Below are 288,358 nucleotides of genomic sequence, written 5' to 3' on the forward strand. Positions count from 1 at the left end.
AAGACCTAAACAGAGATTTCTCCAAAGAAGACATACAGATGACCAAGAGGCACATGAAACTCAGCTCAACATCACTACTTATTAGAGAAATGCAAATCAAAACTACAATGAGGTATCACCTGACACCAGTTAGAATGGGCATCATCAGAAAATCTACAAACAACAAATGCTGGAGAGGGTGTGGAGAAAAGGGAACCCTCTTGCACTGTTGGTGGGAATGTAAATTGATACAGCCACTATGGAGAACAGTATGGCGGTTCCTTAAAAAACTAAAAATAGAATTACCATATGATCCAGCAATCCCACTACTGGGCATATACCCTGAGAAAACCATAATTCAGAAAGACACATGCACCCCAATGTTCATCGCAGGGCTGTTTACAATAGCCAGGTCATGGAAGCAACCTAAGTGCCCATCGACAGACGAATGGCTAAAGAAGATGTGGTACATATATACAATGGAATATTACTGAGCCATAAAAAGGAAAGAAATTGGGTCATTTGTAGAGACGTGGATGGACCTAGAGACTGTCATACAGAGTGCAGTAGGTCAGAAAAACAAATATTGTATATTAACTCATATATGTGGTACCTAGAAAAATGGTACAGATGCACCAGTTTTCAGGGCAGAAACTGAGACACAGAGGTAGAGAACAAATGTATGGACACCAAGGGGGGAAAGTGTGTGGGGGCTGTGGGTGGTGGTGTGCTGAATTGGGCGATTGGGATTGACATGTATACACTGATGTGTATAAAATTGATGACTAATAAGAACCGGCTGTATAAAAAAAATAAATAAAATTCAATAAATACCAAAAGCAAAAAAAAAAAAAAAAAAAAAAGGTTGTGTCTGCTTTGATTAAATCATTCATGTGACAAACTGAGATACTTCCTCCCTGACTTTCTGGAGCAAGAAATGTGGATTTTGTGTTTGTTGAAAAATGAGGAAACGACAAATTAACTTCGCCTATACTTTTTATTTTCAGGGCAGCACTTAAAGGACTGTTTATGATAAAACCTAGACTCTCTGCTAAGGAGAACAAACACCAGCACCACTCAGCTACCCAAAGTGAAGAAGTGCTAGGTAACCATAATTTGACTCTTCCTGTAACTCCCAGGGGATGTTGCCATTTGAATATGATCTTTATTTCAGAATGAAGCATTGATATAGAGACAGGTAAAATTTTTTAACATCTTTTTAATTCTTCAATCAGTGAGGACAATATTTTGCTGTTTATGAGTACAAAACAGCCCTGTCCTAGGTATACAAGGGTATACATAAGTCTGTAACATTATTAGCTACAGTGAAATTACTTTACTAGACAGCACAGCAAAGTTGGGTTAACTAAAGATATAATAAGAAAATGCTTTGAAATAACATGAAGTCAATGGACATTTGACTGTACAATTTACTCTTTCAAAATATAAATGTATGTCAGCTTATGTGTGTGAATTACACTCAGTCTCAACACAGCCACGTGTCTAGGAATGTGTAAACAACTCATAAGCCATTCTCTAAGGGGTGTAGTGAAAACTTCCAAAAGTGCCCCAGGTGTTTGTTCAGAGATAAGGGATAAACTTTAAGGCATTCTTCCAAGTGAATGTAAACTTTTCTGAAGTGGCCTTTCCAGTAACGTATTACTGTCGTGGATACACTGTACTTTAATTTATAGTGCTGTTGGATATTTTTAGTAGCACATCATCACACTAATTGTCACTTTTTAAAAATCAGCTTAAAAATCCTGCAATTATAAAAAATATCTGGGGTGCTGTTATTCTGTACACATTAGGCAGGCACTTTCTGTTGACTTAACTGTAAATCCTATTTTCTTCTAAAAATTTTTATCTTTAGCTAGAATTGTATTGCTAATATTGTGTTCTAAATACCATGTTCACATATTGAGAAACAATGATTTGCCTACAGTTTGTCTAATTTAAATCTGAGTTGAGAATTTCTTTTAATAGGTCATTTTCTACAGAAGCATTCAAAATAAATAGTGCTACTCTTTGAGCATGTTTCAACATGATGACATCTTTCTGTCTGTTATGTCTTTTTCCAAAGTAATTTTCAGAGCATGTGAACTAAACTGACTACTGGAGATGTGGATACAGGCCATTATGAGAGTCCCCTTGTAGTGACCAACTAGTTTCATTTAATTTCCTTCTTTCCCTTATAATTGGCAGAGACCACCAGGTAATTATCTGGATTCATGTCCTTAAGGGTTGGAGATTTGCTCTGGATGGGGGATGTCTTGCCATCCACACGGGAGATCTGCAGCATCCGGCAGGGGTCGTGTTTCAACAAATACCCTGCAAAAGTTTCCCAACCTCCTCCCACACGGACCATGACATGCTTGTTGTGCAGCATCTGGAATGAAAAGAGAGCGAAAGAGTTAAATTCTGAGAATTCTTGCAGTATCTCAAATCAGCTTCCAGCTCTAGCGTTGTTACTGTTTTCTGTTTTGTTTTTCAAGCCCCCATTGTCCTTCCACTTCTTGCACAGTGTCTGAGTTAGCATACAGTTTATGAGAGAAGCTTTGTTTCTCCCATGCAAGTGGATCATGCGTGGTACATATCCCCAGGATCCAGCTTTGCCCTGCTGTGGGAATCAGGCTGTAGGTACAATCCTTTGCTTGCTTCAGCGAGTCTAGAGGCTCCTTGCTGACGCTGACACCTGACGTTGCATCACAGCCTCATCATTGCCCAATTTCCTGCTTGCTGCCTCAGTCAGAGCTCTGTTCTCCCCACTGGGTTATTCCCCTCTGAACCAGGACTTAAAAGACCATGGAAATGCCTGCTATGGAATATAGTTTTTTTTTTTTTTATTGAAGTATAGTTGATTTACAATATTGTTAGTTTCAGGTGTACAGCAAAGTGATTCGTTTATACATATATCTGTATATATATTCTTTTCTTTTCAATTCTATCCCATTATAGTTTATTACAAGATATTGAGTGTAGTCCCTGTGCTATACAGTAAATCCTTGTTGTTTATCTATTTTTGGAATATAAAGTTAATAATCACACAAATACTCAATGCAAAATAGAATTGAAAATGCACTCAGAAAAATTGAAATCTTCCCTAGTCACTGTCTGAGGCTTTCAAGGAAAGATATTATGGAATGGCCAAACATTTATGTTGCCTTTACTCTCATTCTTCTTAATTACAATAGAATACTTGTTTAGAAACAAAACAAAAACAAAAAAAACAAAACCCTTACCTTCAGGGCCATGAACCATCTAGAGCTCCAGGGTTAACAAGGCTACAGACTGAAAAGGTGAAGAATATGTGGTTCTTTCTACCTAGTAAAGACATGTCCGAGTTGTGGAGGATTGGCACAGGGAGCCAAAGATTTGATCTTGGCTTCTTTCAAATATCACAAAATGGAAGAATAAGGGGGAATGTTGCACCTTCACCAAAGACCTCTGCCCTGCCCAAAATATGATGAACACACAATGGCAATGGAATCTTGGGAAGGGGATATAGGTTTGGGAGGGGTTTGGTAAGTACTTTTCATGGTAGAGCCTATGAAATCTCTCCGAATTTCTCTCACTCTGTGTTACCTTCAGATCTGGATTTTTTGACTCCTATCCAGTGGGGGAAGACTTTGCTCTTAGCTGTTGAGATTCTGATGAGAGCTTTGGATTCTCTTTCTGTATGCCTGTACCCACAAAATATTGCATATATATTTAGGGCTTTCACAGACTCCCAAAAATCCATCCATAGGCTCAAGGTAAGAAATCCTGAAACATGGGGTCGACATAAGGCAGTTTTCAAAATCAAATGTCGTGGAAAGTAATAAAAATGTGTTGAATAACAATAATTAAAACTATTAGACTCATGAGAATTAAGTGTAACTATGCTGGTTATTCTCACTTAGAATATTAGAATTTTAGAATAGAAAGGATCTGGGGAAACATTTTCTAACAAGAAGGCTTCAAACTTATTTTAGCACCAGCATCTACTCATTAAATAAAATCTCAGTGGGAACCCATGAAATATAAAGCAGATAAGAGGAGTCAGGATTTAGCTTATAACCATTCTGCCTCCCCAGGTCCGCCAGTGGTACCATGTTCCTGTTGTTTAGGATGAAGATACTGAGGCCCAGATCTTTAATGTGATTTCCTGACTCCCAGTCTAGTACTCTTCCCACAACGTCCTCCTTATAAAATCCATCAAGGCTTTTATAATTTTACGGGCCTATTTTCATTCCCACAAGTTCCTGGGTGTGCCTCTACTTCCTGTTTTCAAAACTTGGGAGTTACTGGGACAAAAACTGCAAAGGCCAGGGTCAAAATAGCACTTTGACCCTTTCTCCCATTGTTCCAAGAGCACTGCTTTTGCCTATTGTTGAAGTTCTGGTACCTCCTAGCCCTGTAAATTACATTTAAGAATGGCCTCTAAACGTCCTTGGTATGAATGTCCCTGGCAGAATGCCCAAGTTCACTTGACTGTGAGCAGGCTGTTTCAACCAGAAAGAACCGCCAGCCAGAAGAGTTTTTAAACAATTAGTGAACTCTGGGAAACAGTGACAGAAATGCTCTTCAGCCTGGAGTATATGATCATGAAGGTAAAAACTCTGCTTGCAGATTCTTTAATGAATCCATAGGACAATGCAAAGTGGATTCAACATGAGACAGAGTCATTCTGAATGTGAGTAACACAGGAATTAAATTTCTGCCCATCTCGTCTTCCAGAATCTTCCTATAGCTAATCAGCCACCTATAATTTCCCAAAGAAAGCCAATGGTCAAACTGGACAAGTTTCAAGCATGGGATTAAGATATCAGAGCTACAGGTGTTCCTATAGCCTGATTGTAGAGATTTAAATTCCATGCCTTTTCTTAGAACATGCTCAGTCTCAAGAAAAAAGAAGGAAGAAATGAATGCCAGCCTCATGTCCATAAACAAAATCCCTATTGTTTAACCTAAAAGCAAATCAACGTGCTATAAACTAAATTGCTCTCAACCCTTCCTTCCTTTCACAGCATTTACCGTGCCAAACCCCAACCTTGGATTAAGTGTATAATCTTCTTCCTAAATCAGGGCTGAGCTGCTGAGCTCTGTGGGAAGAACTCCTTCCACCTCAGAGATTAGTGACATTAGACCAAGTGCAATTAATTGAGCCTTTTATTTTTTGTTTTGGTCAATCCCATGTCTTATTCCTCTCTATTATTCTCAAGTACACTACCCATTTCATCCTCATCAGTCTACCATGACTTCATCTTTGTCAGGCATGTCTTCCTCTCTCTTGGTACCTCCACTGGCTAATTCACTCCAACCTACATTTATCCTTTACCCTTCCTTTCTTGTCACAGAAATAAGTCCTTCTGCTCAAGGTCAAGTCCTCCCCTCTGTCCTAATCCTCATTTCCGCTCATGAAGAATCCAGCTACATGAAACATCTCATCCCTCTTCTCTCTCTCTCCAATTTAGTGTATAATGGTCCTTGCCCTTTAGGAAATAAACGTATCCAAGCCCCTCCCACTCTTGTGCAAAGAAAACTCTTCTTCTTTCATCCCAGTCTACTTTGCTCTCATACCTTCTTACACCTGAGCTTCTTGACAGTTTACACTCAACGTTTTCACTTCTAATTTCCTATTTACTGTCCAACCAACAGTAGGCATTGCTTCTGCTCAACTGACTGCATGAGAAAGAAAACCAGATGACTTCTAGAATTATCAGATCCAGTGGACTGTCCTTAATCCTTGTCTTCTTTGATCATTCAAATAAGGTATCTGATAGTGTTGGCACTCCTTCCTTGAAACTCCCTACTCTTTTACTCTCCATGACAAGACTCTCTTTCCTGGATCTCCTGATACCTACCTGAGGGTTCTCTCTCTGCCTCCTTCACAAGTTGTATTTCTTCTACCTATTTCTAAGTTTTGCTTTTCCAGAGGATTCTGAAATTATCTGTCCTTTCTCTACTGCTTTTCTCAGTCTAACCACTCTCTATTTGCAACCTCATGGTTTTCACTGCCATCTACTTTTGTGTCCCCAAACTATAACTCTAGCCCTTGTTTCTTCCTGGAGCTTCCAAATGCAAAGGCAACCTGCCCTCTTCCTTCCCCTAGGGCCCCACAGGTCTTTCATCATAGGGTTGGTGACATGAGCAACCTCTGTACCTAGTCAAATACCAAAAACTTTCAGTTCCCACTAAATGTTTCTCAGGATCTTTGCTACCATTGCTACTACTTAGTTCAGGGACTCATCTTTCCCTGGTCTATTGTAGAGGGCTCGCTGCCTCCAGGTTTGCTGTGTCCAATCCATTTAGTAAACTGCCACCAAAGGGAATTCCATAAGTGCAAGTGTGATCGTGTCCTGTCTAAATATTTTCACTACCTCCCTCTCTCCTGTAGGGTGAGTCACTTTATTTGCATATGTTACTCTCAGTGACTACTCCTGCCAGCTTCGTCCCTTCCCTGAGCCCTAGGACCCACGAATACTTGTAGTTCTATATTCCCAGATAACATACTCTTTCTTTCATGCTTTTGCACATTTGCCCCTTTATGTGGAACGTCCTTTCTGTTCTTCCCTCCCTGCTCACCAGGACCACAAACATTTCCACAATTCAAACATCACCTCCACCTGAAAAAATCTTCCAGGGTCATACCCCTCATTGATAAGGGAATCCTTCCTTGACACGTGCTGTTTAGTTTACACATGATTTCACTGCTTTGCTCATTCTACCGAATTGTAACTATTAATTTACCTGTATGCCCCTTCTAATAATATGGAGCTCTCTGAAAAGAGTGATGATGTATCTCTCATGTTTGGACTCTCACATATGTGATCTCAGAACAGTGTCAATAGTGTAAACATATAGTACTCCTTTTCATGTATCTTTCCATACTACTTACTTTGCCTAATGTAAGATATAAGTATCAGTATTACTCCCATTTTATAGATAGTAAAACTGATGCTCTTAGAAGAACTGATGATCTTAAACAACTTGTGCAAGATCACACAACAAATCAGTGGCAGAACTGGGACAAGAATCCTTTTTTTTTTTGTCTATTATACCATATCCACTTATTCTGTAAAGCTCCTAGATTTGGATTTTCATACCTGCTTAGTTACTTACAAGTGATAATTTAGCACACGCAAGGAATTATCAATGTCAGAAATAGTTATAAGTTGCTTAAGCAGATTAAATGCTCACATAAAATGATTTATAGTTTTATGTCCTAATAAACTTTAAATAAATATTGTATTTAATTTAAGAAGGTTATCCTCTAAGTGGCCCTAATTATTTCAGAAATAATTATGTGTCAAGTACAGGTAATACAATAAAATATATTTATAGGTCTCTGTTGGCATAAGGAGAACTGGGCTTTGATTCTCTGTTCAGTGTGCATTTTACGGCTCCTTTATTTTTAATGCTTCACAATGTTGAACAATTTTGTGTTCTCCATTCCAAAAGATAACTCGTTTTGGCTAATAAGGCTAATATACATGTGAATTGAGTATTCAGTGTAGTTTTCTATGTTGTTTGTTGCATTTCTCTCTTTTTAAAATATCTTTATTGGAGTATAATTGCTTAACAATGTTGTGTTAGTTTCTGCTGTACAACAAAGTGAATCAGCTACGTGTATATGTATATCCCCATCTCCCCTCTGTCTTGAGCCTCCCTCCCACCCTCCCTATCCCACCCATCTAGGTCATCACAAAGCATCAAGCTGATCTCCCTGTGCTAGTTGCACTTCTCTTGAGTAAAGAAAAATAAGTTAGAGTTGCTATAAATATTCCCCAACACTGCACATTGCAAAGCAGTAGTTTTTGCATATTAGGCCTATTCTAAGGTTGCTATTTTCTACAATTGACCTCATTCCTCACCATGCCCCTGATTCTAACAAAGCGAAGAAGATTCTTTACCAATTTAGCAACATTTCTCAATGCTGAAGGGGAAAAGAACAAAATAACAAATATCTTGTCTCAACATTTCTCCCAAAGGCCTTAATGAAGTTTCATAAGCAGATCTGGGTTATTGTAAACATTTTCTTTTTTGATGTCTATGAGTGACATATATACCTTGCCCAGGGAAAAGAATCAGTAGGTCTCAAAGTTATGTTTTTGTTTTTTAATAATTTCTTCTAGTAATGGGAGAAAGAACTCCCATTCTTACCAAGGGCATTTTGATTTCTGCCTTTGTCCTATTATGATATTTAACTATGTGTTGTTTTCTTAGTAGGCCTCTTCTTATATGTCAGCAAAAGGGAAACTTTTTTCTTAGTTGACACAGAGTCATAACATTAGAGCACCTACTATGTGCCAGATAATCTACAAATATGCCTTCTTGAATTAAGGAGGATAAAAAAATTGAGGTCATTGGCAATGCTGTCATTTCACAGATGTATAAACTGGCAGACAGAGGGTCACACAGGGGGTTCCCAGAGCCAGGTTAGAAATCACACCTCCTTTACTCCCAATCTAGTACATGGCCTTACAATTGAACAGCTATACTCTTCCAAAAATTATTATTCTAAAAATGAATCCAATCTTGAAAGGTGGATGAATCACTTAATATATTGACCCAGCAGTGGTTTATAACATGTCAGATAAGTCTTTTGATTTACTGGATTCAATGCACATCTTGTTAGGCTGGCTACACTATGTTTACCTGAAGCCCACTTTCTAGTACCACCTTTCAATCTTATTTTCCTAACACAGTAAGGTAACAAACTATCCCATAAACAACAAATTCTGTAACTCATCCAGATACTTAATTTAAAGAAAAAAAATGGGTTGAAAGGAAATAAGTTAATTCTCTTATATCAACTTACAACATAATGGAAAATCCAAAAAGTTGTAGAAATGATTAATCAATAGCTTCCTACAAATTTTGAGATCACTGCGGTATCAGGGGGTCTAGTGGTCTGGCTCTTATGATATGTGATAACAGGACTTCAGGAAGAAGATTTTTTTTCCTTTCTAATTATTGGAGAGACAGACTGCAATCACATTATGTGCAGTTGTTAAGAACTTAAAGCAAGAAAAAGTATGTATTTTTCTTCTTGGGCACATTAATCAGAATTACGTCGACTCACTTTTTGTTGACAAGGCAGAGCTGATATTTATGTATGGATCACAGAAAATCATATGTTTTACTAAATGAAAAAAATGGTCACATAAGAGAGCCAGGAAATATTATGGATTTATTGGTAATGTATTTGGCTTTTAAGGTGACCAGGTTGTATAAATTTATATTATACAAACAGAAAACAAGCAAAATACCACCAACAAAAATAAATGACAGGAAATGTCTTTTAGGTATGCAGAATTTAAAGTTAAATGCTTTAGGTCTATATCTAATAGCTTTATTTTATGAATTCCCCAGCATAGATCTGCTTGCATGTTCACATCTGTCCTAAATCATAATTCCTATGAAATGCTTCAGGTGTCGCCACCCTCTCAGCAAAACACTGACACATCTCTTTCATTCTGATTTGAGTCTTTTGCCCGTGAACTTGAAAATGCAGGGAAGCAGGAGTGTCTCTCAAGTGCTCTGAATACAAATGTCATTAGACCCGGAGGATGTGAAAGCTTTCCAGCAGGATGCCCTCATCATCTCTCACACTTCACTAATCCACCCTCCATTCCAGTGCCAGAGTGATCTTTGAAAAAGGGAAATCTGATCAGGCTACTGCCTTGCAATGGACCTGTGAGGGGTTCTCCATTGTCTGCAGTGTTTCTCAGGCATTTTAATTTCCAGTCCATCTGAGGAATATGACTCTTTCTCATCAGAACAAAAGCCCGTGGCAAAGATTCTGGGAAAGCAAGGGTGTGAGCATGCGAGCATGCATGGCCATGTGTGCTTGTGCGTGTAGGGATGGGGCAGGATCTGCATCTCTAGGGTGGGCAGAAGAACACATAATTTGAGGAAGCAATTTGCCAGTGTTTCTGATATCCCCTCCCCTACCTCTGTCCCTCTCCTGCCCCCATGAGAACAACCACCCTGAGACACCAAGCACTTCACAGTCCAGTTCCTTTCCCACCTTCTTTCTCATTATGCCTTAATGATCACATACTGTTGTGCAGGTTGCACACTGCACAACTATGTGCTATACTGTGGCCCTACATTTCTGTACCCATGACCACCTTCCAAATTATTTACCCAACAAATATTCTGAACTCCTTAGTATCCCCTGAAAGTTTCATCCCTTTCTATACGCAGAGAATTGTTCCACATTCACCAGGTGAATTAAAGTGAGTCTCTTCTATTGGCCATTCAACAAATATTTGTTGAGTACCAGGCAAGGTTATTCCTTGTTAAATTTTATGCCCTGAGGGCCTAGGGCAGTGAAAAGTACATAATAGGCACTCAATAAATGCTCGTTAAATGGATGAATGAACAATGTTAACACCTACTAATGGTCCACCCAGGCATCACTGCCTTTATGGAATATTTTTACACTCTCTGACATTTAGATTACCTTCTTTGGACCTTGAGATTTTCCTGCACAGACCTCAAGCAAAGCACCTACAATACTTTGTTGCCTTATTTCTTGTCCATCTTTCTGACCTCTCTAAAGGGTCACATCCTATTCAGCTTTGTATACCTGGCAACTATTACCATATGTGCTATGTAAAACATCACATATGGAAAGATAAGAGAAAAGAAAAGATGAAATGCTTTGTCTTTAGAAGGAAGAGTCTAAAAAAAAAAAAAAAACCAGGATGTGAATGATAATCCACATCTAACATTGTTTAAAGAATTCCTTTGAGAGAGACAGATTTTGGGTCAGAGAAGGAAGCTTTAACAGGAATCATATTTAAAAGGGGGAGATTGTATTGAGAATCAATAGAGCAATGGACAGAAGAGAGAGAAAGGAGAAGGGGAAAGGAGAGAAGAAGAAAGCGCCCTGAATGAATCCAAAAGTAAGTGTATTATTCTCTTTGTTATCTCCCTTCACAAATTCTCATAACACCAGGAATGCATATTTTTAAAAAATATTGTTCACTATAGTAACAAATCACTTGATAAAATTTTCACCCCCTCCTCTTTCTCTTTCAATGCTTAAGTGTTTGGGGTCACTCTCATTAAGCCCTTCCCCACTTAACTGACCACAGTGGCTTATATTTCTGCCCAATCTGTGAACTGTTCTCCACCTGAGCCATCCTTCTAAGAGGCAATCATCTCTGACACGGACTGAGGAGAGGAGACAACCCACCTAAATTTAGATCAGTTTGGCTTCCTGGGACATCATATGTTTCCTAACACGCCCTTATCAACCCTGCTCTCGGTATGCTTTTACAAGCCCTCATAACTTGAGGGAAAATATTGTTTTTAGAATGCAGTCATCCAGAGAAAGAGTGTTAAATTAATTTATAGGACAACAGACTCTGTCATCATCTAATATTATACTGAAATGGCATATGCTGAAAATTGGGCGACTGGGAATTCAGCTCTCTGCCTAAGGTACCCTGACACCTGGAGGAGTAAGATGGCAGGTGTTCAATCCCTAGTGGAAAGGCTGAAACCTGCATTTTCAAGATATGTGATGAGGTCGCCTGTGAATAGGGCAGCGGAGGCTCTGTTAACCACAGGAGACATATGAAGGCTCCTCTTTGTCAAAGGTTGGGGATTCATCTCAACATCTCTAGCTACTTGAAATTATAAACGGTTAAATACTACCCAAATAAACAAGCTTCTGGAATTATTGTTTTATTGTTTACAAAGAATTTTTCATATTTATTGTCTCATTTTAATCTACTTAACCATCCTTTTGTTTATTACGCCCTTTTCCTAAATAACGCTTCAGAGATTTGAACTACAGTCACCAGAGCAGAAGCTACCATCTGTTTTGTCTTTACCAGACTGCCTAGGTATGATTATCACTAACTAGCTGTACAACCCTAAGACATTTATTGAATCTCTCTGTGCTTCAGTTTCTCAACTGTAAAATGATTATAGAGGTTTTTGGATAAAGATATTAATACGTGCAAGCATTTAGCCACGTTGCCTGGGGCATGATACTCAATAGCAACCTGCCATTATTATAATTATTATTAAAAGAATAATACTGTTATTGTGATGATGATGATAAGCTTCTAATGGATTTTATTTCAGTTACTTCTTGCAGCAACTCTAAGTGGCTTGCATTGTTATCGACATTTACAGATGACAAAATGATAGCTCAGAAAGGTGAAGTAAATTGCCCAAAGTCACTTAGCTAGGAAGTGACAAAGTTTAGCTTTGAACTTGAGTTTCTCTGACCTCTAAGTCAATACTCAGTACCCCTTAACTATACATTCTAAAGGGGCTTCACCAGGAGTCACGGTTGTCTGAGTTCTTACCTAGACTCTTCCCATGGACAAACCTCTTTTCTTTAGGAATAGGTGTTGTCATTTTATGATATCTCCATTTATGATCATATCGCCCCGCTCTCAATGTACCCAGACCCAGAACATAAAAAGGAACTTAATACATGCTTGGAAGAATTTGTTTAAATTTGAACCTGATTGTTTAACCCATACAAAAATACTGAAAATTAGGTACACCCAGAGTGCTTTGCCCTGGGCCCCATACTCTGAAAGGAAACTGTAGGGCAGAAATCTCTGACAGCCTGCAAAATACTTTCTTAAATCATTTCATTTTGTTATCACACCTGCCCAGTGGTTTGGCAGGTGAATATTTGTTCCCATTGCACAAATGGGGAAAAAGAGGTTAGGTGGGTAGCTCACGGACACACAGCAAGAACACAGACCTAGTCTCCTTATTCCCAGTTTTGTGATTTGTTGCCTTCAGTAATAAATTATACAGCAGGGGGAATATAATCCTCAAACCCTCATTTGAAGGGTGAACTGTTGCAGTGTCCTAATGATGAGAGCCCATCCTCCAGCATGAACAGGGCCTTGAATCAGAAACCTTCTGGCTATTGAGGCTGGGCAGAAAAATATTCCTGGCCTGCTTTTGTTGTTTCCCTCTGGAGGGGTAAAAAGTTTAATTCCCAGGCTCAATGTAGACAAATGACTCTCAGTAGCTTCTTTCTGGAAGCAAACATGAGAAGAGCAGCTAGCAGATGAATGTAACCATTGACTGGTAAAAAGTTCCCTTTGCATCTGCCTTGAAATATGTTCAGGAGCCCTTACTGCCAACCGTCTGTCAGTTCTCGTCTCCTCTTTATGTCAGGTCTCCATTTTCCCAGTTCTGCACCAAAGGAAATTAAAAAGCCTTAGCCGCAATCTAATTACCAGTTCATGGCCCCATTTCAGACAGGGAAGGCAAAGTTATGATAAATATTTAATAGAACACTCAGCATAGTGAAAGCAACGAGCTGGAAAATGATGGTGCCCGAAAGGGAACAGTTGTCTAGGGGGAGGATTTGTAACTGGTATATACCCAACTGAAACTAGAATTCATCTACCCCAAAGATGCAACATCTATTCAAGAAGGGGAGCTGAGCTCCAAGAGGCAATGAAAGCCCAACCCTTCCACTCATCAAACAGGGCCATGTTTGTCTGACTCAATCTGAACTCCATTCTCTTCTATGTACTGATAACAAAACCCAACAGAGTGGGAGAGCCAAAGGTTAACATTGCCAAAGGTGGCAATTCAGGTCCTGAAAAGTAACAACAGTGTCTGGAATCCAGACACTGGAAAAATTACTGCTTTGCCCCTGTTTTTAATGTATCTTTAGTATATTGGTAGACCCATTAAAGTGGAAAACCAAGTATTACTAAATATATTCAGAACTTTTGTATTGACAAAATATTTGAAAACCTGAGTCTCCTTTCTCTCAAAGCCCCATTCAAATGAAAGGCAAGGAATAAAGATGTTATAACGCTACCAGGGCAAAGAGAAATTAAGAGGATATAACAGTAGACAAAAAAGGTCAAAGACATTTTTAGAAGATGGAAAAAAGATAAATGAGTCATAACTGACTAAAGGTGGAGCGGGCTGAAACTAAAAACTTGAAATGACAGCTGACAAAGCGAAGCAAGTCAGATCAGGCCTTGAAACCATAGGAAACTCAGGTTTGAAAATCGTCAGTTACTTCCATCAGGTAAGGAGAGAAATATAGCTGAAAAAAGGAGAAATGGCTGAAAATCAGTATAAGGATCAGTTAGCCCCCAGATTTTCACTGCACCCCACTCCAGAGTTGCTATGCCTGTGACTATCTCCATGGTACCAATGACCACATCATCACAGCAGGAGACTGAAGGTTTCTCTTTGTAGAAATTGAATCAGAGATGCTCCAGACTAGGGCTCAGGAACAGGATGGAAAGATGGACAGATACATGATAAAGCAAGTCCAGCAAAGTGTTCATTGTAGAACCAGATGGTAGTTCTATGGGTATTGACTTCTCTGTGTTTGAAAAATTCTCACAATAAAATGTTAGAGGAAAAATTCATCCCAAATCCAAATCCAATCTGTTCTCACCGTCTCCACTGCTATCTCCCTCATCCCAAGGTTCCTTCATCTCACCTGGGTTACCACAATAACCTCCCAACTGCTTTTCCTGCTCCTGCGCTGCCCCTCGGTACATTCTCAACAGAGAAACTAGAGGGATCTTGTTCAAACAGAAGTTACCTTGGGTCACAACTCCACTCGAAACACTGCCTGGCTCCCCATTTCACCGGGAACACACTACAGAGTCCTTCCAACAGCCTCCAAGTTCCTACGTGACCTGAACTCCTGTTACTTCTCTGACTTTATGCGCTTCTCTGACTTTTATGCCCCTTTATGCACGGGGCCCTTCATAAGCTCTGATGCACCCACGTTGGCCTCCTTGCTATTTCTCAGACTCTCCAGGGCTACTCCAGGCACACTCTTGACTTGGTGTTCCTTCTGTCTAGAAAACATTTCCCCTAGACAACTGGAGAGCTAATTCTGTACCTCTTTCATGCCCTTGCTAATCTTTCATCTCCTCAGTAAGCTGACCCTAACGACTCTTAAAACTGCAGTCTCTGCTCCCGGCACTCCCAGCCTGCCTTACCCTGCTCTACTTTTCCTTTCCCACTCCAACAGGACACTTATCACTTCTAGCAAGCTCTATAATTTACATATTTATTATATGTATTGTTTAGACAGTAGAATCCGTCCCAACTAGGGTTGCCAGATTTATCATATAAAAATACAGGGCACCCAGTTCAGTCTGAATTTCAAATAAGCAACAAACACTCTCTCAGTATAAGTATGTCCCCTGCAATATTTAGAACAAACTCATACTAAAAGGTACCTGTTGTTTATCTGAAATTCAACGGTAATTGAGCATCCTGTATTTAATCTCATGACCTTCCACACACAGGCACACTCACAGGAATATAAGGTCCTCAAGGGGGCCAGGGATCATCTGTTTTGTTCTCTGATATATCCTCAACTCCCAGAACACGGCATGTTTCATAGTATATGTTGAATAAATATATGTTGGGTGAATGAATGATTACATTTTCTCAGGTGCGCTCTAAGAAAACAAGGGAGTAATCCCCAGAAGACACGCGATCCAAGAAATAGGGAACCCACCATCAAAGCAAGTTTAAAAAACATCAAAGCAAGTTAAAAAAAAAAGTCTCAGATGACAGTGTGAGGCCAATCTGGGGGAGGAGGACACATGTGGAGGGGCCAGAAATGAAACCAACAGATGAACTGGTGCTTCTGCCTGTGACACTATCATTGTGATGGGCTTCACAGTTCTTTCAGGGGATCTGATAGGGGTTCTTAGTCATACTTAGGACCAAAAATACATTATTGACTTCAAGGAAAATAAAAATGGTTACAAAAAATAAAAGTAATCATGGCACACTACAATATTTACGTGACCATTATAAAGTAAATACTGACTACGGTACTGATTTGACCAACATTGTGGTACCACCAATGATGCTCGGCACATAGGAGGAAGGAAAGTGTATATGTGTTGGGGGGTTAGGCGGAAGCCTAAGATTGCTAAATTGTCATCTTCCTGCTCTTGCTACCTTGGGTTTATAAGCAGACCATAGAAAACGTCTAAAATTTAGAAACTAAGGAAGAACAGCATAATTACATAACTTAGAAATTTGGAGACAAATGAAAGAAGAAACAGCTTCCAGAGGTGAAACTAATTGCCTCTAGGGAGAATCCGGGAGAAAAAGAATGGAAAAGGGTAGAAAGGCATGGGGCAGGTTTGCTGTTTTTGAACATAAATCTTACAGCACCACTTTATTAACTATATATATGTATATATTTACAAAAATTAAAATTTAATTTAAAACCCTCAGTTCTGCTACTTAAGGAAACAAAACTGAAAGGGGAAAAATAGAATTTCTAAAACATCAACATAGAAAACATATTTTATTATCCACAAAATTATTTTATTGCTATGAAAACTTTATTCTTCTTGTGCAAACTCACTGGCAGGCTCTCATATACTTCACTATATAAGGATGCAATTTTACCTGAAATCACTACAAATTTAATGGTGAATCTTTTTTCCCCTTTGACATACTTCAGGAGTAGTAGATAATGGAAGAGTGTTCAGACCTGAGTTCCAACCTGGCTACCTAATCTCAAATGTTTACTAACATTTTACTAGGACTTTTTGGTTTACAAAATCCTTTATACCACCATTTCGTTTGATCCTCTAATGTTACTTTAAAACTTATTTTCATATTATACATATTTGGATTTCTCCCAACATTAAACAAAAACATCACGATATCCTCAGATAAGATGGCTACATGAACTTAGGAGGGCAAAGCTTTGCTACTTGCATTGTTTCCTTATAGTTTGTTTTACCCTCCCCTGTTCTTTCTGACTCTTGAACAATTATAAGTCTACAATTAAAGCCTTAGCATTTCTTTTCCAGAAACTCTCCTTCCAAGATCACACTTCCTGGTTCTTCCTATTTCTCCCTCCACGCTAATTAAATGCCAGTCACTGCTTTCCTTGTAAACCTCATTGTCTCCAAAAACCTTCTCTGAGGCACAAAAGTATTGCTTTTCCTTTCAGTTTTCCATGCTATTAAAACAGTTCAGGAGCATAGAAGAAAAATATACACCAATCTCACTTACCAATATATACGTAAAAATACTACTTTTGCATCTGGCTTTTAAAAAAATCTTTATCTTTATCTTCCACAGAGTTACACTCTTTGCTACATCTTTTAAATAGATTGCGCTATTCTGAACTCAAAAATCTCTCTTTATTGAATACTCTATTTCCAGCCTTCATTTTCCAATATGAGGAGGTGAAGTTTGGAGCTCACTTTCAAATTATTCAGTCTTTCTAAAGACCAAGTGCAGAACAATTAAACAATTCATCACTGGCTGTGTCTACCCACCCTTGCTTCAGGGACTGGTCATATGTTCACTTATAAATAAGCCTACTGTTCCATGGGGCCACCCAGAGGTTCCCATAGGGAAGATGACACACACTCTCTTGATAAAAGCCACACCTAACTAATACCCTAGGCAACGATCACCTGAAACTGCTCAAATTCACCATTTTCAGACAAGAGCTTCCAAAGTTCGCACATTGATTTTCTTTGCTCTTAAATTCACTTTTGCCTCCAAGAATTCAGGTATCTCTTTGTCTGTCAAAGTTTCCATGAAAATTTTCACCAGTCTATCCTTTCTTTTTATGTTTCCATAATTTTATATTTCTATTCTCTCATTTCTGTAATTTTACTCATGATTTTTTAAAGTCTTTCATGCATGCATGCATGTGTGTGTGTGAGAGGTGTGTGTACAGGTATGTTATAGCAATCAAAGTTAGAGCAAAAATTTTTATAAATTTATCTCAGCTGATATAAATATATATACATCCATCCCCATTACCATGTCTTTTCTTCCTTCAACTATTGTTAGAGGGATGTTGTTTGTCTAACTAGGGCCTGGCTGGAGCAATGGAAGACTTTCCTTCTGGTTTAGTCCATCTCTCTTAAATAATGTGAATTTTCTCATCACAAAATCCACAGAACCATTCCTCAGTCATGTGGGTTCCATTTCATTTTCTCTCCTCAACAACCCACTGCACATGATGACATGTTTCTGTTTATACAAGTGTCCTCACATATTTCAGGAACCTACCTGCACAGCTATACCTCTTCATGTCAATGAGAAATCGTGGTTTTTCTGATAAACACTTTCCTGTGTCCTTTTATTCCAAGTCAAATTATGATGTTGAAGGAGCAGCAATACCCACTCCTCAGTGACAAATCTAGTCTGTACTTCCTAGTGCTTTGTATCAAATTCAGCTAAGCCTGTGGTAATGTGTGTGTTAATATAAGGGCCTCAGATACAGACTCTGTCCCTAGCTTGCTAATAAAAATGTCACCACTGTAGACAGCTTGAGGCCATCCCCTTATCTGCAGTGTAGGTCTAAGAGAGGGAAAGCCACTAATGATGTAAGTTGCTCTGATTCTGCTCTTTCCTTCTTCAGTCTTAAATGTCCTCTTTTGTTTGTTCTAATAACTTTTAAGGCCACTCAAAGCTCTTTTCTGTCACTTTGTGATTCATGCCCCCAGCATCTAACCAGCTTATGTAGCAAGATCAAAACCAAAAATTTTGTAATTAATGTTAAAGTCACATCAGTGGCCTTCAGAAATGGATACTCCATATTTTGCCCATTAAGTAGTTATTAAAAGCATGACTGTCTGAGATCTTGAAGACTTCAGCACTGAGGCCTACAAGCTGAGATGTACTTTCCATCTACATCAGCCTGGCAGTGGTCTTTGAAGTGTGACATCTTCATCTAATGCCCTCCTCTCTGTGCTTTGCCTTATTTTCCATTTAGAGAGCTCTCCCTGCCCTCTATACCTTTACAAGCTCTTTGTGCAATTTCATAAAACTCCATTAACCAGTCTCAGCACTTTCACCATCTATTCATTCTTAACTCTCAAGTCTACCACCCTTTCTTCTCTGTCTCTCCCATATCCTAAGAGGTCTTCAGGACGGTATTTAATCTTGCCTGACTTATCTTTTTTTTCTTTTCATTTTGAGCCTATTTGATCCTTTTATTCGAACATAATTTAAATTATCTCCCACATAGCTTTGTCAAGCTTATTCTGATAAAGGTTTGCAAAGGATATTATGAAAGAATATTAGAGATACCTTCAGCTTAGTCTTGAGGGGCAAGAGTTCTTGAGAATATTTCTTGGAGGAAATGATATGAGTCTCAAAGAGAAGTAGGATTTCACTGGATGAAGAAGGGCTAGAAGGGCATCCCAGGCTGGGGGAAAAGCACATGCAGAGGGACAGAAATATAAAGCAGCACAATCTGAACATAACACCAAGTAGTTCACTGTTACCATGGCTAAAATGTGAGAGGGATGAGGAGAGACTGTTAGGAGATGCAGCTAGTGAGGTAAAGAGTGATCAAGAATAAGATGACCCTCATGGAAGCAACCTAAATGCCCAATCGACAGATGAATGGATAAAGAAGATGTGGTACATATATACAATGGAATATTACTCAGCCATAAAAAGGAACGAAATTGGGTCATTTGTAGAGACGTGGATGGACCTAGAGACTGTCATACAGAGTTAAGTAAGTCAGAAAGAGAAAAACAAATATCGTATATTAATGCATATATGTGGAACCTAGAAAAATGGTACAGATGAACTGGTTTGCTGGGCAGAAATAGAGACACAGATGTAGAGAACAAACATATGGACACCAAGGGGGGACAGTGGCAGGGGGGGATGGTGGTGGGATGAATTGGGAGATTGGGATTGACATGTATACACTAATATGTATAAAATAGATAACTAATAAGAACCTGTTGTATAATAAATTAATAAAATTAAATTTTAAAAAAAAGAATAAAATGACCTTGAATTCTGTACACATGGGACAGGGAGGGCCACTCATGGGTTTAAAGCAAGGGATTGGCATTACAAGATTTCTGTTACTCAAAGATCTCCAGCAGATCCATAGAAAAGTCAAAGTTTGAAGCAAGAGAGATTGGATAAGAGGTTTTTACAGTATTTAGGAAGGATGTGAAATGACTGAGACTTGGATCGAGGTAAAGAGAAAGGGACAACATGACTGATCTTTCTGGTGCCTTCTCATCTTCGAGTAACTTCATAAGTTATCTCTTCCATCCTTGGACCTTTATTTTGATTTATAAGAGACAACATAAAATTATGAGCATTATGTTTCAACTCCTAATCTTGAAATCTCTTCTAGCCTGGGGTTAGGACACCAGGAAGTCATGGGATTTCAGGATTTGAAAGGGTTTATTCTTGGGAATGAGCTAGAAGAAACCTCAGTGAGGAGTAAAGGAAGCTTTGGGGAATGTCTCAGAGAACATGGCTTTGGACAGGGGATGAGCAATACAGACTCAAAACAAGACAGATAGCTGATAAGCCAGCCCACACTAAGAAGTTAAGACGTTGCCAAGCTCAATAGGCTTTAATTTCTGATATCTCTCAAATCAGTTCCATACTTTCTTACTCCCATCAACCATTATCAGATTTTTGTTCTCTTTCTTGAACAAACAATAATTGCTTTCAGTTTCTCTGCCCTTCTTCTCAGGGCCACCATACAATACACACTGCTATGGGACTGAACTTACTGTGCACTGAGAAATCTTTGATACGTATATTCCAGGTTCTTAAAATATGACCTGAACTCAACTCTTCAGCTTTCTTCCCCATATATACCTACCTTACATAGACATTAGCCAAACTATATCACTCACTGTTTCCTGAATACTGTCATTTTCTTTGAATAGGATACGTTCTCCCTGATGACATACAGAAAGTCATCCCAAATCTACTTCTTATCTGGACGCTTTCATGGCTTTCATACTTTCCTGACTCCAAATCAGATACCATTTGTTCCTCCTTTGAATTGCCCTCTTGAAATTTTTTTTTTAATTATAATGACTTGTTTATTTGCCTTATCTCTTGTAAAATGCTTACTGTGAGCACCGAGTCTCACTCAACATTTTATCTTCCACATTGCCAACTAGGTCCTTTGTACTCTTTATTCTTTCTTTCAAAAGATATTTATTAAGCAACTACTAGGTGGCAGATAATATATTAACCACTACAGAAAGCATATAGAATAAATCCAATACATCCTTGCCTTCATGAAGCTTAAAGTCTACTGAGGAAACAGACATTGAACCAATAAACGTAAATATGAGTGCCATCAAGGATCATTCCAGGGGGGGCTAAGGGATCGAAAGTCATGTTTTGAAAGTCAATTTAGGTTAACGGACTCAGCAGCCATTCTCAATCTCCTTCTTTCTTTTTGCTTCTTTCCTAGAGACTGAGAAATCAAAACACCCACTCTCTCAGCTTTCCTTGCAGTGGGGGTGACTCTATAACTCTACCGGCCAACAAGTGATGAGAAGATCTCCAGAAGGAAGCCATTACCAGTACCATTTCTTCCACCTTACTCCTGTCTTAAACTCAGACCCAGTGTCCCCAGCCATCTTACAACCACAGGGAAGAAACATGAACATGGAAGCCAGTACACTAAGGGCAGCAGAGCAGAAGATGAAAAAAGCCCATGTCCTTAGTGGGATACCGTGTTGGTGAAGAAGCAGCAGCGGTAATCTCTGAACTTCACTGTCTATGAAGTTTAAGGCACCATCAACGCATTTCTTTTGTTACATGTAATCAAGTGCAATCCAAATACATCCAAAGGAAAACTAACAGTGTTGGGAAGTCTAAGAAGGCTGCCTGGAAGATGAACCTTTTGTGCTGAACCGTGAAAAATGTGTATGTGTTAATCTGTCAAAGGAAGTTGGGGGCAGTAGTAGACAGAGAACATTCCAGACATAGGAATCAAGTTGGTCCCCGATGTGGGGCACTCGACTCACTGAAGATGCTACAGAGTGTATGTGGTGATAACATTGCAGAAAACAAAGGGAATAGTGTCATCATACCAGCCTGAAGAACCAGGCAGGAGCCCTGTAGAGCCATTTAAGGCTTCTGGTCTCCAACTTCAGTGAAAAGCCTTTTACAGACTCTGAGGGGGGAAATAATGTGTTTGCATTTTTACGAGCACTCTCTAGCTGCACTGTGATGACTACATAGAAAGGAGGACGGAGTAGATGTAGTAGGCCAGCTTGGAAGCTGTTGCAGCAGTCTGGGCTAAAGATGGTGGCCTGGGCCAGCGGGCTGTGCCTGATAGAATATTTTTCATAGTGTCCTAATTACCTCATTCCCCCACCCCCCAGGATTGATGTTAACTTCTTCCCAGAATGTACCCTGGATTCCCAGGTGGGAATCATGACATGATGTAAGGTAGACGAAATGGGGAGGGTATACATTCCCTATTTGACAGCAAAGAAAAGTTAGACACAGAAGGTAAACTGCCTTGCCAAACATTTCATCCCTTTAGAGCAACTTCCAGGACAGGTTCTGAGGTCCATGCTTGTATATCATGCCAAGTTAGAAGAACACTTTATTGTGTTATAATAAACCTTCACTCTGAACTCTTACTTCATAACTCAGCATAAAACTGAGTTATAAACATAGGTAAAACATATTTCAGAGGTAAAACATATGTCTTTTCTGCTAATTAATTTCAGAGTGTATAAGGTGGTATAGGGTTTTTAGTCTAGGGGCCATGATACAGCTCCAGGAAGTAGGATTTTTCTGTACTTCAGCTGATTGATTATTGACTAGCAGTTGATTCTCTAAAAGCATCTCTGTCATGTTAGTATCATTCCCAGTAAAATGACACCTAATAGGGCCATGTTCTTCTCCTTCATCTATCACAATAGCAATCAAAATAATTATGTAAATCTTTATTTAATTTCTTTCTCCACCACAACGTTAATCTATTTTGGAAAAATAGATTAACCAGCATTATCTCTCTAGTGACTGGCATCATCCCTGGCACAGAGCATTTACTAAAAATATATGTGAAACAATAACCAGCAATTATTGAGCAATTACTGATTAGTAGATACTGTGTTAAGGACTTTAAAGGCAACATCTCATTTATTTTCATACTAATCTTATGAAGTAGATATAACTACTCTTTCCAGTTTAGAATTGAAGAAAATGGAACCTAGAGATGTCAAGTTGTTTAATCACAAAATTTAGTAAGTGGCAGAGCTGGATTCAAACTCAGACCACTTATTAATATATGACACTGCCTTTCTTGAAATATGAATGAGTGAATGAATAAATCAAAGAATAGATTGACTGAATTTTCTGACAATGCACCAGGCATCATACAATCTGTTTCCAACTAGTACAAACCCTAGACTTACTAAAAAGTATAAAAATCACCTGTTCATATGTAATTACCATAACATGCTGTCACATTCGTGTTTCTCAACCCAGTAGACATTTGGCAATTTCTGGAGACGTATTTGGTTTTCACAACTAGGAGGGGGAGTTGCCCTGGCATGTAGTGGGCAGAGGTCACAGATGCTTCCAAACCTCCTACAATGCACAGGACAGCCCCCCACGACAAGAAACTGTCTGGGGGTTTCTCTGGTGGTGCAGTGGTTAAGAATCCATCTGTCAGGGCAGGGGACACGGGTTCGAGCCCTGGTCCGGGAAGATCTCACATGCCGCGGAGCAACTAAGCCCATGTGCCACAACTACTGAGCCTGCACTCTAGAGCCCGCGAGCCACAACTACTGAGCCCACGCGCCACAACTACTGAAGCCCGCACATCTAGAGCCCGTGCTCCGCAACAAGAGAAGCCACCGCAATGAGAAGCCCGTGCACCGCAACAAGGAGTAGCTCCTGCTCACCACAACTAGAGAAAGCCCGTGCGCAGCAACGAAGACCCAATGCAGCCAAAAATAAAAATAAATAAATAAAATCAATCAGAATATGTCACTAAAAAAAAAAAGGAACTGTCTGGTTCACTATGTCAATTGTGCCAAATTTGAGAAACCTTGTTCTATTATCATATGACTGTTCATATGAAGTTAGATTAAAATCATATTGAAACCACTCCTGTAAAAAAAAAAAAATTCTCATCAGATTAAATAACATGCAAGACTCACAAAATAACACTTTCCTATAGGAATAATAAGAGTGATAATAGAGGAAAAGTGGTGGGGACATTCCTTTTTCTTGTAGGTCAGCAGTGCCTTGCTAAAATGCAGAGCTGAGGAGGAAATGTACACCATTTCACTTTGTAGATACACCTTGACACCTTAAAGGCAGACAAGCCACATGACAAGCAAGGAGCCAGTAACCCATTCTGCTTGGGCCTGAAGCTATCAACTATTACATACTTGAAAAGGGAAGGGGAACAAATAAATTCCCACAGACACAGCTCAACGTTATTTAACATCTGTTTCAAAATAATTAACAAAGTACCAAGCTGTTTTCCAACCCTGAAAAACCTGTCAACGAAAGGAACGCGTAGCAAAATTGCAGTTGTTGAATCTAGGCACTAGGGGGCAGCAGCACATAAGTGCGTGGGTTCATCCCTGAAGAAAAATTTAGTGCTGCATTGTTTAAATTCTCCTGGAACAAAAGAAGTAAACATGCTTTTCCCCAACATTTCTCACCATTGCCTTGTATTTCTTTTATTGGACTTAAAATTATTAAGCTGCTTTTGTTTTCTGAATAAATCTTTTATTCTCGAATATTTGTTTCTCTGTGTAACAAATATGTAGCGTGTATGTGGGTATGTAGACGTACAATTATGCATATTATATGAACATAAATTGCATATATTGTATGTAATTATATAAATTATACATATGCCATTTATAATAATAATGCTGGTGAACAGAATCCAATAATATCTGTCACTCTCTGTTGAGCATTTTATCTCACTTAATACTTTTAACAATCTTATAGGGAAAGTATTACCTTTTTCCTTTTGTAGTTTAATTTCCAAGGATCAGAGGGATCAAACAACTTGGCCAGGGTAACACGGCATAATGAACTACAGAAGTGGGATTCATGTTATACATTTCAGAGAGCCCAAAGTCTGCGAGCATTTTGAGATCAGGGATCTTGTCTTAATTTCTATTCTTCCTCACCAAAGTTAAGTGCTACAAATGTATCAGTTGTAATAACAGCTTGTGCCCATTTCATGGCATTAAGGAAAAATAATTCATATGGGAAAATGAAGGAAATTACTAGGATGCATGTTAAAATGCAGATGACCAGGCTCACCCTGGATTAATTAAATCAGAATTTCTCATGAAGGGTATTTTTCTTAAAGGTCTCCAGGTGATTCTAATACACAGCTATTACTGAGAATCCATAGGGTAGTGACTATGAGAGTCAAATTTTGAGTAGTTTGAGAAGCCTTTTCTCACTTTTTGGTAAGTCCTCAAAGACAGAACTGAAAATGACAAATAGCTGTAGAGAAGGTTATGAAGGTGATGTTTGCCACTGAAGGAGACACAAGTTTGCAGCCCACCAACACTGCTAATGGCCCACTCAATTGTGTTCTATTCCATTTGTGGTCAATTTTGTGACTTCAGTGACAGAGGCAGGAACCTATTCTTGTCTATTTCCATAAACAGCATTTCCATGCAAGGCCAACAACATTCATAGAAGTTCGTGGTAGATACAGTTAGAATCATTTCTGTCCTACATCACTGATTATCTTCTAGGACTTCAGCAAAATGTCCAAGATACATCTCGAGATGTGATTTATCATTAATACTAACTCTAAATTACTATTATTGAACACAGATCCTTGCACATAATGAACAAGTGACAACATTTTGCTGTGTGGGTAAGTGGATAAACGGACTGACAGTGACTTATTAAGTGATGAGATCCCTTGCTGGTCTTATTAGTTAATCTTGAAAACCCCACCACAAGGCTACTTAGTTATCTCTACCAGTACTTCTATCTACCCAATTGCTTAAAAAATACAAGTCGATGTTGACAGCTCAGATAAAGTTCTCCTTTTCCTATTTTTTTAAACTCAACTGATGTAAACGCAGATCTGAATTTAGAAATGAAGGAAGGTCTGAAAAGCTTGTGATTGTTTTAACATAACTATGAGATATAATTAGGAACATTTTAAACTATTCTGAGGTGGCACAAGAAAAGTGGCTTGCCTTTGGGAAGATGAGAGGGTGGGGCTTTTTTTGCTGTTGTTTTGGTTTTCCTTGGGTTTTAACCAAACCTCCCCATGAAAAAACTAAGTCATTCTACAGGACTTTTTCAGGAAGTCTGACTCCTATGTGTTGTACTCATTGTATTCAGAATCCATTCAAATCACTACATATAACTCATAGTCAATATCAGCATGAAAGCAATTCCTGGATGTGCTAACGTGTTGATATCTTCCAGAATTATCATGCCAATTCCCACATAAAAGTAAAACCATCTATGTCAATTGTTTGTCTGTTGCTTTGTTTTGTCATTTATATTCCAATAGGCACATCATTCTGAAGAGTGGTACTCAGGAAGCTAACAACCCTTCCAATGAAGGTGGCATAATATCCAGTACTTTGAACGGCAGAGAGCTCAGAGCAAAAACTCCAAGTGTTGCAATGTAGTAACAAAAGTAAAGGTGGAGACACACTTAGCAGAGTTCCCAAAGAACCTTGTAATCCATACAAAGTGTCAAGGCACAGCTGTGGAGGTGACTGGGGCATTCCCTGATTCCCAAGACATCAGCAAAGTTATTTAATCAGCACAAATACTGTTCTGTTCTGTATGTAATATTGTTCTTAAATATTAAGCAGCTGCCATCTGGCAGCTCTGATACAGTAGGAACGTGTCAGGAGCAAGGAAGAACAGTTTCCAATGAGAATACTATGGCAGAGTGAATCAGAGAGACTAAGTGAGTGTGTGAGAGAGGACACACTACCCGCCCACCCAGGATTAGTAGAAAAAGAGGGGGTGGGAGGGCACTAGATGCTTTATGCCCCTGACCTTCTTTGTCCACCCAGCCTGCAGGGATGTACTTTCTGAGTGTGTGGGTTGTTTGGCTTTTTTTTTTTCCATCAGCAAGGATGTTGTGCAGTGTGAGTCTGTGATACACAGAGTAGGTTGGGTTTAGATGATAAAACAGCCACAACTCTCGCAGGCCAAACAAGCTGTCTTTGTCATTCAGAATTCTGAAGATGAAGCATTTAGAGTGTGACAGAAGAACTTTAGAGTTCTATCCCCCCCGCCCTTTTTGTTCTCCAAGAGTAAGGATGTCCTTGCAATTTAACCACAGGCTTTTGCCTGTCTCAGGTTTACTGGAGCCTTCTGTGGCCAGGCCAGAAGATGAAATATGGTCTGCAAATGACTCTAACCCATGATCTCAGACCTCACAGTTACAGGCAACAACCAGTTGAGAAAGAGTGTCAAGAGAGATGTCTCAGAAGTGAAGGTTAAATGCCCTTACAGGAGAGTGGAGATCGAAGGTAGGCAGAGGACCTAGACCCCTTCTGAGAACACGTGTGCAGGACGGGGTCTGATTCCCAGGCATAGTGGGGGAAGGATAGAGCCCACTTCAAGTGCGCCCAGAGAGGATGGCCAGGAAGGTGAAGAGCCTAGGAAACCTCGGTTGTGAGAAGGGCTGAGTGGACCCTTTAGAGTGATCAGCCGCCACTTACAGTTAAAGCAATTTCTACTATATGCCAGGCTCTTGATATGCAACAGATCCAGAAGGCACATATTTCTATATCCATTTTGTAGATCAGGAAACTTAGGCTCACTGAAGAATTGCAAGAAATCACTGTCCTCGTAAGGCAGAGCTGGGGAGGGGAAGTCTTGGTTGGGTGGTGAGGAGTATAAACAATCTAAGCTACAAAGTACCTTACAGATCAGCATCCAATACTTTCCTTTTCACAGATGGTGACCAGGAGCCCTTTAACAACACCATGACTTGCTCAAGCTGGCTTTGCCCACATCAGCTGAGTCTTATCTTTTTTGGGTCTTCAAACAGTGCTACCCAATAGGTTCTCAACTAAGGAAGTGATTTACTTTATTTTTCTTTGAAACCCCCATGTTTTGATGGAATGAGATAACTTTGAGGATGATGATGATGGTGATGATAAGCATCCTTTAATTAAGTGACTACTATGTGCCCGTTGCTGGGCTAGCTTTCCTCTCTAGCTCCCACAATGACTCTGTCATAGATATCACTAATCCCCTTTGTATAGTTGAGAAAATTCATTCTCACAGTAGTTGCATGACTCGCTGAAAGTGACCAAACAGTATCAGGTCTCCATCTTATATTTTATTCTAAAATCTGCATTCTTTTTACATATCATGCTGAGAGAATTTGTCTGCAAAAATTATTCATTAAGAAATAACTTAGTCCCCATTTTAACTAATCAAAAACAAACAAAAATGCTACATAGAACATCCATTGATTAGTATAAAGAAATGATTATTATACTGATTTGACCTAAAGCCTAATGTTTTGGTGAGCTCATGCACCCTTGCCTTTGGTGAAGGTACAAGTTCCATTTTGCTTTTTGAGATACTAAAATTAGCCTATGAACCCCCATTTCTGTAAGTACAAGACACAGGGAATCTAGATATCTCAAGTTGAGAACTACTTTGTTACAAAATATTAAAAATAATTCCTGCTGATTTTACACTTTTGGACTTTGTATTACACTGAATTAAATTATAAACCTCAAGGAGTTTACTCACACATTTTTGGCTAAAAGCACAGACCAGCAATTGTGATTTGATTTCCATTAAGGTTACCAATGAAAATCTATGAGTTGCTAAAGGGTTACAAATCTCTTCCTGTAGCAACAAAAGCACTATAAATCCGCAAGAGCTTTTCCCTCTGAGGGAGAAAAAGTACAAAAGAGAAATGATAGATGGGGCTTGCTAGAAATTTTAATTAAAGGTGTGAGTGAAAAATTCTGAATCAGGCCAGTGGCAGCTGCACTCAGACATGACCTGCTACAACAGCAGAGGTAGGAACACGTGTCGGGAAATAGATATCCTGTGAGAACAGCCATAATACCCTTGAATTTCATTTCATATGGCTCTCCATAAAGTCTAGCTCTGAAAGGCCTTGTGCGAGACCTCCCTAGCTCAGAGAATAAGTCAGAATACAAAGAAATCGGCTCTTGGTTGCTTAGTGAAACCAGAGTGTAGACCACAGCATGTCTTTAGTGTGTGTGTGTGTGCTGTCCCTTGTTTGTCAAAGGACAGTATGCCCTGCCACCGTGCACTGCTTGCTGCAGTAATTAAGTAATTAAAAGCCCTGGCCATGGAAGATTCCATATGAAACTTCTTTAAGAACTAGGATTAAAGAATATCGGCTACCCATATAAATATTGTAATGTTCTCCTCTTCAATTGCAGGCTTTAGCAACAAGGCATTTAGGAGATGCATCTTTCTTTATCCATACTTCCACATGTTCACTCACCAGGTTTTGACATGCTTTGGGGGACAGGAAGAAGAAATTGAACTTAATATCACATGAACATAGTTCCATCTCGACTCCATCACTTATAAATTGTCCGACTCTGGTCTGTTAATTTCTCAGGTTCTCATCTATAAATCTCACTAGCCTTGGAGGCTGTTTGTTATAAGGTCAAATGCCCTTAATTCAAAGTGCTTGGTAAATAGTCAAGCATTAAATAAATATAAGATGCTGCGACTATTTTTTCCTTTTGTGATTTCTAAATCACACTTACTCTCCTTTACCATACTTATTGAAAGTTAAAGACTTCTAAGGCTGATTGAATTTAATTTTGACTTTAAGTTAGAATCAGACTGCTTACAAGTCAATACATTTCATGAGAAAAGCATGCTATTCCTTATTACAACCATCCTCATTGTTAGTCTCCTGTATGGATTCCCCCAAAATAACAAAGCAAAAACAAAAACCACTACTCGAAAGAACAGATCACTTTAGTATCAGTAATAAGTAACTCTTATGCCTTTAATTTTTGTTACAAATTGTAGAATCAAAGCCTTAAATCCAAGGGCACAGGATGATCTGCTAAGTGGTCATTCAGATATGCCTGATCTCTGTGATGTGTACCCTGACCTCCTGGGAAAGACATGGTGAATCCCTAGACCCTCGTATTTTCCTCCAGAGCAGTAGAAATCTTAGTTGGGCACACAGCTGACTAGAATAAAGGCTACTTTCCTAGTCTCCCATGCAGGTAGATACGGCCACATATCTAAGTTATAGCCAACGAGATGTAAGCAGAACAATCAAGTGAATTAGGAACTTTCCTTAAGTGTCCCTTCTTCATCCTTCCCTCCATGTTTCTGCCTGGGACACAGAGCCACCCTGGACCATGTGTCTGAGACCCACCACTAGCGATGGCAGAGTGTTGAGCTGGAGCAACCGAGTCTCTGAGAACTTTGAGGAGCAGAGTCATCAAACCAGCGCTGGACTTTCATGATGGAGAAATAAACATCTATATTCTTTAAGTCACTGATGTTTTGCTTGTTTCTGTCACTCACAGCCAACTTATGATGTTACTTTTCCACAGCTTTGTTTCCAGAGTCCCTCAACTTTCAAAAAGCCTGCGTTATGCCTTAATATTTGTTTATTTTAGTGCCATACATTTGACAAATATTTATTAGGCAACTTTCATATGCAAGACCAAGTACTGGAGAGTACGCTGTACTGAGAGAATCAGTGAGCAATCCCAACACAAGTCACACCTCTAAGATCCTTAATAGTGAAAGAAGAAGAAGTTATAGGGCGCTTAGGATCAGTACCTCTTAACAGAGAAACCTAATCTATCAGGGGTCCAATGTGAGGAAGGAAGGTTTGTTGGAGGATGAAACATTAAGAGTGACAACTAAAAAATGAGATGTTAGGCAATGGGCAGTGAGTGGAGGTGCATTCCAGGAAAAGGAACAGTATTTCCAGAGGCCTTTGAGCAGGAAACAACATAGTGTGTTGAAAGAGGAGAAGTCAATATAGTTAGAGCAGAACAAGGGAGACACCAGATTAAGTGTAGAGGGAGTCAGGATCTAAAACTTCTCACTCTATTCCTTTTTGTCTCTCCATCACCTTCTAAACTATGAGAATGGACCGAACCATGAAAAAAAAAGACTACAGTTCATAAAGAACAAAATTCTAGGGCCTGTTTTTCAGAATTTTCTTGTGGGTGAGGAGATGATAGAATTTAAACCCACACCAATCAAAGTATTTCCTGATTCGAGTGTTTGATTTTTCTCCCCAAAAGGAAAAACACTGAAGTAAGCAAAGATAACACTTAATGGGATCATTGTTTTGCCCTAGTTTATATAAGAATGAACAGACCAAACTAAAATATGCAAGTCATCCCTCTCAACAGAACACTGTTTGTTTCCCTGTTTCCAGTCCTTCTCATTTGCAAAAATAAATAAATAAGTGGAACTCTCTTCTTTGACAGAAGCTGGCTTCTCAGAATTTTTTGTTTCCTACGTAAGAAAATATTAATGCATTTCACTGAACCAAGGTGCGCATACATCCTTTTCTCCATGGTACTGAGAAGAGTTGGGGAAAGCCTATTAAAAGGATTAAAATGATCCAGGGAGCACACCAGAGGGCAGGTATCCCTTTTAAATCTGCTGTAATGTCCACCCACAGACTAACAGCCAACCACTACCATTGTAGATAGCGCTCCTAGAGTGGCCCCATTTTCCCAGAATTGTTCAAATATAAGGTAAAAAATTTGCTACCCTGCTTCTCAACTAAGCCAAGCTTTGCTCTTGTTCCTCCTGTCACCTCTAAACTGTTTTCCCTGAATTTCTCAAGCCTGGCTCCTTCTCAACATCTAAGTCTCACTTCCGATATCACCTCCTAGGAGAGGCCATCCCTTAGAGCTTTTCCTAAAATAACCCCTCCTGCTTTATGTTACATCACATGTTTCCTTCTAACATTTACCAAACCCCAAATTGCCTTGTTATATGTGCTTACTTAAAATGTATCTGTCTCTTCTAGAAAGTATACTCCTTAAAGGCAGTGACCTTGCCTTACTCACTACTTTATTTTCAGGAGCTAGAAAAGAATTTGTAGAGTATCTGGTGAATGAGTGAAACAATGGTCAGTCCTTTAAAATGAATATTATCATAATTCTCATTACAGATAACTCACAAAGATTTTAAATAGCTTGATCAAGGTTATACAGCAAGTTGATGGCAGAATCACTTGACCTCAGGGACTCTTTTAAGCTATCAATGTTTCTTCTCTTAAATTTTTTGGTAAAAAATAATGTATCTTAAGAAAATCTTCATTTTCAAAATTCTAGTCTCTTCTTTGCCTTTTCCCTCTATTCTATTAATATCCAATCAAATCTACTTTCAAACTACTATTTACATTGTCCATCCTTTTTCTTTCTACTCTCTCTGCCACCATTTTAATTAATAGTCACATCCTATGAACAATTGGAACAGCCTCCTAATTATTTGCATTGCCTTTAGTTTCTTCCTGCTCCAGTCTATAATTCTATATATGACTCTCCCAAATTAATTGCCTTAAACTTCAATTTTATCATGCTATTGATCAGCATCTCCAGTTGTTGTCTGTTGCCATCAGGTTAAAATGTAAATTTTTTGGCTTACATTCAAGGCCCTTCACAGCTGCCCCCAAGCTACCTTTCTCACATTATCCTCTCCTTAAACTCTCTACATGATCTCCAGCTAAACTGGCCCACTCACTATTCAAACATCTCTTGAGTTCTTCCTATTCTTCAACCACACTTACCCTATTATTCTCCAAAAAATGCCTTGCCACATTCAAATTACATTTATTTCTCAAGACACTGGAGAATTTCTACCTTCTCTTGGAAAGTTTTCCAGATAACTCCAATGTACATGGATCCCCCTGTCTCTAAATTCATCAGTACCTAGAACAGTGCCCAGCTCATTGTAGGTATGCAGCAAATTTTTGTCCAGTGAATTACTGAATCTGTGGTTGAAATCATGCTCTGTCTTATGGCAGCTTTTATTTTGTCTTCTTTTATTTTATCTGTATGATTAAACCTCGGGTCCCTTTCCAACTGGGTCTTTGAGATATGAGGCCATGATTCCTATTCATCTCCTTACACACAAGAAGTAATGCCTCTTGTCTAACAGATTACTCCACATGCTTTAACCAAGTGAGCCAAATGTCACATTGTGTTACCGATAAATGTACACTCTCTGATTTGTTTTATGGCTCAGGATTTAACAGCTACTACACATAAAACAACTGACCCTACAGATCTTATCAGAGAGACGCTTGATATTCAAAGTATACCTCTCCTTTTTCTTCAGTGAGTATCTTACCATCTTTGATACATTATGAAAGCAAATTGTCAATCTGAGCCATTTCTTGTTGGAATTCTAGCTGCATTCTTTTTTTAACTTTTCTGATCCTCATGAAATGATAACCCACAGTTACGGTGTGCCAACAATGTAAGGACACCAAAATAGGTACCCAGGATAGAAACTAGTATAAAACAGGGTCCATACACTTCTGGGCAGCACACACAAAAGGCAGCATATACAAAAGACATACTGACCAATATCACTTCTTCTCAATACTATGTGAGTATCGTCAGTTAATAAATGTCATGGAAATTCAAAGGAAGTATGAATTAATGAAGGCTGGGGCATTACAGGAAGATACCTGAAACTCTCTTCAACAACAGTGCAGTTATTTTTGAGTCCATGTACATGTCAGCCTGCTCTATATGGTCTCTACCTCCTATAAATATGTAATCTGCAATTTAACTTTAATACCTTCATGTATGTTTTTAAGAGAAAGAAAAGTAGATGATATTGACAACTTGCTCTTTAATCACTTGGACATTGATTTAACGTAATCACAAAGAAGTCTTCCATCCACTGTAGCCAAAGCAGCTACACCCAATATCTCTCTTCCACATTATCCTATTCTGTTCCATTTCTTACTAGTACATGAGAACAGCTAATTTATTTATTGACCTATGTCAGGGGTCACCAAAATATAGCCCATAAAACAAATATGACCCTCATTCTACTTTTATAAATAAAACTTTATTGGAACATAGTCATGCTTACTCATTACATATTGCCTAAGGCTGCACTTGTGCTAACACAACAGGGTTGAGTAGTTGTGACAGAAACCATATGGCCCACAAAGCCTAAAATATTTATATCTGGCTTTTTTCTATCTTACCCTTGGCCTATGAATTTCTTGTCTGTCTCCTCACTCTCAGAACTTGAAAAGAGTCTTTTTTGTTTACTGCTTTGACCATGACATTTGTACCTGGGACATAATAGATGCTTCATTCCTGTTGCTGACCACTCTTGGGGACTTAACAGGAGGAGTGTAAATTGTGTTAACATGGACCCAAAGCTCTGAACTCAGCTGCACATCTGGAATCACTGCTTTCTGGGTATGTATGTAATGAACTCATGTAAAGAAATTTGTAACTGGCCAAAGAATACTCTGGGGAGGATTCTTGGCCCAAGAAACAGTTTTATAGAAAATGTCTTGGCCTCACTGATGGGCTTACTGGGAGCAGAGCACTGTATTTTTTATAGCCCTGCTATGCTAAACAAAACATGTGCTAAATCACCAGGCAGGCCTGGAGCTGAGAATCTGGGTAACATTTGGAGAATAAGAGTTTAGGGTAACACATTTCTAAAAACTTGTTGATAGGAGCACCAGCCTGTGCCTTTTAATTAATTTATTTGACCCTTGTCAATTGATATCACCCAGAGGTTTTAAGAAACACACGCACACACACACACACACAAACAGTTGTAAAATATAAAAACACCACTTCCCATCATTCTCTTCTAGTTTCTAGGAGTAACTTACAATTTTATTCTACGTAACATTCTCACCAAAGAAACTCCTTATTAACAAGTGGAAACTCTGACCTATTGAAACCCAGCCAATTCCTCTATGCCAGGCAGATGTGTCAGAACAAGCCAACACCAACATGTCGATTTTTCGATATTCTGTTTAAGGGACAAAGATGAACGTAACAGTGTCTCAACATTAAATAACCTATACACCAGGATAGAGAGCCTTGCCCAGTAGATCATAATATGTATTATATCTGGAAGTTTTATCAGATAGGTCTCCAGGTTGAACTGCCCCTGTCATGACCCATACACTCTTCAAGGCAATATGGGTGGATGGTATTCCTCCAATTTTACATCATTTCAATCCATTCTCCACACTATAGCCTTAGCAATTTAAAATGTAGTCTACTCACATCTCTCCCCTTCAAAAAATTCTTATCTCCACACTGCCTTCAGGAGCTAAAGCTCTCATAATACAGGTGGTTCACGAGTTGGCTCTGCGTCTGCCTGCCTATCTCCCCTTTGCTACAAGCCTCTCTTCACCCCCTCCCTCCCTCGCCCTCTGCTCTGAAGGCTGCACTTCTGAGAGTTTTGATAATGTCTCATTCTATCTCTGGCTCCCATTCCTCCCTTTCTATCTTTTTCCCTATCCTTTTTTCTCTGGCGCTTCTGAGCCTTTGTGCATGCTGTTTCCTTTCTGATTCTGATTGAAACACTCTCGTTTCTACTCTTTTTTGGCTAACCTAGACTTATTATTTGAGTCTCATTTCAGACTATTCTTTCTCCTGATAGCTCTTTCTGATTCCTGAAGTCCACATTAATAGAAAAACCCTATGATAGGTAATGCTTTATTTGGAATTCCACCCCCAAATCTAACCCCCAAAAATGTTTTACCTGAAAGATTAATGAAAGGTAGAGCTCTAACTTAACTGTGATGTCTCCCCCAACATGATCTAAATTCTTCAAATCAATGTACTAAGTACAGCTTTAAGTACTCTCCCAGCTCTCCCAAGCAATTTAACTATGCATCTCTTGGATAAATCTTTAAATGCTTTGCTATTAAAAAACAAAACAAAACCACAGGAATTATTCTATTAAAATATGGAAAAAGTGCTCTGTTTAAAATGACACACTAAATGTATTCTAATCAAGGACATAAGACTTGTTTTGAAAGCCCTTCACTTTAAGGAAATCAAAGACAGAACATGGATGAAGGCAAGCCACTTGTAATAAAAAGTTCCAATGCCTAGTAATGTGAGAAAACACCTGTTATTCTGGAGACAAACTTGTAACAGAGTAAATAGGCTTGCAGATAACAATAGGAAGTTGCATGTAAATAAAAAAAATGGAGTGTTGATGTTTTTAACTGGACATGTCTGGGCAGCAAACCCCGGGTGGAGGCATTTTAAGTACATCAACAGCTCCCGCACTAGCCTCTGGTTATGTGGACATTGCTGTAATCTAAGTGGTTAAAATGATGCTTGCCACCTTTTTTATAACCTTCTGTGGGTAGAGGGTCAAAAAGTGGTATCTTGGGAGTGAAGAAAATTGATCTCAGAAGTGCCAACAACAGTAGGCAGAAGAGGTAATCTTGCTTCAGAGAGAACCAAACAAGTCCCAAAGCAGGCACCCAACTCTAGGCCTATACAGACCTGGCCAGATCCGAAGCTGGTGTAGATTTCAGAAACGAAGGTTGAGGTGTGGCATGGGGTATAAGGAGCAAAGATGACGAGAGCATAAGTCCCACCTGTGGAAAGGGGTTTGAATGAGGCAGGGAGAACTGAAAACTGGGAACAGAACTGGGTGATGAGACTCGGGAATGAAGATAGTTTGGCAAGCCTCCATGGCAAAAGTTGGAGGGGCCACAGGGCTGAGATCCCTGCAGGGAACAGTGTGAGAGCACAGTGGAACAGCAGGCAGCAGACTGCAGCCCCAGGAGGAGGAAGGACTAGGGGCTTGGCCTCAGCTGGCCTCTAGCTATTTCAGCCTGCAGGTCCAACGTACGGCAAAGCTTTCTAAACTGTGCTCGTCACAGCCTAGGAAGCTCTTACTGTTCTTCCAGAACCTCCTGCGTTCACGGGTGAAAGGAGAGGTAACTCCCAAGAGGGGCTGTACCCACCCAATGATAAAGCTCAGCTCCAAACTCTTGCTTTGGGCATTATAGGGTCTCTGAGAAATGCCTCCAGGAAGCAAGTCTTGAGCTTGATTTTAGTGCATTTCACTTCAATTAAGACAATGTCCCTGTTGTCATTCTATGTCTGTATTTGAAAGAAAAACAAGAGACCAGAATGGGGATCCCACCCCCAAAACTTAGCAAAGTATGCTCTCTTCGTCTACTCATCTTCTTAGGGGAAAGAGGGAAGGTAAAGAAAAGGAGAGAAGAGAATTCTGCACTGTTTTTAGCCTTCCCAAAGGGACGTTAACTGCCCGCCAAAGAACTAGCCTGCCAGCTCCATTGCAAACCTCCCCTATAAAATCCACGACGTCTACTGAAATCATACCAACTTCAAATATGTTCTATAGAGATTCACCCTAAAATGTGAAGCACTGTGATGAGGGTTATCAGATAACTACATTCCTGACTTTCTAGTTCAATACTCATGCCCTTTTAAAAGACATTTATGAAAAATTTTTTTAAAAAGAGAAAAGCAAAGAGAGGTGTGGCAATTTTAAGTCGTGAAAAGAACACAGACATTCATGTTCTTTGAACAAAGAAAACCTGTCAGGCAACATCTTCCTCTTTAACCAAGTGACAGCTGAAAAGTCAAAAGGGAAACTTCACACCCAGCTAGGAAGAGTGGTTCAGTCAATTTCGGTGATAGATGGGGGTCAAGGCTGTCACAGTCAGATCAGAGCAATGGATTTAGGTTTCACATTCATTTAGCAGTAAGTTGCTTCACAAGTCATTATGCAACGACTTTCAACAGGTCCAAGGAAAGTTCTGTGTGGTGTTTTTCTGCCACCCGACACAGTCATGTGCTCTGATGTTCTATAACATTTTCAGGTTCATTGAGGAGATTTTAGAAGTGGTTCTAAGGGAACTCATCTCCTTCTCCTGCTTGTCAATTATTAATGTGGATAACCGGTTAAGTTATACTTCATTGTCAGAATTATCAGTAGTGTGTGACCAATTATTTATATAATTAAGCATGATCTTTATAAAGAAACACAGCTTACAGAGGAACTATATCCTTGAGATTTCTAAAAGTTTTTTGCACATGTCTCACACTCGTGCATTTGGTGAATGAGTGCAGAAATAAATTACGGATAAGTAGATGCATTCAACAACACTTTTTCTGAAATCTAAACTAGTTATCATAAAGTAGTTTCAAGATATATTCATCCTGTTTAAAGAAGAATTGACAAGATGGATCTTTTCTAACAGTTATTTGTTTATGTGAAATAGACAAGACTTACTCAAGTAAGCTATTCTTTCTAGATCATAATTATTAATACTTAAAAACTAAAAATGAGCTAATATTTCTGTCTACACTGGAAACCTCAGGGCCTCAAATTCGAGTCCTATCCCATTCCTATCCCCTGTAACTTTTCTTATACTAAAGTAATAAATCACACGTGTTACTTAAAGCACTACTGATATATCTGGAGGTTAGATATGGTGTCAGGAGCAGAAATTTGGCAAAGGTCCATGGGGTTCCATGTGTTAAACCGCACAGGGCAATTTGTGCTATGGGAGTAGAATGAATTATAATTTCAGCATTAAATATTCTGAAATTATATGGTATTTCATTTTTATTCCACAAGTGTATTATTTTAAATATTTTAAAGCAAAGGCTAAAATGATATTGCATACAGAAGCTAAACCCAGGTTTATACTTTCAAATAATAAGGAACAATGAAGGAATACACTGGAGTATGGGAATTACACTAAGAAAAGACAAAAATTACTAGGTTACCTCCTGCCACCTATCCACAATAAGCTCCAGATTGCCATTTTTACAAACTGCTACGGGAACACCAAAGGAGAAGCAGCATTTTAATACCTCACCAAAAAAAAAAAAAAAAAAAAAAAGGAATAAAAAACTGGTAAAAGATTCACTTTTGGATGCCCAACTTCCCTCATTTGATGGGAGGCCAAGGCTCCACAGTGAAAGCAAAGTGGAGAGGTTTTCCCCTAAGTTTTTAAATTACTAAATCATTACTTAAATTATCTAAGTAATTACCTTAAACGTCTGCTTTGCTTTGGCTGTGGAGATATAGTCACAACCATGAAGACCCTACTGAAACAAGAAGATATGAAGTTCATAAAATGTTCTCCGTCTCCATGGCAGAAAGGAACACGAACGTTACCTGAAAATGCAAACTGTGATCTTTTGTGATGAGATTAAAGAAAACCCTTACTTTCAAGTTATAATGACTATTCCTATATTTCTTCATATCCTATAGTCAAGGGAAATTTTATTGCCTAATTATCTACATTAAGTGATAACTAAAGCATACATAGTCTGAGAATTGTAGACTGTGTTAGTCATTCACATTTTAAAACACAAATGTTTAGAACTATCCATTTTCTGGGGTCCTTTGGTCTCTTGTTCCTTTCTGAGTTCTTACTATAACAATAAGAGATCCATGTAAGGAAATAATTTTTCCCCAAAAATAGACATCAAGTCTGTGTCTCGATTCCACAAGTGAAATATACCAGGCTCTAGAGAATGTTTCATGAAACTGTAGAGAAAATTGTTAAGTAAATGAAGTGTTTATTTTCTGTATGAAACTTCCTGTTTTAGGGGAATATCCTGCCATCTTGATCTTACTTCCCCACTTACTTGGCCTATTGCTTTTATTCAAGACCTTACCATTGTATTTCCACTCAGAAAATTGTGACACGTGGGTACACTACCACTTCCTTCTGTTGTAATTAAAAAGGTATTTATGAAGTGTTCTAATCTCACGATGGTCACATACTCACAGCGAGATGCCTAGTTTATCTGAAAGGTCATTGGTTGAAAGTCCTTCAGTCAGAATTGAGGGACATGTCCCAGATTCTCAGCTTAAGCGTCAGGGTTCCAAAGTAAAGTTATCCTTGGGAAACATTCATTTCCCTTCCCATGATTAGATAGTATTATGGCTGTAACTTATTATTCAAGGCTATCTTCCATTTTATCCTTAGAATATTTCATCTTTACCTTTCCTCTAGCTGATATATATAATTGTGTTATCCACCAGATCTATGGACGCTGTACGTGAAGAAAGACCTTACGCAATCCTTGGTGCCAAGATGTCAGTTTAAAAACCCAGGCTTCTTTGGAATTCTTTCAGTGCTCATTGGAGGATTTCTTTTTGTTATAAGATGTTGAGTAAATACAGGAGATAGATGAGCTATCCAAGGTCGGATATGAGATACACTCCTCTCTTGGCTTCTGAGAACATTTTGGCTCCTCGTCATGTTGGTTGCAGATTGTTAGGGAACTTAGAAGAAGGTAGAAAGACATTTTGTAAACATCACCATGGGAGAGGGATTTTTTGACATGTACATTTTGGTCCAAAGTGCCTCTCTGTGCAAGGCTGAAGCCTACCTTAGCCTTAGGTAGACAGGCTCATAAAACTCCTAAGGTTCTGTGTGCCATATGACTTTCCATAACTTTTCTATTAGCCCAGGACTTCCAAAGACCATGATTATCTACAGAGGAGTCCTAGACCGGGTCACATTATCATGGCGAACACACTGGTGGATGATGACAAATTAATGTGTGACTATTTGTCTGGGTGTTGCAGTTTGGGAATGGGATCCTTGGAGATGTTATGCCTAATGCCAAAGTTAGAAGAGAATTTGAAATCCCAGGTCTGCCCTTTACCTGCCTTCAAATGAGGCCCCAGAGAGACTATCCAAGCATCTCTGCCCCACATGTTCTATGAGACTGGATTTCAAGAAAAATACGACAAGTGACCATGTTTAGAGTAAAAGTTAAAGACTGTTAACTAAGGTGTCAGTTTCTGTGAAAATGAACCAAAAAAATTATAGAGTTAGTTTAAAAAAAAAGAGAGAATGAGAAAGCCCTTTACATGGTGATAGCTCAAATAATTACAATTTTTCCATGGAGTTTAGAGTGCCCTAAAATGTAGCTGTATTACAAGCTAGGTTATAAAACCTCTGGACTAGAGAGAAGGCATTTCTCCATAATAGCCAAGAGCTTTGGAAGAACAAGTTGTGAGTACAGTGCAGGAGAATTAGAAGTTGGCAAGAGAAGCCAGTATGTAAAAGGAAATGAATATAAGAGAAAGCTACAGCTAGGAGAAGAGTCATATAAGATAGTGATTTCTTGCTGATGTTCTTTTTAGAGAAACAGGGCAAATATCTCTAAATAACTCACTGTGATTTAAAATTTTTTTGGTAACATCAGGATTTTCATTATAGTAAAGCAAATTGAGTATATATCCTATTGAGTACATATCCTAAGGCCAATATTAAACCCAAATTCTTATACCTTGTTCCTCCCAAAATCTACACAAAGATTTCCTCAAGATCTTGGTATGCTTCTAACAGGATGGCAGGAAATGGCAGAATATATCCTAAACAACATACAACCAAGTTTCAAATGAAAATGTTAATACTAATAAAAGCGGAACACACCATTCCAGTGAATGAAAAGTTGACGTGAATCAGTAAGATTCCTGAAATAAAAGTCTTGGCAGTTAGGTGATGAAGGCACCTGCTGGGTCCAGAACCAAGATTCCATGTTTTTACTGAGGAACTGAAATTCAAAATGTCAAGTATTAGAAGAGAAAGAGAAGGCAAGGTCTAACATGACCAAGTCTGCAGAAATTTAACTCATTGATTTTATGAAAAAGATACCACTAAATAAATGAGCTCTAATTTATTATAGTCAATGTTGTAATGACAAAATTGCTACCATGCTTGACTACATTCGGTACAAACTCAAGATGGCCACAGTTGCAAAGTATGTTTCTTAATGAATCTGGCTGCATCTTGTTTATGCAACTTGAGCCCTAGGAAGGATTACGTACAATTTATAATGACAGACATTTCACAGGTTTGTTCTCTGGCTGCTAGAAGACTCATCAATAATTCAAGAACACAACACCCTTTGTGTATAATTGTTCCATTTCTTTCCCTTTTGCAAAAAATCATTAAAAAATCATTCACATTTATACCAGCATAGAACATGTAAACCAAGAAATGTTCTTGTTGGGAAGACTACAAAAGGAAGAAATAAAAATCTTATAAACTTTATAATTTCATATTATTATGTAACACAAGGCAAATGATTCTTAAATCAAAACCATAAGGAACAACAAAGGGTTTTCATTTATGCTAAAATTTTAAAAAAATTAAAATTTTAAAGGGAAATTTTATTGTGTGACATTTTAAGTATATGGAATTTAGTATATAAAAATTATAATATGATTTAATCCTGGATCAACCACTTACTAGCTGGATTACCTTGGGAAAGTTGTTAAATCTCTATTATCTGCAGTTTCCTCATCAATAAGATATGTAGATTAACAATCACACTGATTTTTTCAAAGAGTAGTGATAAAAAAAATGACATAATGTATCAGTAGGTGTACTTTACAAACCATATAAAAGTAAGAAATACTCTAGCCTCCATCAAGTAACATGATAAGGAAAAAATGTTATTTAAAAATAACTCAAAACTTATTTTTAGGGAACTTTCTTCAAAAGCATTAACTGCCATGCCAAAAATTTTCAGTTCATACTTTGTCATAAGTCTAATTTAGACCCTTTAATAAAAATATTAAAAGGTACAAAAGGCAATTTCACCTCCCTACTCCACCATAGTATGTTCAGAAAATCCTTTCATATATAATCAAATTAAGGGGATTTAATCTTAATAACATAAAAGCAAACTGGAAATGGAAATATATAATTGCAGTAAATTGAGAATATTCCTTAGTTTGTTCATTCATCAAATAAATTGTTGCTTTGGGAAGACTTCTCAAGTATGGTCAATATATGAAAAAAATATCAGTAACTATGTTGAACAATGTGAAAGCCATCTTGGTTTTTCTGAATTGTTTGGGAGGGGGTTGTTATTGTTTTATAAGACTGTTTCCATGGTACTCTCTTCTGTCTCTCTAACAGGGACTGGCTATTAAATTCCATGTTTTACCAAACCACATCAGCAAAGGAATAAGCAAATTAGGAGCTGCACATTAAGTACAGGTCAGTCATTAGTGGATGTTGAAACGCTGAATAGCAATACTCACAACACCACATGCCAAATGACTAGATAGTCTGAAATAGAATGAATAGCATATAGTTAAAATCATGGGCTCTGAAATCAGATATATTGAATTCAAAGAAAGGTTTTGACTCCTACTTGCTCGTCACTTGCTGCGTGACGTTTGGCAAGTAATTAACTTCCTAATACTGGTTTCCTTATTGTTAAAATGGAGATAATAATTGCACCTATCTCAAAGAGTTGTGAGGGCTAAATAAAAGAATCCAAGGAAAGTACTTGGAAAAGCACCTGACACACAGAAAACAATCCATGAGTGTTAAATCGTATATGTAAAGAAATGTAGACAAAATAAAAGATTAATTTTTCTCACAAACTTCTTGATAAGGAATTCAAATCTCTGGCACAGAAAAATCAACTTGAGATCTCTTTTAAAATAAAAAATGCCAAATCATTGGACTTATCCAACTCTCTAAATTGTGCTTTTTCACTACACACACGCGCATGTGTACATACACACACATACATGCATATGCCACTATATAAGATGTATATATATACAACAAACTTATCTTAGTGTCGGGAAGGGTATAGCAATGCAGAAATTGGGAATGCAGATCATAGGACCTGTGCACTTCCTCAATGAAGCCATTTAGTTTTTCAATGCTTCTGTAAGTTTAAGTAATTTTGATGTGTGGCTAGTGAAAAAAAATTGTCCATTTATTCCAGATGCAGTGGACTGGCAAAAGAAAATGATTCAAGGTGGAATAGAGTCACACATGTATTGTACAACTTAAAGGCATGCTAAAGCTTGCTAATTCAGTTGGAGATGAATAAGAATGCTTATCAGTTCAGGTAAAAGGAAGACACAAAATTTAAAAAATCTACTCATTGCTAAGTAGCTAATAATGGTAAGTTCTCAGGGAAAAAGGATTTTTGGCTTTGAGCTCTCATTTATTTATTGTTCTTCACACTTGATGTACTTCCTAACAATTCAATGGAAAGAGAATAAGTGAATTCCCTAACTTAAATAGGAATATGGAAAATGGCCCAGATACATTACTCTTTCCATTCTTGTAAGAGATATCAAATTGCATTTTTTCTTGCTTTCAAATTTGGTGTCAAATGTAGTGTTGGGTGTAATCTTGGACAAAGTCTAGTATAAATTTTTCTATCTTTAAAGGTTTTCATTCTCAAGGAATAAATGTCAGAAAGGCAACATCCCATCGCTGATGTTTTTTTACAGCGGTGGTTAATCACTTTGTTTATTTTGCATTCATCCAAGATATATGTCTTTCTCTGAAAGAAGAGGTTAAGAAGACATTAACATTTGCAAAGTCCTTTGAGAGATGTGTTACCAAAGTGTAAATTATATCCTATTAGATCAGCCTTATTGAACATGAATAAATTACAAAGAAATGAGTGTCGAGTAGAACAAAGATATTATTAAAAAGAAATCTGAATTTAAAGAGTTTGAATATATTTAAAATTTTGAATATGCTTGCTTTTCCTGAATTAGTGTTTAGTTTTGAGGCAGTTGGGCAAAGAAAGGTACTCAGTCTGGAAATATTCATGTGCTAGTAACAGCCGTGTTTCTCTCATCATGGATTAGAACACTATAAATGTTCTGAGATTTTACATATAACAGAGGCAAACATAGCCATATTTTTTCCTAGAAATGAATATAAGCCATTAGATGGTTTTGAAGTCATAATCACTGCTCCCATAAATTGCTAAATTAGATGAAATATTTATATCCTTGTTATTCAAAAAAAATGAATTTTCAACATTCAACTGCTGAGTAATGGCTGTTTGTGCAATGTTTCCACTAAGATAAATGAAAGTTTTACTCCTTGCTACTCATTTAAAACTCCTTTGCATTTTTACACAAGAGCTCATTTTTCATTACCAGGAAAGGTATGCAATTTGAACCATGCTACTTTTTATTCACAGTAAATCAATATGTGTCATAAGAGCAGAAAAGAAAGTAATATTACTCGCTATCATTGGACCTTCCCTTAGAGCAAGTCCTAGAAGACATTGCCAGGTTGGGTTGCTATAGCAACAGAGCTCTGGTACCTCTCTTGCTTGGCTTGTTATAGTGAGTTGATTTCTATCACACAGATATAACCCTGAAGAATTTTTATGGTAAAGAAGAAATTACAAAGAATCAACAGCAATGTGTGTGACTTTTCCATTGATCTGCGATGATTTAATTCAGAACTAGTATAATGACTCTATAACATTTCAAAGCCCTTTGCTGACTTCCAATTAAATTGTTCATTGCCTTTTCTTTAGGCTTCTTAAGTAGTCAGATTTCTTAAAATGTGAAGGAAAAAAAAATACCCAGACCCTTTAGAGTGTTAGCATGAAACCTGATATGGTTTTACCCAACTATGAAAATCTGCTATTAAAATGTCTTGAAATAATATTAATCCACTTAAAAATATCAACAATTAGTAAGAAGACTCAAGAAGACTATACTGGCAATATAAAAAATTATCTTTTGACTTCTTCTAAAAAGATATCAAGACAGAAAATAATGTATCTTATTTTCTTATACAGGCCATATAAGCCATTTTGAAGAGTATCTGACATACAAGTTAACACCTAATAAATATTGTTATAATTTTATTACTATCACAATACAGTCAAGCAAACAAATTATATTCTTTTCCTTACATTACATAGCACTATTGATTATGCAATTGTAATGCCCTTTGTATTCTGAATATATGTAAAGTAAAAATGATATAAGGAATACACTACTATACAGCTGAGCCTTAAACATATTGTAAAAAGTTGCAAGTCCTTTTTAGAGGACTAACTAACCTTGTGAATAAAAATCTGCATCTAATGGACATGCCATAGGGAAGCTGCTTGGAATGGAGTGTGTTATGGGTTTGGGAGTCAGGACCTAGATTTTGTGTATCATACTATTTACTTGAGACCTTAACCTAAGTCTTTGTCTTTTTACCTGTAACAAAAGGATAAAAACATTTTCCCAGCTGAGAGGTAGAGGATTCAGTGAGACAATGTATATAAAGCACCTGTTACAATGCCTGGCACAAATGATACTTTTAAAATTTTAGCTGCCTTTCCTTTAAAGTTTTCCAGTCATTTCCTTGAATCATAATTTACAAAAGGAACTTATAGGTAAAACTGAGTATAAATTCAGTATTTCTTAGAAGAACTTTGATATATATGGATTTTAATTCTGGAAAATGTAGAAAACTTTCATTTCCATATAATTCTATGTTACAAATTATTTTTAAATTGATTTGATTGATAATGTCTTTCCCAAAGTATGTTTTCATGACCCCCTAGCCCAGGATAATGCTCTGGGGAAAAAAAAAAAGGTGGTAGAGGGACCATTTCTACAGTCAGATATATTTGGAAAATGCTACATAATACATCTCATTCTAGTGATTAATAGATCACATTAGTATATTCAACCTTCCAAGAAATCCCAGATAATCCCAGATAAATAAATCAGTATTGCTTAGTGGTAAAGAACGTAAATTCAGGAGTTAGGCTTTTGAACCTCACTTTCATCACTTATTTCCTTATAACCTGGGAAGTTACTCAACCTCTATGTTTCTCACCTGTAAAATGGGAATGGCAACAGTGCTTCCCACACTGCAAAGAGAGGTTAAAGTGAGATATATCACGCCTGCTCAGACAGAGGCTGAGTCAATTATCAATAATAAGAGTTATTAAAGAAGCCTGTTTAAACCCATTACTATGACCCTTCTTCTTTATGAATAATATTTTTGAACATCTTCCAGAACTATAATTCCTTGGAACACACTTTGAACAATGCTAAAATTAGGGTAGTGGTAAATTGTAATTAAGTAAAAAATTATTCATCATATTAGTGCCCAAAGCAATTAGCACCAAAAAAGTCAGCTACTTCACTACATGTGACCCCACTGGCTTGCTCTCATGCTTCTACTATCAGAACACTAGAGCAACTGTGTTAAGTGTAAAGATCTTACCCCCATGGATGTTCTATTCATTAGAGCCATTTACACCCATTTCATGCATTATCACAGATCAATTTATTGTATAATATTAGATTATTTGCATGTCACTAAAAATTGAACCTTAAAGGAAAGAGATATCAAATGATTAAAGCCTTAATGACTAGGAGAGAGAAAACTAAGCATATGGCTTACTCATGGTGTCTGCAAAGAGAAGGGACGTTATTAAGATGTTTACACATTTCCTAGTGCTAACGGAAAACAACTTGAGTGAGTTTTCAAAATGGAGAAATAAAATAGTAAAGAACAACAAGGAAAGGTGAGAGGTTCATCCCAGGAAAAATATGGTACAAGTTCATAACAAAATGCAAAGCCCTCCCTGGTCTAGACAACACCATGCCTCCAATGAACTTCCTTACCCTCGTCCAGAAGATCAGAAGCTTAGGCAAAGGACCAGAAAAATGAGCAGTCAGCTAATTAATCTGACACCTTTTAGAAATCCTTTTATTTATTCTCACATTTGCAACTGTATCAGGTTGCTGACTTCTCTTCTTTTAAAGAGTTCTTATTTTTCATCATCAGAAATAAATGCAAAACAGAAAAAAATAATTCACTCATAATTTAATGACCTCTGAAAATTAAAAACCATTTTCAATTATTCCTGTTCACTTCAAGTCTTAATCATAATTATATATCATTTCTACACGGGCATTTTTATATGTAAACACAATTTCAAAGTCTGGGTTTTTTTCCACTTAACATTATATCTTCAGTTTTTTTCTCACAACGATACAGAGAAGTCTTCAAAACGATCATTCGTAGTACCTGAATGTTTATATTCTTCCATGATCAAACATGCAAGTGATTTCCAATTGTGCTGTTATATTGATACAACAAATCTCTTCCTTCATATAGTTAGTTCTTTCTTTTAGATTAGTGGTTTCAAACTTTAGTATGCATCAGAATCACCTAGAAGGCTTGTTAAAGCACAGGTGTCTGGACCCCACCCTCAGAGCTTCTGATTCAATAGGTCTGGGGTGAGGCCCAGGAATTTGCATTTCTAACAAGTTCCCAGGTTTTGCTGGGAACCACTTTTAAAAATTACTGTTAGATTATTTACATGGAATATTATCATTGTTGCATTGGGATTGACAAATCAAATAGTATAGACATTTTCATGGCATCTAACACATATCTCTGAAAACCTTCCTACAAGCTTAGTCAGCTTTATATTGTCAGGTGACTTCTCAATACTTGAAGCCCGGGTAGATACCAAGTAACTGAATGAACAAAAGAACAAAGGAAAATTCTTACTTCTCTCCTCCTCAAAATCATAACATTAGGCTGAGATTCATCTGTTTACATTTCAAAGATACACAGCATGGCTAAATAGTAATATCTAAATCTCTGTTACTACAGACATCAGCAAGGAGGTTTTATCATCACTCAAAAGTCAGTGAAAAATAGCTGTTATATTTAAACCTTGGAGGAGAGTAAATCTGTATCTGTACCACACAGTTAGAAATTAGCTGCATTTAGCTTTGTCCAGCAGATAGTTCAAAAGCAGTGTTGTTCATTGGAAGGTGCAGGGCAAAAATCTGGCTGTGAGAAATTGTGTTTGATAAACTAGAAACAAGAGAATTCCCACTTTAGCAGGGGATTATTAGCATATTTGCCTAAAAGCCACTGTCAGAAATCTTGGAGGTTTCCCCTTGTACTAACGGATCCTTTATATTGGGTAGAGATTACTCCTTCACCTTTAAATGGAGACCTGTGCATATAAACAAACATGTCTACATGAGAATATAGATTCATCTACATAAGTAACGTTAGATAGCCATGTATGCAAGGTATCTATTCATACATTGGTTTCTAGAAACCCACAGATAAAACATATGCTTAGCAAAGATATCATCTGCAGAAATGTCTTCTGGACTCTTTCTCTGTAATCTGCACACATTCTTACTTTTTTCATTCTTTTGTGTTGTTATTGTGTTGATTTGAATGCATAATGAGAAAATGTGTTCATATATATGATAACCCTAAAACCATACATAAGTCAAGTCATTGGGTGTTGCCAACAAACTTTGGAATTTGGTTAGACATATAATTGTTAACTCTGGCTCACGTTAAGAAGAGTAAATCAGGAGTAATTGTGTTAGAGACTTATTAATAGAATCATGTATTTATGACTTTCTAAGGGATAGTGTTTTCTATGTCAGTGTTTTTTGGTGATTGTGCTCTCTTTATTTTATTTTTTTAAAAGCAGTAAGCAATTTATTATAATGTTAAAAATAAACCTGCCATACAAATCAGGCTTTGCATTCCTAGGTATTTACCCAACAGAAATTAAAGCATATGTCCATACGAAGATTTATACATAAATGTTCATAGCAGCTCTATTTGTAATAATCTCTAACTGGAAACAACCCGAATGTCTTATTGATATAAGTGAATGAATGGACAAATTTTAGTGTATCCATATAATGGAATGCTACTTAGCAATAACAATAAATTATTAACACAGGCAACAACATTGATGAACCTTAAAATAATCATGCTGAATGAAAAAAGCCAGAAAATAGAGTGTATACTGTAGAATCCCATTTATATATATATATAAACCTTGATAAAATGCAAACTAGTGTGCTCTCTTTAACTAAAAGTAAGTCAACATTCTTAATAGCTTGAAAGGACCCTAAATTGTTTTTTTGCATGGATAGGTTCATTATGACCACAGGAAAACACGGCTGCTCTCAGGACGGACAGAAAACTAGGAGACAGATGCTAAGATACCATATGTATTTCATTTTATGAAATAATATGCATAAATATATCCACTTACTATGTACTATGTCGTAAATATGACTATATTTGGAAGCCTTAGCAAAGAGGACAAAGTTTAAAATATGCCAATGTTAAAAATGCAAACTTAAGAAACCCAGAACAGCAACACAGATACCATGAGGCGATCATTCCCCTAGTGTGTCTGAGAATTTGACCAAAGGCACTCTCTACTTAATTCGGGTGTTCAAAGAAACTTAAAGTTAAGATTTTAGCAGCAACAACCATCTAACTATCATTTGAAAATCAATACCTCTGAGTTTTTTTGACTAATAACTGCCAGTTCCTTACAATGTGTTAGTGCAGAATGACAATCAATTAAATATAGCCCCTGCCACAAATCCAAAAGTACTGGCCAAAGTATGCACACATCAATGAGACATTTCTAGTTCATCCATTCAGTGCAGAGAAAAAAATAGGGAAAAATGTGTGTTGAAAGGTGCATATGGCCTGCCTGTGAAATTTCAATTCCTGAACTCCAGGGAATGAGAGGTAAAAAGTCTCTAGGGATAACCAGATACAAGAAAAGTTTTGGTAGAATCCCTTTACTCCATCAGGGTAGAAATGGACCCCTGACAAGCCAAAAGATAAGAACTGAAATGAACATATATTAATGGATATTTTCCTTTTTTGACAAATAGTTTCTATTACAATTTAGGCAGTAATAGATACTTTCTTTTAAAAAAATTAAGATTTAAAAAAATGGGTCAATTTTAAAGTGAAATCTACTGTAAAAAATAGTACAAATTTAAAAAAAAAATTTTTATTGTGGTAAAAGTCACATAATATAAAACATACTAGTTTAACCATATGTAACTGTACAGTTCAGTGGCACTAAGTACATAAAAAAATAAAATAAATAAAATAAAATAAAATAAAAAAGAAAAGCTGATGGGGCCTGAACTAAGGCTGTGGCTTTGGAGAAGAGGTAATTCGAATGGTTGCTTCCCTCGAAACTGATGAGATTACAAGAAGGTAGGAGGGTTTAAAAAAAGAACCAAAGGAGAACAATAAAAGAATGTGTTGTTATTCCACAGGCAAGGTCATGCTCCTCTGAGATCTTTAGCCCTTTATTGGGGGAAATGACTGAATGGGTCCTTTGGTTACACAAATGTAAAATAAAGGTATGGTCTCTCCACCAAATGGGGAAGTTTCCACCAAAAAGAAAAAAAAAAGTACAAATTATATGTGGGTGGAGCAAAATGAGAAAAAGTGAATGACTAAAATTCACTAAAACACTATTTTAAAACATCTATTACAGCAACATGATGCTATAACTTGCTGGGCCAATCAGTGAGTAACCACATTACAGTCAGTTCTCTTACTTCAGGCTCGCCTGGAACTATAGAAGCATGAAACTGCACATTATGTTCTACTGTGGTAACTGATATTAAATTCAAATGCTATCACTAAGGAATTTGATGTAATTTTCTTCAGTAAAGTGAGTCTCAATTCCTTTATAAACAATACACGCATAGATTTCACCAAAAGGAAACTATTTACTGAAAAGAAAAATGGAACATCAAAAAATATTTTAAATGTTAAATATGATACATTTATGTTATTCACAAATATAGGCATCAAATTCTTTGACAGTTGACTAAATATGGAAGACCAGATACAAATAAATGTATGTAATATATATTTTTGCCTAAAGATATTAGGTTACATTAGAGGGAAAAACATCTAATTTATTAATCATGTGTTTTGTCAACACTTCCATTATAAAAAAGAATAATTGTTTAAATAAATAAAAAAACCCTATGTTTTGATTCTAAGCTCCAGGGCTTAATAGTCTCAAGAAGCCTGATCTTCAGTTGAGAAAGGCCAACTTAGTAAAATTTAAACACATCTGTGGAGGTACTACTAAATCACCATTTATTAATGTGTTAAAGCAAAAGCAGGCTGGTTGGCTAAAAGAAACATGTATGTTATCCTTGTAACAAAGAACAATAAGTGATGACTGGGCCAATTGTCTACTCTAGGGAGGCCATTCTCCTAAACTGGTTCTCAAGCCCCTAATAATAACATATCATTATATCCCTTTCATTACCTTTCCAAAGCAAAATAGCAATTATTACCTGAACATTTTTTTAGATCAATAAACACTGACCTAATGTTAGATTAAAATACAAAATGATTGACATTATTTTTGAAGCCTAATTATAATTAAACTTTTCTTTAAATTACATCTTGTAGAGGTTTAAAAAATTGTCGTACAAATAACTTTCAGTCAAAAGTGGTCATTAAAAAGAAAACTTTACACTGGAAAAAATTTCTACTGGGTCATCACTGATTTGAGTATGTTAAGAATGTTCACTGATTGTATTAGATGTACACATTCAAATTATTCAGCTCTACAAAATAAAATAAAAAGGAAAATATTTTAACTTATTCAAATGACAAGACAATACAGCTTCTGAGAATCATAACCTCTATTCTTTAGGAAATGACTAAAAATAAGATAGAAAGACTCATTAATTGCAGATTTCTAGGAGTATATCAGTGCTTTATTTTTCACTTTCTTATTTTTGAAAAGAAGAATTCTTGGTCTCAGGAAAAGCAACAAATGTATTTTGAGAGGTTAAATTCTCTTGATTATTAACAAAACAGATCACAGCCTGAAATGTTACTTTATTGAGCCAATAATTACAGTCAAGAATTGTTCATGACATCTAGTCAGATTTTTAATTAGGATGATTGTAAAATGGATAGAGGCCACCAAGTCATTCATTGGCACAGGCCCACGTTTCTTTATTCTAACCCAGAAAACCAGTAAAAAAATGGCAGTCATCATTTAACCATACCGTTGTAATGAGTTTTGAGTCTCCTCAATCTGGTTTACAACCCAAACTTTTTGAAAAGTCATGTTCAAATAATTTGAAAGTTATCAGGACCTATAGGTTAATCATTTCCCAAACTTGAGATATGGAAAACCAGGGCAGAATACTGTTTTTATTACCCATTGAGGTGGATTTCCTTCCTTTGAAACTAAATGCATAGACAAAAAAGGAATTTGTTTTCTCTTCTTTTCCTCATTCTATTTGATTTCTATGATCTGTTTGGGTTATACGTTTGTGTATACATAAAAAAAGATAAAGTTCTATTTATTTAGCCCTCAGTGATAATTATGTATGATAATAAAAAATTTTCATACCTCATGTCTTCAAATCCAATTGTAAGCACCATAAGGGAAGTTCCTGCTGAGTTACTGGTCATATTTTCCCTGTAACCTGCAATTTAAGTCCTGTATATGCTCTGAAAGGTCAAGCTGTCAAGTGAAAAGTAAAACTTTACCCTAATGAAGAGGATCTTTTCTCCCACTCGGTATCTTCCTTGCGAGAGCCTCTCCACACAGAACTTGCTCGGGCATTTGCAAGGAGGATCTTCAGAAATCCGTTTCACCTGAAATAGAAGAGCAGGCAAGTTCATTCTCCTTAATCAGGTTGCCTTTAGATTAATTTGTTCCACGGGTTCAAAGGCCCCTGAACCATGAATGCTTTTAAATTTGTTCTATATCAGACTATGGACATGATGTGAGCATAGACATATCACATTAAGTCTTAACTATCTAAAGGTCAGGCCCTGAAGGCACTTTGTGAAGGCCAATAGCTGCACTAAGGCATAAGCTGGATGATGACAATGATAATGATGCTGGAGGATAATCACAAGCAAATCAACCGGCAGCGTAGGGATGACGAGCTGGGTTCTCATGTTTAGAGGATTAAAAAGATCACGTACATTGGATTGTCAAGATAAATATATTGAGAACTCGAATACAAGGCACGTTAACATAGTCTATTATGATGAGGAAACATATAGACATAGTCTATATGTTTCCTCATCATAACTTTAATATTAATTTTACCCATTTTCAAAATAAATGAGAATGTTAAAATTATTATTATTTAAAAATGAGACTATTTAACCTTATTTTGAACCCTGAGACTTTCTTTAAGGAGTCATCTCTAATTCATCCAGACTAATCCAGCAATTCACTCCTCAGTAATTCCCACCTGCCAAAACCTATTTCTGTAGCAGTATCTCACAATTTGTATGTATTTTATAGAATCCATGTCTGAATATCAGATTTTCCCTGTTTTATCTATCTCTGTACTCTTTACAAAACACATACACTAAATGATAAGTGCATAATGCTTATAAATAGTTGTGACTATTAAAGACAATGTTTAGTCCATGATTTTAGGAATAAGGTTTATTTATTTATGTTTTCCTTGGTTGGGAACCTGCCATGCTGTGTCTCATAACTGTCCTCTCTTCAACTAACCAACCAACCAAACAACCCAAAAGAATAATATGTTGTGTTTCGAGTCAAAGTTTCCATAGAAGACAGATCTAAATAATGTACAGCCTACATTTGAGAAGCTAGACAGAACAAATTTATATTCTGAAGGGATTGGCTTGGACACCCCTTACCCAAATTCTTGCTTACACAAAGATATGATTCCTAGAGTTTTGTCATCAAAGCAATTCAATCATTTCATCAAATAATTCAATGTCTGACTTCAATCAGTCTTCCACTAAGAAAAAACTGTGGGAAGAGTCACGCAGGAACTCACTTGCCTGTTGGAGTAAAGGACTTAAGCATCTTGGTTTCCCTAGAATAAGCAAGGTTCCAGAAAGTATGGAAGCATAAGACACTAGAGGGGAAAGCTAGAAAGAGTGGGGGAATCCTGAAGCAAAACTTATATTAAGATAAGTTTGGATAAATAAATAAATAATAAATGGATAAATAAGCACAGGGACCTACAAAGGACACAGGAGGGAATTAGTGTGACAGATTAAGACTGCATTCAAAGAATTTTAGAGATGGCTTTCATTGAAAAAGTGAGGGGACTGTCTAACATCGTTATGTGAGTGATTAGGCCCATGTCTTTGAGTTCTGAATTTTCCATACCATATGATACTTGGGCCATAGATATATCCACCCACTCCCCCAGTATTAATAGAATCCTATCCCTAGGGATTCCCTTCTATAATGCAGACCCACATTCTGGGGTGGGGGTGAGGTCGGTCACAGGACCAATGAATGTGTGCTGTCTTAAGTGTTGTAAGTGTTCCTCTATGTGTATCTCCTTCAATATGTATTTATAGACATGTTTTAAAAACATAAATGTGAGGAGATATGGGGATACATGTATATGTATAGCTGATTCACTTTGGTATACAGCAGAAACCAGCATACCATTGTAAAGCAATTATACTCCAATAAAGATGTTAAAAAATAAATAAATGCTAAAAAAATATAAATGTGTGTGTGTATATATATGAATATATATATATATATATATAAATTGTGTTTATTGCATACCATTGTTAGAAGCAGTACAGTTTTCCTTAGCACCACAATAATTCCATGAGAAAAGAAGGAAAGGAGGGAGGGAGGGAGGGAGAAGGACTTTGGCCACCCTGAAAAAAAATCCTACAGTCAGCATCATAAAAGCACATGGCCCAGACTTTAGGAGAGTCATGCCTGGCACAGCTTTACCACGATGTAGTAACTGAGAAGACAGTAAATTGGTGTTCAAGTGGTTCCTCTGCTAAGAAATGACAATCACAAGTATGGATGGAAAGTATTTCCATCTTGAAGTGTTTTTAGACAAAATACAGAAACTATTGGTACCAAATGAAATAAAATACAAGAAACACTTTCTCAAGTGGCCTGTCCTTCTCTAATGCCTTCCTAAGCTTTGAAAATATACTTGCTTTTTAAAATCAAGGGCTTTTGTGTGGCTATGTGAGAGCTGGAAGCAGAAATGGAAGAGACAAGGCCAGGCTGTGGGGAGTTAAGTAAACAGTGACTGATGACATCTTGCTTCTTACATTACCTTGGGGTAAGTCAGTCTGGCAGGTGTTCTGATTTTGGCCAGGAACCCAGCCAGCTTTCTGTTGAAATGGGATTTCAAGAGGAGCCTGATTACTCAGAATTATACTATCTCTCATCCCCAGACTGAGGAAGTTGATGGAGAAGAGGAAGAAAGTAAGAATGGCTTCTTAGAACTGTATTCAACTCATTGTGTGGGAACAGGCTGAACACGAGGGCACTAAACCTGACCCCATCATTTTATCACAGCTGAATCACTCTATCAGGACATCAGGGGAATAAATTAATCTGAATGGACTCCACTGTGCTTCTCTTACGATGTCTGGCTTGATTAAAGAAGGTGGGATGTATTATCCACATAAAAGGTCACCTATTTTGTTTTTCAATTTTCCACAATTCTCCTAGGTAGCAAACAAAGAAATGTGAGGACACATTGAAAGTTTCAAAACTGGCAGTTATTGTTGAAACTGTTCACTGGAATATGACATCTTAGCACGGGAATGCGTCTCTTTCTTTTTCTTTTTCCTTTACTCTTTTCTCCATTTTTTTCTTTTTTTTTACTCCCCTTCTTTACTCTCCTTTTTTTTTCTCTCTTTTTTTTTTTGATGTAAATAATAACTTTGCCAGAGTAGAAATAGCCAATAGTATTAACTAAACACAGGAACTTTGCAAGCAATATTTTATATCCCTATTCTAAAGAACATATTGGAGTATATGAATTTCAACTCCCCAATGGCTATATATGCCTCATATGCAGTGAAGCAGTTGCCATAGGAACTATTTCCTTTTTATATCTGACATATGAAGCTCTGATTTAAGCCATTAGTGAGGTTCATATGTTTTTTCTCTCTGTTCCACTGTCCCTGAAATAAAACATTCAGTGAAAAACTATCACTTAAACAGAATGCAAATATTTCAGGGCAATTTCCCCAATGTAGAATGAAGAAGACTGTAAGAGGCTTCTGTGGCCAAATAAGCATGGAAAACTCCAGGTTAAACAAGATCTTATTATGGAACTCACTAGTGCCTTTGATATGCCAGAACGCATTGCCAAACTCTAGGTAGGGACTATAGTAAGCTGTATTTCTCAAACTAACCTAACCATGGAATTCTTTTTCCACGGGTCATCTGGTGGTGTGAGTGTTTGATTAAACATTCAAACTAGCATGAGAAATGCTAGTTTGAAGGCTGTGAACATAGTATTCTAGCTGGCAACAGTATAGAAATATCTGCTTAGAACATTTCCTACATTCCATGAAAACCCCTTCACTATACAGATGGTTATGTTCCCAAACCCTGACAAACTTTAAAGCTTCTCTGAAACCCCCTTCATTGTTTCCAGCTAAGAGAACAGAACTTGGAGTAGGGAAGAACAACCACAGAGTGACAGTCTTGCCATTTTGAAGAGAGTCCCTATCCCATCTACCTCTTCTGAACTGGAGTAGAGGTAAAACTTTTCCAAAATCCCTTTCATCGTTGTTTCACCACCTTCTCCCTCCTGTCCTTCTTCTCCCCTTCTCAAGGATGAGGGATGGCCACATGTGAGACAAGCTGGTGAAGAAAGGAAACCATTCTAACTACTTTTCCCAGGCTCATGGAAATGGTTTCAAGGGGCAACAAAGCTGCAAAAGCTTTGCAGCAAATCCCCTGCTCTTTTCAGCTCAGACCCTTGGGAAGGAAACTCTCAGCTACAGGCTAGCTGTCCTTTTCAATCCTGCCTATTCCTTATAACTGGCATTATGGTTGGTGCTAGTTTCTGAGAACTCTCCTTGTGTATGTGAGACATACTTCAGTCTGACATCCCCGCGGTTTCCATTTTTTATAAAACCCATAGGTTTTTGACATTTACACTCAAGACATATGTGCTGGGAAGTAAATGCACACACATGACACACTACTTAAGAGACAACAGAAGTAGCCAGAGAATTTTATTTCATCCTGTTTACTGTTACACCCAGAATCTGTTTTCTGTAATTATGAGGGTATAATGAAAATATTTCCTAATCTGCCAAAGACGGTGACTCAAGCAGTCTGAGGGATGGTGACCTCAGAGAGTTAGACAAAATTAGGTTGGAATCTAAGCTCCTCTCTTCCTCTCAGCAGGTAATTCAACTTCAAGTCTCAGGTTCCTCAGTAAGAAACCTGCCCTAAAGATAACAAGAGCACTTGAAGAATACTGGCAGAACCTGGCCCATAGCAGGCAGTCAGTAAAGGGCAGTTATCTTCTCCATGGTATTTTGCTTTTCCTTCTTTAAAAATCCTCAAGTCCCATGCCTCAGGCTTCTTATCAGTGAATAAGGAAACAGGAACCAATAGTATCAAGGCTTAAGTGTTTTCAAAGACAATTTTCAGGAGGTTGACTTATTATCCTAAAATTTTAGATACTACTCAGCAGAATTAAATGACGCTTTATTTTAAATAAGTGGCTCAGTTTTGAATCTCAAAATGAATTGCAGGACTATAAACTTCCTCATAGGATTTTAAAATAAATTTCAATAACATTGGAATAGGTAAAGGTTAGACTGATAGAAAATTGTACAGAATGAGTTTTGAAGTTCAAAAAAGACCAACTGTTGATAAGAAACTTGACCAATTTCACTTACTGCATCATCCAGTAAGTTTCCCGTACTCTTTTTTCCAGAAGACTTTGATGAAGGAGAAGGTGAAGGAGAAGGGGCAGAGAGTGTTTCTTCTTGTTCAATTTCTTTTTCCAATTTTATCAAACCAGGAGGCTCCACACCATACCTTTTCAAAAGACACCAGATCAATACACATGCATAAGTTGTAATAATGATACACTGGCCATATGTTGCATTCAATTATACCATAGGACCAAATTGCTGACTTTTCAAAACAACATTAACTTTTCTCTGGCATTGAAATAGTATGTTCTTAAATTGGCACCCTTTTAAGCAGGGAAAAACACACACACCCCCATACATACATACATATATATTTATAGTTACATATACATACACATATATGTTTACATCTATATATGAACATATAAATGAATAGATGCATAACATACTAAAAATAAATTAAAATACTCCATATAATATATTAATGAGTCAATAACATGACCATATTAATTTAGTCTTCAGCTTTCAGATTTACTAGCTTTAATGATATTAGTGCTATAATTGAACTCCTATTTTGAATATAAGCTTGTTAAAAATGGAAATAAAATCAGAGAGTCAGAGTCAAGTTGAAAACAGCAATTTCCCCAAATAAATGTCCTTAAATGAATTAACAGAGAAGAAATTCACTCTTACTTGTATATCATTATGGACCCAGAACAAGGTAGAATGGGTAATACAGTACATTGGTTATGCTTTTAAGAAGAACATAATGAAAGCATGTACAGTATTACTGAGAGAGAAAATGAATAAAGAAACAAAAATAATTTAGAATAACAATATGTTAAAAATTATGTGTTGTAAATTATAAATGCCACAGCAGTTCAAAGACAGAGATGTAGTTGTTAACAGCATTCTAATCTCCCATATTTTTCTTAGGCTAAGTTTAAATTTGGTTTGGTTTCCTAGATGCATATCAATTGTACCTAGGTGAAGGAGGCCAAAGATAATTACAGAATTTGAGAATTGGGAAGGATCTTTGGGTTCATGTAGTTATACCCTTTCATTTGTACAGAATAAATAAAACAGATCCAGAGGAAATATAGAACGAGCTAGGAACAGAATAAAGATGCAAATCTAGGTTTTCTTACTTCAGGTTTTCTCTGACATTTTAATCAGGTGATCACATGTTAGAAAGAAGAGGAAAAAGTCACTTGGAAATTTTTAAAAAATAGGCTGTGGATTACCTACAAAGTAAATAACCTATATATAGAGAATAAATATGTTGGCAATATGTCTAATACCTTAGAGTGAATGAATAGTATATTAAAACATCATTAAATGTAAAAGCTTAGGTTATCGTCTTCCTGTTCTAATGGCTTGTTATTTTAACTGACATCATCACACACGTCAGGTGGGCTTTGAGAGCTGGAAAACTTATATCAGAATTCAGTACGAAACAGTTTAAGCTGGCACAACTCAGATAATAATTGCTGTTTTGCTAACTGCCTCTAGTGAACAGAGTAATTTTTAGTTACATAAATCAGTAGCTAAAAGACTTTAGGCACTATTTATCACATTTCAAACCTTTTATACAGATTAGCCAGTTAACAGGACGTTTGTAGAAACATGCGATAGACCTCAGATTCTATAAGAGTAGAGACTGTCTGATTCACAGCATTCCTAGCAGCCAGTGTAGATCCTGGCACACAATAGATACTTAATAGCTACTTTTTTTGAATGCAAAAAATTTCCATATTCTCATATAACAATGAGTTCAGGCTCCAAAGCTGAATTAGATTTCATTGTTTTGGATCTTTAAATGCATATCACTTTAATAAAACATATCGACATTAAATGTAAATAAGTGTTTTACCCCCCAAAAAATGTTCTTCTAGAAAACTTTAAACCCTATTCAAAACCAAAATACATTTTTAACTTTCTAGTACGCATTAATTACACTTCACTCAACCCAGCATCTCATTACTGTTGACAAGTACCAGTAATATTCACTTGAAGATTTGGGTATCATTCTTCCCTGAGGCAGACTTGAGCTAACTATGCCATTAACCTACTCTTTAAATTTAGCAAATCACTTAACCTCTAAGAGTCTGTTTTCTCTCAGGAAAACACAGATGAAAGTGGCCTGTCCTAGAGGTCTGATGTAGCAGGAGAGAGAGAGAGAGAGAGAGAGAGAGAGAGAGAGAGAGAGAGAGAGAGAGGGAGGGAGGGAGGGAGGGAGGGAGGGGAGGAGGGAGGAAGAAGAAAGTTAAAAGAGCAACTGTTACTGAATTCCATGTGTCTGGAACTTTTGGGCATCTTGACATACATTATTTCTGAGCCTCAGTTTTATTTCACTGTAAAATGGAAATTCTAATTCCCGTGTTTTAATACAGTTAGAAGGAATTAAAACAGTATCCATTACACTCCCAGTACAGCGTCTGACACGTGGCACCACCTCCGAGACGGCTGTTGATAACTGATGTATCGAAGCTTGCACAACCAGGAAACTGCAGCATTGAGGTCCTTTTGCCAAAGTTTTAACTTTTTAAAACATACCACCCCATGAAATTACATAACAGCCTCAAAATTAAGATGTAGTGTTATTACTATTGTGATATTATGACTATTGTTGGTATCCTTTCCAAAAAAACTCACCATAGGCTTTCTTTAAATTAATTTCCCTAGAATTGTAGGATGGCAGGAATATCTCAGTGCTGGAGCATAGCAGAACAAGTTATAAATTCATTTTTGCTGCTAACTCGCTGGATGAACTTCAACAGGCAACCCTTTTTAATCCCTCTAGACTTATGTGAATTCTTAGTTCCATCAAGGTATAACATTTTGCTACATTTAATGTTCTCAAGATAATAACATAAACTGGGCAGTGAGGCTAGAGGAATTTAACATGCTAGAATTCACAGCCAATTAAAAGTCAATCATAAATGAAAACATCCTATTTGAAAGTATAAATTGGGTCAATTGGAAAATATGATTTCATTTGTAATTGTAGGTGGATTTATACCACCTTTCAGGAGCAGGCTGTTTGGGTTGCACAATTTTTTCTTTTTCTTTTTCTTTTTTTTAACAAAGTGAAATAATAAGAAATATGTTATTAAAAAGTAACAACAAGCTCCACTCCATGTTGAATACAAAACAAAATTTGAATGAAGTTGGTAACAAAGTCATACATGGAAAACTTTGCCCTGGAGATTTTTCTTTATCTGGGAATGCTGAAAATTAGCTATGCCACTGAACATAGAAAATCAACACTAAGCCCCAAATTTCTGCTTATATTGGCTTTTGAATACTTCAAGCTGCCTAAGGTACAGTCAGCCAATCCTGAAATACACACTTAAATGTGATTCATTGGCTTCCTGTCTGTCTGGAGGTGTCAACAGTCTGTAAATCATGAAATTCCCCTTGGGTTGGGGGCCTGCACCTGAAGCCAGCTTAGTTACCAGTAGGTCTTTTTTCTGCTCTCCAAAAGGCTGCTTCATTCTGGTTTCCATGATTAACTCTATACCACTCTACATTTTGATTTTGTTTATAAGGTTTTCAAAAATTTATAGTGTTTTCTATTCTTGTCCAACTACAAGATTTCAAAGCTTTGTGGGAGAAGGGGCAACTGTTGCTTTCAAACTGAATAAGGGTCAACTAAAGATAGCAAGAAGGTTGAATCCACTAAAACCAAATCTTTGCATCTGTATACCCCAGTGATGTGAAAGTAGGGGGAATACTGAAAGGGCAATACCATATTATCATTTTTTGGTCTCATTTCAAAAATGCAAAGTGCTAGGGAAATGGTCTTATGGTTAATAACTTTATGATGAGATCTTAGAAATGGACTTTTCATTTTTCTGGCACAGGATATAGCTTTTGAGATTGGTCTAGATGAAATAATTGAGCCCCCAAACTAAGCCCTGAACTAGAAAATTTACTCAAACTATTTACTAGACTATAATTTTCAAAGAAAAGACATCTGGAGCCTATTTTACTAGAGTTGGAGGGATAAAGTTTAGAAACTCCCCCTTCTTAAGGCATACAACAGATAGTTTATAGATTCTTGCAAGATGGTTTTTGCCCCATTTTTTATTCTGTTTTAAAGTTATTTAAAGATAGATTTAAATTTGGATGGAAATTTCACTCATATGAAAACAAATTTTATTCTTAGCAGTCAGAGCCAAGCTCTTTAAATAGGATGAGTTAATTAATAAGCCTTGTATAAGAATATTTTCTTTTAAGTACCATTTCATTAAGGCATGGATTAAAATAGGAGACTAACAAAACTATTCACAAAGCATATTTCTTTTGAATGGTCATAAATTTTGTTGAAAATGAAGAAAACACTCAAAAATAAAAATATAAAAAGCTTCCCTCTGATGTTGACTATTCATCATAGCCCCAAACCAAAATATCAAAAGTCTTTTTTTTTAGTTTTATCATAAAGCTAATCTTAATTCTGCAGTCATAAAAAAGGTTGAATTCATAGTAACTTTTTTTAAACAATGAATATCAAAGCACCCTCATTAAAAAGATCTTTGAGGTTTTATTGACCTGTTTTTGCTGAGTGTTTTATTTTGCAGAAGGCAAACATGCATATTTTACACACAGAAACTGACATGGTTTCTGAAATATTAACAGAGGGATTTCACCCTCCAGTGATGACAGCTCTGTTTAGTTGAAAATAAAAGGAAGTTTCACCCATGAGAACAAAAATAAGTGGTCTCCTTCACCCACCCCACAGCTCTCAAAGGAGCTTCACGGAGTGTTCCCAGGCAAGAGAATACAGCAGGGAATTAGAAATATTTAGTGAATCATTTCTAAAGTGATGTTGATGCTTTTAAGATGACATCTATGTAATTTGAGAAATAAATGTTTAGAATCAAGTGTAAAGAAACATCATCTATCAGTGGAAAAAACACAGAACTCGCAAGGTTGTATTGGGATTTTGTTATGGCCAAACCTCATCTGTTGTGTGTACAAATTAATGTTGTGATTCTTGAGAGCTCTCCGAATACCACTTCTGGTTTTGTCTAATGCTGTCTTAATTCAATAATTCAACAACTCTGTCTTAATTCAACTCCATAGAGGAGTACAGGGAGGAGGAAGCACACATACAATGATCTAGATAAAGGTTTAATATATCTAAAGAAAAAATTAGGAGTAAAATAAGATGGGAATGATGAATTTCCCTTTTTTCCTTCAACGATTATGCTTCAACACAGGGCTAAGGTAGTGATGTTTGGGTTTATTGGGTTACTGTTTTTAAAGCACAATTGAACTTCCATTAAAATTTTGATAAAATCTTCAAATGTGTACAGAGAGAAACTTAAATAGACATTTATACTTAAATGTTCAATCTATCCATTTGGCATTCAGCTGTTTAACCTTATGTTGCACACAAAGGTGATGCCCTGAAAATCTGTTAGCATATTTTTTTCTTTTTCATGGGAAGTGTGCAATACTTCACATCACTTAAGTAGGTGAAGAAGACAAAAGGCAAAAATTACAAGTTGAATATTGTAACGTATTGTCTTAATCTTTAGATCACTGCTTTGTGAAATTAGTAATTTTCTTTTGTAATGTGAATAATCTCTGCTTTTATCAGTACACATGGTCATAAAGTGAGGTCAGAAATGTAGCCACCCATTCTTATTAATAATAATAATAATGATGATGATGGTAATAATAATAAAGAAGGCAGAGAAAACTTTTGGAGGTGATAGATATATTTAGGGCATAGATTGTGGTGATGGTTTCATAAATGTATGCTTATATCCAAACTCATCAAGTGGTTTGCATTAAATATGTACAGCTTTTTGTATGTCAACCATATCTCAACAAAGTGGCTTAAAAAAAAAAAAGAAATGGAGCAACGCAGAATCTCAATTTTAAAATATTTGGGGAAAAACACACACAAAGCACTTCATATAATGCTTCACCTTCAAATTGACCAGGCCATTATGATTCCCTTTCATTAACCAAGATATTAATTTGTTTTATATACTATGGCAAGGGGCAATTCATGACAGACTCAGAGCTGGAGGAAAGGTGATTCCTAAGGGAATTTTGTCATTGGATAGCATGCCTTCTTCTTTGATGACTCGGTCATAGTTAAAATGTTTAGTTCAGCAGGATTCCTAACAGTGTTCATATAATAAATAGTATAATTACAAAAAATAAAATAAATCCAGAAAATAGGTAAATAATGTACACTAAACAAGAGGAAAATGACAACTCCCAGCTAATTCTGTAGATAGCGCCACTCCTTTTTACCTCTATCACAACTTTCAGAATAATGATGCCTGTTTGATCCACATATTTAGGTTATCAAAGCACCAAAATAGAATCTGGCACTTCAGAATATTCTAATGATATAATTAAAATAAACAAGTAAACAAAAAGTTTTCTGCCTAATCTCCTATTACCCAGGAACTCTAGACAATCTTTCTTTTACTCTAGCATTTCAGGGGCAGCAGCTCATTTACTGAGATTTTACTTTGTGTGTATTCCTCCTTCCTGTATTTTTAATATCACCTTTCTTAGGGGATATCTGCTGAGCCCAAGGACTCAAGGCTGAGTCCTTTGACTCATAGCTGTTTGTCCTGCAGGCCAGAAGGCTTAAGCATGGTAGAGGAGTGGCTTAGCTGAGTCCTAAAAGCAACAGGTACCTTTGTCTTGCTCCCTCTCAGAACCCAAGAAAGTGACAGCATTGAAGGGGAATGGGGTTCTAAGAAACAGTCAGATACTATGAACTATGCCTGAGTAGTAGAGACCTGAGTGGTCAGAAGACAAGGGGACCCTCTCCAGAGGCTGTCACACAATATAGCTGGGAAAGGTGTGGGAGAAAGTAGGGACATCCCTAAATGTCTCAAATTGATGTTTTTCACTCCTTATTGAGTGGAGCCTCATTCCTATTTAATTCAAAATTTTAAAAATTAAAACAATCTCTCTCATTCAATTATTATGATAAAGTAAAATCCATACCTGATGAACAATTTGTTAAGATTATGTTGACTATGATGTTTTAAAGAACTTGGGGTTACTTCTTCTGATTACAGTGAGTTTTCCACTGGATCAAAAAAAGGGCTATTCATTGGCAGCAAGTTTTCTACCCATTGCTGTAATATGCTGATGTGCTCACCTTGTATTTTCTTTTCTTTGATTTTCTTTATAGCTCTCCCTTTGAGAATTAACACCCAGAGCACACTCTTACTTTGTCTTATTGGTTCATCTGATCTCAATGCTAGAAGTATAATCAGATCTGGATGAGAAAACATCTTCTAATTAATTCTGAAGTTTTATTTTGCATCAAGATCTATTCAAACATTTATATCTTCATTTATAATTCTTTGGGCTTTATAAAACTGTCAGAAGCCTTGTTTGAGGATTTGCAATGTAATAAGGAGAAGACATGAAACCAAATCAAGTGAGCTGAGCTAATAAAGTCCCTTCCCCTACTTATTTAGCTACAGTTATGATTTCTACAATTACTTCTTGTTTTTCTTTTCTAGAAGAAAAAGATTCCAAAGATATCTCTACATATGAAGGATAATATTCTATCTTTTTCCAATCAAATTATGGAGAATAATTTTAAAACTATCCATCCACTCAGGAGTAGAAACCAAAAGAGCTGAGGGATGAGATGTTAAATGGGGAAAATGAGGAAAAAGGAACAAAAGAAGAGGCTGAAAATTATTCAAGAGTAAACAGGAAGAGAGGGATGAAGGAGCTGAGAAAGAGAGAGAATAATGGGAATAGACTTTCCACTAAGGAAAGCATAATTGTCACATACAATTTCGTGTACAAGATCCTTCCCAGCCTCCCAAGAAAGAGTTGCAAGGAAAATGTCTTCAATTAAAGGATATTTAGAAAATGCTTAAACATAGTGACTTTGACAATAAGGCCACGATGTTAAGAATATTGGTGGTCCACTTTTAGTTTGAACAATTGCTCTCGAGATGTTCATACTGATCATATTTGAAGGAGTTGCTTCTCAACACCTAGGTTAAACAACAGTGATGAAAAGGCAGCAAGCTTCTCAGCTGCTTGCATGCTGAGATGGTCAAGTCTTAAGTAGCAGCAGTAGTATGACCTACCTGGCTGCAATCCGGCCAAGCTCTAGCAAACAGAGACACACTTCTCTGGGTTGCTTGTGGAGGACTGAAAGACAAGACAAAGATGGACACCTTTACAATAGAAAGGACAGTAAAGCAGCTCAATGGGGAGCAGGATCGACTCCCTCATCACTCATGGTCCCAGTAAATGAGCTAGTCTTCATTCTGACATTCATAGAAACCATCCTATTCCACAGTACAGTTAGCTTTACTAAAGTCCTAAAGCAGTTTTCAAAACTCTTTGCCCAACTTCCTCCCCAAAAGCCATGAGTCTCAGGAATCCCACCCTGAAAATATTTTCTTCAATTAGTTAATATTTGTAAGTCAATATTGGAAACACATATAGCTATAATTATGATATAAATAGTTGATGGATACTTAAAAACTGACAGCAAACATATGACTATGAAGCAAAGTCTGGTCTTTTAAAAATCCTAACTCTATATTCACCAGGGATTTTAGCAGAAATAATGCAATGAATAAGGATTAAAAATTACACATCATGGTCCTTTGTTATCCTCCAAACAACAATGTCAAGTGAGCCCTCTGAAACTTGATGTCTTCTCCTAACGAAATTTGACTAAATGATACTTTAGAAAGAAACACTTTCAACTGACTGAATTTTGTAAATATGTACAAATACATACCATCAGCCAGTTTTGCCCATAAAAGGAGCAAATTAGAAGATGGTTCTCTGCATTGATACTTCTTTTCTAATATAATATGATTACTTAATAAAGCTGCTTTATCAATTGCTCTGGACACATTCAGTAATGTTGACAAATCATACTTGCATTTGTTGAGCCTACCAGAGGAGTATATACTGCTTATACTTTTTTCTTTTTAAACTAAGATTAGAGAATTTTTTAAATGTTATTATATACAGCACCTAATAAAGACAACAGATATTGGGGGGAAAAGATAGAATTGAGAATGGTCTTTACATAGACACAATATCCTGATAAAAGAAAATACTAGCTTATTGATAAACATTAAGAAAAATAGCAATATTGCTTCAATTCTTAAACATAGAATTTTATAGTAATTTAATTTCCCAGCTTTATTCTATTCCCCCACTTAAATATCTAATTCCTTCTCTCCACAGGTTTAGGCAATGGCAGTATTTGCCACTGACACCAGAATGGTATTTGTTGGGAGTGTGTGGTGAATAGAAAAATACATTTACTTAGATTATAAAAGTATATGATTTCACTTGGCTTTAAACAAACAAAAATTTATTATCTTGCTATAAAATGTCATCTTTAAAGCTTTTAAAATAAGTTCTAATATCATCAGCAATGTTTATTAAAATAGAATTGATTATGGGAAATCTGAATTACAGAATCTTTCCATTCTTGGTAATATAAATTTGAGTTTCAGCTAACGCTTAGTGAATTGTCATAAAACCCAGGTTGGGGAAGTCTAAAATTACTTTTAACTAAAGGGGCTTAAAGCAAAGATATTTACTACCTCCAATTTCAAGTGCACCATTAGCTGACTCTGGCTGAATGATACAACTTTTGATACATTAAATCGACTTCAGTGCAATGAAATGTAAGGACTGTAATATGACATAGGCATCAATTTCAAACAGAGAACAATGACAAACATCACAAAACAAAAGCAAACAAATGAAAATCAATCTTCTTGTCTAGATAATCAGTTTCTTCTGATTTGGACTTTTTTAATCCTGTCCATGGTACAAAATAACAAACAGGAAAAAGGAACACATGAAAGCTGAGGAGAAGAAGATGTTTAAGGCCCTGCTATTACCCTCATCTTCAGTGAGAGCTGTGTGAAGGAAGCGGCTAAAGCTCAAGGAGACTTGGATACAACCTCATGCATTTTGTGATGGAAACAGTGTTAAAATATGAAAATTATTAGTGAACTGACCAAACTGTGCCAATAGGCAGTCAACACCAACTCTAAAAAGCAACACCTGACTCAACTATCATGATTCTTTAATCAACGTATTGTACTTATTTTGAGAGTAAGAATTGGAAGTAAATACCAATAGATACATTCAATGGAAAATAAAATTCATTCTGAAGAAAAACAGTAATGTGGGTAATGTAAGAAAGACAATGTGATATGTAGGATGCATTGCTATTGTGTATTCAGCTATCAATTTAAAACAGCCTTTGCATGCCAACACTAAAATATCGAATCTACCATGGACTCATTAGAAAATCAATTTGGCAAACTGAAAAGTAACTGCATGATTCTCCTTTTTATATCCTTAAGAGAACCAGCTTATAAAATTTAAGACAAATAAACGTCTCACTCAGCATCATTCCTTAGGAAAATGATAATAGAAAGATGATGTTTTACTTTCTAGTTTTCTTGGAAGTGTTATCTTTAATAAAGCAATTGCTTTATTGCTTTAAAACACACCTATAATATTGTCTCACTTGTTAATGGCATTTTGAATATTGGGCATATCATGCCTGATTCATAATGGCCAAAAATATCATGTTTGATGACTTGTAAGCAATGAATGAGTTAAATCTGCAGAGAGGCATAACAGCACAATGACAAGAACAGAACAGAGTAATTACTCAGTAAACACTATGTCTCAAATCATCAAGGATGATGACAATTATGTCGTGATGATAATGGTTGTGACAATAAACAAACTGAATAAAGGCTAAAATCTTACCTAGCATATTTAGAAAAGGCAAGAATTTAAATTATGTCAAAGTTTATTTAATTGTAAAAGCAAACACTCTTACCTTATTCTATAAAATTAAATTCAAGAGTCTTTAAGTAGTATCTACACTATACCTGAGAGGTGACTGTGTTTGGTTTTTGCACTCAAGCAAGTTCTAAACTAAAGTTAACAGATGGAAAGAGAATAGTGACCATGGGATTCAAGCCACAAAGATCTGGGTCTGAATGTGAGCTCTAAAATTTACTAGTTTGTTATTTTGGGAGATTATAAAATCTCAGTTTTCTGAGGGAAAATAATGGTGTGTATCTTGCAATATTTTTGTGCGGATTTAACACAATATTATTCGTGTTATTCTTAGCCAATGCTTGGCACATAGAAAAGACTTCCCAAGGTTAGTTTTCTTTCTTTATTATTATTTTTGATTTAAATTATTTGCTTAAAGATTATCTTCATTTGGCTTAGTTAATATTAATACACTCATTTTTTTTCCTATAAGCATTTTTTTGTCTGTGCACCTGTCGTGTGTAAGCCACCATACTAAGCAGTGGAAGAAACCTCAGAATTAAAAAAACTACTATGGATAGATGTGTATAATTTAAAGCAGTTATTATAATGAGTGTATTTTGAATATTTTGTCATTTATATTATATCAGAAATAGTTAATTCTAAATTTAATCAAATTGAAGGTTAAGTAGGTCAATTTGGCCAGCATATATAGACAGATATAAAGGAGACAGCCTATCATTATTATGCGTTTGTGCTAACTATAAAACTTAAGTAACAATTACATTAGAACATGTCATTTTATGAAACACTAAACATCTTACTGTCAATTTTTCTGCATCTCTGGGAATAAAATAATTTAGATGAGCCCATTTTCAATAAGTTACCTAAGTTGATTATATATTGCATATATGAATGCATGTTTTTGTCAGGATGATTAGAAAGACAACTTTTAGTGTATTGCATTTGAACTAAAGCCTTTATGTTGAGTTGTATGTACTACTCATTTTAAAGACATTTTACTGATTTGTCTTTTCAAAAATATAAGGAAATTTATACTTATATTGAGGTTTATGGTAGGAAACATTTTTTTCACTCTATCATTACAATATTAATATGGTCTTTTGCTTTGAGTTGTGGTTAGAAGAGGGGATCACTATGGCTTTCTTTCCTCTGAACAAATTCTCTTTAAAACAAAAAGCTGTCTAGTCACTGGTGATTATTATGCAAAAGGTCTTATCATTGGAGGTTTCTTTTTAAATAATCAAAACTGTTTCGAAGAAAAGTATAAGGCAGAACACCTCTGGGAAAAGCAACACAGATCCCTGTTCAAAATATGTGGCAATCTTATAACCTAGATTCTGTTAAAATCTCATGGGCATCAAATGTCAAATGGAATGCTGCTAGCTCCAGGAATAGAAAATGAGACCTTCTGCTAAGGCAAGGGGTAGAGTTTTAATGTCACAGAATCTGCAAGGATAAAATGCATTAGACCATGAATGTATAGTTTACCTATATATATTAAGTTTCAACAGATGGACAAAAAACGAAAATATGAAAATTTCATTATCTATTTGGTTTATATACATTAGAGGCAATAATATTCATGTTGGTTTTAAAGGAAACTATATTTTAGATTTACATTTATTTGCAAAACTTTTATTTTTGACTGAATATTAAATTGTGAAAATATCATAAATTTAATAGCTTCCCACCTCCCCAGAGAAGAGAACAGATTCTCATACTCAGAAAGAGTGACATAGTAGAAGATACAGTAAACTAGATGTCAGAAGAACTGGCTTCTAGTCAAGGCTACATAATTTTCTCATCTCTAAAACGTGTCTTCTACTTGCTCTTTCTTATGAGGTAATTTTATGGTTAAGGGCATTTGGTATATGGTAAACACTCAACAAATTTTACTCCTTTGCTACTTAAGTGATGGTCCACAGACCAGTAGCATTGGTATCAGCTGGGAGCTTGATAAAAATGCAAATTATTGGGTCCCACCCCATACGTATTGAGCAAAATTTACATTTAAGCAAGGTTTCCAGGTGATGAATATGCACATTAAAGTTTGAGAATCATTATATTAATCAATGTTATGATTATTAGAATAAACGTCAATTATAATTCTATATCTATTTTGGTTAAAATATTCAAATGTGATTTGATATATGGAACATGCTCCAGAAATGTTTAAGATAACAGTGATGATGATGATGATGATGAATGGAGGAAAAAATAATTTGGGAATTGGATTAGCCCTTAATGGGTATTATGGGCATTTATCACCTACCAGGATCTATAAGGTACAAAAGATGCCTCCCAAGAAAGTAAAAGGATGGCTGTCTACATCATGTCACTCCCAGAAAGTCACACGCAGAAATCCTTGAGTTTAAAGGTAGGGAGCAATTAGGAATAGCAAAGAAATTTAGGTGCCTTTAAACTGATCTGAGGGAGGCTAAAGAGAAGAAAAGGCAAACAAGAATAAACCTCACAAACTCATGAATGCTGAGTGTGTGTGTATCCAAATTTCTCAGATCACTGTTCGCATTTAAAACAGGATACAGCAGCCGTATAATTCACATAAACAAAGAGAATTCATTCATAATCTCATCAGTGATGGAAGATGTATAGAATAAAATGTAGTTAATTGCCTTTGCCACTAAGTCAAAAAATGTCCCAGAGCAAGGAGTGCCCTTTCTGTCTCTAGCACCCAGACCTTATGTGAAATTAATGGATTAAGTCACTATTACTCAGAGCAGCAATAGGAGTCAAGACTCTTCTAATTTGGCTTTTATTTATATTTTACTTTTCCTTTTACTTGAAATCATCATATGAACTTCTAAAATTAACTCATATGAAGCATAACTTTCTGTAACACAGGGACATGATCTTTGAAGGTTAATAAGCTGAATTCAAATCCTAGCTGGGTCACTGAGAAGCTGTTAATATTGGGCAAGTTATTTAATTCTCTTGGTCCTAACCTAGCATTTTCATTATAAAATGGTGGTTGTTGGGAGAGTAGATATGATAGCACATGTGCACTGCTAGGCTACCCTTACTGAGCATATAACTATTGTTATTTAATATTGTACAGTGAAAATTTGATTCTGGAAAAGCTAGAAGGCTGTCCCCTTTCCTAATTCAACCCTGACTCCATCAAATCCTTGATACTGGGAGACATTTAGTTCTCTCAATCAGATTCCATACTGTACTGTCCTCATTTACATTTTTTTCTGACATATGGGCAAATCGCTACATTTGGAAAGAGTTTCTGAGCTCAAACTCAGAATTAAGATGCTAATAAAGTACTTTATAAGAACAGGTGTCAAAAAATCCAAAGTCTAAAATAAATTGTTCCTGGGGAAGAAATAATGTGAATATAAATAACCCAGAGTTAATTTGGTATCCTGAAGTTGTTATTCTACATTAATATTAATAAAAGTAATATAACTTTTTTTCTACAGAAATACTCTTATAGTCCTCAATACAGACAACAACAACCACAAGGGATGATTTATCAAACACTGGAAGGTAGGCATAGATTCTTTTTCTGATGCAATATGTATAAAACAGAAAATGTTAATGTTTAAAAATCCACACACAATCCTTTTCACTTTTGTGCAACATCAGACCAATACTCTAGGTAGGTCAGTGCTTGACCAGTGTTCAACAGAACAAAGAATTGTATAAAACTACTCTTCAGAGTCATGCATCAAAAGAAGACAGTGCCACACAGCAAACACAAATACAGAAAATAAAAATAAAAAACAAATCACACACATTTGCATGCTAGCACAGCAGATAGCAAACCCTTTTCTTGATGAGTAGATTCTTTCTCAGAGAAATAGATGAAGAATAGTCACTGGCCTCCAAATCCTATAATCATCCAATAACATGATAATATTGACACAATTACAGCAAGCAAAAAAATGTGCGCTTTTCAAATATTCCCTCCCCCATCCTTTTATCTTTTTCCAACTTCCAGCTCACCGGAATGTACATGAGTAAAGCAAAATAAACAAAGCTCTGAGGAAAAAATTAAGCTAACTTAACAATTTCTAAATCAGTGGGCTAAAGTAAATTACAAATAATAAATCCTCCATGCAAGAGTATCACTAATTTAAGAAAATAGTTTCTACTTAAAATATCTTAGAAAAAAATCATATAGGAGCATCAATTTTAGGGCTCATAACTTAAAATTTTTTTAAATTGAGAATAAGCCATAGATTTCTGGTCCTAAGGTAAAACAGCCCTTATAATACACTGATGTATAAAATACACTGATGTATAATATACTGATGTCAATAAACCTCTATGCAACTTAGTTCAAATTATCTTAATATAAATAAAATTGTTCATGTTTCAGATTACATGCCATACCTGTTTACGGTCTAAAGTGTGTTAATAGAGAATTGAAGAAGAAAATGATATTACTTACAACCCAATTACTATTTATCTTACTTTCAGATTCTGAATATAGTATTTTATTGTTATTTACTAGATGTAAATGCTGAGACCTCATGTTCATATTATATCATAATTTTCCCATATTCTTAAATAGTCTCAAAAATATTATGAATATTATTTTTGCTTGGTATCTATGAATGACTACAGTTTGTTTAAGCTACCACCAAATAGATTCAGTTCATCCCCTTTTTTACTCTTATAAAAAATGTTTTAATGGACATTCTATTGCTTATCTCTACTTACTTCCTTCAAATAAACTTTTAGAAGTAGAACAACTTGATAAAAAGATATGAGCACTTCTTAGATCTTACATAATGTCAAATTGCCCTCCAAAGAAGGCATGCCAATGTCCAATTTTTTTTCAGCAATGCATAGAAGATCCCACTTTCCTCTATACTCAGCACTAAATATACAATTGTTAATCCTCGCTAATTTTTCATAGTTTTTATTTGCATTTGCCTTATTACTAAGGTGTCAAACATTTTTATCTCTGTTTTGGGCTTTTATAAGTCTTTTATGAATAAGCTGTTCATGATATCCATTTTTCTATTGTCTCACTTCTGAAACACTATTCTGAGATATTAGTAAACTTATAATCCAAGAACTGACATTTGACAGAGGAAAAATTCTCTCTCAAGAATGTCTTAGAAGATAAATGGAAGGTTACACTCTGTATGTGATCGCGTCATGTGGCATAGAAAGTTATCTGCCAAGAATCAAAACGACAAGCACGAGAGAAGCATATGGAATAAGATGCTGTCTATACTTCCTAGTTCATCCCTGCCATCCCTTCCCCACCCACTGAGATTTCTTGTCATTAGCTGTTGTGGAAAGGGAACAGATAGAGTGAGTCATGAATTAAGATCCTCCCGCAAATAATCGTACAAAAAAAGCACTGCAACAGAGGGTAACGTATCAGTTGCCACAAAGATAAGAATGCTTTATGCAGGCGAAGACCTTTGAAGAGCTAAAGACAGAAGCCTCTTGATACACATTCAGTACAATGATCTACTTTATCATTCATTCAAACAGATTTTTCCCCTTCATCAGGGCATCTTGTCCTTTTATTTGCTGTTCAAAACACTAGGACACAAAGGATGCTCTTCATCTTGTGTGCTACTGAAATGAAATCTTGAGGTAGGGAAAAAAGAAAAAACCCTTGCCCTAAATTCCCTTTCAAAAGTGAAGTGTGAAAAGACATCAAGCAGAGTACACAGTATTATTGTTGCAAGAAAGTCAATTCTGCAAGTGCAGCGGCTCAATCACTTCCTCACCCACAAGTGAATAATAAGAAAAATCCAAGGAGAATGGGTCCCACTTGGGGAAATGGAATTTCTCATTGGCCTTCCTCCTGATTATCATTAACATCTATGGGCACAGCTGTTTCCTTTCTCTGAATAATCCTGAAGTCAATTCTATAGTATTGGCTCCCTTCTTCCATCTCCACAGGGCCTACTGTACATCACCTCATGCCCTATTCTGAGCAGTAGAAATTTCAAATTTATCTTTTCATTGAGTAGCAAACTAGAAAGCCTAACTATTTGATTTAGTTTGGTACTGAGAGGATTCAAAATTATTTTTAAAATTTATAGCCTTGAAAATTTGGTCTTATTAAACCTTCTTGGCTATGTAAATACATTTTAATTGCAAGGTATAAATGAAGTTATACTGTAGAAGATAACCAGAATCAAAGATATTTTAACAAAATACTCAACAGTTATGACATAGAAATTATCATGTATTTAATTTTTATATAAAAATTTCTTGTTTATAAAGTCAGCTTTTTTCAAACAGGGTGAAGAACTCGACCATCTAAAAATTCTTCATGACATAATTTTATATGCTACAGAGTATGTATTTATATACCAGGACCATTGTTACATAAGCTGCTTTATGCTTTATTGTTTCAAAATAAAATGTATTATTTATTACCTGAATGGGGTTTTAAAAAGCCATCCAAGCTTCTTGGAGTCCAACTGAAAGTTTTGTTAGTTCAATTAACAAAAGAACTTATGAATAGTAAGAAAATTGAGACAAGACCATATTTACATTCAGAGCTCCTAGTAATCCACTTGGCCGACAGTAGTCACTGAAAAAATGCTTTTGTTTTTAATGCAAACCTGTGCAGTAAACAAATTAACAAAAAATAAAGCAGTTTCCCCATGTGGCAGCTCTTCAGCAATGCAGGGGCACTCCAGAATTTTAAATCATGATGTTATTTGTCCACACATAAAGAGTGTGCTTCTTGTGACTAAGATTTGATTTTTAAAAATTTATATATATATAAGTGTGTGTGTGTATGTGTGTGTGTGTGTGTGTAGACACACACACAGACATTTACTAGATCTTTCAAGGTTTTTTTTTCGCAACTCTTCCACGTGCATAAACCTATAAACATGAAAGTTAAAATCTATTTGTAAAATTACCACTGCACTGAAAAAGAATTATATCCATACATATCTTCCACCAACTTTTTTTACTTTGACGTGAGGAAATGGTAAGAACACTCAAAGCTCACATATACAGTGAGCATTCATAGAGCACACTGCTGTATATAGTATGCTTCTGTGCAATTTTTCTGGTTAAATTTTTCTTTCAGGTATAAAGTGTTCTCCTAGTCTAAGTTCATGTTATTCTCTTCTCTGCTGGGAGACTTCTCAGAAATTTGATGACAGTATTTCCATATCACGTCAACTCCTCTTAGTACAAATACAAGTTTCCTTAAGCACATAAAATGAGTAAGACTTTAGCTGCTATACCGTCAATTTCCTAGGTTCAGCAGGGGAATGCTGTTTTGTGAGGTCTCAGGGCAAAGTGTATTCTCATTGTTCAGAAGGCAATTTGTATACTTGTTCTCTCTGAAGGATGCTCAGCTTACCGTGATGTTAATATTTGTATTACGTGATTTTGTGAATTGATTTTTTAAAGCCTCAGGTAAAAGAACCAAAGCATTTTTCCCTACTAAATGTCTCCTTTCTTCACTTAGTTCCACTTTACTAGAACTGGATTTTAATTGCAATATTTTCCATAGTAGAGTTCTACTGGGGTAGATCTTATATTGAAGGTTTGAACATTTAAGGGTATCAAGTAATGTCAAAACACTGAATGGTCCAATGTATGTTTTCTCCCAAGGAAATACAAAACTATGGTATGGAAGTGGATTTGCCAAAATTCAATTATAAAACAAAACAAAAACCCCACAATTATCTGGGTAGGCCTAGGCACTAATGTATCTGTCTCTTATTCCATCGTCTTCAATTATCCTAATCTCTTGCTTGTTTGCCTAATTTTTAACTAGCTAAAAAATAAGTTTCATTAACTAAAAATAAGCTTAACTAACGAAAAAAATCAGTTTCAAGAAAGATAGAGCTTATGAGAGATGGTGTTTTCATACTTTTGTAGAGGTGAAAAGACGAAAATGCTCTTGATGGAGGGCTGGAATATATATAGCTACCCTTCTAGTCCAAGTAAGAGCCTGGTGGTAAAACTTAACCCTACATTTTCCAAATATCCCCCAATTTTGCGTTGTATGTACTTATTTTTAAGCAGGAAAGGATTCTGCTACTTAACGTTCCTGTTATTATACGCACAAGGTGACCAAGATTAAGAGGGTGAATTTTTCTACCTTCAAAGACTCAAGTTTACAAAAAAAACTGCAAGTTTACAACAAACTAAAATTTTTTTTTAAAGTTAACAAAGTGTGAAATGACATCACACAAAAAAAGTTAGGCTTGAGAGTTATACAGACAAACAATAATTTTAATATTATATCAGCTAAAATTCTGAAGGAAATGTACATACCCAAACCTTCCGATTCAAACAGACATGTTTCATCTACCCCTAAATCTCGGCACCAGGATAAGAAGTTTGCTGTATTGTCTCTGGCAAAAAAGGATCCTGAGGGTGCACTGGCCTTGCATGGAATCTTCTTTAAGGGCAGATTCTGAAAAACAAAGAAATCTCACTCTGGTGGAATATCTGGCAGTCATCACAGTGACACATTAAGTGTACATTTACGTTTTCAACAAAACGCTTTGGTACAATCTTATGTCAATAAATAGGTTTGTAAAGAACTATAGGAAAGGACATGAAACTCAAATGAAACTTAGTTCTTAATTAAGAGACTAGGAAAATCTGTGCCTGTAAACATATACTTGCCTTTTTATTATCTAGAGGTAAACATACATAAATCCCTTCCCTGGCTCAGATTGCCTCTTTTCTTTCTCTTCTACTATTTTTTTGGCCTTCTCTTTCATCTAAGTATTCTGTCAGTATTTCTCATAAAGTATGTATAAATGAATTTCTCACTTGTGAAAGAAGAATGAAACACAAATGCAGTATACGAATATAGATAAAATGTAACACACGCACCTGCATTTTTATGTGTATACATACACACACACAATAAAAATTACAATAGAATTATAAAGTCAAAAGAGCAGCAGAATTGTCTAACATCCATAGTTCTCTATCACCAATACTAAGAAAAGGAAATATTAAAAAATTTTATCTTTTAACAATAACATTTTACCGTCATTCTTCCAGACTATTTCCTTTTAAACCATAGATTATTGCTCTCTTATGTAATATAAAAATAATTCTGGTTGGATGTCTGCTATCTGACCTTGAAACATGTTTACATTCTGCATCATTTCTCTTCCAGGATAAGAAAATGCTTAAGAAAACGGAGTGTGTGAACCTGGATAGACTTTTCTATTATCAGCCTCATAAAATTTTAGCCCTGGAAATCTCCCTTACCATACCAAATGTTATAAAGAGTCGTGTGAGGTTTTTTCCTTTAATAGAATATAACCAGTATTCACGGCATTCCATGAAGTCACAGAATGTGATTCTTTGTGATGTGAAAGACTAAGCCAAGTATTTGGATGATCTGGGCTAAATAGAGCTTTGCCTCTGAGAGCAAAAAGATCAAGGGAGAAGCATTTTGTGATTTCAATTCACAGATAGGGTTATTTCCTCTATTCTCTGTGAACAAGAAAATATAAACAAAATGTTGTTGATTGTTGAGGTCATTTACAAAGATGGTTATAAAAAAATGAAATAGTGGTCTTGGTGTACTGGTGAAGCCTACTATCATCAATCTATTACTAGGGCTTTTCCTGTCCAGGGATTTTATGGCTACATAACTAAAATATTCAGTTACTACATCACTCAAAGACTGTGTCTGTCCAGTAGCAAAGATCCATCTCTTTGTTGCTGACTGAATTTGTTTTAGGCTTAGACATAAAAAAATTTTTGCATGAATACACATATATTTATATATACATATAACAATATCTCTTAACCAATTTGGTTAAGTAGTGGTTTTCAAAGAAATGCTTTCCTATATGACTTGTAAAAAACAATAAGAAATAGCATAGTTTAATATCTCCTTTATAAAATATTCATGAACATCAATTAGTCAATATTTACTAAAATTACAATTCATATATCCCTAAATCTAGCAATTTACTCCTAAGAATATATCTTGCAAATATAATAGTATTATTACTTTAAAATATATGGACAGGTATATTTGTTGCAACACTGATTGAATAGGAAAAAAGCAGACATAGAATGTGTCAAGAAGGGGCTGCTTGAATAATATATAGTATACAAATACAATGGAACTCTGTGCAATAATGTAAAAAGAATAAGATAAATATATATGTGTTGGGCCATAAAAATGTGCAGTATATACTCTTAAGCAGAAACCAATAATTTGCAAACACATATGTACACTACAATTTCATTTTATGATGTGTGTGTGTGCACATACGTACTGGTGCATGTATATGTGCATACACACACAATATAGATGGTCATATATAAAGTTAAATTGCATATAAATATGTTGTATTATAAATATGAATATTGTATTTATTTGTATAACATTAATTTAGGAAGAATTCAAGGAGGACATCCATCAGATGGATAGTAATTACCTTTGAGGAAGGTGATTGATACATAGAGAATCATTTATATCTTATTTTACATAATTCCAAAATACGTAGTAGGATTTTGAGTGGCTTTTACATTTTACCAATATTTTCCAATTAAATAATCAAATAAGGTAAATCATGTCAGCCAAAACAGAACAAAAAGATCTGCTGAAAAAAAGTCTTCAGGAGGTGACTGTAAAGCTTCTTTATGATGCAAATAGGAAAAAAACATAAACAGAGTCAAACACTAAGCCATTTTAAAATCTACCACCTCTATCCCTGGGTGGGGAAAAAAAACCTTGTGAAACCACTTCAAACTGATGAATGAGTTTGCACACAGGAACTATAACCTAGGAACTATAAAATACTTGACATGTATAAGGGCATGCCAAAGGACATGAGGTGCATGGTTTTCATGGCAAAAAGGAATACAATATCCAGATTGCACCAGAGAAGCTAGATTGATTTGACACTTAATCCACCAAGGGACATAGCTCATAGCTTGTAGAATCCAATATTCTTCCTGGCTGCATACCAACCAAAAATCAAAGGGTCAACAGTCTTCCCAAGGTTGCCGTGCCATTTATACATAAGAGTCTTAGAGCAGATGTCATATTTCACTTGAATTGAAGAACAAATAATAATATCAGTACTCAATACCTTTGGAACTTATAAATATTTTTTGACATATTTTACACAAAAATATTCATGAAGTTCCAAAAACCTTAGCAATTACTGTATATCCCTCCAAGTTCTGTTATTTTTTAAAAATTTTTAATTTCTCTAGGTTCTCATGAAAATCCTAGGAAGAATGACAGCTCTGAATCTCTTCTTTAATATCACTAAATAAAATAAAAGCAAATTGATGTATTGAATAAAATCAGCTTTCACCTTGCCACAAAAATCTTGAAGAAGAGGTTTAGAATAGAGAGCTGTCTTGAGTAATTATGAGAGTGTCTACTTGAATAGCTAAAAAATTGACCACAGATAAGGAGAGGAATACTTCAGATGTAAAGAACTAGGGATTCAAAAGAGAACCTCCACGTATAGCTCATCTTCCATATTAGTTTTCCCTTTACTGCTTAACTCTCCAAAGAACTCCTATGGCATTTAAATTATATACCATCTCTAATTATTTACTCAGATGAGTTTTTCCAGACAATGCTGCTATATATTATGTCCTCAGAACCTGATTGATGAATACATGAATGAATGGTTAGATTTGACCCCTCACACTAGATCATAATCAACGTGAGGGCAGGAGCAAACACTCTGCCTTAGAGATTTTACATCCCCAAGGGACATGTTTCCAGGGCCTTCAAATTCACTAAATTTATAGCACACATAAAATGCTTCCCATAAATTAAGAAAAGTATAACTGAAAAATATAAGTAAAACCTTTGAACATTTTTTGAAAGTTACTGAATATGGAATGAGTTGAGAATAGTTGTCAAGCTGAGCTGAGATTGGGTAGAAATTTAGGCTCACTTACTCACTAGCAAAAGTCATGCTACTGTACTCCAACCTCCATGGTATAGGTTTCAATATTTTGTGTCAGCAAAAGGAGAAATGACTACCAATAAAACATTAGAATCATGTGCAAGTAGGATACATGTTAATTTTTCTTTCTTTTTTTTAAATTGAAATGTAGTTGATTTACAATGTTGTTAGTTTCAAGGGATTCAGTTATCACACACACACACACACACACACACACACACACACACACACATATATTCTTTTTCAGATTCTTTTCCCTTATAGGTTATTACAAAATGCTGAGTATATCTCCCTATGCTATCCAGCAGGTTGGTTATCTACTCTATGTATAGCAGTGTGTATATGATAATCACAAATTCCCAATTCATCCCTCCCCCCACTTTGCCCTGGTAATCACAGGTTTGTTTTCTATGTCTGTGGGTCTATTTCTGCCTTGCAAACAAGTTCATTTGTATTATTTCTTTTTAGATTTCATGTTAATTTTTCTAATATTGATAGTCTAATGTTTATCCTTTTATCTCTCAGCGGGATTAACCTAAGTTATATATTCTCAGCCTCTATACTAATACTTATGAATTGAATGATGAACATACAAGAGAATGGATGGTTTGAAATCTGAAAGTGTCCTCCCCATTCCCTCAAAGCAACAAGCAAATTATGTTGATATAAAAAGAAAGATTTTAAATTTACTTCTAAAATCTTTTAATTCAATCCATTACCTCTTAGGTTAATCACCTGCTAGGGTTTGGAATTCAATTACCTGAGTTCAAACTCAGCTATGTCACCTTCTTGCTATGGTATTTTGGACAGATTACTTGATGTTTCTGTGCCTCACTCTCATCTTCTATTCAACACACATAGAAAAAAAAATGCATCTCATCGACTATGTGTGAGTGCAAATTAAATAATATCATTCAAGTGTAGAAGTAAGTGTTCAATAAAGTTATTATCACTGCCATCAATGCAAGTAAAAATATATGGAATTGTCTATGATTTCCTTCTCTCATATTTTCTTGAAAACATTTCATTTTTTTTTTCTGTTACAGGTACAAGAATTCAGAAAAAGATTGGCAAACAATTTATTTCTATCTTTGCCCTAAACTTGAACGTCACTTTTAAAATAGCTTCCCAATAGAACTTTCTGTGATAATAGAAATGTTCCATATCTGTGCTACCCATTAGAGTAACCACTAGTGGCATGTGGCTATTGAGCATTTGAACTGTGGTGAGTGTGACTGGAGACTAATTTTTAAACTTTATTTCTTTTTAATCAGTTTACACTTAAATAGCCACATGTGGCTTGTGGCTATCATATTAGACAGGGCATTCATAACAGGGAAAGTAAAGCCATTATTTGGGGGTTTAGAGAGTCCAATACTTGACCCCTTGACTACTTTGTCTCTAACTAATAGTGTCCCCATGTCTTTCAAGTCCCCTCAAATCCAATAGATCCCCTGGATATAGTTACTGAGATGCATAACTATGTTGGTCATTTAGGAAGAGTTTACTTATGTGCTGCAGAGTACAGCATGTGTATGTCCTAGTTATGGTGTTGTGGGTGTTACAGCTTCAGAAGGGCAGTAGTGACTAATTCTATTTATATTACTTAAAATAATCTACACCTAGAGAACCAGGATATTATTTATCATTATACTGCCACAGTGTCAAATACAGTGCTTCACACATAAGCAGTCCTGACTTCTTGTTTTCTGAATCTTATGGTAGATGGGGAAGGAATGAATTAACATGGTGAGTGCTTACTGTGCTCTAGGCACACAAAACATATACTTTCAGATAGACTATCCTCTTTAATTCTCAAAAAATAATGCCATGAATTAGGTAGATAATAGTATCTCCATTTTCCAAGATGAAAAAACTGAGCTCACACATAGTTGAAATCAAATCATTCAGTCTCTTATACCCGTACACTTCTAACTGCTCCATGAAAGCTCACCATTGCCTGGAATTTAATATATTTCAGCATTTGATTTATTTCCCAAGGTTTTAGCCAGGTAACATTACAATAAAGAAATACGTATTTTCTTTCACCTATTAAACCTAGAAAAAATGGAGAGAATGGCATCTTTAGTTCTCCATAGGCAGTGAACTGAAAATTTAATACTAGTAGTTTATTTTTTTTACTTTACTAGTAGTTTAAATAATCCATTCTTCACAAAAGTTTGAGATAAAATACTCCCCTTGATTACATCAAGTAGACATTTCAGCTATAAAACAGAAGAGATATACAAAAGAAGAAATGGAAATTGCCAGGAACTAATATCTTTCCTTTTCCAAAGGGTATATAGAATATACTTTCAAATATGCAGGCAATAAAGTCACTCTTTCCATGATGGAATCAATGTTTCCACTGTATCCTCTTGCTCCTTTCAGTTTTTCTATATATTTTATTGAAAAAAAATCTCCCAATAAAATTATTTCATTGAACATTCACAGTACCAAGGTATCTGAAGAAAACTACCAAGTGGCTTTAGAAAGGATGACTATATATTCTTCAAGATCAAAATTACTGAAATTAAAAACGGGAAAAATTATTTCTGGTACCATCAACCTCTTCTGGGGACTCTGCAGTAGACCTCATGCCTCAGATAGAGTGAGCTATAACTTAGTACAGTAGCAACTGAACTCACTGACATTGAATTCAAAATCAACCTTTCCTATCTTTTTCCTCTCCAAGATACATTCCACTCTATAGAGAATTGGTCTTACAGCAAAATTTGGTAGAATCTTCATGCTGTAATAGCATAAGAATATTTACATAAATAAAAAAACAATTATTAAAATAAGGTTTCTCACAGTAGAATTCTGGTACACCCCGTAAAATCATAAAGAAATTATTTAAATAATAAAGCTAGAAAATATGTTAAGTATTTTGAATTATCTGAAATTATTTCTGGCATAATATAAAATGATGTTGGAAATGAAGGTCTAGGATTAAACTTCAGGCTTAAAAGGTGAGATGGACAATAAAACATTAAGATGTAAATGAGTTGAAAACTTATGTCCAAACAATAACCTGCACACAGATAATTACAGCAGCTTTATTCATAATTGCCAAAACTTGGAAGCAACCAAGATGTCCTTCAGTAGGTGAATGGGTAAATAAACTGCTATATATCCAGAAAATGGAATATTTTTCAGCACTGAAAAGAAATGAGTTATCAAGCCATGAAAAGACATAGTGGAATCTTAAATGTACATTACCAAGTGAAAGAAGCTAATCTGAAAAGGTTATATATTGTATGATTCCAACTATATGACATTCTGGAAAAGGTAAAACTATAGAGACAGTAAAATAATTAGGGATTTAGGAGGAGGGAGGTAGGAACAGGTGATTCATCATAAGATTCAGCACATAGGGTTTTTAGGGCAGTGAGACTATTCTGAATAATACTATAATGGCAGATATTTGTCATTATACGTTTGTCAAACCCCATAAAATGTACAATACCAAGAGTGAACCCTAATGTAACTATGGACTTTGGGTGATAATGACATGTCAATGTAGTTTCATTGATTATAACAAATGTACCATTCTTCTATACTCTCTGATCAATTTTGCTATGAACCTAAAACTACTCTAAAAATGAAATTCCATGAAAAAGTTATTATGTCATTGATAGTTATTTAAGAAGCACCAAATGCTTTACAAAGGAGAAAATATAGAAAGTTCAACAACAAACGCATTCTTTCATTTGTTTATATGAAACATATAAACATTTTTATATGCATTGTGCCTAATTTTACATATACATCCACATGGGAATCATTATCTAAATGCTGTGCTAGTATAAAAAGCTTCTGTTCTCCCAAGTAATGGTTTACATATGACTAGATAGAGATTAGCTTCAAAATTCCTAAAGTCTAGTCATACACTTGAAAATTCAGTTAATTTGATGAGGCTCTCTAAAAAAAAAATTTTTTTTTTAAACAAGTGTTCTCTCTCTCTTTTTAAAAAAAAAGATTTGTTTATTTGGTTGCACCAGGTCTTAGTTGTGGCAGGCGGGGCTCCTTAGTTACGGCATGTGAACTCTTAGTTGCGGCATGTATGTGGGATCTTAGTTCCCCGACCAGGGATCAAACCCACGTCCCCTGCACTGGGAGCGCAGAGTCTTAACCACTGCACCACCAGCGAAGTCCCTCTATAAAAATTTTAAATAGAAATTTAATCTGATTCAATTTAACCAATTAACTCACAACTCTACCCCAGTTCTAACAGTAGGTACTGGAGACAGACAAGGCCAAGGTTCATTTCTGGAGACCCTCAGTGTCTTTGAGAACAGACTTAAAAATCATGCTATTGTATGGTAAGGATTACAATAGAAGTTTAAGTATTTAAACAAAGTTTAAATTTAGTTCTTTGGAAAATTTAAGGGTGTGCCTTTAACTTTAGGGAGGGGCTGACTGAGGATCTTTATAAAAAAGCCTCACAAAGGAGCAACACTCTGCAAAGCTGAAGGATCTTACGTGCTCACCAAGCATAAAAAATGAAGAGCAGTGCATTCCAGAAGATGAAACATCTGACAGAGGCATGGGTGTTATGGATGAGTACAGAATGCATGTGGAGGAGAAAAAGAGGTCAGAAAAGTCAATTAGGCCAGGATCACAAAGGCTATTTCATGCCTAACAAGAATTACTAATATTGTAATGTAAACCAGGAGTCACAAACTCAAAGGCCCAGAAGAAGTCAGGCAGATTAATTAACAGAATAAAGTGGCTAGCACTAGAAGACTACAAGAAATGGTGGCAATTGTGGAAAACTAAAGAGCTCATGCTGTGTCCAGGAGGGGCAGCCATATTTATTTAGTTCTAACTCAATGTTTCCATAAAGAAATGCAGTTCCAGTGTTGTTGGATCTCCCAGTTTCTCAGAAGAATTTGGAAATCTGGATATTTTAATGTGAAAGTCCCCTGAGTTTGAACAATTGGATCTATAGGCAGCTCTATGTGGTTGTCAGTTTACAATCTCAGTGTTCATATGGGGAATAATAAAAAAAAATAACATTTTAAACTAAGAAGTAGTTTAAATGACATGCACACTTTGGAAAAATAACTAGGTCATTTGTTGTAGAAGGTGTGAAGGAATAAAAATTTTTTAGATAATTCTACAGAAGTAAAAATCAGTGACTTCTTTTTCTTCTGTCACTTCTTTTTTAATTTATTTTTTAATTGGAACACCTCTAAATCACAGCTATAGTAGTCAGACTTGAAAGAGTGAGGTTAGAATGGAAGGAAGAGAAACATTCTGTGAATATGAAAGATTTCTTAGAGAAAGCAAGTGTAGGATACCAGGTGTGACAGTCCCTCAGAGTCTCAACAAAATTAATGGTAATTGTTAATTAGTAATTAATTATAGGAACTCAAACAAATGATGATAATTTAAAAAAATGTTTTTGAGAATGTATGTCAGTTTTCTGTGACCTTTCTACAAATCAAGAAATTACCTTAAGGAAATAGTCAGGAAAATTCTTTTAAAATGTATCTTGAATTTTTCCTTTCCAACAACATTTTATACATTCTCAGGTATAATAACTTATGATTACTGGCAGCAAATTTTGAGTTCACAGGGTCACTGATTCTAATATTTTAGTTAAAACTACTTTTTGGTACCCATCTGTATAATATCCAATAAAGAAAAGCATTTTCCAAGGTCCAAAGATTGCCTTATGGATGGATTCCAGGAAACTCAATTTATTTTAGTGGCTAACTGATTTCTAAACACTTTTTGAGCAGACTTTTTTTTTTGTAACTCCATGGGACTGCAGATTTGAGGCACCTTGTAAATGCCCATCAATTGACTAATGATAGCTCCATAGATGCTCAGTAGTTTGAAACACAGGGATGTTAAACTTTTAGTAATTCAGAGAAAAGGCTTAAGCCTTGAAACTGCAAATCACTAGTAGTAAGGCGGTGACCAAGACAGGCTATTTAATCTATTTAACCTTTTGGAACCTCAGGTCCATCATTTGTAACTTGTTATGAGAATTAAATGTTTGGGAAGGTGCCTAATACCAATCCTAGACCATAGTTTATCTCCAATTAATGTTACTTTTTTTTCAAATACATGTCTACTTTCAGTCTATTTTCAAGAAATACCCTGATGAGAGTTGAAAAATAGTTACATCATCACATCTGTAATTACTATAATAAGCTCACAAATACATAGGAAAAAATAAAAGAGGTGCTTTATATTTATATGGTGATTTAATTCCAATTTGTTTTTATCCAGCCTCTAATTTTGTTCATCATGCTGTGCATTCATCTTCGTTCTCCATACTCTAATCACAGTGGACTTTTCGAAAGGCAAATTTAGCTTCCCAGTGTTTTTTTTTTTAATTGTAGGTGAATATTTAATTTTATTTATTTATTTATTTTTGGCTGTGCTGGGTCTTCGTTTCTGTGCGAGGGCTTTCTCCAGTTGTGGCAAGCGGGGGCCATTCGTCATGGCGGTGCGCGGGCCTCTCACTACCGCGGCCTCTCCTGTTGCGGAGCACAGGCTCCAGACGCGCAGGCTCAGTAATTGTGGCTCACGGGCCCAGTTGCTCCGCGGCATGTGGGATCCTCCCAAACCAGGGCTTGAACCCGTGTCCCCTGCACCGGCAGGCAGACTCCCAACCACTGCGCCACCAGGGAAGCTCCCTTCCCAGTGTTTTTCGGATAAAGACAAAGCTCCTTATAATATGGCTTCCACAGGTTGTATTAGCCTGGTTCCTACCTACCGACCTAGCACCATGGTCCTTCACTGTCTTCTGTAGTCACACGAGCTTCTGTTCCCACTCCTGCATTCTCCCCATGCTCCCTCCCACCACACAGCCCTTACAGAGAACTGTCCTTTCTGCCCTTCCCATACCTCTTTGCCCAAATACCTCCCAATCCAGATGACAGATCACTTACCCCAAAACACCACCTCTCAAAACTTCTTTATAATTGCTTAAAATCCACAGTGTTCAAGGGCTCCTGCTGCCATGTTCCTGTGTGAGATTAACTGATTAGCAACTATCTCCCTCAGGACGGTTTAGTTCCATGAGGAATGGAACAGTGTCTGGTTTTGTTCACCATTTTATCCCCAGCACCTACTGAACAGTATTTACGGAATATTTGTTGGATAAATACAAGTCTGAGTGTAGCTAAGGCATATATTATGTCCAGCGAGGAGCAGCGGAATGGAGTGGTGACAAGCACAAACTTTGGAGCTAGACTGTCTGTGTTTGAATCCTGGATCTTGATTTACTAGTTATGTGACTTCAGGCACGTAAATCAACTTCACCTGTGAAATAATAATAGTGTCTACATCATAGGGTTGCTGTGAGGGACGTATGAGTTTATATGAAAAGTTCCTGAAATAATGCCTGACATGTAGTAAGGTTTTCTGTTTTGTTTTGTTTTGTTTTCTCACAAAATCAACTGTTTATTGATTTTTTTCTAAAATACTATACATTTAAAGAAACTCCTAAACTGAAAAGACTTGACAATTTTTGGTACATCTGTAGCAAAGGAATAAGGATTTCTGCTGGTAAGTTTTCGTGACAAACAGACACACATCCATTTTCCAAGCAAGACATGAAGCTCACTGGAAACATTGAATAAAATGCATAGCTTGTGATGGCGGCAGCCATTTCTCCAGTGTCTGAGTTACGCAAAATAAAGGCTTTCCCTCCCTCCCCTGCCCCATGATTACAGTGTAACTTCCTGCCCCAGCACGTCTGCTCCCTGATGACTATGGATGTTTAGAAGAGACCCTTGTGCTACAGAGTGAGACCCAGCTTTTGTTTGCTCACGAGGAATAAATATATGTTTGTTAGAAAACTGAAACAAAGAGAAGTTTTTAAAAAATGATATAAAGTTCAGCCTGCAGCTTCAACGACCTGTTGGGGATTTTAATGATCACTGAAACACATTGGCAGTCTCAAAAATATTCCTCATTTCCATTTTCATACCTTGCCATCTGGGATAACTATCAAGTTATTATATTTCTCCCCCAAACAGAACTTCCTTCTCTTAGTTCTGTCCCCTCATAATCGTAGTTTTTCAAACTTCAAAAAGCATAGTATAGCTTTTATTCTTTCCTCACCTCTTCCTACTGTGGCCAATAAGTCACCAAACCAGCTCACTGTTATTTTCTAATAAATATGTATTGAAATGTCCTGCCCCTTTCAATGTAGTATTGACACTCTTACTTTAAATCCTTTAATATCTCATGTATGAACAAATGCAGAAACTTCACAAAATATTCTTCCTATCTTTAACCTCAGATCTTTCTAACACAATCTGCACATCACCATCATCTTAATCTTTCTAAATTTAATGGTTTCAGTCTCCAGCTCACTGCCTAGGAAACAAGGATTCAAATGCTTAAGACTTGCAGCTATCAACTTAATCTGTCCATCTACAAAAAGTTCTCCCCATATACTCTTCACATCAATCAAGTTGGTCTATTCACCATCCCTAAGAATATCCTTACATGTTTCCAACTTCAATATTTGGTTCATTAACCACGAATTTACATTGTATTTGCTTTTTCTCTGTGTCCATCTATTTGCACCAGGTTTGGGCAATTCAAATTCTACTGCTTCCATGGAAACTTCTCTAAGCACTCCGACAAACTGACTTGTTTTCTGAGCCCCTATAGAATCTACTGTCTATATCAGTAGATGTCCATGTACAATGATGTGTTTCAATTGCTTAAGAGTTAAGTCTCCAGATGTTTGTGATTTAAAAAAAAAACAAAAAACTACCGATTTAACAGTTTAAAACTGAAAACCTTTTAAGGACTATGGCAATTAAGGCAGTCCCCCCGGCCCCTTACTCATTTGCTTATATTTTTTCTTGAGCAGAAATGAAAGGATTGGGGTGACAGGGAGCCCACAGCACACATAACCCTTGGGCACCCATGGGGGTATATTGCACAGTATGTAGGAACCCATGATCTTTCCTCAGTCTGACGCTTCCCCTGCCTTTTCAGCTGTAAAATAAAGCACGATCATCTACCCATTTCTTCATGTACAAAATCCTGGACCAATCTCCCTAACCATTCTATCTAATTCATCACCAAATCCTGCCAAGCCTGCCAGGTGTATATCTCAAAACCATCGACTTGTTTCTAGTACTACTGCTACCATCCTAGGATAAATTGTCATAATTTCTCACCTGACCTGGACAACAGCTTCCTAAGTGGGTCCTCAGTTCCATTTTCACCTTTCCTAATCCATTCTCTACACTGCTAATGTTATCTTTTCAAAAGATTTGATCATGTTCCTGTTCAATGGTATAATATTGTTCTTAAAATAGATGACAACATCCAACAAAACTTAGCTCTGGTCTCACCTCTTGATGCTCTAGTATTACATTTTAGTATCCAGACACTCATTTTCCTTTAGTTCCTCAAAGTCATCCTGCACCTCCACATTTGAGGGCTTTCATGTGTGCTATTTTCTGTATTCAAAACACTCAGTGTTCCCTCTCTACTTGGCTAATGCCCATTCCTACCTCAGAATTATAGAAAAGCCTTTCTACAAGACTAAGGTCTTCCTCTTACTTACTCATGTACTTGGACTTTCCCCTACTTAGTCATAACACAGCTGTAATTCACTGTTGACTTCATTATTAGCTTAAAGTTATTCTCCCTTCCCTGCTACTCCACAAATTACCTTGTCCTGCATATTTTAGGTGTCCAATAAATATTTATTGAATAATTGATAAAATGTCATCAATGTAATATATGTTATGGTGATACAAAGTTTGAGAACCATTGGTATATATCATTTATTGAGCACTTACCATTGATATCTGTATTTTTATATATTCATATTTTATTTTCTTAACTAGACTGTAAGCCCTTTGAGAGGTGACAGTAATGCTTTACTCTTCTTCTTTTTAGTTATCAGCATCTTGAACACAGTTATCACTCAATAAATATCTATTTGTTGAAAAATCTAGAACAGCATCTTTAAATGATCCTTTATATAGAGTGGTTAGGAATGGCCTCAGCCAAGAGATGACATTTGAACAGAGATGTGAAGGGAGTGAGGAACAAGTCATACATACATGTGAGGAAGGACTACCCTAAGAAGCTAGAAAAGCAAGTGCAAAGGCCCTGTGGTGGGTGGAACCTGCTTGTTGGGTTCAAAGAACAGCAAAGAAGCTAGTATGGCTGCAGCAAAGTGGGGTGAGGGGAAAGTCATAGGAAATTATACCAGATAGATAGCTGGGGAACAGAGCACACAGTGCTTATAGACTGTTAGAAAGATTTCGGGCTTTTACTGCAAGTGAGTCAAGGTGCCATTGGAGAATTTTGAGCTAGGAGTTGACATGATATGACTTAAGTTTTAAATTATCTGATGATTTAATCCATGTAAAAAGCTTACTTACTGACCTAGAGTAAGTACTTAGTAAATGTTCGCTTTATTATCATATCACATGATATTCATTTAGTCTGAGAAAAAAGATCAGACATTTACAATCTTTCAATCTTTAAACAATGCTTAAATATAGCAAATATGACAAATAGAATAAAATGTGGTGCTGTTGCTCTTATTAAATTATTAACATAATAAATTAATATAATTATATTATACCAATATAAATTATAATAATTTAATATAATTTATACATGTATATTTATACATATGTAAATGTACACATGGATTGCTACATTATTTCTTATATGGAGCAGTGATGCTAGCAAGGTATTCATTAGACAAGCAGCCTATACTGGTGTGAAATTAGACATGACTAGCCAAGTAGTATAAACATCAGATACATACTAGACAGCTTCATGAATGATATGTAATGCATTTTCAAACTGCTAAGTGAAACAATAGAAGGTATTCATGTAGTCAGCCCCCGAAAGCTTAAGATACAGTTGAAAAGCTCTATATACTGTAAACTCAATTACCTCATCTAAAAAACATTATGCCATTAGCCTGTAATATACCAGTACCACATACCTTGGACCACACACACATCAATATGGTGAGCACTTATATTTTAAATCACCAAGCAATCCCTAGACATGTTTAAATTAAAAAGAAACTCTTTTCCCCTGATTTTCAGTCCCTTAAAAAAGGCTCTTGTTATAAAATCTGTGAATGTTCTTCATTAAGAAATGGCATGCATAATCATCATTGATTGGTTTAAATGACCAGACTTTCTCCAAAGCATTTAGTAACAGCTCATTTTAAAATGATTAATTTTCTATTTTCCATGTGGTGAGAGTGACTTTCCTTGACATAATATTCTATATCCACAGAGCTTTGAAACAGCAGTGACCACAATTAGTGCTATCAAATATCATGAAAACACTTCCGCAGTTATACTGCTTTTACAATCTCGTCTTGCGCATGTGCCTGCATGCAGTTAAATGCAGTATGTAAGCGTGTAAGGGGAAGAGATGATGTCATCATGGAAAAATTTGATCAGGTTTGCTTTTATGCTCAGGGGGCAGTGTTCTGCTGGTGCTACGAAATCATGTAGATGAAAAATGTGTGTGTGCGTGTGTGTGTGTGTGTGTGTGTGTGTGAGCCTCCTTCTTCTAGTCCAGAATTTGTTTTAATTTTTTTCACGTTTTCTGGAATTTCAATTCAACATGTTTTATTTTTAGTCTTATGTTTCATATGTCTTTAATGCAGCCAACATTTACACTACTAAACAATAGCTTACACTTTGAACTTTTGAAACAGTTTTCAAAAACACTTTTGAAGGCAAGTCCTTTATCAGCAGATCCACATAAACTTGTAGGCTCTGAAACTTGGCAAATTTCTAGATTAAATGCTGCCACCTGGCCTTTCTCCTTCTCCCCCTCACTCTGGATTTTGGGGATTCTCAGCAGAGCATTAGAATAGGGCTAGAAATACCCTCTCTCACATCTCTTAGCACAAAGAGCTCATCAGAAACAAACTCCAATGTGAAAAGAACATTAGAACTTGGGGAAAAAAATGACTTGCTTTTGCTCATGTAAAAAGGTCAGCAGCTACTGGTCTACAAGAAGTAAGAAAGAAGGTAAACATAATAATAATAAAATTTATTTTACTCTCTTGCAATTTGAGGGAAATTCTGAAATAATTCTGATTCTTGTCATTTGCTTCTTTTATGTAAAAAGCTGACTCAAACATGAGTGCTTGTCACAAAGGTTAATTCTATGCTTTGCACATGGTTATTTTTCATTTGGCGATACAAGGATCTATACACTTGTCCAAATAATTATAAGTATGTAAAGCCAAAATGTAGTTGAACTTCTGACTCCATCTACAGATAATTGAACAAACTTTATACTGTTTTTAGTAATTTTCCCAAAGAACCTCAGCCTGCCTTTATAGACACTGGCTTTCTTCACCACCCACCAAAAGAATTATACAATAAGAGGAAGACTGGCAATTCTTCTATGATTCATTGAGAACAATCAAATGAGAATAATTTAGATTCTGACTTTGTAGTAATAAAAAGTAAGATTAAACAACGTAATAATGTATGGGTACTAGACATGGTCAAATGAATGTACTGAAATCCACTTAAAAACCATTGCAATAGGCCCATATAAGTGTACACTGGGCACAGCCATTATTTTACAAAGCAGGTATTATTATTTTTATTATTATTTTTAATTTGTATACCTTTTGATCTAGGAATTAGATGAGACATACTCAAAATAATGTTTTAAAAACTCTGTGTATGAAAACTTGTCAGTATATTTTACTATATGTTTTAAGTTCTATTCTAAATTTAGCCACATAATAAAATATTGCCTTTCTCTTTTTTAATCTGTGACTGCTTAAAATTCCTTTCTTCCAAATCATTTTGTATGCTTGATCTGAACATCTATGTACTACCACATGCATATATTCTCCCTGATAGAGAGTAAATTCCTTGAGTAGACTGTGTCTTTGTCATACCTTTTCTCACCACCAACAGGTATGCACATAAATATACAGAGTAAATAACATCATCTCCTGTTCCTAGCATATACTCATCAATCATCTATCAAATTTCAAAATGACATGTATAAGTAGGACTCAATTATCATGAAATATTTGTAGTTCATAATATTCTATATTATTAAAGATTGATAAAATGATGAACTTGTTACCCTTTATGACTTTTTAAATTTTCTTTTTGAGCTATCCACTGGTGAATAAAATAACACGTTTTTTGGAAAGCTAATAGCAGTATTTATTGCTCATGTTCCTAAACACTGGAATTCTCTGATTCCCTCCTGCAGTTTTACAGAAACTGTACTTTTACCTTGGTTGGTACATAGTGTTTTGGTAGATGACTAATTAGGGGCTGAGAAGAAACAATAGTTCTTATATTCCCATTTCACTCACCAACTATTTTACTGGGCAAAAGAGGCAGTTACTGGGAAAAAGATGTAAAAAAAGAAAAGAAAGAAACATGGTGATTCCATCTTTACGGCTCCTTCAGTAATTGAAAAACACAACCCTTAATTGCTGTAACAATACCTCATTTCAGGTCAAAACTCTCTCTTGAGAACCTATTCCATGAAAGGCCTACAATTATTCTTCTTCCTAATTCTCAATGGTGAGCAAATTCATAAAACTACTGGTTATCACTCATCTCATCCTTATTTTACAGGAACTATGGCAAACATTACAAACAGGCCTTGAAAAGTAGTCCCCAAACTAAATAAAACATTTGGATATTAATATGATTATTTCTATCATCATTTTTTTACCTTTAGATAATGCTCTGAACTCAAATAATAAATGTATCATGTGACTATCTAATAACATCTACAATTACCTAAATGACCGACCTCCTCCAGCATTCATTTACTAACTAGTTTAGACCTCCACGGTCTATTGCTTCAGCCAGTCTCTTGTCAGTACTTTTAATGTCCTCAGATCCTTGTTCTTCCCCTGCACCACCCTAAAATTCTCTAATCTGTTTTCTCCATTACTTAAAAAGTCAACTTTGTTCCATATGATTTTGCACATCAAAGACTTCTGAGCTAAGCAAAACCAGCAGAGGGAGGAATTTCCAACTCGATAAGAATAAAAGTCTTCAGGATTAAAAATCGTTTCATAACAACATCTGGATCTACAAGTAAATGTCTGCATTCGTCCATTTATTCACTCATTCATTTATTTATTCATCCAAAACGTGTCAACTGAGCACTTATATGCCAGCTATTATGATGGACCTATATGTGAATAAAACACAAGCCATGTCCTCAAGGATCTTAGAGTCTAGTAAAGGAGTAAAGAAAGAACAAGACAAGAAAACAACTAAATATAACAATAGGGTACAGGTGCTCTAACAGCTGAGAGACAATTTGTAGACCCTGAGCCCAGTGAATGAAATGAGTGCTGATCTCAAGTCTTTACTGTAAAGCTTCCTTCTTATAAAAGAGACCTCAACTGTTTACTATGCATTAGGGAAAGGGAAATGCCTTGTGGGGATCAGGTGATAGATGGATATATGACCTAAGTCCACATTACACTATGACTATTGTGCCTTCCTGAATGTGTATTTGGCATGGATATTCTCAGCAACTGTCAGAATTTTTATTACCTGATACAGGGACTAAATTCATATTTGACAGAAGGACCAAATAAAATATCACAATTTTGAAAAAATCAGAGATTCACACTACTATCAATGACTGGAACATTGCAAAGAAAGTAATTTCCATCATATCTCCATTCCATTTAAGGCCATATATAAGACTGATGGGACGCAAAGAACAGTGGGGAAATTATAATGAAGTAACAGTTTCAATCATAGTTGTTCCAGATGTGGTCTTTTCATTGAAGTATATGAACAAATATCCTGGTACTTGGCATGCATCTACTGATATGGAAGATGCAATTTTCTTAATCCTAATAAATAGAAAACTCCAGAAGCAGTTTACATTTACTTGACAAAAATAACAGAACACTTACTATCCTGCATATCAGCTCCAGCTCTGTGACATAACCTACAGGGACTATGGGGATTTCAACATCCCACAAAATACCAAACTCTTCTACTATATCATAATATTTTGCTGATTTGATATTGAAGAGCAGGAATAGTAGGCAAACTAGATTACTTCATAAAATACATGCATTCTAGTGGGTGTAAGATAAATCCTATGAGAATCCAGGAAGGGGGCTTTGCCAACTAAGTAAAGTTTCTGGGGCCAGTAGTGGAAGCCATGTAGGAACATTGCCTTTTTTGTAAAGGATATCATGTAAGTGTTCCTAGCTTGCTATGGTTGTTTGATGGAGGTTGATTCCCTGTCTCGGGATACTAATGACCATGAAACTTGAACAGTTTATAATGAACTTAGCTCCAGATAATTAACTTGACCATATTTTTAGTTGTGCCCAGCAACACTCTATCATGGAGTAGAAGTGTAACCTATGGAATTAGTTCAATCAGTCCTGACGATCCAGATGAATTCCACAAGCACATCATTCACTCCCTATCCTGCTCACTTTTCACACTCCTTTTTTTTCTCAGCCTGCACATAGAGTCCATATCAAGTCCCCTATGACTAGCTGACAAAGGGTGAAAAAAAAGTCAAGAACCTTTTTATATCATTCTACATTATACACTAACATTTACTGCTATAGCGTTTAAGCCCCATTTAGGTATATCCCTGTAATACGGTATAGAACAGAAAAAACTGCCAATGATAAAAAACATTAACCAAGACATTTCATTGTCTCTGAGCTAGAGAAGTCGGGACAAGAGAATTTAATTTTATAATGGGGAATAATTTATTTTAATATATTTAAAACTTGAAGATATTTATTTCTTTTAATTCCTAGGAATTGGACTTTATCACTAACTTTCCTATTTTTTTCATCTCTCCTCAATCCCAGGCAGAGAAATAACCCATCAAAAAAATCATTTATTTCCATATCATTCCACCTATATTCCCTCCCTCTTATCATGATTCACTCTGTTGGTTTAATCTTGGCAATACATTTGCATTTCAAAATCATGGATTTCTTAAGGAATATACTATTATTTTAGCTGTATAGCTAGATACAAATGCCCGTAGATTAATCACAGCTGAGATTTTCTTTTCAAGAAAAACCTTTTACCACTTCTACCATACTTTCTTGTTCTGTCAGAGACACCAGCAGTACACACAAACTTTTGGATTTCTCTGAATTTAATCTTGGTAAGATGTTCTCTCAAAAAAAATTTTGAGGGGAAAAACTCTGATCTTTATGTCTTATTTAATTCCTGGATGGCACAACATCCTGAGGTATTGCTATCTCACAGCTCAGAGAACTAGGTTTTCTTGATGGGCAAACATACTATGGGCCTTCTATCTGACTAGGATGTTCTTTCCCACAAACAAGGGCTGGATTCTACATTTAGACGGTGAATGTTCAGTTCCTTCCTTAGAGCATAATGTAGCATTCTACTAAGTAACAGAACTTCTTTTTTTTTTTCTTTTCCCTTCATGTACTTCAAACCTGATCTAACCCACTCTTTGAAGTCAAAGGAAACTCTGAACCCAGGGAAACTCTGATGTCTGGGGTAGAGACTCTTAAGATAAATGAGACAAACAGATAGGAATGTTAGGAGAAAAAGAGAGGTTGAATCCTTTGAGTATTTTGCACCATGTTGATGCCCCAGTGGTTCAGAAAATCGTGTATACAAATCAGCAAGTCATGATTGGGAAAAAGAACAGAGTAATTATACAATAGCAAGTGAACTCTCTAGACCAGGATATGAAAGTTCATACAACAATGTAGCAATTATTTTGATTGGAGACGCCAAGTAACTAAGGGTCAAAAGGCATAAAACCTAAGCTTGAACTTATCACTTGTTTTGGTTTTCTCATCCCAATAGGATATTGGAAAGATTAATAGTTTAGATTTTTGCCTTTAAAGTTCCTCAGCTCTGGGAATATTAACATTTATATTTGTAATAAATTGATCGTATTATGGTACATGTAAAGTAATCAAAATCAAACTACACATTAAATTGCTGCAATCTGGTCTCAAGTACTTGTAACCCAACTATGGCCTAACTCTGTGAAATCTCTGCATTGCTTCCATGCAAAATGAGAAAATGCACAGGCTAAGATTAACTACTTAAAGCTAAAAACATAGAGAGGCTATTTTTTAAATTGATCCATTGATGCTTGGAAAGAAAGAATCATAGGATATAATTTATTTTCATTCAGGGTATTTTATCAAGTCAGAACAGGCTATGAGTCATGCATTTATAACTAAAATATTAAATATGTAAACTATCCAACATATTTATTAAATTTACTTGCAAATATTCATAGTGTTTAAATCACTCTTAACACAGACATACTTCACACATACCAGACATAACTTACTCGCTCTAAAGTATTTACACAGCTGTAAAATCCCCAAATTAACTATCAATCAGGAAAAGTAAAAATATTGCTATGAGAACAAGAATATGAGATTTAAGCAGCTGGAAAAGAATTACAAAGGACTTCCTATAACGTGACTTTAGATGAGATCAAGTTTGCCGTTGATTTTTTTTTTTAAGTAATTTTGTTTTAACATCTTTCTAAACATAACAGTTTCACTAATTCAGCAAAGTAATTGGCCAACTCATCTATCTTCACCACTATTGTCCCTAAATTTCAAAATGTCCAGGTGGAAAATAATTACTTACATACACACGTAAGCAAACAATATTGTGATCTTAATATTGTAACCTCCAATTTGAAAGTCTCCTTTTTTCCTAAAGGAAATAGTCAATGTAAACCCAACTATGTGGGTCTTAGAAAATCTATTCTGGTTTAAATTTAGATTTAATAATAACAAAATATTGTAGAATATCATATAACATCTATTTCTGTTTATAGACAAAGATGGACTGAAGACCATGACTCTTGAGAAAATTATATTTATGAACAATAATAGCCATGAAGATATTAGCCATTTGGCTTTTCATCTTTTGAAAAATTTCTCATAAAATGCAAAAAAGAAAAACTAGCTGTCTTTTCATTTTTCATAAAGTTAAGCACATGCTATTTTGATTTAAGCTGCACTGGAAGTAAGTTGTGAAATATATGAATTTTGCCAAGGACACAGAAGGCAATTTAGTCAAGAGTAATTGTGTCAACTTCTAACTCAGAGTAAATTTGATTTTTTGAGCATTGAAAGTTAGGTCATAGTGGGGTTTTTTAAACCTACACTTGTTTAATAATGATGGTTGAATTTATATACTAAAACATTTATCATAATCAAAATACTACTTGAGTTTTTTATTCAATTAAACAAATGGCTTAGGGTCAATAAATTACTTCAGGTTTAATAAAACCTTGCTGTAGTTTTACTCACTTTGAAAGGAAAATTTCCTCTGTTTCTTTTTATGTTTTACAGTTTTATTATAAAACTAATATAATTTGAAATAAATGTGTCAAAGGAAACAGCAAGCAAACTCCTGATTCATACCTATCCTCAATATTACATATTACTATGGAGATTTGGGGCAAATGTATCAATACATATATTTGCATATAGTAGCTATCACATTAACTATAAACTTTTACAAGGTACTTATTTTTTTCTTCTAGTTTCCTCTAGTTAATCTAAAATTCTCATCAGGATCTCTTAACTCAAATGCATAAGAGAGGTAATATTTACCAATAGTCTTTTTTGTGTAATGCTCTTTGGCAGGCATAGATGCATAATTATTAATCTTATTTTAAAGATAAGAAAACTAAGGCTCAGATACATCCACTCAATAAATAATAAAACTAGAACCCAAGCAAAATGTGTTCAACATCAAAGCCTTTATGCAATAGACTAGTGCTTTGTGGGCTGTCTTACACTTGACAGTCTTATAATTCTATTCAGGGATCTTAACTTCTGCTTTAAAAAGCAAAAGTTGACAAAATAAACAAAATCAGAAAACTGTGCCTTAGTAGAGTTGTTTATTCTTTGTTACTAGGAAGGATTCAAGATCTTAATATGGAGGCAATGAGCTCTTTTTCCTTAACAATAAATAATACAAATAGAGGTTGCAGGACCTATACAATATTAAGATAATGCTTTCAAAAATCTGGTCACAACCCTTTTTTTCCCTCTGTTAATTATTTTAGAGTGAATTTTCTATGCAAATTGTCCTCCTACTATGCGTTATGTTTTCTCATTAGTGAACTGAAGTAAAAGCCAGTTACATTACAACGGAAGACACAGCAGAAGAATAACCAGTTTCCTAACAGTCCTAACATTGTCTGCATTTTCATAAGCGATCTCTTCGTGTCTAAGCTACGCATAGTGAATCAAAGTGAGAGAGCATTAGACTTGGAAAGAGGACGTCTACGTCAAGTTCTTGCTCTGTCACTTACTAGCTGCGTGATCGTTCATAAATCATTTAGTCTGCATCTAAATGCAGGAAAAAAAAAAAGAGCTCAGTGGTTCCCAAACTTTGCTGCACATCAGATTCACCTGCAGAGCTTTTTAGACATCCCAATCCCCAGGTCCTTCTCCATAGGGATTAAACCAGAATGTTCAGGTAAAGGAGCCAGGCCCCATAGTTTTTAAAGATCTTCAGGTGATTCCTCTGCACAGCAAGGTTTGGGAGCCACCGAGTTAATTAACATTTTCACAGAGCTGCTTTTATTTTTTTATTTTTAAAATTTTTAAATTTAAAATTTTTTTTAAAACATCTCTATTGGAGTATAATTGCTTTACAATGGTGTGTTAGTTTCTGCTTTATAACAAAGTGAATCAGCTATACATATACATATATCCCCATATCTCCTCCCTATCCCACCCCTGTAGGTGGTCACAAAGCACCAAGCTGATCTCCCTGTGCTATGTGGCTTCTTCCCACTAGCTATCTATTTTACATTTGGTAGTGTATATATGTCCATGCCACTCTCTCACTTCGTCCCAGCTTACCCTTCCCCCTCCCCATGTCCTCAAGTCCATTCTCTCTGTCTGCGTCATTATTCCTCTCCTGTTTTTAAGATGGAAAAAAAAATGAAGAGGCTTTGTATGTTATGTAATACTTTACAGAGCGATATAAAATATTATCCCCAAACTAACTACAACGCTATAAAAAGAAACCCATTGTTTCAGGGAGCTTTATCTTTTGTTTAGATTTTAGTTCGGTAATCATAAAGAAATTTGACATAAATAATCAGTTCTATTTTTTTTTTTGCCAGAGTTGCAGAAAATTTAACAGCTTTTCCTTTTTCTTTTTAGCTGTCTTCAACAATATTTTAACCTCATTTTTTCTTACCTCTTTTTCTTCTGTCTAAAATTAAGAAAAGTAAAAAAAAAATAAAATTAAGAAAAGTGTCATCTACCTTGTTCCTTTCAAAAAATATCAAACACCACACTTTTATTATGTGTTTATAATAACCAGGAAAAATATTAGAACGATGTGCAGAAAGGAAATATGAGCAGTCAGAAAGAAAATAATTTGTTCAAAGTTACTTAGTTCAATATACTACTTACTTAAAAGGAGCAAAGTATTACACACTCCAGATATTTTGTTCCAGTATTCAGCCATAATAATCTATCTGGAAACAAAGACCTATTCAGTAAATCTTTCTTGGCCAGATTTTGTTCGTTGCCTGATGACGTAAGTTATTTCTCTGTTAAAATTTTAATCAATAGGGGGCTTCCCTGGTGGCGCAGTGGTTAGGAATCCGCCTGCCAATGCAGGGAACACGGGTTCTTGCCCCGGTCCGGGAAGATCCCACATGCCGCGGAGTGGCTGGGCCCGTGAGCCACAACTACTGAGCCTGCGCGTCTGGAGCCTGTGCTCCGCAACGGGAGAGGCCACGATAGTGAGAGAACCGCGCACCGCGACGAAGAGTGGCCCCCGCTCGCCGCAACTGGAGAAAGCCCTCGCACAGAAACGAGGACCCAACACGGCCAAAAATAAATAAATAAGTTAAAAAAAAATAAATTTTAATCAATATATCAGATTCAACCAGTTTATATACAGCGTTTGTTTTGTATTAATACCATCAACTTCCATAACCTTCATTTAATTAGACTTATTGAAAGGGTTATGTAATGTATGTAATTAGAGTGCAAGTAACACGTTATCTAATTAAAAAGCACCCTCTGTGTTTCATTGTTAATAGAGGACTTAATGCATCCATTCACAACAAAATCCTCAAACTCAATTCATAAGCTACTACAAATGTAATCCACCACCTGCCAGCGACTGATTTTGCCTTGGGATCTTTTACCTTGGCGGGCTTGTTAACATCCATGCTCTCTTTGAATTTCTCCTGCACAGTTTCTGCAAGTCGACAGAGCAAGGCACCATTATCCAATTTCTCCATGAAAGTTTCTGCCGTAATCTCCTTCCCTGCAATAACAAAAAGGAGCATTATAAAAACACAATCATTCCCCAACCCAAATGTGACATTCATGCCAACATATGCAGTTTTTATCACCAAAATTCCAATTCTAGCTGAGTTACGTATCTGAGATAGAAATCACTGGAAAGAATGGTTTCTTTGGAATTTTATGTGTTTCAGTTACTTTGGCCTGTAAGGCAAGAGCATAAAGCAAAACCGGTATTTTGTGTTGTGTATACGTCTTTCATCACAAGAACTCCATAGCTCCCCTTTAATATAAAATAGAGCCATAGTATATCAAAAATCAACCACCATTGGCAATTTTAAGAGTGTGGCCAATGCATAAAACCACATCTCTAAATTCCATTGAGTTTGTTTTCCTGATGAAGATAATACGGGTAAAATTAATGCAAGTAAGAAACTCTCTATAAGAAAACACTACACCTCTAACCACTCTTCTCCTTCCTGATGCAGTGCTTGAACTGTGGAATTATTAGGTTCAGATCTCTCTGCTTTTTTTTGGTCTTCTCACAACCACTCACAGCTTCAATTACTGCTCTTATGAACATGATTCACAGTTGTCCATCCCTGACATTTTATTGGTTAAAAGTTATTTTTCTTCTTTCTTATATGCTCCCAAAGTATATTTTCTTTCTTCTTTTACTTTGTAACAGCTTTATTGGGATATAATTCACATCCCTTACAATTCACCTCTTTCAAGTGTATAATTCAATGACTTTTAGTATATACACAGAGTTGTGCAATTACCACCACAGTCAATGTTAGTACATTTTTATCACTCCCCAAAGAAACTGTACCCTTTAACTATCACTCCCAATGGCTCCATTCCCCACCTCCCAGGCTCTATAACATCATTAATTTCTGTTTTGTATGTTCCTCAAAACTCCTTTCCCTAAGCTCTCTCCTTTTGTTGTAATTCTCTAAGTTTCAGAATATTTTATTTCCCTGTCTTAATTTCCTATAACTTATTAGTCATAAGTCCTGTAGATTCATGCTTCCTGCTGTTTCTAGAACTATAATCTTAATTTAAAAAGTTAATGATCTGATACCTCTGATACCTAAACTCTAGCAGCAAGAACAATGGCTAGTCCTCGTATCCTCAATGTCTGCCTCCAGAACATACCATAATCACTGCTAAAATTAATATTGCTAAACACCACCCTCACTGAGCCAAACTTCACCTTTATTGCATAGTCCCTAATCTTCTCCTCTACGTAAAAGATGAAACAAACCCACTTTAACCCAATATCCAGAGTCCTCTCATATGCCGCTAATCCACCTTTCTACTCTAACTTGCTTACACCCTGCTCCTTGGTCTGCACTCTGCCTTCCCAGTTCCAGAGCGGATCTTCCCGTTTCCACTCCCACGCCTTGGCCCAGGCATGGCCCCTTCCTGTAACAGCCCCCTATCTTCTATCTGCCTGGCCACGTTCTACTTTCCCTTTAAACAGAAATCCAGAAAGAGATTCTCCCAGTGTACATCAATCTCCTTCCTATATGGTCATACTCAGGAGTATCACTCACTCTGGCACTCATCAAACTTCTTCTATGGCTAATAACATGCTTTGTACAAAGTTCCTGTCGTCACCAGTACATTAGAAACCTCTTGAGGTATATTGTTTTTTGTGTGTGTTACTACAGAGGTAAGCATAATGTTACTTACATAGAAGGCACCTAGTAAACATGTTCAGTGAGCACATGAATTGACAAATGAAGAAACAAACTCTTGGAAAACTTTGAGAAAATGTTGGGTATTATTTCTGTGAAAAGTAGTTGTTAAAGCAAAAAGAAAAAGAGGAGGTATTTTAAAGTTTTATACTGAGAGTCATAGGATTACCTTTTATCTTAAGAAAAATGCATGCAGCTCAATTCCATGAACACTTAAGATAAATGTAAACCAACTGGAACAACAGATATACTACTGGCTTCAAGTTAAACTCACAATATCTAATATATTTGGTTTTTAAGAAACATCTGTTTGAAATGATTTTTTTACAGTTTGGGGGGAAGGGCAGGTGAAGGAGGAAAAAGAATTACTTTTTTTATGTTCTTTTTTCCCTACTGGATAGTTCACATTTTAGCCCTCAGTTAGGATAATGACTTCTGCAGGTGGCAAAACATCAGTAGCTCTAAGTACTCACCACAGAGGTAGCCTATACAGAGCTATTATTATTTCAAAATTGTATGCAGCTCAACTCAATTAAGGAATGAAAGTAATAGTCTCAAGATACAAAAAAGCCAGCACAACAGAATTTGAATTATGCATTCACCACATTGGCTTGCATTTTCTAATGATAATAAGAAAGTTATTTACAAACAAGCATAAAAATAAATATTAGAAATATTTTTTAAATTATCAGTTACATTTCAAGGTAAAGAAGGTAAACTTTACCTAAACTGTTGAATGATTCCTTTATAAATTACTTATAAGATTTTCTACATTTGGAAGAGGTCTTTAGGTATTATTTCATTAAGCTATTTGAAAATTTAAAGATTCTTTTCATAATGTCAAGTGAGGAGATGATTACAATAAATTTAAAAGAACTCGTAAATTGTAAAAAGAAAAATGGCTTTCATTAAAAAGTCATTAGCAATTTACCAAAAGGAATGATTTTTACTTTTTCTGCTTTATACCTGAACAATTTTTTGTTATCCTGCTTTTCATGAATACTTGAGGAATTTAACATTGAACATCTGTACCTAATGAAAAATATATTAGGTCTCAGCTTTCAATTCTGTATATTTTATAGCTCCAAAAGGTGGGATTTTTTTTTTTTTTTTTTTTTTTTTGGCTAAAGCAGACACTATTACATACTTTATGGTTGAAATGTACTGACTCAAATGAAGGAAAAATGCAAGACAGAGAATTTTTTTAAAACCTTCATATGTAACATTTTCCATCCAATGATTAAGAATCATAAAATATACATTTTAAGTGTACTGTATAATTTTAAGAAATCAGTTATAATCCTTATATGGGATGATATATTATCATACTCTTTATTCCATTAATATTACCAAAAGTATATAAAAAACTGAATATAAAGTTGGCTGAATTTAATCATGACGAATCCATCAGAATAGGCTATGAATTACTAATTACAATTTCTCAAGTGAAAGCTATACACAGTTCAATCTCTGTCAGACAGAACCAGATCTTCTTTAATATAAATTGTGTAGCTGGGTTGAGACATTAGACTATAAATGCTAGAAACAGTAGGATTCTAGTACCATAGAATCATTTCTTCCCCAGTCCCATCTTTCCACGTTTTTGGTATATTTAGTGAAAGAAGGGGCAATGAACAAACATAATTAAATCACCTTGGAGTGCCGACCCATACTGGGTTGTCTTTATTATTGACTTGAAGGTCAACCCAAAATAGCCAAGTCTAGAAAGAATATCTTTACTTCCTGGGTTCATAATTGTGACCTTAGATCTTCACATCATCAATTCAGTCATGATTGACAGCTTGCCAGTAGACAGAGATCAGGTGGTTTGGTTAAGTATTGTGATAAGTCATTTCCTCTTAAAATATGAGGATACAATGATATGAAATAATCATGTACCTGAAATATTTTGTCAGGTAACTAAAATCAACACCCATACTTGTACATACAAGTGTATTCCTCCCAGAAATGTAGGCTTGCCATAATTTCCATAAAGATTATCCCTTTTATCTTCTACTTTGCTAGGAAAGAATGTTTTCCTCCTAGTAAGTTAGCAGTACTACACTCAGTTTCCTAAAGATATGGCAACATCTAATAATGATATTTAACATTTGAGTTCTTACTATATGCCAAGCACTTTACATGTATTCATGTTTTTAATCTTTTTACAAAACTGCGAAGTGAGTGCTTCTGTTATATCCATTTTACAGATGATGAAATTGATGTATTTAGGTTAAATGACTTGCTTAAGCTCACACAGTGAATCTGGCTCTTTAACCCAAGAAGTCTAGGTTTAGAGTCTATGTTTTTAGCCACCACTCTTGGTTAGTTAGATCAGTATTTGCTGGATACACAAATGACTGTTTTCTATAACAATGCATTCTCTCTAATGCAGTTGTCTTTTTCTTTGTAGAAAATCTACAGGTTTTTTCTCTCTAGAAACTCCTTCAGAAAAAAACAAAACAGTGTAGGGCTGAAGACAGTGGTGCTGAGAAATGAATAGCAAGCCACCTTGCTGATGATTGGAGAATGACCAAGAATAGCATTCAGGCATGCTCTGTTATGTAGCCTGATTCACTGCATAAGAAAACTAGTATATTTTATCTATAAGGGTGATCTAGATATGATCAAACTCTACTCCAATCTCCACTGTACCTCTCAATCACAGTCTATTTCTCCAATTAGAGAACTCGAAGCAACTCATCTGCTATCTTAACTCAAATTAGTCAGTGTTTTAAGACTGAAATATAAAGGTTGTGAGATAGGAAATGATTGATTATATCCAGAAACCCTAGATCAGCACCTGCTCCACACTGATTCAGAGTCTACCCTGCATTTGTATCAAGAAAAGACAAAGTTGGTTCTGTTGGAAAAGTTGGGTAAAAAACATTAGGGTGTAACTGCTCTGAAAGGTGTCAATTTGTGAACATAGACTTGATTCTTTAAACTTTTGAACTAGCATAAGACACCACCTTTCCTAAGAAATTTTTATTGACTACATCAAGAATATGAGAAGTCTGCAGGACAAGTATCCAGTAAAAGGACTTTAAGAAAAAAGAAAAGAGAGCTGTTCCAAACTCATTACACAGCAGCAACTCCAGTAAATAGGTGCTTAACTTTCTAATGCTAAAAATAGGTTTTTTTAGAAATAACTGAAATAAGGAAAACATTACATATTGATCATATTATGCATATAACAACTGAATTTTCCTTTATGTGCATGTAGGAAAGTCAGAGAAAGGGACAATCACCATAACATCAACTGTCATAATGCATTTCTAAATATTAGTAAAATCAATTTAGCTTAACTTGATTTGTAATACATTTTTTGATTTATTCAAATTCCCTGCATATATCCAAACACATATGCCTACCTCTTAACGATCTAAAATCCTTAAGACCAATATCAATTTCTGTGATGCTTAACAACTACAATCTTTTCTCAAAATTATACTCCCATGTGATTCATGTAGTGTTATTAAACAAATACTAATTGAAGATAAAGGTCATTTTCAAATGATTAAAGAAACACAAAATAAATAAACAATCTGAGAACATCTATGTTAGTATATTCATTTCAAAATTAAACCAACAACAGTCTTCAATAGTCCTCCAACAATCATGAAATGTGTAGAACGTGCCTCATCTATATGAATGATGGGTAGTTGCTATAATCTGGGACTGTTAATTTAATTACATGCTGTTTATTCAAAGTAACAAGTTTTTCTCCAAGACTTATTTGTATTATCATTTGATGTTCAAATATGTCCTAAGGACATAGTTAATTAACAAATGGGCAATAGCTAGTTCATGAACAAAAATAACAAAACAGAAAGCCTAAAATAAAAATTAAATGTGTACATTTAATGTATAGCAGGGGACAATGGCCAGAGAAATGTTTTAGAGGCAAGATTCTCTTGATTCAGGTTTCTTTTGCTGTCTTTTCTGAATGTTGGTCATAAAACTCCATAGTGTCAACTATTATCAATAGAAAACATGCTTGGACTACAAAGATATGTAAGTAGTCAGTAAATATCACAGGATGATTTTCTCATGACTGGTATGCTACCGCATAAACAAATCCCAACCATCATGACAATTTATTTAACTCAACTAGTTAACTTATAAGATAGTTTTTATATTCTAATATATAAATTTTAGTTAGTCTAAAAATTTGCTATTGCAAATTTGCTATTGCTGCTTTAATTTTATGCTGAGGAATCTAAAGCCCTATTATTGTTACTGATTAAGTAAGTATATAGTACTTGAAAATTACAGTATTATGCCTTCATATTTGGCATGAATGTGAATATTGGTCTATGAACCAATGAAATAATTTTCTTCTCTATCAAATAATTTTTATCCACCAAAAAATCTGAATACAAAGTGAGCGTTCTTTAAAAAATTCCACCTTTCAATTGACATTTTACATGTAGGGCCAGAAATACCTGAATTTAGAATATCATTACTACTTTTTTTGAAAGGCAAAAAAGGAAAAAAAGTTACATTTTAGTCAAGTATTGCTAGAAAGAAATAGGAAATCTTTCCACAAGTAAGGTCCACACTACAATGGCAAAGTCTAGTTAAAAGCTTTAATTTAGTATGTGAATTTCCACCTCACCAAAAAATTCAGATACTTTATCTAGAGACCAGATCAACTTTGAAACTACCTTCAAGATATCTCTAACCTTCAGGTAGATAAAAATGGAGAATTGAAATAGAGCTGTATAATAAAAATTTGCAAATATTTCTGAGGCAACAAAATGACCAGTAAGAGTTTTAAAATTTACTTTAACGACTCCATTTCTAAAATATGTGAATACTAAATGTATCTGTTATGTGTAGTAAAAATATCTTGTCACATAGCCATACATTTTTTTCTCTCGTGCTTATTATCACCATTCTAGTACATAACATATTTTCTTACCTCTGAATGTTTTACCACTTTAAATAACCTCAAGCTATTGGTCTACTTTCCAAGTTACCATGAGGATATTTACTTGAAATCTATCATCTACCTACTTTTATGAATTCAAGTTAACAGAAAGTGGCACTTTACTATATTTTGACATTCTTTCAAGATTTCTTTTCTGAGAAAATTTCACAAGCCATCAGTTGCTTCTGTGTTACCAATAACTGGCATTAAGAACATTAGCCTTTTTATTCTTTAAAAGAAAGATTATTCATTTACGTAAACTGTTTTCTCCTTGTTTATACATATTGATGATTTCAAACTGGGTCTCAAGAGATGGATTTCTTGGAAACTTAGACTTTTGGAACTGGAATGGACATTAGAGATCATCTACTCCAACCCCTTCATTTTATGGTTGAGGACACTGAGCCCAGAAAAGATAGCTGAGTGACTTTGGGCAAGTTTACCAAGTGAGAGAGCCAGAATCAGAAGCCAGGTCTCCTGACACCAGTCAGGAGCCAGGTCTCCTGACTTTTAGTCCAAGGATATTTCCATTACACATACACTGACTCTCTATTCTTTGAGGCTGTCTTGGGCTGCTCACACTGCTTAAGCTACTTTGTAAATGATCACATTCACCAAATAAAATGCTTCTGATGACAAGTCATGGGACCTTGGAACACACCTGTGTAATCAGGCTATACTCATAATCATGATTTCCCCCTGCCTGGAACATCTCAGGGACTCCTCGTTGAGCATGCAATAAATTATAGGCTCCTTAACATGGTCTTCAAAGCAGTATACGCTCTAGTCCCAACAAATCTCATGAAAGTCTCCCCCTTTTGATCTACACTGTTGACACTAGCCTTTGTTCAGTTCTTCTAAGGCGCCAAACTCCTTCCTATCCCATACATGCCATTCTTTCCACACAGGCTTTTTTCCCACACTTTGTCTGGCTAGCTATTAATTATTCTTCAGATCTCAGTTTTAAATATAAGACCCCTTAAAAAGGATTTCCCCAAGCCCTCTGATCATTTGCCCCATTCCCACCTCCTTGTTTTTACATCCTTATTGCAACCTATATCTTTTAGTGTTTATACCAAGTCCAATTAATGAATTATTTATTCAGTCACTTATTTATATTAATTTCTTGTTCAATCTACTCCAAGCTCTATAAGAACAGGCACTCTTGTCTATTCTTAGTCACCACTCTACCCTCTAGCACTTAGCAGACTGTGCTGAAACACAATAAACACAATGGCTAGTATATTTACTATAGCTAGTTGATTACTATGTGCCAGACCTTGTTCTAAAGCTGACCATCTTACTTGATTCTCCACCAATCCCATGAGGTTGGTACTAGTATTATATGTATTTCACAGATGACGAAACCCAGGCACAGTGCATTCAGGTACTTGCCCAGTATCACAGAGCTAGTAAGTGATGGAACTGAGATTTGAATTCAAGCATTCTGATTCCAGAGTCCATTTTATTCAAATAATTATTATGCTGATGTACACCCAAATATTTTGTTGAATAAATGAATGAACTTACCCACCAAATCAAGTTAATCATATCACTGAACTATATAAATGGAATAACACCACCACATGTAGAGTTTATGATATGTCAGGCACTAAGTAGTACACATATTTTAATTATTTAATCTCACAGCACCCCTACTGTCATTACCACTTCACAGATGAGGAAACTAAAGGACAGAGAGATTAAATAACTTGCCCAAGATCATATTGCTAGTTAAGTGGCACATCTGGGGTTCAAACACAGGCAGTTTATTCCAAGTCTGTGCCTTAACTTCTATACTGCCATGCTGTGACGGCCCATATCTGAAAACAGCTCGAAGTTAATAAAATATTAATGTAACAATAATTAGTGAACACACAAAAGAGGGAGGAAACCCATCTGTTTAGGCTAAATTGACATCCTCTATATAATGGAGATAAATAAAAATGCTCTTCCCTTGTATAAATGAAAGGTAGCCCTTCCTTCTGGTGGGTATCACTCCATAGCACAGTGAAGGGTCTTCCTGGGGAGTGACGGATGTGAAGGATGCCGTCTGCATTTCTTCTCTTACCCCTTAACTGGGCTCCCTTGCAAAGGGCACCACCTGCATTTCCATATGCGGTAGCCCTGGTTAGACTGCATAGAATTGTCAAAAGCATGTGCACACAGTAGGGAAAAAGGAAAGATCTAACTCTAGGATAAAGGCTTAAAAAATGCAAAAGCAATGTAAAAATCCAGAGCCATGGTGAGCAGAAAGAAAAATCTTGCTAAAATGTGCTAAAACCTTGTCAAACCTTGCTAGAATTACAGACGCACCACGCTCTGCTCTAAACTCTTCAGTTTCAGCAGCTAGAAAGTGACGATAACAACACTTACCTTGAAGGAATCCTTTTAATAATAAAATAATGTTGGTGAAATCCTTTCTGTAAATGGTAAAGCACCATGCAAATTCTATGTTTACTCAATATTCAAATCTTACAAACTCTATAAGGATCCTTTTTTCAGGTCTTAAAACAATTTTGTTCTCTGTGAAAAATTACTAGTGAAAAAGCATTGCTTTATATGATGATCCTTTGAATGTATGATTCCACTTTGCCCATGGTTGAAATTGTATACTCTGAATATGCCAGCACAACAGAAACAAAAAAGGCAGCCTTAGCATGAGGCAGCATTTTTCTCTAAGGCCGTCCTTTTGGAAGAATACTTAAAAACAAAAGTGTAATGAAAAGAAAAATTTTAGTTCAAGGTTGGATGACTCCAGTCAGCTCATTTGGACAAAGGATAGATGTTATTGTTCCAGAGTCTGGGTATTCATCAGTTTTAGAAGGTGTGTTATAAAAGTAGGGCAAAGAAATCTAGCTTTAGAAGCCAGATTTCACAGACTGTGGCCCGTGTGCAGTGTCAAAAGAACAGGCCCAACTGGTCAGCTGCATGAAAGAAAAGTAAAAATAAATCAGATCAGCAAGGGTGTAGATGAAATGAGCAATTTGACCACACAGTTACAATGCATGATATGGGAATTACTAAGCACAGTTAATGTGAGAGACATTGGGAAATTCATTTAAATTCTCTATATGCTTCAGGTCTCCCAGATGCAAAATGCAAATAATGAAAGTTTTTCTTTCTAAAGTGGTGTCATATGCTTAGGAGAAAGACACTACATGAGCAGGGAGAATAAACCTGTTATCTTTGCTGACAAAATGAGATCTTATAACCTTACCTAACAGATTGGTTAACCACAAGGCCAGATCTTCTTTCATCGGTAGCAAATTAGCTTCATGTCTGCTGGCCAGCCACTGGCTGTACTGATGCATATCAGAGAGGCCAGGTCCACTGCGTACCTTTGGGCTCAGAGCAGTGCACATTATTTATCCACTTGTAATACCTGTTTTGGAAACAAAAGAGCAATTGCTTTTTATACAGACTTCTCTTGTTAAAATCGCACTGCCAATGAAACAGTAAGGAACGGGATCTGTGGACGTTTGGATGACAAGTCAGGTTATTAATTATTAAACCCCCATGAAACACTGTTTGCTTTACCTGTACTGGCCCTGTCACTTTTGACCAACTACTTGGTAGGAAGCAGCAGCTGTCAAAGGTCAAATAGAAAAATCAAACAGTAAGCTCTCTGCTTGTGTAAAACATCATATTTGGAAAAACGACAGTTTCTAAGGAAAGAAATTCTACTTATTCAAAACCAATCAGAAGTGGTTGATTGAAATTTTGGTATCCAAATTGTAAACTCCCATTGTTTGGGTTAATTTTTGAAGCCATCGATTTCCACAGAATTTTAGGACTGAATACTAGCAATGACAGTATTAGCAAAATTTCTTATAAACATATGATCACTACTCTTAAAACTATTACCTATGAGATTAAGCACAGCCCTTGGTTCTTTGCAGATGGCCAAGTAATCATGTACTTATACTTTAGTGAATTGGGTGGGACATGGGGCAGTGTGTCCTTTTAAAGAGTCCCTACTACACTTCTCTTATTTTACAGTTAATGAAAACAAAACCAAAGAGGAAGGGTGACTCAACCAAGGTCATATAGCTAGATCATGGCAGAGTCAGGCTTGAACTTGGCTCTTTACTCTAAGACCATGACTGTTTTCAGAATGACACATTTTACAAAATAGTGTCATCAGGAACCCACGTTATAACCCAGGAATTACACCGTAATTCTAATAAATATCGTCACAGGTTTTCTTTTGTCATACTTTGTACCTTCCCACTTCGTATGTTTTGCATACTAGGGTTTGTTTGTATTCATGTTTAGCAAAGAAGTAATTACATTACATATCTTATATCTACACAATAAGGGATGACGTCACTAACCTATGAGTAACACAGTCTTCTATGTGGGTTGCAGAAAAGATGTATGAATATATACTTGGCCTTAAATGTAGTACTATTGTATGCATTATTTATAGGACCTAAGACTACAGATGTAATATTGGAGCAGGAAGGTAATAAACTCATAAGTTTATGTGTAGAACTCCATTCTGTATGCAAATAGTGACTATAAAATAACCAAATACATTATGACTGAATGAAATGAAAATGAAAATGTTTGCAAATGACAAAATGTAAGATTTATATGATATAATGGGGTTTTCATCTATATTTATTACTAATGGTATTTTAAGTTTACCAATATAAGTTGTATATACCCTTGTCAGTTTTATCATTTGAAACGTTACATAGCATTCTTTTCCAATTAATCTCAAACTCTAATTCTCTTAGCCTAGGTTAATTTTTATCTTTTAAAGACAGCTTTTAAACAAAATAAGACATTGGTGTTCAGAAAACTGTAAAATGTGACAGTCTCACAAACATTTTGCAGTAGCATTAGAAAAGACTGCTGGGAGCATGATTAAACACCTAAAAAGTATCATAAATATATAATTTAAAAGCACAGACAATTTAATTTCCAGAGACATTATGCTTTGAAGTAATTTTTGCAGAAAAAAATTACTGTAAGCTTTCTTTGAACACACCTTCTATAAATCTCTGTATATCTAGTCATCTAAAGTAATAACTAGTGAAAATGTGAAATATTTTAATATACCTTGTCATATGCTACTAACTTGTCATTACAGGGACCAGAAGATCACAATTGTCTATTTCCTTTTGCAGTTAATCATGACATTATTCATATAAAGTCCGAAAGATTCTCCAAACCCTGTGACTAAACCAGAAGGCTAAAACATTTTTTGCCCCAGTTCTTTAAAAAATAGGTCCAACCCCAGGAAAACAAAACATTTCCCAGTAGTTGGTTTGGATTCCTACAGGCTAGCTAGCCTCAGAAACAAACATTTAAGTAATAATACATTTGAGCACATGATTCATACATTTAAATAACTAATTGAAATCTTAAAAGGGTTACCTCTAAAATGCCTTTCTTCTCAAGACACAATATCTCCCACTACTTTCCTGAAAGTGAGATGTGGTAGTTCAGTAACTTTACCTACATCCTATTATGTTCTCTGCAACTTCCATTTAAGCATCAGAGTCCTATTTTGCTTTGTAAAAGCAAGAAGACACCTCAGATTTGTAAGCTCATTGTCCAGCAAAGAATTCATCAAGGGATAGTTTACAGTAAGCCTAATGGCATGTCACAGTTTCAGTGAGCCAGAGGGACACAATCTGTCCCCTCAATGCTTCTAAACAGTGAAGTTTTTATTTTCCTTGACAGTGGCACATTTACTTCTCATGCAGTCTGCCCTGTATTTTGCCAGAAATGTAATTTAAACTATCTTCTAATATTTACAGATGATCATTAAGTTAAAACAATAAGAATAACTAAGCAATGTTTGTTATGCTGCTTTGTATATAATCAAAATTATATGTAAAGTTGAAAAAAAAGAAAGAACAGAGTTATATTTTCCCAGGAGGCAAAGGTAGGAGAAAGAAGTCTTAGTGGGTAATTAGCATCCGATAGAAGTTAAACAATGAAACATATGCCAAATATGTAGACACCTAAAGTCACTGTCATAGATAGGGACTCTTCTGTTTAAGGGACTCTTCTGTTTAAGTCCCTTTTGAAAAAAATTAGGATTTTGATCCAAATTCTTCTGATCCTTTTTTCACATTTTAAATCACCATCAAACTTGGCATGACCCTGTGGTTTAGCTGAAAGTCATTACATGGTGGTCTTGGATTTAAATATAGCTGAGATATGAATAGAAAAGATGAAAATGGACCCAGCTAGCAGGATCAAAATTTGGAGTGTGAATTACCCTATGTTGAAGCAGTTTCCAAATGAAATGATTAAATTGCAGTGAACAAAGGTCAAATAAATTTATATTACCCAGATAAAAAGATCACTACAGGATTATAAACATTTTATAATTTTCAACAAATGTTTAATCCATCTGAATGAGTTGAATTACATCACAAAGAACAAATTACAAGAAAAAGGTCATTTCTGATCTTTTGAATTCATTCAAATGTTTTCAAAAACCACCAGAGATACCACGGGGTAGGTTTTTTTTAAGGGGTAGCTTTTAAGACAGGAAATGATATGATACACTGACTTGAAGAAAAAAAATAGGTTTTGGAGAAAGAAAAACTTCTTTTTTTGTATAACATATCTAAATACTGAAAGATGTTACTATTAAAATTCATATAACCTAAATATTTAAAAAGCTTGATAAGTAACTTCAGTAATTACTAAGCAAAGCCAATCGCTTTGAAAAAAGGAGTAAGGATTCAAATGCTTCTATGTCTTATTCAGACTATGGCTTCTCCAAGCTTTATGGGTCTATCTAGAAATGGATAACTCAACCCTCAGGATTTGGAATTCAGAAAAATAAAACTTAAAGGGAAAAACATGCAGAAACTTAATACAGAATTCTTCAAAGAATGTGTGTGTGTATTTTTTTCTTTCTTTCCATAGAAGTGATTCTGGAATAACCATTATGAATATGATGAGCCTTGAACCAGCCCAGGGGAAGAAGAAAAAATTAATGACTCCATAAGTAAAATATCACATGTTTAAAGATTCTGTTTAGTCTGTTGTTCCAGAATCCCAGTTGAAGACATAGTTTTGACTCTGAGGAAAAAGTATTCTTTTTCACCACCTAGAGGTGTGCTTCGATTATGACCAAGATGGTTTCTGGTTTATCTCTAGTCTTTGTTGCCATATTATAAAAAAACACAATACACACACAATATTGTATCACAATATTGTAATATCACAATATTGCATGGAAAATAAATTGGAAAGACAGAAAAATAAGAACAAAATGATAAACATTATATCACTACTGTCTGATATGAAATTCTGCTGAGAAGCGTGATTAATAGAATATTAGAGCTGGAATCAGAAGTCCTGGGGTCAAATACTGGCTCTACTACCTGGCCATTTAGTTGTTGTTCTATCCTAGTTATATGACTTTTTCTCTTTGTATTTGAGTTCTCCAGTATGTATAATGGAGGTTAACACCTCACATATACGTGTGAAGATGAAATATTTGTGTCAGTATTTGGCATATATTTTATATTCAACAAACACTAGCTAAATTGAAATCATCACCATAGGAAATATGCACAAATAAAGCTTCCACTGTCTTATTTTAAAAAGAAAAGAAACTCTGTAACAAAAATAGGAATATTTTGTAGAACTCTAGATAACTAAGAAAAGACAAAGGGCAGGGGGAGAAATGAAAACAGATAAAGAATTGATGAAATAAAACCATAAATAATGGAAAATCCCAAGTTTTCTTCATATTGAGAGGGATGAAACTCCCAGGATGATGAGTGAAATACTGAATTCCAAGATGGGTAGTTTACATGTTTTCAAAAACAAATTTTGGTAACATATTACACTTCATTTTGGCATCAAAGACTCATAAGCTATTAAGAAAGGGGAATGCCATGCCTCTCAAAATAAATGTGAAAGGATGTCACCACACCCTTCACCCCCACAAAGACACCTAACTGTGGCCATTTAAAACAGAGTGCTAATGAACCCACAGTCAAGGGTCCCTTCACTAAAGGCCACCTTTGTTCTGATTTAGAGCATCGACCGCCCCTCTGTCTAGTCAGTTTTGTGTGCTATGGGTGTGAAACAACTAAGAAAACAAAGTTTATAGGCCAATAACACTGTCTTTTACAATTAAAAAAAATAAAAACACCTTAAGCCAAACACCCTTCCATAATCTGGAAGGAGAAAATGCTATCTTTCAAGCTAGACTCAAAGAATTAACAACCAAGAATAGCTCTAGATGGCTCTTTCACCATTCTGAGTTCTTTACGCCTATGTGATTCACTTTGGCTGGCCAATAATATATCTACAAAGCTATATATTCTCAACCAGTGTCATGAATGTAAAATCTTAACCTAAGAATCTGAACAGAAAATAAAAGTCCAAAATGTAATCAGAAAGGTAATTCTAGATCTTGTAAATGGACCTTCGCTTCTGGCTCAGGGGAGCAACTTGTCCGAAATTAAAAAGCGCCAAGTGTAAAGGCAAAATGACACTCATTACTAGTTTTTCTAATTATATAATAAAATCTTTAAACTCAAATGAACCTTAGAAGATTTACCAGCCAAATTCCTGGTTATTAATAAGAGACTGGAAGCCTAAGACGTTTTGGCCAAAGTAACAAGTCTAGTTAGTCAGTCATTAAAAGTACCCTACTCAGCCCTCCTGGTGCCCAAACTCAAGGAATGCTAACTCTCTTCCAGGAATCTCTGTCTTATCTTGCAGCCCCATGATGATTTGTCTTGAACCAAATGATGGTATACCTACAATAATAATTCCTTCTCAAATCATGACCAAAAAATTAAGACTGAGTGGGAACTAATTTCTTATATTTTCTTGGCATTAGAGATTTTTAATTTTTTTTTTAATTATACTAAATTATTCTTCCAAACAATTTAGCTCAGGTTTCTGGACCCTTACCAGATTAATTTCAAACTTAATTTGAATAGAAAATCATCTGAAAGTCATTAATTGATTAGGATATTTGAGGACTTACATCAAAATTTAATCTAAGTTGATTAAGGAAATCTTAATTCATAAGAAGACGTTGCTGTGTGTGTGTCCACGTGTGTGTTGTTTGCAATAAAAAGATTTCTGTTTTACGTAACTATAGTGTAGTTGAGAGCTAGCAGAGTTCTACATTCTGTTGAATATATATGTACTCTCATGTAAGGGGAGAGCATTAGCAAAAACTCAGTTGATTTGACTCTGAAAACATTTAGGACAGAAAAATTACACAAGCATCTTACTCTTTTTGCCAAGAGATATTTTCTACCTTTACTCCAATTCTTTTCTCTAGTCAGAAAACACTGAGTGGAAAATCTTGACAGTCGTCCAGGAGAAATTAAAAGAAACAGCGGGATCTCTATGCCACCATGTCAAAACCACAAAGATACCAAAATTACCTTAACATCAGCTCCAGTTTTAACAACTCCCTCTGCAAACAAATTGTTAGAGCCTCATTATTTGGTTTCAACCAAGGAAACTTTGGCCTTCCAAAGGCTCCCAAAGTCTATAAATAGACTTTGCTTGAAGCAAAATTCTAAAATTATGCATAACATACTTAGGATTAATATAAGACCTGACATTCTTCCATACCTGCAAGTTTAACTAAAATTTCTTACCAAGATACTAGGACACTCAGTGGCAATCACAGGACCTTTTGCACCAGATGAAATAAATTTTGCCTTGTGAATTTATTTCCCAGCAAAGCGCAGTCCACATCGCAAAAGTATGGTGTTTAACACTAAAATGAAGAACTAAGCCCCAAGTTCAGTAGCACACAGGCTGAAATGCAAGCCACCTTTCCCTTTCAGAGCCCATTCAGGGAGCCGTGTACTAAAGCTGCAAGGTACATTGCAAAGGCTGCCTGTCCCATGCCTCAGGTATCTGTCCCTTACCTTGTCTTAGGCACTGAGAACCAGGATGCCCATGTTGGAGAGGACCACCACAGTCACCACCTCCTCCTCCACAGTTAGGGGGGAGCATTCCTCGAGAAGGAGCTCATTGATCAATTTCAAAGACAGGCTGGGCAAACCAGATTCCAGCTGGAGTTAATCAGTGTCCACACTGCTAAGATGCTGGGGAAGAAAACCAGTGAGCACGAGGTCTCCTTCTCAGCCTTGTCTCTGTGAATCTCAGGGGATAGATGAGGAGAAAAGGTGGACTTCCTCTGCCTGGCTGGCAACTCCGACCTGTCTGAGCCTTTATTTAACACTAGGAGGCCTAATGGGTGTTCCTGTGCACATGCAGATCTTATTTCCTGGGCATAAGATCTCCCATAGCTGATCTAGCTTTGTAGGAGAGGGTGCTTGGGGAGAGGGAGGAGTTTACAAGAGAGACAGTAAAGTTTTGCAAACTCTTGACTGTAAGTGACAGGATGAAGATGAAGAAGGTGGGAGAGAGGAAAGGTTTTGATTTCCAAAAAGGTTAACTGGAGGAAAGTGGACAATCCCCCCGCCGCCCCCCCACCCCAATTGTACTGAAAGGTAGAAAACAGAATCTGTTAACCCCTGCTTTTGCTTCCCCTCTATTCAAGAGAAACTTCGGATGTCTGGACTAGGTAACGGCAATTTATTAGGCTGATAGAATTTAATCTTGCCAGAATAGTTAATGCCTCCAAAGCCAAGTTGGCTCCTCTGCTCCTCAAATAATTTCAGATTCCAAAACCTTGCTCTTTGGACGAGAAGAATACCATGCAAAAAAAAAAAAAAAAATCTCCCCAAAGGGGGTTGATTCATAGGCTAGCCTGGCATTTGTTTGTTCACGTAGCAAAAGCTCGACTCTGTCAAACTCATCAGTGGAACACAGTATCACCCCAAATCACGCGTGTCGCCCTTTTTCCCCCCCTCCCGGCCTCCTTGACTCAAGTAAAGCACTAAGGATCAATCCATTAAGACCATCCCCCCTCCGCTTTCCTCTCCTCAGTAAGGGATAACGCTGAGCCTGCAGACAGAGACCCTTCTGCACGAATGCATATGTGTGTCTTTACAATCGTTGTGCTAACGAGAAATCCTCACTCCTGTCCCCAGTTGGCTGAGCCGCCCCAGCGGGTTTCTTCCTTGCGGCGGTCATTTGGACTGTTCCACAATAGGGATGAGGAACACATGGTCGCTTCCAGGGCGTCAGAGAGTCACCCACTGCAGTGACCACACACCGAGCGCCAGAGCCCGTCCGGCTGTCCGAGGCTCTCCACCCTTCCCAGCCGCGTGCCCGACGTTTACTGGCAACGACGGCCCCCCTCCCCTGCCGCCAGCCGTGCAGCAGAGGCCGGGGCTCCGCAAGCCGGGCTGCAGAGCGCTCACGCCGCGGCGGCGGCGGCGGAGAGCGGGGCCCGCCCGCCTGCTCACCCCCGCGTCCGGAGCTGGGCTGCTGGCGGCTCTCAGGGGCACCGGGGCTCCCGGCTCGGCTCCTGCAGCGTCTCGGGGCCGGCCCCCTCCCGGCGCGGGTCCTGCGGCAGCCGCTCTCCGCACCCCACCAGCCCGGCGGCAGCGGCAGCAGCTCCCGCCGCGCTGCCCCTCTTCATACTTCTCTGATGGCTCCTCTCGGTGCTGTTTGGGAAAACGATTTTTTTCCCCCTGCCAGAAACAGATTTCCTACATTTCATCAGTCCACATAGACCGAGCGGAAGTAAAATGCTTACTTTTTCTGGTGGACAGCAAACGCAATTGACACTGATTTACCCTTCAAACGGGGAGAGATTGTATTACAAGCCCTTGGCAGCAATTCCGAGGTTGGGGCCAAGCTCCGGCCCCCTCCCGGTCCCCCAAACACTAACCTAAAGGGCGGGGGAGAGGGGTGGGGAGGGGATCATATTTAACTCGGAGGTTTTAACAGAGTCCGTGGCTTTAGCACAATATTAAAATTGGGTGTTGGGAAAGTTTTGCTTTCCTGGCCAGTGATTTTGCAGACTCGGAGGCATGAGCTTGCCAGTAACTTCGGCCACTCTTCGTTCAAATTGAACAATTTGATTTCTTACAACTCCCTTTAAATATCAGACTTTAGAAGAGGCTGTATTCACGGCTGTTTTCGCTTTACAAAAGGAAATACAGTTCCACCCTTCCTTCTCTCAGCCTCAGCTCAGTATTATGTTGAATGTCATAGACAATTTTCTCCAACTGTTGTTTATTAGGGTATGTATTCTGAGATGAAAAGTCTCCCCATGAAGCAGACAGATGTTCAAGTGTCTGCTTCACCTCTAATAGACACGTGACCTCTTGTTGAGTGTCCGAATCGCCTCAGGTTACTGCTTTCCGTGGAGTGTAGGTGAAAATGATCACACTTTTTTGTGGTTGTCGTTTCCATGTTCATCAGTTTCACAAGCATTTCCATCCAATGATCGTGTGGCACAGGTATTCTAGTCCTCTCTTGGATATCATGTTTAAGATGGTGAGCAATGTACCAACACACCCAGCCCAGCCTCCCCCCACCTCCAAAAAATAGAAACTACCTGTGGATGGATAATAGCAAAGTGATGTGGGTAATTTTAGATATAACTGAAAAAATGCATTTTGTACTTATTATTGCTTTCATCTGGAAATGGTTATTTGCTCTAAAACATCTAAAAACTGCGTCAGTTCTTTGGTTGTAGTAGCGGTGCAAATAATGAAGGGAAGAAAACAGATGGAAAAGTTTGGTGGCGTTGAACTCCAAACTTTTTATTTTAGTTCAGTTGGGTACTGCAGTTAGCTCCATATTCCTCCTTGGGCTTCCCGGAAGACAGGGGAAAGAGCCATTCCTCATTTTAAGGAGAAACAGCATTATAAAAAGGCCTATCTTACTGCTTAGATATACATCAACGAGAACAACAAAACATACAGAACAGGTTACTGATGAATTTGAGCAATCATTCTGATCATAAAAATTTTCAAAATTTAACCAGATAGATCTGAGTGTTACTACAGGCCCAACAAAGAACTCTTAGTTTCTGAACCTATAAAATTTAAGTAAAATCAAACATCCTTGATAATTTTTCATGATCAAAATATCATCAGCCAATAAATGTTAATTTAAGTATCTTCAGGGTATATATGAAGAGTTCAAAAAGTTTAACACCCAGATTTTCAAAAGCTCATAGTCTCCTCTTCTTTCTATATAAATATTCTTGTCACATTATTCAATATTGACATTATAAAAAGCAAAGTGTAAAGATAATATTTTTGTTGATTAAGGGACAATGTTAAACCCAGTTTGGGAAAATAAGGAGGCTTCCAGAAGCTTTGGGAGAGCATAATCTTTCATATTACTCCCTTTCATGCCCCTTTCTTCCAGGTATTTTTACTTTTAAATTCTGCCTTATATCAGATCTTCTGTCCTTTTTAGCAAAAGCCAAAAGGAAAATACTAGGAGAAATATGTATTTTCTCCCTTAGCATCTATGAGTTGTGCTGAGTATTCTTTTGGTGACAAAAGAGAAGTAATACAAAAGATTTCTGAAGAGGCAGCAAAGTAGTGTTTTCATTTAAATTTTTTTCAGCATTCGTAAAAATTTCCATTTGATCTTTATTTTGTGTTTTTGGAAATCAAATTTATACTTATGTATTCCAATCAGTCACTTATAAAAATTTGTCAGAAAATCCTTTCATCCAAGAATTTTCTTGCCTTGGTCTCAACCTAAACATATTTGTCTTAGGAAACCATAGTGCAACTGACTCAATGAAAACCTCCCTGATGTGAAGGTGAAGGAAGCAAATGCCTCACCTAACGGGGTGAAAAATGTCTAAATACATTCTTGAAACATAATGGCATAAAAAGGAAAAGTCAAGCCAAATTTAAAGAAAACATAGTATTGTTTTCCTTTTTAAGTTATCACAGTTCTGAAGACTTTATATTAGGAATTCCTGGGTTACTATGTTTTTCAGTGTTCTAAACCTTCAACATTGTCTTCCATATGAACTGTGCCTTTTTCTAAATGTAAATATATATATATGTGTGTAAATATATATATATATATGTGTATATATATATGAATATATACATATATGTTTAAAATGAGCAATAAAATTATTTTTTTCCTCATCTATAGGTTGGCCTCTCCTCACCCCTCACCCCTCACCCCCCACTCATGGAAATAATATAAACGCACTTATTCTGAAAAGTGGGACAAACCTTCAATAGATGATGGAGATTACCGGGAATTTTGAAATAAATAATGTGGGAAGAGACACTAGATTAAAGTAAAATAAATTTCCAAGGGTGATCAAGACATTCTTATATCCCTAAATAGCTTCGAAAGGGCACTTAAAGATGGCAAATGATAGCTTTAGAAGCAAGTGAGAAAAATGGTACAGAAAGCAGCATGAAGACATGTAATGGTGCTGAAGAAATGTATAAAGCAATGTAATAAGTGAAAACATTTATTTACATTTTATTGAAATAATTTATCAGTGATGTAAAATATGTTTATATTTCCCTACCTAGCTAGTATCTTGGCCCATGATACAGGCCTTCAGTTGATTTACATTGAAATAAATTTTTAAAAATCTCATAAGGCAAACAAAATGGATTTTATAAGTCCTAGTATGGAAATTACAAATACTGTTAGGGATAAAAAGTCAATGCTATTACTTTTTATCAGTATTCATGTATAAAACTACAAAGAATGAATTAAATGGGAGAAATTTTACTGGAAAAGTTCAAGATATACTCTCAGTTTGATATGCAACTTAAAAAAAAACTATTGCTTTACTGTCAGTGGAGAACTTTAAACTTTATAAGTACAGCACAACAGTAGCACAGATATCCGTTCCCTACTGGGAAGATGCATATTTTTGCATATGTCTTCTAATTTTTACACAGGGGATAGACTGAAATCATTTTATGAAATATGCCATCTATCTTGCCTAGTTTTAAAATATCCTATGCAATATATACTGTTATGTGATTTTTTTTGTGTAGTTGGAGTCGTGTTTTTTATTTTTCCAAATATTTGTGTGGTTTGTTTCAAAATCTTTTATTAAAATATCATGCCATCCTAATTGCAAGAAGCTCGAATTTAATATAAAATATTTTTACTTTTATAACCTTCTCTTTCTTTTACACGACTGTCATCTCCAGTATCTAAAATACCATTGAGCATAGAGTAGGCACTCAATAAATAATTGTTGAATGAATAAACGACCATAATAGAAGAAGCCAATCTCTTAGGAAGTTTACTGCTAATTGGTTAGATTTTTATATATTGTCTTTAATTTAGTAGTTTGGAACTTGGAATAGAAAAATAATGTTAAAATAACATTATAAATGATGGTTTCATCCTCAAGTTAGTTAGAATAATTTCATCTGGTTAAATGCAACTAGAGTTCAGTAAAACAGATGCTTGCCTGTGTGCCAGGCTTATAAATGAGGTCAGTCTGTGTCACTTGTCGCTTCATTAAAAATCAAGGTTCATTTGGACTCAAGGTTTAATTATAACCAATACTATGAGTGCAATGAAAAGTAATAGAAAATATTACTACTTCAGTGGCTTTCAAACTTTTTTTATTGTGACCCACAGTGAGAAATACATTATGGAACAGACATATAAAAACACACTCAGACACACAACCAAAACATGTTTCACAAAACAGTACTTACCTTCCTCAGCTAATGCACTCTGTTATTTTTCTGTTTGGCTTTATTCTAGTCTTTTCTATGCCATTCAGTTGAAAAGAAATGTTGTTGGGGAATTGCTAAATTTATTTCACAACCCACAATTTGAAAAAAAAATCTGACTTAGAAACTAAGCTGAGGAGAAGATTCAGCAAAATTGAGGTAGGGCATCAATGAACAGATGGTTTCATTATAAAGAACAAAACAGATGTGCATATATATTCTCAGCGGTAGATGACGTGATGTCCGTCACAATATCCCAAACATTGTACACCTCACACCTCCATGTCTTTGCTCATGCTGACTTGAATGATCTTTACCTTTAACTTTCTCCCTTTGAAGAAATCAGATTCATTCTCCCAGGACCAGCTTAATCATCATCCTCTTTGTGGTTCTCTTGATCTCCCTGACAGAATATTGCTGTGCCTCTGGGTCCAGTGCTCTGGGAATTTTTCCATTTCTTTTATATCTCATTTAGGATGTAGTATCACAATTATTTTCTTATGCATATATCTCCTCTACTAAACTGTGAGTCCCTGGAAAGCAGGAACTAGTTACCTATCAAGTCCTCAGCACAGCACCAAACCCAAGGGTGTTGAATGATTGAATGAGTAAATAAATGAACCATAAAACCACTGAATATCTGAAAGGGAAAAAGAAGGTGTCACTGGGTGATGGGGCAGATACAGGAAGGAAGGACTATGCCCATCAAAAGGGAACTAAATGGAAATCCCTCTGGAAAGATGGCACCAGCTATTAATTTTGCATCATTGTGGACAGAAAAATTTACATTATAGGTGAAATTTTACTGTCACATTTCTTGGGACTCTATTGCAGGTAGACCATGGTCCAGTTATCCATTTATTTATTTATTTAAAATTTATTTATTTTATCTATTTATTTTTGGCTGTGTTGGGTCTTCATTTCTGTGCAAGGGCCTTCTCTAGTTGCAGCGAGCGGGGGCCCCTCTTCATTGCGGTGCGCGGGCCTCTCACTGTCGCGGCCTCTCTTGTTGTGGAGCACAAGCTCCAGACGCGCAGGCTCAGTAGTTGTGGCCCATGGGCCCAGTTGCTCCGCGGCATGTGGTATCTGCCCAGACCAGGGCTCGAACCCGTGTCCCCTGCATTGGCAGGCAGATTCTCAACCACTGCGCCACCAGGGAAGCCCTATCCACTTATTTTTAACCCTGATAATGATAAATTTAGGATTACAGATCTTCCTCCGCTTATGGTGGGGTTACATCCTGATAAACGCATCATTGTAAGTTGAAAATATCATAAGTCAAAAATACATGTAATATACCTAACCTACATTAAACATGCTCAGAACACTTACATTAGCCTACAGTTGGACAAAATCATCTAACACAAAGCCTATTTTATAATAAAGTATTTCATATTTCATGAAATTTATTGAATACTGTGCGGAAAGTGAAAAACAGAATGGTTGTATGGGTAAAGAATGGTTGTGAAAGTATTGGTTGCTTACACTGGTGATCACATGGCTGTCTGGGAGCTGTGGCTGCCCGGCATCGTGAGAGAGTAACGTACTGTATGTCACTAGCCTGGGAAAAGATAAAAATTCAAAATTTGAAGTCTGGTTTCTACTGAATGTATTTCACTTTGGCACCATCTTAAAGTCGAAAAATCATAATTTGATCCATCATAAGCTGAGGATCATCTGTATTTTGTTGAAGGATGAGAAAGCTTGCTGAAATTTCCATTACTGAAACTATAACTTAGTTCACAAACATGGAATCTTTGCCACTGCTGATTTATACGAAGCATTTAGAGAAATGGTTCTTAAACTTATCTCATCAAAGGGCTTTTCTAGTACCAAATAGTAGACCAGGCAATATGCCAAGAAAGGTAGCACATCTAACCCAAAGTGAGAGAACTGTACAGGAAGGGGTCAGGGTCAGTGGGGCTTCTCTTGGCAGAAGGAAGTGTTGCCATCCTGCTGCTGTCGCCAAAGCCACTTGGACTCTAGAGCCATTTGCAAAGAGATTTCACCAGCCATTATTCCCACCAAAGCTGCCAAGGAATAGACATATTAAATTGTACTAATAATAGTTACCGCAGTTGAAATAATAACTAAGAGTCCAGATTTGGAGACAGACAAAACCAGGGTCAAGTTCTAGCTTCTTCACTTACTTGCTGAAAATTATAGGCAAATTACTTCACCTTTCTAACTATAAGTTTCCACATCTGTGAAGTGGGGTTAACAAATAGCCCCTCTCATAGGCATGTCTAGAGCATTATATAAAATAATACATGTAAAATATTTAGTTTACTGTCTGACATACAAGTGTGAAATTAAGGTTAGGTATTTTATTATTAATTGATGGCCTATATCATCTTATTTACTCATTATAATAATCCCCTGGGATAAGGAAATTCTCATCATTAAAAATACAGAAGATCAGAGAATTTTATGTGTCCTTTCTCTGAATCTTTCTCTCCTCCCCACTTTATGACATTCCATTTTATACCCTTTTAGATATCCATGTTTTTTTCATTCGTTATTTAATCATTCATTCTCCACTTCCTCTGTGTAATTTTTTTTGATTTGTTACTCCTTTTATTTAAGAGGCAATTTCAAATTATGAATGGGCAATTAATTACAAAATACTACTGATGATTTACAAAGACATATTGGTTATTGCCTAATACTTTGTCCTTACCTTTATAGAGATTAGTTTTTTAAAATACATATTCTGATCCTATGAAAAGCATTTCAAATACCATGTATTTCTATGTAATAGTCATCCTATTTAAATGTTAATAAAATCTGTTTGCATGTAGATTAAAAAAATCAAAACATGAAAATATCAAAATGCCAAGTTATAATAGTGTTACAAGTGGATTAAAGTATAAAATGAAGTCATAATACCAAGGCTTTTTTCCTAGTTTATGAAATCTTCAGTTTAGTGAAGCTTAAATCAAGACCTAAAAATATCTGGAATTGTAACTAAGTTACAAATAAATGGTCTACTCCCAGAGATCAAGAGTCTAATTGGAATTATTGACTCTCCATGGAGAGTCATTCTGAACCTCTGTGTAATTTTTATATAAATATGAAGTTGCAGGACCAGATCATAGGTTAATAGGAAAAATGAACTATTAAACTGCACAGGTTAAGAGTCAGATTCATGTCTGAGTTTGACTGATTTGAAAGTCTGTGTTCATTTCCCTCCTTCCGCTCCTCCTTTTTTCCTTTCTTCATTCCTTCTTTCCTTCCTTCCTTCCATCCTTGCTTTCTTTTTTCCTTCTTTTAAGGAGGGGGAAGAGTCTACACATTAAATAAAAATGTATGTTAAAATGTTTAAATGTAATAATAAAATACTCTGACAAAAAAGTTGAATCATTTTTGAGAAGAGAAGACTGTTTCTGTCAGGTACCCTAACTCAACCGGATGAGCTGCCCTTGGTGCTGAGGGTTCCACATCACATAGAATTACGTCAAATCCCTTACAGCAGTGGGAAAAAGAACTCACACTAAGAACACAGCAGAAGACACTGAGAAAAAGCTTCTGAGCAGGAAAAGTCAAGAGAAGGTTTCAAACTCTACATGAAATTACCTCTTTTCTTTTGGCTTTAGCTGCAGGAGAGGACAGACGAGAGTCAAGGAAGGCATCTTCCTAATTGGCTCCTGCAGCCTGAGCAGACTGAATAGCCCAGAGACTGAAAGATGTTTATTATACAGAATTGGCTCATGTGATTATGGATGCCGACAAGTCCCAAGATCTGCAGGGTGAGCTGGCAAGCTGGAGTCCCAGATCTGATGATGTAGTTCCACTCTGGAGGCCAGCAGGTTCAAGAACCAGGAAGAGCCAAGGTTTCAGTTTGAATCTGAAGGCAGGATAAGGGTAATGTTCCAGTTCAAAGTCTGTCAGGTAGGAGGAATTCTCTCTTACTCTGGGGAGATTCAGCCTTTTTATTCTAGTAAAGTCTTCAACTGATTGGATGAGGCCCACTCACATTAGGGAGGTCAATCTGCTTTACTCAGTCTACCAATTTAAATGTTAATCTCATCCAAAAACATTCTCACAGAGACACACAGAATAATGTTTTACCAAATATCTAGGAACCCTGTGGCCTGGTCAAAATGACACATAAAATTAACCAACACAGGAGAAATAGGTGAAAAGAAGCATTGGTACTGATTTAAACGCTCCATAATCCTTAAGACTCTCAGCAACACTGTGGAGAGGAGGAACCAAGATGGCGGAGTAGAAGGACGTGCTCTCACTTCCTCTTGCGAGAACACCAGAATCACAACTAGCTGCTGGACAATCATCGACAGGAAGACACTGGAACTCACCAAAAAAGATACCCCACATCCAAAGACAAAGGAAAAGCCACAATGAGATGCTAGGAGGGGCGCAATCACAGTAAAATCAAATCCCATAACTGGTGGGTGGGTGACGCACAGACTGGCGAACACTTATACCACAGAAGTCCACCCGCTGGAGTGAAGGTTCTGAGCCCCATGTAAGGCTTCCCAACCTGGGGGTCCGGCAACGGGAGGAGGAATTCCTAGAGAATCAGACTTTGAAGCCTAGTGGGAATTTATTGCAGGACTTCGATAGGACTGGGGGAAACAGAGACTCCACTCTTGGAGGGCACACAAAAAGTAGTGTGTGCATTGGGACCCAGGGGAAGGAGCAGTGACCCCGGGGGATACTGAACCAGACCTACCTGCTAGTGTTGGAAGGTCTCCTGCAGAGGTGGGAGGGGGCTCTGTTTCACCATGGGGACAAGGACACTGGCAGCAGAAGTTCTGGGAAGTACTCCTTGGCGTGAGCCCTTCCAGAGTCCGCCATTAGCCCCACCAAAGAGCCCAGGTAGGCTCCAGTATTGGGTTTCCTCAGGCCAAACAACCAACAGGGAGGGAACCCAGCCCCACCCATCAACAGTCAAGTGGATTAAAGTTTTACTGAGCTCTGCCCACCAGAGCAACAGTCAGCTCTACCCACCACCAGTCCCTCCCATCAAGCCTCTTAGATAGCCTCATCCACCAGAGGGAAAACAGCAGAAGCAAGAAGAACTACAATCCTGCAGCCTGTGGAACAAACACCACATTCACAGAAAGATAGACAACATGAAAAGGCAGAGGGCTATATAATAGATGAAGGAACAAGATAAAATCCCAGAAAAACAACTAAATGAAGTGGAGATAGGCAACCTTCCAGAAAAAGAATTCAGAATAATGATAGTGAAGATGATCCAGGACCTCGGAATACGAATGGAGGCAAAGATTGAGAAGATGCAAGAAATGATTAACAAAGACCTAGAAGAATTAAAGAACAAACAAACAGAGATGAACAATACAATAACTGAAACGAAAAATACACTAGAAGGAATCAATAGCAGAATAACTGAGGCAGAAGAATGGATAAGTGACCTGGAAGACAGAATGGTGGAATTCACTGCTGTGGAACAGAATAAAGAAAAAAGAATGAAAAGAAATGAAGGCAGCCTAAGAGACCTCTGGGACAACATTAAACACAACAACATTCGCATTATAGGGGTCCCAGAAAGAGATGAGAGAGAGAAAGGACCACAGAAAATATTTGAAGAGACTATAGTTGAAAACTTCCCTCACATGGGAAAGGAAATAGCCACCCAAGTCCAGGAAGCACAGAGAGTCCCATATAGGATAAACCCAAGGAGAAACACGCCGAGACACATAGTAATCAAATTGGCAAAAATTAAAGACAAAGAAAAATTATTGAAAGCAGCAAGGGAAAAATGACAAATAAAATACAAGGGAACTCCCATAAGGTTAACAGCTGATTTGTCAGCAGAAACTCTACAAGCCAGAAAGGAGTGGCATGATATACTTAAAGTGATGAAAGGGAAGAACCTACAACTAAGATTACTCTACCCGGCAAGGATCTCATTCAGATTCGATGGAGAAATCAAAAGCTTTACAGACAAGCAAAAGCTAAGAGAATTCAGCACCACCAAACCAGCTCTACAACAAATGCTAAAGGAACTTCTCTAAGTGGGAAACACAAGAGAAGAAAAGGACCTACCAAAACAAACCCAAAACAATTAAGAAAATGGTAATAGGAACATACATATCGATAATTACCTTAAACATGAATGGATTAAATGCTCCAACCAAAAGACACAGGCTTGCTGAATGGATACAAAAACAAGACCCATATATATGCTGTCTACAACAGACCCACTTCAGACCTAGGGACACATACAGACTGAAAGTGAGGGGATTGAAAAAGATATTCCATGCAAATGGAAATCAAAAGAATGCTGGAGTAGGAATACTCATGTCAGATAAAACAGACTTTAAAATAAAGAATGTTACAAGAGACAAGGAAGGACACTACATAATGATGAAGGGGTCAATCCAAGAAGAAGATATAACAATTATAAATATACATGCACCCAACATAGGAGCACCTCAATACATAAGGCAACTGCTAACAGCTATAAAAGAGGACATCGACAGTGACACAATAATAGTGGGGGACTTTAACACCTCACTTACACCAATGGACAGATCATCCAAAATGAAAATAAATAAGGAAACAGAAGCTTTAAATGACACAATCGACCAGATAGATTTAACTGATATTATAGGACATTCCATCCAAAAACAGCAGATTACACTTTCTTCTCAAGTGCACACGGAACATTGTCCAGGATAGATCACATCTTGGGTCACAAATCAAGCCTCAGTAAATTTAAGAAAATTGAAAGCATATCAAGCATCTTTTCTGACCACAACGCTATGAGATTAGAAATCAATTACAGGGAAAAAAATTTAAAAACCACAAACACATGGAGGGTAAACAATACGTTACTAAATAATGAAGAGATCACTGAAGAAATCAAAGAGGAAATCAAAAAATACCTAGAGACAAATGACAATGAAAACACAATGATCCAAAACCTATGGGATGCAGCAAAAGAAGTTCTAAGAGGGAAGTTTATAGCAATACAATCCTACCTCAAGAAACAAGAAAAATCTGAATAAAACAATCTAACCTTACACCTAAAGGAACTAGAGAAAGAAGAACAAACAAAACCCAAAGTTAGCAGAAGGAAAGAAATCATAAAGATCAGAGCAGAAATAAATGAAATAGAAACAATGAAAACAATAGCAAAGATCAATAAAACTAAAAGCTGGTTCTTTGAGAAGATAAACAAAATTGATAAGCCATTAGCCAGACTCATCAAGAAAAAGAGGGAGAGGACTCAAATCAATAAAATTAGAAATGAAAAAGGAGAAGTTACAACAGACACCGCAGAAATACAAAGCATCCTAAGAGACTACTACAAGCAACTCTATGCCAATAAAATGGACAACCTGGAAGAAATGGACAAATTCTTAGAAAGGTATAACCTTCCAAGACTGAACCAGGAAGAAACAGAAAATATGAACAGACCAATCACAAGTAATGAAATTGAAACTGTGATGAAAAATCTTCCAACAAACAAAAGTCCAGGACCAGACGGCTTCACAGGTGAATTCTATCAAACATTTAGAGAAGAGCTAACACCCATCCTTCTAAAACTCTTCCACAAAACTGCAGAGGAAGGAACACTCCCAAACTCATTCTATGAGGCCACCATCACCCTGATACCAAAACCAGACAAAGATACTATAAAAAAAGAAAATTACAGACCAATATTACAGATGAATATGGATGCAAAAATCCTCAACAAAATACTAGCAAACAGAATCCAACAACACATTAAAAGGTTCATTCACCACGATCAAGTGGGATTTATCCCAGGGATGCAAGGATTCTTCAATATATGCAAATCAATCAATGTGATACAGCATATTAACAAATTCAAGAATAAAAACCATATGATCAGCTCAATAGATGCAGAAAAAGCTTTTGACAAAATTCAACACCCATTTATGATAAAAACTCTCCAGAAAGTCGTCATAGAGGGAACCTACCACAACATAATAAAGGCCATATATGACAAACCCACAGCAAACATCATTCTCAGTGGTGAAAACCTGTAAGCATTTCCTCTAAGCTCAGGAACGAGACAAGGATGTCCACTCTCACCACTATTATTCAACATAGTTTTGGAAGTCTGAGCCACGGCAATCAGAGAAGAAAAAGAAATAAAAGGAACACAAATTGGAAAAGAAGAAGTAAAACTGTCACTGTTTGCAGATGACATGATACTATACATAGAGAATCCTAAAAATGCCACCAGAATACTACTAGAGCTAATCAATGAATTTGGTAAAGTTGCAGGATAGAAAATTAATGCACAGAAATCTCTTGCATTCCTATACACTAATGATGAAAAATCTGAAAGAGAAATTATGGAAACACTCCCATTTACCATTGCAACAAAAAGAATAAAATACCTAGAAATAAACCTACCTAGGGAGACAAAAGACCTGTATGCAGAAAACTACAAGACACTGATGAAAGAAATTAAAGATGATACCAACAGATGGAGAGATATACCATGTTATTGGATTGGAAGAATCAATATTGTGAAAATGACTCTACTACCCAAAGCAATCTACAGATTCAATGCAATCCTTATCAAATTACCAATGTCATTTTTTACAGAACTAGAACAAATCATCTTAAAATTTGTATGGAGACACAAAAGACCCTGAATAGCCAAAGCAGTCTTGAGGGAAAAATACGGAGCTGGAGGAATCAGACTCCCTGACTTCAGACTATACTACAAAGCTACAGTAATCAAGACAGTTATGGTACTGGCACAAAAACAGAAACATAGATCAATGGAACAAGATAGAAAGCCCAGAGATAAACCCACGCACCTATGGTCAACTAATCTATGACAAAGGAGGCAAAGATATACAATGGACAAAAGACAGTCTCTTCAATAAGTGGTGCTGGGAAAACTGGACAGCTACATATAAAAGAATGAAATTAGAACACTCTCTAACACCATACACAAAAATAAACTCAAACTGGATTCGAGACCTAAATGTAGGACTAGACACTATAAAACTCTTAGAGGAAAACATAGGAAGAACACTCTTTGACATAAATCACAGCAAGGTCTTTTTTGATCCACCTCCTGGAGGAATGGAAATAAAAACAAAAATAAACAAATGGGACCTAATGAAACTTCAAAGCTTTTGCACAGCAAAGGAAACCATAAACAAGACGAAAAGACAACCCTCAGAATGGGAGAAAATATTTGCAAACGAATCAATGGACAAAGGATTAATCTCCAAAATATATAAACAGCTCATGCAGCTCAATATTAAAGAAACAAACAACCCAATCCAAAAATGGGCAGAAGACCTAAATAGACATTTCTCCGAAGAAGACATACAGATGGCCAAGAAGCACATGAAAAGCTGCTCAACATCACTAATTATTAGAGAAATGCAAATCAAAACTACAATGAGGTATCACCTCACACCAGTTAGAATGGGCATCATCAGAAAATCTACAAACAACAAATGCTGGAGAGGGTGTGGAGAAAAGGGAACCCTCTACACTGTTGGTGGGAATGTAAATCGATACAGCCACTATGGAGAACAGTATGGAGGTTCCTTAAAAAACTAAAAATAGAATTACTATATGATCCAGCAATCTCACTGCTGGGCATATACCCAGAGAAAACCATAATTCAAAAAGACACATGCACCCGAATGTTCATTGCAGCACTATTTACAATAGCCAGGTCATGGAAGCAATCTAAATGCCCATCAACAGAGGAATGGATAAAGAAGATGTGGTACATATATATAATGGAATATTACTCAGCCATAAAAAGGAACGAAATTGAGTCATTTGTTGAGAAGTGGATGGATCTAGAGACTGTCATACAGAGTGAAGTAAGAAAGAGAAAAACAAATATCATATATTAATGCATGTATGTGGAACCTAGAAAAATGGTACAGATGAACCGGTTTGCAGGGCCGAGGTTGAGACACAGATGTAGAGAACAAACCTATGGACACCAAGGGGGGAAAACCGCGGTGGGGTGGGGATGGTGGTGTGCTGAATTGGGCGATTGGGATTGACATGTATACACTGATGTGTATAAAATTGATGACTGATAAGAACCTGCAGTACAAACAAACAAACAAAGAAAAAAAACAACTAACACTAAACTTTCTTTGGGTTATTTGTATGGAAATATGTTAATATAAATGTTTCAGACATTACCTGAAATTTCTAAAAATCTTATATGTTCTGGTATAATGTCATAAGTTATAATTGTAGTTATTACTTTAAAATGTATATCTCAGAAATAACTAAATTTTCTTGTCAATTGAATTATTATGAACTTTCATCAAATCTTTAACGATGGTCATTTTTAAGTCTTTTGTCATTTCCAGACAGGTCTGGGTGTACTCTGATGCTTTTGCAAAAATATTCCTATAAAAGGGTTTCATCTTCAAGGAATTCATGGAAAAGACTCTGACAAGTACAGGTTTCTGGTAACTGACTATACTGCTGAACTGAATGAATAAGCATTTTCAGAACTCTAATGGAAAACTGATGAATTCATAAATGTGCTAACAAAAGATCAAGATGAAAAAAAAATTAATTACATGGGACTGAGTGAACTGATGAGGATGATTATAATTTTTGTGACTTTCTGTTTGAATTAAAAAAAAATCCCACAAGGACCCAGAGGCAAAAAATATACAAATCAATTTTCACTGCAAAGTAAAGGAGCTGTTACAGTGGAGGATTACTGGACTGAATGTCAATATTATGACATAGTATGAGTGTGTTTCGTGTTTGGTAATTGCAATCATTGTTGCTTTTGTTGTGGTCATCCATTTACAATGCTTGGTGTCAGTTTATTTATCTCTTGTAAAAATAAAATACAGTGTGTGTGTGTGAAAAAAAAAAGACTCAGCAAATCTAAGTTTCATCATGTTCCATGCAAATTAAGATGCTAGGATGAAAATAAACATGTATTAGCTTGAAAATAAAAAGAAAAAATGAAAGTAGGAAGGGTTTGCACTGTATTCCAGTTGAAATAAAGTATAATGACTGAGATTCTGACATGCTCTTTTAGTACCAGAATAGCATTTATGCATCAAAATCTGCTTATGAATACACAATAAATGTACTAATCTTGTATAACAAATGTAGTCACTAACTGTTCCTTTACATATATTGAATAGGATCTTTATCTCTTTACATATATTGAATAGAAAATCAAAAGAATCTTTTTTCTAGAAACATCTTTCCCTTTAAAGTACAATTTATTCTACTAGTAATATATTAATAAAATGAGGCATGCCTTGTTCTTTCCAAGTCAAAGTCCCTAACTTCATGGAACTTATATTTCACAAAAGTGAGACAGAAATTAAACAAATAATCCAATGAAATTAATCCACAATATATCAAGTGATAATAAATGGGCTCTGCAGAAAAATAAAATAAGGGTAAACGTGATAGAAAGTGCTGAGAGATGGCAGATGTTATAGGTGGTCATGGAAGGCCTTGCCAGTAAAGTGACAACTGAGCAGAAACCCAAAGGAAGTGCACTATGCAGAATCCCTAAGGACCATTGCAGACAGGGCAACAACTAGTGCAAAGTCACTGAGGCAGGGGAATGCCACAAATCAGATGTTCCAGAAAATCAAAAAGGCTCCTATGGCAGAGATGAGTAAAGGGGGAGTAGGAGATAAAGTCAGAGTGATTGGGGGGGGAGGGGGGAGTTCAGATCCCATAGGGCCTTGTAAGCCTTTGTAACTTGCTTTTCTCTCAAGTTTGAGCAGAGGAGTGACGTGATCAGATTGAGAGTTTAAAGCTGTCACTCTGATTCCTGGGTACACAACAGACTGCAGGAGGACATTGATTACGTACAGGGAAACCAGTTCAACGGTTATTGTAATAATCCAGATGAGAGGTGAGAGTGACTTGGATGAGAGGGTTAGCAATGGAATTAGAGAAAGGAATTGGATTCTGGATATCTTTTGAATGGTTATCCTCTTCTCTTTGGTTCACACTCTTTTCCCCCAGTTTATTCATTTTCTAATAAGGCAGATGACTTATGTGAGCATCAAATCTAGTCTACAATATAACATCATCCATGACATATTTCACTATGATTTTTATTTTAAATTATGATTTAAATTTTATCACTGATGGCTGGGTAGGCAGTGTGAGAAACAGACAAGGAGGAGCCTAAGATTTTTTGTGTAAGAAATGCAGCAGTTTACTGAAATGGAAAAGACTTTGGGAAGAAGTTGTCTTGTTTTGTTTTGCCTTATCTTATTTTGTGTGGGGTGGAAATTAGGTTTCTAGTTTTGCATAAGTTAAGTTTGATATGACTATTTGGTATCCAAGGGAAGCTCTCGTGTGGTCAGTGGAGCCCAGTAAAGGGTGAATCAAAAATAACTGAGTCTATGGTGCTTTGTGTCCACCTAGAGGGTGGGATAGGGAGGGTGGGAGAGAGGTGCAAGAGGGAGGAGATATGGGGATATATGTATATGTATAGCTGATTCACTTTTTTATAAAGCAGAAACTAACACACCATTGTAAAGCAATTATACTCCAATAAAGATGTTAAAAAAATTTTTTTTAAATAAAAGAAAATGGAAAAAAAAAAATGGAGCTCTGCACAGACGTGACCCTCAGGGCAAAGAGCCCTGGCATCAACAGTAACGAACACCCTCAAAGCTTCTTATGCACGTTAAAATTTGAAAACCTTTGCCAGAGATTAAAAATAGTAATAATAACTGAGTCTTTTAAAAGCAAATCTTATGTGTACACACAAGTATTCAGTTGTCTCCATTCCTCTTCCTCACAAACACATCGGATTACTTAAAGTTTCTCACCTTAAATACTGGGGAATTGCTGAATAAAAGTAGAAATATTAATTGTCATTTCTAATTGTTTAGCTACCAGTTGTTATAGAACTCTGGGGGAGACCCAGCTCATTACTAAACTGTTAATTTAAGTCCTAATAAAATGTATTAGGAGTAATGGATGATTATGGGCCAAGATATGATGTTCACAAAATTGAGCCGCCCCGTTTGACAACCAGCGCCCGGGGTCGAAAGAGTGTAAGGAAACAGTTGTCATGACCCTGAAGGTTAAGAAAGAAAATAAGCTCATAACGAATCTCTGGTTCAGGAGATAACCTACTGTTTTTTCCTTCCCTGCTATTAATATTTTCTCTGTTCTTCTTTGCCTTCTTTATATTTAGAGTTTAATTCACTCTCTTTGTGTGTTTGTGTGTGTGTATACACACACACACATATATGTATATTTCCCTTTCTGGTCCAGGTAAGTGTAATATAGCGGCGTTTGATTGTTTTTATGCTGTCTTGACCCGGTTTCCAGGTCCTGGGTAGAGTCTGGTCAGCTCCCCTTCTGAAGCAACCAATTAAGTCTGCACCCTGACCACTTCCCTTATTGGGCTTTCATACTCTGAACCACAGTGCACTTAACCTAATCTCCATGGGGCCAGGAATCAGAACGAGGGAGAACCTTCCACCCCGTAATGCCCTGGGGGTCCACAGAAGATTTCAAATTAGCCAGTTCACAGGGACTCAAAACTAAACCCAGAAGTTCGCCATACAGAGGCTGCTCCCTACGGCTCCAGCTTGCTGTTACTCTGTCCCAGGGTAAAAGTGCTTATGCGGCTCTGCCTGACAGCCTTCTTTCATTTGGAGCTGTAAGAAAGAGTTCTGACTTTCATCTATCCAACTGTCAGTGTATTTTGATGTGTCCTGCCCTGAAAAGAAACCTTACGTTTTTTAAAAACAGGAAGGAAGGAAGGGATGGAGAACTCTGTTTTTATCCTGACTACTTCCCTTTCTTCATCTCATTCACACTCCTAGAATTCTCTCCTCTTGTATGATTTCTAGATTCTTTCTGCTTCCTTGTCCTTCTCTCTTAAAATGTTCCTTCCTTCTCACTATCTCCTCTCTATAAAAATACAATGATCATAATTCCCTGTGCTCATGAATTTCTGTAAGCTATCCCAAAAGACTTTATAAAAGTTAAAACTAAAAAAAAAGAGTAAAAATTATTAAAACTTTAATAGAGTAAAAGTGAAAATGTCAGGCATAGAGTGTAAAAGCTTGGAAGTGCTATAACACACACACACAAAATAATAACAGACACCATTAATGGGAGAGTAATAAGTAATACCTTTGCGTGATATCCATTTTAACTTGAACTACCTTTGACTATTTCCACCATCAGCAGTTTTCTCTAGCTCATACATCTTATGGCTTATGAATAAAGTATGGGGGTGGTTTTCATTTGTTAATACTGCTTTACCACTTAGTTGTAGATTTGTCAAAGCATAAAGTTTACTTCTCGATACTTTTTATTTAAGTTTTCTTAAATTCCAGTAACTCTTTATAGTTTACCTGGATTATACATTGTTCTTTTTTCCTCCAATATGTGAACACTCTTTTTACATTAAATTTCTCCTTTACACAATTCTTTTTTTTTTCCACATCAATCCTCTTTGCGTCATCAGATATTATTTTCAATGTTCTATGCCTTAGGCAGATCTTCCTAATTGCTGCTGGTGTCTGTCATATGCCGAATTAAGAATAATAGCAAGGGAGGTTACCCAACTCTCTTCATTAATGACATGTGTTGCTGCAACTCATAAGGAGATGATGAAAAGCTTCAAGTTTCAGAAAATACAGCCAAGTTTAAGACCCAAAAAATCTAAGCCAAGAATCAGAAGAGACAACGGCAACTAGTATATGCTATGGTTTTACAGTTTGTGGAAATTATAGGTGTGATGAAATAAAAAAGTTCCAATTTGTTTTGGAACATTTTTAGTTCCTTGTTCATGAATAACTTTAATCTGCAGTTTATTCAGATAATATGATACTACATAAAGATATTTTTACTTTTTAGTAAATAAGAACATTTTTATGAAACAACAAGAAGAAAGTATGATCCAAGAAGCACAGGAAAGATATGCAACAGACATAATGTTTATTTAATATTTTTCCTCAGAATTTTAAAATAATTTATAACATCTCATGTACTCAGTCTTAAATATTGCACTAATTTTGCTAATTAAATTTTAACATTTAGTCTTAAATATATAAGCTAGAGACATAGAAGGTAAAGAAATAAGGCTAGGCTCTGTACCAAGAAAGTATATGATTTATATCTTATGGTTTGGTTTAATTTCTTTGCTGAGCCAGCAGAGGAGACATTTATGAGGGCTGCCAGAACATACATTAATTTTTTTCATTGAGGCAGAGTTTACAAGTGGAACCAAATTATATATGGGAATTATACAGAAGTTCTCACAAATAGAGACACTAATGTTTTCCAAAACAAATTGGTGATTTTCACCGTCTGGGGAGTTTATTATTTCAACAAAGTACAGTAATTTTTGGTTTTGCTCTTGTTTTTCAATTTTGGAATTAAAGAGTGGATGGAGACTCTGAAAATGTTTTTGCAATGCTTCTTGCTGTATCACAAACTTCTCTCAGAGAGTTTCCTATATATATATATTTTGTAACTATTAGGAAATCTTTATTAAGTACCTAAGCTGGGTACCATGGGAATACAAAGATGAATTAGAACGACTATTTCTTTTGAAGAATTTTCCATTGGTGAAGGAAAGAGACAAATGCAGAATTAGCTTAATGCAGAGTAAGTGTTAACTATAGATATTAACAATGTAGAGAAGAGCAAACAGAAGCAAGGTCAGCCTGTCTCTGGAATCAGGGTAGGTGAGGTTGTGGGGTGAGCCCACCCACTTGGGTGACCCCAGTATAAGGTAAGGGAGTTGAGCCCAGGCATGGAGGTGTGAAAGTGTACAGTCTTCAGGAAATGAGAGGCAGTCTGGAGAGGCTGGGGATTCAGGTGACAGAGGACAGTAGTGGGGATGAGGCTCTGATCAGAGTTTAGATGGTCTTGAATAACATATTAAGAAGTTTAGACTCTGAATAGCATAACTCAAGTTTCAATTCAATTAATTTTCTAACAGATTTGGTTATTAATTCAGGGGTACACATCACACAACTACACTTTTTCCTCTGGTGAAAATTTTCATTTTCTAACCACTAGAAATAGTTATATAGCTCTACATTAACCATAACTCTTTATGGTCTATATTTTAGTTTCATAATAAAGATTCAGGGATGCACTTCACATTGGGAATGAATCTCCTTTATCAGAAAAGAATAGGTAAATTTTCTATTATTTATTAATTATTTCTCATCACTTGGACCTACAAGTTCTTACAGGTTATTTTACACTTATTTAGAAAGAACACTATTTAAATAATTTCAACTAGAGGGGTTTAAAATATTATTAAGTGATAATGACCATTATCACTTAATAATTAAGTGATAATGACCTCATAGTATTTGGCCACGTTTTGAATTAAGCACCTTCACCCAGGTATCACCTAATGCTCCAGTTACTATTGCTGTGTAACGAACCACTCCAGATCTAGTGATGTAAAACGACCACCATGTAATTTTGCTAATGAACTCTATGGAAAATAGCAGACAGAGCACTGCAGGGATGGCTCATCTCTGTCCCACAATGTCTGAGGATTCAGGTAGGAAAACTCAAACAGTTAAGGACTGGAATAATCTGTATGCTTTGTCAGTCTCATATCTGGGCTTGGATGAGTAGCTTCTCCTTGTGAACTGGCCTTCTCAAAGCATGATGACCAGATTCCTAAAGGGAGTGTTGTTAGGGCAATGTCCTGAGAGCAAGCAGTCGAAGAGAACCAGGTGGAAGATGCATGGCCTTTGAGGATCTAGCCGCAGGATTCACACAGCATCCCTTCTGTCGTGCATTATTAGTCAAATTGGCCACAAGTCCATCCTTTCAATAGGAGGACTGTCAAATATTTCTGGGCCGTGTTTAAAACTGCCATACCTAGTATCTTCATCCTAACTCAGACTATTGGCTATTTGAAGATTTCTTCTCTCTTAGTCTGGGTCTTGCTGATGCACATTCCATTTTATTCATTCTTTTATCCCTAGGACATAATATGGCACATAGTATGGGTTCAAAAAGTATTAGTTGGAAAAACAAACTATTTCCCAAATGCATCTTGCTTGCCTCATTTATTTTTGTCTTGCCAATCCTGATAGGTAGAATATCCCTTTCATTCCTCTATGAATTCATATATATATATATATATATATATACACACACATATATATGTGTGTATATATATATACACATATATTATTTGAATGAGAAAGAAGAACTCTCTAATATCAATTGTATATAGTAGCTATTCTAGGTGCCTTGCAAACATGATTTTATTGAGTCCTCATAACAACTTTATGGCAAATATTATTATCTCCTGTTTATGAATGAAGGAATAGACTCATAAGTTTAAGTAACTTGCCTGAGGTAAACTTAAAAGCAACAGCAGTATTAAGCCCAGGTGTGTTTGATTCCAAAATTTTGCTGAGCTTAACAAACACTTACTAAACACCAACCATGTATTCGTGGTTATGTTAGGAACCAAAGGTATAAAAACTTAGCCCCTCCTTTTTAGCAGCTCAGAGTCTAATGAAAAGAAGTCTCACCATCAAAGAAAGTACATAATTTTTTCCACTCCATCACCTTGCATTCCTCTATCCTGTAAGGTACTGTAGAAAGTACTGTGTACATTAAAAATACCATTAAGAGGCAGTCATCCCAATTTCGCTCCTTTTTATGGCTGAGTATTATTTCATTGTATATATGTACCATATCTTCTTTATCCATTCACCTGTCGATGGACATTTAGGTTGCTTCCATGTCTTGGATATTGTAAATAGTGCTGCAATGAACATTGTTCTGAATTATGGTTTTCTCAGGGTATATGCCTAGTAGTGGGATTGTTGGGTCATATGGTAGTTGTCTGTCATACAGAGTGAAGTAACTCAGAAAGAGAAAAACAAATATCATATATTAACGCATATATGTGGAATCTAGAAAAATGGTACAGATGAACCTATTTGCAGGGCAGTAATAGAGACACAGATGTAGAGAATGGACATGTGGATGCGGTGGGGGGGGCAAAGGGGGATGGGATGAATTGGGAGATTGGGATTGACATATATACACTACCATGTGTAAAACTGATAGCTAGTGGGAACCTGCTGTATAGCGCAGGGAGCTCAACTTGGTGCTCTATGGCGACCTAGATGGGTGGGATGTGGGGGGAGGGAGGTCCAAGAGGGAGGGGATATATGTATACATATAGCTGAACCTTCATTGTACAGCAGAAACTAATACAACATTGTAAAGCAGCTATACCCCAATAAAACAAACAAACAAAAACCAAACCAACAAACAAAAAAGAGACAGTCATCTCATTCAAAAAGGTTAAGCTGGAGCTAAGATGCACAAATCCACTTGAAATGTAATTGGCCTGCGTATTCTTGCCCTTTTTGTGGAGGAGGGACCCTGCACAATCAACCCAGACTACTGAATTCAATCCTTGCAGTAGCAATATGCCCAGCTTGGGGATAGATCCAGTTGGTCCATGTCATTTAAACATTTGCATCATAAAAGGAACCTAACTTCTACTGAAATGCAGTAAATAGTAAATGACAAATTAACAATCCAACCACAAGTGTTAAAAGAATCTAGAAGTGAAACAGATTACTTTCAGCTGGAATTATCAGGAAAGGCTCATAAAAGAGGTAGAATTTGACTTGCGTTTTGTAGCATAGAAGGAAGTGTTTCATGTGAAGCAGAAGGGAAGACAATGATTCCAGGTACAAGAAACATTAGGCACAGCAGCTGAGAAAGGAAAGAACAAGACTGTTCTGGGCTAGAAATAAGACTAGTTTAGTAAAATTAGAGGTAAGGTGCATTTTTAAAGGAAACATCATAAAATAAAGCCTGCATATATTTGTGACTATTTTTGAGCTCCTATACTACACAAAATAATATTAGCTCCCTTTCACTGAGTGCTTTGTATTATGCAAAGCTGGTGAGTCTTATTCTGACCATATATAGAAACAAATGAGTGAGCAGAAATGAAAAAAAGAAAAAAGGAAGGAAGATAGACAAAAGGAAGGAAGGAAGGAATGAAGGAAGGAAGGGAGGGGGAAGGGAGGGGGGAGGGAGAGAGGGAGGGAGGGGGGAAGGGAAGTTTTAGAATTAGAAAGCAAACTTGGCAGTGTGCAAATACTACTTAACTAAGCCACTTACCATGGGTAGTGCATAAAGTAGGTTTTTGATTTCTGGATTATTGCCTAAAAGAGATGCCATACAAAAACAATTTACCATAGTTAGTCAAATGTCTTATGACCTGTTTCCAAATACCCCACCTTTCACAAAATAGAATTTTCTTTTGGCAGTTTCGATTGCCTATGTCTTTTAATGCTGTGCTGGCAGTCTTTCCAATGTTCTGTCATCTGGGTATCAGATTAGTGTTCATACTTTATGTTCCTCAACCATCTACCTAATGAGATTACAAAATTCAAGAACACATAGATTTAAAGTTGAAAATACTTGGACTACTAGAAGTTGAGTGCTAGATTTAGTGTCCTTTAGGCTATAAAAAGTAGAGAAAAATAGGGGAAATCTGGCAGCTAGTACAGGCAATAAAATGTCAATTGATCTTAAAGCACACTGTAGAGGTATTCAGTCATCCTGTTAAAATTAAATTAAGCTCCCCCCCTTTTAATTAAAATCTGTAAATAAACTAAGTAAAATCATCACATCAGAGAGCTAGAGAAGAACATGATGTCCACTTTAATCACTTCTCATTTTGCAGATTTGCAGATATTAACTGATATTCTGTTTGGGCAGAGGATAAAACACCAAACTTTTTTCTCACTAATGAATACAATAGAATGAATACTGTTTTTAACAACCCAAAACACTAGGAACAGAAAACTTTATTTGAACTAGAAAAAGTTAAGAATGTTACCCTTTAAAAATTATAATTTTACTAACAAAATTTTTTACTATAAAGTTTGGCATTCTTGATTTGCTTAAATTATATTGTTGATTGCCATCCCTAACTTTATAATATTTCAATAACATTATTATTTAGGAAAATATTTATCTGAAAATTTTCTCAATACTTCCCATTACACAGTCAAATTTAATCTGCTACATATATATACATGTGTATATATATATATGTTTTATTAAAAATCTTTCCTTTAATATTATCACTACCTTCCTCTTTCTACCCTACAATCCTCTCTGTAATTTTGTCTTGTTCTGCACTCTTGGCATTTAGCATTTTCTAACATGCTGAACTGGCCATGGGATACTGAAATGTCTTCAAATGGATCCAGGTTCTACCAATATCCTGACAACAGAGATGTTGCTCGGTTGTATACAGTCCCTCCTCTATGTCCAGCATCAATAAAACAGATGAACACAAAAATTATACAAACTAGGGGAAAGGTGAAGATACACCATATTCTAAGATAACCAGAAATAGGGGTTTTTACCCACTGGATCTGTTTAAGTAGAGATATGCAAACTGTTAGAAAATTACAACATTCATTAATCCACTCAAAAGAAAAAAGGGAAAAGAAATATTAACTACAGCACTTTTGCTTTAAACACCCCTCTTGCCCCTTAAGTGGAGTATTTCACTCAAACCTGATGGAATATTCCCTTTAAAGCTTTCCTTTATGCTTAAAATTTGGTAACTAACTGATAAAAACATTACCAAAAGAATTTTTACATACCCATAAAATGTCCTGTGATATTGTGAATTTTGTTTTAATCACTTATTTGGCTTATTTCAGCCAGTTTATTTTGAAATGTTAGGAATCTTTGGGGAAAATACTTGACATTAATGGTATTAACAGACTAGCCCAATCTAAGAACTTAGATTAGGTCTGGAAGTTATTAAAAACAAAAAAGTTTCTTGATAATTTTTCCACTATATTTGTTACTCAGAGAATATTAATTAGGAAAATCAACTCATCTGTTACTTTTTTAAGGAAAGTTTAAAATGAGTTTACATGTGCATATGCATGTATTACACATGCCTATTTTTCTTTGCTTTCCATTTCCTTAGCTTTATTTTTTTATATATTAATTCTCTTAGGACATTTCTGGTTATATGTCTGGAAACTTCAGCCATCTAGAAAAAAAGAAGGTTGGGAAATAATGAAAAAAATGTGGTGAAAGAATTCACATAAAAGTTTTGGAGACTTGAAAATGGGAACAACAGACACAAAAAATTACTGAACTAGAAAAAAATAGGCCGTCCTGGCAGGTACTTATATAGCAATATACTGATAACTGTGGGATAAAAATAAAGGCACCCAGACATTATTACAGAGTTCTCCTCCAAGGAATCAAACTTCTAATTCAAAGGTAAAGAGAGATTGTGATTCATATTTTTTCTTTCTGCTTTAGACATTAGAAAAAAATTACCAGTTGTAAAAGAAAAATTAAATCTTAAAAATAAATTTAGTTCAATTATTTACTTCAAGTATCTTCTTAGGAATTTCATCCTATTTACTTTTATGCAAATACACACATATACACAGAGGAGGATGTATAATCTGTGTATTGATATATAATGTCAAAACTATATATTATATATTCAATTTATGTCAATATGAATCTTATCATTGTCCCTTATATATAGATTTTTTTTCAATAGGTGTCCAAGCAGTGGAAAAAATATAAAAATGACAAGTCAGAGGAGTTTCTTCCAGTGGGATTAATTCCAGTATTTAAGTAGTTTCTGAATATTAGCAATCCAAGAGGTATTAAGTTAAATGTTAAGATTCTGGGAATTGAATTAGAGATTATTTAAGGAAGGGGAGAAATTCTTGTTTAAATTCTTCCCTTTGAATAATTCAATCCATGTTTTTAATAATTCTCATGCAACCAAGATGTCTTCTGGAGTTACCATAGTATTCACTAATTACTAATAAAATATTCTATTACCTAATTTGCTAATCCAGGGGATCCTGAAGAGTGTGAAGAAAGACAGTAATTTGGGATTAAAAAACAAATGCATAAGAGTTTCCACTGAGCCGTGATTTGCTCTGAGATTTTTTTCCCTCTTTTCCAATTACAGGCATTAGCTAAAATCAATACCAATCCACGTTCCATTCCAAAGGTCAAGAGACTTCACTCAATCACTTCAATGAGAATATGCACAGTAATTTTGACTCTTTTCTCCATTAAGATCTAATGATTCTTCTTCAGAAGGAATTTTCCAGTCTGAGCACCACTCACTCCCCACCACTTCTTAATGTTTCCTCTGCTACTTCCTTAGTGAAACTGTCATTTTCTGCACCTGGACTATTGCAATATTTCTCTAGGGGACCTCCATCTCTAGCCATTTGTCTCAGCTGGCTACAACCAATTCTCCACATTGCTTTATAACATATATGATCATGTCATTCTTGTGCTCCAAAACTGTCAATAGTATCCGAAAGCCAATTGAACATAGACCTTATTCCTTACTAAAGTATTCCAAGGTCTTCACAAGCTGGGTCTACCTACAAACACTCCTACCATTTTCCACACATGAGATGGGAGATTTTCAGAATTATAGATCTCACAGATTTATAATCTATCTTTTATCTAGCTATAGATATATGCATATATCTATATATGTGTACCCATAAACACAGTTTCTAAAATAGGTGTCTAAGATAATTGCAAACTTTAAAATTTTTCCAAATTAAGAAAACACAAAATTGCCATTTAACATCACCTTTACTTTACAAAAAAAAAAAAAAAAAAATACTTTTTCCCTTCACTTAAATTAACTGTTTATGAAAACACTTCACATTGTTATGTCACTTATTTTTCATATATCACTGTAATAATGATGACTTTGTCATATATTGGCAGGAGTGTCTGGCAATGACAGGTATTTGGGAATCACTGCACTAGACTAGTCATCATTCCCTAAAAACATACTGATTGGTAATATTATGACTCATAGATTTATATTAATTATGAGAATGGTTGAAAACTCAGACGACTGTGTCAGTTAAGGTCTTGGCAGGAAACCAGCACAGTCAGCAGGGATTTTGAAATAACAGGGATATTTGCAGGAGCAAGGCCAGGGTTAAGGAAATCAACAAGGTAAGTTAGGGCATCCAGGGATTAGCAACAGCAGGAAGGGCTGCAGAGAATAATAGGTGGTATCAGAGGCTCAGGGAGGCCTCATGGCATTTTTAAATGAAAGAACCAGAATCCTGATGCCTTAGCAGAGAGCAGAGGAAGAAAACCCTACATCCCTCTCCTCTTTCTGATTGCTAATGCCTCTCACTGGTCGATTCAGTGGCAAGTCAGAGGGCAAGGGAATAAGGCTGACAGAGTCAATAAGGATCAAGCCAGTCCTCTGCACAGAATAGGGAAAGAAAGGAGAAAATGGGTGGGGTGACATGGGAAGGACAAATGGAGAGTAACTAGCCAACTAATTTTCTTCCTGTCCTATTTGTAGAAATTTAAGGCAAGCTTAATTTGAATTGCAGTGCCCTTTATTTTGCCATTTTTCCTTAGCTAATTGCGTTAGAATGCCTATGTCAGAGCAGTGCTTTCCAATCTTGTTTACGTTATGGCACATGTCAGTCAAGCAGAGGATTTGGGATGCATACAAACAATCCCGAATTTACAATGCTTCTACTTACGATTTTTTGACTTTACAATGGTGCAAAAGTGATACGTATTCAGTAGATTCATACTTTGAATTTTGATCTTTTCATGGGCTAGAGATATGTGGTCTGATACTCTCTTATGACGCTGGGCAGCAGCAGCGAGCGACACCTCCCGGTCAGCCATGCAATCACGAGGGTCAACCACCAATACACTGACAACCACTCTGTACCCATACAACCACTCTGGGTTTTTTTTGGTATAGTACAGTGTTCAATAAATGTCATGAGATAGTCACTGCTTTATTATAAAATAGGTTTTGTGTTATATGATTTGCTCAACTGGAGGCTAATGTAAGTGTTCTGAGCACATTTAAGGTAGGTGAGGCTAAGCCATAATGTTTGGCAGGTTAGGAGTATTAAATTCATTTTTGATGAACTTAAGATATTTTTAGCTTATGATGGGTTTAATGGGACAACTCCATCGTAAGTTGAGGAAGATCTATAGGTAAAAGTCTTGGTGAAAAAAATATTTTTTTGTACTCTCTTTGTACTATGAATAGACATGATTCTACATATTAAATTTATATGAAACTTCCCAACAACAATTAAAACTGAATTTTTTAAATAGGAAAATTAGCTTGCTTTCGTAATTTTTTTTAGTATTGCTTTTTATGCTTGAAATGGTCAGTCACAATTCCTGATCAAGACCTTAACAAAGTTCTCTTCATATTCTTGAGTCACCATTGACTAGAAATGTTGTTGGTAAAATAAGTAAAACCATTTTTATAGCCTTTTAAAATGTATAAGAATGAGATTATATTTAAAGAAAAGCTCTTTTTTCTTTTCTTATGAAGGCAATATGTTAAACGTATACTGTGATGATGAAAATGAATTTCAAGTCCAAAAAACAATTCAAATCAGGTGTTCCGAAGTTTTAATGAAGTTCTAATTTTCAGAGTACACATGCATTGTCAGGGCAGTCCTTCTGCTGCTAGCTTTGAGGCCACTTAAAGTCACATCCACTGCAAATGGAAAGGAGTGTCTCAAATTTGTGAAAACAGAGATTTGGAGCCATCATCCAGATCTGTGCCCACAAGGAGATCTCATCCTCTAACCCTTCCTCCAACACCTTCCTCTGAACTCACTAGGGTTTGCCCTGTCCTTGTGGACATCTAGAACTCCTCCATTAACTTCTTGATGGGCTGCACTGTGCACTCACTCTAGACACTGAGTAGATGCCCAGGTGGCAGAGCATGTCCAAAGAAGGACTGAAGAATGGTTATCAGATCTCTCATTATCTCAGTAATGACTCCAGCCTCCCAGACTTCATTCATATGCCCCAAGGCCAAAGGAGGTTAATATTTCAGACGTACGATTGTAACCTTTACTACTGTACACTGATTGGGAAGCTTGAGACCCAGAAAAAGCATTTGCTTAGTTATAGTCAGTTACCTTTATGAAAACAATTCCAAAGGGTAAAAAGATCAACATTGTTGGGGTTTTTTTTCTTATCAGGTATACAAATTTAATATTTTTGAGATTTGGTATGAGGTTCTACAATCTGATCAGGGACTAGTTATAATAACACAGGATGTAGGACAAGGCCATTTGTTCCTGGAAGTTAATTGTCAGATTACCCTATACCTGTCTAACATCCTCTGTCCATTATAATTCATTTGATGATTTCCCCCCTTCGTAAGGGAAACAAGTAGAACAAAGAAATTTTGATTTTGTAGAAGTAACTCCCACTAAGATCTATAGTCACCTCTAAGAAATATAGTTTGCATTGTCACAAAAAAATGGCAAATATGTTTTCAAAGTTCCTATAAGAAATCTCTCTTCAAAAGTTGTGCCAGCTTGCCATTTATTGTTGCTACTAAAGAACATAGAGAGACCTACTCTTACTCCAGTCTTGAATGAAGTAACAGAGTTAGGATCAGGTGTAATCATTGCCCATAGTATTTGCCCTCAGAGTGATTGTAAAAAAGTCAAAGCACTTTCCTTCCATGAAGCAGATTCTGGAATGAGACAAAAACCCTTCAGGTCTACCCTGCCTGGAGATGTAGAGTCCAGGTCTGCTTGTTCGTATAGAAAAATATTATTTCAACAAGCAGAGGGCTGAAATAAGTGTGTCAATATAAAGTTGAAATAAGTGTGTCAATATAATATTGTTCAAAGTAAAATAAAGGGACATCAGAATACTTTGTTTTCATTGGTCTCCCAGTTCCATAGTGTCCTATAATTTCTGACTTAATCCATATCTTAAAATAACTAAAAAATTAGACCTAACCTAGAGCATGGAATGAACTCGATTTTTCAAGTCTTAATAGTCCATTGGAAAAGACTGTAATCAAAACGTCTCAGGACCAACAGTGAATATTGCAGCATCAAGCTGTATGTTTCTTTGCTAAAATTTTCTCTACCTCTGACCATAGGGTATTGGTGGTGGCTCTTTTATATTAGGGAGGAGTAGAATTTGGAGAAGACATGGGAAGATGTACACTTCGGAGGTTTATATAACATTAACAACAATAGCCAATGTTTACTGAGTTTTTATATGCACCACATACCACACAATGTTCTGAAGGGCTGGTATTAGTTGGGTGCATTTAGTTGAAAGCAATAGAAAATAAAACTGGCAAGAAAAAAAAATTGGGAATATATAGGGTTATAATCTTAAACAGGGTTAGTTTGAGAGTTGTCTTAATCCAATGTATTCCTTGTGATTATGAGATTCTATTGGCTCAAGGAAGAAGAGGGCTCTGGTAGCTTTGGGCCTCATATAAATATACAACATCAAGAGGAAGAAACAATCTCTTAAGCATGCTTGATACCCAGCTTGTATACACCTACATTGTCTAATATGACTATCTCTTCATATTGGTGAATGTGCATGATCTACCAACTCTGAGAAGAAAAGTAATCATCTAGGCCTAACTGATTGGAATTGATTCATCTGGCCATTTCTGAACAAATTTGTCATTAGAAAATGCTGAAGATTGGTTCAAGATGGCGGAGTAGAAGGACGTGCTCTCACTCCCTCTTGCGAGAGTGCTGGAATCACAACTAACTGCTGAACAATCATCGAAAGGAAGACACTGGAACTCACCAAAAAAGATACCCAACATCCAAAGACAAAGGAGAAGCCACAGTGAGATGGTAGGAGGGGCGCAATCACAATAAAATCAAATCCCATAACTATTGGGTAGGTGACTCACAAACTGGAGAACACTTATACCACAGAAGTCCACCCACTGGAGTGAAGGTTCTGAGCCCCACGTCAGGCTTCCCAACCTGGTTCTGAGCCCCACGTCAGGCTTCCCAACAGGAGAAGGAATTCCTAGAGAATCAGACTTTGAAGGCTAGCGGGATTTGACTACAGGACTTTGACAGGACTGGGGGAAACAGACACTCCACTCTTGGAGGGCACACACAAAGTAGTGTGCGCATCAGGACCCAGGGGAAGGAGCAGTGACCCCACAGGAGATTGAACCAGACCTACCTACTAGTGTTGGAGGGTCTCCTGCAGAGGCAGGGGATGGATGTGTCTCACTGTGAGGAAAAGGACACTGGCAGCAGAAATTCTGGGAAGTACTCCTTGGCATGAGCCCTCCCAGAATCCGCCATTAGCCCCACCAAAGAGCCCGGGTAGGCTGCAGTGTTGGGTCGCCTGAGGCCAAATAACCAACAGGGAGGGAACCTAGCCCCACCCATCAGCAGAGAAGCGGATTAAAGTTTTACTGAGCTCTGCCCACCAGAGAAACAGCCAGCTCTACCCACCACCAGTCCCTCCCATCAGGAAACTTGCACAAGCCTCTTAGATAGCCTCATCCATCAGAGGGCAGACAGCAGAAGCAAGAAGGACAATCCTGCAGCCTGTGGAGCAAAAACCATATTCACAGAAAGAGAGACAGGATGAAAAGGCAGTGGGCTATGTACCAGATGAAGGAACAAGATAACACCCCAGAAAAACAACTAAATGAAGTGGAGATAGGGAACCTTCCAGAAAAAGAATTCAGAATAATAACAATGAAGATGATCCAGGACCTCACAAAAAGAATGGAGGCAAAGATTGAGAAGATGAAAGAAATGGTTAACAAAGACCTGGAAGAATTACAGAACAAACAAACAGAGATGAACAATAAAATAACTGAAATGAAAAATACACTAGAAGGAATCAATAGCAGAATAACTGAGGCAGAAGAACGGATAAGTGACCTGGAAGACAGAATGGTGGAATTCACTGCTGTGGAACAGAATAAAGAAAAAAGAATGAAAAGAAATGAAGACAGCCTAAGAGACCTCTGGGACAACATTAAACACAACAACATTCACATTCTAGGGGTCCCAGAAGGAGAAGAGAAAGAGAAACGACAACAGAAAATATTTGAAGAGATTATAGTCAAAAACTTCCCTCACATGGGAAAGGAAATAGCCACCCAAGTCCAGGAAGCACAGAGAGTCCCATACAGGATAAACCCAAGGAGAAACACACCGAGACACATAGTAATCAAATTGGCAAAAATAAAAGACAAAGAAAAATTATTGAAAGCAGCAAGGGAAAAACAACAAATAACATACAAGGGAACTCCCATAAGGTTAACAGTTGATTTCTCAGCAGAAATTCTACAAGCCAGAAGGGAGTGGCATGACATATTTCAAGTGATGAAAGGGAAAAACCTACAACCAAGATTACTCTACCCAGCAAGGATCTCATTCAGATTTGATGGAGAAATCAAAAGCTTTACAGACAAGCAAAAGCTAAGAGAATTCAGCACCACCAAACCAGCTCTACAACAAATGCCAAAGGAACTTCTCTAAGTGGGAAACACAAGAGAAGAAAAGGACCTACAAAAATAAACCCAAAACAATTAAGAAAATGGTCATAGGAACATACATATCAATAATTACCTTAAACATAAATGGATTAAATGCTCCAACCAAAAGACACAGGCTTGCTGAATGGATACAAAAACAAGACCCATATATATGCTGTCTACAAGAGACCTACTTCAGACTTAGGGACACATACAGACTGAAAGTGAGGGGATGGAAAAAGATATTCCATGCAAATGTAAATCAAAAGAAAGCTGGAGTAGCAATACTCATATCAGATAAACTAGACTTTAAAATAAAGAATGTTACAAGAGACAAGGAAGGACACTACATAATGATCAAGGGCTTGATCCAAGAAGAAGATATAACAATTATAAATATATACGCACCCAACATAGGAGCACCTCAATACATAAGGCAACTGCTAACAGCTATAAAAGAGGACATCGACTGTGACACACAATAGTGGGGGACTTTAACACCTCACTTACACCAACGGACAGACCATCCAAACATAAAATTAATAAGGAAACACAAGCTTTCAATGAAACAACAGACCAGATAGATTTAATTGATATTTATAGGACATTCCATCCCAAAACAGCAGATTACACTTTCTTCTCAAGTGCGAATGGAACATTCCCCAGGATAGATCACATCTTGGGCCACAAATCAAGCCTCAGTAAATTTAAGAAAATTGAAATCATATCAAGCATCTTTTCTGACCACAACACTATGAGATTAGAAATCAATTACACAGAAAAAAAATGTAAAAAACACAAACACATGGAGGCTAAACAATACGTTACTAAATAACCAAGAGATCACTGAAGAAATCAAAGAGGAAATCAAAAAATACCTGGAGACAAATGACAATGAAAACACGACGATCCAAAACATATGGATGCAGCAAAAGCAGTTCTAAGAGGGAAGTTTATAGAAATACAAGCCTACCTCAAGAAACAAGAAAAATCACAAATAAACAATCTAACCTTTCACCTAAAGGAACTAGAGAAAGAAGAACAAACAAAACCCAAAGTTAGCAGAAGGAAAGAAATCATAAAGATCAGAGCAGTAATAAATGAAATAGAAACAAAGAAAACAATAGCAAAGATCAATAAAACTAAAAGCTGTTTCTTTGAGACGATAAACAAAATTGATAAACCATTAGTCAAACTCATCAAGAAAAAGAGGGAGGGCTTCCCTGGCGGCGCAGTGGTTAAGAATCTGCCTGCCAATGCAGGGGACACGGGTTCGAGCCCTGGTCTGGGAAGATCCCACATGCCGCGGAGCGACTAAGCCCGTGAGCCACAACTACTGAGCCTGCGCGTCTGGAGCCTGTGCTCCGCAGCAAGAGAGGCCGGGACAGTGAGAGGCCCGCGCACCGTGATGAAGAGTGGCCCCCGCTCTCCGCAACTGGAGGAAGTCCCCGCACAGAAACGAAGACCCAACACAGCCAAAAATAAATATAAATAAATAAATAAATTTATAAAAAAAAAAAAAAAAAAAAAAAAAAGAAATAGAGGGAGAGGACCCAAATCAATAAAATGAGAAATGAAAAAGTAGAAGTGACAACAGACACCGCAGAAATAAAAAGCACCCTAAGAGACTAACTACTACAAGCAACGCTATGCCAAAGAAATGGACAAATTCTTAGAAAGGTATAACCTTCCAAGACTGAACCAGGAAGAAACAGAAAATATGAACACACCCATCCCAAGTAATGAAAATGAAACTGTGATTAAAAAGCTTCCAACAAACAAAAGTCTAGGACCAGATGTCTTCACAGGTGAATTCTATCAAACATTTAGAGAAGAGCTAACACCGACACTTCTCAAACTCTTCCAAAAAACTGCAGAGGAAGGAACATTCCCAAACGCATTCTATGAGGCCACCATCACCCTGATACCAAAACCAGACAAAGATACTACAGAAAAAGAATATTACGGACCTATTTCACTGAAGAATATAGATGCAAAAATCCTCAACAAAATACCAGCAAACAGAATCCAACAACACATTAAAAGGATCATACACCATGATCAAATGGGATTTATCCCACGGATGCAAGGATTCTTCAATATATGCAAATCAATCAATGTGAATCACCATATTAACAAACTGAAGAATAAAAACCATATGATCATCTCAATAGATGCAGATAAAGCTTCTGACAAAATTCAACACCCATTTATGTTAAAAACTCTCCATAAAGTGGGCATAGAGGGAACCTACTTCAACATAATAAAGGCCATAAATGACAAACCCACAGCAAACATCATTCTCAATGGTGAAAAACTGAAAGCATTTCCTCTAAGATCAGGAACGAGACAAGGATGTCCACTCTCACCACTATTATTCAACATAATTTTGGAAGTCCTAGCCACAGCAATCAGAGAAGAAAAAGAAATAAAAGGAATACAAATTGGAAAAGAAGATGTGAAACTGTCACTGTCTGCAGATGACATGATACTATACATAGAGAATCCTAAAGATGCCACCAGAAAACTACTAGAGCTAATCAATGAATTTGGTAATGTTGCAGGATACCAAATTAATGCACAAAAATCTCTTGCATTCCTATACACTGATGAAAAACCTGAAAGAGAAATTAAGGAAACACTCCAATTTACCACTGCAACAAAAAGAATAAAATACCTAGGAATAAACCTACCTAGAGAGACAAAAGACCTGTATGCAGAAAACTATAAGACACTGATGAAAGAAATTAAAGATGATACCAACAGATGGAGAGATATACCATGTTCTTGGATTGGAAGTATCAATATTGTGAAAATGACTATACTACCCAAAGTGATCTACAGATTCAATGCAATCCCTACCAAATTACCAATGGCAATTTTTACAGAACTAGAACAAAAAATCTTAAAATTTGAATGGAGACACAAAAGACCCTGAATAGCCAAAGCAGTCTTGAGGGAAAAAAATGGAGCTGGAGGAATCAGACTCCCTGACTTCAGACTATATTACAAAGCTACAGTAATCAAGACAATATGGTACTGCCACAAAAAAAGAAATATAGATTAGTGGAACAGGATAGAAAGCCCACAGATAAACCCACGCACCTATGGTCAACTAATCTATGACAAAGGAGGCAGGGATATACAATGGAGAAAAGACAGTCTCTTCAGTAAGTGGTGCTGGGAAAACTGGACACTTGCATGTAAAAGAATGAAATTAGAACACTCCCTAACACCATACACAAAAATAAATTCAAAATGGATTAGAGACTCCCTAACACCATACACAAAAATAAATTCAAAATGGATTAGAGACCTAAATGTAAGACTAGACACTATAAAACTCTTAGAGGAAGGCATAGGAAGAATACTCTTTGACATAAATCACAGCAAGGTCTTTTTTGATCCACCTCCTACAGTAATGGAAATAAAAACAAAAATAAACAAATGGGACCTAATGAAACTTCAAAGCTTTTGCAAAGCAAAGGAAACTACAAACAAGACAAAAAGACAACCGTCAGAATGGGAGAAAATATTTGCAAATGAATCAATGGACAAAGGATTAATCTCCAAAATATATAAACAGCTCATGCAGCTCAATATTAAAAAAACAAATAACCCAATCCAATAATGGGCAGAAGACCTAAATAGACATTTCTCCAAAGAAGACATACAGATGGCCAAGAAGCACATGAAAAGCTGCTCAACATCACTAATTATTAGAGAAATGCAAATTAAAACTACAATGAGGTGTCATCTCACACCAGTTAGAATGGACATCATCAGAAAATCTACAAACAACAAATGCTGGAGAGGGTGTGGAGAAAAGGGAACCCTCTTGCACTGTTGGTGGGAATGTAAATTGATACAGCCACTATGGAGAACAGTATGGAGGTTCCTTAAAAAACTAAAAATAGAACTACCATATGACCCAGTAGTCCCACTACTGGCCATATACCCAGAGAAAACCATAATTCAAAAAGACACATGCACCCGAATGTTCATTGCAGCACTATTTACAATAGCCAGGTCATGGAAGCAATCTAAATGCCCATCAACAGAGGAATGGATAAAGAAGATGTGGTACATATATACAATGGAATATTACTCAGCCATAAAAAGAATGAAATTGAGTCATTTGTAGAGACGTGGATGGATCTAGAGACTGTCATACAGGGTGAAGTAAGTCAGAGAGAGAAAAACAAATATCATATATTAACGCATATATGTGGAACCTAGAAAAACGGTACAGATGAACCGGTTTGCACTGCAGAAATTGAGACACAAATGTAGAGAAAAAACGTATGGACACCAAGGGGGGAAAGCGGCGGCAGGGGGTGGGGTGGGGTGGGGTTGGTGGGATGAATTGGGAGATTGGGATTGACATAGATACACTAATATGTATAAAAGGGATAACTAATAAGAACCTTGTGTATAAAAAAATAAAATAAAATTCAAAAATTCAAAAAAATAATTAAAAAAATAAAAGACAAAAAAATAAAATAAAATAAATAAGCAACAAAGATATATTGTATAGCACAGGGAATTTTAGTCATTATCTTGTAATAATTTTTAATGAAGTATAAACTATAATAATACTGAATCACTATGCTGAAACTAATATAATATTGTAAATCAAGTATACTTTAATAAAAACAAAAACATTATTGAGACAACTAGATAACTTTGCACAGGGTCTGATGATTAAATGATAATAATACATTGATGTTAATTTCCTATCATTGATGGTTATATGAAGCTATGTAGGAAAAATTTCATATTTATAATAAACACGGTATTCAGGGTGATGTTTTATTATGTCACTGGCAACTACTTCTCAATGTTTCAGAAAAATAAAAGTTCTATATTGTCTCTGAAAAAAAAAAAAAAAAGAAAATGCTATACATCGATAGGCTTAAGACTGGGTTCCTAAATTAATTACTGAATTAAGAGAGGGGTGGATTAACATGATTGGCTCAAATTGGCCTACCCCTTGAGCTGAGCTGGAGTCAGTACTCCAAATTGCATCTTTATTATGCAAAGAGGGTGGGGGTAATAACAGAATGAATATTAAAAGATAGCCAAAATACCAAGGATGGCATTTCACATTTATTATTTCATTTAATCCTCAGCAGAACCCTATGAGGTAAACTTTATGTGAATGTCTCTTTTTCTGATGCTTAGTTGTTTATGATGCTTAACTCTCATGGTTTGATTGATATCATATTTTAATGAAATCTCCTGAAATGTGGACTTCCAGTCTCTGTCCTAATTTACTGTATCCCAGAAATTTAGGAATCATAATGAAGATATGGGAGATTCGTACTAGTATTTGTAGCACACACTATACAGGTTAACATCCTTATATGTTTTACCTTATGTTATTTTTCTCACTTGCATTTTCCTGTATTTCTTGATAGTTTAAGGCCTACACGAAGTATCAGTCCTTTGTAAAGCCTTCCTTAAACTCTCCTGTCAATTTATATCTGGTCTCTCATCGCATCATTCTTACAATTTTTTAAACACATAAAATCTGAATTGCATTATAGTTCAGTGTTTTTGTGCCCCTTCCACCCCTGCCTCAAGAAGGTAGGTTTCTTGAAGCGAAGGACCTTGTCATAATCATTTTTTCAATCCCTAATACTTTACATGTAGTAGAAGCTTAATAAATGATCACTGAATTTTGTTGATTAAATGGAACATTGAGGAGACGCTCCAAACCCTAGGCTTCTCTTTCTTCTAAAGGGGAAAATTTCACAGACATTGTGTTCATTTAATGAAAATAAGCGAATGTGAAATATGCAAAAATTTACATATTATAATACCCAAGCAGGGATTTTAGATAAGATTTTAAATAAGTGGAAAGATCTGAAGCTAATCTGCACAATTCCTGCCATAAGGTCTCACTCCCATCCCGAACTGAAGGCAGTTTTTTTGGACTTTTTTCACCTCCTTGAATGGATTGGGCTCTCTCAACTCAGGTACCTGTAAATTAACTGTTCCCTAGACCTTGAAAATGTTTTTCAACACTCATCTTTGGGCTATCAGGAGAAAGTCAGTTTCTTACAGAGGGAGGCCTTCTCCATCACCTAAGTCTTGGAGATCCACCTTCGTTATAGCCTCCTATCACATTTGAGGTTATCTGTTTAATTTTGCTCTTAAATGCTAGGAAATGAACTCCGCCAGGACAAGGACAACATCTATTTATTTACAAATAAATCCCTAGTATCTTACACTATGTGACATAATAAGTGCTCAATTTAAGAATAAATTGGTGAAGCCTGTGCACTTGCTAAAAGTAGACTGCACGTTTGGCTCAAAGTTTCTAGTATCCAAGACAAAGATAAAATCAAGTAACCGCTACAGACCAACTGAGAGTTTAGGCTAAGTGATAAATATCAGATCCTAAAACTGAATTAACAGCATGAACACCACTGCTTTATTCATTTTTTTAAAAAAGTTAATAAATGAAAAATGACTCTCCCTCTGTTAAATTTGTTTCTCTTCTCCTTTTTGTTAAAGCAAAACAAAACAAAACAAAACACCATTTCCGACTACTTATTAGAATACTTTTGCTTGGTGTCTTTACTGGAAACAAACTCAGCTCAAATGAGTTATTGTGTCACCAACTTCAGTAGATTAGAAATTGTTGTAGGTTTCTGAACGAAACCCCTACAGGTTGGCAGATAAACATTTGTAGAACACATAAATGAGTGAATAATCCAGATGACATTCCAGAAGTGGATTCTTCTTCCCCCTCCCCCTTCCCACAATCTTTAGACAAGCATTTGTTTTTGTTATATGCCGTTAAATGCCACTTAGTTCAATTAGTTGTTTGTGTGAAATAAGAGTCAAGTTATTCTGCCTTGAGAATTACAAAAACAAAACAAAAAACAATAGTGAAACTTTGAAATAAAATTTAAGTTCCTTTACTATTTTAATAAAGTATTAATCTTTAAGTTTCACTTAAAGGATTCAAGTTCTAATAATGAAAGGACAAGGTCAAGGCCCAGACTTTAGCATAGTGTCTGGTATTAATTAATTGGAAGTCAGTACCTTTCTACTAAGCTGAATTGAACCAAAATTTTTATTTAATTACATTTTCTTATATGTAACAGCCCGTGTCTGGCTTTCCCCAATTATGATAAACCTTAACACAGATTCACTCACACAAAACTCAGGAAACTTCTACTAGAGATGTTTATAAAGCGAAAGGAAGCACGCAGACCTCCGTAACTAACAGCATCTCCCACGTGGCTCCAGGAATTCTCTAATCCTAGCCCCCCTTTATTCTCCCTCCCGTATGAGCCTCCTCAATATCTATAGCAAAAGTAAAACCAAGAGCACTTTCCTGTGGTTTACATTTCTCGGAGCGCAGGTTCCCGGATTAAAGCCGCTGTCAGATTGACAGGGATCTTACCCAATAGCATTGCAGAGAGGCGTATCGTTTCACCAACACGCCAATCAAGCACTCAGAGAGCAGCCGGCTCCAAGGTGAAGGCGGAAGTAAGGCCCTAGCGGGCTCCATGGAACCGCTCTTGCAGCACCTGGAGCGCTTCTCTGAGGTTCTGGCTGTGTCCCGCACGACCCACGTCAGCACCTGGGACCCCGCGACCGTGCGCAGGGCCCTACAGTGGGCTCGCTACCTGCGCCACATCCACAAGCGCTTTGGCCGCCATGCCCGCATTAGCAAGGCTCTGGAGCGGCGACTGCAAAACCAGTGGAAGCAGCCCGGCGACTCTGGGCCTGCTCCAGCCCCGGGGTTGGCGAACTTCCAGGCCTTGGGGCACTGCGACCAGCTGCTGTCACTGCGACTGCTGGCGAACCCGGCCCTCGGGGATGCCTCCTTTCACTACCTGCTGCAGCAGCTCTTTCCCGGCCCTGGCGTCCCGGACGCGGAGGAGGAGACGCTCCAAGGCAGCCTGGCCCGCCTCGCCCGCCGCCGGGCCGCTATTCACATGCTGCGCTTCAACGCCTATGGAGAGAACCCGGTCCTTCAGGAGGACTCACTGATGAAGACCCAGGCGGAGCTGCTGCTGAGGCGTCTGCAGGAGGTGGGGGAGGCCGAGGCAGGGGGCTCTGGTAGGCTTCTCAGCAGCCTGTGGGAGCGCTCGCCCCAGAACAACTTCCTGAAGGTGGTAGCGGCCGCGCTGTTGCTGCCGCCGTCGTCTCCCCGGCCCCAAGAAGAGGAATTGGAACTAGGCAGCCCCAGAACTCCGGGAGAGGAGGGTCAAGAGCTGCTTCGCTGGCTTCTGGGGAAATCGGATGTCATGGTTGCTTTTTGCCGCAGCCTCCCAGCCGGGCTTTTAACTTCGGTGGCGGGGCGCCATCCAGAGCTCTCCCGGGTCTATCTGGGCCTGCTAACAGACTGGGGTCGACAGCTGCGCTACAGCCTTCAGAAAGGCCTTTGGATTGGAACTGAGTCCCAGGATGTGCCCTGGGAGGAGTTGTTGAGCAGGTTTCAAAGCCTCTGTCAGGCCCCTCCACCTCTGAAAGATGAAGTTTTTACTGCCCTAAAGTCCTGTAAGGCTCAAGATGGAGATTTCGAAGTCCCTGGTCTTAGCATCTGGACAGACCTGTTGCTGTCTCTTGGGAGTAGTGCGTGATATTGCATTTGGGCAGAGACGAGTTCTCAGCCCAGACCCCAGTTCTCTATGGGCAACGTTCTGTAACTGAGCACTCGAATATACAGTTTACAAAATTAAAATCCCAGTGTTCTCACCAAATGTCCTGTACTTTCATGTGTCCAAAATATTATTGTAGGTCCTAATATATAATAGGTGTCATTGTAACTTAATTACAGATATGTAAAGTGACTGGCTTGTAGTGCCATGGGTTTTCTGGATAGAGGAGGTAACATTGGAAGTATCCTACCTAAAGCCATGAAGTTAACAATAGTTTGCATTCTGGAAGGCGCATTTCTAATAATGTTGAAAAGATATGTGCTTGTCAAAGAAAATGCAGCTTTAAAGTGACAAACAAGACACCTTTTTTATATTATTAATGCCTTACTTTTGCAGGTTTTTCTTGGGTTTTTTTAAATCCCCAGAAGTGATTTCTTTAACCAACAACATGTGCTGTCAGAAATGGTTTGGAAAGCCAACTGGCCTAGTTGGACTTGAAACCCTGGACTTTGGCCTTGTTAACCTAACGTTCTAACCAATTAACCAGTGTCAACATATATTAAAATTGTGTTATTCCGAAATTTTGTTTCTCATTTCTGCACATTGAAAGATCATACAGTAATTTAAAGCATTGACTTAAGAAAAAAATTTTACAGCATGGTAAATACAAATATATGCCTTTGGATATTAATTTAGCATTTGATGGTAAAAGAAAAACCTGAATTAGCTGCTTCTGCCATTGACTAGGTTAATAAATCACAACCTTGGTGTTACAGTTGCCTCATGTTGAATGAAGTGTTGAGACTAAAATAGTTAAATTCTCCCACTTTGTCCTTGTTAGCTGCCCTATGGGGACAGTTTAGAATATTTGTTTAGTGTGTGTAGGAACCTAATTTTGTGAGTTTACCCAGATGCTCCACTACCAGCAGAGTGATTGCCAATCACCAAACTTAAGAATGATTTATTCATTTTTATTAGGGGGCATATAACTTTCTGTTCATCAAGATTTTTTTTCCATAACCAAATTAGTTGATTGCAAGATTCTTCTAATTCCAGAAATGGAATTAGAGCAAAAGGAGTTGTATAATCTTGTAGAATTTTTTATTCTATAGTGAAACCTGGAGTAAACTACTGTTCTGCTAGCAAGTACACTTTTCCAGATGATCCTGGGTTAACACAAGCAAGTTTGTATTTCCTGTGGTTTGATTCCTTTTTCTAGCTCTAATCCATATAGACCATCTTTTAGATTTAATTTGCCATTAATGCAGGAAGAAAGGCAATTCCTTCTGTTAGTTACCTAAAAGTCTTTTTTCAAGAAGCATAACCCAATGAAGAGTTCTACCCACACAAGTCATAATATTGACCCATAAACCTAAGTCCCATAACCCTAAGCTTTAGTTTTAAAGAATGACAGTTTGTAAACTTATTTCCCTATTTCTGCTGCAACATTGCACACTCTTATTTAAGATAAAATGATAAAAATTGTTATAGACTTCAGTAAAAAATTTTTTTAATCTATTTTTATACTTACCATATCTTAGGCTCCATGCTATGTTCATTGCATAGATAACCATATTTAATCTTCACATCAAGACTGTATTGTTATAAATCAAGATACAAGCTAAAGAAGATTAACTACAATGCCCAAGGGCACACAGAAAATAAGCAACATGAGAGCAGAAGCCAATCTGTTATTTTTTTCCCCCAGAGCCTAGCACAGTGCCTGGCATGTGGTAGGTACACCAAATGTTTGAATAAATGAAGCCAGGATTAGAACCTTAATCTGTATTCTTAACAACAGAAAAAAAAATTTTTTTTTTTGACCATGCCACGTGGCTTGCGGGATCTTAATTCCCAGAGGAGGGATCGAACCTGGGCCCAGCAGTGAAAGTCCCGAGGCCTAACCACTGGACCAGCAGGGAATTCCTCTTAATCTGTATTCTTTATCTTGTTTTAAACAAAGTTAAAGACTTGAAAAGGTGTTATTGAATATAGAAATCTTACTATCACTCTGAATCTATAGGAAGAGAGAAAAAATGAGAGGAAGAAATGGGAAATTGAATAAATAAATTCAAGATTCTTATGAGCCAGCAGATAAAATGACTGCATGTGTCTGTTGTTTTTTGTTAGTATTAGTTGAGGACAAATATCTCAATGCTTTTGGAAAACTTCCCTTGGTCTGATTGTATATTTATTGAGTATATTAGAATGTTTTAAATCTAAATGCTGTTGTCCATGTGCTGGCTGCTTATTAAGGTTCTGATTCTAATGGAAAATGTGTAAGATTTGGCTTTGAGTACATAAATAAGGCTATGCATTTGTATGGTGTCATACAGTATACAACGTTCTGCAATTAAATCATCTTAGCAGAACCTCTTAATATAACTGTAAGACAGGATAATGTGCTGTGAACTTCAAGTTTTATTAAGGAGTTGTGACTACAGGTAGTGATCTGTCCAGTATTTATATGACTCTTGAGTGGTAAGGTCACCAAGGATATGGATCTTTTCTAACCTACATTCACTCCACAAATCTTTTCTAGGGAGGTAGATTGCTGATTTGAAAACCAATACTGGATTAAAAAATTTTAAATGTCTGTATCATCAATGTATACTCTAACAGGGACTGGCACATGGGAGAAATTATATTCATCAAATATGGTTTAAATTTGGGTTATTATCTACTACTATACCTTTTACCTAGTTATTTCACTGTAGGAATCAGAGTTCATTTATCTATAAAACAGAAAAATTCCACCCATTTGAACTGCTTAGCATAATTAAAAGATAAAATGATAATGCATATGAAAATGATATCAGAAATTATAAACAGGCCGATTCATCTATTTTCTTTAAATTGATAAACATATAAATAAATGTAAAATATGATTCACACAATGAATTAGTATTTATGAAAAGCAACCATACCTGAAGGTGTAATAAGAACTGAGACTCATCATTAAGATTTGACCATTACAATAAATTTAAAATAAAATGAGTTTAATATTTTAATACACTTTTATTGGATAAATAATACGGTAACAATATTAAAGAAATACCCTTTCGCATTGGCACTATTTTCATTTTTGTGTGTTACTATCCATCTTTTGGTCATGTGTCTGCTATTTCCATAGCTGTAATTAATGTATATAACATCTCTAGATTTTATCAAGTTATCAAATATTTTTATGTTTCGTCTTTAAAAATAAAGGAAAATATGTACTTATTAGAAAGTAAGTCCTCGGGCTTCCCTGGTGGCGCAGTGGTTGAGAATCTGCCTGCCAATGCAGGGGACACGGGTTCGAGCCCTGGTCTGGGAAGATCCCACATGCCGCGGAGCAACTGGGCCCGTGAGCCACAATTACTGAGCCTGCGCGTCTGGAGCCTGTGCTCCGCAACAGGAGAGGCCGCGATGGTGAGAGGCCCGCGCACCGCGATGAAGAGTGGTCCCCACTTGCCACAACTAGAGAAAGCCCTCGCACAGAAACGAAGACTCAACACAGTCATAAATAAATAAATAAATAAATAAAAGAACGTGAATTTCTTTAAAAAAAAAAAAAAAAAAAAGAAAGTAAGTCCTCAATAAATGCTAGTTAAATGCTTTTCCTATGTTTAATGAGATGAAAATGTTGAGGTCTTTTTTCTTTTCTTTAGATTTTTTATTATTTTTTTTGCCCACACACGTGGCTTGCAGGATCTTAGTTCCCTGACCAGGGATAGAATCCAGGCCTGTGGTAGTGAAAGCACCAAGTCCTAACCACTGGACAACCAGGGAATTCCCTCTTTTTCTTTTATTATGTTAACTTTTCTAACGATAATTTGTCGTTGCGTTTCAGAGATGCTCAGTCAAATGTATTAACTTTTTAATATTCTGTTCAATTCAGCTTATATTTTAGTTAGATTTTTTATTCTGAGCTCATGAGTGACATTGACCTATAATTTTGTATTCTTATATACTTTTGTTTGAATTCAGTATTTTACTGGCCATATAGAATGAATTAGGGACTACTCTTTTTCTTATTGTCTGTGAGAGTTTTATAAAATTGGAATGAACAATTCCTTGGGAGTCTTATACAATTATTCTGTAATACAATCCGGGCCTGATTTTTATTTAATTGAATGACTTAACTACAATTTCAATTTCTTTATGGCTATTGGAACAAAGTTGTTTCTTACCTTTTTTATTACTAGTGTTTTCCTACCTTTTTATCACTAACACACCTACAATTGTTTCATTTTTATTCCTTTTTTTTCTCTTTGTCTTAGCTTTTCTCGATTTGTCTTCCCAAGTGTTATTACATAATTTTTCCCAGTGAATTAAGTTTATTATAACACTTTTTCTATTTCAAGAATTTATGTTCTTATTTTATCTATTTTCTTCTTTGCTTTTATTCTGATGTTCCTCAGTTCTTAAGCAAAGTCATTTAGCTCATTTGTAACTTTTTTTATTATATAAGTATTTAAATTGCCCTTTAAATTTTGCTTTCGCTGCAAGTCTCTTGTTTTGATATTTAACATTTTCATTATCATTCAGTTCTAAGTATTTATAGCTTAGTTTCCACAATGATTTCTTCTGTAATCTATGGATTACTTAAAATTGTTTTTTAAATTCCTCAATGAATAAATCATCTTAAAATTATCTTTTTGTTCTTCTTTTCCAAATTAATTTATTTTTGTCAGAAAATGTAGTTTATATGATACTGAATCTTTGATACTTATTGATACTTGGTTTATTGTCCAAATAAGTGGTCAGTTTTTATAAATATGCTGCATGTACTTGAAAAGAATGTGTTTTCTCTAATTTGGGAACACACAGTTCTACATATATATTTTAAATTAACTTTGTAAACTTTAAAAAAAATTATTCTGCATATTTACTACTCTTTTTCTGTTTGTCCTATCAAATAAGTGTGGGAGCAGTGCTGAAATTCCCCGCTATGTTGGGAAAGTTGGACAGCTGCATGTAAATCAATGAAAGTAGAACACACCTTCACACCATACACAAAAATAAACTCAAAGTGACTTAAAGACTTACATATAAGACATGACACCATAAAACTCCTAGAAGAGAACATAGGCAAGACATTCGCTGACAAATTATACCAGTGTTTTCTTAGGTCAGTCTCCCAAGGCAATAGAAACAAAAGCAAAAATTAGCAAATGAGACCTAATCAAACTTAAAAGCTTTTGCACATCGAAGGAAACCATAAACAAAATGAAAAGACAACCTACGGACTGGGAGAAAATATTTGCAAACTATGTGACTGACAAGGGCTTAATTTCCAAATTATACAAATAGCTCATAGAACTCAATAACAAAAAACCAAATCAAAAAATGGGCAGAAGACCTAAATAGACCTTTCTCCAAAGAAGACATACAGATGGCCAATAGATACATGAAAAGATACTCAACATTATTAAAGAAATGCAAATCAAAACTACAGTGAGGTCCCACTTCACACTGGTCAGAATGGCCAACATTAAAAAGGCTACAAATAACAAATGCTGGGGATGGTGTGGAGAAAAGGGAACCCTCCTACACTGCTGGTGGGAATGTAAACTGGTGCAGCCACTGTGGATAACACTATGAAGGTTCCTCAAAAAACTAAAAACAGAGTTGCCATATGATCCAGCAATCCCAGTCCTGGACATATATCCAGACAAAACTATAATTTGAAAAGATGTATGCACCCCTATGTTCATAGCAGCACTATTTACAATAGCCAAGACATGGAAACAACCTAAATGTTCATCAACAGATGAATGAATAAAGAAGATGAGATGGAATATTACTCAACTATAAAAAAAAAGAGAAAGAATGCCATTTGCAACTACATGGGTGGACCTAGAGATTATCATACTAAGTGAAGTAAGTTAGAAAGAGAAAGACAAATACCATATGATATCACTTATATGTGGAATCTAAAATACAACATGAACATATCTACGAAACAGAAGCAGACTCATAGACATAGAGAAGAGACTTGTGGTTGTGGGGTGGGGGAGGGTTAGATTGGTATGTTTGAGACTAGAATGTATAAACAACAAGGTCCCCTATCATATAGCACAGGGAACTATATTCCATATCCTGTAATAAACCATAATGGAAAAGAATATGAAAAAGAATATGTATATGTATAACTGAATCACTTTGCTGAACACCAGAAACTAATACATTGTGAATCAACTATACTTCAATTTAAAAAAATTCCCCACTATGATCTTGGTTCAAGAAGCTTTATCAGTTATCATTTTATATATTTTGAGTGATTTCATGATATGCAGGCAAATTCAGAATTGTTATATCATCTTAATGATTTGAACTTTTTATTTTGTAATGACACTTTCTGCTTTAAAATCTTTTTTTCTATTACTATTATCATTATTAATATGACTGGACTTTTTTCTGCTACCCTACTTTGTGCTTTCTATTGATATTTGTCTTGACTTTTCTGCTTCATTTTCTTTCTCAGCTCTTTTTAATTTCCTGGATTTTTTTTTTGTCTTCCTATTCCATTTCTCCCTCTGCTAATTGAGATGCTATATTCTATACCTAAGCTTTTACTCTTGAAACTTTTACCACATTTAACTTAAAAATATCTAAAATTAGTTCGAAATCTTTGTCTCCCTTCCTAACAATACAGTGGGCCTTAGAAACCTTTAACCCTGATCTCATCTCCCAACTCACAAGTTATTAATTTATTCATTTGTAGTTTTGTTCTTTACAAGAAAATTTCCAACAAATTAGAACACTTTAATTAATATTTTATACAGACAAGTGTGTTTTGATTTACCTACATGTTTAAAATTTTTGTTTCCCATTGCTCCTCAGACATTTCCCCTGGGATCAGTTTATTATTTTTTTTAGAAGTTCCCCTGAAGAAGGTCTTTAAATGGTCTCTTAGTTTTTAATCTAAAAATATTTTTATTTTGTCAATGTTCTTAGAAGATAATTTTGCTGTGTACAGGATTCTAGGTTAACATGTTAAAGATAGTAATTCACTCTTTTCTGTTTTCCATTGTTGATATTCAGAAAGCTGTTGTCAGTCTTCTCATGGTTTTTTCTAAGTGATCTCTTTCTGGTTTCTTTTGAGATAGTCCTTGCTTCAGTATCTGCAGTCACCATAACATATCTAATTGTGAATTTCTCTTTTTTTCTTGCTTGTTATGTGTTGTATTTCATTTATCTGTGGATTTGTGTTTTTCTCCGTCCAGTTTTTTCTAATGTTTCCTTTCCTCCACTTCTTCTAATTTCTCCTGTGACTCTGATCAGGCCTATATTAGATCCTCTCATACTACCCTTATATCCTACAACCTCTCTTTCATAGTTTTTATCTCCTTACCACTCTATGCTGGTGTGGAAACTGCTGTTACCTCCTAGGATATATTTCCCTATCTTCATTTTAGTAATAATATCTCAGCCCCAAATTTCAGCTAGAAGTGGCCACCCAGCTACAGAGTAAATTTCCCCGTCTCTCTTGCAGTTATTTACATGTGGCCATAACACTAGATTTTGACCATTTGTGAATAAGCAGAATTGATATGCACAACTGAGGGTTCACACTCCTGACATATGAAATCATTTTCCCTTAATGCTCTGTTTGTCGCTTGAAATCGGCTGGAAAGTCATTGTGGTGCTGAAGAGCTACCTTGAATCACACCGCTGAGAAAGATTGGAACAACTGCTGCAGACACAAAGGTGTGGCCACGTGTTCAGGATGGCAGAACAGAGCCCACTTGCCGCATTTGTCGTATTATATGGGATAGAAATACACTTCTCTCTACCCTACTGTCTTATCCAAATCACTGTTTTGAGGTGTAGTTGTCCCATCAACTTTGCCTATATCCTTAATACATGTATTGGTATATTCTTGTTAATTCACTCTTATCTATCTGATGTTTAAGCAATCCATTAGGTTTTTAATTTCAACAATATATTTTTCCTAAAAGTTTTATTTGTTTTTTTTCCCCGTCAAGTCTGCCTGATCATTTTTGATAATCTCATATTCTATGTTTATTTTTTTTGATTCCATTTTTTTACATTGTTATTTTATATTCTGTAGTAATAACTTCAAACCTGAAGTCCCTGGGGATTTAAAACTGTTGACTGTTTCTGTGATTCTCACTCATGGTGATTTGTTTCTTTACATACTTCTGTACATATATTGTGAGTTCACATTTATTTGATTTAACCTATGGAAACTTAGATATCTAAATAGGGTATTCTTTCCCCATGACGGCATTTTCAATAGTTCCTGTCAGAAATAGTGAACACTTGTAACCTAGGCCACTTTGGCAAGGTTCCTGGCTTAATGCAAGAGTTTTGGCTTCAATTTCCTTACCTTGTGGCTTGCTCAAATCATAGTTTCCAAATCTGATTTGCATACTACTCACACCTCTTTGTTTTTGGAGAGATATATGTTTGGTGGTGAAAGATAGCCTGGAAATTTCCTTTATTTCCTAAAATTTCAACAAAGCATTAGAAGCATATATTATTGAGAATCTAAATGGTTATAGCAGTTGGGTCCTACTGAACATACAGTCACAGCTTTGCCGAAAGTGGAAGTCCTCATTTTCCCTTTAACCCAGACAGACCTAACTTTTGCCCTCAATACTCCTCTGAAAGAAGTCTTGTCAAGGTCACAAATCATCCCTATGATCCCATATTCGAAGGACACCTTTCTGATCTCAAGTTACTTGACCTCTCAGTAACATTAGACATTCTGACCACTTTCTTCTTTTTGAAACTAGGCTTGAACTTCGATTCTCAGAACTTGTGTGACATTGCTGTATCCTGGTTTCCTCTTACATTTCTAGCTATTTTTTCTCAGTCTGATTTTCTGGCTCCTCCTCCCCTAATCAATCTTTCCCAGGATTTCTCAGAGTTTAATAGTCTGCCTTCTCTTTCGTGTGTGCTCTCATCCCAGGTGATCTCATCCCTTTTCCACAGGTTTAAATACTACCTGTATGCTTTCAACTGCCCAATTTACATCTGCAACCCAGAGCTCTCGTCAGAGCTTCAGGATGAATATCCTCACTTAAATGTTTCACAAGCCTCTCAAACCAAATATATGCAAAACAGAATTCTTCATATCCCCCAAAAGCCTGCTTACCCCCCTATATTTCTCCGTAAATAGCCAGAAGCCTGGGAGTTATTCTTGAATGCTTTCTCTCTCCTAACCCTCATATCCAATTTACCAATACATTTCCCCTTATCTAAATTTGTACTCATTACCCTAGTATAGGATAGGGTGACCATAGATTCTTGTTTTCCCAGGACAGATTTGGGTTATGCCTGTTGTCCTGGCATAATTAATACAAGTACAGTATCCTTTTTCATTCTCTAAAGTGCCCTGGTTTGGCTGATAATTCGTATGTTCACCCATCTATCACATCTCTGCCATTAGCTGGTTTCTCTGCTTGCTTTTTTGCACCTCTTACAATCCATACTCCACCTAACAGTTCAAGTAGTCAACTCTCAGTCATGTCCTCTGAGAAATTTAAAGTCAATGGCAGAGAACTTACACAGACTTTTACTACTACATCTACCTATACTAGCATCTATACCCACATATTTCACGTTCTGTTTGTTTTCAGTGATAAGCTCTTCTATATTAAGCCAATTTCTATACACTCCAGCAGTACAGTAATTCTTTCAGTTCTTGGAGTAGATAGGCTGATCTTTTTCCTGTCTTAGAAACTTTGCTTACACTATTCCTTCAGACAAGAATGTTCTCACCCAGTCCTTCATTTCTCAGCTTAATTTCATTCTCTCACCATAATGTCTCTATCTAGATATGTTTCACTCTGTTATTTTCCTTCAGACCACCCATTTTCCTATTAAATATAGTTGTGTTGTTCATGTGTGTTTGTCTTTTCTACTAGAGTATAAGTTCAGTAAGGACAAAGCTGTTTTGCTTGAACGTCCAAGGCCCTCACTGTATACTGGCATATATTATGTAGTTGGTACCTATTTATGAATGCATAGGACTGGAGCAAACATTTGATTAGAGCATCACCCTTTGGGTCATATCTTTAAGAAGCATAAATCATTTTAGTAGTGGCTACATGAAGTACAATATAAATCCAAACAATGAGAGTGGGTTCCCCAATATATGGTAACATTTCCAAACTATGATCAATCAAACTGAAAAATCTTCCAAAACCTCTTTGCTACATTTGAGTTGGATCAACATTCATCAATGTCAAGATTTAGTTGCTGTGGTTAAGTTACCCAGTTATAGCTCTTTTATGCATTTTTTTTTTTGAGCTCTGAAATAGTATACTGAAGCTCTAAAGTAGTAACCAGTTTATAAATAGAATGCCCCATCTTCCCTAGCAAATTGTGGATATAAGGTATTCATATTAACATAAATTAGTTAATGCAAATGCTCTAGGAAGAAACCATTGATTTCTCTCAGAGATTAATTGGAAATGATCAATCTCTACATTAGAAGTGTGGCAGTAGCACATTTATCAGATGCTAATTGTCATAGTGGACCAAGAATACACTTTTGGCTTAGAAATATGGTAGCCCTAAGGGAAAGTAGCTTGAATAATTACAATAATTAATGTGTATACAACTGTCTCTTGAAGCTTCATTACTCTTAATATTGGGGTAAAGGTTTGAGTTCAAAAGAGCTTGCAGTGTTTTAAAGTCTTATTGTGGTTTTATCCTTTTATATCATGAATGACCAGGACTTAAATCTTAGGAATTTTTTAGATGCAGTAATTCAGAAGTATAAGCATAGGGGTATAAAATGTGAATAATCAGCTTATATTTTATATTTATACATATAATACAAATAGCATTATCACATTCTGAATGAAGTCTATAATAATCTCAGTGTCAGGCATATATTTGATATTTGGGTTTTACACATCAATATTTAAAATAAATTTATTTTAGAGACAAATTTGTTTATCACTACAAAAATGTTCCTCACTTTTTATATATATCCTTTCAGTTTGATATTTGTGTTGCAAAATTTTACTCATTTATTTATTCAGTAAGCTACTAATATGTCAGACTATGATTGAATGCACTAAAATGATACAAACCAATTTATTTAACGTATATATTTTTATGTTATGAACCAAATTTCATATTTCTTAAAAAATACATCTGGAAAGCAATATGTGAGGTATAGAGATATATGTGTAGATCGATATTGGATATTTTATCCTCCGTAATTGTTCAAAGCTCTGTGGGATAGCTGTTGAAATAATCATTATTATACCAAGCATCTGACATATTATCAATACTTATTTGGTAAGATATTCTGCTTGAGGCTATGCATGTATTTATGAGCATTGACGATGTGCCAAAATGGAATAAGAATATAGCACACTGTTAGCTTTCACTGAATAGAGAAGCACCATGGACAAGAATGGATAAATGTTCTTTGCTAATCTCGAACACTTTAGGTACCTTTAAAAATGTTAACTGAATTTGAATCCGCAATGAATGTTAAGATCAGATTTCAAATATTCTATCACTAATAAATTGACTACGAAAATGCAGATAGGAAAAAAATGCAGATTATAAATTATAGTTTTTTCTAGAGATAAAGAGACCTCAAAATTTTGTAATAAATATTCTTGGCAGAAAGAGAGTATGTTTTCTTATCTTGTATTTAAAAAAAAAATCATGTTGACAATCTTTGATGAGCTTCAAAAATATTCAGTAAGCTATGTAAACATTAATAACCAAGAGTGGGATGAGGTTGGAGGTACACATTCTCTGGTTTGTTTTTCCAATAATTGCAAAAACATGTGTTCCTGACACTGCTGGTTGGAAATTGCTGTTGGAAACAGAAAATAAATTACAAGTGACTAACAAGAGCAATTTACAGAAGATACACGATCTAGTTCACTAGTCAGCAGGCATATGGAATTACTATCGTAACCAAAACTAATGGAGAGCAGGCGCCATTTTCTAATTATAGCTAGAAGCACTGGACCTTGTGCACTGTACCAGTAAATTGGTCCCAGTAGATTCAAAATGATTTCACTGTTTGTCTTATAGATGCTAACAAAGGCAGGATATTTGAAGAATATGGTTTCTGCAATTTGTTAAAGGTATTATACCCATTTTATAGTCTAGTTCTGTGAATGGAATATTACACTTACTATTACAGTATTACAATTAAAAGGCATTTATAACTCCATTTAACAGTTAAAGAAGTTTAAAAAACAATGATTTTTTTAATGATGGGGGAACTAAAGTATAAATGAGGAGACAAAGGTGGGAAATAAATAAAAAACCTTGTTAAATGGCTTTCTCTTATGATTAATTTTTATAATACAACACTATCTCTGGACAAGCTTGAATAAATTCTTTCATAGCTCTAAGCTTTCATGTTCCTATTTGCAGAATTTGGATGAGAATAATAACTATATCTTTCTTTAGTAAAACAATTAAGACCATGAATATTCAAGAACTCTTAGTAATTCTTTTAGAATAGGTTTACTGGTGTCACATTCTCCTAATTTTCCTTCATCTGAGAATGTCTTGATTTCATTCCTGAAGGATAATTTAGCCAAATATAGAATTTGGGCTGACATATCTTTTCTTTCTGCATTTGAGAATGTGCCATTTCCCTCTGGCATTCATGGTTTATGATGACAAATCTGTCATTTGAATGTTTTTTTCCCCTATAGGCAAAATGTCATTTCTCTCTTTCTGGTTTAAGATTTTTTTCTCTGTCTATAGTTTCCAGAAGTTTAATTATGATGTATCTTGGTGTAGATTTCTTTGGGTTTATCCCTCTTGGGATCTGATCAGCTTCTTGAATCTATAGACTTACGTCTTCTGCCAAATTTGGAGAATTTTCAGCCATTACTTCTTAGAATATTTTTCAGCCCTCTCTCCTTCTCCTCTCTTTCTTAGAGTCCCATGACATGTTAAATATTTTGTTTTAGTCAAACAAGTCACTGAGTTTCTGTCATACTTTTTCCCCAGTCTATTTTCTCTCTTTTGTTCATGTTGGGTAATTTCTACTGTCCTATCTTTGAGTTCATTGATTTTTGCCTCTGTCCTCTCCATTCTATTGTTGTGTCTTTCCACTGAATTTTCATTTCCGTTATTATATTTTTCAATTCTAAAATTATCACTTCGTTTTTCTTTATGTCTTTTATTTCTTTACTGAAACTTTGTATTTCTTTTTTCATTTGTTTCAAGTGTATAATTGCTCATTAAATCATTTATATGACAGTTGCTTTAAAATCCTTGTCAGATAATTCCAACATCTGTGTCATTTCTGTGTTAGCTTCTGTTGATTGTCTTTTCTCATTCTCCAAGAAAAATTTTTGATGGGATGATTTTATTATTTTTTTTATCAAAAATGAGAAGAAAAACCTAGCTTCTTGAAGATTTAGTGCCATAGTAGAAAGTAGTATTTCCAAGGTTAAGACCAAGGGCTTTCAGCATAGGGTCCACCAAACTTTAGAGGCTCAAAGAATGGCCCCGAGTTATCTTTGAGATCCTGAAATTATATGCCAAATTTGGTGTCCACATGTTCACTTTTATGGAGAATATCATCAGATTATCAGATGGGTAAATGATACCAAAAGTTTTTAAACTCATGCTGCCCTAGGCAGTACCAGGATGTATAAAACAAATTTCTGTATCAAAATCAACTTAATCCTGGACATAATCAGTAATTATAATAAAATAGCTAATACTCTTTAATTATTCCTTTTGCATATACTAATGCATTCAATCTTCATAACAACTCTCTGAGGTGGGATACTATTATTTTCCTACTTTTGAAATAAGAGTTTCTATGGAAATTATGAAGCTTTTTTTTTTCTTGAGTAAATGCCCTGGTAGTGTAGCCTTTAAAATTTCACACTACACCATAATATATTTAGAATTATAGTTTTAGTTTCCTACTGAACTTAGCTTTCAAATCCTAGTTTCTGCTGATGTCAGAAATTTTGATTTTGCCAGTTTAAGATAATAAAATTTTGTGTGATTTAAATCTCAGTCTTCTTTGGATAAATATTCCCCCTTCTGGCCCTGTATTCTGTAGGTGATCTCAGCTCAGGAGGGCCTTTTATGTCATTCTGGCATCCTTCAAAGAAGAGCTTCTGACCTGTGAGCACTCCTCTACTGATGTAGCTTTTCTGTTCTTTCCACATGGGTAGTGGTTAGATAACTTCATGGTCACTATTTGATGACTATGTCCACACCTCAGCTGCCTCTGGAAGTACTTATGTCATGAAAAATAGTCATATCTTCCATCCAGACTGCAGTTTGGGCTTTCCATTTCCCAGCTGATACTAGTGGTCCCTCATGAACCTGCCACCTTATTAGGTTTAAGTACAGGCTTTCAATTCTCAGGCATGCAAATAATTTTCACATCTGGTCAATGTCCTGTGGAAGCTAAGTGAAACTCAAGGGGAAGAGAGATGAACAACCTGAAGTCCTTATTCTTTTGGGACCTGCCATACATATATGATCGCATGGGTGCACTCTGCATGACTGTCTCAACTCTGTCTCCAGAGTTCAAGATGGGAGGTGCTGCAAAAGTTCACAAGTTCTTTCAGCTTTTGTTTAACCAAATCTATTGAGAGCTTCCCATGATTTTTCTACTGTTTTGACTGCTTGGGAGTGTAGAGGGGGATGTAAAGTTGGGAGCAAATTTCCACACTCTTCCACACTCACATCTAAATTCCCTTACTCTGTCTTCCAAATCCTCTCCAAATTCCTATGCCTATCCCAGAAAATAATTTTAATCTCTTTTCTATGGAAAGACTTGTCTACATTCCTTCCATAACCTTCCTTCATTATGTAGCTCATTGCATAATCCTATGGTCTGAGTCCTCCAGACATGCACTCTTAATATGCAGGTTCTCAGAATTCAAAAACAGACAAAAACCCACAATAATAGTTTTGAAAAATATGTTTTGGATCCTACTTGATACCATTGTTCGAAGTTGTATCCTCCCTTTCCCCAAGGAAACAGGCATTTCTTGCTCACTGGTGGATAATGTAAATGAGGTCACAAGGAGTATTGGCTATCAAAATATTATAGTGTCATAGTAGGATAGAGTTAGGTTAAAAATAAATAAATAAAGAGGTTTTAGAGTGTATCTTTTAAGAACAAAAAAAAAACCCATATAGATTTACCTTTATTTTTGACGGCAAGGGGAAGAGAAGGGAAAGAAAGTATAGTTATTCTTGGAATTGATATTAAAAATGAACATTCTTCATAACTTCTTGTGTCTCATACATTCACCAAATAGTTCTTTCTTAAAAGAGTGACAATACTTCTGTGGAAATAGCAGTTTCTAGTTAAATGAACAAAGCATTTAGTAATGAGTAGGGAGTTCTGGGACCCGCAGGGAGAGAGATTCACATTTACTGAGCTTCTATTCTTTGCCAGATACTTTGTTAGGCTTTTTACTTACATTATTTTATTTAATCACCACCATAACCCTGCAAAATAAATAGCATTGTTATTTGTTAATTTTATAAATAAGGAAATGGAAGTTCAAGTAGGTTAAATCAATTTTCCAAGTTCATTAAATTAGTAAGTGAGAGAGTATTATAACTCCATTCTTTCCAAATTTAGTTTTTTTCTCTGCTACACTGATTTACAACACTTGGACCAATTATCCAGAGTTCATAGAAGAACATTTATAGAGTCTTTGAATTTATATTTACTTATATATATTTCTAATTAATGGATTCTAATAATAAGACTCCTTAATGAACACAAGCAGAAAGTCTAGACCGAGATGCCTGTATTAAGCAGGAATAAGATGAAAAGAAGTGGTTTGGACAATATATAAAGACACAACAACAAAAAGAAAAAAGAAGAAAAAAAGAGAGAGAAACAAAGAAAGGGGGAAGAAAGAAAGGAAGAAAGAAAGAAAAAGAAAGAAAGAAAGAAGGAAAAAAGAAGGAAGGAAAAGAGAAAGGCATGTAATAAGCAAGGACAGAATTATTCTTGAAGAAAACTCAAGGAAAAAGGGAAATCTTCCAGTGATTCTTTTTTTTTTTTTTAATTTCTTATTTTAATCGAAAAATACTAATTTAGAGTATGTTACCAAATTTTTTTAACATCTTTATTGAAGTATAATTGCTTTACAATGGTGTGTTAGTTTCTGCTTTAAAACAAAGTGAATCAGTTATACATATACATATGTTCCCATATCTCTTCCCTCTTGCATCTCCCTCCCTCCCACCCTTCCTATCCCACCCCTCTAGGTGGTCACAAAGCACCGAGCTGATCTCCCTGTGCTATGCGGCTGCTTCCCTCTAGCTATCTATTTTACATTTGGTAGTGTGTATATGTCCATGACACTCTCTCACCCTGTCACATCTCACCCCTCCCCCTCCCCATATCCTCAAGTCCATTCTTTAGTATGTCTGTGTCTTTATTCCCATCTTGCCACTAGGTTCTTCATGTCCTTTTTTTTTTTTTCCCTTGGATTCCGTATATATGTGTTAGCATACTGTATTTGTTTTTCTCTTTCTGACTTACTTCACTCTGTATGACAGACTCTAACTCCATCCACCTCATTACAAATACCTCCATTTCATTTCTTTTTATGGCTGAGTAATATTCTTTTTATGGCTGAGTAATATTCTTTTTATGGCTGAGTAATATTCCATTGTATATATTCCATGTATATATGTATATATTCCGAGTAATATTCCATTGTATATATTGTATATACAATATTCCATTGTATATATTGTATATACAATATTCCATTGTATATATTGTATATACAATATTCCATTGTATATATTGTATATACAATATTCCATTGTATATATTGTATATACAATATTCCATTGTATATATTGTATATACAATATTCCATTGTATATATATATATATATAAGATGTGCCACATCTTCTTTATCCATTCATCCAATGATGGACACTTAGGTTGCTTCCATGTCCTGGCTATTGTAAATAGAGCTGCAATGAACATTTTGGTACATGACTCTTTTTGAATTATGGTTTTCTCAGGGTATATGCCCAGGAGTGGGATTGCTGGGTCGTATGGTAGTTCTATTTTTAGTTTTTGAAGGAACCTCCATACTGTTCTCCATAGTGGCTGTATCAATTTACATTCCCACCAACAGTGCAAGAGTGTTCCCTTTTCTCCACACCCTCTCCAGCATTTATTGTTTCTAGATTTTTTGATGATGGCCATTCTGACCAGTGTGAGATGATACCTCATTGTAGTTTTGATTTTCATTTCTCTAATGATTAAGGATGTTGAGCATTCTTTCATGTGTCTGTTGGCCATCTGTATATCTTCTTTGGAGAAATGTCTGTTTAGGTCTTCTACCCATTTTTGGATTGGGTTGTTTGTTTTTTTGTTATTGAGCTGCATGAGCTGCTTGTAAATCTTGGAGATTAATCCTTTGTCAGTTGCTCCATTTGCAAATATTTTCTCCCATTCTGAGGGTTGTCTTTTGGTCTTGTTTATGGTTTCCTTTGCTGTGCAAAAGCTTTTAAGTTTCATTAGGTCCCATTTGTTTATTTGTGTTTTTATTTCCATTTCTCTAGGAGCTGGGTCAAAAAGGATCTTGCTGCGATTTATGTCATAGACTGTTCTGCCTATGTTTTCCTCTAAGAGTTTGATAGTGTCTGGCTTAACATTTAGGTCTTTAATCCATTTTGAGTTTATTTTTGTGTATGGTGTCAGGGAGTGTTCTAATTTCATACTTTTACATGTACCTGTCCAATTTTCCCAACACCACTTATTGAAGAGACTGTCTTTTCTCCACTGTATATGCTTGCCTCCTTTATCAAAGATAAGGTGACCATATGTGCCAGTGATTCTTCATGCTACTGAAAAACATAATGAGCTGATGAATTCAAAGAAAACAGAGCTCAAAGACAAAAGATGGAAATGAAGAGAGATGCAAAACTAAAGAAATAATTTGTGAGCCAAATAAATCTACTATTATAAATGTAACAGTAGATTACGATTAATAAGAAAATTCTAATAAGGAAAATTTTAATTTACTGACATAGAGAAATGTTTGAGATGTGAGATAAAAATATTAATGAAATAAGAGAGAAGATAAATGTGGAGGATAAGGATGGTTTAATAGAAGGGTATCTGATGTCCTTGGACTATTAAATTATTTTGGGATCTCCCCAAAATAAAACAAATAAAAATATGTCAATATCACCACCATCCAATTGATTTGGTAACCACTGTCAAGGTGACTGGACACATTAATTTTTATACTCATCAGCAGTGATTTGATTAATTTAAAATGTGGATCTGTAGACCCTATGGAACTGATTTATGTCTACTTTGAGAGCAGTTGCACAGCAATCAGAGACATTTTCTCCCTGGACTATTAATATGTATTATAACAGCAGAAGGCACAAAGATGAGAAAAGCCAAAAAAAAAAAAAAAAAAAAAAGAAAGAAAAAAAAAGACAACTGGATGAATGATAAAAACAAAATCTACATATGTTTTTATTAACAATTATATATAATTGACAACCAAACTTTCTTTTATATATATACACACATACACATCTATTTATTTATTTATTTTGCTAGAAGTTGTTTTTCTTTTTAAAAGTTTAGAAGGAAAGGCATACTTTTTAATAATTAGACCTATAATTGAAAATGATTTGTCTGTGACTTTGAGATGGAGGTACCAAACCAAGTTCCTTTCAAACATTCTTCTGAGTCAGGAAAGACTGATAGAAAGTAGAAATGACTGTGGTCTTTCTGCAACTGGAAGTTGTACACTATTGGCTTGTCTTTGAAGATTACATATTGGTTAACATTGTCTATTAGTCATCAAATAAATCTCTACATTTCTTGGTGTCCAAATTATGGTTAAATACATAAAAATACACAGTGTTAAGATTAGAAGAAATAAAAGTGTAACAATTACTGAAATGTCTTGTTTTGCATTAAATTAAATACATAGAAATCTGTTTGTTATACTTAAATATTATATTTAGAAACTCTGATGTGAACAAAAATATCTGATTTACAATAGCTTCTTGGAGATATAATTATACATAGTGAATAATTTAAACAATAACAGTTGCAGAATAACTTTCAAGAAATGGTCACTCATAACACTTTGAAGATAGGATATTATTTGAGTGTTTGTCCCCATAACCATTTCTTCAGGTTGTTCCAAAGGAGATATACAGCTAAGCTTTAACTGAGTCCAGAAATTGCTAAGGGGGAATTTGTTTTAAAAAATCTTTGGCAATACTGCCATTCATGCAATTCATAGCCAGTCATCATCCTTTTTGGGTTTCTTTGTTTCTAATTTTTTATTTGGCTGCACCTCACGGCTTTTGGGGTCTTAGTTCCCCGATCAGGGATCAAACCCATACCCCCCTAACAACTGGACCACCTGGGAATTCCCTTGTTTTTAATTTTGATCCCATACCATGTCAGAGAGAAACTAACAGCTAAAATGGGTGACTTCAAGTTGACCAAGACTCTCCCTTCGACTAAACTTTAGTTAAGTTACTTTGAACCCTCTTGTCAACCAACCCTCAATCTTGGCCCCTGTCCAGTCCTGTCTTTGGCCTGCTCATCCCAATCTTAGCAAATAATCCTGCTAAGTCATCTCCCCACCCTTGCTATTTGATCACCCTTGATATCTGATCAAGTTCTTCATCCCCCACTTTTGATGTCTAAGTCCTTGGCTTGCCTATAGCAAGAATCTTGTAAGGCCAGTTTAGCAAGAATCCCCTTGTCTTTGATGGCTCCTCTTTGTAATTATCCATTCACTTCCCCCTCACTCTTCAAACTGGCTATGAATCCCCAGCTGTCTTTGCTGTATTCAAAGTTGAATCTGCTCTCTCTCCCCAATGCAATATCCCTATTGTGATAGCTTTGAATAAAGTGTTCCTTAAAACTTTAACAAATATCAGAATAAGTTTTCCTTTGAGTCATAACAGCAAGATAAAACTTAAAGAAGTAACTTTCCAGTGTGTTCTATATAATCTGAGCACAGGTGGAAGAATACAGAAAACAAGTATTATGCTATCTACTTTAAATTCCATAACCAGTCACTGAACAAATGATTTGGTGAGCACTTGCAAAAGGACAAAGTAACCAGTGGCAGCCAACAAAGATTCACTAAGAACAAGTCATGAAAAAAAGATTATCTCATTTATGTGAGGTTTACTAGGCTAATATTCTTGGCAATGCCATTGACAAAACTTATGCTTTGGGCAAGATACTTGACAAAATATTTCATAGTATTTTTGTGTGTCAGATGGAGGAATATGAGCTGGGTGATTGTTGGTTCGGCTGCTGATTGTATGAAGTAGACCTCCCTCCACGACCTACCCTCTGCACACTAGATTAACTCTGCTATAGGTCTGTTTTACTTTAATAATAGCACTTATCAGCCCACCAGAGCAACAGTCAGCTCTACCCACCACCAGTCCCTCCAATCAAGCCTCTTTGATAGCCTCATCCACCAGAGGGCAGACAGCAGAAGCAAGAAGAACTACAATCCTGCAGCCTGTGGAACAAAAACCACATTCACAGAAAGATAGACAACATGAAAAGGCAGAGGGCTATGTACCAGATGAAGGAACAAGATAAAACCCCAGAAAAACAACTAAATGAAGTGGAGATAGGCAACCTTCCAGAAAAAGAATTCAGAATAATGATAGTGAAGATGATCCAGGACCTCGGAAAAAGAATGGAGACAAAGATCGAGAAGATGCAAGAAATGTTTAACAAAGACCTAGAAGAATTAAAGAACAAACAAACAGAGATGAACAATACAATAACTGAAATGAAAAATACACTAGAAGGAATCAATAGCAGAATAACTGAGGCAGAAGAACGGATAAGTGACCTGGAAGACAGAGTGGTGGAATTCACTGCTGCGGAACAGAATAAAGAAAAAAAGAATGAAAAGAAATGAAGACAGCCTAAGAGAACTCTGGGACAACATTAAACACAACAACATTCACATTATAGTGGTCCCAGAAGGAGAAGAGAAAGAGGAAGGACCAGAGAAAATATTTGAAGAGATTAGAGTTGAAAACTTCCCTAACATGGCAAAGGAAATAGCCACCCAAGTCCAGGAAGCGCAGAGAGTCCCATACAGGATAAACCCAAGGAGAAACACGTCGAGACACATAGTATTCAAATTGGAAAAAATTAAAGATAAAGAAAAATTATTGAAAGCAGCAAAGGAAAAACAGAAATAACATACAAGGGGCTTCCCTGGTGGCGCAGTGGTTGAGAATCTGCCTGCCAATGCAGGGGACATGGGTTCGAGCCCTGGTCTGGGGGATCCCACATGCCGCGGAGCGACTAGGCCCGTAAGCCACAATTGCTGAGCCTGTGCGTCTGGAGCCTGTGCTCCGCAACAAGAGAGGCCGCGATGGTGAGAGGCCCGTGCACCGTGATGAAGAGTGGCCCCCGCTTGCCGCAACTGGAGAAAAGCCGTCGCACAGAAACGAAGACCCAACACAGCCATAAATAAATAAATAAATAAAATTAAAAAATAATAATAATAACATACAAGGGAACTCCCATAAAGTTAACAGCTGATTTCTCAGCAGAAACTCTACAAGCCAGAAGGGAGTGGCATGATATACTTAAAGTGATGAAAGGGAAGAACCTACAACTAAGATTACTCTGTCTGGCAAGGATCTCATTCAGATTCGATGGAGAAATCAAAAGCTTTACAGACAAGCAAAAGCTAAGAGAATTCAGCACCATCAAACCAGCAGCTCTACAACAAATGCTAAAGGAACTTCTCTAAGTGGGAAACACAAGAGAAGAAAAGGATCTACAAAAACAAATCCAAATCAGTTAAGAAAATGGTCATAGGAACATACATATCAATGATTACCTTAAACGTGAATGGCTTAAATGCTCCAACCAAAAGACACAGGCTTGCTGAATGGATACAAAAACAAGACCCATATATATGCTGTCTACAAGAGACCCACTTCAGACCTAGGGACACATACAGACTGAAAGTGAGGGGATGGAAAAAGATATGCCATGTAAATGGAAATCAAAAGAAAGCTGGAGAGGGGCTTCCCTGGTGGCGCAGTGGTTGAGAGTCTGCCTGCCAATGCAGGGGACATGGGTTCGAGCCCTGGTCTGGGAAGATCCCACATGCCGCGGAGCAACTAAGCCCGTGTGCCACAACTACTGAGCCTGCGCGTCTGGAGCCTGTGCTCCGCAACAAGAGAGGCCGCGATAGTGAGAGGCCCGCGCACCGCGATGAAGAGTGGTCCCCGCTCGCCGCAACTGGAGAAAGCTCTCGCACAGAAACGAAGACCCAACACAGTCAAAAATAGATAAATAAATAAATAAATAAGTGAAATTCTTTAAAAAAAAAAAAAGAAAGCTGGAGTAGTTATACTCATATCAGATAAAATAGACTTTAAAATAAAGAATGTTACAAGAGACAAGGAAGGACACTACATAATGATGAAACAATAGACCAGATAGATTTAATTGATATTTATAGGACATTCCATCCAAAACCAGCAGATTACACTTTCTTCTCAAGTGCACACGGAACATTCTCCAGGATAGATTACATCTTGGGTCACAAATCAAGCCTCAGTAAACTTAAGAAAATTGAAATCATATCAAGCATCAAGCATCTGTTCTGGCCACAACGCTAGGAGATTAGAAATCAATTACAGGGGAAAAAACGTAAAAAACACAACCACACGGAGGCTAAACAATACATTATTAAATAACCAAGAGATCACTGAAGAAATCAAAGAGGAAATCAAAAAATACCTAGAGACAAATGAAAATGAAAACACGACGATCCAAAATCTATGGGATGCAGCAAAAGCAGTTCTAAGAGGGAAGTTTATAGCAATACAATCCTACCCCAAGAAACAAGAAAAATCTCAAGTAAACAATTTAACCTTACACCTAAAGGAACTAGAGAAAGAAGAACAAACAAAACCCAAAGTTAGCAGAAGGAAAGAAATCATAAAGATCATAGCAGAAATAAATGAAATAGAAACAAAGAAAACAATAGCAAAGATCAATAAAACTAAAAGCTGGTTCTTTGAGATGATAAACAAAATTGATAAACCATTAGCCAGAATCATCAAGAAAAAGTGGGAGAGGACTCAAATCAATAAAATTAGAAATGAAAAAGGAGAAGTTACAACAGACACCGCAGAAATACAAAGCATCCTAAGAGACTACTACAAGCAACTCTATGCCAATAAAATAGACAACCTGGAAGAAATGGACAAATTCTTAGAAAGGTATAACCTTCCAAGACTGAACCAGGAAGAAACAGAAAATATGAACAGACCAATCACAAGTAATGAAATTGAAACTGTGATTAAAAATCTTCCAACAAACAAAAGTCCAGGACCAGATGGCTTCACAGGTGAATTCTATCAAACATTTAGAGAAGAGCTAACACCCATCCTTCTCAAACTCTTCTAAAAACCTGAAGAGAAAGGAACACTCCCAGACTCATTCTATGAGGCCACCATCATCCTGATACCAAAACCAGACAAAGATACTATAAAAAAAGAATATTACGGACCAATATCACTGATGAATATAGATGCAAAAATCCTCAACAAAATACTAGCAAACAGAATCCAACAACACATTAAAAGGATCATACACCATGATCAAGTGGGATTTATCCCAGGGATGCAAGGATTCTTCAATACACGAAAATCAATCAATGTGATACAGCATATTAACAAATTGAAGAATAAAAACCATATGATCAGCTCAACAGATGCAGAAAAAGCTTTTGACAAAATTCAACACCCATTTATGATAAAAACTCTCCAGAAAGTGGGCATAGAGGGACCCTACCTCAACATAATAAAGGCCATATATGACAAACCCACAGCAAACATCATTCTCAATGGTGAAAAACTGAAAGCATTTCCTCTAAGATCAGGAACGAGACAAGGATGTCCACTCTCACCACTATTATTCAACATAGTTTTGGAAGTCCTAGCCACGGCAATCAGAGAAGAAAAAGAAATAAAAGGAACACAAATTGGAAAAGAAGAAGTAAAACTGTCACTGTTTGCAGATGACATGATACTATACATAGAGAGTCCTAAAAATGCCACCAGAAAACTACTAGAGCTAATCAATGAATTTGGTAAAGTTGTAGGATAGAAAATTAATGCACAGGAATCTCTTGCATTCCTATACACTAATGATGAAAAATCTGAAAGAGAAATTAAGGAAACACTCCCATTTATCACTGCAACAAAAAGAATAAAATACCTAGGAATAAATCTACCTAAGGAGACAGAAGACCTGTATGCAGAAAACTACAAGACACTGATGAAATAAATTAAAGATGATACCAACAGATGGAGAGATATACCATGTTCTTGGATTGGAAGAATCAATATTGTGAAAATGACTATACTACCCAAAGCAATCTACAGATTCAATGCAATCCCTATCAAATTACCAATGGCATTTTTTATGGAACTAGAACAAAAAATCTTAAAATTTGTATGGAGACACAAAAGACCCCTAATAGCCAAAGCAGTCTTGAGGGAAAAAAACGGAGCTGGAGGAACCAGACTCCCTGACTTCAGACTATACTACAAAGCTACGGTAATCAAGACAATATGGTACTGGCACAAAAACAGAAACATAGATCAATGGAACAAGATAGAAAGCCCAGAGATAAACCCATGCACCTATGGTCAGCTAATCTATGACAAAGAAGACAAAGATATACAATGGAGAAAAGACAGTCTCTTCAATAAGTGGTGCTGGGAAAACTGGACAGCTACATGTAAAAGAATGAAATTAGAACACTCCCTAACACCATACACAAAAATAAACTCAAAATGGATTCGAGACCTAAATGTAAGACCGGACATGATAAAACTCTTAGAGGAAAACATAGGAAGAACACTCTGTGACATAAATCACAGCAAGATCTTTTTTGATCCACTTCCTAGAGTAATGGAAATAAAAACAAAAATAAACAAATGAGACCTAATGAAACTTCAAAGCTTTTGCAAAGCAAAGGAAACCATAAACAAGACGAAAAGACAACCCTCAGAATGGGAAAAAAATATTTGCAAACGAATCAACGGACAAAGGATTAATCTCCAAAATATATAAACAGCTCATGCAGCTCAATATTAAAGAAACAAACAATCCAATCCAAAAGTGGGCAGAAGACCTAAATAGACACTTCTCCAAAGAAGACATACAGATGGCCATGAAGCACATGAAAAGCTGCTCAACATCACTAATTATTAGAGAAATGCAAATCAAAACTACAGTGAGGTATCACCTCACACCAGTTAGAATGGGCATCTTCAGAAAATCTACAAACAACAAATGCTGGAGAGGGTGTGGAGAAAAGGGAACCCTCTTGCACTGTTGGTGGAAATGTAAATTGATACAGCCTCTATGGAGAACAGTATAGAGGTTCCTTAGAAAACTAAAAGTAGAATTATCCTATGACCCAGCAATTCCAGTACTGAGTGTATACCCAGAGAAAACCATAATTCAAAAAGACACCTGCACCCCAATGTTCATTGCAGCACTATTTACAATAGCCAGGTCATGGAAGCAACCTAAATGCCCATCGACAGAGGAGTGGATAAAGAAGAAGTGGTACATATATACAATGGAATATTACTCAGCCATAAAAAGGAACGAAGTTGAGTCATTTGTAGAGACGTGGATGGATCTAGAGACTGTCATACAGAGTGAAGTAAGTCAGAAAGAGAAAAACAAATATCATATATTAACGCATGTATGTGGAACCTAGAAAAATGGTACAGATGAACCAGTTTGCAGGGCAGAAGTTGAGTAGAGAACAAACGTATGGACACCAAGGGGGGAAAGCGGCGGTGGGGTGGGGATGGTGGTGTGCTGAATTGGGCGATTGGGATTGACATGTATACACTGATGTGTATAAAATTGATGACTAATAAGAACCTGCAGTATAAAAAAACAAACAAACAAACAAAATAACTAATACTAAACTTTCTTTGGGTTTTTTGTATGGAAATATGTTAATACAAGTGTTTCAGACATTACACGAAATTTCTAAAAATCTTTAAAAAATATAGCACTTATCACTATTTGAGATTACTTATTCATTTATTTGATTATCCACTTTTTATTTTTTCACAACACTATATAAAATAGGTTCCATTATCCTCCTCATTTTATGGATAAAAAAGTGAGGAATAGAAGGTTAAATAACTTAGTCAAAGTTATACATCTATGGTTGCTGCATGGTACCACCTTCCTTACCAGGGATTAAAGATGATGAGTTTTTATGGGCATATAGGTGGATGTTCATGACTCAAAAAGCCATACTAGATACTGGTCTTATGACTGTTAAATTCTCTTCTAATCTCCACTCAATGGTAAGGATTTGCTGGGTGAGCAAGCTGAGCCAAGTATACTGTTTAGACATACTCAGTCCTGGAGATCAGAGTGACTGGGTAAAATCTAGGACTAATGTTAATTAAACAATCATCATTCCATTATTTAAAAGGCAATTTCAATGATCTAGGTAAAATTCATGAAATAATTTAAATAGTTGACATGATTTAGTAGCCTAATGATACTAATAAAGAAATAGATATGTTCCAAAAGGCAGTCAACTAAGATATATTTTATCTATAAGTTTGTGAGGTTAATGTTCTACAGACAGCTGAAAATATGAAATTAGAATTTAAAGAGCTAGAAATAGATATATAGAATTTGACATAATTAGCACTGAGAAATGATGGGTATAAGACTGGATTAGCTCTCTAAGAAAGTTGGCATAAAAGTTCTGTCCTTGGCCTTGGGCTTTTGGTCTTCAGCACTTATATCTCATATGCTGAGAAAGTCTGTTAAGTGTTATGATACAAAAGAAAGAAGAAAGATCTTAGGAGTTGATGTATAGAAAGATGAGAGGACAAAAAGGGCATGATGTCATGAAAACTGGAAAGAGTATTTTAAGAAGAGGATGATCCATGGTGTCATCTGGAAACAGAAGGTTGAAAGGAATGGAAACTGCCTTGGATATGACTAAAAGAAGGTTTTTGATAAACTGAGAAGCAGTAGTTTCTCAGGGATTGAGAGGAACATAAGACAGTTTTTAGAAGACTAAAGAGAATGTGTCAATGAAACAAAAAGGTAGGAAACAGACCACAGCTCACTGACTGACTTATTAAAAACAGAAATATTACAGATTATTTGCTAAGAACCCAGTATTTGGAATCAGGCAGGTGTAGATTGGAACAGATTGGAACCCTAGTGGAACAGACTTCATTTCTTCATCTGAAAAAAATAAGGATTATAATAGCACCTACCAACAGAATCTTGTAAGGATAAATAGTATAGTGTATGTAAAATATTTAGAATAGTGTTTACACATGATAAATGCTCAATGAATGATATATATTATCATGGAACCAAAGTTGTAGGAGACAAGCGTTAGTATTTTAGCATGTGTATTTGTGTATGTGTGCATTTAAAATGGTTTTGTGCACATTTGAATGGGGAGAGTAATGGAGATTTTTAGTTTATGACTTCTAGAATGCAGAATCTCTTCCAGTAATAGCACCCTGGTTTTGCTTTAGGAAAATTACACTTTCCCTTTGTACAAAATCCAGTGGTGCTCTGGTTAAGGTACTCTGCTCTCCTCTAGGCCAAAATATGAAAAAAATGGTTGGAGTCAATTCACCTTAATCATAGTGTCCTGACAGACTTGAGCTCATCGTCTGGATCTTTAGAGCTTCCCTGGTTTTTGGCCCTTTCTTGTTTTTTCCCAACTATTTCTGTAAGTCTGTGAGAAATTCATATTCTTCCAATAAGTTTTCTTTTTCGTAGGCTGACCAGGGACAATCTCTGTTGTTTGTGAGCATATAATCCTATCTGATATGAAGAGGAACCAGGAAAGAGTTAGAGATTTAAGATGTTAGGGAAAGAATAAGAGTGGAGAGAATTCAAGGCAGTGGATGGAAGTTATTTTGGAGAAGAAGATAAGCTCTCTTTCATCTAAAATTACCACATCAGGGAGGGGAGAGCACAGAGACAAGAATGACAGAAGACAAGAAGAGAGAACAGAAGACAAGAACGTGTTGAAGCAAAAGGTATTAGAGAACTTATATGTGAAAGCACGGGTAGATGACTTTGATCCCAGTAAACTTTACACAGTCATCCACTCTAAGTGAGGATGGTGGGAAAGAAGTGGGACCTTAAGAAGAAAAAAGGTATGAAATAACCATAATGAGGGGTCATCTGCAAAGAGAAATCATAAAACCAGGATTTCTCAGACCTTGGCAAGACAACTTCATATTAAATTATAGGGGAAAGAGCACTGAGTATGCAAATACATATATTTTTTCTCATGATAAAACCATCCAATATCAGTAAGTCTTATCTAATGCAGGTTTCTTGTTCTTTGGCAGCAAGTAATGATGAAATGTAATTACTTCACATCAAACAAGTTGAAAAATTAGGTTTTCAGTTACAGTGAAATGCTTGTGTCTAAAAGAGTGATGGAATCTTGGGAATTAGTGGCATAGTCCCACAGTGAACTCACGGCATGTTGTGCCCTAAAGAAACAGAAAGATAATCACATCCATGTCACATCTGTCAAAAAGGTGCTGGAAACATTATTTATTATCTAATGGCTGTCTCTGTCATTGAAATATCAAGGAGATTGAAAAGAAAAACTTGAATTATTTATATGCAACACTGTGACTTCAGGAAAAATATCTTTTGGTTCTTATACCTGATTTTATCTCAACTCTCTAGTCCAGAACTGAGCAATAGAACTTTTGTGATGATGAAATGTTCTATAGTGACAAAGATAATTATAACCCAAATAATCTGTGCTATCCAATATGGTAGCCACATGTGCCAAGTGAGTACTTGAAATATACTAGTGTACCTGAGGAACTGAATTTTTAATTGTGTTAAAGTCAATTATAATTCAGTTAAATTTAAATAGTCACATGTGACTAAGTGGTTACTGTATTGAACAGCACAGCTCTAAACCATATATATCTTATTCATCTACTGATATTCTAAAATCATATATGCAATATTCAAGAATAATCCAAATGGATGGTATAGGTAATAATCAAGAACAGCTAAAATAGCTAGGATTTGATTATAGTTTCAATTGTTTGCAAAAGGAGTACTAATTTTTGTCACATATACTAAAGCTACCATATATTTCCAGTTTAAGCTGAAAAGAAAATAAATCTCTAAATTCTAAATTAAAGAAGATAACTATTATCAAAAGCATTATAATCACAAAAGATAAATTTAACACAAATATAATATTTTTTGAAAATTGTACAGTATATATCAATGTTTAAGGAATAGTTCCAGTATAAAATACCAGGGATCTGAGCGCATTATTCAGATATTTCTATCCTATTTCATATACCTAGCAATGCAACTACAGCCTTTGAGATTGATTTCTCTGCTTTCAGAAATACACAAATGAGGGAGATAGCATAAGTAATTCTAAGGCAGAGTAGTAAAGGACATACATGAAAGTATAAAGGAAGAGAGATTAAATCAATCTGGGGTACCCTAATAGAATTTTAAGTGGTGGACAGAAAGATCTGTTCCTGACCACATAGGTATTACATGAGTTATTATGCTAGAATTATAAAATATGGGAAATAAGAATTCATATCTTCTGAGATTCCTATGCACAAGGACTATTTAAGTAGTCCATTAACTTCCAATTTCTTAGAGTTACACTAAAAGATAAAAATCAAAGATGTAATTTCTTACGAGAGCCTTCACAATGCATAAATAAGTAGATTATCAACATGCAAAATACATATTTTCCGCATCTATAATACTTTTCATGCAAGTGGAAACTTTTTAAAGTTACAAGAGAATATTTTTAAATTGAGTTTTACTTAATTTACACATTGATTTTGGGGGGAAATGATTGACTCATCTTTGGAAGATTTACTGATTTGACTGACATATCCACTGAATATATTTTGATGAAATGTTGAAATTATAGTTTGCTTTATCACTAAGAATTTTACTCCTAGAGTTTATGCTTAAAGGAGCACAAATACATATTTTTATTACTATTGGTAGTTTAGGCTATAACAATAACAGAAAAATATATAAAAGGTACATGCAGGTGTAGAAAACTAGAAGGCAAAATATTATATATATTATACATATTATATAATATATATATAAATTATATACATTATATAATATATATAAATTATATATATATAATTTATTTGGAATGGCTTTACCTCAAATCCTAGAAGATTAAGCCTGTGACTGAATCTACGTAAAAACAAGTTGTCAAGTGAAAAGTGTAACTTTCTTCAAAAATATGGATGTGTTAACTTTATAAAAGAAAGCTATCATCATAGCTATTTATCAGTTATATAGATGCTACTAATATCATAGGAGAGCATAGTACTTAATGTGGCTCATGTAGAATTTAGATATACCTTAGGTTAACATATATATGAGAAAAATATGTAAGTAAAGAATAGTACTAAGGCAGTACTTTACTCATTTATAAGTAGCAATACGTGTATGGGATTCAAATAACTAAAAACTAAGCTAAATCCTCCAATGTTATAACCATATTCAGCAAAGCTTACTTAATGCCTACATAGATTACAAAATGAGTTCTGCCCTAAAAATATATTTGATTTGGATATCTATCCTCACAGCCATTTTTTTCTACTTTTACCTTTATATTTCATATTGACTACATTAGTTGCCAGAGTTGGAAAGCTGCAATTAGTTTAGCATTTCAATTCCTCAAAATGAATTCCACTAATACCAATTTCGAAGGAGGTCAACAACTTACAAAATATAAAAATTTAAAAATTAAATAGTTTTCTATATGAAGAACTAGTTAGAACTATTAATATGCTAACACACATAATTGATTTCCAACTGAAAAACATTTTAATTCTATTAAAATTTAAGAAAAAGGTGTTGCTGAGGGCTTACTCTTTGTTATGCTATAGAAAAAATTATTCATGGCATTTGCTAAAGACAGTCAGCTGACTTTATTCAGCACCGTCATGATAGGTATAGGGACCACTGCAATGGACTTTTTGTAGTAGGAGAGACAGATTGGACTCAGCTCTGAATACAACAAGGAAAAGGGAGGATTTTATAGTCAAGAAGCAGGTTGGGGGGTTGGTAGATGACAAATCACTAAGAGTAAACATCAGGGGTAAGGTGGTTTCTGGCTAACCAAGAAGTAGGCTTCTGAATGCGTGATCATACATCACCTGAGCAATGGTAGGAAGATGAGGAACCATACCAGATATTGTGGGTGATTAGATATCAAGACTGGGGTATTCTGGTTAGACTGACTTAACAGGATCTTTGCTAAAATTGAACTATGCAGAGACAAACAAGAAGACCTAAAAGTCAGGGCCAAGTTGAGAAGAGAGTTCAGAGGAGCCTGATTAAATTTGGGCAAGGAGAGAATATTTATCAGTTTGGCTGAATATAATAAGCATGAACGCCATCATCATGAAATTTATAGACTAATGGGGAAGACAGATATGAAATGAACACACAAACACACATATGTAGGCAAACATATATAGAAGCAAAAGATACACAAAAAGAAAATGTGGTATTTTCCCCAAATAAGACTACACGACCATGTTTTGCTTAGAGCATTTCACAGCGCTAGTATTATTAGGGACACAAGGGTAGATTTTGATAACAAATTTCCTAATCTGATCGTTTTTTCTTTACATGATATAACACATTTGCCTTTTGTAACTGATAAGTAACATCTTCTTAAATATAATTCCATTTTTAATTGGGCAATGATTTCTGTGTTCTGATTGCTCTGATATTTTTGTGGTCACATGAAACAATTGTGGTAAAGAACTTGAGAACTTTGAGATATAAGGTTTTTTGCTTTTTGGTTTCTAGTTGTGATAAAGTAGCATTTTTACTGAAGTCATGAGTAAATTCCAACAATAAAAATAATGCAATATTCTGTGTAGTTTTGTTAGAATGTATTAATATGTATTATAGATTTTATTATGCAGACTGTATATAATATAATAAATATATGAATTCAATAATAATTGAATCAAATCACAGTTCTCTAGGCCATTTTCAAGAGAAGTAATGACAGATTCTCCAGTCCTTTAGTGAATATATAAGTTTATTAATTAACATTTTTGTTTGTCTTAATATGATAAATATCCTAGATTACATCTGAAGCACATATTTGTAGCTTGATATATTATCTTTTAAACTTTACCTTTGATAACACTTTTACTTAAATTAATGGCAGTGAATTTCCACAGCGTTGGTTTAATTGTGCTCCTAATGTACCTATCAGTCTGGAAAAGCTCACCAAGCCATTTAGCAATGCAAATAACATTTAAAATGAAACCTGAGTGCATATTAAAATATACTCAACATAATAGATTATTTGGACTCTATGTTCTAATTTTTAAAGGTATAATTAACAAAACTTGTTTTTCTATTCTACACATATTTTGCTTTTGAGTCATTATTCTGGTCAATACATCTATTTTTCTAGGGAAGAACTATGATTATGTGAGAGATGACGTATTTCTACTGAGTATACATGAGTAATACAGAGTGTAGAATTTAAGAAAACTTTCTGGTCCCAAATTTCCAGTGTTGTATGCCACTTGTCAAATCTCCTCATATTTTAACTGTTGAAACAGCTTTTGGGTGAAGCCATGCAGACCATTCATCACTATCATTCAATGTTGAGTGTGAATGTTGTTTACATGTAATTCTGGCTACATCTTCATGTTTCTAGAATAAAGAGGTGGCTAGAGAAGAGTTTGTGAGGACTGTTTAAGTTAGAGGCAGGTTCTACAACTACTCTATTTCCTGAACTACACGAAGCCAGTTATTGAAAAGTTTACCACCCCATTAAACATGGCGAACATGTGACTTTAAATCAAGGAAATACAGTTAACACTTCCTGGAATACATTTATAATTAACTTTATTATAGTATATATTTCACTAGTAAAATGGTTAAGAGTTTCTAAAATGTTGAGCATCTGTGTGGTAACACAGAATGAAAACAGAGTATGAGTCCATTATAAATAAGCCCAACAAGTACCCACAATATATTTTATAAATCAGTGCATAATATGCTACAATTAATCTTCCTTTAAATAACTACATCAATACATAACATCTATTTGTCAAAAGAACGCAGTTTTCCTTATTCATTTTTTCATTCATGCATTTAGTTCTTCATTCGGTCAGTCAATACCTTACCAAAACTCTTACTATGTACAGCTCTGAACATAACAAGAAATTAGCAAATGCATAAGATAAACACTTTCATTGTCTAGTTTAAGACATTTACTTATAAAAACTATGTTAACACTTAAATTACATTAAATTCCAACAATGGAATACAAAATTATAAAATTTAGAGTTTCTTGTTACAGAAAGTTATAAAAAGCAATTTCATCCATTCATAACTATGAGGCTTTAAAACTAAGCAGGTTAACAGAAATTAATAAATAATTTGTTTTGACAGTGGAAATTTAACCAGGACCCTAAGCTATATATTTGCTAAGTGTTTGTTTTATGTCAAGTAAGCTTTTACTTACTTGATTTATTTCTTTTCTTAAAATTCTATTTATTAATATATTTGTAATTGATAAATAATAAATAGAATGCATGGAAATATTAATCAAGTTATTTTTTCCTATCTGTAAGTACTGAAAATAAAAGAAAAGCAAACCAAAAAAGAAAAAAAGAATAAAAAAGAACTTAAAAGCTGGCTCTGAAATGATAAAAGCCAGAAGAGGATGAAACCTCGTGTTAAACTTTTCCTTTTGTACTGAAGTATTTGCGAATCATGTTTCCCTGTCAAGAGCCTTGGAAAGAAGATGATCTTATATGGTAAGTATTTACTAATGACTAGTTTCAATATAGTGAGAAAAAGACTGATCTTTCTGGCTTTGAAAGTATAAATCAAAAAATTTTTTTAATTAACTTAAAATTAAGATAAATGTTTTTTAACATAGAATACTAAAAAAATACTGGGTGAACTGTTAGGTTCTTTACATTCCATTTAACTCATAGTATGTAAGTACAAGAACAAAACATCATGTGAGGATTGCAATGAAAGTACTTCTGTATTGAATGTGATTCTCTTATTACCCTCATAAACTATCAAAAGTAACAAAACTATTAAACTCTCGAAATCAACAACAGAACCAAATATCTTGACCTACAGGAAGTATTGTAATGGAAAAATTGAAATAGAAAACTGAATTTTTGGACTTTCACCTGGATTGCTGATAATTCTCGTTGATTGATAATAATTGCTGCCTGCAGGGCTGAGCTGAGGATTTTGAGACTACCTCGGGCTCCATATTTGCTGATTAACTACTCCACTGGGATGACGGAGTAGGAGCATGTACACAGGTGTTTAACACGGGCTGCATCTAAATTTTCAATAATATTTCTGTGATGATCAAATCAGTGACAGAAAGTCCCAGTCCTTAGCTTTGGTCCACTGATTCACATCATAAGTAAAGATCACTCTATGTCATTACATAAAATGGATGGTATGGTTGGGCTAGAGTTCTGTGACTGAGCGGGGACAATGATTCAGAAACAGCATTGGTGGGTGTGATTATTTTACTTTTTACCTGGCATATGGTTCTTTTATTGAGGGAAAGAAATCCCTCCTGCTGATTTAGTTATTTTTCACATTTATAAGGTGTAAGTATAGGCTCATATGGTAGATCCATAAAAGCAGTCAATTGCAAAAAACTTATAAAACATGATTTATTTATATTAGTTCCACATGTTCCTTTTTATATAAAATGCATTTTATATATTTTGCCAAAGTTATCACATTTTATCATTTAAAAATTCAAAGACTGTGGCTATGCTATCTTTGTTTTTTAGTTTAATATGAGATTTATTACTTTTAGCTGAAAAGGCACTTTCGCAATGGGGATACCATATGTCCCACCGAAGGCAGGCTGTGTTCCTGCTCGGCTGGCCTTGGCTGTCATTCCTGTTGACACACCTTTTCATCCACTGCAATAGGCAGTCTCCACCTTAGGGTCTCAGAGTGTGGCCATGCATAGGATTTCAGAGGCTGACCTTTTCTAGAGAGTTCACCTAGGTCCCTGCCTCTCACATCTCAGATGGTGTTCTTAATATTTTTATTTTTTAATTTCAAAAATAATTTAAATCCATACAAACAGCAAAAATAATAAAATTTCCCTTCACATTGGTCCATCACCTGTACCCAGTCTCTCCTCATTTTTCAGGGATAGCCCCTTTTAACAATTTAGTGTGTACCCTTTCGTACAGAAAAGATGTCTTTTTTTAAACATAAATCATGTGATACATATTGTCCAGTCACTTGCTTTATTCACTTAATTATATATATCTTGGAGATATTTCCATCTTTGTTTATATGGACCTGATTCATTCCTTCTAATCACTGCATGGTATTCTGTAATGTGAATATATCATTATATTATATATATTTTATAAATATATAAAATCATTCCCATAGTAAGGACATTTAGATTTTCAGTTTATTGCTATCAAAATACTGCAATATGCATTCTTTTGCAGACATTATTTTGTAATATTAAAAGTACTTCTGCAGGATAGCATCTGGGTCCCAAAGCATAACAATTTTAAATTTTAAAGCTATCTCCAAAATTCTTCCTCAAAAGGTTATACCCATTTACAAATGTACAGATATCATTTGATCCAACAATTCTACTCCTAGAAATTTATGCTACAGATATAGTCACATCTATGTGATACAACTTATGTATAGTATTTTTTATTGTACCATTATAATCAACCTATATATCCATCAGTTACATCACATCTATACAATGGAATACTATAAAGTCATAAAAAAGAATGAGAAAGCTCTCTGTGTGTTTGTGTGAAAATTAAAGTGCCGAGCATTATGTATTTGCTTGTAAATGCATAAAATAGTCTTGTAAAAATTCATAGACGATTCATCAAATTAATTGCCTGTAAAAGGTAAACTGTTGGCAGGGAACTGGGTGGGAAGTTTTATTATATAGTATTTTGACCCATGTGAATATATTACTTATTCAAAAGTTAAATAAAAATACAAAAATTGACTTATCAAATTTTATATGAATGTATTCATATCTTACATGCTAACTACTCACTTTAAAATGTATTTCCCTGATTATCAGTGACATTGAGCACCTCTTATATGGTAATTACCCATAGGTATTTCTTCTTTAGTGAAATAGCTTATCCTCTACCCTATTTTTATCTTACAGATTTTTAGCCTCCTTCTTTATTTGAGATGCTAGTATTTTATGTGTTAAAAATGTTCCAAATACTTTCTCTCCAAACTGACTCATATTTTAACTGTTTTTATAGCATCTTTTTTTTTTTTTTTTTTTTTTTTTAATTGCAAGCCTGGAAAGGCAATGAAAGGATTTTTCTTTTATTTATTTATTTATTTATTTATTTATTTATTTATTTATTTATTTATTTATTTATTTTTGGCTGTGTTGGGTCTTCGGTTCGTGCGAGGGCTTTCTCCAGTTGCGGCAAGCGGGGGCCACTCTTCATCGCGGTGCGGGGACCGCTCTTCATCGCGGTGCGCGGGCCTTTCTCTATCGCGGCCCCTCCCGTTGCGGGGCACAGGCTCCAGACGCGCAGGCTCAGCAATTGTGGCTCACGGGCCCAGCTGCTCCGTGGCATGTGGGATCTTTCCAGACCAGGGCTCGAACCCGTGTCCCCTGCATTAGCAGGCAGATTCTCAACCACTGCGCCACCAGGGAAGCCCTATAGCATCTTTAATCGTAATGATGTTTTAAGTATTTAAAAGCCAGTTCTGCTTTTTCTTTACAGTCTCTGATTGCTTACTCATGGAAACTTCCCCTACCTTATCAGAGCTATCTTTCTTTATTTTCAAAATTTTATAGTTTTTGGTTTTTATGTTTCTTATGTATATTTTTGTTTATATTTAACCTAAAGTTGATCTTTATTCTATCTGTAAGTTATTTTTCACCTTAGTGTGTACAAATGGAGCTCTCATTATCCAACCACTACTCAACAAGTAGTGTATATTTTCCCCATGGATTTGCAATGCTAATTTTTTTATATACTAAAATTCTCATGCACATGCTCCTAGACTCTCTATTCTGCTTGACTGATCTATTTTTTTTACTAAAATTACTCTGTTTTAATTTTTATATCTTTATAATGTGAGTTGGTATATGGTAAGATATTTCCTTGCATTATTTTTATCAAGAATTTCTTAGCTATTCTGTTACATTTTCTAATTCTTTTATTTGAAAAATATGATTTATATATATGTATATACACCAAATATATACATTATACACATGTACATACACACGTAGACACACACACTTATGTTTGTTGGTTTATTAAAAGCTTCAGCTGTTTGAGGGTTAATCTAAAGCTTGCCTTACCTAACTGAAGTATCAATATTTCAGGGGAAAATATTCTATATTTCTTGTCCTTGGGAAAAGGCAACTTCTCCTTTTCTTTCTATTTCAGTATTTTGGTAACAAGTACAAAAACCATATTCAAGTATTTCTAGTTTTTCACTTCAGATTCAGTTTGTGTGCGATGTGAAATATGGGGCTAAAGCTGAGTGCTTGAATTAACAGAACATTTCAGTTTATTTTTACCCTAAGACAGTTCTTTCTACCCTCAGCCTCTAAGTTTCTGCCAGTCAAGTTATGAAATTTAAATTTGCATAGCTATTTAAATTCATTCATTAGATCACTAATTCAGCTGTATGTTTTCCATGATAGTTCATTCATTTCATAAAGTGGGAATGCAAACAAAGGAGGGAAACAATTTTTAAAGTCATATAGATTAACCATATTTTTGATATAATACTTTGTTTCATTACAGCATGTCATTTTGGACATTCTCCATTCTGGTCTAAAATACTAGGTTTTAAGCAACTTGGCTATTGCTACTGTTCACCCCCATTTCTATATGTGAGTGCTACTGACATGTCTCTCATCTTGTTTACTTTCACTGCTCCTCTGGTAAAGAATGATTTTAAAAAATGAAACAGAAGTAAAACAACATAAAAACTCACGCTGAAAAATCATCCCGACTTTCAGGAACCATTGGCATTTCTGTTTAACGTCTCACAGTAAGAAGCCGAAAGCACTGGAAGAGTCACAGAGATGGATACTTTCATTGTTAGCAGTTGTCCTAGGAAGGTATAAACAATAAAGTTCCCCTTGTAATTTAATATCTCAGAGTCTGGCATCTATCATCTATCTATCTATCTTTTTGTGTCCCCTCCCTTCCTTCTGTATGGTTTGGCTTTAAGCCTCTCAGACCTGTGGCTCTTTATTGGAAGATTGCTTTCAGGCACTGGGGCCTGCTTTGCCAGCACCAGTGGAGAATTAGAAGTGTGTGAGGATTTAAATTTATGTCTCTCCCACTTCTCTGGGGTAGCCTGAAACCAATGAATAAAACTCCAGCTCTCTCTCCTCAAATCAGGACAACCTTTGAGGCAAATTTACACTCTGGGAATTCCCTGAAGTTTCCTTTGGTGAGACTGCCTGAGAGCCAGCCCAATTTTGTTTGGTTTTCTCCCTTTCCCCAGTCAGCTCCCACCCTCTTATGTGTCTTCCTGAGAACACCTTCTTACTAAGCCACTTACCGAGAATCCTTGACTCAAGATCTTTCTTGTGGGCAACCTGACTTAAGACATGACAAACAGAAGCATTTTTAAAAATTTTTAATTTAATTAATTTATTTTTTATACAGCAGGTTCTTATTAGTTATATATTTTATACATATTAGTGTATATATGTCAACAGAAGCATTTTGAATTCAGTTTTTAAATTTTGTGCTCATTTTCCCCATTAAACAGATTGGCTCTCTATATGTTCTTCTTTAGCCTTTTTCCTTCTTGTTCACAATAAAACTGCTTTTTTTCAGTAATTACCCCTACATTTCTATCTGGTATCTTTAAGTCTTTGTTTCTTGCCTTTTCGCTCAGACCTACCTCACAACTCTGGGTTTCCTGCATTTGCTAGCAGTTTCTGCAGGGGGGTGGAGGGAAGCAAATTTGGCAAGATTAGGCTTGAGGTTTAACTTCACTCCGCCTACAAAGAGTTTTCTGAACGTATAATCTTAGGCAGAGGCGGGGAAAAAATAAAGAGAATGCATAGTTACCAATTACTGAGTGCTTGCCATATGTCAGGTACTCTGCTAAATACTTTCATATGTAATTTTTTTTTTTTAATTTTATTTATTATTTATTTATTTATTTATTTATTTATTTTTGGCTGTGCTGGGTCTTCGGTTCGTGCGAGGGCTTTCTCTAGTTGCGGCAAGTGGGGGCCACTCTTCATCGCGGTGCGGGGACCGCTCTTCATCGCGGTGCGCGGGCCTTTCACTATCGCGGCCCCTCCCGTTGCGGGGCACAGGCTCCAGACGCTCAGGCTCAGCAGCTGTGGCTCACGGGCCCAGCTGCTCCGTGGCATGTGGGATCTTCCCAGACCAGGGCTCGAACCCGTGTCTCCTGCATTAGCAGGCAGATTCTCAACCACTGCGCCACCAGGGAAGCCCAATATGTAATTTTATTTAAAGACGATACCCATATAAAATATTGATACTGTTATCAAATTTTTGTGTATAAATTATGGCACTGAGAGATTAATAATTTTCCTGTATTTACTCCATTAGTAATTACAGGAGAAGGATTTGAGCTCGTGTCTCCCTGGCTCCAATTCATTGTTTTAATCACTATGCAGCATTGTCTCACATAAATAAACCCCTTAGGAGTGAGTTAGACCCTTGATTCTGAAAGTATAGTCCAAGGAACAGCAACATCTAAATCACTTGGGAGCTTATTAGAACTGCAGAATCTTGCGCCCCACCTAGATCTCCTCAATCAGAATCTGAATTTTAACAAAATCCTCAGGTAATTATATTCACGTTTGTTTGAGAAGCACTTGGCTAGAGCTCTTGATGTCATCAACCTAGATGGAAATCAAACTGACAGCTAGTTCATTCATTCCACAAACTCTCCTTGAAATTTGACTATGAGCAAGCACTTGGGAGAAGTGATAAAATTGATCCCTGCCTTTAAGGTGTTTAGAGCTGAGTTGGGATTCAGATGAGTCAACCAATGAAAATTTTCAAGATTCTCAGCCAGACTGTCACTGTGTAAACCACTGTAAACCACAGAGTCAGTCACACAAGAAGTAGAGAAATCTACCATTTAGAAAAGTTTAGACCTGATTTTCATTAATCTCAGTTTCTTACTCAGATCTACCTCACATCTTGGATCTCTTGCATTTGCTATCATTCACTGCAAGGGGTAGGAAGAATCTAACTGGGCAACATGAGTCTTGGGCTTTAGCCTCGCTTAGCCTCTATCTATCTATCTATCTATCTACGTACCTATCTACCTATCTATCTATCTACTTATCATCTATCTATCTCTCTATAAAATATTGTAAAACAGACAATGAATGGTATATCTGACCTTGGATCTCAGACCAAAATTACTCATGTTTTAAAGGACACTGGCATTTTAGCATTTGTTTACAGTTGATAAAAGGTACTTGGCTGATCAGGTATGTACCACAGTTAAACAGTAGGAGGTCTTGTTTTTACCTTGATGTACCTGCTCGAAATGGAAACTCGATATCTATTTTAAAGGGAGAACAGCATTAAAAATGAGAACTCGATTATTTCAAGAAGTAATGGAATCCTAGTCATTTCTGTACTTGCTTTTACTAAACTCCCTTGTGGTTTAAGCACAACACCTGACAGCTCTAAAACTATCTTTACACAAGTAGGTCAAGGATTCATGCAAATATTATCTTGCTAAGTGTGAATATTTATCTTGGACGCAGCTAGACTATTTCTTTCCATTTTATAGTATTAAGGCTTGGGTTGTCAGATGTCCATAAAACTACTGGATTACCAAAAGAGTAATGAAAAGAACTCTATTCCCCACTCCTCAGTCTAGAACTCAAGGTGAAGTTTTTGATAATAGGGTTACTGAGAACTCAAGAATAACTATTTCCTTGTCCATGACCCAAGAAGTCCCCCAGGAAGCTCCACATTCAAACAATAGCAGAATAGGCATTGCTTTTTTATTACATGTGAAATGCCTGATATTACTTAAGGTAGCATTCTGATAAAACTCAGTTGGAAAATCAGCTTAGATTTGTGATCTAAATAGTCTTCATCTTTTGTCTTAGCCCAATCGAAAACTTACCTCTAGCCGGTCTCTGAGTCAGAAGAAATGCAGTACTGTAGCATACAGAGAAGAAATGGGGAGCGAAGAGTGAGATGAATCTGCTTGGAAGAAATAAGACTTAGTTTACCTATCCAGCAGCATAGCATGCACATGGGTGCAATTAACTCTGTCAGTAGCCAGTAAGCCAATAAGGCCCAATCAGTATCTGTAATCCAGACATTCTAATATATATATATTTTTTCTCATTTGGGAAGAGCAGGAGTTTTTCTTGGCATGGGAGGACAACTGAGAGCTCCCTCCCAGGATTATGAGAGCCTTTTTCAAGTAGAATTTTTGACATCTCAGTCTGAAGTACTTTCATTTGATTAACTCCACCAAAATCAGGGGCTGAATGGAAGATACTGAGTAGGAACTTAACCATGAAATTTATAAAGTGATCCCTCTTAAAATTAAAAAAAATAAAAAATAATTGAGTAAAAAGAAAAATTTCTCTTTCTATCTTTAAAATCATAAACATTTACCAGCTTTAGAATTTAATCTCTGCTTTTATTCTTTAAAAGTTTAGAAAAAGTGAGTTTAATTTAAGCTAACAGACTTAAATAGAGCCTTCATCTCTTAGCTCAGCCCAAATTGAAAACTTACCCTTATTTGGTCGCTGAGCAGAAAGAGATTTAAAACAGCATATTAGGTGCTTAGAGAATCACTAGGAGGGCTAGAGGAGCAAGCTCTAACCTTGGTTTCCTAGGAAAGACTCCCAGAATAAACTGCAAGAATTGCTTACTATGGGAACTACTATCTCTTCCACAATAAGGAAGCTGGGGAATCAGGAAATCGTTATACCAACTACTGGATCTGGTACCATATTACTTCATCTACAATCCAATCAGGAAGCTGTTACTTCTAATACATCATTGCCTCCAGAAAATCATTGCTTAGCAGTGATATGGAGGTCAGGAGGAAACTACAGGAAAGGTTGGCTTTAGATCCATGTTTTACCTGCAGATCTGCACCTGTAAAATGAAAGCCTGAGATCTTGATTGTCTCCTTAAGAATCAAGAATCTCCTCGATTCTCTCCTCTTCCAGACCAATATCATGTCTGGAACTCTAGCTTCAAATGCGTCTGGGAAATTCCATTTTCACCTTTCCAGACTCTGTGTACAGAAATGCACTATAATAGGAAGACTGGAAAAGATGTTGAGCAAGTCAATCAAGAGAGTAGGATATGGCCCACTCTAGTCTTAGAGAACCTTGATACAAAACCAAGAATGTTTTAATAATTAAGAAATGACATTTATACAACTATTGTTTTCTTATTTCATTTTCTATAAAGGAAATTAAAATGTTAAATTCTTAAGTTAGAGTTCAGATACCTGGCAAAAATAAATAACTTGGGAAGTTTAAGTACCAAAATGAAAACTACAGAAAAGGTCAGTGACAAAATTATAGAAACCAGGAATAGGAAATATGTTTCAATTTCTAAGTATACTACTTCCTTAGTCATTATAGAAAAGTGTATGAATGATTAATGAAAATATCTTCATTCATTATATGTTCCATGATGAGTTCTGGGCATTTGGGAACACCTTTTAATTTTTCATGGTTTAATGATTTATCTAATAACTATTTGAGCAGGAATTTCAACTATGTTAATGACTGGCAATGCTGGATAAACCAGTGTAATATTTTAAGATGCAAATCTGAGTCATGAATCTGTTTTCTCACATAAGACACAATATTAGACTGTTTGGCTAACACCCCTACTCTACAATTTTGAAATATATAGGGTAGCTGTGAATATCTCAGCTGAATTAATTAATAAAATTATTCATGTCCTCATTTTTTCCCATTAGTCTTTGATTTTGCCTTTGATTAAGAATTCTTTGCACCATATGCAGACTATTTAAGGAAGTAAACCAATGGATTTACAATCCCCTGGGTAAAATGGCATCAATATTCCACTATTTGAAAAATTGGAGTGCTCTTCTGATCATACAAGTTAATCTGTCATTCCTCAACCTTTTAGAGAAACTGCACAATGTTTTCTACAACTTTATATTCACTATAAGCTTAGTATCATACTAAGGCAAAAATATCATATTCCCAAAAGGATATAATTAAAACCTTATCAACCCACACAATCAGGTAGTCATACTCTAAGACGTGTACTGCCTGGAAGATTCTAGGAGACCTTGATTCTCTGAGGTGGCTTGTTAGATATGGAGCTTCGCTATAGGGATGCATCTAACTATTAAGAAGGAGAATTAGAAAGGATGACCAGATCCATGCATTGTGAAGTTTTAAGATTCAGACCTAGATAGTTATACAACATCACTTGAAAAAAATTGTTAAAAGGCCAACACAAAACCAGAGGTGGATCAAAAGGAAGTAAGCACGATGTATGCATCAGGCATATCTGGCTCTTTTTTTTTTGTTAATTGTGGTATTGTTGTTTTACAATGTTGTGTTGGTTTCTACTGTACAGTGAAATGGAGTTCCCTGTGCTATACAGAAGGGTCTCATTAGTTATTTATTTTATACATATTAGTGTATATATGTCAATCCCAATCTCCCAATTCATCCCAGTTCCTTTCCCCCCCTTGGTGTCCATCTGTTTGTTCTCTACATCTGTGTCTCTTTTTTGACAGTTAGATCTCAACACAGCCTTCACTGAAATTGGCTCTTCCAGAAGTAAGCTACCTATAGGTTGAGACCAGTTACTTCCTATTGCATCATTCTGTTTTATTTTTTCTTACATCTTCCTACTGTCAGAATTATCTTATTCATTTATTGTTTAATTGTATATCGCCTTCCAGTAGAATATTATCTCTACAAGCACAGATGTCTTGTTTCTCTTGTTCCTCGTTTGTCTCTCTGGGTCTTAGAACAAGGTCTGGTATACAGTAGTCACTCAATAAATATTCCCTGAAAGAATTAATAAATGGATTCTTAACCAGGTGCTCTCACTTTCTCTGTGGAAGTTTTATACATACACCCTTATACACATGAATTATAATATGCAGTTTCCGATATTATCTTCAGTTGAGTTTCAATTGAAAATTCCATAAGGTTGTTCCAATACCACCTTATATCCCTTGGCTATACTGAGTCTACTAAAACCAGTCTATAAATTTCAAAACTAATAACTTGACAATTCTGGTGAGAGCCAATGTTACAAGCAAAATTTGCCTCATGATTAGATGCTCTGAGAGGGTTTGGGTCACAGCTGTTATTTATTGGATATTGCTAATGAATCAGGTCTTTGTATTAAGTCACCCTCGATCTATTTTCAGAACATATATTTATATAGAAAATAATAGTAACATTATAGGCCTTGGCTTAAGCCCTTGGAAAATTCTCTCTCAGGGATTTGCTTTTCCCATAACAGTAATTATTTTTCCTGCACAATGTTTCTGGCCCAAAAATGAACATTCCATCTTACCAAGCATTGATTCTCCATTGTTGAGCTTGGGTGTACATAGCTTTCTCTGACTATCCATTTCCAGATTTCATCCTTATTATTACTCATCCTTTTATTAAATTTCTAGTAGAATAGTTATGCTTTTCAAATTAACAGATGTTTTCAATAGGTGGATTTTATTTTTGATGGAGGGTTACTTTAGCAAGAGTGGGAGTATCACTGAATATTTGATGGTAGTAATTTTATAGTTCTGAAAGTCATCAATCTGAACATTGACTCCCATTTAAAGCAACTTAGATGCAGAAGAAAATGATTTGTAGACTTCCATGAAAGGAATTTTTAAATTCATACCTCAGAAAAAGGGTAAATGACAGATGGAATAGTTAATTTCTTAGAAAAATAGAGAGTAGGAGAAAAATCTGATTAATTAAAATATGGTCACTTTGTAATCTAAAGTATTGATTTTTTTATAAAACCAAATTATTTTAAAGATATGTAGTAAATTTTGGAGAAAAAATTATTCTTAACATTTATTCAGAGACATTCACATTATTAAAACATTTTAAATAATTCATAGACATCTTTAAAATTCATTTATAAAACAGACTATTATTCCCCTCATATTGTGGGACGTATGGGAATCAGAAGTGTTCATCTAAGTACTCTATCTAAAAACTATATATTGCCTGTGCAGGCTCACAGTAGGAAAGTGAGAGAGGTGTCTATTATGTTTTGAGAGCTCAGAGCTTATAGAAATTTTTTAAGAGCTTAGTTTTGTAGCTGGATTAACCTGGCTTCAAATCCCGGTCCTGATATTCAGATTTGGGCAAGTTGTTTAACTCTGAGTTTCCTCATTTGTAAAATAAGAAAAAACTATAATATCTACTTCATAAGGTGCTGTTAGGATTGAATGAGAAACTACTAGCACAGTAACTGAAACAGAATGAACTATCTCATATTAACTATTATGACTGTTGGTTTTATCATTCCTTGCACCCAGAAAAAGTTGCTCCTAAACTACTCTCCCTTGTAAAAATCAATAATCAAAATCATTATGATGCATTATAAGATCTTTGGATGAGGGACTAAATATATGAACCTTGAGCTAACCTTAGCAGTTTAAGATTTATTGATTGGTACAAACTAGTGACCTATCAACTACCTCTTCCTATGAATTGTTTTGTTTATCTTATACCTGTCCTCAGTCACTCACTTGTATTACCTACCAGCATTCTGTAAGCATTTGAGTTTTGACCCTGGGTGTATAAAGTAAAGTACATGCACTTAAGAGCATAATATATGCTCTTAGAATATATATATATATATATATATACACACACACACACACACACACACACATACACACACACACACATATACATATATGTAGGAGTGTACATATATACATATATGTATATATATATTCTCTAAGAAACTCTAAGCCATGTGCATGTATTATTTTTATTTTTAAAAATGTCAACATAAGTTATGTGGGCTTGGTAGGTAGTGGGATTATGTTTTTTTGTTTGTTTGTTTTTATTTTTCTGAGACAACAAAATTTTACAGGGAGTTCCCTGGTGGTCCAGTGGTTAGGACTCTGTTTTCACTGCTGATGGCCCAGGTTCAATCCCTGGTCGGGGAGCTAAAATCCCACAAGCCACTTGGCGTGGCCATAAAAAAAAAAAAAAGAAAACGTTTACAAACAGAAACACTTAAGAGACTTATTAAAGTGGTGTCTCTCTTCCTATCTCTTTCTATTTCATTCTCCTGGTCTCAAGTGCATGGTCTAGTCATAAATTATGGGATGAAAAGTATGAAAACATTTGTCTCCTATTATCTCAATTCCTTCATTGGTTTAACAAAATTCTGCTTATGAAATTGGAGATAAACAATGCTAATTGTACAACCATGTGTTCATTCATGAAAGCCATAGCCAACTGTTAATTGCCATGGGTTTGCAGATACTAGTTTAGTTACAGTTTTGCACAGGAGAGGGTTTGTGAATGTTATAAACCGCATTCCACACGGGATGCATAACTCGCCCTTGGAAGCTTTGTGTGCACAGATTGAGTGTGCTAGGGTTTCTTTGGTGGAATCTGGCTCAGTGATGGTGGCTGGGTCAAGAAAACACCCAGAAACTTGACCCAGTTCTTACTCATTTAACACAGAAACTATGGATGGAAATGCTTTGAAATATGTCTGCTAATCTATAAATTGTAACAAATCAACTTCAGAGGCCATCTGGAACAAACTTCCAGAGCACAATATCATCAAAGGTGAAGACATATATCATTTTAAGACATTTGACAAGAACAGATTTTCAATAGGGAAGAAACTTGAACTATATCTAATTAACTATCTAGTTTTAGCTTCTTTCAAAAGAATACTATGATGGAGTGATAGACATTTCTTTGGTTTAAGGTACACTTCAATATGGGTTATAAATGAACTCAATATGGTTTCCTAAATTGCACCATAAAACATTTCGGTACCCTATGCTGTACGGGGATCTATTGGAAAGGTATTCATCTAATGAGAAAGGTAAAAGGATAACAGGCTTTTTTTACTTGTGAAAAAGTGAGCCAGGTAAATTGTTAAGCTGACATAAGAGCTCGTTGCTCTCACAGCATTAAATCTCTTGGAACTTCAATGGTTAAGACTTGTTGAGTTTTGTTTTGTGCCAAGAAATGTGCTGAGTAATTAACAGGTATCGTCATATTTACTCCCCTTAAAAACCTGTGAAGAAGGTACTATTACTATCTTCATTTCAAACACACACACACACACACACACACAAACACACACTTGAGTTTCAGAAAAGTAAAGCAACTTATCGTGAAGTAAGTGGCCAAGCTGGGATTTGAAGCTAGGAAGTCAAACTCCGTAACATATGCCCTTAACCAGAAAGCTATTCTGATTTTAACAAATGTAGAGCGTTTAGCTGAAGGGCATATTACATAGTTTTATGGACTCTTTGAGGAGTCTGTTAACGTGTAAGTAACCTTCTTAATGGATTTATACAGACCTCAGATTAGGACCACCGCAGGCGCCTTACCTGGGATTCCCAACTGTTTAACTGAAACAATCACCTTATTTTCTAAAAAGACTTTGATCATTCTAAAATGAATAAAAGGTAAAACCTTTGCATGTGGAGGGGCAATTAAGGAGAAATGTACACTGCTTTGAGTCATGGTAGGAGTCCTTTTAATAATTGCTGCCATTCATTTGTGGAGTACCCTAGACTAACTTTAAATCTTGTCATCATTACAAACCTACAATGGTAAGCATTGTTTTCCTGATGAGAAATTAAAGCTGAGAGAGGTTAATCAACTTGCACAGAGTCACACAGGACTCTAATAATTTGTCTCCTGTGGTTTTTCTCTGTACCATACTGACTACTTATGATCAATCAGGTAAAATTTAGTGATTAAAGAACTCTTAGGGCATCTTAGTTGGTCTTTCCAGGAACTTTCAGCCTTTGAACATCTTAACCATGCAAGGAGTATGTGGAAAATTGATGTATGATCCATTCTAAGAGGATTATTGGTATGATCTAAAACTAATAAACGAGAAATAATTGAGACCAATAAATAAGCACAGAGTTCTGTCTGACCCATGCTGGAGAATCTCATGACCTTAAGGGATGGAAAAAGAATCACAAATCAAATATGCAAAAGCCCTGGCGTAATATATCCCCCTCCTTCATCTACTTTAATGTGCTCATAAAAGACACTCTGATTAAAATGATGGCTGGTGAGATATATGTTTCATGCAAATATGGCTCAAGAAAGGCTGGGTAGTGAAAAGGATATGGATAGAATATGATGCTGAAAATTTAATCCACCTAATCAGTATAAAAAGAAAGAAGAACAGAGCTAAGAATCAAAGTGACTTAGAAGTATTAGCAGCAAGATCCAGCAGAAACCTGGTGAACATATTGTATTAATTGGAAATATTCTAAGATACTTAAGTATCGTTGACTAAGCGGTCAAAGATCTTTCAAGAAATGGAGGTTCTTCTGGAAGAAAGTATTAAGGAGCACAAAGACTGAGGTAAGAGACTATGGCTGAGATCAATTCCCCTCGTCTGTATTGGTTATCAATAACATGTCACGTCACTAAGTACCTTAAAGCTATGATAATCATTTATTACCTTGAAGTTTCTGTAGGTGGTATATTCAGGAGCACCTCAGTAAGTTCTGGCTAAGGGTCTGTTATGAGATTATAGTCAGATGTCAGCTGGGGCTATAGAATTTGAAGGTTTAATAGTTGGAAGATTCACTTAAGGTGAATTATTTCAAGGTGGATTTATTGCCTGGCAAGTCAGTGCTGGCTGTTGGCAGGAAGCCTCAGTTTCTATCCTTGCAGGCATCTGCACAGGACTGCTCGTGTGCCCTCATTGCATGGCAGCAGAGCGAGAATTCCAAGAGACCAAGGCAGAAGCTGTCCTTTTTATGACTTAGCCTTGCAAGTCACTCACCACGACAACTACTGTATTCTACTGACCACACATACAAGCCTTGATTCTTTATGAAAGAGAAATACATAAGGACGTGAATATGAGGAAGTGAGGCTTATTGGAGGCTCTAGGAGGCTAGCTACCCTATTTTCCAACCTCCTCCCCACATCCTTGAAAAATGGCTTGTGAAATATTGCTGACTACCAATGTGAGAAAAGTTTGCGGATCTAAGCCAAGTTCAGAGTTACAAAAACGTAGTGTAAGAGATCTATAATTAGTTGCATATGTCTGATTTAAATATTCAGCAAATCTTGTCATTATTTTATCCACATTGTATGTTATTTTTATTTAATACTTTTTATTATTAAGAAAGTTATCATGTTATTTCATTAAAAATATCTGAATAATATTTACCAGGAGTACCATTTATTAAGTTCTTAGCTATGTACCAGTCATATGCCAAAGCCATAGAAGTATTACCTAATTTAAGTCTCACAGTAACAATATTATCTTCATTTTGCAGGTAAAGAGGCTGAAGCAAGAGAATTTAAGGAAGGTGTGCATGGCACTGGAGCTGAGATTTGAACTTATATTGATCTGAATCCAAAAATTTTTCCTATTAACCACTGTGCTATTCTTCTGATATCCTATAGCACTCTGATCACCAAACTTTGTGTCCTAACATTAGTAGCAGGAAAGGGGTAACAAAGTTAACATCAAAAGAGGGAGAGTTACAAGTTATAAGCAATAAAAAGAGAGACCAAAGTATACTGGGGCATTGGAAAAAATGTAATGAAGCTAGAGAGAGTACAGCAAGGGTGGAGGATATCAAGAAGGAAAATATGCTGTAGAGGAAAGCATGGTAAGTATGATGATCAGATCCACAGCCCCTCGAAACATCCAGACAGAAAAAATACCTAGGAATACCTGGGCTGTATTAAGTGCTAAGGAGATAGTGAGGGTAAAGTGTGTAATAGGAAAGGTAGGCATGTACTTGGTATTCAGGCTTACCAAGGTTCAGAACTTGGCTGCACTACTACTAGCTTCTTGGTGATCTTAAACCAGTCACTTGAATTCTTTGAGCCTTAGTGTTCTAATCATTAAAATGGGAATGATAATGATAATATCCACCTAATTGGGTAGTTGTAAGAAAGAAAATACCATTATTAATGCACCAAGGAGAAGGCTTGGCACATAAACATCCAATAAGGTCAACATGTACTCTATTCCAGGAACTATGCTAAGTACTTTATACACATTATTTTATTTAATCATTAATACAAGTTTGTATTCTCCACTTTATAAGATCTTGAGGGACATAAGGGGAGGTGCCAATAATGTCAGAACAATTTAAAGTTGAGCTTAGTTAACCTAAATGGTAGCAGCAGATAGCCATTCTCCATAAGAACTCTTTCGTTAGAAATGAATATAAATATTCTTTTTTTTTAAATTAAAGACTCAAATTTTCTCCTTTAGCATTCTGTAATTCCCAAATTATAGCATTTTATTTGCTCTTTTATGAATATTTGTTAATTAACCCACATTCCCTCTGTTTACCCCACTGAGTCATAAACTCTGTGAGGGCAGACACTTCTCTCCCTGATTCATTCTGGAATCCTCAGTACTTGATACAGTGCAGAGTGAGGCCTCAAATGTTTATTTAATCAAATAAAAGGAGTTTAAAGGCTTATGCTGAAGAATAGACATAAATTAGTTTTGTTATTATAAAACAACACACATATACATGAGGTTTTATTACAATGAATTTTTTACATTATTTTATTCAGGTATCACTTCAACTTTAATCCAAGCTTATAAAATGGATTTGGGCTGTTCTCCAGAGGAACATCAGGCAAAAGTCAGAAGATAAATACTATCTTTCATAAATAAAATCAAGTTTTTTTCTTTTTTTTTTTTTTTTAGCATTTTTTTTTTTTTAAAGAAATTCACGTTCTTTTATTTATTTATTTATGACTGTGTTGAGTCTTCGTTTCTGTGCGAGGGCTTTCTCTAGTTGCGGCAAGCGGGGGCCACTCTTCATCGCGGTGCGCGGGCCTCTCACTGTCGCGGCCTCTCTTGTTGCGGAGCACAGGCTCCAGACGCGCAGGCTCAGTAATTGTGGCTCACGGGCCCAGTTGCTCCGTGGCATGTGGGATCTTCCCAGACCAGGGCTCGAACCCGTGTCCCCTGCATTGGCAGGCAGACTCTCAACCACTGCGCCACCAGGGAAGCCCCAAGTTTTTTTCTTTTTAAAACTGGTATTCTTTTATTTAAAAACATTTTTCCAGCTTTACTGAGGTGCACTTGACAAATAAAATTGGAGGATATTTAAAGTGTACATTGTGATGATTTGATATATGTATACAAGCCAATTGTGTTTTACCAGTCATAACAATGTCTTACATTCAGTGCAGAAATGGTGAGTATGAAAAATTGATCTGTAAGCCTGATATATTTAAGCAGACACTGGAGAAGACTGCTGTACATATTCTAGTCCTTGAATGCCTCCATAGACTAGACAAAAAAACAGATTATGGTGCTTGTTTCACTCTCAGTAAACCCACCATGTTAGGCACTGTGATGGGGCATTGTGTTAAACCAAGGGATACAAAGATGAGTACATAGGCCTTGCCTGCCCTCGGGGAACTTAAATCTAGTGGGAGAGAAAGCATTACTGTAATTCAGGTTAGACCATGATAAGCAATATATTCAAACACTATGAGGCCTGTTAGGGGGCGCATATTTTGAAATAAAGGATTGAAAGTAGCCTAGAGGATAACTAGGATTTTGAACATCAGAAAAGGGACAAGGAAAAAGCATATATTTTTATGTTTATTGATTGTTATCTTATGTTACATAAAGTAATCCTTACTCAGTGCTGAGCAATTGACACAGAAAGTTGACTTGGAGACTACCCTCCAGGCTTTCAGCATTGAGAGGCCATGCATGTCTCCAAACCCTCAAAATAGGATGTGTCATTGTATCTTACGAGAACAGCATGTTTTAAGTTAATGTTGCAATATTTACTTTTAGTTACAGAAAAATTAGGCTGGTATATTAACCTGTATTACAGTTTGGTTTTCAACAATCGCTTTCTCAAGATTCACAGTGTAAATGGTATTTTTAAAAAAAATACCATTTGTATTTCTGACTACAAAAGCAGTACATGCATTCGCTCATTACTCATTTTCTGAAGATTGACTATGTGGCTTCTACCAGAAGCAGCAAAGTAAACAAAACTACCAGGAGTGCTTACAGCAGAAAAGAGTGATAGCAGAATAAGTATCTGGTTCATCAGTAAGAAGAGAGGGCATTCATGAGGTGGGGTATCAAGATAACCATGGACGTCCTAGGTTATGCCGTGGGACAGACACCCTAGACATCATCTGAAAAGGAAGAATGGGAGGAAAGAAGGCAAAGGCCAGGGCTTCAGAAAATTTTACTGATAAGAAAATGAGCTTAAATATTTTTTCTTTCCATCATTGGGACCCACATTTTTTAACTGAAAACTTATGCTGGTATGGCCAGGATAAAGTGTTTTCCATATTGCTTTAGTTGTTTCACTGTGCTTATATAGTACTACCCAACTTTTGCTGCCAATTATGTATTACATATTCAACAAATACTCATAGAACACCTACAATACATGAGTGCCATGGAAACACAGTGGTAATCAAGAAAAAGTGCCTCTTTCATGGAATTTACAGTGTTATTAAATTTACAAAGAGCGATATATTTCAAGTTTGAAATAATGCTTTTGACATGAGAGATTTCAAAGGAAAAATATGTTCAGTTATGTTGGGTCTTTCCAGAGATAGCAATGAGTGTAACTTTTATTTAAGTTTAATTCCATTAATCTGTAGAACTACTATGTAGAATTACTATGTAGAATTCTATGTACTATTCTACTATATAGAATTCTACTATGTAGAATTACTATGACTATTTTTACTAAGGTTATTTTTTATTTCCTTTGTAGACCTTGTAAATTAGCGTTGAACAATAACCAGCATCAAGGCTGCAGAGAACAAAAAGCTCTATTTGGGGTCTTAGCAACTGCAGTACAGGAGACAGAGATTCAGGTAATACCAAAAGAGTATTCTGGGGAAGAGAAAGAATCAGGGACTTATAAAGGCAAAAGCCATGAGGCTGTACTCTGACACAAGAAAGGAAATATTTGTCTTTAAGGGATGGCTGTCATGAATTTTTCTAAATAAGGGTCTGATATGTATCTTGAGATTCTGGAACATTTGGAAAATATTTTGGAGCCCATGTTAAGACAAGGAGTGGTTGAAGTTCACATTCCCTCCAGGCTGAGATGTGCATAAGTCATACTTCCTCAGTGGCCTCGCAGCTCCTTTCCAGAGAGCTCTCCTAAAAATACCGACTCCATTTTTATTTTCCTTTCACATTAGTTTTCACCTAATATAGTTAAGTAATGGCAAAATGATATTTTTAAAATTATTTTTTTCTATCAGCCTCCTTCCTCCTGACAAACATGTATTTAAGGTGGAATTTAAATGTAAACCTTAAACCCACTACTCGGCATGGAGGTATCCCTGATGTGCTTGCATTCATATAAAGCTATAGGAAAGTAAAGCATGGAGAGTTATTGTAATAAAATTATTTGGTGATGAGAAGAAAGTGAAACAGCTGGGGCAAGATGAAACCATGGACTCCAGGGAAAATCAAATTCATGTCCACACTAATGCTCTTACTAGCTGACTCAGAAAACAAATACAATTTATTAGATAAATTTGCTGCAGTGAATGTGTGTTTTTTTTTTTTAAAGAATCACTGGTGTACCACTACTCACTATTATAACAATAAACAGAATAAAGATTTTTAATCATGTTGATTACTGATTTTTTTCATTGACTTCAAAAGCTGTTAAGAAAGAAGTGATTACCAACTGTTTCATTCATATTGATGAAAAAGTGAAACCCAATATCTAAAAAAATCATGAGTTTCTTTTCTTTCTTTTTTTGGTGCAGGCTTTCAGCACATAATAATTTATAATGCATTTCCTTCTAATTAAACATAACTAAAATTTCAGCTAAAGTAGGCAAGGGTGCTCTATTGTTTTATTTAAATAATGACTGGACAGAAACCCAACTTTTCATTCAATGCAGAATGGAAAGCAGGTCTAGAAGGTTGCCATTGAGAGGAGCAATGACCTTTTTTTATTTAAATGGAAAATTCTAATTTGGTGACCTTGCTGTATGATGTGATTTTTTTTTTTTATGTGTGCATGAGATTTTTATTCTTTCACAGGGAGGTGAGACCGTGTGCTGTGGAGTTTTCTCGGGAGGCCTATTCTCCTGGCTGGATGTGTATGACAGGTTTAGACATTAAATGGCTCTAAGCTTGTCAAAGAAAGGTTATTAAAAATGTCCCTGGCTTTCAGGCTTCGTGCTCAGTAGGAGCCCAAATGCAATCCTATGGGGCTGTCTTTCTATTTAGTCATGTCATTTGGCTCTTTGCCTATAGCAAAAAATGAGACACCATCTGTTATTTCTCACTAATGGCTGTCAGTTCTGAGCTTGCCTGGCTCACTAGGCTTTTTCTTTTCTCACCGGTGGCTGGACACAGCTTCGCTAACATGGCTCTATTGAGAAGTGTGCTTTCTCATCAAATGGGCTTAAAGATGTGGAAGCACTCACACACACTAAAACACTATTCCAGTCAAAGGTGTCGTCATTATTTTATTACCACTGTGAAATCTATGTAATTTTTTGTGTTAGGGTGATCCAGATTATATGCGGAAACCTCCTTTTTGTTAACAGCAATAGCTCATATTAATTGAAGGCTTACATGAGTTATCCCTTTAATTTTCCCAAAACCCTAGAGCTAGACATTATTCCCTCCATTTTATAGGTTAGAAAGTAAGACAAGTTTATGAAACTTGCTCAGTTCCACAGCAATAAAGAGCAGAATTAGAATTCAACTGGTTCAAGCCTTCCTCCAGAGCTGTACCTCTCAACCACTGTACTCTTGCTTCTCCAGGTAGCATGCTGGGCTCTTTGGAGTTATCGATGGAAAATTGAACCTTAAAACCACTACAAATTGGAAACAAATTATTTTCCCTTGGGTCATTTTCTGTGTTTACATTTATTTATGAGAGAAGAAACACCTTCTGTTTAGCTTCAGGAACTATTGTGGATTTTCAGCTTTGCAGTTGGCTTCACTAAAAATTCTCCTCAGTTTACAGATGGGGATTCAGAACCCAGAGAACACCTACGAGTCAGCCTGTTGTCGGGCTCTCATAAGCAGCACTCACTTGAAAAACATTGGCTGAAACACTACTTGTCATCAGGGCCGTGATGTTTTTTCCATTCCAAAACCTCAATAAGAGGCAGTGCTCTGGGGACTAACATTTGCTATATAGCAACAGATAACTATTGTATCAGACTAAAAGCTGGGTAAATTTTTCAGCTAGATACATTTTGCCCTCCAAGGTACAAAGATTTTTGGCATGGTTTTAAAAACTTTATTGTGTATTGGTTTCAACAGAGGGAACTGCAAATATTGAAATATCTAAAAGAATAAACACCAATTTGATCCTTTTTGTAAATCCAAATCAAGATTGGTTCCTGAAGACTTGACTATGATTAATGTGAAGCTAAAAAAAAATGGTTAACTACCTCGTTGCAATGTCATTTCCGGCAATTTTTTAATGGACATTTAGTGTTGAATTAGGCCAACTGTAAATTATTACAAAGTGTTCATTGTTACCCAGAATGCTAGATTTGTAGTATGTTAATAGCGATTGAGCAAAAGAAAGGTTCCATTATCAAATATGTTTGGGAAAATTATCTTGCAAATATATGAGTCTCTTCACTGGAAAAAAACAATAAAAGAACTTTGATCTTTAATATATTGATGTGCATTGTCATCTCCAACAGTGTAAGATTCACAGTATTGTCTAAACCGGTATATCCACAGAAACTTACTTTTTGAAGTTTTCACATGAGTAGTTTCCCATTGAACATGCATTGGAAAATGCATATCAGACATCTCAACTCATATTGATGCTTTATCCTCTCCCCAGTTACAGCCTCTTCTAGCTCTCACTTCCCCAGTTACAGCCTCTTCTAGCTCTCACTTCCCCAGTTACAGCCTCTTCTAGCTCTCACTTCCCCAGTTGTCGAAAGCTCCTAAGCTTCATTCATGTCTTATTTTCTCTCATTTCCCAAATCAATTCATTTCCAATTCCTATACATTTTACCTCCTAACAAACCCTTGGAAGTTATCTCTCTTTCCATTTCCACCCTTCCTGCCTCTCCGCTCATGTCACTGTTGTGTCTTGTCTCCATACGCATGTAATAGCTTCCCAACCGATTGCTCTGCTTTCCATCTCCACGTTATGGCCAGAAAAATCTTCCTAAAATAGAAATTGGGTTTTGTAGATCAGTCAGTTTTTCCATGGCTTCGCACGTTCTCCACAGTGAACGATAAAAGTCAACCTCCTCAGTATGGCTTTTAAAGTCTTCCGTGATCTGACACAGACTTACATTTCTCACTCTTCATAGGCTTTAGCCCCTTTGGGCCTCTTGTGGTTTTGCAAATACAAGGTGACTTCTTTTCATGTGTGTGTGCTTTTCCTGTTTTATCTGCCTGGAGTGTCTGCTTGCCTGTCTACCCTACTCACCGATGAAATTATCACTCTTTCTGCAAGGATGTGATGAAACTTATCTCTTTTGTTAAAACTCTCTGGCTTCCTCAGGCACAGTTATGTATTTGGCCTTCTATTGGTACAGGGTTTCTTAGACCTGGGTCTATGGTGCATTTCTCTGGGAAGAGGTCCATGGAGAATGTAGTAGTCGACTCTAAAGATGGCACCCAAAGACCCCTGCCTCCTGGTGTTCATGCTCTTGTGTAGTCTTCTTCTACCATTTATCAAGGTTGATCTGTGTGACCAATAGAATATTGCATAAGTAATCATGTGTCACTTCTGGTGCTAGGTCATAAGCAGCATCAAGAATTTCTCCTCTGTCTTTTCCAAGGATCAATTGTTCTGAAGACAGCCAGCTGCCATGTTGCGATCAGTCCTACAAAGAGGCTCATGAGGCTGGGAACTGAGTGTTTCTGCCACAGCTTATAGGGAACTCCCTGAGGCCTCCTTCCAGTAGCCACACAGTGTGAGCTACGTTGGAAACATATCCTCCAGCCCCAGTCAAGCTTTCAGCTGACAGCAGCCCCCAACAGATAGCTTGACTGCAACCTCATCAGAGACCCTAATCTAGAACCATCCAACTAAGCCTCTTTCAGATTCTTGACCTTTAGTAATTGTGTGAGATAATAAATGTTTGCTGTTTTAAGCTGCTAAGCATTCAGGCAAATATTTGTTCATAACAACAATACAAACCACCATGTTCTCAAAAGAGTCCATGGCCCAAAAAGGATTAAGAAACTTTGACATGCACATTGTTCTAGCTACTATTAGCATTTGTCATTAGGTATCATTTAATTTTTGTGTGCTTACCAGGTTCTTCTTACTGTAAGCTACCTGAAAACAACAAAATTGCATTTATCATTGTATCTTCAGTACCTACCTCATAGCTGGAAATATAATAGACAGTTTTTAAATAGATTTGCTTAATTAAATGAAAGTTTGCCTTTCATGTGGAGCTTAAAGCAAATGCCGACTTTTAGGAAAGATTCAAGTCACTGGAAGCCCATCTTAAGGGCTTTTGATGCTATGGCATGTTTGCTAGGAAGGGCTAGAGAATTCCAAGGTATCTGAGACCTTTAAAGGAGTTCTCTCAGTAAAAGAGATGAACAAAAAATTGTATATGTAAATTAAAAACGTTGGCATGGAAAAGGACTACAGCACTTTTCCTTGTCTCTAAACAGAATTTGAACCTATGTCTTCTATGATGTTAGAGTCAGGGGAAAATAAATCTCCCAGTCATTTTGAGGTGATTAGGTCAACAATGAATAAGGACATTATAAACCAGGTATGTCCTCAGGCTAGTCCGTGTGTGTGTGTGTGTGTGTATGTGTATTTGTGTACTTCAGATATGTGTGGCTAGGAGGCAATTAGAAAGTGTTACGTTTCTATAAAACCCGATACCTGACTTGAAGGAATTTTTCTGGGATTCTATAAAAGGCACACAGGGCTCTTGTATGGGATTAACTAAAGCACATATGCACAAAAAGAGAAGATACTTCATAATTCTCAATAACCACTGATTAAGATATTTCATATCAACTTTAGTTTATGATTATAAAAAAACCTACTCTTGTTTCCTATAATAAAGAAAATTACTTCTTTGTATTCCTTGTGGTTTTTGCAAGAGAAAGAACTCTTTTACACACTTGAGTATAATGGTTGAGTTATAATAATGGCTGAGTAAACAGTCTAGCAAGAGTAGCTATGCCCTATACTATGCACAAAGAAAATTCTAGAAATTCCAGATAATTGAAAAATATAAAATCAAAAGGAATTAGGAGAAAAGAACGGACTTATCCAAACAGAGCTGCCTTACAAACACTTTATGTCCATCTATATTTTTTATTCAACAGTTGAATCAAAGTTTACAGTTTTATAGGGAAAAATTGATGCTGCCTGATTGTTCTCTTGTTTTCTTATCACACTTCAGCTGCAAGCAGGTTACTGGCACTAGTCTCATACAACCACCAAGAGTGAGTCAGTGTTTTCCACATTTTTATATCCTTTGGGGAGGAAACAAGCAAAGAAGAAAACAACTTTCCTAAAATGTAAATGCTGCATTCCCAGGACTGTACAACTCTAGCCAGAACTGAGATTTCTGAAAGTCTTTCAATTGCCTGATCAGAAAGGAATCTCTAAGACTTTACTTTGTCCTTGGGGAATTTTTAATGGCATCTTTTCACCAGACGTTTGCCCCAGTGGACTAGCTTGCTTTTTGTTGCTATTGTTTGTTTATCTTTAATGGAAAGAAAGTGATTCACAAAGCCTTATTGAGATGGACTTAAATATTCAACAGGCCCGACGCCCTTTTATCATCTCTAAGAAGTTCTAACCAAGTTGTGATCTAGCTTGCACTTAAACATGTTGGGAGACAGAAGCTCACTGCTTTTGCAGTATTGACTCAAGAAGTTCTTTCTTATTTTAAATTAAAATATTTTCCTACAGCCTTCATCTGGTGGAGCTGTAACAGGCTAGTCCCCCTTCCATAGGACAGGTTATCTGGAAAACTCTCACCCTGCCCAACTCCACCCCATTCTCATCCCACCACTGTAATCTGCTCCGTTAGACTAAATATGCAACTTTCTTGGCTCAGCTTTTCTTTCAGTTCCTTAATGAGCTCCTCTTTCATGTTTCAAGAGCTTAGTGCACACCCTTTGCCAAGCCTGGAAGGTTTCCCCTTCCTTCACCCAGTTAACTGTTAACTCACCCTTTAGAGCTCAGCCCAACTGTCACTTCCTTGGAGAAGCAGTCTGGTGCACTGCCCATAGAGCCCCAGTCATACTCTACTAAAAGCACACTGTACATGTCCTTCATTGCTCTCATATGGCCAGTAATTTTATATCTGTCTAACTACAAGATAAATGTCTTTGTCCCCTAGCAGACTCTATGTTCTACAGGGCAGAAGATTCTGGATCCTCAATACTGACACATCTCCTTCAATAAATGTTTGCTGAATGGGTGAAAGAATTCCTCAGATGTCTTGGGGTTGATCATTTGAACAACCAAAGAGCTTTTCTTTTTAAAGGAAGAGAGTTTCCCAGGATTGTTTTGGCCAGCAGAGCATAGCATGGGTCTGTCACCTCCCTTAGACATCAGGATGATTTTAATGTAACCCATGATCTCATTAGCATCGTGATAGCCACAATACCCTGCATCATCCTGGTGACACATGGGGAATCGGTTTCCTCCAGTGGTGCTATTATATCTTCACCTTTACTCCTCTCCCCATTTTCTAAATCCAAGCATAGGAACCAACTAAGTCAGGCTGCAACCAAAATCAGCAACAGTCTTGTCTTGTGCGTATGAGCAATGTTCTCCAAATTGTTCAAGAGCAAGAGGAAGTTCATTTAGTCACCCCGCCCCCACAGGGTTTGGTCAGGATCTTAATTTGGACTACTAGATTTCTAACTACTTAAAGGCAGGTCCCTAGTTCTATAGAACGTTTGAATACTAGGCAGGCTAACTCTCAGAAGCTATGGAGAGACAACCTAGTTAAAGCTCAGTTCTAAAAATTGGCCCAATCCAGGACTAAGAAAAAACACAATGTAATGTCCACAGGGGCATCTAAGTCCTACGTAATTTTTGTACTAAATTTCCTGCCTGGGTGGAAGCACCTAAAATTCGAAGTGGGAGGTAAATAAAAGGTACAAGGGCACAAGAACCCAGCAGAATTGCTGGGGCCACAGAATTCCAGTTCAAACAAGGATGATGATTATTGTGACCATATAACTAAATTTGAGAACAAAGTGTGTGTGGGGGATTATTTAGATTAATGTCAAGACAATAATATAGCCTAGGTAAACTAGGATGTATGATCGTTCTCGTGATGGCTTAATTCTCAGTCCAATCACTTCTGACACTGTCTGTTTCCTGCTTAATTTTTCTCATCTGTGAAAAGAGAGCTAATAATATTTTCCTTATGAACAATGCCTAACACACTACTTGACACAGTGTGGATGCTCAGTTGTAATCATTGTTAGTCATTCTCCCCACTTTCCTCTGAATCTCCTCAGTACTGACTCAGAAATTGAGAGATTGCTCCTGAAAATGGGGTAGAGAAGGCACCAACAGACACTGCAGAGTGTCAGTAGAGAGGGAGAGAGAAAACTAGGTCTTCCAGGTCAAAGAGAATTTTTTTAGCCTGGTGTGTGTGGGCTGGGGTGTTGGCTTTCCAATTTCCATCCTATTGTACAACACAAGAAATTGTCATTCACCTACTCAGAATGCCCAGGACTAATCAGAGAGGCTTCAAGCGTTGCAGTAATCCTTAGGGGGAGGTATTTTTAACAACTAACACTAGAGGTCTAAAATAACTATTGTTGCAGCTGTTTGATTTATAAGCCAAGTATTCAGGGAAAACTGCATAGGAAAAGGAGAAAAGAAGAAGGAATGATTGGTCCATAGATTTAGAAGCCCAGGCGCCATCCCAGTGGAATGCTCCCAGGCCATAACACTCAATTCTCCCCAAATCACACTTCATTTTCTTGGTTTACGTATTCAGAATTTTCATTGTTCTTTATTCTCTCTGAATACTTTTTCCAAGCATTAGAGTTTTGAAGGCAGGTTTCCAGGGAAGGGAAAGAAAACACAAAATGGACAGTGGCTGATTCTTTTTATTTTTTTTCTTTGAAAGTTTTCAGATAGATTGCCAACTTAAAAAAACAGTGACATGCACAGGATGCAGAAATCAGATGATTATATGAGTCAACCGGCAACAAAAAGTAGCTGTGAGAAATGGGATTGTTAGCATCTTCCCAGGGGAAGTCAGAGAATAAGGGAGGTTTTCAGGACTTGCTTCCAACTCTTCCTCACTCATTATTCATAAGATAAAGCTGATACTAAGGCCCTGTGAGGGTGGAGAGTGTCGGTGATCAAGGCAACTGAATTCACAGGTTCACTGTTCCTCTAGAGGAAAGTGGACGGATTTCTACCTGAGCTTTGGGGAATTGCGAGAGGAGAGAAAACAGTGGAAAACTGCCTGTCTGCTCTCCTCTGTCCCTTGTGGTGAGAAGTGGAATAACATGATGATTAAGACAACTTGAGCTAAGCTGCTGGGTTCCAATCTCTGCTCTTCCCCTAATTAGCTGTGTGACGTTAAGCATATTATTTCACCTCTTCACACCTCACTTTTCTTATATGTAAAGTGGGAGTAATTCAACCTCAAAGGATTTTTCTGAGGATTAAATGACTTAATACATGTGAAATTCTTAGGACAGGTCTGGCTCAAAGTAAGTACTCTATGAATATGATCTGTTAGTATTATTATTTTTGTTATTATTTATCTTTCTCCTTATCCTCACTTCAGATGCATCAAGAGTCCATACCCTTTCTCATTGGGTCTAACGTGTCCTACCATTGATTAACCCATCCCACAGGCAAACACATGTCTTATTACCTCTATGTGCCCACTGTTTAGCACAGTGTCTGAGATATAACACTTTATAAATGTTCATTGAACTGAACAATTGTACATCCGTGTGTACAAAGTAGAAAAAATACACCACTTGGGATCCCAGTTTGGCAGGATCTTAGGTTTACTTAAGATATATAAATGAAAAAAAAAATTTCAATACAGTGTTTAACTCTGACAACATGACATACACTGTGATGTTTTTATTTTACCCTATTTATTTCTCTTATGTCCTGTTCTAGTTTAGTGGGGTTGATTTTATAACTACAATAGGCAGTTTTTAAGCGCCCTCCCCCATCCCTGGCATATTGATTTGCCTGTATTGAGTTTCATGGTTCTCATTTTTGGAAATGCAAAGCTTAATCTATGTTCAAATGCTTATATGTGGAATCTAAAAAAATGGTACAAATAAACTTACCTACAAAACAGAAACAGAGTCACAGATGTAGAAAACAAACTTACAGTTACCAGGGGAAAAATGGGGGGGAGAGATAAACTGGGAGATTGGGATTGACATATACACAGTACTATATATAAAATAGATAACTAATAAGGACCTACTGTATAGCACAGGGAACTCTACTCAATACTCTGTAATGGCTTATATGGGAAAAGAATCTAAAAAAGAGTGGATATATATATATGTATAACTGATTCACTTTGCTGTACACCTGAAACTAACATAACATTGTAAATGAACTAAACTCTAATAAAAATTGTTTAAAAAATCTTTTGGTTCAGAAAGATATTAACTTTTCTGGTGAGCTGAAGTGCAAGGAGTTCAATAGAAGCCAGGTTACAAGGGAGATGTAGAGCCCCCCCGCCCCCGAACAGTCTAGCATGGTGGAAGCATTCTGGCTTAATGGGCTGTTACTTGAACTCTGCCTCCCTACCCAAAAAAGAGGTTAAAACCCATTGAGATTAATGGAAAAACCTCAATGACTTCCACTTAAAAATTCTCAATCTCTGGGAGGTGGTATTAAAATTATCTTGGGGGTTGAAGTCATTACATTTCTGAAATCATGAATTTGAGTGTTAGTACAAGTTTATATTAAAGTTCTATATAGGTAGATCTCTTACTGCCTTCTCCCTTCCAACCAAAGATTTTATCCATAAATCTGGTAAATAGGGTATCTGGAGCCCTGCACAATGATGTCATTGTACCAGAGCCTTTCCTCAGGTTAGGCTTGGAGGTTGGGTTTTGAGGGATAAGTAGATAAAGGGGTAGGTGATCAAATGCAGCAAAAGAGGATTTTGAGTTGGGTGATCTAGTCTGGATTATATGAAGAAGGAGAAATTCAGTAATAGGTAGAGCTCATCAGAATGAACCATTCATCCATAAAATCCAAACATGTGCTAAGAGCTTGCCTTTCCATCTGTACCTCATGGATTTGGTTTTAATATGGTGTTCCATTCTGAAGGATTTGCTCAAATCAGCAGTTCAAAAATGATTCACAAAGGAAAAGCTTGCATGAAGAATTCCTGTTTATGTTTTATTAATAGCATTTGCCAACACTCCCATAAAAATGAAAAAAGCTCCCTTTCAACAAAACAATCTCTTGTTGCTCAGATTGCTTTTGTGATTGTTGTTGTGGTTTTTATTTTAGGTGCTTGAGATTTTTAAAAATTTGAACACAGTTTTAATAGAATTCATCATTTTTGTCTGCTGACTAAACCCTACCAGGTGGCATCATCTGGCAATTGTCCCCTGTGCCTCTCTAATTGCTTAATTAACATTCAAATCCAAGGTTTAAGGAAAGGGTTGGTATTATTATAAGTTATGAGGTAGTCAGTTGCTGCCATGACACCTTTGAAGCTGTCATATAGTATCTATAAAGAGATTCATGGGAGATGGGCCTAGCTTGAGGTAAAATGAAAAATCACAAGTTTTTTCTAAACTTTGCAAATAATAACTTATAGAATAGTATTCCTCTTCTAGAAAAACTATATCCAACCATGAAATGTATAATTTGGTACTCTTTATTCAATCCAAAAAATGAATAGTTCTTTAAAAATATCCATAGAGTTTTAAATTATTTTATTTTGTTTTAGGCGATATTTACACAAAACGGTTAGGTGCCAGTGTATTTAATTTTACTTATGAATTTAAGAGAATTTAATAAACAAGGCAACTTGAAAAAATATGGTACAAGAGGATTTAGTGATGCGTATTTAGGGTATATGCCCTATAAACGAGTACAACTTTTTTGATCTAGCAAAATATTTTGTCAGAAAAATATTATCTCCTAAAAATAATTTCAGTTACTTCTATCTCCTGTAGAAATAATTTAATCTGTAATATAATCTTTTAAATTTTGCAACTGAAAAGCAGAGACAACAGCTTAAAGCATTGTTTACACAAACTCAAATCAGAAAAAAAAGTTTTATTGGAGAAATAGAAATCAGTAAAGATCAAGATTACAACGGATAGATGGATAAAGAGCACAAATACATAATTCACAAAGGTGTAAATATTAAACAAGGCTGTGTAAATAATCTTAAACAAATTTGTTTATTAAATTTTATATTTTCATTGTAAAGAAATGAAAATTTAAAAACAGAGCAAAGTTCTTTACATCCATTAACTTAGCAATTAAAAGTAGAAATATTTAATGCTACAGAACTGTGGAAAAATTTGTACACTCATCATTGGTCACACAGTAAATTGATATAACACATTTAAAAAATAATTCATCGATATCTATCAAGACCATAAAGCATTTTGTATAATTTAGCTGACATCTTGTATTTGCTTGTTTTTCCAATGAAATTTTTCAAAGGTACTAAAATACTAGATGCACAAACTTTTTTTTTGGTATTTTGGTATTATCCATTATTACAAAGAAATTAGAGACAATATTAACTCAGAAAATGGGGGAAAGTCACTCAGTGGTACCATTTGTCAGCCAAGAAATATAATAATTAATAACAGCTTTAATTAATAATATTAAAAAAATAATATTAGGTGAATAGTGAAAAATGAAATTACCTTTGTGCCAACTATAAGAAAAATCTGCATATGACAAAAGAGCACAGAGGTATAAAAATGGTTGCTGTGCTGGGGTAGTGGAATTAGAGGTGGTATTCAGGAGACAGCTTACTACACTATAAGAGAAGGAAACATCTAGTTTGGGCTAGTATTTGCAAAATGTACTTTTTTATAAAATTATATAGCTTCTCTGAGTCTCAGTTTTCTCTTTTGCAAAATGAGGTTATACCTGCTTCATAAAGTTGTCAGTGTTCAGTGACATAAAGCATGTACAGTGTTTAATGGACTCTCCAAAACCAAAAACTGTTATCATGCTATTCATGGCAGTCCTGGTATCAAACAATATGTGAAAGAAGTTAAATAACAGCACTCATGAATCATTAAAGGAGTTTCTCCTTTACTTTAAATGCTGTGGTTGAACACTAGCATGAGTACAGTAAGAGTAAAAGCTCTGGAAGATGGAAACAGACACAAAATCAATCTTGTTTAACCCTGAGAGGTAGACGGTAGTTACTATTATATCCCTTTCTGTGCCAAACTAAGAAAGGCTAAGAAACTTACTGAAGTAACACAACTAGTAATAGTCATAAGAGTGAACATTACTGAAAGCTTATTATATGTAATGAACTGTCAAATCATTTTAGAGCTGTTTAGTCAAGTAATACTCAGAAAACCTCTGTGTTGTAAATACTGTTATTATTCTAACTTCTAAGAAGAGGAACTGAGACAAATAGGAAGTAAATACCTTAATGTAAGTAAGTAAGGTTTTACCACTAGTCAGTTAGCAGAAGCAGGATTTAAATCAAACCACTTATTCCAGACCATATACTTTAATCACAGAGAGCTGACATTCAAACAGGAGTCTGTCTGAATCATGGCACATTTCTTGATAGCTACAAAAATAAGGCTTTTCTTTGAATAAAAGGCAATTTTAAAAGTGGGTTGTTTATGAAGACCAAGAAAGATGTTTGTTTTGTAAGATTTCTTTCTGCTTGGGATGTGGAATGTGTAGAAAGATGCTTCATTACCTTGACAGAAGAAAGTTACAAGCATCTCCCAGGTAAAATGACTTCCACTGGGCTGCAGGTTTATCATAAAGATTATCCAATTTTGTAATGATTAATTATGGAATTGAATAACCAAAATTAAAAGTAAGAACAAACCAACTGGTATAATAACCTGTGATCCACCGGTCAGAATGGCCATCATCAAAAAATCTACAAACAATAAATGCTGGAGAGGGTGTGGAGAAAAGGGAACCCTCTTGCACTGTTGGTGGGAATGTAAATTGATAAAGCCACTATGGTGAACAGTATGGAGGTTCCTTAAAAAACTAAAAATAGAACTACCATATGACCCAGCAATCCCACTACTGAACATATACCCAGAGAAAACCATAATTCAGAAAGACACATGCCCCCCAATCTTCATTGCAGGGCTATTTACAATAACCAGTTCATGGAAGCAACCTAAATGCCCATCAACAGATGAATGGATAAAGAAGATGTGGCAAATATATACAATGGAATATTACTCAGCCATAAAAAGAAACGACATTGAGTTATTTGTAGTGAGGTGAGTGGACCTAGAGTCTGTCATACAGAGTGAAGTAAGTCAGAAAGAGAAAAACAAATACCGTATGCTAACACATATATATGGAATCTAAAAAAAAAAAAAATGGTCATGAAGAACCTAGGGTCAAGATGGGAATAAAGACGCAGACTTACTAGAGAATGGACTTGAGGACACGGGGAGGGGGAAGGGTAAGCTGGGACAAAGTGAGAGAGTGGCATGGACATATATACACTACCAAATATAAACTAGATAGCTAGTGGGAAGCAGCCGCATAGCACAGGGTGATCAGCTTGGTGCTTTGTGACCACCTGGAGGGGTGGAATAGGGAGGGTGGGAGGGAAGGAGACGCAAGAGGGAAGAGATATGGGGATATATGTATATGTATAACTGATTCACTTTGTTATAAAGCACAAACTAACACACCATTGTAAAGCAATTATACTCCAATAAAGGTGTTAAAAAAATAATAATAACCTGTGATCATGGATCTCCCAGTCTGCAGGGAGACAGATGATAAACAAATAAATAATATGTGAGGAGGTGATAGTACTCTGACCAAAAACAAAACTCACTCACAGTGGTTCTTAACCTATTTTCGTTCACTGATGCTGTTAAAAATGTTTGAAAGCTATGGAATTTCTTGAAGAAAAATAAACATTTGTACCACGTTTACAATTTTGTATACAGTTGCAAAGGATTGACGGTCCCCTGTCCAGAAATGAATAATCAGAGACCTGAGAATCAGAGTGAATACTGCCTTAAATTTTGCACCCTAGGTACTTCACTCAAACACTTTAATCCTGGCCTGTCATCCTTTACTTGTACATCCCATTAGCCAAAGCTAGTCATATGGCCAAGCCTGAGGGACTTACGCTCTTTCCACACTGGGAGAACCCTACGAAGGTGTGAAAGTAAAGGGTATGGATAGAGGGAGGGTGGAGAATTGGGACTATTTAAACAATCCATTAATTCACCACAATAAATACATAATCCAGTGGTTTTCAAAACATGATATACATTCCATTGGTGATATGAGAAATGATTTTTGATTGTGTTTGAAACAAAACCCATTGTTTTTATGTTAATAGTATATATCTATTTTTCATGTGCTGAATAAAACAATAAGCACCTCGGGCTTTTGATTTGATTTTACAAGTATTGAATAAGATGAAGTTAAATTAAGTAAAAGTAGTGAGTCAATGTATGCGAATTATCTAGTTATAATGGCATAAGTGTATGGGTCTATAGGAAAAAAACTCAAGAGAGAGGTAAGTGAATGAAGTTTGGAAAACATTGCTGGTTGGAATCTGAACCAACCAAGTGCTTGGGAACGAGGAGTAGGGGAAAAAAGGAAGGTTCCATGGAGGGGGTAACATTAGAGTAGCACCTTGAACAAGGTGGAATTTATAAGGCAACAAAGGGATGGAAGCATAGTCCAGATGGAGAAAGCAGTATATACAATGGTCCAAAGAGGTAAAGGTACATGATAAATAGTATAATAATGCATTCCATTCATTGGATATCCAATGGGCCAGGCCCAAAGCTAGATTCCTTTTGCACAGTATCTGTAATCCCCTGGATGATTAGAGAGCCTCAACTCTTTTCCTTATACCACAAACAGGGTCAGCACATAGTAGGCTCATAGCAAATAACTGTTGGCTAAAAGATTGACTAATTAACTCTTTCAGAAAATTTATATACTATTATAAATCCAAAACCCAAGGCTCTCAAAATCAAGTCTCATTTTCAATATTCTTACTTCTTGGAGGAGGAATTTTATCTTTTATAAGGCTGCCTCGAATTGTTTTTCAGGGTGAGCTCTCTGATTCCCAAATGTCTAACTTTACCCAGGGTTATGAGAGTTGAATATACACAGACAAAACAAGCCCAGATTCACAATCTGAGAGAAATATTTATAAACTAAGATACTGGAAACTGTATTCAGAAAAAAATAAATGGAAACTCTTCCTTTAAAATCTGAGCCTGAAGAACAGCTACCATCTGCCTCTCTTGGCCCAGGAGCCTGTGCTTGAATCATGCTGCTGATTTCCCTCGTAAAAATCAGTCAAAACAAGGCTTTCAAGGCAACTGCTCTTTTAAGTAGTTTTATTTAGTGCGACTGTGCTGTATGTTTCATGCATTATTTACGGTCCCCAAACTGCCCCCTTTCCAGTGTTCACCATAGAAGTAAATCATATCACCTGTTATCCAACAGCTCAGAACAAAAACCTTAGAATCACCCTTGACACTTCTTTCTTTCATGCTCCCCATCCAATTCATCAGGAAATACTGTAACTCAACCTAAAAATTTTATCCCAAATCCTATCCCTTCTATCTATACTGTTGCACCTTTTTTCTCAAGGCACCATCACCTCTCACCCACATTAGAGTAAGAGCTATCTTACAGCTCCTTCTATACGTGGTCACCTTAAATAAAATTGCAGCCTCCATCATTCTCTATCCTGCTTTATTTTTCTTCACAACACTGAATTTACGTTCATACATTCCATATTATTAGTCTATTCATTGTTGCTCTCTCTCACTAAAATACAAGTTCCATGAAGGTAGATGTGTGTTTGCTTCGCTCATGGTTTTCTTTATTTTCTGTTTCTAGAAGAATGCCAGAGACATAATAGATGCTCAATAAAATATTTGTTAAGTAAGTAACTGGATAAATTCAAATATTTCTCCCAAAGCTGCATCATGATACTTTCAAAAGCCCGATGCTTTTAAATAAAACTAAAACCAAAAACAAACAAACAAACAAAAATCCTTCAGCCCTTAGAGCCTTATTATCTCTGCCAAACACTTCCTGTCTGTTGTTTCATTTGAGTCTGTGTATGATGGCTCTATTTGATAAATAAGACACCTGGGACCTACAGATGATCCATTACTTGCTTCAGGCCACGTGGTAAGTTGGTTACAGAGCATCCATCTCAGTTCTCCAGATTCCTAAACCTGGCGTCTTTCCGCTGGACCACATATAGATGGGTTTTGCCTCCATTTCAGCTTTGATCACACACACACACTCACACACACTTACTTTTAATGTAGTAAAGTGATATGGACACTGAGTTTTCTGAGTGAATTTTCCCTTCCCTCTTAGGGTATCCCAAGTGAGAATATCATGCTATTTCCTAGGAAGGAAGGAACTAAGTGTGAAATCAGCTCTTCTTGGCATGGCACCTGGTTTTCAAGGAGACAACAGCTCTGAAGAGGTCCAAACTCCCTCCTATCTAGCTTTTGGGACTGAGCCAGGGACTTCAGAGTGTGCAGACCTATGAATATTATCGATCATTATGATAAGTCTCTAAAACAGCAGATCAGAATGTTCATGAATTTGTTCACTCATCAGATATTTCCAAATGCCCATTATACACTAGGCACTGTGATGGGTGTTCTGGCAGTGGCAGGGATGATCAGGCACAGCTGAATCTTCCAGAAATTTACAATTGATGGAGATACAAATTATCAGAAAAGGATTAACAGTGGGAAGGGAATACAAGAGGCTCCCAAGGAAGCTTTTGAGAGCCCAGAAATGAATAATCAGAGACCTGAGAATCAGAACTTCTTACAGGGAGTAAAAGCCAGAGGTATGATGAGAAGGTAGGACACAACTACAAAAACATCTAGAATGAACATTTATCAATGTATGTGCAAATACATAATTTATATTTATGTCCATTTTTGTTTTATTCACATGTACATACTCTTATCTCTGACAGCTTTAATTGAAAAATACTTTAAAAAAAAAACACTTCTTATTGTACTATGAGAAGATAACAATGAACTCCACTCCTGTTAACAGTAAAATGATCATTGGGGTACATGTGTCTTTTTGCACTATGGTTTTCTCAGGGTAGATGCCCAGTAGTGGGATTGCTGGGTCATATGGTAGTTCTATTTTTAGTTTTTTAAGGAACCTCCATACTGTTCTCCATAGTGGCTGTATCAATTTACATTCCCACCAACAGTGCAAGAGGGTTCCCTTTTACACACCAATAAAAAATAAAATAAAATAAAATAAAATGATCACAAACTTTCAGCAACACACATTATATTTCTATTTAAACTGAGGTGTTCTACTATTAGAGAAATGCAGTTATTTTCTTCCAGGTATTTTCTGGGTGGAGAGGGGCAAGGTTCTTACGTGAATTCCACCTTTTACATGAAACATTCCCTTAGTCATGTTTTGAAATCCATGATTGGTGGTACATTTTAAAAAATAACAATGACTACTGCTAATCCTAGTGCACCTCCAGATCTTCTAGCCTATCTCCTTCTACCACTAGAGTGCACCACAATATTTATTACCAGCATGGAGAGCCTAGGGACTGTGGTTCAACTATAGATTCTCATCTTTTCTTTCTATCTGACAATTCTATCACATAAACATTTACATATCTCTGAGAGATCATGCAGTCTAGGACCACTGGCTGAAAGAAAAAAAATCCAGTTGTTTGAATTGGACAAGGATTATGACTTCATTCAGTGGCCAACAATTGTAAAGAATCGCTCTTTTTGGTGTGTGTATTTTGAATTATAAGTTTGTACTGAAAGTGGAAAAGGGAGTCTGTTTGGCAAATGTAATAGAACAGCTTGAAATACACACGATCGTGGTATAAGATTTGGCAAAAGATCTTTTTAACTTGTCAGTGAGCCAGTGGTGTTCAACGAATTCCTAGAACATTCTAGGGAATATACAATTTTAAAAATCCAAACTATTATCATTATATTTTGGTATTATTCCATCTACAAACATCTTAATACGTAGTACATACTGACACTGGATGGGATTTTAAGGTGGATCTCATATAGAAGATGGCAGAGGTTATTGATTTGGCATTCTGATTGAAGGCTACAAAATACTCTGCTTCCAAAAGTATTTCTCCTGTAATAATTTTCCTGCTAATGTTTGTCTTCACCTTAAAATTCATTATTACAGAGTCGTTATCTTTGAGTAAACTATTATTTTCACGATACTTTAATTAAGAAGGAAAATTTACCCCCAAAATTTAACCCATTGAGTTACTGATTATGATGATGATGATGACGACGATGATGGTGCTAGCAGCTAAGGTTTATTTAGGGTTAATATAAGTAGAAATTTTTCTAAATTCTTTACATGTATTAACTAATTTATATAAGGTAGTTGCTAGCATCGTTATCATAGCTTTATAGATGACAATTCTGAAATCAGATAGGTTAAATAACTTGCCCTAGGCTGCACAGCTAGGAAATTGAAAAGCCAGATGAACTCAGGCAGTCTGGATTCAAAACCATGGTTTTAACTGCTATTTTATGTGATAGCAATTACCAAATTTGTATCTCTAGTCCATATACATCCTCTAAGTTGCAGACATATATATATATACCTAACTTGACATTTCCATTTGGATGTCTCAAAGACATCTCAATGATATTGTGTCTAAAATTGATCTCTTTATTTCCACAATCATTCCCCAGAAGTCACACATGGATACACCCCAAAACAAATATCCCATCTTCTTTACAACTCTGTAACTCTCTCAGTTCAGTTAAAGTTACCACTATGAGGCATGACCATTAGAAGCATGCCCAACTCTTTCTGGTATCTCACCCCCTATATCCAAAATACCTGCAGGTTCTACTAGTGTTACATCCAAAATGTATTCCAGATTTGTCCACTCTCCCCAACGTAATCCAAGTCACCAGCATCACTCACTGCAGTAGCATCCTATCTGGTGTCTGTGCTTCCTCACCCCATCTCTCCATCATTTCTACATGGAAATCATTATGAACTTTTATAAAACTAAGTTCAAAATGTTGTGCCCCTTTGTAAAAACTTTCAATGTTTTATCGTTGGATTTACATACATATTCTTTATTATGACAAAAATGTTCTGTTTTCTCTCTTTCTAGTATTCTCTTTGGACTCTCCAATCCCTTGCTCACAGTGTTCAAGTTAGAGTCTTGTTCTGCAGATCCTAGAGCACGCTAAGTTCATACTGACACAGGATGTCTGTGTGCATTTCCCACTCTGGTATGTTTGATTTCCTAGCTCCTTGCATGATTGGCTCTTTCTTATTCTTCAGGTCTTAGCTTAAGCATTGCCTTCTTTTAGGTGTCTTCCTTACCCAAACTATCTAAAGTAGTCTGCATCCATTATCCTCTATCCTAGCACTCTGTTTCTGTACCTCATAGCACTGATCACAATCTATAACCATTTTGTTACTATTTGTGTACATATTTATTTTATTTCTCCCATGTCAATGTACATTTCATGAGCTCAGGGAACTTATATCTCTTATTCTCCATTGAATCACCAGTACCTAACCAATTAATAAATTACTGCTGAATATTCTATCGACAAGGAACACATCTAAAGATTAAGGACATGAAAAGGCTAAAATTCAAAGGTTAGTACAAGATATACTAAGCAAAGACAAAACGAAAGAGTTAAAGTAACTGTTAACAACAGAAAACACACACATACACAGACTTGATTTAAAGGATACGACCTGATTAAAGGATAAAACATGATCATACTTAATAAATGAAGGAAAAGCCTTTGATAAAAATTGAGTGCTCATTTATGATAAAGACTGCCCTAGCAAACTAGGAATATAAGGCAATTTCTTAATCTGACTAAAGACATCTTCAATACATTTTCAGCAAACATTATTTTTAATAATAAAAGGTTAGAAGCTTTCTTTTCAAATTCACATACAAAACAAATTTGTCCACTATCACTGCTCTAGACAGTGTGGTAATAATTTTTTTAAAATAGAAATATTAAAATTTGGAAAGAAAAATCTTGTCAATAGTCACAAATAATATGAATGTTTACTTCATAAGTAAGTCAGAAGATCCTGCAATGAACAATTAATACTCATAAGAGTTTAGGAAGCTCTTTGTCTAAGATTAATATATCAAGTTCGATTGCATTTCTATACAAAGAATGTGGACAGTTCCTTAGAGCTTGTTTTAATGTTATTTGACCTATTAAAATGCCATCTTTTTCCCTTTTTACACAACTGACTGAAAACCAAAAGGCTATTTGAGTCCTCATGCTGTTCTCATCTAAGTCAAAGGAAAAGGTTTTGCATTATAGTCATTAATTTTTGTAAAGAAAAGAACTACTACGAAGGAGAATAATTATATTTCCTAAAGATGAATGTATTCTGCAGAAAGAAAATGAGAGCCTAATGCCATTATTTAATTTCCCTGCTTCTCCTTACTTTACAAATAACCAAGGTTTGAAATATTAATACTTTCCATGATTATAAAACTTGCATAAGAACTTATCAAGACAGGAAGACTAAGTGAAGGAAATGCACAGACTAAGTCTCTGAAATGCACAGGCAAAATTTTGTTTTGAAATTTCCCAACACAAATCTTTTTCTCAGCTTTTCAACCTGAAATTATTTTGGGGAACATTTTTAGATGACTTTGAAAATATAATCATTCATGCCTTTTTAGATACAACACCAAAGGCACAATCCAAGGAAGAAATAGTTGATAAGCTGGACTTCATTAAAATTAAAAACTTTTGCTCAATGAAAGACATCGTCAAGAGAATGAGAAGATGAGCTACAGACTAGGAGAAAATGCTAGCAAAAAACACATGTGATAAAAGATTGTTATCTCAAATGTACCAAGAACTCTTAAAATTCAACAATAAGAAAACAAACCACCTGCTTAAAAAATGGGCCAAAGACCTTAACAGACACTTTATGAAATATGGTATACAGATGACCAATAAATATGTGAAAAGATGTTTCACACCATACGTCATCAGAGAAATGCAAATTAAACAACAATGAGATACCACTACGTATCTATTAAAACGGCCAAAATCCAGAACACTAACCACATCAAATGCTTGTGAAGATTTGAAGCAACCGGAACACTCACTCATTGCCAGTGGGAATGCAAAATGGTACAGCCACTTTTTAAGATACTTTGGTGTTTTTTTTAAAAAAACTAAACATACTCTTACCATATGATCCATATGATCATATGATACTTACCATATGATACTCTTTGGTATTTACCCAAAGGAATTGAACAGTTATGTTCACAAAAATCTGCATAAATATATATATATTATATATATTATATATATGTATATTATATATATATATATATACACATACATAGAATAATGGGTAGCAGGGGTAAAAACGGGTAATAGCAAAAGATGAACATAGAAATGTAGGCAGAATAATGGTTTCAGAAGGTTTGCATGTCATGGTAATTCATCCAGAGAGTAAATTATTATGTAGATCCACTGAAAGATTTTAAGTTGGAGAAAGACAAAATGAGATGTTTATTTGGAAATTCAGGCAGAAAGTGGAAATTCAGGAAGAAGGTAGTAAAGCTGGTCTGGGGACACAGTTAAGTCAGTTCAGAAGATTTTGTGGGTTGAATTTTGTCCCCCAAAAAGGTATGTTGAAGTCCTAACCCCTGGCACTTGTGAATGTGACCTTATTTGGTAATAAGGTCTTTGCAGATAAAATCAAGATAGAATGAGGTCACACTGGATTAGTTGGAAAATCAAGATAGAATGAGGTCACACTGGATTAGTTTGCACTCTAATCCAGTGACTGGTGTCCTTATAAAATGAAGAAAATTTATACAAAGCCATGCACAGGAAAAACACCATGTGACTACATAGGCAGAGAGTGGAGTGATTGTTTACAAGTAAAGGAATGCCAAGATTGCTGGCAACCACCAGAAGTTAGGAAGAGGTAAGGAAAAGTCATCCCCTAGAGCTTTTAGAGACATCAAGGCCCAGCCAACACCTTGATTTCAGACTTCTAACTGTGAGCAAATAAATTTTCATTGCTTAAGCCATCCAGTCTGTGGTATTTGTTATGGCCTCTTTAGCAAGCTGGTATACAAAGGGATAGAAATAATAAAAAGGAATGAAGCCTTGGAATAAAATTGTGGCTATGGAGACGGAGAAAAGCGCACAGGTTTGAGATTTAGTAACAAGATCGAACTGACAGAATGTGGTGAGTCATTCGGTGTGCTAAGAAGGAGAGTGAAGGAAAGGACTTATCCCTGATGAACCCACAGATTCTGATTTTGACCACTGGGTTGCTAGTGGTGTTTTTCCCTGAGAAAGGGAGGAGGAAAAGACATAAGGAGGAAAGAGGAAGATACAGACCTCACTGGTAAGCCTGCTGTGAGTCTGAGGTGCTCTGTCTGGATGGAGATGCAGGTCTGGAGGTGGAAAGAGAGATCAGGTCTAGAATTACAGCTGTTAAGGTCATTATTCTATAGAAAGTCCTTGGAATCATGGGAGATAACAGAATCACTTGGAGAGAAAGGAAAGGAGAATTAAGGATCTGAGGAACAATGACACCTATGGAACAGACTGAGGAAGAGGAAGTCCTGAAGGTGGTAGCAGAGTGATGGGAGAATTATGAGTGGGCCATGGAAAGAGAGAGAAACCATCAGATCTGGCAATCGAGAAACCTCTGGCAGAAGCCAGAACATTTTCATTTGAGTGATAGTGGCAAAAGTAGACTCCAAAGATAGGTTGTGGGGTACACGAGAGAAAAGGAGCGATACATGCAAGTGACTCAAGAAAGGAAACAGGATGAAGTTTTGGCATCTAAGAAATTTTTAGCATCAAGGCATGATTTTTTTTTTTAAGGTTGGAGACAGCTAAGTACATTTAAATGGTGTTTGAAAGCAGTCAGCAGAGAAGAAGAAGAGAAGGAAGATAACCAGTAGGGAAATATACTTGAAGAAGTGGGTAAGTTTCCAAACCAAGAACATGGTTGAAGAAATTCGCCTTCCAGAGAAGAAGCAACAACTAGTCCATTGGCAGAGCAAAAATGGAAGTAAGAATGGGAGGTGGGGGAGTGTTGTCAGGGAAATATGAATAAATTGGTGGATGAGGTTGCAGGAAACTGAGATTTTCTATTTTAGTTGTGAAATAACAGGGCCTGCGATGTGTCATAGGTGATGTATAAAGTGAGGGGGAGGATAGAGAAGCAGGAAGTTTAAGGAGAGCTGAGAAGGTTTAAATAGCTACTGCGATGAAAGGGATGGAGTGCTGCCTAGGGGCAGATAGAAAGTGATCAGGGCTGTGTGAGGGATTGACGGTCTGCAGCTCCCAAACTCCTCCATTGTGTAAAACTTTTTCTCCAGTAGTGCTCAGCGGTTTAGGGCTAGATGCTGAGAAGGCAGCCTGTCCTGGGAATTTAATCAATTTAAGTTAATACTTCAAGTATTTAATAAGTACCTAGTTAGTGCCAGGGAAAGAGATAGGGGCTGGGGTACAAAGAACAATGAGGCATGGTCCCAACTCTAAGTACTTTCTGACCCTGAACTATTTAATATGTATCCAGAGGATTAAGTGAAGCACACATAAAACTTTAGAAAATACAAGGATGCCATAAAGGGACAGATGTACAACTATGAGGGTTCAAAGAATACTTCAAAGAAGAGGTATTGAGAGCCAACTCTATGACAACCTCTCAGCCAGGAGTTTTGAATATGTAACTTAATCCTTAGCACAAGTCTGTGTGTTTGGTATTAATATACCTTTTCTCTGACGAGGAAACATGCTCAGAGAGGAACATAATTTAGGGGGATAAGGAAATTCTTCATGGGCTAGTTGGTATTTAGAACAGTCTTTGGAAGCTGAGTGAGATTTTGCCAGATGAAGATGAGGGACTGGCAATTTCAATCCCTGGGTGTATTTGGGGAAAGGCAAATTATTCTTTTTGATTGAATTATAGGAATGAGCGATGAGACTATTTGGGTCTTGGGTACTAACCAAAGAGTTTGGTCTTTTATTTTGCAGACACTGAGAAAGGATGGAAGCCTTTTGAACAGAGATTGACATCTTTAGAACTTCAGTGGCCTTAGGCAACACAGACTGAAAACAGGAGAGATCGGGCATGGCAGACCAGTTGAGAAGACAATACAGATCTTCCTCGACTTATGATGGCGTAATGTCCCCATAAACCCATTATAAGCTGAAAATATTTTTAAGTCAAAATGCATTTAATGCACCTTACATACTGAACATCACAGCTTAGCCTAGCCTACCTTAAAAGTGCTCAGAACAATTACATTAGCCTACAGTCAGGAAAAATCATCTAACGCAAAACCTATCTTACAATAAAGTGTTGAATATCTCATGGAATTGATTAAATACTGTACTGAAAGTGAAAAACAGAATGGTTGAATGGGTACAGAATGGTGGTAAGTGTATCAGTTGTTTGCCCTGGTGACCCTGTGGCCGACCAGGAGCTGTGGCTCGCTGCCACTGCTCAGCATCATGAGAGTGTATTACTGCATATTGCTAGCCTGGGAAAAGATAAAATTCAAAATTCAAAGCATGGTTTCTATTGAATGCATTTCACTTTCGCATCATAATGGGAAAAATCATAAGTGGAACCATCAAGTCAGGGACTGTCTGTACAGATATCTGAGAGGGTGGCATGGAGAAATGAGACTAGGGTGCTCTTCCTTGCTCCCTGTCTGCCTAATTCTGTGCTTTGGAAATGCCACTTAGCCTCTTTTAGTCTCAATTTCTCATCATAAAATAGAAGAGATTGGAAGGAATAACCTCAAAGGATCCTTCTGAAGAATATAGTTTTATGATTCTGAGGTCCTAAGCAGGAATGGTGGCAGTGAGAAAGGGAAGTATGGGGTAGAGAGGAGAGAATTTACTTAGGGACTTTTGAAACTTCTAGCACAATATAAATATAAATAATTTTACACTTTACCTCCATATGTAACCCGCATCTCAGTTCGGTATGTTGATTATCAGGTCTTCTCCTGCATCACAAACATTCACAGACATATACACAGGCAGCCTCTCCTGCTCAGAAGATGAGATAAAACATTTACTGTTCATCCCTCCTCTGGTGTAGTTTCTACACATCCTTTCACACCCAGAGGCATCCTCTTTTTTTAGGAAGTATACTTGTACTCAAGATATTCGAAGATCAACTCATGATTTCGGTATCTTTGGCCCCTCATCAATAAATTGAGTTGTCTTCCAGTATTCCATCTTGGAACTGACTAACATCCACCCAGGTGCTCAAGTCATCATGACTGTCTCCTTCTCCCTCCTGCTTTCATAGCCAATCAGTGCTCAAGTCATCATGACTGTCTTCCTCTCCCTCCTGCTTTCATAGCCAATCAATGCTCAAGTCATCATGACTGTCTTCCTCTTCCTCCTGCTTTCATAGCCAATCAATGCTCAAGTCATCATGACTGTCTTCCTCTCCCTCCTGCTTTCATAGCCAATCGCCGTCTCAGAGATTCTGTCTCTGCAAATATTTCCATTCAATCTTTCCCTCTTACTCCCCCTAGCGGAGGTTCTCCTCACTTTCCATTTGGATCATTCCAATTGCCGCCTAATTCATTTCTGGTTTTCCATTACAACTCATTCTCTTTGGGCTGAAAAACTTATTTCTGATCATTTTACTTTTATGCTTAAAACAGTTCAAATATTTGAATTAGAAGTTCACTCACACTTCACAATATGTTATGTATATTTGCATGTATATCCACTCTCTTCTTCATTCTTTCCAAAAATTACTTTTAAATAGCCTTCATATAGATAGATAGATAGATATATGCATACAAACATATGTATATATATATGTGTATACACACACATGCATATATATGTACACACACATGCTAAGAGATGGGTAGCAGTTACTTTGAGGTAATACTCTCTAGTAAGGGCCTGGAGTGCAGATAATCTAGGTTTCTGATTAAGAGCAATTTCATATATTTCTAATCACCCTAGAACAGGGTAAAGTTTACCTATAAGGAGGAAACTTGAGGATCCTACCTAGCACATTTGGCTATTTTGCCAACATGCTTCTAAACAGAGGTTGCTCAAAAATGCCTAGGAGTGAGGTCCAAATTTTCCTTAGGAAACAGATTTGGCTCCACATCAATAAATGGGTAGCCAAGGCTTAATGTTCTACACTATTAAATATGACTGGAAATTTTTTGAAACAGGTGTTACTAATCACCATAGTGATTGCATTTCTTCCTGGCAATCTCTCTGAGGTAAATTAATTGTGAAATGTACTTTCTTGGTAGCTGAGAGATTTGAACTGGTGCATCAAATTGTTAAAGGTAAGCCAATTAAATATTGGGAGACTTCTGCCATAAAAAATTTTAGTTTTAGGATCTTGAATCTTTCTTTCTGAAAATAGAGTGTGTGACCCATTGCTTTGTAAGGTAACCCTTAGTATGAAGCTTCATGTTATTGTCATAGAGAAAAATAGTTATCTTTCTATTCTCAGTGGCAGAATGGTATGCATCTATTTAATCCAGAAATACCAAGCCCTTAATATACAAGTTCAAAAGGAGAATAGGGAAGAAAACACAACCCCGGTTTTTATATTGCTTACAATTTTCATCCAAGAACTTTGACTCTGTCATATTAGGGTACATCTGTAAATTAGGGTTAACAGTGAGTTTATACAACTAATTCCATGTACAAAGTCTCCATGGGCTTTTGTCTGTATTAATATGAACAGATAAAACAGTATAAAATACCTAATAAAAGCAACTATTTAAAAATTTTTTTACTCAGGTATTTAGCATAAATATAGGTTGAGTGTAAATGCAGTGGTTGCTTTGATCATATCTTGAGAAATATACCAAATTAAACATTTATCTTGAGTGATGTGAATTCGGTTCAGTAACCCATATTTTCCAGGTTATCCAGGGTCAAAACTTTGCATAGTATTTAACTCTCTCACACCTTATTTACGTAGTTTCTACAAATTCTATTTATTCTTTTTCCTAAAATGTCTTTGTCTTGGGATGGCAAAGTATGCTTTCTGATGGCATATGCTCTTAGTTTTAGATTTGGGTCTGCCAATTCCCTACTGTGGTCTTAGGCAAGTTACTTAAACTCACTAAATTTCACTTTCATATTTTGTAAAAATTAAAATAGCCACAATACCTATTTCATGAATTTATTAGGAGGATTCCATAAGATAATGCATGTCGAAAATTTAGTGCAGAGCCTGGCAGATAATAAGTGCTTGGTATATGTGAGCTGAATAAATGAGTAAATTAATGAGTGATTAAGAAAAGTCAAACAGATTCCATTTTCTTCTCTTTGACATCTGTGATCTGCACCAACCGTTATTAAAATAACAAAAGAAAGGAAAAATCATAAAAGTTATAATGCATAATGTGTCCTGTGCACTACTGTGGAAAGTCACTAAGGACAAATTATGCGTGAAGAATTCAATAGTTCTCTTTTCACTAAGTGACACATTTATTGAATAAGTGGTCATTTAATATCATTTTTGTGTTCTTCAAAAAATGTTGGCTATAGTGCTTAATAATACTACTTTAAACAAGCTATAAAGACATGTTTAATAGTCCCCAAGTCAAAGCAAGGTCCACAAATGACAAAGACAAATTTTAAAAACTTGGAACTTGGAACATTGATTTTACAAATTTAATGATTGCTTTCAAGTGGCAATGATGATAGAATTCATTCAATATTTACTGATTACCGTTAATGATAAATGTTTTTCAATATCTTTTAAGTATCTTATGTAATTTATTTCATTAAATCTTCATAATAGTCCTGCAAAATGGGCATTATAATCCTTTAACAGTTGGATAAATTATGACAGATACAGAGACCAGAACTTTCTTTTCCTTTTTTAAAACTGAAATATAATTGACTTACAACTATATTAGTTTCAGGTGTACAACATAGTTATTCAATATTTTTATACATTACAAAATAATCACCATGGTAAGTCTAGCTGTCAACTGTCACCACACAAAGTTATTACAGTATTATTGACTATATTCCCTATGGTGTACATTATATTCCTGTGACTTATTATTTTATAACTGGAAGTTTGTACCTCCTAATTCCTTTCCCCACATCCCCTTACCCTACTTCTCTCTGACTGAGTCTGCTTCAGTTTTGTTATGTTTGTTCATGTGTTTTGTTTTTTTGGATTCCACATATAAGTGAAATCATACAGTATTTGTCGTTCTCTGCCTGACTTATTCCAGTTAGCATAATAACCTCTCAGGGACCAGAATTTTCTTGACTGCAATGTTATGATTATTCTTCTATACTTTAGTCTTTAGTGTATAATGTTCTTGTAGAACCTATTTTTTATTATTATACTGGATTAGACATTTGATTTTTCTTTTTGAATTTTATTTTATTTATTTTTTTATACAGCAGGTTCTTATTAGTCATCCATTTTATACACATCAGTGTATACATGTCAATCCCAATCTCCTAATTCATCACACAGCCATTCCCACCCCCCCCCACCGCTTTCCCACCTTGGTGTCCATACGTTTGTTCTCTACATCTGTGTCTCAATTTCTGCCGTGAAAACCAGTACATCTGTACCATTTTTCTAGGTTCCACATATATGCGTTAATATACGATATTTGTTTTTCTCTTTCTGACTTACTTCACTCTGTACGACAGTCTCTAGATCCATCCACGTCTCTACAAATGACCCAGTTTCGTTCCTTTTTATGGCTGAGTAATATTCCATTGTATATATGTAGCACATCTTCTTTATCCATTCGTCTGTCGGTGGGCATTTAGGTTGCTTCCATGCCCTGGCTATTGTAAATAGTGCTGCAATGAACATTGGGGGGCATGTGTCTTTTTGAATTATGGTTTTCTCTGGGTATATGCCCAGTAGTGGGATTGCTGGGTCATATGGTAATTCTATTTTTAGTTTTTAAGGAACCTCCATACTGTTCTCCATAGTGGCTCTATCAATTTATATTCCCACCAACAGTGCAAGAGGGTTCCCTTTTCTCCACACCCTCTCCAGCATTTGTTGTTTGTAGATTTTCTGATGATGCCCATTCTAACTGGTATGAGGTGATACCTCACTGTAGTTTTGATTTGCATTTCTCTAATGATTAGTGATGTTGAGCAGCTTTTCATGTGCTTCTTGGCCATCTGTATGTCTTCTTTGGAGAAATGTCTATTTAGGTCTTCTGCCCATTTTTGGATTGGGTTGTTTGTTTCTTTAATATTGAGCTGCATGAGCTGTTTATATATTTTGGAGATTAATCATTTGTCCGTTGATTTTTTTATGAATATTTTCTCCCATTTTGAGGGTTGTGTTTTCGTCCTGTTTATGGTTTCCTTTGCTGTGCAAAAGCTTTGAAGTTTCATTAGGTCTCATTTGTTTATTTTTGTTTTTATTTCCATTACTCTAGGAGGTGGATCTAAAAAGAACTTGCTGTGATTTATGTCAAAGAGTGTTCTTCCTATGTTTTCCTCTAAGAGTTTTATCGTGTCAGGTCTTACATTTAGGTTTCTAATCCACTTTGAGTTTGTTTTTGTGTATGGTGTTCGGGAGTGTTCTAATTTCATTCTTTTACATGTAGCTGTCCAGTTTTCCTAGCACCACTATTGAAGAGACTGTCTTTTCTCCATGTATATCCTTGCCTCCTTTGTCATATTAGTTGACCATAGATGCGTGGGTTTATCTCTGGGCTTTCTATCTTGTTCCATTGATCTATGTTTCTGTCTTTGTGCCAGTACCATAACTGTCTTGATTACTGTAGCTTTGTAGTATAGTCTGAAGTCAGGGAGTCTGATTCCTCCAGCTCCGTTTTTTTCCCTCAAGACTGCTTTGGCTGTTTGGGGTCTTTTGTGTCTCCATACAAATTTTAAGATTTTTTGTTCTAGTTCTGTAAAAAATGCCATTGGTAATTTGATAGGGATTGCATTGAATCTGTAGATTGCTTTGGGTAGTATAGTCATTTTCACAATATTGATTCTTCCAATCCAAGAACATGGTATATCTCTCCATCTGTTGGTATCATCTTTAATTTCTTTCATCAGTGTCTTATAGTTTTCTGCATACAGGTCTTTTGTCTCTCTAGGTAGGTTTATTCCTAGGTATTTCATTCTTTTTGTTGCAGTGGTAAATGGGAGTGTTTCCTTAATTTCTCTTTCAGATTTTTCATCATTAGTGTATAGGAATGCAAGAGATTTCTGTGCATTAATTTTGTATCCTGCAATATTACCAAATTCATTGATTAGCTCTAGTAGTTTTCTGGTGGCATCTTTAAGATTCTCTATGTATAGTATCATGTCATCTGCAAACAGTGACAGTTTTACTTCTTCTTTTCCAATTTGTATTTCTTCTTCTTCTCTGATTGCCATGGGTAGGACTTCCAAAACTATGTTGAATAATAGTGGTGAGAGTGGACATCCTTGTCTTGTTCCTGATCTTAGAGGAAATGTTTTCAGTTTTTCACCATTGAGAATGATGTTTGCTGTGGGTTTGTCGTATATGGCCTTTATTATGATGAGGTAGGTTCCCTGTATGCCCACTTTCTGGAGAGTTTTTATCATGAATAGGTGTTGAATTTTGTCAAAAGCTTTTTCTGCATCTATTGAGATGATCATATGGTTTTTATTCTTCAATTTGTTAATATGGGGTATCACATTGATTGATTTGCATATATTGAAGAATCCTTGCCTCCCTGGGATAAATCCCACTTGATCAGGATGCATGATCCTTTTAATGTGTTGTTGGATTCTGTTTGCTAGTATTTTGTAGAGGAATTATGAATATTCATCAGTGGTGTTGGTCTGTAATTTTCTTTTTTTTTTGTAGTGTCTTTGTCTGGTTTTGGTATCAGAGTGATGGTGGCCTCATAGAATGAGTTTGGGAGTGTTCCTTCCTCTGCAATTTTTTGGAAGCGTTTGAGAAGGATGGGTGTTAGCTCTTCTCTAAATGTTTGATAGAACTCACCTGTGAAGCCATCTGGTCCTGGACTTTTGTTTATTGGAAGATTTTTAATCACAGTTTCAATTTCATTACTTGTGATTGGTCTGTTGATATTTTCTATTTCTCCAGGTTCAGTCTTGGAAGGTTATACATTTCTAAGGATTTGTCCATTTCTTCCAGGTTGTCCATTTTATTGGCATAGAGTTGCTATTTGTAGTCTCTTAGGATGCTTTCTATTTCTGCAGAGTCTGTTATAACTTCTCATTTTCATCTAATTTTATTGATTTGAGTCCTCTCCCTCTTTTTCTTGATGAGTCTGGCTAATGGTTTATCAATTTTGTTTATCATCTCAAAGAACCAGATTTTAGTTTTATTGATCTTTGCTATTGTTTTCTTTGTTTCTATTTCATTTATTTCCGCTCTGATCTTTATGATTTCTTTCCTTCTGCTAACTTTGGGTTTTGTTTGTTCTTCTTTCTCTAGTTCCTTTAGGTGTAAGGTTAGATTATTTATTTGAGATTTTTCTTGTTTCTTGAGGTAGGATTGTATTGCTATAAACTTCCCTCTTAGAACTGGTTTTGCTGCATCCCATAGGTTTTGGATCATTGTGTTTTCGTTGTCATTTGTCTCTAGGTGTTTTTTGTTTCCCTCTTTGATTTCTTCAGTGGTTGCTTGGTTATTTAGTAACGTATTGTTTAGCTTCCATGTGTTTGTGTTTTTTACGTTTTTTTCCCCTGTAATTGATTTCTAATCTCATGGTGTTGTGGTCAGAATAGATGCTTGATATGATTTCAATTTTCTTAAATTTACTGAGGCTTGATTTGTGACCCAAGATGTGATGTGTCCTGGAGAATGTTCTGTGTGCACTTGAGAAGAACGTGTAATCTGCTGTTTTTGGATGGAATGCTTTATAAATATCAATTAAATCTATCTGGTCTATTGTGTCATTTAAAGCTTGTTTTTCCTTATTAATTTTCTGTCTGGATGATGTGTCCATTGGTGTAAGTGAGGTGTTAAAGTCCCCCACTATTACTGTGTCACTGTCTATTTCCTCTTTTATAGCTGTTAGCAGTTGCCTTGTGTATTGAGGTGCTCCTATGTTGGGTACATGTATATTTATAATTGTTATATCTTCTTCTTGGATCGATCCCTTGATCATTATGTAGTGTCCTTCCTTGTCTCTTGTAACATTCTTTATTTTAAAGTCTAGTTTATCTGATATGAGTATTGCTACTCCAGCTTTCTTTTGACTTCCATTTGCATGGAATATCTTTTTCCATCCCCTCACTTTCAGTCTGTATGTGTCCCTAGGTCTGAAGTGGGTTCCTTGTAGACAGCATATATATGGGTCTTGTTTTTGTATCCATTCAGCAAGCCTGTGTCTTTTGGTTGGAGCATTTAATCCATTCACGTTTAAGGTAATCATTGATATGTATGTTCCTATTACCATTTTCTTAATTGTTTTGGGTTTGTTTTTGTAGGTCCTTTTCTTCTCTTGTGTTTCCCACTTAGAGAAGTTCCTTTGGCATTTCTTGTAGAGCTGGTTTGGTGGTGCTGAATTCTCTTAGCTTTTGCTTGTCTGTAAAGGTTTTGATTTCTCCATCGAATCTGAATGAGATCCTTGCTGGGTAGAGTAATCTTAGTTGTACGTTCTTCCCTTTCATCACTTTAAGTATATCGTGCCACTCCCTTCTGGCTTGTAGAGTTTCTGCTGAGAAATCAGCTGTTAACTTTATGGGAGTTCCCTTGTATGTTATTTATTGTTTTTCCTTTGCTGCTTTCAATAATTTTTCTTTATCTTTAATTTTTTCCAATTTGAATACTATGTGTCTCGACGTGTTTCTCCTTGGGTTTATCCTGTATGGGACTCTCTGTGCTTCCTGGACTTGGGTGGCTATTTCCTTTGCCATGTTAGTGAAGTTTTCGGCTATAATCTCTTCAAATATTTTCTCTGGTTCTTTCTCTTTCTCTTCTCCTTCTGGGACCACTATAATGTGAATGTTGTTGTGTTTAATGTTGTCCCAGAGTTCTCTTAGGCTGTCTTCATTTCTTTTCATTCTTTTTTTCTTTATTCTGTTCTGCAGCAGTGAATTCCGCCATTCTGTCTTCCAGGTCACTTATCCGTTCTTCTGCCTCAGTTATTCTGCTATTGATTCCTTCTAGTGTATTTTTCATTTCAGTTATTGTATTGTTCATCTCTGTTTGTTTGTTCTTTAATTCTTCTAGGTCTTTGTTAAACATTTCCTGCATCTTCTTGATCTTTGTCTCCATTCTTTTTCCGAGGTCCTGGATCATCTTCACTACCATTATTCTGAATTCTTTTCTGGAAGGTTGCCTATCTCCACTTCATGTAGTTGTTTTTCTGGGGTTTTATCTTGTTCCTTCATCTGGTACGTAGCCCTCTGCCTTTTCATCTTGTCTATCTTTCTGTGAATGTGGTTTTTGTTCCACAGGCTGCAGGATTGTAGTTCTTCTTGCTTCTGCTGTCTGCCCTCTCTTCTCTTTTATTCTTAAGCAGTAGTTCCAGCACTCACTTTCTGAGTTCAATGATTTTGAGGTACTTCAAATTATGACTCTTCTGGAAATAATGTCCAAAATTCAATGTTGCCAGCCGCTAAGGAGGGCTACCCTTCCCAAGGCATGGAGAGACAGAAGGTCAAGTCAGTATAGGCTTGAGAAAACTTCTGGTTTCTGCTAGTGTTGGAGGGTCTCCTGCAGAGGCAGGGGATGGCTGTGCCTCACTGTGAGGACAAGGACACTGGCAGCAGAATTTCTGGGAAGTACTCCTTGGCATGAGCCCTCCCAGAATCCGCCTTGATATTCTATAGATGATTATGAAATAGATTCCTCCTTTAAAAACAAAGCTATCTGGAAATCACCACTTGCATATGTTATGGTGGACATGTAAACTGGTAAAACTATTCTGAAGGATAATTTGGCAATGTAGTTCTCTCTATGGGATGATTATATTTTTCTGCCTTCTTGAAGTCAGACTTGGCCATGTGAGTTGATTTGGCAAATGGATTTTAGCGAGCTAAAAAGAAACTTGAAAAACCACCATGTGCTTTGCTACTCTCTCCTTACTGCCTTAGTAACCAGCAGTGCCTAAGATAATGACTGCTCTGATGGCCTGGGCCTGGAGTGAAGATGACATGGAGAAGAGCCCAAGCAACCACTGATGGTCCACTGTCATGAACCACTCTCTTAAGCCTCTGAGATTTTGAGTTGCTGTTAATCCAATATAATCTGTCAGAAATTTTTCCACTGACAATTTACCCTAATGAAATCCCTATATATGTTCACAAAACTTTAGCTAACTTTATCTTCATGACAGTGAACTTGGAGATAAACTACATGCTAATTTAAACTTTCCAAAAACTCATAGCATGTCTAAGTACATCTAGAAATTCAAGATGAAAATAAGTTAAAAAGTTCGAACGTTAATTATTACATAATCATAATTTTAATTATTATATAATCATAGTATTTTTTCAGAAACAATATACTGCAAGTTATTTACGTGGTTATTTCTAGAAAGTTTGCATTTGGTTTTAAATCTTTCTTCTTTTTGCATTTCCCAATTTTTTGTCAATAAACTTTTTAAGAATAATCATGAGAATATCAGCAACAATAACAAGAAAAAAATCTTATACTTTCTCATCTCAATGTCTGTTCTCTTTGCATTATACTATGCTATGTCATTAACGGTAAACCTGTGTATTTCTATAATGAATGGAGGAGAATTCATGAAGTTTTGGCTTTGGCCACTAGGGCTCTATTCTCTTCTAGAGCCAACAACTGGACACTGCTTTGAAGGAGTCCAATCATAATGATAGCAGTTTTCTCTGAAACCTTTGTAAACTGGAATCTAATGCTCTGGCAAATTAAGCAAAGGTTTTGCCTCTCTGTCTTTGTTTATGGGCTGAAAAAAGAAATGCTATGTACTCAGAGTAGAAGCAAACTGTCAGAAACCTGTGTTCTTCAGTACTCCTCAAAACGCAAAGGTCAAGAAAAGCAAGGAAATCCTGAGAAATTGTCACAGACTAGAGGAAACGGGGGAGATATGACAACAAGATACAATGTGGTACACTAGATTGGATCTTGAAAGATGAAAAGGACATTAATGAAAAAAATAGTAACATCAAAATCAGTTCTAAGTTTAATTAATAATAATGTACCAGTGTCAGTTTCTTAGTTTTGACACATATACCAGACAGGGTAATGTTAAGGAGTTAACAATGGAGGAAATGGGTAAGGGATGTGGTAGGCAAAATAATGACTTCCCAAAAAGTTTCTTTTCCGAACTCTGAAACCTGTGTTTATGTTAAATTATATAATAAACTGAATTAAGTTTGCAAATCAGTTGATCTTATAACAGGGAGATAACCCTGGATTACCCGGGTGGACTTGGTGTAATCACAAGGGTCCTTAAATGAGGAAAAGGCAAGCAGAAGAATCAATGTCAGTTATGCAATAGGAGAAAGACTTAATTGGCCATTGCTGGCTTTGAAGATGCAAAGGGCCTACACATCAGGATGCATGGGAAGCCTCTGAAAGCTGGAAAAGGCAAGGAAATGTATTCTTCTCTAGAGCTCTCAGAAGGAACACAGACTCTTCAGCATCTTAATTTTACCCAGATAACTCTATTTTGGACTACTGACCTTCAGAATTGTAAATTTATTTTGTTTTAAGCCACCGAGTTTGTGGTAATTTATTACAACATCTGTAGAATTTGCAACTGCTCTATAATTCTAAAGTCATTCCAAAACAAAAAGTTTATTTTTTTTTAAAAAAAAGTGTGCCTTTAAGAAAAGTCAGGGTGCATTTATAGACCTGCAATCATTCAACGGATTCCTCAACAGGATACTGAACTCTCAAATATGTTTGGACTTTCTGCTCACAGGCCCTGGTTTCTTGGTCTCGCCTCCTGTTCAGTCTCCTCAGTTCTGACACCTCAGTTGGATGTAACTTCAGGTAGCTAGGATTTGACATCCCTCCCATCTCTTATGGATATCTGACTACCGCCTCTTCCCTAGCTGTGGCTTTGCCACACCTGCTTAGGTACTAACAGCTCAAATAGTTGCCACCACCTCCCACAAGGTTGGCAAAAACAACCTTTTTTAAAGTAACACATTTACTAAGGGGTAGAAATTCAGAAAAGAGCTGAGCTGTATTACCATAGCAACCAGACAGAAATGAATACATGCAGGCAACTCATTTGTTGGGGCTACAGAGTATCAGAAAACTGTGGGATCATCAAACTGGTTTGAAAAGTCCTCTTTCCTCACCAGACCCCAGCCAGTCCTCTGATTTTGTATTGATACTATGCTGTCAGTCTGAGATGTTTTTTAGGTGGAAGACAGTATCATCCTTAAAGATACAAAGAATAAATGTACTTTAGGAATAAAAAAAAAAAATCACCTTCCAGAAAGAAGACATTCTTAAACAAAGGTTTTCCTCAGTTTTTGTTGTTGTTTGTTTTTGTTTTTGTTCTTCACATCTCAAACCTGGTTATTTCATACGTACAAGGTCAGCCTTTTAAAAAGTGCCTGTCCACAGATTCCAGGAAGTCTTTTCTGTCCTAAATTATTACTCCTAATTCTATTCCAGGTACCTGAAATGCCATCACTAGTGTTTAGGCATGTGTTAGAATTTCATTTCTACCATGTATATATACTGTGTACAGGTTAGCAAATCCTGCAGAATACTCCTGGGGTATAATCTCTACCTGTAGGTTTTTTGTGAACAATGTCAGATACCAGGTACTCAGTTATTGGTTTTCAAAAAAAATTTTTTAACATCTTTATTGGAGTACAATTGCTTTACAATGGTGTGTTAGTTTCTGCTGTATAACAAAGTGAATCAGCTATATGTATACATATATCTCCATATCCCCTCCCTCTTGTGTCTCCCTCCCACCCTCCCTATCCCACCCCTCTAGGTGGTCACAAAGCACCGAGTTGATCTCCCTATGCTATGTAGCTGCTTCCTACTAGCTATCTATTTTATATTTGGTAGTGTATATATGTCCATGCTACTCTCTCACTTAGTCAGTTATTGTTAATTCTCTTCTTCTCCTTCCCCTTTTCCTTGGTCTTGATGGTCTTCAAATATACACTATGAAATGCAGGGGAGATAATCAGGAAAGACAACTAAGTTCATGAACTTTCATAACTCCAAACATCTGTAGGAATATTTTAGTTCAAATCTTCAGAACATAGACGTGGAAATTGAAGGCTGCAGATATTGTGAGCTCTTCCAGAGATCAAAGCATCAATTACTGGCTGACTCAGGATCAAAAGCTGGGTTTTCCAAAGCTTTTTATTTCCTCCTCTAGCAGAGAAGGTACTAACTAACACTGTCAGTATAGGGCATATGGTGGTAATTAGTTGACAAATCCCTAGGAATACACAGAAAGGACATAGTCCAAATGACAGACTGGATCCCTGAAAAGAGAATTAAGAACTCATCAAATATCATGACTTCTTCAAACGTAATCCAGCTCATGGCACCTGAGGAGAACTTGTGTGTTTACACCCTGTGCATCACTCATGGTAAATAATTACCATGCCTCTAATTTTCTGGATCCCCTATTACTTTTCATGTACCTCAGGAGCAGAAAGCATGGTGATCTTGATTATTTTTGTAATACCAATGCCTGGCACAATGTCTGTCCCATATTACAAGCAAACATTTTATTTGCATTTTTTCCTGATAATTTAAATGCTTCTATAGTGAAAAACCTCCTTATAAAAGAAATGCAATTACTTATTGTAACTATATATATTTGTATTCATTCATTCAATATTTAATAATACATTTTAAATTCTCTAATATGGAAATTCATGTATGAAATTATGTAAGGTGTGTATTAGCATGCATGTAATCAGAAAAATATTCTGAGTGTAATTAATAAAAGAAATATAAAGCAGTTGTTTTTTAATAGTTTCCATCATAATTTTTCTTGTTTTCCATGATATTATGAGATATGTTTTGTCAATTAAAATAACCAGGGTATATCGGGTTAACCCTATGAGAGAATAAAAGAATTCCTGGCTGGCATGGTCTAGAATTTGCAGATCTTAAGACACTATAGTGTCTCGAAGGAAGAAATCATTCATCATTCTCTAACTTCATCTCTCTGGATCAACATGAATGGAAAAAATACCAAGAACATTTATTTAATCTTATTATTATTGGAGAAAAAATAAAATATACATGATAAAATGTCCACTGAGAATAGATGACATTTTTTTCCTGGATACAAATTGCAAGGAAAGACTGTGTGTGGTGATCAGTTACCACTTATTCTCCTTTCTAGATAATCAGCTGCATCCTTTAATATGGTTTTATTTGCATGATTATAAAAAAAATCAAGATATGAATCTATGATTTGTTTTTCACCCGAAAAGCTTTCCTGGAGTATGGGGGATGGAAAAGAAGGAGGAATGGGTTTCCACAGCCCCACTCACATTAGTCTAAATCTTAAAATAATATGTCTTTTAGCAATCACTAAATCTTGTTATTGGTTTGAAGCAATAAATCTTCCAAGGTGTTGGAAAAAAAAAAAAAGAAGAAACACCATTGTAGTAATGAGATTACTCTGAAAATAAAGCGGTGGATTAGTAAAATCTAATTTGGAAGTGATGAAGTACATGTGCTGTCCAAGTAATTATTCCTGCACAGTCTCCATCCGTGGGGAGCTCAGAGTTATTGGACACTGCACTATGTTAATGATGCCACTGCCTGACATTTGGGTGAATGTGCTGACTGTCTGCTGTGTTGCCTCTCCTATTGTCAATACTCACCATTGGGTCCAGCAGCTGCATTCATGATGCTGCCACAGACACAGCCAGACCTGAGCCTCTGTGTGTGTGTGTGTGTGTGTGTGTGTGTGTGTGTGTGTGTGTGTGTGTGTATGTGTGTGTGTTCATGTGTCTTCTCTTTCTTAGGTCAATGTTTAGCCCATTTTAAAATCTGGGCTGGGACAAAAGTGTTATACTGAACATGGTTATATGTAGAATCAAGGTCCAATTACATTTCTCTGAGCTTTATTTAATTACTTAGATGAAGCAGATTATTTGCATTCTCTTTGTACTACTTGTCTTCCAAAAGCATAAACCTAGATGTACACTTGGCCAAAAGCAGGTTTTCAGGTATTATTACCTCTTGTGGTCAGTAGAATTATTTCTAATAAAATGTTCTACTTCATATTTTGATAATGAAAATCTCTATTATAAGATAATAGTAAGGTGCTCTTTCCGATACAGAATTCTGTAGTTTTAATACATAACTAATCTGTCTCCAGTGTCAAGATTGCTTAGGGAAGTTGAAGGATTGAACAAACTCAAAGTAAAGAAAACACAAATTATGAAAAGCCATTTTCTTTCCAATCCATTAGTAGTTTAATCAAGCTTCCCATGTAAGAGACAACCCAGAAGACTGACATCAGATATGTTCAGGGAGGGCTTCTCAGAGGAGGAGAGACTTGGCTGGGTGGATTACCATAGGCGAAGATAAAGTCGAAGAGGAAAGGAGGCAGTCCCAGTCAGGAGAATGACTTCAGCAAAGGCTTAATGATGACATTTATCTTGGCATGTTTAGAGTTAGACAGATTTTATTTCAGTGATCAAATTTATCTATAACTACCTAAAATAAAAATAATTTATTATAAATATATGAGATGTCTCAAGATTCCAATCTTATCAGGGCTCTCTCTCTCTCCCCACCACCCCGCTTTTTTTGCATGTCCATTCTTCTCTTTCTCAGAAGACTGGTTTCTTCCTTCTTGTACATAACAAGAAAAATATCCAAGATAGACACTGAGCATTTTCTTCTTACACTTTAGACCCTAAGTTCAAAAATCCTGGAGAAGAGATTCTTTGGCCCACTTTGGGTTAGATTCTCTTTCCTGGGCCAAACAATAGAGGCTGAGGGAAGGAGAAAAGTTAAAAATTAAAACATAGCTGCTGCCACTGCAAATATAAGTTTGGGTGGAGGAGAAATTCCAAGAAATGGAGTATTAATCAAAAAACCCATGGATGTCTATTATACACATTTTTTTAAAATTGCTTCATTCCTAACCATTTGAAAGCCACAGGAACCCTATAAAAAGCCCACTGCTTTCTTTGGAAAGGAATAGCTCAGTTTGCACCTCCCACTCTTTGCAGCAAATCTCTACCACCCCATTCTTAATTGGTCTTCAGAGACCCTGTGATGCTTAGCTTCATGCCCTGATTCTCTCTGTACCCATCCTCCTTGGGATGCTGACTGATTTGGAAAGTCCCACTTGACACGTCATATGACTAGAAAACAGCCTCTCTGACTGCTCCAACTTTATGATGACCCAGGTCCCAGATTTGGCACCTTTATTCCTTCTATCTTGAGTGATAATCCACTGACCTATGAGTACATCAAGTCTGAATAGAAAGATGCTATTTAATCAGAAGGATATTCAGGATTGACAACTCAGAGAGATGGCAACATTTGGAGCCAAAGGATAAGGCAAGAATGAAATAATAGAAAAGGGGGAAAATTGGCAACCAGAACATGCAAGAAAATGAAGTGAGCAGTACAGCATGGAACAGTCATGGAACAAGTTAGAGATTCAAGGGATCAAATATTCAAATATTGCACATATGGTAGAACTGGGATTTTTGCACTAGGTGTGTATGATCACTAAATCTAGAAGTTTCAACTATGTAATGCTGAACGCTTATTAAATTCTTATTATTTCTGAGACATAGTGTGGAATTTGTATCCTAATTATTCTGTAGCAATTCTGTGTGTGTGTGCATGTGTATGTGTATGTATACGTATATGTATGTGTGTGAGAGAGAGAGAGGGAGAGAGTTTAACCCACCATTTAGGGAGAATCTTTGAAACACTTGTGCCTAAATAATAGAAGTGTATCTTCTTTACTACCATTGCTGTCTTTCTAAACAAGTTTTCCCAGCTTGCCCTTGAAACAAGGCATGAAGTTGGAGAAAAATAAGCAAATCCTTTATTCCAGACCACTTCCTTTATCCTACCTCTCAGGTCACCAAGGTGTAAATTCAGGCAATTTATTCATGAAGTTGGAGAAGAATAAGCAAATCCTTTATTCCAGACCAGTTCCTTTATCCTACCTCTCAGGTCGCCAAGGTGTAAATTCAGGCAATTGGTATAAGGTTGTTTCTGCTTTCTTTATAGGTTCCTTAAAAGGCAAAAACAGGGGTGGTGGTTTAAGCTACCTCATCATATGACATCCTGACCATGGATCCCTCTTACCCATCTCAGAGTCCAACCGATTTGCACACTGGCTGGTTTTGGAGCCTTGAGCTGGAGTCATATAACCCAAGGCTGCCTGCCAACTGCCAGTCAATTTCCCTTGGCCCCTCCATGTGAGCAGGTAAAAAATAGCCCACCTAGACTGAGACAAGAAAACACACACACACACACACGCACATACACACCCTACTTTGAGATCAATTTCTTTATTTTTAACAAGATGTACAGATCCTGTGGTTATTGTGAAATACTTTTCATATGTTATCTCATTTAAATCTTATAGCAAGACAGGGAGGAGAAATCATGACCTGCATTTCACTGATAAGGGATGTAAAGCTCAACAAATTTAAGAGGCAGTATGGTGACATAGTTTATGTCCTAAATGACCTGGATTTGCATCTAGGTGCCACTTAGAAATTGTCTTAACTTAAACAAGTTATTTAACTTTTCTAAGTCCCGGTCTACTCACCTGTGTAATGGAAATAATAAAAATAAATACAAAATAATTTCTTTGCTTCTATTGGGTTGTTTTAAGGATAAATAAAACTGTATACACACACTCTGTGCTTATCATCTTATTAAAGCTTCCAAATAGTAGAACTAATTTGAGGCAGAGTCAAGAGTTAAAGCCAAAGCAATGCTCTAATCCCTCTACCCTACTGATTCCCTCTAATTGCTTAACAATTCCAGCAAGATTTTAAAGCAATGGAGTAATTCTGCAAAAAGAATTGGAGGCTGCTCTCCTTTTATAAGTCAGCACCAGATTTTAGCCTTCTCAGGGGGCCACTGTCTCTATCGTGCCCTTTTGCTCCATGAATTCAGCATAAGCAACTCTAAAGAACATCTCTCAACCAGTCCTGCTAAACATCCCATTCCTCTCCTCATCCCTTATCTCATTGAATCCTCACCATGCAGCTGAGCCCATTTCATGAGGACCCCAAGGGGTTGAAAACACCTACTGGGTGACATGCTGGGATTAAGCTTTTCCTTTTTCTGTTTGTTACATCACACAGCACATTGTCAGCAAAGATTCTCATTCCTCCATCTGGAAGATTATAAAGTTATCAATCCATGACCCACTCACAAAATATTCCAAGTAATTTAACTGATGATTGTGTATTTTGAAAATGAGGGGGGAAATAAGCCACTCTACAAAATCTTATGGTGTTAGACTTTCCTGTAGCATGCCCAAACCAGTAATTATTACAGTGTCTAGCAGCTAATCATGGGGAATGTACCTTAATTAGATCAGATTCCTTATAAATATTCCTCTTTAACACATTGAGATGACTGGCCAAACCAATTTTCTGCACAGCAACTTGCTCCAAAATACCATAAATCTTCTTAGTCTTGGAATCTCAAACAGCATTTGACTCCATGAATGCCTCTCACAGCCTCTGCTTTGATAAGCAATGGGAAGATTGTAAGGCTCTGAATAATTTCTAAGAAACTGAAAAGCTTTCTAAACAACAACTATGTTTTAGGAAATATACTATATTCTAGGGATGCAGAGGTAACTAAGAAACCTTTGATGCTCTTAAATCTAATATCAGAGACCCACATGTCAATAAGTAATTATAAAAGAGTGACATATGCTCTGTAGAAGTCTGTACAGTATGCTCTGTGCAAAGAGGTAAGTGAGCAATTTTGGGGGAATGAGGAGAGGCAACTAGGGAGAACTCACTTCCAGAGCTTGCTCTGGAAAGCTCTGTGAGAAATTACCAGGACAATGGAACAGGGAAGGGCGTAATCAAATACGCCAATACATAACTCAACATGGTATGTTTTAAGCAACTGAAGTATTTGGGGTCTTGGGGTAGGAGAAACAGTAGGATATGAGCCTAAAGAGAGACAGAGGCACACAGACAGAGGCACAGCCTATCTGGGGAACATGTAGGCCATTTAAAGAATCTGCAATTTCCTGTAAATTGCAAAGTCTTTAAAACCAGGGTTCTTCATCTGGTTATCAGGGGTTACATAAATCCTCCAAAATTGCATGAAATGCTGCATAGGGTACTGCACAGGGGTGCTTGGAGTCCTGAGCAGGGTGGCAATGAAAGAAAGGAAGAGGGCTGATAGCTTCCCTCAGCGTCTCAAAGTCTCCATGACTTAAGAAAGGAACTGACATAATAAGACTTATTTTCTACACTATAGTTTCCTGGGGAGAGCATATTCAAAAGGGATTTGGAGTTGAGGGAACTGCTTTAATCTCTTTAAGCATCCTAGAGTGTTCCAAATTTATCACAGAAAGTAGAGGTGATGCAGTAGGAGGGGTAGATGCCACTCTCAACCCTGATTGGCCCAGGAAAGAGGTGGGCGGGGCAAGCACTAGCATTATTTAGGGTCTCAGAACTATTATCACCCCGGGAGTCCATGTTTGGACCCTCGCCATATACACTCAACCTCTTCTGCAACTTGGCTTTTCACAGTTTGAGCAATAAGCAGGCTCATTCCTGCTCCACTCAGTGAGGTCAGGTCTGGAAGCAATAAACGAAAACCCAAACAAACAACATACTGCTTAATGACAGTTTTTTAAAACATCAGCTCCGCTTTCTACTCAGTTGATAATCAAAACATATCTGTACCCTGAGTTCCTGCTGGAGAATATAACCTAGAACTCTTTGCTTACCAGTTATAATCAAAAGCTTGTTTGTAAGAGACAACCTTCATAGAGGATTACCTTAGTAATATTCCACCCATTTTTTCTCTCTGGCCTGTTGACATTTTGAATAAAATGTCAGAGAGATGAGTAGCTGGACTATGTTGTTTTAACCCTTCTCAATAAAATTGATTTTACTAAATTTCAATTGATATGAAAGTGATTAAACTTCCTTCAGGTGTATTAAAGAATTTGTTATAATATTGATTATAGGCGTGTGAATGAGGATGTTGATCACTATAGTCTCACTGAAAATCCTCTTACTGAGGACCCTTAATGTGTAGCTCCAGGAAAAAATTATCTCAGATCTAAGTACCAGGTAAAATATACTGCTGAGCAATTATACAGTTTATAGCTTACATCTACAGTGAATTTTGAAGCTTGCTTTTTAAGTTTTTGCTTCGGCCACTAGGAAATTTAGAATCAAATATATGACATATTTCCAGCAAAGATGTAGAATTCTATAGCATATATAGAAACTCTTCTTTATTTCTTACTCTAATTTTTCTGTCACCTCCATTTCTTTGTCTCACATATACGTCACCCAGTAGCATCATATGTATTTGTGTAAACTGATATTTAGAAACAGGTTGGATGTCACCAATGTATACCACAAATTGATAATTTTTAAAAGTATGTTTTGCTTTAAGTTCATGAACCGAATATTAACTAAATAAAACTCCAGGTGTCAGACCTGAGTATTATGTTTCATCTTTAAATTCCAAATACCTTTCATCTGTAATCACTCCACAGAGGTGTCTTTCACAGTTCAGTGAAGCACCCAGGGGTCATGGCAAGTGACCTGTGAATTTACATCCCTATAAATAATAATTCACAAACAGGCTATGTCTCCAGTGCTCACCCCAAGCAGAGAGGAGCCTTGCATGGGTTAAATTAACCAGCCAGGAGAACATGTGAGCTGAACATATGGTGAAGTGTTTTGAGGTTTAGAAAAGCAAGTTTCTGGTACAAACAGAGTCTGGCCTCTGAGACCCCACTGTCAGCATGAAAAAAGATCTCCTTGTTTACCAGAGTAAAAAGAGAGGGGAGCTTTCAATTATTTCACCTCTGTAGCTGTACACAATGAAACGGGAGGAGAAATTGCACATTCATAGAGAGGAGAACAAGTGTAAGTTCCTCAGTGAAGTCAGAGAAGGTGGCCGAAATCATGTAAATAGTAGTTTACAGCTCTGATTGGAAGTGAAAAAAGAAGAAATCAGAAGTGAAGCACCACAAATTAAAATTAAAATTGCAATTCCCGTGAGCTCTCTGGTCTCTGCATTCGCAGACCTTCCCCCATGCTGCTCTAATTGTTCCACTTCAAACCTAATGAGTTGGGTTTGGGAAGTACTGAGTCCTGTAAATGAAACCGTTTATCATTGTAACACTCTTATTAGATATTTGATTGAGCACTTGTTTTGAAAGTTTAGGAATAAAACATAGAAATAGGCATTGGAAGTATCATCTTCTGTATTTAAAAAAAATGAGAAAATATGCTTGCTGTAGAAATAGTGAATTGTTAAAGACATTGTTTGGTTGATTCCTTAATTTGTCTTTAGGAATATTTGAAGCTGTAAATTCTTATTTTGTTAGTTAGGATTGACATTTTAGTTTGGTTCTTGGTTGGTTTCAACATGTGAGAAATAAAGGCAGTTTCCTCCTGAAGCTGAGCAATTAGGCAAATATCTTATTTTCTCTATTACCTATGTTGTAGAGTTGTGGTGATAATTAAATGATATAATACGAGAAAAGTGCTTAGGGCAGTGCCTGGTGCATGGTAAATGCTTCTCATGTGGTAGCTGTTATTATTCTTGTGCAGACAGCACTCATGCTCAACCTTCTGGAAGTGGAATCGCAAATCAGCACATGTTTGATATCACAACATCATTCCATATCCTTCCCAAATGCACAATTAAAGAAAGGTGAATTAAAACAAAGAAGTACAATGCTTGTAACAATGACAAAGATTTGAATATTTGCTGGTACTCAGTATCAGTAAAAGTAAAGACACTTTTAATAATTATAGGTAAGGATGTTTATTGAAACTTTTTTGGAGGGCAATTTGGCAATATCTGTCAAAATAGTACATGCACATACACCTAAACCCAGGGATTCCACTTCTAGAAATATTGTTTAAGAAATAATTTGTGGGGCTTCCCTGGTGGCGCAGTGGTTGAGAATCTGCCTGCTAATGCAGGGGACACGGGTTCGAGCCCTGGTCTGGGAAGATCCCACATGCCGCGGAGCGACTAGGCCCGTGAGCCACAATTACTGAGCCTGCACGTCTGGAGCCTGTGCTCCGCAACAAGAGAGGCCACGATAGTGAGAGGCCCGTGCACCGCGATGAAGAGTGGCCCCCGCTTGCCGCAACTAGAGAAAGCCCTGGCACAGAAACAAAGACCCAACACAGCCAAAAATAAATAAATAAGTAAATAATTCTAAAAAAAAAAAATAAAACTTAAAAAAAAAAAATAAAAGAAATAATTTGTGCCAAAATAATTTGCACAGTGTCAAAAACAAGTTATAGAACAATATATAAAAATGTATAAATTATATTAAAAATTTCTATAGTATGACCATATATAAATCATTCTAACCATCATATTAACAAATTAAAAAGTAAAAACTATATGATAATCTTAATAGATTCAGGAAAAGCATTTGACAAAACTCAATATCCATTGATGATTAAAAAAAAAAAAACTCTCAGCAAACCAGGAATAAAAAATCCTCAATCTGATAAAATATATCTGTGAAAACCCATAACTAACATCACAACTAATGGTGAAAAGACTGAATATTTTTTCTCTAAGGTTATAAATAAGACAAGACTGTCCTCTCACAACTTTTATTCAATATTGGATGGGAAGACTTAGACAAAGCAAGAGGAAGCCATAAAATTGTATTATATCCAGTTGACACTAATGTTTATATAGAATACCCAAAGGAAGCCACCAAAAAAGTTACCAGAATTAATAAGTGAGTGTACCAATCTCACTGGATACAAGAAATATATATATATGTACATACATATTTCAATATATAAATATATATATATCAGTTGTATTTCTCTCTACCAGCAAAAAACAGAAATTTTAACTAAAAAACGATAGCATCAAAATTATGAAATACTTAGAAATATATTTAACAAAATATGTGAAAAAGCTGTACACTGAAAACTATAAAATATAGCTGAGAGAAATTAAACAAAATATATAAAAATGAAGAGATACTATTGGACCAGTAGACTCAACATCATTAGCTATCTGTTCTCTCCAAGTTGACTTAACAATTCCAATTAAAATCCCTGTAGACTTTCTTTTTTTTAACATCTTTATTGGAGTATAATAGCTTTACAATTGTGTGTTAGTTTCTGCTTTATAACAAAGTGAATCAGCTATACCTATACATATATCACCATATCCCCTCCCTCTTGCGTCCCCCTCCCACCCTCCCTATCCCACCCTCCCTATCCCACCCCTCTAGGTGGTCACAAAGCACCGAGCTGATCTCCCTGTGCTATGTGGCTGCTTCCCACTAGCTATCTATTTTATATTTGGTAGGGTATATACGTCAGTGCCACTCTCTCACTTCGTCCCATCTTACCCTTCCCCCACCCTGTTTCCTCAAGTCCATTCTCTACGTCTGAATTTTTATTCCTGTCTTGCCCCTAGGTTCTTCAGAACGATTTTTTTTTTCTTTTCTTTTCTTTTTAGATTCCATATGTTAGCATATGGCATTTGTTTTTCTCTTTCTGACTTACTTCACTCTGTATGACAGACTCTAGGTGCACCCACCTCACTACAGATAATTCAATTTTGTTTCTTTTTATGGCTGAGTAATATTCCATTGTATATATGTGCCACATCTTCTTTATCCATTCATCTGTCGATGGACACTTAGGTTGCTTCCATGTCCTGGCTATTGTAAATAGAGCTGCAATGAACACTGTGGTGCATGACTCTTTTTGAATAATGGTTTTCTCAGGGTATATGCCCAGTAGTGGGGTTGCTGGGTCATATGGTAGTTCTATTTTTAGTTTTTTAAGGAACCTCCATACTGTTCTCCATAGTGGCTGTATAAATTTACATTCCCACCAACAGTGCAAGAGGGTTCCCTTTTCTCCACACCCTCTCCAGCATTTATTGTTTCTAGATTTTTTGATGATGGCCATTCTGATCGGTGTGAGATGATATCTCATTGTAGTTTTGATTTGAATTTCTCTAATGATTAGTGATGTTGAGTATCCTTTCATGTGTTTGTTGGCAATCTGTATATCTTCTGTGGAGAAATGTCTATTTAGGTCTTCTGCCCACTTTTGAATTGGGTTGTTTGTTTTTTTGATATTGAGCTGCATGAGCTGCTTGTAAATTTTGGAGATTAATCCTTTGTCAGTTGCTTTGTTTGCAAATATTTTCTCCCATTCTGAGGGTTGTCGTTTCGTCTTGTTTATGGTTTCCTTTGCTGTGCAAAAGCTTTTAAGTTTCATTAGGTCCCATTTGTTTATTTTTGTTCTTATTTCCGTTTCTCTAGGAGGTGGGTCAAAAAGGATCTTGCTGTGGTTTATGTCATAGAGTGTTCTGTCTATGTTTTCCTCTAAGAGTTTTATAGTGTCTGGCCTTACATTTAGGTCTTTAATCCGTTTTGAGTTTATTTTTGTGTATGGTGTTAGGGAGTGTTCTAATTTCATTCTTTTACATGTAGCTGTCCAGTTTTCCAAACACCACTTTTTGAAGAGGCTGCCTTTTCTCCATTGTATATTCTTGCCTCTTTTATCAAAAATAAGGTGACCGTATGTGTGCGGGTTTATCTCTGGGCTTTCTATCCTCTTCCATTGATCTATATTTCTGTTTTTGTGTCAGTACCATACTGTCTTGATTGCTGCAGCTTTGTAGTAGAGTCTAAAGTCCGGGAGTCTGATTCCTCAAGCTCCGTTTTTCTTTCTCAAGATTGCTTTGGCTATTCAGGGACTTTTGTGTTTCCATACAAATTGTGAAATTTTTTCTTCTACTTCTGTGAAAAATGCCATTGGTAGTTTGATAGGGATTGCATTGAATCTGTAGAGTGCTTTGGGTAGTATATTCATTTTCACAATGTTGATTCTTCCAATCCAAGAACATGGTATATTTCTCCATCTGTTTGTATCTTCTTTAATTTCTTTCATCAGTGTCTTATAGTTTTCTGCTACAGGTCTTTTGTCTCCTTAGGTAGGTTTATTCCTAGGTATTTTATTCTTTTTGTTGCAATGGTAAATGGGAGTGTTTCTTTAATTTCTCTTTCAGATTTTTCATCATTAGTGTATAGGAATGCAAGAGATTTCTGGGCATTAATTTTGTATCCTTCTACTTTACCAAATTCATTGGTTACCTCTGGTAGTTTTCTGGTAGCATCTTTAGGATTCTCTGTGTATAGTATCATGTCATCTGCAAACAGTGACAGTTTTACTTCTTCTTTTCCAATTTGGATTCTTTTTATTTCTTTTTCTTCTCTGATTGCTGTGGCTAAAACTTCCAAAACTATGTTGAATAATAGTGGTGAGACTGGACAACCTTGTTTTGTTCCTGATCTTAGAGGCAATGGTTTCAGTTTTTCACCATTGAGAACGATGTTGGCTGTTGGTTTGTCATATATGGCCTTTATTATCTTGAGGTAAGTTCCCTCTACGTCTACTTTCTGAAGGGTTTTTATCATTAATAGGTGTTGAATTTTGTTGAAAGCTTTTTCTGCATCTATTGAGATGATCATATGGTTATTCTCCTTCAATTTGTTAATATGGTGTGTCACATTGATTGATTTGCGTATATTGAAGAATCCTTTCATTCCTGGGATGAACCCCACTTGATCATGGTGTATGATCCTTCTAGTGTGCTGTTGGATGCTGTTTGCTAGTATTTCATTGAGGATTTTTGCATCTATGTTCATCAGTGATATTGGCCTGTAGTTTTCTTTCTTTGTGACATCTTTGTCTGATTTTGGTCTCAGGGTGATGGTGACCTCATAGAATGAGCTTGGGAGTGTTCCTCCCTCTGCTATATTTTGGAAGAGTTTGAGAATGATAGGTGTTAGCTCTTCTCTAAATGTTTGATGGAATTCGCCTGTGAAGCCATCTGGTCCTGGGCTTTTGTTTGTTGGAAGATTTTAAATCACAGTCTCAATTTCAGTGCTTGTGATTGGTCTGTTTCTATTTTCTATTTCTTCCTGGTTCAGTCTCAGAAGGTTGTGCATTTCTAAGAATTTGTCCATTTCTTCCAGGTTGTCCATTTTATTGGCATAGGGTTGCTTGTAGTCATCTCTCAGGATCCTTTGTATTTCTGCAGTGTCAGTTGTTACTTCTCCTTTTTCATTTCTAATTCTGTTGATATGAGTCTTCTCCTTTTTTTTCTTGATGTGTGTGGCTAATGGTTTTATCAATTTTGTTTATCTTCTCAAAGAACCTGCTTTCAGTTTTATTGATCTTTGCTATCGTTTCCTTCATTTCTTTTTCATTTATTTCTGAGCTGATCTTTATGATTTCTTTCCTTTTGCTAACTTTGGGGTTGTTTTGTTCTTTTTTTCTCTAATTACTTTAGGTGTAAGGTTAGGTTTTTATGTGAGATGCTTCTTGTTTCTTGAGGTAGGATTGTATTGCTATAAACTTCCCTCTTAGAACTGCTTTTGCTGCATCCCATAGGTTTTGGGTCATCGTGTATTCATTGTCATTTGTTTCTAGGTATTTTTGATTTCCTCTTTGATTTCTTCAGTGATCTCTTGGTTATTTAGTAGTGTATTGTTTAGACTCCATGTGTTTCTATTTTTTAAAGATTTTTTCCTGTAGTTGATATCTAGTCTCATAGCGTTGTGGTCGGAAAAAATACTTGATATGATTTCAATTTTCTTAGATTTACCAAGGCTTAATTTGTGACCCAAGATATGATCCATCCTGGAGAATGTTCCATGAGCTTTTGAGAAGAAAATGTATTCTGCTGTTTTTGGATAGAATGTCCTATAAATATCAATTAAGTCCATCTTGTTTAATGTATCATTTAAAGCTTGTGTTTCCTTATTTATGATCATTTTGGATGATCTGTCCATTGGTGAAAGTGGGGTGTTAAAGTCTCCTACTTTGATTGTGTTACTGCTGATTTCCCTTTTTATGTCTGTTAGCATTTGCCTTATGTATTGGGGTGCTCCTATGTTGGGTGCATAAATATTTACAATTGTTATGTCTTCTTCTTGGATTGATCCCTTGATCATTATGTAGTGTCCTTCTTTGTCTCATTTAATACTCTTTATTTTCAAGTCTATTTTGTCTGATATGAGAATTGCTACTCCAGCTTTCTTTTGATTTCCACTTGCATGGAATATCTTTTTCCATCCCCTCACTTTCAGTTTGTACGTTTCCCTAGGTCTGAAGTGATTCTCTTGTAGACAGCATATATATGGGTCTTGTTTTTGTATCCAATCAGCCAGTCTATGTCTTTTGGTTGGAGCATTTAATCCATTTACATTTAAGGTAATTATTGATATGTATGTTCCTATTACCATTTTCTTAATTGTTTCGGGTTTGTTATTGTAGGTCTTTTCCTTCTCTTGTGTTTCTTTCCTAGAGAAGCTCCTTTAGCATTTGTTGTAAAGCTGGTTTTGTGGTGCTGAACTCTCTTAGCCTTTGCTTGTCTGTAAAGGTTTTGATTTCTCCATCGAATCTGAATGAGATCCTTGATGGGTAGAGTAATCTTGGTTGTAGGCTTTTCCCTTTCATTACTTTAAATATGTCCTGCCACTCCCTTCTGGCTTGCAGAGTTTCTGCTGAAAGATCAGCTGTTAACCTTATGGGGACTCCCTTGTATGTTATTTGTTGTTTTCCCCTTGCTGCTATTAATATTTTTTCTTTGTATTTAAATTTTGATAGTTTGATTAATATGTATCTTGGCATGTTTCTCCTTGGATTTATTTTGTATGGGAATCTCTGCACTTCCTAGACTTGATTGACTACTTCCTTTCCCACATTGACTACTTCCTTCCCATATTAGGGAAGTTTTCAGCTATAATCTCTTCCAATATTTTCTCAGTCCCTTTCTTTTTCTCTTTTTCTTCTGGGATCCCTATAATCCAAATGTTGGTGCGTTAATGTTGTCCCAGAGGTCTCTGAGACTGTTCTCAATTCTTTTCATTCTTTTTTCTTATTCTGCTCTGTGGTAGTTTTTTCCACTCTTTTATCTTTCAGGTCACTTATCCGTTCTTCTGCCTCAGTTATTTTGCTATTGATCCCTTGTAGAGAATCTTTAATTTCATTTATTGTGTTGTTCATCATTGTTTGTTTGCTCTTTAGTTCTTCTAAGTCCTTGTTAAACGTTTCTTGTATTTTCTCTATTCTATTTCCAAGATTTTGGATCATCTTTACTATCATTACTCTGAAGTCTTTTTCAGGTAGACTGCCTATTTCCTCTTCATTTGTTTGGTCTGATGGGTTTTTACCTTGCTTCTTCATCTTCTGTGTGTTTCTCTGTCTTCTTATTTTGCTTAACTTACTGTGTTTGGGGTCTCCTTTTTGCAGTCTGCAGGTTTGTAGTTCCCAATTTTTTTTGTGTCTGCCCCCAGTGGCTAAGGTTGTTTCAGTGGGTTGTGTAGGCTTCCTGGTGGAGGGGACTGGTGCCTGTGTTCTGGTGGATGAGGCTGGATCTTGTGTTTCTCGTGGGCAGCACCATGTCCGGAGGTGTGTTTTAGGGTGTCTGTGACCTTATTATGACTTTAGGCAGCCTCTCTGCTAATATGTGGGGTTGTGTTCCTGTCTTGCTAGTTTGGCATAGGGTGTCCAGCACTGTAGCTTGCTGGTCGTTGAGTGGAGCTGCGTCTTAGCGTCAAGATGGAGATCTCTGGGAGAGCTTTCACTGATATTATGTGGAGCTGGGAGTTCTCTGGTGGACTAATGTCCTGAACTCGGCTCTCCCACCTGAGAGACACAGGCCTGATATCTGGCTGGAGCACCAAGACCCTGTCAGCCACATGGTAGTTGTGTGTGAACTTGGGCAGGCTGCTCACTCTTTTCTGGTCTTCTTTTTCCCCACCTTTTAAAAAAATTTTCATCCGTGCTTCATCTAGTTTCACTTGTTCATAGAGTGCCACACACAGAGGCCTGACCCCCAGCATTTTAGACCAGATTTTCTAGTGTCCACTGGCTTCCCCAACCCTGCAGCTCGGGGGACCATGTACTGAAGCACTGCCCTCAACACCTCCACTCAAGATGAAGGTGGGCCGTGCACAGAAAGCTGCACCTGGCACTGTGATCTGGAGCGTGAGCAACATAGCTGCACCCGCCTAGCAAAAGCTCCACCCCTGTCATCTTTTTTGTGTAGATATTCATAAGTTAATCTAAAATATGTATGAAAATGTGAAGGACATAGAGTAACAAAAATAAGTTTGAAAAAGAATAAAGTTGTGAGACTTTCACTACCTGATTTCAAGACTTGATACAAAGCTACTGTAATCAAGATAGTGTAGTATTAATGTAAATATAGAATATATATCAAACAGTCCAGAATTAGGTCCCCTCTAATATCATCTATTGATTTTCAACAGTCACCAAAGCAATTCAAAATATAGTCTTTTCAACAAATTGTGCTGGAAAAATTGGATAACCATACACACAAAAAATGAATCTTCATTCTTACTTTATAGGACATACAGAAATTAATTTGGATAATAAACCTAAATGTAAGAATCACACATATAAAACTTGTAGGAGAAAATCTTTGTGATCCTAGGTTGAGCAAAGACACCTTATCTAGGACACAAAAAGCAATAGATAATAAAGAAAATAATTATAAATTAGATGTAATTAAAATTTAAAAATTCCTCTTCAAAAGACATTGTGAGGAGAATCAAAAGGCAAGCTGTTGATTTTAATATTCGCAAAACATGTATCTATCTGATTAAGGATTTGTATTCAAAATATATAAAGAATTCTTACCAATGAATAACAAGAAAAAAATAACCTGATTAAAAGTGGGCAACAATTTTGAAGAAACACTTCACCAAAGAAATACAGGAATAGCACATAAGCATATAAAAAGATGCTCAGAGTCATTAAGCATTAGAAAAATGCAAAGTAAAACAGACTGACAACACCAGCTTTGGCAAGGGTATAGACCAACTGGACCCTTCATACGCTGCTGCTGGTGGAAAACGCTTTGGAAGTTTCTCATTGACACACACTTACCATATAAACCAGCAATTACACCTCTAGCTATTTGCCCAAAAGAAATGAAAACATACATACACACTAATATTTGTGCTTGAATGTTCACAGTAGTTTTATTTATAATAGCCAAAAACTGGGCAGCATCCAAATGTCCATCAGATAACAAATGGATAAAAAAATTGTGATATATCCATACAATGGAATAATATTTGACAATAAAAAGAAATGAAGTATTAAGAAAGAGAAAGAAAAAGAAATAAACTATTAATACATGTAACAACTTGAATGAATCTCAAGGACATTTTGCTGAGTGAAAAGAAAGCCAGCTACAAAGGATTACATAGTCCTTCTCATAGTCCTGGCCTTTAGAAACCATAGATCTGCTTTCTATTTTTATTGGTTTTACCTTTTCTAGCAATTCAATAAATTAAATCATATAGCTTGTAATCCTTTCTTGAATACGTCTTTATACAAAAATGATAGGTTACTAGTATATTAAGCCAAAACTTAATGGGCATTATTATGGTGAGAGATTGACTTGTCACAAATCAGTGATCACCATTCTTGCTTTTGCAGCATCCAAGAGTGTGCCAAGAGAGTTTCTAAATTATAGAAATCATAATTTACTCTCATAAAAATAAGTATAAAACCATGAAAATAAATATATTTATACATGTAACTATAATTCAATTTCATGGTTACCAACTATTTCTGTTGGGAAAATCCTTACTTCACACCATGTATTTAGTCCCTATATCCTGATTGATTTTTTTTTAAATAGCTAATGTAGTATTAGTATTTTTTTTTAAGATTTATTGATTGATTGATTGATTGCTATGTTGGGTCTTTTTTTTTTTTGGTTTTTTTTTTCATTTCTTTTCTTTTTTTTTTTTTTTCACACACACACACACACACACACACTGTATTTTATTTTTACAAGAGATAAATAGACTGACACCAAGCATTGTACATGGATGACCACAACAAAAGCAACAATGATTGCAATTACCAAACATGAAACACACTCATACTATGTCATAATATTGACATTCAGTCCAGTAATCCTCCACTGTATATGTTGGGTCTTTGTTTCTGTGCTAGGGCTTTCTCCAGTTGCAGTGAGCAGGGGCCACTCTTCATCACGGGGGGCGGGCCTCTCACTATCGTGGCCTCTCTTGTTGCGGAGCACAGGCTCCAGACGCGCAGGCTCAGTAGTTGTGGCTCACAGGCCTAGTTGTTCCGTGGCATGTGGGATCTTCCCAGACCAGGGCTTGAACCCGTGTCCCCTGCATTGGCAGGCAGATTCTCAACCACTGCTCCACCAGGGAAGCCCTCTCCACTTCTGTCTTCTCTTTCTTTCTTTTTTCTGTCTCCATATTCTTTTCTCTTCTTTGTTTCTGCCTCTTTCTTTTTATTTTCTTCCTTTTTCTTTTCTATTCTGCCATCAGCTTTTCTCTCCAATATTTTTTTCTGGGCTGGACTTTGTTGAATAACTAATCTTTCCTTTTCTTTAAGAGCATATAAAAATAAATGTTTTATAGTTTGTGTGTGTGTGTGTAAAAATAAACAAAACTAAATAAAGTTTTTCAGTTCATTTGATTTATTCTTGTTTATTTTCTGTGTGACCCTTAATAAACTTGAAATCTTCTGGAAAAGGGTGGCTCAAATAGAACAAAGGATCCTCATCCTGGTTATACAATGTAAATATTAAACTAACTGTGCTGATATTTTCCTCATGATGACTGGCAATTTAGCAAGGAGTCAACACAAACAGTATGCCTAGAAGACACAAATCTACTTAGAGTAAGAAGATCTGAATTCTCTTCTTTTTGAAATTCTATTTTTCTCCTCTTTACCAGAAGAATAGATTCTGCAGACCTCAAAGAGAGAGGTCCAAATAATTCTAATGGGAATTGTTATTTCTCTGGTCTCTTGTCTGATGACCATAGCTTTAGATGATTAGTAACTCAATGGGAAATTCATTAGTTTTGGATCACAGCCCAATTCTCAGAAACATTTTATTTTCACCTTCACACCTTTTGAGAAAATTTTGCTCTTAGGTGCCTGGGTTTTGGATCTGAGTGAAACTGTCATATCTTAATTATATTCAAAGCTGCCCTCTTGACTTTTATTTCAGCTGTGACATTAGCCTTCACACTTGGATTGGCTTGAATTCTTCTGGCTTGAGAGTGAGAATTTCATATGTTTTCTTTTCATCTGCAGACATCTGTATTCTGTTTAACTCAGGATTGTAAAACTCACGAAGCAGGAAAGGCTCGAGTACATTGTGATCACTGTGGGACTTGTTCCTTCCAGGCCAAAAGCTACAAAAATCCTCTTACTAGTGCTTTTAAAAAATATCCTCATGATAAAGACCAAAGACAGAGAACATCAAATTATTACAATTATAGTTTTTAAAACACCTTCTCTTTAAATATAAATGTTTTACTCATTATTCCTTACTTTGTCCATACAAGCTGTATAAACTGAATTATTTAGAAAAAAATATATGTATAATTTACAGTGATGTCGGACTTTCTTTGGTGCTGAAGAGACACACACATATTACTTCTTAACAAATCAGATGTATTTACTGAATGTTTTTTGTAAATGTGGAAGAATCAGTCACATAACCTGTATAGAGTTTTCTAATCCATAATGTACATTTGTATATGTTACCGCACATGATTCTCATTGCAACTCTATAGAGGAGGAAATGGGTTTTATAAATAAAATATATGAGACTAAGAGATTAAATGGCTTGCTAAGGGTGCATATTAGTGATGAATTAGGATGAGAATAGATTTTTTGGTGCCTTCTTAACTATTATATCTACAACTTCATACTGCCTCTTAAAAATATGGTCACTAGCTTAAGGAAATAAAAACTAAAATGAAAAGATAAATAAAATAATACAAAATAAAAATCTAAGAGAAACCATAACACTCCATTTTAGCTCAATTAATGAGGTGTTTCAGTCCATTAAACTTGACTTGTGCTTCCAATTTTTGCCCAAGAATTTTGTCATTAAATTGGGCATTTGACATCTTCACTGGTCCATGCCCTGTAGAAACAGCTATAAAAACCATCTTAGTAAATAAGAATAGTGTGTTCTAACATTAGCAGGAGATCCTGCTGTTCTCCAAGCTGATCACATTCCAACTGGAGCTGTCTAGTGAATTCAGTTGATAAACCAATGGAGGACCAGGAGAGTGGCCATACTGAAATATCATGGTTTTAATAAACAACTGAAGAATCTAGGGACACACTAGAAGTGTGTCTACTTTGGGGAAAAACGACTCTAGAGGACATGAGTTATCACCTTGCATTTTTGAGTGAGCATCCTGCGCAAGAGAACATAGATTTAGCCACATACTCTCCATGTTTGAAAAGCAGTGATAAACAGCATTTTGAATATTGTCAGAAAAGATAGGAAATATAAGATTTGTGTATACTAATATCCATATTATTTTTCAAAATTATTCTCTACAGTAAGTATCTTTCATTTTGTAATGGTCTTGAATTATTCAATAGTCCTTGGAACTTTTGGGCTTTACAAAAACCATTTAAAATTTTCCACCATTAAACTTCATTTTCATGGAAAGATAATGCCAGAAATGCAAAGTGCTTTTTTCTATAAATAACCTGTAGTCCAAAAGAAGATATACATAAACTGCAGTTTGGACTGAATAAAGAATTGGGATTTCTTGGAAACTGGCCAATGCACAATGAGATACTAAATATTCTGGGTTGCTTTGATATACTTTGATAAGTCAACAGTGCTCCTCACAATGGATTCTGAAAGTTCACAATGAATTCTTATAGCTGACTCTTGCAATCTTAAGAGTGAGTTCTTTTCCATGATAGGTTTCTTTGTTAAAGGGGTCTGGCAGGTAAGTCTCAGCCTAGAGAACCTGAGCATTTGTGGATTTCCAGTGATGATAAACTACTCAGGGGACAATGTGCATGAGGAATTCTGTGTTTGTTTTATTCTTGGAAAAGAACTCCAAACTGATTGGATGAGAATTATCTGGGAAAGAATAAGGTAGATATGAAGGACATGATGGAGATGTGATGAAGTCCAGGGATTATCAGAATGATGGTCCTTCACAGGCACTTGATAAATACTTATTGAATTAATAAATATATAACTGAGTGAATGAACAAACCATGCTTTCTCAAACTAGAGAAAGAAACTTTAGAAAAGGAAACTTTAAAGTTTGAAGGAAACTTTATAGAAAAGGGATAAGATGAGAGACTTTATGACCAGGGAAATGTAACTTTTGAGAGTTTAGCTAAGCTACTCCATGTTATTGCTGCTTCAATATCCCATTTTGGATAAAGAAGATGTGGCACATATATACAATGGAATATTACTCAGCCATAAAAAGAAACAAACTTGAGTTATTTGTAGTGAGGTGGATGGATCTAGAGTCTGTCATACAGAGTGAAGTAAGTCAGAAAGAGAAAAACAAATACAGTATGCTAACACATATATATGGAATCTAAGGGGAAAAAAAAAGGTTCTGAAGAACCTAGGGGCAGGACAGGAATAAAGATGCAGACTCAGAGAATGGACTTGAGGACATGGGGAGGGGGAAGGGGAAGCTGGGACGAAGTGAGAGAGTGGCATGGACATATATACACTACCACATGTAAAATAGATAGCTAGTGGGAAGCAGCCGCATAGCACAGGGTGATCAGCTTGGTGCTTTGTGACCACCAAGGGGGTGGGATAGGGAGGGTGGGAGGGAGATGCAAGAGGGAGGAGATATGGGGATATATGTATATGTATAGCTGATTCACTTTGTTATACAGCAGAAACTAACACACCATTGTAAAGCAATTTTACTCCAATAAAGATGTTAAAAAAATATATCCATTTTGTTTGGCCAAGAGCACTACAAGGGCCTGAAGCTGACACTAGCCACCTCATGCAAGTTCGTGCCCTAAATAACAGCCCTCAGAGTCACGTGCAAATCTGAGTGCCTGATATGACTCTCCCAACAGCCCTGTGGTTAACAGTCTCCTCCACCTGCCAGGGCCTTCCCTTTGTGTGCCATTTGATAAGGCCCCAAACCCCTGCTCTTTTTGGTTTGAACTGACCAATTTGACCTTAGCCTGGGAACCCAAAAGCGTTACACCCATGAACCCAAATAAAGGCATGAGCTCAGGTCCGGCCTCCATTTCTGCCTGCACTCTGACATGACCTCTATATGTGGCCCCTCAAGAAGAGTCCTGTACTTCCTCCAGGGCTTGGAGTAATGAACTGCTTTATTTCAATTTCTCTTGTGGTCTTTGTTGAACTAAGGCTGGCCATTTGTCATCCTATGCTCCACTTAACAAATGTTAATCTAACAAAGTCATAATAGTAACATTATTTGACCACTCCAAGGGTTTTACAGCTTTGGAAAGAATTTAAATGTCCCTAATTAGGACAGCACTTTTCTAGACCAGAGGTGGCAATGCTGGATATTGTAGGACATTGTCTGTAGGCAAAGTGACCAGTGGATATGGCAGAGCAAAGGTGAACTTGGGTGGAAATTGAGCAAAATCTAGAACATGGACAAATGTCAGAATTATATATCTACTGTGAACAATTCTCTTATCTATATAGAGTCCATCCAAGTCTTACTTCAACTTTCTTTCAAGGTTCACATCCTACAGATTTCTCTCAATGAACTCTTGCTTACCTTAAATTATTTGTTCTTTCTCCAAACTGCATATAAATATAAATGCTATTCCTTCTAATTGTGATGCACTTCTTACCCTTCTTTTCCCATCTGGAAAACTCCTACTCATTCCTTAGGGCCAAATTCAAATGTTGTCTTCAATGTTACTTTCATTCTTCTTCCTGATCCTCCATCAGAAATATTTTTTTCCTCCAATATAGTTCCCACTGTGACCTTAGTAAACTAACCATGTCGTTTTATGATCATTTATTCACATCCTTTCCTACTAGATTAAGAATTATTTGAGAGTCTTTGTGTCATATTCACGTCTGAATCCTTGACATCTATCATAATGCTTGGCATAGAGTAAGTCTGGTAAGTAAATGAATGGACGGTTTGAAGGAGAGAGGATGAATATATACCTTTGAATCACTCATATGCACTCTTCTGTCACTCATTAATTAATTCAGTCAAGCATACATTTAGTCAGAAAAAAAATGTGTATTGAATACCTCCTATGTTATTGCCAGAAGTATTATTTACATCATTAGATTGAGAGGATTGATTTTTTTCCAACATTCAATATCCACCATTCTCCTCCTGACCATCCTGACATTGTGAGCTGTTCAGTCTCCCAGTCCACAGTAACTAAGAGCTGTCTCCCGTACTCTTTACCCTGGAGGCTATTGCTGCTGCACAGCTTAGTAGCTGAGTCCTCTAGGGAATCTGTTTCCAGATTTGATTTATGCCTGTGTGCAACCCTGTAGCCATTTGGAGGTAAGGTCAATAGTTCTGTGAGGGTTTCTGCTCTTTGATGCCGTGGAGAGCCAGCTTATGAGCAACGTGGCAAACTGGGTCTAATATAAACTAATAAAGCTAGCATATATTTCCCTGGTAGTCACCTTAGCCGCTGTTCTCCATTTATTTGAACTAAGACATCTCCTGCTAGCCTAATGTGGCTCAGAGGAGAGGGCACTGCCTTCTAGAAATGAAAGAATGGGGGCAGAGTGAAGCGTACAAAGCGCTCTGTGAGTACACTTCATAACGATGTAAACAGATCTCAACCAAACATCACAGTAACCCTCTGCAATAGGGACGATGGTCCCCTGCTTACAGAAAAGGAAAATGAGGTACAGAGATACTGACAAGTTAGATCCACAGCCAGTAAGTGATAGTCAGATCAGGTTGATTTCAAAGTCCAAGAGTGCACCATTTTTTTCTGTCCAAACCACCTACCATTCCAGGAAAGCAGATTTCAACTCAGTATAAAGCAAGACTTTCTAAAAATGAGAGCTATCAAATGAATAAATGTCTTTAAAATTTAGGGAACTCATTAAGCAGAATTCAACCAGAGGTCAGAGGAACATGAGAGAATAAAACTGTCAAGGAAGTTGGAAAATAAATTACTCTATTTGTCAAGATGCTATTTTATAGATTCCCCTCTTTGTTAAAACTCTATGATTATTTACCGATTATAGAAATATAGACACACATATGCATGCATACACAGGAGGTCCTCATAGTGATGAGGTAAAGAATGACAAGTTTAAAACTATATGTGCCCCAAATGCAAGTGTACATAATAATTACAATACTACTACTACAACTAGGAGTGGAACTTCTAAACTATGCCAGATGTTCTTAACACATTTCATACATTATCTCATTTAATGGGCATAGTAATTGTAGCTGCCTTACAGAGATGTTATAAGAATTAAATTAATATATGTAAACTGCTTAGAACAGTGACTGACACATAGTAAGTGTTGAACAAACATTAATTGTTCTTACTATTACTATTAACCCCTTGCACCAAGGAATATAATAGAACACCAATAAACCACATGTACTGGAGACTATAAATTCAGTAAGGAAGCAGGGAAAGAGAAGAGAAAAGAGAGGAGTGAGCAAGGTGGCTTACTATTTATTACAATGTGGGTAAAGGAAAATTGGTGTTTTTAAATCATTATATGTCATAATCCAGAGTAAATAACTTAGGCAAGTGTCTTAATCTTGTGAAGCTTTGATTTCCTCATCCTTAAAAGGGGAATGATTATAGCCCTTACCTCACAGAGTTGTTTTGAAGATTATATAATATCATGCACCAAAGCACAAATTCTAGTGCTTGGTAAAAGGATGCCTTTAAAAAATTTCCCAAGTATTTAAAATAATTGAGATTCACAAATTAGTGTAAAACACAGGATATTTTCTTTCTGTTCTGCCTCCTTTCCCTCCTACATACCGTTCTATTGAATCTTATACAGCTTATCAGAAAAAAAGAAAAAAGAAAACAAAGATATATATCATTCCAAAATAAACTTTCAGGATTTCCCTGGAGGTCCAGTGGTTAGGACTCACGCTTTCACTGGTGAGGGCGCAGGTTCAGTCCCTGGTCGGGGAACTAAGATCCCGCAAGACACGTGGTGCGGGCAAACACACACACACACACACACACACACAAAATAAACTTTCATGATTCTACTAAAAATATAATTTAATAAGAATTCATTGAGCATTTATTATGCTATGACAGTAGTTGTGAGGGACACAGGAGTATATGAAAAAGCATAGCATGGGAAAGGCATAGTATGATGTAGTTGGAAGGACCTGGCTTGTAGTCCCATATATACCATTGTACTATCTATGTGATTTCAGGCCAGTGTTTTAACTACTCTGGGCCTCAGTTTTGCCCATCCATAAAAATGGGAATGATAATAGTATCCATCACATAAGGTAGCTGTGAGGATTAGATAAAATTATCCATGTTAAGTGTTGGTACATAGTAAGCATTCCATGTATGTCAACCATTGCATACATTTATATAAATGACAAAAATTTCTAAATATATATTAGGATACACTGTCTAACAATTTTTATGTGCATTTATGGTAACAAAATAAAATATTTAAAATAAAAATTGGCATGAAAATTCTATAATTTAAGAACACTCACATACACACACACAAAATGTAGCTTCTAAGAAATTTCTCATTTTGATGGGAATACAGTACTTGCACATAAGTAACAACCAAAATCAATAAACACTTGTGAATATATTAAAATGTGTGAGATCTCAACTCTAAACAAGTGAGTTCAGTATGCAACTTACACTCCCTGGATGTAGCCCGCACCAACAGTCAGCTCCCTGAGGACCAGGACCATATCTCCCCCATTCCACATTTTACTTCCAGCACCTCACACTGTGTCTATCACAAAGTCCTTGTCAATGCGTTGATTGAAAAAATGAAAAAAATACAAAAATTATGGTTATAAAGTCTATTGTGGCACCATGAGACATGTTTATGTCACTCTATTCAAGAGAAAATCACAATATATCATTCTAACTACAGATTACTAAATACACTAAAAGGAATTAAAAGAAAAAAGGAAGTTGAATTGTCAATACTGTCACATGTTTTGTTTTGACCCACAGAATTTGAAGACATCTTAAATACATACTGGTCCAAAGTGCTTATATTCCAGACAAAGAATGAAGCCTAGAGAAGAGAATTGATTTACTCAAGTTTATCAAATGGCAGATTTCTTATTTCCTAGTCTCTTGGGTTTTTTCCTACTAGACCACACTGCCTCATTCTAGTCCTTCTTTATACTCACCCCTCACTCTGCTCGCTTTCTCTCTCTCTCTCCCTCTTTATGTCACACACACACACACACACACAAGTACTTGCTCTAAGTGAATTTTATTTTTGTCTCTTTATTCAAGATTTGTTCACGAAGCCAGGGAAAATAATCCCTCTATATTGCCCTTCATAATATAGGGCACATAGGATATTTTTTTTTTTTTTTTTTTTTTTTTAATTTTTGGCTGTGTTGGGTCTTCGTTTCTGTGCGAGGGCTTTCTCTAGTTGTGGCAAGCGGGGGCCACTCTTCATCGCGGTGCGCAGGCCTCTCACTGTCGCGGCCTCTCCCGTTGCGGAGCACAGGCTCCAGACGCACAGGCTCAGTAAGTGTGGCTCACGGGCCCAGTTGCTCCGCGGCATGTGGGATCTTCCCGGTCCAGGGCTCGAACCCGTGTCCCCTGCATTGGCAGGCAGACTCTCAACCACTGTGCCACCAGGGAAGCCCAGAATATTTTTAATAAATATGTATTTGAAGACTGATTTCCTTTGACGAAATTAGTATAGGGTTTCAAAAGATAAGATTTTTGAGATCTGAAGGGAGGGAAAGAGTAGAGGCCATTTAAATTGATGAAAATTCAGCTACATTCTCATAAAAAGTATTTATACTACACTTACCATATTAGGCCCTAGGAATAGAGTAGTTAACAGAAACTTACACTGTCCCTGTTCTCACAGAAACCTCTGTGTAGTAGGAGAGGCAGGCGTGAATTACTTAAATAGTTTGCACTAGCAATGTATAATTATACACTGAAAAAAGTCTTCTGAAGTAAATGAACATGGTTCTTTGAAAGCATATAATAAAAGAATCTTTCACTAGGAAGTGGTGCTTGAGTTTGAGGTCTGAAGGATAAATAAGACTTAGGGGATGACAGGAATGAGTATAACATGATGAATGAAATCTCAGTGAGGAGACTATCTGAGGAGAGTGATGGGTACCTGGTGGTGAGGAAAGGGGTGTGGGAAGAAGGATACTGGAAATAAGGATGGACAGATGGAAGGGAAGGAGGCCAGATTACGAAGGACCGTGAAGATAAATGGAAAATGTTACCAAAAATAGGAGCCATTAAATAATAGTAAAAATAAAGGTAATAGAAGATATATGTGTATATATAGTTATACGATAAATAATATTTATGTAATAAATAACCAGATTAAAAAATGGACATTATCTTCTTTAACTTAATTATCTCCATGTTTACAGATGAGAAAACAGGCTCAGAGATGCAAGATATGTTCCTGGAATACGCCAATTGATAAGTGCTGACTTCAACGCATGCCGGCCTGCATTTCAGTAAAGGTTTTCCAGAAGAGGACTGAAGTGATGACAGCTGATGATGGCTTATAGAATGCACTGGAGGAACTAGAGCCAAGGCCTGTTTCTGAATCCAAATGTGAAGAAATCTGGGCCTTAGACCAGAGTATTGGTCATGGGAATGGAGAAATAGGGCCAAAGTAGCGGGGAAAACCAAAACCAAAAAAACAGATGACTGGGTAGATTGGGGAATGAAGACAAAAAGTTAGTTAACTATGACTTCACTATACTGAATTTTGATGATTTGGAAATAGAAGTTACCATTGTCTCTAGAGGAAAATTTTGATACGAAGCTGTTTTTCAAAGAGGGAAGTGTTAAATTAGGTAAAGGAAAGTCTGTTGAAATTAGACAGGGCTAGTAAGACTATAAAACTGATTTTAAAAAATAAGTTAGTAACTCAAGGTTCAAACTTGTCTGAAATGGGCTTTCAAATATTCATCAGTATTTATGACTAAATGTCAAATGTATCCAACTAACACATATGTTAAAATGCACACTACACATCTTACTTTTGACTAATGAGATTTCAAATCCACCCTGATTCACTCCCATTTACAGAAGGAAATTAAAAAATTGATTGGTTACTTCCTCCACTGCCTGTGGACACCTTGATTGGCCAGCTGCCGGTGGCTAGGCAACCGGGCAGAGAATCTTTGGAACAAGTAGCAGACTTCATCACAGCAGGAGCCGTGAGGCAAGAAGCTCTGGGATCAATTAAAATGCCAGGCTTTTCCAGGCTGGTTTCCAGCGCATCTGTGCATGATTCCACATAAATTTAGGGAATTAGAGATCAGACAAAGGTAAACATTTCTGTGCTTTGCTTAGCATTGATTTAGAATGAGAGGATGAAATATGCTACAGTCATTCAGCCTGGAGGGGGTTTACACCTTCAGCTGATTTTTTCCCCCTCAATTGCTTTATTATTTTAGGTATGTTGTAATCCAGGGCTGCTTAAATCATCTGTGTGTTTCTTTGAGGAGGGGAAGAGAAAAAGAAACAAAGGAAAAACCAGTTCTTAGTTTCATAGACTAAACAGTAGACTATGACTCATTCTTTAAATTCATAGTCACACCTCTGAAAGAAAAAAATTATTAATGCTCTTTATTTTCCAGGTATTTGGTCTCCTGACCTTGGCTTAGATAAAAAGCTCATTTATGTCCTCATAGAGAAGGAAAGACATTTTCTCTTTAAGAGTCTATAAAAGTCTGACATTTGCAGAAACTTCTCCACTTTTATTTTTTGTTTTCTTATTTTATCTATCCCTTAGAGCCCATAGTTATGGCTGTTTCCCTAGGCAGAAGGTGTTGTATTGCCTGTGTGCTGGGGAGGGGTTGAACTTCCACAGACTCCTCTATACCTGGGCTGAGGTAAGGGGCTGGAGGTGAATCTCTGAGGTAGCAAACATCAAGACAAAAACAGTTCACAGAGATGGAGAAAGTGCAGACAAGAAACTGGAAGACAAAGACTAGGCAAATACGATGAAGTGCAAACGATAATCTTTTAAATCCTATAGAAGAAGACAGTCACAGACATAGCACAGATTTACATTTTTATTAAACAATAGAAAAAGCAGAAAAACATCAGCTTTGCTTCACTAAGCATAATACTCTCGAGGTCCATCCATATTGTTGCAAAAGACAGAATTTCATTCTTTTTTATGGCTGAGTAATATTCCATTGTGTGTATGTATTTATGTGTGTGTGTATATATATATGTATATCACATCTTCTTTATCCATTCATCTGTCGATGGACACTTAGGTTGCTCCCATAGCTTGGGTATTGTAAATAATGCCGGTGGAGAAAGACAAATACTCTATGTTATCACTTATACTTGGATTCTAAAATATAAAACAAACAAATGTATATAACACAGTAGGCACAGACTCACAGATATAGAGAACAGACCAGTGGAGAGAGGGAAGGGGGGAAGGGTGAGATAAGGGTATGGGATTAAGACATACAAACTACTGTGTATAAAATAAATAAGCAACAAGGATATATGGTACAGCACAGGGAAATATAGCCATTATTTTGTAATAACTTTAAATAGAGTATAAGCTATAAAAATATTGAATCACTACATTGTACACCTGAAAATAATAGAATATTGTAAATCAACTATACTTCAATGAAAAAAGAAATGAAAAGTAAGTCATCAGCTTTGGTTACATATTTAATGTGGAATTAGACATGGGGCTTCGAGGTAAGTTCTCTGTGAACTTGACCGACTCATTATCTCCTAGCCCCTACACCAGTAACAAGTTTTGGAAAAGAAAACCTCCAAAGTTCTTTTCAGATTTATAGTTTTTAAATCCTATGAATTATTTTTTTTTTTTGCAGGGACCTATATTTTTATTTCTCTTGGGTAAACATCAGGAGTAGAATCACTGAGTCATAGTGTACAAATACATTTAACCTTATAAAGTTTGCCATACTGTTTTCCCAAAGTGGCTAAAATTTTTGTCTCCACACCAGCAATGAATGAGTTTTACTTTCCCCACAAACTCAACAACAGTTGGTAATGTCAGTATTTTAAAATTTTACTCATTCTGGTTTGTATGCAGTGGTGTCACATTTTGGTTTTAATCTACATTTATCTGATGACTACTGATGTTGAACATCTTTTTTGTAAAAGTGATTTTTTGATCACTTTATGAATTAATTCTAAAAATTTAGGTACAAAAGTAAGTTTGTTTAGAATGAGAAAAGAAATCACACAAATTGCAAGTTTGTAACAGCTTAACAGGTACTACAGTTTTAGAAATAGTAAATCATTCTAGTGATTTGAACCATTTATCATTATGAAGTGACCCACTTTAATATAATGCTTTCTGTCTGAAAGTCTACTTGTCTACACCTATTTTCTTTTTCCATGGTATGTTTTTTTCTCATTCTTTTACTTTCAACCTTTTGTTTTCAATATTATTCTTATAAACAGCCTATAATGGGTAATTTCTATGTGAAAAATCTTTGTCTTTTAACTGGAGCACTTAAGGTTTTAGAAAAGCAAGGAAGGAAATGAGTATTTGTTGAGCAACTAGTGCTGGGCTCAAAGCTGTACACCTATTTTATTTTTTAATTCTTACAACAACCCTGAGAGGAAGATACTGTCTCTATTCTGCAAGTGACGAGCCTGATGTTCCGTAACATGCCAAAGGTTCCATAGTGATGAGTGACAAAGCTCCTGTGTTTCTGACTCTCAAGCCCATATTCTTTCTGGCTGATCACACATAATTCTCTCACTCTCAAGAAATCTCATACAATGAGAATTATCTGCCTAAAGTTAGACTTAAATCAATCATTCATTCTGTATGTAATTTAGGCATAATTATAGTATAATGTAAATCTATAATGACCACTTCCAGGAGAACACATAAGCTTAAGAAAATTTCAGTTTGACTCTCTCCTGCCATTTGGTCTCAACAAAGACCATAAGAGAAATGGTAATCTCCCAACAGAACACAATATGTGAAAAAGTTAAGACTTGGACTCTTGAGTCTAATGTTCCAACTCTAGGTACCTTCAGAGTAATGTTATACAGCTCTTGCCAAAGTACACAGTGAAATGTTTTAACAAGAGAGCAAGTGGAGGTTTAAAACTCAAGCAACTTGTAGAAGGGTATTTTAATTTTCTGTCATCCACAAGTGCCTTTAACTAATGCTGCTTATATGCAGTTGGCATATTTATGACTTGAGTTCCCTTCTTACATCCACTCTTCACTTTTTTTCCTATGTATTAGCAGTGCTCAGACACATGGGAGCAACTAACTGCAATTCAGTGGAAGCTTAAAAATTGTTCAAAGAGATATCAATAAAAGAATAATTTCCAAATAGCAGCGATTACTTCTGCCACATTCTTTGTGATGATATAAATCTAATTTAGGAAATTCTTCATTAGCTTAGAAGAATTCTGCTTCCTCCTTGAAGGAATTGTTTTGGTTTTTATTGTTTTTTTAAATAAGGGAGTTTCTCAATAATATGACTCTAAATGGTAAATGATTATAGATTGTGAATTTAGTAGTATATAAATGAACTGACTGTAATAGCATTAACCATTGAGTTTTCAATGATTATCTAGGGAAAGCTCATTGCAGTTGTAGCTAATTTTGCACAACGTGAATATACAAAAATATGTAAGACGGGACTTATGATTTTGGCAAACATAAATAACTGATCTAACACAAGCTCTTCTCTTCAAAAACACATAGTAGTGCTAGATAAAATTTAACAAAAATAAGTAAATAAAATAAATAAATAGCTGAACTCAGAAAAAATAATAGAGATCCTAGATTCCAGAAAACATAAGGGAACTCATAGTGAAAAAGGTAAACAACTGCATTAATCCTGCAATATCCTGGGAAAAAGAAAACCCTAATATAGGTTCTGTAATCTAGGGGTCTAGGTTTTATTCCTTACCTAAAAGTAGAAGAACAGTGACTTAAACCTGGAATGGGGGCCCTTCATAAAACTAGGATGCATTTAGAGCAGCCTCCTTCATGCATGTGGAAAGAAAAAAATCTCAGCACAGAAAAAGCAAGGAAGGTTGACTCTGAGTGGGGAAAAAAAGTTCCATTAGAAAACAAAATTTTGGTTAAAATAAATTTAGGACAAAGTGTAATTGTTCAATATACATCTCGTACAAGTTCTTAAATGAGTTAATAAAAAGAATTGAGGAAAATTAATATTTGCACAAATAATGATTGATAATATTTCATAATTTTTTTCTTTTTAGCTATATGGCGTGTAGGATCTTAGTTCCCACACCAGGGATCTAACCTGCACTCCCTGCATTGGGAGTGAGGAGTCTTAACCCCTGGACTGCCAGGGAAGTCCCGAGAATATTTCATAATTAATGAGAAACAAAATCCTTATATTGACAAATCCTTATATCAGGACCGAACTAGGGCAAATACAAATTCCCATGTAAACATAGTATCATGAAAGGACAGAACACCAAATTCAAAGAATACATCTTAGAAGCAATCAAAGAAAAAACAAATTAGTTAAAAAAGGAATGACAATTAGCTTTTTCAGCAGCAAGAATACAAGTCAGAAAAAAATGGAATGATATCTTCAATAAAATGAGATATTAAGATGCCTCTGTCAAAATTGCTGAATCAATCCAACACCAAATTATTAAGGATTATATCCTTATAATCATTTCAATAAATTCAAAATTTTATCTTTGAAAAGACTTAATAAAATAGATAAATCTTTGTCCAGATAGTAGTAGTAGGAGTAGTAATAGTTGTAGTAATAGTAGAAATCAAAGAAGAAGAAAAAGCAGAAAGGGCACATACTATAAACAATGATATGAACTAAAAAGCTATTAATAAACTATAATTAGAAATCGATGAATTTGAAAAATTAAGGCAAGTTTTCAGAAAATTGTTATCAAAATTGGCTCCAGAAAGAAATAGCAAAATCAAATGGGCCTCTAAATTATTAAATAAACTTAATCAGTAATCAGAAGTCCACACACAAAAAAGTTACCAGTCCATATGGTTGCAGAGGTAAATTTTAGAAAAAACTTTCAAATAACTGATAGTTGCTACTTCATACTTTGTACTGTTACAAAAAATATAATTGAAACAAAACAAAATGAAGAAAACTTCATTTTATGAACTTGCATACACTTGGTACTAAATCTGAAAAGTGTGAGAAAAAATACATAAGTCAGTTTTATATATAAGATCATGCCTAATTCTAGTAAGTAAATAGCTATGTATAAAAAAAATACATCATTCGTAATGATGAAGTTTTGAAGTCCCTGTAGAGTCAGTAACCAAAAATGATGGCTGCCTTACTGCTTCTTCCAAAGTTGTAATGGTAATCCTATCTAGTGCAATAAAGAAGGAAAAAGAAAAAAAAGAAGAAGAAGAAGAAAGAGACAGGAGATAAAATAATTGGAAAGGGAGAAATAAATGAATATTCACAGGTGAGATGAGGTTTTACATGAAAAAATTCCAAAAGAAAATTAGAATTCTCATGGAAATAATAAGGGAAAGCATCAAGGTGGATAGCCAATAAATTAATAGAAAAAATCAGATTTTCCATGAACTAATAATAACCAATAAGATAGATATATAGATAGATAGATGGATAGATAGATATCACTTCACAATAGCCTCAAAACTATGTTTTTTAAGAATTATCTATCAGTATAATACAAGATTTGATAAAGGCAATTATAAAATTTTATTTAAAAGCATAAAATGAGATCAAAATAAGTAAAGAGATATTCCATGCACATGGATAAAAAGATTCAATATTCTAAATATGTACATTTTTTCTAAATTAACCTATAAATTCAACGCTATTCCAGTCAAATTCCAATAAAGTTTTTGAAAAATTGTAAATTACATATTTACATGGAAAAGTAACAAACCTGGAAAAGTCAAATTCAATTTGAGGCAGGAAGGCAGAATTATTCTATCAGGCTATCAGCTATCAAGATGACTTGTAAGGTTGAGTAATTAAAACTTTAAACCTGTGTGGTATGGTCAGGGCCTATAAAGGCATGAGTGTAATGAAATAGAGAATACAGAAATAGAATCCACACAAACACATTTAGACTGAATGCTTTCCTCTTAAAATCACATAAAAAAGCAAGAAATCTGCTCTTGCCACACTTCTATTGAGCATAGCACTGACATCCTAGCCAGTGCCAACAATAAGGGTGAAAGAAGAAAAAAGGAAGGGAAAAAGGAAGGGGAGAAGCAAGGGAAGGAAAGAGGGGGCGGGAGGGAAGAAGGAAAGGGGGAAGATATTAAAGCCATCCATATTAGAGGAAAAATGCATAACTGTGTTTAATGAAATTAAGAGTATTCTATATATAGAAAATATTAAGAACTTGTTTAAAGTATATGAACTCATAAATGGGTTCAGCAAAATTGCAGGATATAAGACCAATATGTACATATTGTTTGTATTTCTGTATACTAACAATGAACAATCTGAAAATGAAATTAGAAAACAATTCCACACAAAATAATATCAAAAAGAACAAAATGCTTAGGAATAAATTTAACAAAGGAAGTCAAAGACTTGCACACTGAAAACTATAAAACAGTTGAGAAAAAAATTAAAGATCTAAATAAATAAAAGGTATTTCATATTCTTGGATTGGAAGACTCAATGTCACTAAGAAGAAAATTCTCTAAAGTGATCTGTAGATTCAACATAACCCCAATTAAAATCCCAGAAATAATTTTATAGGAATTGACTAACTGGCTCTAAAATTTATATGAGAATGCAATGGCCCTGAACAGCCATAACAATTACAAAAACTATGAACAAAGATGGAGGACTCATTCTACCCAATTTCAAAACTTACTATAAAGTTGTAGTTATTAAGATACTGTGGTTTTGCATAAAGATAAACATCTAGATCAATGGAACAGAACTGAGAATACAAAAATTAACCCTCACATTTACCATCAGTTGATGTTCAACAGGAGCACCATGGCAATTCTACAGGGCAAATTCCTTTGGGATAATTGGATATTTACATGAAATAGAATGAATTTAGAACCTTATCTCACATCTTACACAAACCTTAACTCAAAATAAATCATAGATCCACATGTAAGAGCTAAAACTATACAGCTTCTAGTAGAAAACACAAGAGAACCTTATGGGTTAAACAAAGAGTTCTTAGGTAGGAAAGTGACAGCAAAATCATAAAAAGAAAATGTGTATATTGGACTTAATCAAATTTTAAACTTTTTATGCTTCAAAATATACCATTAAAAAGAAAAGATTTTTTAAAAGGAAAAGATAAACTATCCACAGCACACAAATATTTGTAAATCATATATTGATAAAGGGCTTTTGTCTGGACTATTAGAGAACTCAATAATATGAAAACACATAGCAATTTAAAATGGCCAAAAGTATGAGTAGATGTTTTACTAAAGAAGATAAAGAAGCTAAATGGCTAATAAGCACATGAATATATGCTCAATATCATTAGTCATTAGGTAAATGCAAATTAAAACTACAATATTATAATACTTCACACCCACTAGAATATCTATAATCAGAAAGACAGGTAGCATCAACTGTTGGTGAGAAGGTGGAGACAATGGAACTTTCATATATTACTAATGAGAATATAAATATGGTACAGTCAGTATGGAAAATAGTTTGGCAGTCCCTAAAAAGTTAAACATAACCTTGCTGAATTAGTTTGGTAGGGCTGCCATAAAAATATACCGTAGATGAGACGTTTAAGCAACAGAAATTTATTTTCTCACAGTTCTGAAGGCTGGGAGACCAAGATCAAGGTGTGGCAGGTTTGGTTTCTTCCGATGCCGCTCACCTTGACTTGCAACTTGCTGCATTCTTGTCGTGTCCTCACATGGCCTTTCCTCTGTGCACATGCATCCTTGGTGTTTCTTCCTCTTCTTATAAGGACACCAATCATACGAGATTAGAGTCCCATCCTTATCACCTCATTTAACTATATTTACTTCTTTAAAAGCCCGATTTCCACATATTATCACTTATAAATTTGGAGGGAACAGAATTCAGTCCTCAATATTTACCATACAATCTAGCAATTCCACTCCTACTTATCTACTGAAAAGAAATGAAAATACATGTTTAAACAAAGACCTGTATGTGAATGTTTATAGCAGTGTCACTCATAACTGCCATACCATAAACATGAAACAATACTAATATCCATGAACTGGTGAAAGGATAAACAACATGCAGTCTATCCATTCAAAGGAATAATGCTTAACAATAAAACAGGAACAAAGTGCTGACCCTGCCACAACATAGATGGACCTCTAAAACACTATGCTAAGTTAAAGCAGCCACTATTTTGTAATAACTTAAAATGAAGTATAGCTTATAAAAATATTGAATCACTATGTTGTATACCTGAAACTAACACAATATTGTAAATCAAGTATACTTCAATTTTTTTAAAAAGCAGCCAG

The 288,358-nt window shown here is 36.1% G+C and overlaps 2 protein-coding genes across 6 annotated transcripts; one reads left to right on the top strand and one right to left on the bottom strand.

Moving 5' to 3' along the window:
• Nucleotides 1-1,180: 1,180 nt before the first annotated feature.
• GAS2 (growth arrest specific 2) lies at nucleotides 1,181-120,345 on the bottom strand. Of its 5 annotated transcripts, none has more exons than XM_007174805.2 (9): nucleotides 120,273-120,345; nucleotides 111,861-112,025; nucleotides 101,902-102,023; nucleotides 77,081-77,222; nucleotides 66,115-66,178; nucleotides 58,037-58,178; nucleotides 52,886-52,993; nucleotides 38,763-38,816; nucleotides 1,181-2,368 (listed from the first exon to the last, which is right to left on the bottom strand). In XM_007174805.2, exons 2-9 carry the CDS (start codon nucleotides 112,003-112,005, stop codon nucleotides 2,150-2,152), a joined length of 996 nt encoding a protein of 331 aa, XP_007174867.1. In that variant the 5' UTR covers nucleotides 112,006-112,025; nucleotides 120,273-120,345; the 3' UTR covers nucleotides 1,181-2,149. The 5 variants fall into 5 exon arrangements, with proteins under 5 accessions (XP_007174867.1, XP_057408027.1, XP_057408028.1 ...); XM_057552044.1 differs by lacking the exon at nucleotides 120,273-120,345 and adding an exon at nucleotides 119,980-120,231; XM_057552045.1 differs by lacking the exons at nucleotides 38,763-38,816; nucleotides 120,273-120,345 and adding exons at nucleotides 41,171-41,291; nucleotides 118,531-118,777.
• A 39,701-nt stretch (nucleotides 120,346-160,046) lies between these two features.
• Nucleotides 160,047-161,756, top strand: FANCF (FA complementation group F). Its single transcript, XM_007175141.2, has one exon. It carries the CDS (start codon nucleotides 160,078-160,080, stop codon nucleotides 161,155-161,157), a length of 1,080 nt encoding a protein of 359 aa, XP_007175203.2. The 5' UTR covers nucleotides 160,047-160,077; the 3' UTR covers nucleotides 161,158-161,756.
• Nucleotides 161,757-288,358: the final 126,602 nt, after the last annotated feature.

The sequence above is a fragment of the Balaenoptera acutorostrata genome, chromosome 9, assembly GCF_949987535.1.
Source record: "Balaenoptera acutorostrata chromosome 9, mBalAcu1.1, whole genome shotgun sequence".
Lineage (NCBI taxonomy): Eukaryota > Metazoa > Chordata > Mammalia > Artiodactyla > Balaenopteridae > Balaenoptera > Balaenoptera acutorostrata.

Excerpts from the sequence above, each read along its gene's own strand:
- GAS2 (XM_007174805.2), bottom strand. The coding sequence starts at position 112,005 with ATGTGCACTGCTCTGAGCCCAAAGGTACGCAGTGGACCTGGCCTCTCT. Across the intron at positions 77,223-101,901 it reads ATGTTAACAAGCCCGCCAAG|AATCTGCCCTTAAAGAAGAT; the intron begins GTAAAAGATCCC and ends TTTGTTTTTCAG. Across the intron at positions 52,994-58,036 it reads GAAACTTACTGGATGATGCA|GTGAAACGGATTTCTGAAGA; the intron begins GTAAGTGAAATT and ends CTTCTATTTCAG.
- FANCF (XM_007175141.2), top strand. The coding sequence starts at position 160,078 with ATGGAACCGCTCTTGCAGCACCTGGAGCGCTTCTCTGAGGTTCTGGCT.